A 288,358-nucleotide genomic window follows, 5' to 3' on the forward strand; every position below is an offset into this window, starting at 1 on the left:
TCTTCCAGTTTGAACGGTGGGAAGGCTGGGTTGGAGTTCATGATGAGGACTCCTGCGTGATATGCTGTTGAGAAATCTCTCTGGGACACAAATGGCACTTGTGCTCTCGTTAGTCTAGTGACTTCAGCTCTGGAGAGGCTTCATAGACCTCTCTGCTCTCTCTCTGGGCTACAATTGTGCTGAGCTGCAACGACTGTTGGAAGCGTTTTGAAATTCGTGCTCCTGGAGAGCGTAGGCGGTGCTGGCTTGCCGCCTCTGATAGCGCTTTGAAAATCGCGCCTGCGTGAGTGTCAGTAGCTCGGAATAACAGCACCGCGCTGTATTCCGGCTAGAAATCCAAACGACAGCCGTTTGAATTTCGCGCTCTTTTTGTGCTGAGCGGCTGCGGCTTGCAGCGCTTCACTTTCCTCTGTAGCTTGCTAACAAGTGGCTACAGACGCTATTACTTTCGCTCTTGCTGACCGAGCTCTTCGGCGGCGCGGCTGCGGCTCAGCGGTTATTTTAGTGATTTCAGCTGTTGCGAATTGCCTCTGGTAGCCATCCCATCCTCGTCGCCAGTGTTGTAGTTGAGCAATGAGAGGCTAGACCAGGGCCTGAGTGCAACAAGACTTTATTGGAACAATAAAGGACTGAACGTGTTAGCCCTGCCTGGAGCAGGCTTCCAGCGATCAGCGGCTGGCCGGACCCTGCAGCTGGCTTTTATAGCCGGCTGTCGAGGGAGGCCAGCCAATGAGGGGCAGCAAACGCCCCCGCAGCATGAACGGACCTGGGTGGGGACTTTGGCAAGTTCCAGGGACATAACACCCACCATGGTCACACCCACCCAGCAACTGGGCAAATAACCCCTTGCTAAAATTTTTGAAGCCCATCCCTGGTCCCCAACCTGTGATCTGCAAATTGGCATGGTCCACGGCATGCTAGAAACTGGGCCACGCACACAAGTAAAGGATTCAGGCAGCATGTGAAACCATCGCTTCATCCGGTCCGCAGAAAAACCTTTCCCCATGGAACTGGTCCCTGGTGCCCAAAGGGTTGAGGGCCACTGCAATAACATATGTACCCCAATTTCAGTGCATTAAGTTGCAGAATTAATATTACAGAGACTGAAACTTTACTGAAAGGTACAAAGTGAACCAGGAACTGTATTGCTGTTACTACAAAGAGTTACCACAGCCTTGAAGCCTATAATGTATCAACCTTCTTGCTGGTATGATATGTCAAGTTCACAGAGCCATAGATTGCAAGAAAATGTACTTTGATCAGGATTGTGGAAATATTTTTTAAATTGCAATACTGAAAGCATACAATGACGGAGAGGAGTTATCACAATAATCTATCTGTAAGGCATACTTTGAATTATGGGTCCATGACAAAATGTGGCTCACCTTCCAGCCAGTGGTGGCTATAGACCTATTTCTCTACTAAATGCAGATTATAAAATCTTTGCTTCAATATTGGCAGAAAGACTTAAAAAATATCTAAATAATTTTATTCATCCTGATCAAAATGGATTTCTGCCAAAGAGACAAATTAAAGATAATATGAGAGTAATCTTGGAACCTTGGAATACTACGAGGCACATCCTGAAAAACAAATGGCTCTGATATTTCTAGATACACAGAAGGCATTTGATAATGTGTATTGGTGATTCATGTTATTACTACTGGAACAGTTGGGCTTTGCTAGAAAATTTATTCAAGTAATAGAAGCTATATACTATAAGCAAACAGCAAAGGTAATGATAGAGGGAGAACTGACAGACTCTATCAATATAAGAAAAGGAACAAGACAAGGGTGCCCACTATCACCTTTGTTGTTTGTGTTAATTTTGGAAGTGCTAAACAGAAATATTAGAGATGAAAAGAATATAAAAGGAATGAAAATCAAAAAGGAAGAATTTAAGCTGCAAGCATTTGCAGATGATCTGGTTTTCATCTTAGAAGACCCTCTAGAAACAGCACCAAAATTGATAGAAAAGATAGAGACATATGGAAAGGTGGCTGGTTTGAAAATAAATAAAGATAAGACAAAGATCTTAACAAAGAATATGCTATTAAGACAAAAGGAAGAATTGGCAGACCTATTGAAAATTCAGGTCATGAATAAGATCAAGTATTTGGGGATATATTTGACAGCAAGATGTAGTACACTAAAAGAGAATAATTATATCAAACTTAAACAGCAGATAGCACTAGATCTGGCGAAATGGGAAAATTTACAACTGTCACTAATAGGGAGAATTTCAACAATCAAGATGAATATATTACCCAAAATTTTATATTTGTTTCAAACAATTCCACTTAGGCTTGGAAAAGATTACTCTGAAGATTTAAATAAAATTCTGTTGAAATATATATGGCAAGGTAAGAAAGCAAGAATAAAGTTAAAACTTTTGCAAGATGCTAGAATTAGAGGAGGATTTGGTTTGCCTAATTGGGAGTTGTATTATCAAGCTACAAATCTGATGTGGTTTAAGGAATGGATAACACTAAGAAATACTAGATTGTTGACATTAGAAGGACATGATTTATTGTTGGGGTAGCATGCTTTTTTATGGTATAAGGGAACTAAAACACAGGGGTATTTTAGAAGACATCATATATGGGAGTCTCTGTGGTTAAACTGGAAGAAGATTAAAAGACAATGTTATTTGAAAATTCCAGTCTGGCTATCGACTATTGAAGCATTTTCTTATCCTATAATATACAAAAAGGAACAGTTAGATATGGTGAAATATTGAATGAAAAGGGTGAACTCAAATCTATACAAAAACTAGAGGAAAAAGGTATAAAGATGAATTGGTTTTCATATGCGCAAATACATTCAAGGTATGATAAAGATTCTAAAATGGAAGGTTTCTATGATAAATTGACTGATTTAGATAAGATTTTGACAGGTACTAATGAAAAGGTAATTAAAAAATTGTATGGATATTTATTAGAAATTAAATTAGAAGAAGAACAAGTTAAAGAAACTATGATTGCCTGGGGGAAGAATTTTGGATATGGGATTGATTTAGAGAAATGGCAAAAATTGTGGTCTCAAAATTATAAAATGACAATGTCAACAGCATATAAAGAAAATTTGTATAAGATGTTTTACAGGTGGCATTTCCCCCGACAAGAATAGCAAGAATGTTCAAGAATAAATCCAAAAAATGTTGGAAATGTCATCAGACACCTGGCTTATATTACCATATGTGGTGGAGTTGTGCGGATGCTAAAAAATACTGGACTAAAATCCACATGTGGTTGGAAAAAATGACAAAAAAACATATAGACTTGAAACCAGAGATATTTTTATTGGGAATTTTACCTGAAATATATAGTAAAGACTTGAAATATCTGATTGTAAGTGTATTAACAGCGGCTAGGGTTATATTTGCCAAAAACTGGAAAAATGAGAAAACCCCATCACAGGAGGAAATCATTAAGAAAATATTGGAATGTACTGAAATGAGTAGATTGACATTTGGAATTAGCGAACAAGAGGACAAACAATTTTATAAAATTTGGGATCTATTCTATCAATGGTTAGACAATAAAGTACAGTAATGAAATATGTAGACTCTTAGAAAATAATAAATATATAAAGATGTACTTCTTTCTTATTATATCTACAAAATAATTTTAGGATAGATTTGGGATGATAATATGAACTGTTATAAAATAAACTAAGTAAATTATGGTTATCTTGTAAAACATGAATGAATAAAAGTATAGTCAAATGATTGATTAATAATGATACTAAGGTATTTAATTTTTGATTGAAAATACGAGATCAAAGTATCAAAGAATTCAGCTGTCAATAATATCGCTTCCTTTTTTCCCAAAAGTAGAGGTGTCAACATATTTATCACCAGCAATATGGCATCCAAACACTTCTAAAAGTATCCAGATCAGTTGCAGAAGGGTAACACCATATTCTAAATAATGTATTTATTTGTTTATTTATTTATTCACTCATTCATTAAATTCATATGGTTGCCCATCTCAACAAAAAGTGTCTCTGGAAGACATATGAAAGACCATAAAATCAGTTAACATGTTATTATTTAAAGAAACCACAAAGGCTAAGACAATACAGAAGATGTTAATATGAATGGATATGTTATCAATATATTGTAATTATAATACATTATCATTATCAACATTATACGGGTTTTTTTTTAATCTGCCTCTAGTGGTCTCCAGCATGGATTTTGTCTTTTACACAAATTTCTAAGGTCACCAAATTGTGGAAACCTAAGTTGCTTTTCTTTTTTTCTTTTTTCAAAATTGTGTGGTCCTGGAAATGTTTTGCAACAATTAAATAAGGATTGTATATTTCATACTACAAAGTCTAAAGAACCCAACAGTGATTTTCTTTTGTTAGAAATAAAATGGATGTGGAGAAATAAATAATGATAAAGAAAATGGTGTAAGAATATAAAAGCAATACCTATTACTGATTCCAAAAGATGAGAGAGAGGAGGAACGAAAAAAAAGGGATTGGGAGGTTTTATTTTTTTATAAAGAAGGGACAAGAATTGAAAAGAAGAATACTGAAAGACCTCAGCTGCAAATATGTCCAAAGTGAATTTATGTCTTTAAAAAAGAGGTGAAAACATTGAAGTGATGTGACAAGTGACAGCTCAATGTACTGAGAAGAAAACCTATTTTTTAAACAACTTCTCTGTATTTTCATTCAAAAATCTCATAAGATTTAACAGGGTCTACTTTGTGTTTGCACAGCACCATTTTATTTTGTTTTTGTTTTGTCTCATTGCAACAGGAGTTTCAGCAAAAGATTCCCCTCATATGGCTTTTATTCCATAAGCTTTCAAAGTCTTTTAACAACATTTCTTAACTAATTTAGAATTTACAACTGCTTTCCATTCTCTTCTTTACTTTCCAGATTCTTGTTGAATCATTTCAGTCTGTTCTCTACCAGGAACAAACAACCTCGTCAAAACATTTGAGGAAAGAGGTTTCTTTTTTTAACAAAAGATGTTTAAGTACAAATATCAACCCCAAGTGTCTTTTAACCGTGTTTAAACAATGGTTTGTCTCTTGTTTTGCTTATCTTCCAGTACCATTCCATTGAAATGAAATAGCAGTAATTGAAAATGTATAAGCAAAAGACCTGATTTTGCAGTTTCTCACTTTTAGCTGTTTTGTTATATCTTCCTGGAGAGTATGAAAACTCTCTGAGAATGTTTGCTTTCAAGAGAAATGAACATTTATCAAGTGAAAAAAAGGTTGCACAAGCAAAGAACACATTCAGACTAACAAAAAGTAACTACCATCATCTTTAATCGTCCTTCATCTACAAAGAATACTTTTCTGCATTTGAAGAAATGGCCATATCATTAGATGAAGGTACATATCCTTAACATACTTTCCAATGAATTTGTTTTCCAAAGAAGGTTAGTCCCTACTCTTTACTATATTTAAATAATATATGGTTGAATTCCATTTCCATGGAATGCTATTGTTTGTTGTTTTAAAAAAACCCGCTCCCATTGTGATTGTTTTGATATGTAAGCAGAATTTATTTTAGCAATTGGTATGCTTTCTTGAGTTTACATTGGACAGAGGACTGATCTACAACTAAGAAATGGATGAATGGCAACATCATGAAAATCTGATAAATATGTTTCTGGGAGGTCAAGCTTTAACTACTTGTTTAAGATCTGATACTGTTGTATATATTCTAATACATATTAACTTTATACCTTCCTTTCCTCCCCTAGTTTATTTCTTGTTTTGTTTTCTGTAACACCTATTACTGTGCTTGGCTATTATTTTTGTTTTATTATTTTGTTATACTTTAAAAAAAATCTTTTCTTAAAAAAGTAAGTGAGTGAATAGATATTTGTTGACAAGAGGATCTTGGGTTGGAAAGTTTGCAGATTAGAATCAAATTCTTTGCATTCTATTTTAGCAGACCCGGGTAGAATGAAAAGCAAGCCCTTCAACTTTTAATGTTTCCATAACAATCCAAAATCCTTCTGGGCAAAAGAATCAGATGACATCAGAGGTCAATCCATAGTCTCTGATCCAAATTACATCAGCTGGTACTGTAGAAGGCCTTGAGCTTATCTACTGAAACAATTAGCTCATATTGTTCCCATGTTATAATTGTGGCCAATTTCCAATACTACCCAGCATCCAAACCTACAGTTTGAAAATAAGTGACCTATATTCAAGGATCTATTAACTCTCTGTACTCTTGCCTATATAAATATAGGCCTGAAATACTATAATGAAGGAAAAGTTTAGAGGGAAGCTGATATGAATTTTAGTAGAAGAAAGAACAGCCTAAGGTCCTTTCAATTGGCGTCAGTGGTTGTCTCAAAATAACAATTTCCCATAGTTGCTCTTTAGTGTAAGAACAAAAAGAAAAGCTAGTGTCTTCATTCACATTTAATTATGTGTATTTTATTTCTCAGACCAAGTCAAATTAGTTCATGGACACTAGAAACTTTGCAGAAGAAGCTTGCATATCAATCCAAATAGTAAAAATGGAGGGGGGGGGGGGAAGAGAGAGACTCTTTTTGCTATTTATGTAAGAGGTGTAAATGCTGAAGATTATAAACATTTTGTCAGGTTTAATAATCCAGCATCCAATATTAATCTGTGAGAAATAATTTGTTATTAAAATGCTCATTCTTATTTAGGGGGATTAAATTTTTCTTGGGAGACTCGTACAGTAGGATTTGTTTATTCAATTACTGAGAAGTTAGTAATTGATGAGGGAATACTTACTTTGCTCAAACTGTTGTCCATACCTTTTGAAAGAAGATTAAGTTCACGTGTTTCCTTTTCTAGTCACTGTTTTTCAGCTATTTGGAATCTTTGGATCAACAAGTTCGATAGCATCAGGTGAGTTTCCTTCGATCCACAGGGAAAGAAAGTTTTAACTGCAAGTTTAAGAAAAGAAGCTTAAAAATGTTTTTGAAATAAACAGTGAAAGAGTGATTAAAACTTTAATTTTAGAAACTTACAAATGAAGTAAGGTTCCAGATAAATTCAAAATAAGAATTTGGATTTGATTATTTTTTAGGGAAAATGCTTTTGTTTTTACTTTTTTTTTAAATAAGATTTTAAATATTGGACACCAGAGGGAATTAAAGATTGCAATTAAATAATACATACACTTGCAATTATAGAATGAAGCAAAATATTCTAACATTGGACACATTGAGGTATATTTTTGAAAAATGGATTTAGGAATTAATATTAGTAATGTCAGCAGAGACAACTTCCCCTATGAAAAGAGACAGTCTTAAAGGGGTTGTGGAAGAGGAACAAGTTTTACCTGACAAAATCAAAACTGAATGTAAAGTGGATTTACAAATGATAAGAATGACATGAAAAAAGACATTTAACTGACTTTTTGTGTTACTTATACAAAAAAAAAAACTAATGGTGTTTTAATAATTAAAATGGATATATAAACAATGAACCAACAGGGTGACAATTTTGACAATTTTCCTATAATAGATTTATAAAAAGGGGTTGTTAAAAATTTGTTGTTATTTCTGGTGCTATCTGAATGGTTTTTTGCTGATATTAGGGCTAAGATGACAATGCTTCATGGATTTCTTTATAGACAAGAAATGGGAAATGGGATGAAGAGATCTGTTGTAGTATTTTAAGGGTGGGGGGGTGTAAATTACAAAAATTATTTACACACGTTGTCATGAACGTGAGAAATCACTTTATATATTTCTTTTATTTTTCTTTACAATATTCTTACTTTCCTTTCTCTTTCTCTTTCTTTTTCCCCGTTTTTCTTTTCTGTACTTCTGATCTTTCTTTGATTTTTTCTTCTTTAGTTTGTATTAGTTTTTCTCTCGCAATTATAATCTTTAATAAAATTTATATTAGATATATGCATACCTTCACACATATACACTTATGTGTACACACAAGCACACACTGAGATGTTACTCCATTGAGTAGAAATAAGCATACGCCAGACTGAAATCAATTCCTTTTGACATTAAAAGGAAATCTGAAAATTAATCTAAGACTACTTGCTGAGGACATACCAGCAGAAGTAATTAAAATGAGATGAACCGACCAATGATGTGTCTCCTAATCATGACACTGCAGACAGATGCACTGCTGCAAACATTACTGTTTAGGAAAGGAATGAAAAGAGTTCACATTGCTATTTAAATACCATAACAGTAAGAGCCCGAGTAGGAAAAGACAGTGTGATTAATTCATACAACATGTTTTGCAATATAATATTTACAAGTTTGCTTAATCGAATCTTAAACTGGGCTGAATTCAAATTTGGGAAGGGGAAGTTTTTCAAACAACGAACACTTCATTTATTTATTTTTTATTTACTTGGTGGAGGAAAACTGTGAACGGTAACAAACTTTTTTCTTCCTATAAAATGTGAGGGCTACCCTCACTGAGAATCAGTACTATGACCTCACAATGCATGCTTTTTATTTCATTTAGGGACCCGGGTAATCATCCAGAAGGAGGCCATTCTGGTTCAACTTTGTGATGTCCTTGGGCCAATCTGATTGGTGGTCTGATCATTGTAATCAGGACATTTTTCAGGTCAATAAAGGGGTGGATGTGACTGGATCATCAAAGCCATGGTCCTTTTTATGTGTATGCAGACCCTTGGCTATAATATAATGGTATTCTCCTTTATTGGGCTTCTTGCCTGAGATTATGTAGTCAGTAATAATACATATTGGTAATGTCTATGGAAATTCTCAGTCATCTAGATCATGGATGTCCCCAAGGTGCTTTTTCAAGAGGCAACTGGACTTTCTGGTTTTCCTTTGAAGACGTTTAGCTTCTCATCCAAGAAGCTTCTTCAGCTCTGACTGGATGGTGAGACAGGATTCTTCTGCAAGGAGTGTCTTCCATTCCCCACCATCCAGTCAGAGCTGAAGAAGCTTCTTGGATGAGAAGCTAAACGTCTTCAAAGGAAAACCAGAAAGTCCAGTTGCCTCTTGAAAAAGCATCTTGGGGACATATTTGTAATAATGTTGAAAAGGGAGAAAAGGAAGAATCTCAAATAATGCAAAAGGATAGGGAAAGCGATCATTTGGGACCGTTGATAGCCTAATTTTTTCTTTGCATTTTTCTTCTTTGACGGTTGGATGAAGCTTCCTGTTAAATGATGTTTAGAGCAAGTTATATGTTCTTGGATTTTGAATGCAAGGTACAAAAAGTACATTCTCCCCATGTTTTACACTCTTGTTAAAAATCCAAACTATTAGTTGATGGATGAACCAAGAGATTTGCAATTCTGTCCACAAAAGAGGGAGGAATTTTAGCAAATTCTGTTTATCAAGTACAAATGGGCTTAGCTGAAACCAAAACATATCAGACTGCAGATGTTGCCCAGTGCTACAAACTATATATACAACGGCGTACTAAGAACAAACAGATAATAAATATTAAAAAGTGAAGCATTTTCCAGTCTGTGTTAATCTCGCACTTACAATTCAGGAATGTTTTGAGGCATGCAATTATTTCAGCCGTTCATTCTGATTATATATTAAGTTGATGATGAGCATATTTGTATTTTGGGAGGAGCTGCCATGAGCAATAGGTGGACTTAAAAATGAAATCTTTATTTTGCCTTATTATACAAAACCAGCAGCCTTATGTTTGCACAGGTTGTCTTGACTAATAAAGAGTGAAACCTCCTACTTGCCAAAGGTTTTTATTACTGTTCCAGTAATTACTATTCTCATATCTGAAGAAACTTGTTTGGATACAAAATGAGGAGGAAGGCACTGTCACTGATTATTCAGATGACTGGGAACACAAAGTTCGGAAGAAGAATAGTAGATGGTGTTAGCAAAACTTAATGGAGGAAAAGGACTAACAAACCTCAGGACTTAGTGTTACTTTCCAGTTAGGGAGAGCAGTCGTTCCCATATGTGTTAGAAAGGGGGAAGGTGGTCATTCCAATCCCTGATCTTTGGGCATCTCAGGTTAGCTTTTGAAAAGGCAAATGCCAGATTGTTAGGTCTAGGATGAGTACAGCTATATTCTTATCTTCCCAAGCAATTTGATAATATATGTGTTGGTCTTCCTGAATTACTGAAGTGTTGGGGTTAACTATACAGATAGTTCTTGACTTTTGACTCCCTGAAATTACAATAGACCTCTCAAGAGCTACTTAGGACCTATTTTTGGAGTTACAATGGCTGCACACACACACATACACACACACACACACACACAAACACAATCACATGATTGTATTTTGGGTGCTTAGCAACTGGCTCGCTGTTAGGACCATTTGCAGCCATGTGAACATGATTTGTTATTTTTGTGTGTGCCTATTTCTGGTATTTAGTTACAGTTTCTAGGGGAAGGAAAATCACCTATTGGGGGAAATGGATTTCCATTGGTTATAATTTCAAATCCAGTCACATATGCCCAACTTATGACCTCAATGACATACTACTACAATTCCAGACTCAATTATGGTCATAAATTGAGGATTGTTTGTATTACTGTTAGACTTCTAATTCTTTTAGCCCAATATGGTTCACCTGCATACCCTGGGATGCTAAGCAAGAGGAGATAATAGTGACAGAGATGTTGGACTCATGAACAATGTGTTGATTGTTTATTAGAAACTGGTATTATAAAAAGTTGCCTATTGAAAATCCAGCAAGGAAAATTGTCAACCTTTAGTCAAAACACCTTGAACCTTGGGGAATAATGGTCCATAGCAGCCAAACTAAAAAGGCAGAAGGTAATATGAGCTTAGTTATTTTAGGTAAACTTTCAGTCGCAATACTGAAGAGCTGGTAATTTTACTTTTTTCCCCCCATTTCCATAGTTAAAAAAAAGTTTGTCTCGTGGCCATGAAATATAACACCTATATTTTGCCTTATAGGTAAATTTATTTCTCTATTTCTTCATGTAAATCTAGGAACGGTAAGAACATAGCATTCCAATTTGTATGAGGTGGGCTTTGCCAATGTCAGAATCTATGAACAGAATTGAACATAGCCCTTCAAAAAGGAAGTGAATGTAATCTAAAGCCACAAATCCATATGCACGGCTGCTTCATAATTTATTTTAGTAATTGCAGCTGCCATGGTTACCAACTGTGCACTTGGCTACTTTCAGTTGAAGAGATTTGGTGTCATGATGCTTTGCATTGTCTAGATAAATCATGTGGGAGGCTTGTAGATGTGACTAACCACCCACTTGCCGAAGGAGCAAGTTTGCAGATGCTTAGTAGGTCAGGTGTTACATTTCTAGATCCTTTTTGCATCTGATAAATCTGTAAAGATGCTCCAAACAAACTAAACTGAGGACAATTGACAGAAATAGGGCATACTTTGGCTCAGACCCTCAATGTATACATCTTATATACATTTTAGTTGGATTTTACATGTTTGATTGCATTTGAATTAATTTATCATGTTTATATCACATAACAGATAATCAGAGTTGGAAGGGAACTCGTAGGTCATCTAGTCCAACCCCCCGCCCAAGCGGGAGACCCTACACCATTTCTGACAAATGGCAGTCCAATCTCTTTTGAAAGTCTCAAGTGATGGCGCTCCCACAACGTCCGTGGGCAAGCTGTTCCATTGGTTGATCGTTCTCACTGTCAGAAAGTTTCTCTTTATTTCCAGGTTAAATCTCTCCTTGTTCAGTTTCCTTGGCCTACAGAAAAGGAATCAATTTATTTCTATCCATTATATTCAATGATATAAATACATCATTGAATACCTTTCATATATTCAATTCATACATTGAATTAAATGTATTAATTGAATAAAATTGAATTCATTTGCAGAATTAAAGGTATACATCCAGTGACTACCTGTAAAAAAATAATGCAAGTTACATTCTTGGGATGTATCTGGCACACATTTTCCCAGTTAAATTGCATGTTTTTTTCTTGGAGTAAGCTACACGTTCACATGGACTGTAATAGAATGTTCTGAGAAATGAATCAATAGAAATACATTTCCTATTACTGTATGTATTTCAGTAGATGTACATTTCCTATTAAAAGCTTAACTTCACAATCCAGTATTTATAGTGCAGAAATATAGATCTCACTGAGTTCCAAGATGATCGAGAAAGGATAAAGGATTGCCACCTAAATCAATGGAATTCTACTGGCATGATATTAATATTGCATAATAAGAACCTACACTAATGGTATCTTTGACCTTTAAAGCCCTACATGGCTTCTTCTTAAGGTGCTTTTCAAAAGGCAACTGGACTTACTTTGTTTTTTCTTGAAATAATTTCGCTTCTCATCCAAGAAGTTTCTTCAGTTCTTCAGCTTCTTCTTGGATAAGGAACAAAACATTGTCAAGAAAAAATGAAGAAAGTCCAGTTGCCTTTTAAAAAGCAGCTTTGGGACAACCATATGACCAGGATGATTGAGAATCTCCATAGAGACTTGGCTTCTTTTTCTTCCAGTATGAACTGACCAACTTGAAAATCCCAGGAGAATCTTTAAAATTTCATGAAGCAAAGGAATGGGTTGTTAATATGTCTGCGGCTGCCCTTTGGGATATTTTGCCCCTATTTTTCAGTGCATTAGCTTTTCAGAAACACTGAAAACAAGACTATTTAGGTGAGCTTTTGAACTATGGATTCACATTCTGTTGTACTGGCTATACTTTTGTCTGTTTTTGTGATGTGTAAACTACTATGTGATATGGTAGCTTAATCATCAGTTTTTTTTAAATTTTGAATTATTGTTTTATACCAGAAGCATCTTAATGTAATTGCTGCGATTATACCTTGCCAGGTGTACAGATAGTCAGGGTTGGGATTCTACCAGTTTGCACCTATTCGCTAGAACCGGTTGTTAACATTCTAAGCAGTTTGGAGAACTGGTTGTTAGAAGAAATTACTGGCCTAATCCTGTAAGGAAGGTAGGAAGGAAACATTCTGGTGTTGCTTACAGAAACTGCCTCTCCGTTAACCCTTATTATATTCTTGGCAGGACTAGACTTCCTGTCTCAGGAACTTCTCTGGAGTTTTTTTTCCCCCTCCTTTGCTGGTACTTTGGGTGGAGTGACCATTCAAAGTTACAATGGCACTGAAAAAAGTGACTTATGACCATTTTTCACACTTACAACTGTTGTAGCATCCCTACAGTCATGAGAGGCCAGGCGAGGAGATGCATGCCTCAATGTGAGTGATATTGAGTTGGCCACACCCAGCCAATAACATGACCATCAAGCCATGTCCACCCAGTCACATGATTACCAAGCCAAGTCTACCACCTAAGCCACGCTCACAGAACCGGTTGTTAAAAATGTTGAATCTCACTCCTGCAGATAGTCCTTGATTTATGACCATAACTAAACTCAACATTTTTATTGCTAAGTGAGACATTTGTTAAGTTAGGTTTGCCCCTCTTTATGGCCTATCTTGTCACAATTGTTAAGTGAATCACTACAGTTGTTAAGTTAGTTGCATGGTTGTTAAGTGAATTTGGCTTCCCCATTGACTTCGCTTGTCAGAAGGTTTCCAAAAGGGGATCCCATGATCCTGACATATGGCAACCGTCATAGATATGAGTCAGTTGCTAAGCATCTGAATTGTGATCACTTTACCATGGGGATGCTGCAACAGTCAAAAGCAGGGGTGGGATTCTACCTGTCAGACCGGTTCTATAGAACTGGTTGTTATGATTCTACGCAGTTCGGAGAACTGGCAAATCATGCCACTGTCTGGTCCTGCCCCTCCCCGCCATGCCCACTCACTGCTTACCTGGCATGTGCACCATTAAACTTGCCTGTAAGTTGCTATTTTTCCTTTTTTTCCCCCTGACATCAGCTGTTCTGTGCGATTTAGATAAGATAGAAAGCAGGAAATCATTGGATTTCTTGCTTTCTAGCTAATCTAAAAGCAGAGCTGAACCTTCCTTAGGACTGAAGCTTCTATTTTTCAGTGCAGACTCAGGTAGTAGATTGCAGAAAGATAGATCTCTGAATGAATCTGTGATTCTGTGAGAAACTCAATCTGCTTGCCTGCTTCTGCCTGATTTTGTGTAAAAGTTGCTCTTTTTTAAATAGAAAAATCAATATTTACATACATGGTGTGTTGTGAGTTAATTTTGTGAGTTTGCAAGCAAATTTTATGTGACAGACTCAGGTAGAAGATAGATCTCTGAGTGAATTTGTGATTCTGCAAGCAATTAAATCTGCCTGCTTTGCCTGATTTTGGGTAAAAGTTGCTCTTTTTTAATAAAAAAATCAATATTTATATCAATATTTATAATATTTACATATAAGCCATGCCCAGCCGGTCACATGACCACCAAGCCACACACACAAATTAGGCTATGCCCACAGAACCAATTGTTAAGAAATTTGAGTCCCACCCCTGGTCAAAAGTGTGAAAAATGGTCATAAGTCACTGTTTTTAATACTGTTGTTACTTTAGTTGCTAAACAAACTGTTGTAAGTCGAGGACTACCTGTATTTTGATAGTGATCACAAGAAATAAAATCAATAAATAATAATTATGGTTTGGTTTGCAATTTTGGAATCTCTAATATCTGAGAACCAGGATTCAATTCCATAAATTGTAATGCTACAGAATATAAATTCAGGATGAAACATTAAAAATGAAGTTAATTATGCAAGTAACCGCAATCAGTTTCTAATCTGCTAAAAAATGAAGTGATATCTTGGCATATCGTTAATTATTAATGCATTCCTAATTCAATTATTTTACTACCATTTAATGAGAACAAGTCAAACCAATGTTTTCTTTTTTCTTCTTTTGTGAATAATTTTTATTTCAAAAAAGATTTCACAAAGATTTTAAAAACTATATAAACATAGAAATAAAAAAAGAAAAAGAGATTATAAAAAGGCAAAAGAAAAATGAACAACAACAAAAAAAGAAAGAAACAAGAAAAAGGAAGATATTTGAAGAAGCAATTTCCAATCTTCTTTGCAACAGTTACAAACATAGCAATTTCCATTCCACCCTTCCATGTTGTATATCACAGTTCTCTTCTTTCTATAAACAAAAATTTTCAGGCAATAAATTCCAAGCCGAGCAATTCATTTATCCATTTTCAGCCAAAAGTCTATGAAGACTTTCCAGGTTTTTTTTTTTTTAAATACAAGTAGTTAGTTTCTTTCTTAATCAAACAAGTTGATTTAGCCATTTCTGAAAACACAGCTTTCTCTCTCTGGTGTCCTGTACCAATGGTACATCACTTTAAAAACATTCTTTTAAATTGTAAGACAATATGAATTTTTCTCATATTAATTTAATTCCATACTTTTAATTTGGTTGTTTTGAAATAAAATAAAAAGATATTCCAAAATTAAAACCAAATCATTAAAACCAAATCACTGGCCAATGCCCTTAGTTTATTTTTTAAAAAAATTAACTTTCACTATAGCAATTTTTTCAGCTTACTTATGTCACAATTAAGAGCCAGAAGGAATAACAATGGAGAAACAAACTGATGACCTTATCCTGCTTGCACGTAACTGCAGCCCAAACATGTTGTTGTAACTACTTTTCTGTGATTTTTCTCATGTTGTTTTTATTGTACCTCCACCCCTTGCCCGGGGCAACATTACTTCACCTTTAGCTATTCTAGTGTTAAAAAGTACCCTTTTCATGAGACTTTTTTTGTGGCAATCTGGATTGGAAACTTAAATCAAAGAGCAGTGCTCTCAGTGGTCAATGCTCAGATTGGTAATATTTATTACACAGAAAACAGCACGACACAAGAATTTCAGCAAGTATGCTGTTTTCAGTAAGAACTTTCCAACTTGGCTTTTCCCCATACCAACTAGATTTCCAAGCCAATCCTCCATTTTGAAACCTTGAACAGCCCGTGTAATGATTGATAATGGCTGGGGAGGTTTCAAGGTAAAGCAGAAAAACTGTCTGCTACTTCACACTATGTACCCCACATTGTATAAGTGATCTGTTTGTTTGTTTTTAAGCACTGTTTTACCCTTAGTTTTGGAGGAATGCTAAAACTACATTTAAAAATAACCTGACTTAAAAGCTACTGGGTGCATGATTGCCAGCTGAAATGGCTAAGTTTTCTCACTGCATTCTCACTGAGGATGCTCTCCACTGGGTGTTAACTGGGTTACTTTGAAATACAAGCTGGGTGCTCAGATGGTAAGCGTGATCATAGATGGTAATCTTTCAGATTCAAAGAAGGCATGCTCTTGTGCAGTTCATCTGTGCATGTGAAGATGGCTCTTCAGTCCTAGTTTGGACACAGAGTCTGCCACAATGGGATCACCAGAAGTCCCATTTTTGTAGTAACTGTGGATGTTATTCTGTGATGCTGCTTGTGATTTGCTATCAATTTTTGGCACTGCCTGTCTTTAATGCTAGTGGAGGCTTCATAGCACAGGGCTTGCCAGCTGTAGCTTCTAGTTCTCTTAGCTGAATGTCCTAGTGGTGTAGAGTTTCTTTTACAGCATTTTTTGTAGTGCTTTTGTGGTGTCTTTCCAGACTCCAGTGCACTGTCGAGTGATTGGCAAAGTATATGATGGTCATCCATTCTAATGATGTGGCTGACTCATCTCATCTAGGTTCTGATAATCAGGAGCTCAATGCTGGTGGACTCTGCACAATCCAAGACCTCCAGGTTGGAGATACAGGCTTGCCAACAAATGCTGGGGATGAAGTGGGGAGCATACATGTGAAATTTATCCAGTTTTTGTATGCACCTTTGACACAGAGCCCAGGGCTCACAACCATATAGAGGCAAGGTGTTGTGGCCCCAATTCCCGAGCCTATGCTGTCAGAGGAAGAAGACCTGGAAGATGAGGAGGAGGAACTGGGAATGCCTTCCTCCCCAGGACCTTCCTCTCTGGCAATGCCTTCCTCCCTGATAATGCCTCAGGTTTCATCAGACAACCGAGAGGAACAGCCTGAGATTAATCAGGAGGAAGGCATATTGGAGCAGCCCCTGACAGGGAGTAAAGAGGAAGAGTTTTGGCTTGATCCTAAGCAGCGTCGTAGGGAGAAATGTGAGCAGCAACGTAGGAGGCGTGGGAGGGTCAGAGAGTGAACTGAGTCATTGAGCCACACCCCACAGGGGATAAACGTGGGTGTGTTTTCGGCTGGAACTTTGTACGGGACAAAGTTTAATCTTACTTCAGATTTTCTTCGTGAATGATTTTTGTGGACTGCCTTGTAATTTTCTGTGAGTAGATTTTTATTTGTTATCAGTTCGGACTTGGCAGGCAGAGGGTGTTGGAATGCCAAGGATATTATCAGTTCCAAAGAATTAATTCTGTGAAGTCTGAGCCAGCTTGCCTGCCTGTGTTTGTGTGAGTTTGTATTCCTTCATCTTTTGGGAAAGAAGAAAAGTGAGACAGAACAGGAAGGGATAACTGCCACCGTGTAAACATTTAACTTGGTGGCGTTACAGATGCTGTGTGGCATAAACTGACATTATGGTGTTGAAGAACTCTCTGGTGCAGCAGTGGGATCCTACCTGTAACATGCAGGCACCTAACATGCGCACACAGCTTTCCTCACACCAGCTGAGGCCTGCAGTGCCAATCAGCTGATAAGATAAAGAAGAGAAAAGCACAGGGGTGGATGAGAGGGCTGATCCTGCACTTTTCTTTATTCTCTCAGCTGATTGTCTTTTTTCCCCTCCTCTCAGCTGATCGTGGAAAGCTTTTTTTAAACTACCGGTTCAGCTGAACCGGTCCAAACCTGTGGTATACCACCACTGCCCTGTTGGTATGCATGTCTGCATAAGTTCCACCTGCTCAGCCTTCAGCCGCCACTACTGATCCTGCATGACTCGCAATTCTGTCTATACTTTGGACTGCAAATGCTTAAACTTTCTTTGAGACAGATAATGGACCATTCTGCCAGCCCATGCCTTGTTCTTGTCCTGAAGGCCTGCTGAAGTGCTTTTGTGGTTTTCATCAACCCAGTCTTGATATGCTCAAGTTTTCAATCCAAGTATAGTTGTTACAGTCTGTACGATGACATCTTTAAACTTCATTTACTACTCATAACAGGTTTCTACAAGCAGTATGTTGCCAGAGAATTTTTCATTAAGTACAGCTTGGAAGTGTTGGTCTGGATCTTGTAGTCGGCTGATGTTGAACAACTTTCTGACACTTCTGATTACACTATAAAAGGGCTATGTGTATGTTGAGGACTGACTGGACCAGCCTGTGATTTGTCCAGCACTCAGCACCTCACATGGCGTGAGTGATGATGACATCTTTAAGATCACACTAACATACTATGATATAGTCAAGTATGTGCCAGTGTTTGGACCTGGGATGCATCCAAGTAGTTTTGTACTTGTTTGCATGATTGAATGTAGTGTTAATAATACACATGTTATGGTTGGCATATTTGCTCAGAAACATCAAGATATTATTTAGTTTTCTCATGACTTACTTCCAAAGAACTCAATCCCAGTTGTCACTGTCTATTTCTAGTGTTGAAATCAATCAGAATGATACGTTTGTGACTGACATGGGTTGTTTGAATAATCTGGTCCAGGTCTTCATAGAAAGCTTCCTTGTCTTTGTCTAGACTTGCAAAAGTTGTTGTGTAGGTGCTGACAATGGTGATCTACCAAGACTGGTGGAGAGGAAAGTAGAATTTCATAATGCTTTCTTTTATTCCAGTAGATAGAGATGTTCTTCAGCAGAACAGTTTTCATTGCAAAATCTACTCTGTGAGTCTTGTGGTCAGTCTGTGGTTTCCTCCCCCCCCACCCCCAAAAATGTGTCTCTACTCATTACTTCCTGTAATGAACCTCCAACTGTCCGTCTGGTGTCACTGAATGCATTGTCAATGCTATAACAGCAAAGTTTGGCTGCTTTGGGTGCTGTTTGTCTTTCAGCCCTTGACATCTTGTCTCTATCCAGTAAGATATGGCTGATTGCAAAAAAATGAGTTTTCTTTTATTCTCTCTCTCTTTTTTTTAATTCTTGACCACTTGGAAGATGATCTACTAGCTGCTTTTAACTAGACATGTGTTGTTTGGATAGACAAATGTTTAGGTAGTTTTTCTAACCCCCTGTCTCATGTAAGGATGGGCAGTGCTGACGGTCACCCTGAACACTGCTGGACATCTTTGCTGCCTTGGGTACAGAAGTACTGGTTAACAGCCAACCTGTGTTAAAAATGAAGTTAGAGGATAGATTTAGCATTATTTTGATATAGTACTAAACTGGGGTTCAAATGTAGCCCCATAAACAGCTGACATGTTCTGAAAGGGCATGTGGAAATTCTTTCTCCTCTTCTTATGCAGTCTTCCCAGCTGAAGGAACAGTTGCTAACACTTCGGTCATCTATTCACAAAGCTGATCTCTTTTTTTTTTCTCCTCTCCTCCACTTCTTTTAACCAGATCAACTAACAAATTTTGGAGAAGTAGCCAAAGAAGTAGGGCAGCCTTTCCTGCTTTACCAGGCACCTACTTCACAGATCAATTTTAATTACATTTGCACACAGGTCTGGAAAACCTCCAGTATCACTACTTCCAGCAATGTCTATGGAGATTCTCAGTTATCCAGTCATGACTGTCCCAAAGGGTTATTTTTTTCAAGAGGCAACTGGCCTTCCTGGTTTTACTCTGAAGATGTTTTGCTTCTCATCCAAGGAGTTTCTTCAACTCTGACTGAATGGCAGGGAATGGAAGGATTTATACTCCTTGCAGACAGCTAGCCATTTGCATTCTTTTAGAGAAACATTAGGGCCACATGGAGGTTTATCTGTGTCATTAGGGTCACCTGAGTAGTGCAAATGGGTGTGGAGCCCTCTTGGAACTGCTGAAAGGACTGTGTTGTAGACTGGAGATAGATGATGTCATATCCTTCTCCCTCTGTTGAGAGAGGGCTGTTCCATTTTGACATAGATGGCCTCTTTGACCACTTTTCAGACCAGCTCACTGTCCAAAATGTGGACTTCGTTGTCTTCAAAAAGAGTGGCCTTTGTCTTTTAAATTCAAATGGACTGCTGAATCTTGTCCTGATGGGTTTCTTCTCCTATGTTGTGCCATGTGCTTTTGAAGTGGTTGTTTTGTTTCCACAATGTAAAAATTGACTTTGCTGTTGACTTTGCTTGCCAAAAGTCACAAAAGTTGATCCCATGAGACTGGGACAATGCAACTATCATAAATATGAATTGGTTGCTAAGCATCTAAATTTTGATCACGTGACCATGTGGGGATACTGCAACAGTCATAAGTGTGAAAACAATCATAAGTCACTTTTTCAGTGTCGTAACTTTGAACAGTCATTCAATGAATTGTTGTAATTCAAAGACTACTTGTATGTTATATTCACAGAGGCTGCTAGGGTAACCTTCCACACTGTCATGGTGGACAAAGCATTTCTTATATTAGTCATAGTTGCTGCCTTGCACTTTCACCCTTCTTGCAGTGAATAGCCCTTGCCTTAGTTGCTTTTTCTAGGCATGCAATTTCACCAGCTATTGCCCTTTCTTGAGTATCACAAATGTCAATTTGGCTTCAGGTAAAAGCCTTTGTTGAGGTAGTTCACCTGTATACTCGGTGTCATGCCCCTGGTGGAGTCTGACTCTGAGGAAGAGGAGGAACAGCCAACAGGGAGTGAAAGTGTGACTCCAGAGGTGGTGGAGAAGGTTGGGGAACGGCAGAGGCTGGCTGAGCAGTCAGAGGAGGACCCAGGCCCATCCCCTATCCGTCCTAGGACAAGGAGGGAGGAGAGGATCAGGGAAAAACATGATCTACTCAGGAGGACAGGGCCATGATCCTCTTCATGGATTACAGGTGTGAGATCTGCATAAGAGTTTGGACCTATGTGCTAACAGGCACTGGAGACAAATTAGTGTTTTATTCCTAGAGGAGGTTTATCTTGGTTGGCATTCTTCCAATGGACTGTACCTGGTTATCTTCCTGAAGTTGGTAATTATTTATCCTGGTCTGTTGTGGAGCTTTATTCAGCGTGGTTTGTTTTTAGTTTTTGCTTTGTTATCTGCTCTGTGAATTTGAACTGTGTTTCTTTCGTTTGGAATGTTATTTTGAAAATAGCTTAATCTTCAACTGTGAACAATTAAACCGTGAAGCCAAGTTGAAGGCATTAAAGGACCTTTATTTATGTTTTGATTTTTGTTATATTTCTGATACACTCCTGGTCATCACACTCGGTGAATTTTCAACGTATTTTCTTTTTTTAAAAAATCCCTAAAATTGCAACACCCATAAGCAACCATTCCTTCTTGAGGTTGTTGAATGTGAAATGTTCTATGACCAGGTAACAAATGATCTTTCAGCAATTTTACAAACTCATCAAACATTTTAGACGTTGGTGAAGGAGGAATGCTGAATGCTCTTATTATAGTAAATGTCTGGGCTGCTGCAACGAGAAACCAGAGAATAGCGTGTTTTTGTTTAGGCTTTTTAAAAACATCAAGATAAAGAGAAAACTTCCCTGAATGTGAGGCCAAGAGAGCAAGCTGACTAATATCAAAACTCTTTAAAGTGTCTGAGTTTAGCTACTAAAAAAACAGTCAGAATCTGCTTAGGTTACAGTTAGATGTTATTTTTGACTATGTGCCAAAGTCTTGATGAATCCCTAACCAGTTTCTTGCCGATTTTTGGCAATTAATAAATCCCATCCTTATCACCAATGATGCTAGAGTGGGATTTATGAACAGCTGTTAAGATTGCTGCTGACAAAATTAACAGAAGTGCATCCATGGGATGGCTGGTGTGGCAAAATTCAAGAAAGCATCTGCACCTGTGATCAAAACCTTTTTATATGCATTGTGGACATATTCTACACATTTATGAATCCCCCGCTCTCCATTCCCCTGTGAAGAAGGGCAACACGCCTGATCTAGCAGCTGCAGCTCTTTCAAAACTACATGGTACTAACACATAATTATTATCCCTTAGCATGACTAACTACCACTGTGAATAACAGGGTTCAATCTGAACATTTCAAATATTGGAATATACTTTGCCACTCCCTGCAAAAATCCTGAGCTGATTAGATTGGCAGTTGAGTGACATGGATTAATAATCACTACACTTGCAGACAACATTTAGATGTGCCAATAGAAGGAGAATATACTGTATGTGGCTCCGGGATGAAGTGAGGTGGAGTCTTTGTAATCTAAAACTGTGTCCACATGTATCAAGTTGTCTGGTTCTGTTTTTAGATTATAGGACCCCAGGAAAAGTTTTAAATTTGTTTCTAGTATCTGAAAAGATGCTTGCAGGGAGCTGTAGTGACATAGTGGTTAGAAGGTAATATTGCAGGCTAACTCTGCTCACTACTAGAAGTTTGATCATGACCAGCTCAGCCTTCCGTTCTTCCAAAGTTGGTAAAATGAGGACCTAGGTTGTTGGGGGCAGTAACTGTGTAAATCACTCAGAGGGTGCTCTAAAGCACTGTGAAGCAGTATGTAACTCTAAGTGCTATTGCTATTGTATGACTTCAGAGCAGACCTGCTGAAACTTATTTCCCTTAAATCCGCTTGTAAAGCATGGCACTAATAAGCAGCCTACCTCATGCTTTGCTTGTTTTGTGGTTTGTAAAGAGTACAGCTGTCGGTCTGCTGACTTGCTTATAAAGGGTCAAACATGTGAATGGATTAGTGAACCCTGTTAAAATGTGAAAGCAGTGACATAATCTAGACTGGGGAGAGATTATTTTCTGCTTTTTACAAATGAAAGTGCCACTGAGTGCTCACTTAGGCCATCTCCATAAAGTTTTGTAAGCTTGACCTAATCTAGCTCACAGGGAAGGTATGTATATACTGTACGTATGTATTTATATCCTGCCATTATTATTTTTATAAATAAGTCAGGATAGTGAACAATTCTTGTACTCTTTCCTCCTATTTTCCCCAACATCAACCTTGTGAGGTGGACTGGGCTGAGAGATGTGACTGTCCCGAAGTCACCCAGCTGACTTTCGTGGCTAAGGCAGGACTAGAATTCAGTGCCTCCTGATTTCAAGCCACTAGACCAAACCTGCAGATAATGAAAAGATGAAACAGTATGTATACCACCTACAGCACCTTAAGAAAAAGTGGCATATAAATCAATTAAATGCATAATCATGATTTACAGGTGGACTATTGAAGCTAAAAACTAGAGGTCATTCTACATACACCATCAACCAGTGTATTATGGGCAACCTGAACTTGTAAGGGTTTCATATAATTTATCAGTGTTATATGCTATGGGTGAATCTCTTCTTTCTTTCTTTCTTTCTTTCTTTCTTTCTTTCTTTCTTTCTTTCTTTCTTTCTTTCTTTCTTTCTTTCTTTCTTTCTTTCTTTCTTCCTTCCTTCCTTCCTTCCTTCCTTCCTTCCTTCCTTTTGTATCCTTTTATTTTCACCTTATTCATGGGATAGGAACAATAGACACAGGTCTAATCTTTGGGTTCTCCCAAGTGTATTTGGATTTGCTGAATATGACATAGCTAAACATTAACATTGTGCAATTCCGTGAAGTCTGTCTGGTGGTGCTCTTGTGAATGTTTCCAGAAATAGTGCACTGAGGGGTATATGTACTTCCCTAAATGGCACATGTAAAATAATGCATTTGCGTGCCTGTGAAAATGCTTCCTAACCTAACAAGACACCCCAAGATATCTGACAAGTACAAATTAATGAAGATAACATATTGCTGTTAGAAAGTTAAAGACCAAAGCTCTCTGTGAAGTCAGTTAATGATTTAAACAAAACATATAAAAGCAATCATCATTTAATAAATGTAAAATATGTTTTACACAAAATATATTTCATAGTGCTTTGTGAGATGATATTTTGTGTTTGGAAATGCCCAGTGAATGACTCATTGCATTGTTCTATATTAATATTCTCCAAATCCTGAGTTCTGATTGGTCCACGCGGACCGCAACCTGATTGGTTAACAAAACAACTGTGATTAGTGCGCTAAGAATCTACTGCGATTGGCCGAGCCAATCGCGGGAAATTCAAAGCGCTGCCATTGGCCGCCGAGCTGCCGGCCGGCTGAATAAAGCCAAGTGGTTCACAGGTCCTGGACCGAACTGTATATTCAATAAAGAGCTGAATGTGCACTTTGAGTCTCGCGTCTCTATGCGACCCGATCTACCCGGGGCCAATCTCCCGGACATAACACTGGTGACGAAGGTGGGATAGTGAGACGAGAGACCACCCAGCACGTGGCAAACGGTGCGAAACGACCAACAAGATGGCCAGCAGCACCCCGCCACCCGCTCCTTTCAACCCAGCCACCGAGGACTGGGAATCCTACACCGACCACTTCCAGATGTTCCTGGAATGCAGCAATCTCAACGGGCAGAGGAAACGAGCCATGTTCTTGACACACTGTGGGCCCACAGTGTTCAAGATGGCCAAAGCGCTGGCAAAGCCCGCCGACGTGAAAGAGATGAACTGGGTTGAACTCGAGCCCATCCTACGCCACCATTATGCCCCTACTGTGCCTATCCTCATCCAAAGGCACAACTTCTACCGGTGAGACCAGTGCGAGGGCGAAGCCATCAGCGACTTCATGGCCCAACTGAGGGACCTTGGGGGCCTGTGCGGGTTTACCGACTTGGATGAGGCCTTACGCGACCAAATCATCCTCGGGCTCAGTGACCCCGTGCTGCAAAGCCGGCTGATGGCCAAGGGCAACATCTCCCTCGCCAAGGTGACCGCAGCTGAAGCCACCTGCAAATCCGCGGCCCGGATGAGGCAGGCAAATGCAACAAACAAACGATGACCAGTGAGGTGACCCCAGCACCGGCAAGGCCCGCAGAAACTAGCCACCGAGAAACGACCACCCACCATGGCAACGTCAACTCCCACTCCGACACCAACGACGAGGAGGAGATCCACCGGCTCCAGGCGGAACGCGATCGATGGGACCGGAGGGGACATAAGTCGGGGTTCCACTGTGCTGGCTGCGGTGGCGATCACCCCCGCTCCGAATGCCCCTTTCTTGACACCATCAGCCGGCATTGCGAGAAGTGGGGGCACATCGCCAAGGTGTGCTGGAACAAGTGAAACTACAGACCCCAGCGACGAGGCAGCAGCCCCCGACGAGACGGCACCCCCCCAGAAACCGATGGACCGCCAAGCCGAGAGCCGATGGAGCCGCGACGGCTGGAACAGACAACTCAGTGAGGCACAGCGACGAGAGGAAACCCACCAGACGATCATCATCAGCCATTCCTCAACCATCGACGCCCGGAAGGTACACGTAGAGGTAGGCATCGAAGACCAACCCTGCGAAATGGAAGTGCACTAAGGGTCCTACCTCTCCATGGTCTCCTGGCGCACAATCAAGTGCCTAGTGCCTACCAACCGCCGCCGTGAACTGGACGACCAAAAACTGACCCTGAAGGACTACCAGGGAAACCGCATCCCAGTAGCCGGCATCGGCCATTTTAAGATCACCTTCAAAGGCCACACCGAGGTACTACCACTCACGATCGTAGACAAGGACCGCCCCAGCCTACTCGGACTGCAATGGTTTTCCCCGCTGGGAATCGAAGTGACAGGCATCCACCACACAGACGAGGAAGCGGCACTCGTGAGGGACTTCCAGGAGGTCTTCGACGACACCCTAGGCAAGTACCAAGGGGCCCCTATTTCTTTCAACCTTAACCCAAACGTCGCCCCAATCCGCCTCAAACCGCGGCGAGTGCCATTTGCGCTCAAACCTAAAATCGATGAGCAGCTAGACAAGCTCATTGCACAAGGGGTCTTAGAGCCAATTGACCATGCCCACTGGGAAACACCCATAGTCACCCCCATCAAACCGGATGGCTCCATAAGAATCTGCGGTGACTATAAGGCCACCCTCAACCATGCCCTGCAGCAAAGCGCTTACCCCATCCCAGTAGTACAGCACCTTCTGCACTCACTGGGGGAAGGCCGGGTCTTCGCAAAGCTCGACCTGGTGCAATACTATTAGCAACTGCCAGTCGACGCTGAAACAGCCGAGGCGCAAACGATTGTTATACACCGGGGGGCATTCCGATGCAACTGACTCAAGTTTGGAGTCAGCATCGCACCAGGAGTCTTCCAAAGCCTCATGGAAAGACTTCTCCAGGGAATAAAAGGAGTGGTGCCCTACTTTGATGACGTGCTGGTCGCAGCCACCAACAAAAAACAATTGGAAACCCGCTTAAGGGCAGTACTGCAAAAATTCAAAGACGCAGGCCTTAAAGTCAAAAAAGGGAAATGCCAACTCTGCACCGAAAGAGTCGAATTCCTGGGTTATCTCCTAGACTGACACGGAATCCACCCCACCGGAAAGAAACTTAGAGCCATTCAGGAAGCCCCCACACCAACGAATAAGGCGGAACTGCAGGCATTTTTGGGACTGATTACCTTTTACAATGTTTTCCTACCCCAAAAGGCGACTGCGGCGGAACCCTTGCATAGGCTGCTGGATAAAACAGCCACCTGGACTTTGGGGAAGCGAGAGGAAAATGCATTCCAACAGACGAAAAACCTGCTAATGTCAGACGCAGTCCTGTTCCAGTATAGCGAGACCCTGCCGCTGACGGTAACATGCGACGCGTCACCCTTTGGCATCGGGGCAGTCCTCAGTCATACCCTACCGGACGGGAAGGAAGCACCCATCGCCTTCTTCTCGAGAACACTGTCCAAGCCGGAGAGGAATTACAGCCAGCTGGACAAAGAAGCCCTCTCAATCATCTCCGGAGTGAAAAGGTTCCACGAATACCTTTACGGTAGGACCTTTTCAATCATCACGGACCACAAACCTCTACTTGGGATACTGGCAGGGAACAAGGCCACCCCGAATATCCTGTCACCCAGGATGACAAGGTGGTCCAAGTTCCTTGCCGCCTACACCTATGAACTGACACACCGGCCCGGCAAGGACATTCCGCACACAGATGCGCTAAGCCGATCCCCCCTACCAGACCTGGATGACAACCCAGCACCAACAACAACAACCCTGCAAATAGAGACTCTACCCAGCCCACTCCTAACCACACCAGACATTGCCCGAGAAACAAATAAAGACAAACGGCTGGTGCAGGTATTGAGCTGGGTAGAGAGGGGGTGGCCAGAAAGCGATGGCAGCGAACAGTTCAAAGCCTTCAGGAACTGGCAAACAGAACTGTTCACACAGAAGGGGTGCATACTTTGGGGAGATCGGGTGATTATACCAGAGACACTACAAAAAAGAGTACTAGCACTGCTGCACGAAGGGCACCCGGGTATAGTCAAGATGAAAGCCCTGGCCAGGGATGGACAAACAAATCGAGACATGGGTAGCCGGGTGCAACAGGTGCCAGGAGACGAGGTCTACCACCCCCCGCTGCTCCAGTCCTGGAATGGGAAACCCCCAGAGGCCCATGGTCGCGAATACATATAGACTTCGCTGGGCCGACCAAGGCACTACGCGTCTCTGTGCGACCCATCTCCGGGGCCAATCTCCCGGACATAACACTGGTGACGAAGGTGGGATGGTGAGACGAGAGAGACCACCCAGCACATGGCAAAAGCGGTGCGAAATCGACCAACAAGATGGCTAGCAGCACCCGCCACCCGCTCCTTTCAACCCAGCCACTGAGGACTGGGAATCCTACACCGACCACTTCCAGATGTTCCTGGAATGCAGCAATCTCAAGGATGCCAACGGGCAGAGGAATTTGAGCCATGTTCTTGACACACTGTGGGCCCACAGTGTTCAAGATGGCCAAAGCGCTGGCAAAGCCCGCCAACGTGAAAGAGATGAACTGGGCTGAACTCGAGCCCATCCTACGCCACCATTACGCCCCTACTGTGCCTATCCTCATCCAAAGGCACAACTTCTACCGTGAGACCAGTGCGGGCGAAGCCATCAGCTTACTTCATGGCCCAACTGAGGGACCTTGGGGCCTGTCTGGGTTTACCGACTTGGACGAGGCCTTACGCGACCGAATCATCCTCGGGCTCAGTGACCCCATGCTGCAAAGCCGGCTGATGGCCAAGGGCGACATCTCCTCGCCAAGGCGACCGCAGATGAAGCCACCCGCAAATCCGCGGCCCGGATGAGGCAGGCAAACGCAACAAACAAACGACGACCAGTGAGGGGACCCCAGCACCAGCAAGGCCCGCAGAAACCAGCCACCGAGAAATGACCACCTACCATGGCGACGTCAACTCCCACTCCAACACCAACGATGAGGAGGAGGAGATCCACCGGCTCCAGGCGGAACGCAATCAATGGGACCGGAGGGGACGTAAGTCGGGGTTCCACTGCGCTGGCTGCTGTGGCGATCACCCCCACTCCGAATGCCGCTTTCTTGACACCATCAGCCGGCATTGCGAGAAGTGGGGGCACATCACCAAGGTGTGCTGGAACAAGTGAAACTACAGACCCCAGCGACAAGGCAGCAGCCCCCGACGAGACGGCACCCCCCCAGAAACCGATGGACCGCCAAGCCGAGAGCCGATGGAGCCGCGACGGCTGGAACAGACAACTCAGTGAGGCACAGCGACGAGAGGAAACCCACCAGACGGTCATCATCGGCCATTCCTCAACCATCGACGCCCGGAAGGTACGCGTAGAGGTAGACATCGAAGACCAACCCTGCAAAATGGAAGTGCACTAAGGGTCCTACCTCTCCATGGTCTCCTGGCGCACAATCAAGTGCCTAGTGCCTACCATCCGCCGCCGTGAACTGGACGACCAAAAACTGACCCTGAAGGACTACCAGGGAAACTGCATCCCAGTAGCTGGCATCGGACATTTTAAGATCACCTTCAAAGGCCACACCAAGGTACTACCACTCACGATCGTAGACAAGGACTGCCCCAGCCTACTCGGACTGCAATGGTTTTCCCCGCTGGGAATCGAAGTGACAGGCATCCACCACACAGACGAGGCAGACTGGGAAGCGGCACTCGTGAGGGACTTCCAGGAGGTCTTCAACGACACCCTAGGCAAGTACCAAGGGGCCCCTATTTCTTTCAACCTTAACCCAAACGTCGCCCCAATCCGCCTCAAACCGTGGCGAGTGCCATTTGCGCTCAAACCTAAAATCGATGAGCAGCTAGACAAGCTCATTGCACAAGGGTCTTAGAGCCAATTGACCATGCCCACTGGGAAATACCCATAGTCACCCCATCAAACCGGATGGCTCCATAAGAATCTGCGGTGACTATAAGGCCACCTCAACCATGCCCCTGCAGCAAAGCGCCACCCGTCCCAGTAGTACAGCACCTTCTGCACTCACTGGGGAGGCCGGGTCGCGCAAAGCTCGACCTGGCGCAAGCCTATTAGCAACTGCCAGTCGACGCTGAAACAGCCGAGGCGCAAACGATTGTTATACACCGGGGGGCATTCCGATGCAACCGACTCCAGTTTGGAGTCAGCATCGCACCAGGAGTCTTCCAAAGCCTCATGGAAAGACTTCTCCAGGGAATAAAAGGAGTGGTGCCCTACTTTGATGACATGCTGGTCGCAGCCACCAACAAAAACAATTGGAAACCCGCTTAAGGGCAGTACTGCAAAAATTCAAAGACGCAGGCCTTAAAGTCAAAAAGGGAAATGCCAACTCTGCACCGAAAGAGTCGAATTCCTGGGGTATCTCCTAGACCGACATGGAATCCACCCCACCGGAAAGAAACTTAGAGCCATTCAGGAAGCCCCCACACCAACGAATAAGGCGGAACTGCAGGCATTTTTGGGACTGATTACCTTTACAATGTTTTCTCTACCCAAAAGGTGACTGCGGCGGAACCCTTGCATAGGCTGCTGGATAAAACAGCCACCTGGACTTGGGGAAGCGAGAGGAAAATGCATTCCAACAGACGAAAAACCTGCTAATGTCAGACGCAGTCCTGATCCAGTATAGCGAGACCCTGCCGTTGACAGTAACATGCGATGCTTCACCCTTTGGCATCAGGGCAGTCCTCAGTCACACCCTACCAGATGGGAAGGAAGTACCCATCACCATCTTCTTGAGAACCTTGTCCAAGCTGGAGAGGAATTACAGCCAGCTGGACAAAGAAGCCCTCACAATCGTCTCCGGAGTGAAAAGGTTCCACGAGTACCTTTATGGTAGGACCTTTTCAATCATTACGGACCACAAACCTCTACTTGGGATACTGGCGGGGAACAAGGCCACCCCGAACATCCTGTCACCAGGATGACAAGGTGGTCCGAGTTCCTTGCCGCCTACACCTATGAACTGACACACCGGCCCGGCAAGGACATTTCGCACGTAGACGCACTAAGCCGACCCCCCCCTACCAGACCTGGATGATGACCCAGCACCCACAACAACAACCCTGAAAATAGAGACTCTACCCAGCCCGCTCCTAACCAGGCCAGACATTGCCCGAGAAACAAATAAAGACAAACGGCTGGCGCGGATACTGAGCTGGGTAGAGAGGGGGTGGCCGGAAAGCAATGGCAGCGAACAGTTCAAAGCCTTCAGGAACCAGCAAACTGCACTGTTCACACAGAAGGGGTGCATACTTTGGGGAGACCGGGTGGTTATACCAGAGACACTACAAAAAAGAGTACTAGCAATGCTGCACGAGGGGCACCCGGGCATAGTAAAGATGAAAGCCCTGGCCAGAAGTTACACTTGGTGGCCAGGGATGGACAAACAAATTGAGACATGGGTAGCTGGGTGCAACAGATGCCAGGAGATGAGGTCCACCCCCCCGCCGCTCCAGTCCTAGAATGGGAAACCCCCAGAGGCCCATGGTCACGAATACATATAGACTTCGCTGGGCTGACCAAGGGACATACATTTCTCATCACCGTGGATGCTTACTCCAACTGGCTGGAAGTAAGCACCATGAGAACAACAACAACAGAAGCCATCATAGATAAACTTAAAAACTTTTTGCGACACACGGCTTGCCAGATGTACTAGTGTCGGACAACAGCCCACAGTTCATGGCACTAGCATTTGAAAAATACCTGGCCGAACGGGGAATCAGGCATGCGTTAACCTCACCAGCTCACCCGGCAGCGAACGGAAGGGTGGAACGGATGGTTCAATACACAAAAAAAACCATCCAAAAAATTGAAACCGGCGAAATACAGGAGAAAATAAATAAAATGCTATTCATACAGCACATTACACCCAACACGAACTACTGATGGGCAGGAAATTAAGATCCCCGCTGGACTGACTGCACCCCACATACAACCCAGAAAAAACCCCAGACTCATCCAGCAGACACCGAGCATTTAACATCGGGGACATGGTTTACACGAAGAACTTCATGGGAGACGCACTCTGGGTACCAGCACAAATAACCCAGGTAATGGCCCCCCGATTGTACAGACTGCAAACCACCGATGGAAGGAGCTGGAAGCGGCACATCAACCAGCTATGGTCAAGACTAACCGCTAACAGCCCTGACACCCCGACAACAATGACTACAGAAACCAGAGGGGGGGAAAAAACTACAACAACCAAGCAGGGGGAAGATAAAAGGTCTAAAACGCAGACAGAACACCCCCAAACGCAAGCAGAACACCCCCCAACTAGAGCAAGCCAACCCCGAATAATAAACCAGCCATACTCACCAGTAGACCTCGAACCGTTGCAGACGGGAGCCTTACCTGGAAGGAGCAGCCAAGCCAGTTCAACCAGCCCAGAAAGACCAGGCGGGAACAGCAGAGACCGCAGCTCGACCGACCCAGGTAGACCCGGTGGGAGCTGCAGCAATAGGCCCGGCTCACCCTTCCAGGCGGTTCCATTGAAGGGGTTGAGAGAGACGAGGAGCCCATCCGAACTGGCCGACGATCACACACAGACTGAGCCGCGCAAGTCAACCAGGCAAGTACGGAGCCCCGCCTACCTGCACGACTATGTCACCATGCTTCGTCGGGTGAAACCAAGAGGGGAGGGGTGTTCTATATTAACATTCTCCAAATCCTGAATTCTGATTGGTCCACGCGGACCGCAACCCAATTGGTTAACTAAACAACTGTGATTGGTGCACTAAGAATCTACCGCGATTGGCCGAGCCGATCACGGGAAATTCAAAGTGCTGCCATTGGCCGCCAAGCCGCCGGCCGACTAAATAAAGCCAAGCGGTTCACAGGTCCTGGACTGAACTGTATATTCAATAAAGAGCTGAATGTGCACTTTGAGTCTCACATCTCTATGCGACCCGATCTACCCGGGGCCGATCTCCCGGACATAACATGCATTACATCTATATTTTGAAAGTATTTTACTACTATAAGGAAGAACAGAGAACCGTCTTAGTTAAATCTCAAGTTCTTAGAGTGACAGTTATAGCCACACAGATTTTAGGCTGCAGGTGAGCCATTGCACATTACCTATTATCTTGTAAGCGATTGACAAATAAAAAATAAGGTAAAATAAATAAATAAATAAAATAAATCAGCCCAGATGAACATAAAACAGCCTTCTTGGGCCAGACCAAAAGCCAATATAATTATTAGGTTGTTTCCAGTGTGGTCAACCAGACACTGAAGAACATGACAGAGAGAAATATATTATGATCAGGACAGGAGGTAATAGTTAATCATCAGTTACAGAGCTGCTCCACACATCAAGATGAATTATAGTGATATTTGCTGAGGCTTGTCTTAATGAATTTGTCTTATCTCTTGGAAAGTTTCTAAGATGGTGGCCATTGCTATAGTTCATGGTAACAAGTTAACCTAACTAATTGCTATTGAGGATTGTGTTTGCATTCCCCACTGATGACTGCGCAAGCCTGTTTTGGCTTTTATTTGAGGTTTTATCTTTGTTTTGGGAGTTTTTTGGATACTGGATTTAGATGAAAGCACGTAATTGGCCTAATTGATTATTATATGGGATTTTTTTTCTTTGTTTTGTTTTGTTTTGAATTTTTTATGATATGGTGCACCACCAGTCTCCCTTGAGATTGAGGCAAGTTAAAAGCAATGTTAAACCAACAAGAACAAATACATGGCTCTCTTTGATCTACTCTGAATGTTAATTGGATGATCCTAGTTTTAATTAATCAGAAACAGGGAGGAGGGAGTTCTTATTCACTTTAACCACTCTGTGTATACTTTTCTACACCTTTACATGTTCTCCTCCTATAAATGTTGCAATTCCTTATATGAGAGCTATTTCAGCCCTTTGATCATTCTAAATGTGGATTACTATGTCATTTCTTGTTTATGGTTTAAACATTATCGTGATGAAATTCTCTTTAGCCTCCCTAAAATTTTCCAATAGGCTTTTGGATCCTTTTGTTGCTCAAACCTGCAATGTTGTTTGTGGGTTTACCACAGTTTCCCTTTCACATTCTGACCAAGTTCTGACTAATGGCTTCAGTGAGCCTTACAGCTGCCTGGAGGGCAGCCATCTTAAGTGTTGTGGTTTTTAAAGCCTTTACAGTTTTTCTTGTGGGCTTCCATTCATTCCCCCTAATCTATGTACTGAATGCTAAGAGATATAAGTGTAGTGTCCTTGAAATTATTCTATCTAGGGTTTTACAGCTCATCAGAAAGTTCTTTTCCCCAAATATAGGCAAGCGGTAGGATTGATATGAGAAGAGATAGTTCAGGAAATGCTGGTTCTTTCATTCACTTTAGAGTTGACATGGTCCCCCTATTCAGATGGTTTAAAAATATTAGATAAGTCAAGAAAGAGAGTATTAGGGCATCAATAACCTGATGGCTATTCATTCTGTTAGATTATAGATAATGAGTAAATATCACTTGTTTGGCAGCAACAAGAAATGTCTTTTACTTTCAAAGCTACATCCAGAATGTTCTGATGGATCAAGTCAACCCGTTCCTGTGTATATAGGCCTCCAGGCTTCGGTTCTCCATTTGAGCCTACTATCCCCATACTAGGTCTTGTCCTAAATTTGATCATTTAAGATACTTAAAAATAATTCTTATTGAATGAAAAGGATGAACTTAAATTTATGCAAAAACTAGAGGAACAAGGTATAAAGATGAATTGGTTTTCATATGCGCAAATACATTCAAGGTATGATAAAGATTCTAAAACAGAAGGTTTCTATGATAAACTGACTGACTTAGATAAGATTTTGACAGGTACTGATGAAAAGGTGATTAAAAAATTGTATGGATATTTTTTAGAAATTAAACTAGAAGAACAAGTTAAAGAAACTATGATTGCTTGGGGTAGAATTTTGGATATGGGATTGATTTAGAGAAATGGCAAAAATTTGGTCTCAAAATTATAAAATGACAATGTCAACAGCATATAAAGAAAATTTGTATAAGATGTTTTACAGGTGGCATTTCCCCCCACAAGAATAGCAAGAATGTTCAAGAATAAATCCAAAAAATGTTGGAAATGTCATCAGACACCTGGCTCATATTACCATATGTGGTGGACTTGTACTGATGCTAAAAAATACTGGACTAAAATCCACATGTGGTTGGAAAAAATGACAAAAAAACATATAGACTTGAAACCAGAGATATTTTTATTGGGAATTCTACCTGAAATATATAGTAAAGACTTGAAATATCTGATTGTAAATGTATTAACAGCGGCTAGGATTGTATTTGCTAAAAACTGGAAAAATGAGAAGATACCATCACAGGAGGAAATCATTAAGAAAATACTGGAATGTGCTGAAATGAGTAGATTGACATTTGGAATTAGAGAACAAGAGAATAAACAATTTTATAAAATTTGGGATCTTTTCTATCAATGGTTAGACAATAAAGTACAGTAAAATAATAAATATATAAAGATGTACTTCTTTCTTATATCTACAAAATGATTTTAGGATAGATTTGGGATGATAATATGAACTGTTATAAAATAAACTAAGTAAATTATGGTTATCTTGTAAAACATGAATGAATAAAAGTATAGTCAAATGATTGATTAATAATGATACTAAGGTATTTAATTTTTGATTGACAATATGAGACTATATGTAATGTAATTGTAATTGAGAACTACGAAATGGAAGCACAAAACAATTTGTAAACCAACCGGCACACTGTATGTACACCTATGGAAGATAGCTTGATATTTTTATGTTTTGTTTGTTTAAGTTTGTTTTTAAAAACCAATAAAAAATTTTTTTTAAAAAAAGATACTTAAAAGTAATTCTTAAACTCTTTGGGGGCATAATAAGTTCATTAATATGATACTTCTCAATCAAATCTATTTTTCATAATCATGTTAGTTGTCTGCTTAAATCAGACATATAGCAACACTGCAAATATCTCAAATGGGGCAAAATTTGGGGCTTCTTTTTCTTTGCTATCAGCACCTTGTGACAAAACAGAAGCATCATCAGAAAGGGGACAAAGGTGAGGAATAATGCTGCTCCAATTTGGTGCACAAGACAAGGGAACAGCAAGTAAAAGCTTGGGAAATGGTCTCACTGAGTCATCTTGTCAATTTTCCTTTCTACAAGGAAGACAAAACTCTTATTTTTTTAAACAATTCCACAAGTTTATTTTCCGAAGAGCTTTTGGTGGGCTGTCACAAAAAGGAAAAGACTATGATTAACTGACATGTCATTAGCATGCTATTCTTTTCAAAAGTGCCATGAATGGGGATTAAGCAATGAATTCTTTTGTCAAGAGGAAGACAAAACTAACCTAACTAACTAACCTCAGCAGATTTCTCTGTTTAATCCGCAGGGAATGCTTGTGGTTGGGAGAAGTCAGATGCCTATCCTTGGCAGTGTTTCTTCAAGCTTCTGCACCAAAGTGTGTCAGCAGTTGCTAAAGGGAAAGAGCTTTCTCAGTTTTCTGTAGAATTTTTAGGAAATGCTCATTTGGGCAGTCAGATTGGATGCTGTGACAGTGTATTGTTTGGTTGTCTTTCCTGAAACTTTCAATTGTTATATTTTGTAAGGGCGTCCCTGTAATGACTGAAATCAAAAGACTAAAGTGAACTCTGTACTGTGGGAAGTTAATGATGATTTCAAACACTTTTAATTATTTTTCAACAAAGGAGGAAAAAGCAAATTGCAGTTCAGTCCATTACTCAATTATGACTAGGAATAAGTTCAAGCCACACTGCTTTACAGCAGGATATCAGTTGTTCATTGTGATAAAAGCATTTTGCCACATGCTGTCTGTATCTAATTTCATTCCATGTTTTGTGAGTGATTGTCCTGCTAAATGCACAGATCCAAAGAGAAATGAAAAGAGAAAAGCCTCAAATTCAGCAGACTAATTTACCACATCTTGAAGAAAGTGTTTGGCCACTGGCCATATAACCTCCATCCAAAATGTATATCAACACTATTAAACACACGACCTACCTAATTCAACTTTCTTCCCAATTGGTGCCCTCCAGATATGCCAGGACTGTTATTCTCTTTACATCTACCAGGTGCTTGGCTGAAATTGGAGGAGTTATAGTCCGATCACATCTGGAGAGCAAGGGATTGGACCAGACTGAAAAAGAAAAATTCTAAGGTGTGACAAAATCAGCATGGATCCTGCCTTGTTAAACTTTGGAGGTTTGGGGGAAAATGTCAATGAACACATGGATTGAGATGACTCTGATTCTGGGGCAACTGAACATATAGGGAAAACAGACAATCACCTGAGGCCCAAGATAAGGAGGACATGAGATTTCAAGAAAATAAACTCTCAACTCTTGACAAAGGTATCTTTTCTTTTATGTACACTGAAAGCATTTGCATCAAGACAAATTCCTTGTGGGTCCAATTACAGTTGGCCAATAAAGAATTCTATTCTATTCTATTCTATTCTATTCTATTCTATTCTATTCTATTCTATTCTAATATCTTGACCTTGCATTGGGAACGGGTAGCATTTGCATGAATCTGATTTAGAAAAGACCGAAGGAAGTAATTCTACATATAGCAGTGAATAATTAAGCTATAAAATGCATTACCAGCTAATGTGGATGATGGCCACTAACTTCAGAGGACTAGATACTGTACCTTTCCGAAGGACAGCTTTATTCAACATTATTGGATTTGAGAAAGCATATCATTAAATATCAGTTGAAATGGAACAACAGGAGGCAAGAGTAGGTCTCCATATCCTAGTATAATAAGTTGCCAGAAGTATCTGTTGGCTGTTTTGGAAAAACAAAATGCTAGATTAAGATAAATCTTGGCCTAATCTAATGAGGGCTCTATTCTGATGTCATATACCTGTCTTCAGACTGCCAGCATTGATTGCTCAATATAAAAATTTAATCCTAGAGGACAGTATCATCAGTTTAATATATTATTTTGATCTGATTCTTGCAAGGATCAACATTTTAAGCCTTCCTCTGCACTGTATCCACTTTTGCTCTCAATCCTTATGGTGACTCTTAGTTTACCTTCGCATTGTCTACCCTACCAATTGTCAACAGCTTGATACATAAGATTCTTCCTGATTTTTATCCACCATGGAATAATTTCTTTCTTTAATCTTGAAACTTACCCTAGGCTGAACCTTGCATCAAGCCCGTTTCGTTGCCTATGAATTGGATTGGATCAAGTTATAGCTGGAAAAAAAGTTTCCTTGTGAATATAAAGATCATGTGTCAGATTTTGGTGCTTTTTGAATCAAAACGCAGATTTGGACCCCAATGTTGATAGAGCACAGCTACAAGACTAGGCATATGCTTTTGGTGATTTTTCTAATCAGCAATTTCTCCCTAATGATAGGTGTGATCACTGTGGTGGGAATAGTTGGTTTTGTTCTAGTTGGTTTTGCATTGAGGCTATATTTCTTTCTTCTGTTTTTTTCTGGGAAAAACACATCAGCAAAGAAAGTGTTTTCCTCCTCCTCTTTCTTTCTTTCATTTAGTTAGGTTTTAAGGGGCAATATTGGTTTCTTTAACTTTGCAGCTTAAGACAATTTGAGGGGGAAATCAATTTGGCATTTTAATTGATATCATTTTGATCGAGAGGATTAGAAATAGGCTGCTTGGGCCACATCTGGCTTGGAGGAGATCCTTGTGCTCCCTGGGTGCAGAAGGAAGCCTCTAACATGCGGTTTTATGCTTAAACAAAGTTTTGAAACTGAGTCAGACCATTTGGTCCAGAACTACTTCTCGTAAAAGCTCCCCAAGGAATTAGATAGGGATCCCAGATCTAATAAAAAAATTCTGAAGATTGATTGTGCAAAAATTGAAGCAGATGTGTTGCCACTTAATGACTCTGGTCCTTATGTTTGGATAAGTGACCCGTTGGAGCCCAGTTTTCAACAGAGGCAGTGTGCCACAATACATGGGATTATTTCATGCCCTAGGCTAGGTTCTCATTTTACTGTTTAAGGAAAGTATACACTCTTTTCTGTTTTGTTCCATTAAATTTGTTCAGGTGATAGAAAATTGTTTGGGTGATAGAAAGGAAGCAATCCTTGTGAGGATTTATTTCATATGATTAAACCTAGCTGTGCCCTACAAAATGTTTACATATTGCTTGTCTTGTAAGGAAGCAGGAAGAATGACTAAAATATGCATGCTGCTGAAAAGCCCCCTCAGTTTTAAAGGACCTTAGGGAATAGATTCCATTAGAACATCATGAAAAACAGAGAAGCAAGCTGCTGGAGTTTACAACAGGTTTTCATTACCTTTTGTTTTAGGCTATGATATGGGTTGAAGAAAGAACGACATGTTTCCATATGCCCCTGGAAACGTTACACTGTTGGCTAAATTTTCTTAACAATACTCTGTGCTTTTAATAGCTCCACAACAGACCAAAATTCAATAAAACTTTCTCTTCAGTAGACTTGCAAAAAGACAAAGCTATATTGGGTACTACAGGTAGTCCTCAACATATAACAGTTCTTTTAGTGACCATTCAAAGCTACAACGGCACTGAAAACAATGGCTTATGACTGTTTTTCACACTTACGACTGTTGATGCATCTCCATAGTCACGTGATCAAAATTCAGATGCTTGGCAACTGACTCATACTAATGACTGTTGCTATGTCCCAAGGTCATGTGATCCCCTTTTGAGATCTTCTGACAAGCAAAGTCAATGGGGAAGCCAGATTACTTAAAACTGTGTTACTACCTGCAGTGATTCACTTAACAACTGTGGCTAGAAAAGTCATAAAATGGGACAAAACTCACGTAACAATGTCCAGGTTAGGAACAAAAAATTTGGGCGTAATTGTGGTAAGTCAAGGACTACCTGTATAAGTAATGGTAGAAACCATTCAAAATGGCACTTTTGATTTCTGGTAGCTCCTGATGTCTGGACTTGTATGAATATCTGGTCTATCTTTCTAATAATACATCTAATCCACGCAGAAGCATTTCTCATGTTAGGAAGCCTATTTGCATTTTAGCTGTTCTCAATCCTTTTCAGGCTTGATGCTTCCAGCTTATGCACCAACATCTGGAACAAAGTGCTTCCAGTCTTGGGTTTCCAAATATTTCTAATAAAGAGTTTGTGGTGGGAACACCAAATTGCAGAACCAAACATCAAGGGCAACATTTCATGTTGGCTGAGATTTTTAACTTAAGAAAGGCTTTGAGGAGTGAAACTTTACAACACTTTTATTTATTTGTTTGTTTATTTACTAAGACTTCTGTCTCATAAAGCTATAATAGGCTGTAAGTCAGGCTGCGAGTCACTTACAAAATCCTGCTCCCATGGCTAGAATGAAAAGGAAACAATCCAACACATAAACAGCCGGAAACTTTAAGAGCACCATCCTGTGGGGATAAGATACATCTTTAAATTCATAAATCCCTGGCTGAAGAGCTGGGTATTTATGGTCCTTCAAAGCCCAATAAGGTGGAGAACTTGTATCTGGGGATAAGCTGTTCCAAAGAAGAGGGGCCATCACCAAGAAGGCTTGTTCCTGTGTCCCTATAGATAGCAGCCCGATAGAAGAAATCCTTGGCAAGCCCCCTTTTTTGCTAACTTTACTGGGTGCAGGTGCCATCTGGAAAAGGTAGTTTATAGGTATCCTGCCTCAAAGCATGAATTTCACAAGGCTCTTGAAATCTACTCCAAAACTAAATTAGTGCAGCTTCTGAAATACCAATATTGGAAAGTCAAATTTCGATATGCCCTTAACTAATATGTGACATGGTCAGCCAGATCAGGTCATTGGCTAAGACTGTTCAATATGAAAAATTCTTTGGCAAACTCTTTCCTTATTATTTCATTCTTGTAAGAAGGATGAAAATGTAAACGCATATGAAAGGCATTCTCACAGAGGGAGTAACTTGCCGGTTCACAAAACAGCAGCCATCAATGGACGTGGCCCATCACAAAGCACTCTATCAAACAGGAAATGTGTGAAATAGCTCCCTGACACTTCCTCTAGCCTCTCAGTATAGTTTCTATTACCATAACTGACTTTGAGAACAAATGAGAACAATTATTTGGATTCCTTTCAATCAGGATTCAGGCCCAAGCATGAAATGATAATACTAACTCTGTTGGAGAACCTTTATTAGGGCCTGGATAGGGAGACTGTCCTCTCTTTGGTCTTATGAGATCTCTCTATTGCTTTTGATACTATCAACCATATATTCTTTTGGACCACCTGTGAAAGTTGAGGTGTGAAGGTACCATGTTAGAGTGCTTCTGTTCTTAGGAACTTGGGAGGTTCCAGTTGATCATCATGGGTGAAGAATGGTCAAGCCCATGATTATTCCAAAATGGGATACCACAAGACTTGATCTTCTTACCCATGTTATTTAACATCTGTATGAAGCTTCTGGATAAGGTTTAGGATAAGGTATAATCACTGATGCTGCTTAGTTATTCACTGCCACCCAAAAGCAGGCTGTAGATAATGTGAAACTATTTCCCTGGTTTCTGGAAATGCTAGACACTGGATGGGACAAAACAAGCTCAAGCCAAATCATACCAAAATGGAGTTGTTGCCTGTCTGGAGGCTTTGAAGTTTTATCTTTTCATCTGGTTATCACATACCTTTGATGGCATTGTGCTGCCCTTGAAGCAGCTAGTCTAAACTAAGAGTCTCCTGGATGTGCAGTTCTTGTTTAACAGCAAGTGGAGGCTGTGGCAAGGACACTCTTTTCCATACTAGGCTAGTGCACCAGTTGCAGCCCTTACTTGTTTCAGAAGGCCCTGGGAATCATGACTCATGCCCTTATCATTGCACATTTAGACTACTTAACCCACTTTGCCAGAGGCTGTCCTTGAAGATGACCCAGATGGTACAGTACACTTTTATAAAGCAAAATGCAGCAGCTAGGCTGTTAGCAAGTAATAGTTGCTACTGTAATATATTACCTGCTTTATGGTTCTTGCCTAGGTTTATAAATCCAACTTAAAATTTTATGTTTTATTTTTAAAGTTCTTTATGCTTTGGCTTCAAGGTAACTTAGGGACCATCTCCTCTAGTTCATCCCGTCTCTCATGGACATGCTTCCAGGGAGGGGTGACAGAAAATCCACCATCAAGAGAGATCAGGGGAAAGCAATTTTCCTCTGTGATGGCTCAACCTTATAGAACATCTCATCCCTTGAGGTTCTCCCAGCTACTTTCTTTCCTGGCCTTTCATTAAGTTGTCAACACAATTCTGTTGGAGCAGGCTGTGGGGAGATGATTTGGATTGATCGACTGATTGATGGGATTGTTGATATTTGTTTTTGGTTTTTATGGTGAAGCTGGCTACTCCTTTACTTAGTTGTAGTTTTGTACTTTGATATATTTATTGATGCAGTGTGCCATTTTCTTGATTTGGTGCTGGGGGTTTATATGAGATTCTCTTTCATGATAACTATAATGATTCAGAGACTTGGGAAATGTTACTTTAATGTAAAAGGAGTATTTATCTGAGTAAGACAGAATATTTTATAGATAAAGATTGAAGGCTGCTGCTTTGCTTTGCAGGATGCTAACCAATTTCCTATTTATTTATTTAAAGTAAAAAACTCTTTAAAGAGTAAAATGTTAGGAAGTTTGAAAGACTCTGAGAGATTTCTTCAAGGAAATTGGTACCTAAAGAATGTTTCCTATTCCAAGGATATACTCATAACTCACTTCTGCTTTGATATCACGCTTTCCTTTGAAACTACAGTACTACAGGCAGTCTCCATTCCGGGACCACAATTAGTTCTGGTAACTTGGTCACTAAAGCAAAGCAATTACTAAATGAAACTGTGACTATGTTTATGATCTTGTTTCAGCTTTCCTTTGCTTTACAGACCTACAAAGGTCATATACGTGAGGATTGTCGCAAAGTTGCTCTTTTGTCACTGTGATAACTGTGAAAGCTTGCTAAACAAGGCAATCACTCAGTGAGGATTATTGTATTGGCATGTACAGCATGAGAAATAACATGATTATTATTTTTGAATAACTATTCAAAATTAGAGTTGGAATTAGAAAGCTAGAAAGGTGATCCTTATCTGACTAACACCCCTCCCCTCTTTTGAAGCTCAGGAAAAGAAGGGAATATGTTGGGTCAGAGCATACATTGGCATAATGACATGTCTTTGGTCTGAACACTGTCCTCTATAACCCTATGCACATCCACTTCAAAGTTAATTCTTCATTAAATGTGCTTCTGGCATACTTACGTAAGAAAAAAAAATGCTCTGAGTCTCCAGAAAGATAATGCAGGATATAATTTCCAGACAGGAAATTGAAGAGTCTATGGGATAGCCCCAGCAAGTGATTAGATAAAGATCTCGCTGTTTCAATGCTACTGATGTGTAAAAGCCTTTTAGGCATGTCTGAGTATGAATAGAATCTCAGGGTTTTTTTTTAAATTTCCTTGCCAAGCTATCAATTTGTCTTTCTTCTTCTATGCCAAAATTAGAGCACAATTGTATATTCATTAGCAGTTCCTGTTTCTGAATTATGTGTTGTTCTCCCTTGGACTTGTGTAGTGGATAGGCTATAACGGAATAACTGAAAGGCCAGGTGTAGCTTTTTTGGGCAAGCACACATATATGAACAGTATCATAATAATGAATCTTTTAGCCAAGCAAGTTGTGAGTGAAAAAGTCTGTCCCAAAAGCCAAACAGGATTTTGCTACAGGGTATTTGCAGCAGCCCCTGCAGAAATGAGATGATTTCTACTCATTTCTGAGAGCTGGCTCCAAATGTCTAATGTTGCAATGGTCTGTGCCAAAATCCTCCTTGGTTTGGGGACAGATTTGTTTTTTGTCCACAGTGCTGGGCTGAAGAAAAGGAACTCAAAATTTTCACGATCAGAACATCTTTCCTCCAGCCCAGCACTGCAGTTCCTAGAGGGGAGCTGCCTGTCCACCTTCAGCAGGTAGTTCATTTGCTCTATCCATTTAACAATTCTTGCAGTCTCTTAATGACTGTAATAGGGCGAATTGGGATTGTAGTTATTGAGCAAGGCACATGAACTTCCAAGTAACAGCTGCAATGACTTATGGCCTAAATTGCAGGTCCAGTTGTGGTGATAAGTTGAGGATTACCTGTATTTGAGTTGGCTGTCTATAAACAGAACAAAAAAAATGCCAATATTATTTCATATGCTTAAGATTTAAAAACTAGGCTGAATGTTCAAACAGTAGTTTAAATTATGAGATCTTTTTGTTGTTTCTTCTGGATTTTCATGTTTCTTCATGTTTCTCTTTTTGCATACTAGAGCAACATAATTTATTTGAAAAGGAAATAAAAAACTTAGAACTTTCCCCTGGTTAAAAGAAGACTAAAAGGACCACATTGGTTTATAAAATCAAACAGTCCATGTATAAATTAACACATCCTATATATTTAGACACAGCAAGCCTGCATAGCCAGTCAAAATCAAAGAATGAATCCTTGGTATGGTTGGTCTTTCTAGGCTGAGGAAAACAAAAGGATTAATAATTAAACTTTAAAACAGTTAAATGTTAATTGTAAAAGTTGTAAAATTATTACTACTCCTCTTGTATTATGCAGGAACTAAGTTGTGTATGGAAACATTCACAAATCCTGTTCCACTACAGCATTAAAGACATATGTCTATATACAATGAGCAGGCTGGTTGAATTATATATTCATAATGGGAACTTTTTGCTCAGTCAGAATTTTCAGTTAAGAAAATGTTTACAGGTTGGTTGAAAATTTGCAACCAAATAAGAAGCATTCAAACTCATTCCTGTATTTGTTTAAATTTGTATGCTGCCTAGCTCCCAATGACTCTGCATCCCTATAATGCATGTTCCTATTGGCCAGTTCTCATAATATTTTTTCACAAGCCACAAGACTCACACTAGTGCAAAAAGATTTTCTCAGGCCTACAAGTGATTAGGGTTCCTAACTTTCCAACCAATGCTGCTGTCAAAATCGTCAAAAGGCATAGCTTGCTAGTATGACTTTGCTTATCCTTTCATGAGTTGATGAGATGAGTTCAGTAGTGTTATGCAGAATGCAGAGTAATATAAAATGCAGAAAGATGCTCCTTGGCTCCATACAGTGAAGAAGACATGAGTTTTAAACAACCTTCAAAGAGAATAAAAGTTTCCACTGCTTACATTTGCTCAGACTACATGCATATCATTTCAAACGAACAGCAGGGATCCATTTAAAACAAAGAGAATATATTATACCATATGAAACACTTGGTTAATTGTCATCAAATCTGTTATCCATTCCAAGAAATCAGATTTAAATAGTGTATATCTGTGGTTATTCAACTGACTATGGCTCTATGTAACAATAATGGGTTTTATGGAACCATTCACTCCCATATTTCTTGGAAGGCAACAAGGGGAGAAGAACAGAAGGCAAGGGTAGGGTGGGGCATAACAGAACTTTGTTTAAAGGTTGCCACATTATAGCTTATAATCAACTTTTGATTTGATTCCATTACTCTCCCTAGTTACTAAATATGCTATTTTTGAAAAACTGGAGGAAGAGGAATGTGAAATAGCGTCATTCTGTGGGAAGATTATTTTTTAATGAAATCTGTACATCATCTCTTATGAATTCAGAAATAATATTTTAATTGTCCCAAATGCCCAAAATATCTTATTATAGAAATAAGCCATAAACATAGTAGATGCATCATACACTGAAACAAATATTGAAGCAATCTATTATTCCTTTTTCTGGGTTTTTTTTGGGGGGGTGGGCCTCTGATTTCAGTGTTCTAAACTCACACTGAGTAGTAAAATCTGATGAACAAGAATTTTATTAAGAATTTGAAGGAGAGAATTTTGGAGAAATTCTCAGGGGTGTGTCAGGTTTGAACTAATTTTGTTACAAAGGTAGGAGTATATGAATGATCTCTCTTTCAGCTGTACATACAGCCTCTCAAAGTTCCATATTTAGTTCAATTCCAAAAGAAGGCACTATAAGTTTCCCTTACAGTGTTTTCAGTACAGGTAGTCCCTGACTTATGTTCATTTAGTGACTGTTTGATGTTACAGCACTGAAAAAAGTGACTGATGACCATTTTTCACATTACAACCATTTCAGCATCCCCATAGTCATGTGATCAAAATTCAGAACAGTGGCAACTAATTCATATTTATAACGGTTATAGCGTCCTTGGGTCATGTAATCCCCTTTTGCCACCTTCTGACAAACAAAGTCAATGGGGAAGCCAGATTCACTTAACAATAGTGTTACTAACTTAACAGTTGCAGTGATTCAGTTAACAGCTGTGGCAAGAAAAGTCATAAAATGAAGCAAAACTCACAAAAATGTCTCACTTAGCAACATAAATTTTGGGCTCAATTGTGGTTGTAAGCTGAGGGCTACCTGTTGCAGTGTAATTGGAATTTCTCCTTTCCATACAGAAATCATCCTGAGTGTTGTACTGCAGGCCACTTCTGACTATCGGCTGTTCAAATCCCACCAGGCTCAAGGTTGACTCAGCCTTCCATCCTTCTGAGGTGGGTAAAATAAGGACACAGATTACAATATGCTGACTCTGTAAACTGCTTAGAGTGGGCTATAAAGCACTATAAAGCAGTATATAAGTCTAAGTGCCATTGCTATCCACTCAGTTCTTCTGCTTTGTGGATAATACTGAAGGATCATTTGGATCCACCTCTGGCATTAATCATGCCTTACAACATATATAAAATACACAAATTTTATTATTATTGTTTGTGATTATGGTTAATAGAACCCTAGAAAAGCCTAACTAATTTCACAGTAATCCAGTAGTTTTCTATGGGAAGTCCTTAGGTGTGATCCTAGTATTTATGGATCATTAAGAGCTGCAGTGGCACAGTGGTTAGAATGCACTATTGCAGGCTAATTTAGCTGACTGCCAGGAGTTCAATCTTCACTGGCTCAAGATTGACTCAGCCTTCCATCCTTCCGAAGTTGGTAAAATGGGTTTGGGGGTAAACCGCTTAGAGACGACTCTATAGCACCGCGAAGCTGTATATAAGTCTAAGTGCTATTGCTATCACCCTAGCAATTGTTAGCCAAGGACATACTTCTTTTAATGTTTGCTATAATATATAATAAAATCAGGCAAAGTGTTTCTTGACTAATGCCCCTTTAAAACAACCAAATTGGTTGCTATCACTTCCTTTGTGTTAACAGACTTTACTGAAGAATAGGCATGGGACTGTTCATCAAGATTACACCATGTCTGACAAAAGATTTAATCTTTCATTAGCAGCAGTCCCATTGAAACAGTAATAGAAGCATTCTAAGCATTCTCAGTCTAATAGCAATATTAAAGAGAGTTACACTGATTAATCAATAGGGAAGCTTTAGATGAGGAAACGGAAGTAGCAGGCACATTGGGAAAAAGTGGTTTTACGATGCTGAAGCTTCTGAAGATAAAGTAAGCCAAGATGAGCATAGTTGAACTTGATTCTTGTACTCAAAAACTGAATTAATAATAAGTAGGCAGGAGAAATTAATGGGAAATCATGTCACAAGCTAAAATGAACATTGAAAAATGATTCCAAAGAGAATTGCTCTGCTTAAAAGAAAGATCAGTTCTATCACTATTGCTTCCTTCCTTAAATGATCTGCAGATCAGATTGCTGAGGTTTCTTTGAGATTAGAATGCCTCAGGCCAAAGTCATGGCAAAAGGAGATTTCTTAGCTAGAAACCCCAAATAAAAATTGAGAGACATGTGAAAAAGAAGAAATCCTGCATAGATATTTTGTGTGGCTTGTGCTTTATATATTTTTGTCTTATTTAGCAATAAGGGAATGCAGCAGGCAGAAATAGTTTTGTTTCTGTTTTCTGAGCTGGACAGGAATTTTGCAAATAAACTGGGAAGTGCAGAAACTTTTTTTCCTTAACAAGGATATCCTGTGAACTTGCTTTTCTCCCTAGCCTTCTCAGTTGCTGGCTAAATTCTAAAGGCTGCATAGCAGTCAGACTGATGTCTCAAAATGTTTACCAGAATATTTGATGGCCTGTTTCTGAATGGGGATTTTGGCTTTATAAGGATCCTTCAAGCAAAAGTAAATAATTAAATTTAATTTAATAAAAAATATATAAATAATTAAATGGAACAAAAATACCAAGATTGTAATTACAAAGTAGAGATGCATTATTATATTAATGATCTTTGCCGTTGACTAATTGTTTATATGTTTTGTACAAATGAACAATTCCCTCTACAGAAGTGAGCTAAAGAAATGTCATTTCTGCCATTTGGAATACAAACACCACAAATCCAAGCAAAAGCTGATACCATCAATTTACCTCTGTGTTAACTTTTAAAATAATTATTGGAATAATTCATTGGGCAGAATTCTCCCCATTTTTTCCTCTAGCTTTGAAAGATTTAATGATGGCATACCTTATAGGAATTAAACAGAACCATCAATGATGAAGATGATATATTTTCAACTCTTGCAATTCACAAATTTAATTTTTTTAAATGCCATCTTAGAATAATAGAATTGAAAAGGGCAAATCAGGCAACTGAGTCCAAACCCTGGCTCAGTTCATGAATCCATAATTAAAGGTTCCCAGACAGATTACTGTCTAGCCTCTGCTTAAAGGCTTGCTCTGATGAACTGCCCTTATTATTGGATTTTTAACATAGGAATTTAATTGTTCTGTGCTCTATAGTTTTGAATGATGGAAAACAGATCTTCTGCTACGTGATGTATTTTAAGGCATTATATCTCCTGCCAGCCTTCTCTTCATAAAGCTCGATAGGCCCAGCACCTTCCATTTCTCTTCATGAAACTTAGCTTCTAGTTCCTTATCTTTATTATCCTTCTTTACGCATGTTCCAGGAGCTATGAATCATTCCAATAACTGTGACTCTGATATCCAGAACTATATCTTATACTTTAAAGTGAGTCTGACGACAAAGCAGTAGTTATTCCATTCAATTTGTTAACTATATTTCACTTAATGTATAAAGTGTGTTCACCTTTTTTGCAAACACTCTTGACTCAGTCAGTTTATTGCTATTATTCCAAGATCTTTCTCACAAGTACTATTGCCAAGCTAGATGTCTACTTCTATACTTGTGCATTCATTATGTGGTTCTTAAGTTTATAATTTCCCATTTTGCTTCTTAAATTTTACTGTATTTTCAGCTCACATTTTCAAATTTTCATTAAACTTTTGGTGCATTTGATTTCTATATCCTAATTGAACAACTTTCCATATGTCCCTGTTAAAATTTCATTCCATTACTGTCAGTCCATTTCTCCAGCTCAACAAAGTAATTTTATTTCTGACTTCTAGGTAAGGGTCCGCAACCCTGGTTTGTGGACCGGCATTGGTCCCTGGCATGCAGAAACTGGGCTGTGCAAAAAAAAGCGAAGCCCCATCTGTAGGATGCAGTAGCATACAAAACAATGCTCCCTCTGGTCCATGGAAAAACCTCTCTCCGTGGAACTGGTCCCTGATGCCCAAAAGGTTTGGGGCTGCTGTTCTAGGGTACCAGATGCCCAATTTTGTATCATCTGCAGGTCTAATAGGTATTTTTTTTACTGCTTCATTGCAATAATTAATCATGCAGAGAATTTGAGAATGAACCTATAATACCCCATTCAGTATCTCTCTGTCTGAAAAATTATTGAAGTTCATTCGGATTGAGTACACTTTTTGAGTAAGGTAAGCATCCTTTCCATTGTCATGACATCCAGACCACAAGTTTGTTATTCAGAATGCAAGGTGTAAAATAGACTTGTAAATAGACAGACAGACATTACATCTAATGATCTTATAAGTTGTCTGAGCAGAAAATAAGATTAGACTAGCTTCTTGACAAATCTAACTTTGACAATCTTGACGAAAATGTCTAAAAAAATACATGCTGGCTTCTGGTAACATTATGTCACTGGCCCATGTTATCTGAGGGACTGCCTCTCCACAATTATATTTGCCCACCCCTTCAGGTACTAAAGAGAAAGCTGCGGGTCTCACCTGCTCAGAAAATATATCTGCTGGGGCCCAGGAAGAGCTACTCTGCCATGATGCCCACTTTGTATAATCTTTCTCCTCCACCCCCAAAAGTGTCATTTCCCTCTCCACATTCTCAAAGTCCCTGAACACTTGGCTATGTCATCAGGCCTGGCAGTCTCAGGATTTCTTATTGTGATTAATATCATATCGTGCTTTATGTACCTTTCTAATAGTTACATTTAAATAGTGACTGTTTTAAAAGTATATATGGTTTTTAAAAATTAAATGTTGTATGCTTTGTGACATAGGCAGCTGTACAAAGATAAGATAGAGTAAGATATCAAAAGGTCCATCTCTTTATGATATTATATGCAACCTTTCCATTTGCCTACCTCCAGTCATCTTATACTTCATCCATTCTCCAGGATTTTTCAAAGTTAATGCAGAAAGTCTCATCCTTAGTTTCTTCAGCTTTTTACAATACAATTCATCTTATCCTGGATAGCTAAAACGTATTGTTAATAAACAAGTATTTTCCAACCATAGCCCTAGCATTTTTAAGCTTTGATCCTGCTCTTCACAAATTTATAGTAGAATTTTCTTGTTGGGGAAAATTAAATCATAGCAAAGGAAAATAGGAGCTGAGTCATTCTGCTTTGGGTATATTAGTTCTCTTGCTCTTCTTCCTTTTCTTTCAAATATTTCTAAATAAGTCCTTTTTGTTGTTCTTAGCATCCTTTGCCAACTTCATCTCAGTCCGAATTTTCCATTTTCTCACTCCATTTTTACAGCACACCTTTTTGTATGTAGGAATTTTGTATGTAGGAATGCTTTCTATTCCTTGTATGCATCCTTTTATTGTTTTCAGATCTTTACTAAGTTTCTTGTGTAGTACTTGTTTTCTTCTTCAATCCTTCATTTTTTTCATCCTCAATGGAACTGTTTTTCCAATAGGGTAATATGTTTTTCTTATATTCTTTTTTCAATGTTTTCAGTATTTTGTACATACCTAAGCATTCTTACTTCTTTGTCTATGCTGTTCACATCTCTTTCTGTTGTTTAGCCTCCCAGCCTTTCTAAAAATTAATACTGTACTATGCCTGATTCAAATAGAATGAAACATATAAATGTTATGTCCGAGAACTGTCTTCTGTGAATGTTTACTTATTTTAGTATTTAATTTAGATTTTAAAAGCAGTTTTCAGTTAACAAAGCACTTTACAATGCTTCCTCAAAGTAACATAGTAGAAATATATCATTTTCCATTTCATCTCAAATATGTAAGTCAGTGGTGGGATTCAAATGTTTTTACTACTGGTTCTATGGGCGTGGCTTGGTGGGTGTGGCTTGGTGGGTGTGGCAGGGGAAGGATACTGTAAAATCTCCATTCTTACCCCACTCTAGGGGAAGAATACTGCAAAATCTCTGTTCCCTCCACACCTCTCTAACCTGCTTTCCAGCTCTGTTCTCCTGTGCAGAGCAACAAAAGACCCAGCCGATCAGCTAGGACTCGGGAGGCAGAAAATAGATGGGGGCGGGGCCAGTCAGAGGTGGTATTCCGAACTATTCAAAATTTCCGCTACCAGTTCTCTGAATTACTCAAAATTTCCACTACTGGTCCTCCAGAACTGGTCAGAATCTGCTGAATACCACCTCTGATGTAAGTATTGTTATTTAAAGTATTTGGAGTTTACCAAAACAAGAAAGCAAGATAAAAATTATTTGGGAAACTAATCTAATGAAATGGAACATTATACAACTTTGGCTCACTTTTGCCTGCAATGCAGTAAACCTATATGCCATCTTATATCAGATTTCTCATAGTACATTTAATCACTTAGTTGACTTCCTAATATATATATATTAGTATTAATATTTTCACATATATTTATTTTTTTGTAACCCTAATGTGAATAAGAGTATATTAAAGGAAGCCAAAGGTCATTATACTACCACAGATCTTCTGATCTTTCTTTAAAATATATGTGACACACAGTGTCATGTAAGCATAAATTCCCCTCACTTGTCTTTATTCTGACCCTTTAAATCTGCCTCAAAATTCCTTCCTCTCTCCAATTTTAGAAGTGCAGTGAGTTTTAGAGGGGAGGAGAACCTATTTCACACATGGTAATCCATTGGTAGAAAGATATATTTGGGATAAAAGTCCTACTATGGAATGATACCTAAAGATAGAAGAGTCTTTCTAATAAAATATTTTTTACTATTTTTAATAATATGGTTGAAAGCAGAGGAAAGTCTGCTTTCAGATTTGGAAAAATGCCTTTATCTTAAAAGTGATGAGCATGGTTGTCTAGCACTATCTTAGTCCCATCCAAATAAAAGTACTGAGTATCTGCATATACCTATATGAGTGAGTACTCTGGAAAATCAGGATCTGATCCTTAGTTGCCTGGAATCTCCCCATGAGTAGAATGGTTCTTCACTGGAGACATCCAGAGAGGAAGCAAAGGAGAATGAGACTGTCTGAATAAGACTACTTCCATAAATACTTACCTGAGTACATTAAAAGGAACTAAACTCAACTAGATTTACTGCACTATAAGTACACATAGTTTTCTATTTCCTTACAGGCTGGCACAGATACCTTAATGGGCCAGAAGGATAAATAGGTCTTCCTCTAATACTTTAGGGAACTCTTCCCCATTTTCTAACATGATCACACAGAATGAGCTGAGGTAAACACTTAGGGAGAGAAGTTTTAGTCATGGAATTTCACCATGCCCTATCATGTGAGGACGTCTTCACATTTACTGTTGATCCAGTCATTGTCAATTACCCAGTCTTATTCTATATTAACTTATGCAGTCAACAATAAGTTCTGCTGATACCAACCCAGCCCAACATTTACTTCAAAAGGACCACCCACCTTTGTTTCATATAGACAAATAAATATTGTTAAGAGTTGAATCAATAAAAATGGGAACTTCTTTTCTACGTAATGTAACACAGTATGTCAAATTGTGTCTTCCTAATTGGGGATATGATGATTTCCCAAGCATTCACACTATGCTATTTTCAGCTTTTAAAATATAATGGTTCTTTCATATAGTGCATTCACTGTTATAATTACTACATAAAATATGAATGCATGAATGTCACTGTTTGAAAGGTGATTCTTCTCCCTCTGCTTTTGTTTTAGGTTTTAGGTTTGTCTTTCACAAATATTTAATGAATCCAATAAAGCATAGGAAAGACAGTACTGTGCTCATGGATACCAATATGACATGCCCTGGATACCTCCTTTGGTTCCCAATGCCTCATCCATTCTTAAATTTAAAAAAATACAAATCTGTTACTGTATGCTATAAAGCATCACTCTATTACCATATTAAATGCTTTTTGATATCAAAATTTTCCACTGGATATCTGGTGGTCAGTCTGCCTTCTGGTGGGTCTTTTGCGATGGGCCATGTGCAAACAGGTATACATTTTCTGCATAGGCAAGTATCTTACAGCAGGCATTTTGTGAATGTATGAGCATATCCTTTCAGTTTCAAGCATGGACTAATCTCCCCAAAGCTATTGACCATGTTGTTCTACAGCAAACATAACTACCCACATTCTTTCTAAAAGAGCAAACAAGAGCCCACATATTTCCCATATTTTTAAATGTAGAATGAGAGTCGCCTGTAAGTGGTTGTCATAAATACCTAACCAGGAGGGTTGTATGACCCCCATATTTGCATTTGATTCAATTTCAGGGGCTTCAAAGTAGTGAAAGAGTATAATGGAAATTTTTGAAAATGCGCAAAGTGACATTGTTAATTTTAAAGTTTAGTAAAAAAAAAAATGCACATATTTAAAGTCACGCAGCCCTTTCCTATAGGTTGGAGCGAGCCCCATTTCTTTCTGTAGATCTTAAGCCTGGCCCGACTTGAGCATCGAAGCTTTAAAAGCTCCTTGAATTCGACCGAGGAGAGCAAATCCAAAAATGCAAATCTGCAGATATCGACGAGCAAACGTTAATTTTAACGACGCTGTTTTTTTTCTTCCCTCTCCCTTCCGTACTTACTGCAGAAATCGCTGCATCCCGGAAGGCTTCAAAGCACCTTCGGGTTTGGGCGGTAAAAGCTGTTAAAAGATCTCAGACCCCAAACTCCAGCTCTCAAGTCCATCAAATGGCACTGATAAAGGGGGTGGGGTGGGGAAAGGGGACAAGAATGTAATCTCCTTAGAAGCAGGAGGGCTTAGGTCTTTTTTTAAAGAGGCGACTTGGACGCCCGCAGCGACAACGCCGAAGAACCTGGGGAGTTGGGAGGGGGGGCACGCGCCACCCTCCCTTTCTTCCCTCTGTCCTCGTCGTCGCAAGAGAGAGAGCGCTTCGAGCCGAGAGAGACAGAGAGGAGCCCGCAGACACAGAAACTACCCCACGACCCCCTTTTTTTTGCCTCGCTGCAGGCTTCGTCGTCCATCACTACACTAGGCCGGCGTTTGGCAGTTACCATAGAAACGCCCGAGGCTCCGCCGCCTCCCAGGTCTCGGCCTCTCCGGCGCGTCGAGTGGCGGGAGCTGAAACGGCACCCGCTCGGCTTTCTCGCGAGATTTGGACGGCGAGAAGCAGCCGGAGCAAGCAGGCTTGCTCGGTGAGCTCATCCCGGGGCGCAGAGGAAGGAGCGAGCTGCTGCAGCAGCTCCTGCACGCAGAAGAGAAGCGGCCGGAGCAACTTTGTTAGGTGAGTTTTGACGGGAGGGAAGGAGGCGGCGGGAGAGCGGCCCGCGGGGGAGGTCTGAAAGCACGAGGGCGTCCCGGTCTCCTTACCCCTCTTTTTTTTTCTCTTCCCTTTCCCCAACCTGCCCGGGGACCTTGGATGAGTCCGAACCTGGCGGAAAGATATCGATACGCCTCCCAACACCCCTCCCCACAACTCCCACCCGGGTTTCCTCCCCCTCCTCAGCTTACGGCGGAGACGGGGGTTGTTCACAGAGGAAGGGACCTGATGGAAACGGTGTAAAAAAAAAAAACCCAACACGCCCCCTCTTCGCCCCCCACCCCATCCCACTTCTCGGTCCAGCCCTTAAGCCTTTTCGCCTTCCCTTTCCGCGCTTGCAGCTAATTGACTCCGGAGACCTTGGAGTTCTGCGTGCCGGCGCTCCCCCCTTCTCTCCCCAGCCCACGTCCCCTTCTGCTGCTGCTGCAGGATGCGTCGTCCCCTGCCGTTCCCAAATTCATTAAAGTGGGAGGTCCTGCTCTTTTTATTTATTGGCCTGAGAAGAGAGGAAGAGAGCTCCTCCTCCTCTTCTTTTTCTTTTCAGCGCTCTCTTTCTCTCTCTCTCTCTCTCTCCCAAAATATTTCCTCTAATGTGACCAAGAAATGAGCTGCATGGAAAGTCGGCGAGGTTTGCGTGCATACTGATCGGCAAAGAAGAGCTTACTTGCTTCCTCCCCCCCCCCCCCCAATATTTAAACAAGGGAGAGGAGGAAAAAAAAAAAAATCTTCCGTACTGTATTCAGAACAAGAACATTTTCCTTTTTTGTTAGCTTTCTTTCGGTGGCTTTTGGGGTTCATCTCTTTTCGGCGAAAACCGAGGACTCATATTTTCCCCAGACATATTGAGCAAGTTGATTATTTTTTTTTCCCTGCGGGCAAAACTGAGACGGCTGCACTAGGGAGGAAAAAAAAAAGAGAGACCAGCACTAATAGTAGATTTGTATACACAGAACGTCTTTTTCTGTGTTAAAAGAAATGCATATGTATGGAATGGGAGGAGATGCATCGATATACTTGTGTGTGTATGTGTCGTGTATTGTTGAAAAGAATTGCCACTGAACTCAGGCTAAATTCGCTTAACTCGGGATTCAAATACACAATGCTCTCCATAAGAATGCTGCATCTGTATCCAGAGCCTCGACACTTTTTCATTTATATTTAAAAGCATTTCTTCATCCAACACCGAAGGTGCAAGCAGTTTTGGTTCCCAGCTGTGCTGTACTTTATTCCAAGCCAGTTTGGACACCATGATAATAATTAGCTGATTCAAAGGTAGTGCCGCTGGGGATATTATACATGTGCATAATGTGGGAAAAGGGAGTGAAGACTAAAACATAGTCTTGAAGTTCAGAGAAGTGAATATGGAAAACTGGATCTTGTAGATCAGGTAGGAAGCTGTTATTTATGTTTCAGTTTAAAAAGCAGTGATTATAAATGTAGATTTGCATTTTATTTTCTGTTTTAAATGTTCTTTTTTTTAGAAACAGTATAATTATGGGTGAATAGGCGGCAATATAAATCAAATAAATAAATAAATGTACTTTTAATTGCGTCTATAGCTATTGAAGAATTGGGAGTTGCAATTATTAATATATTCGTCCACTTTTTCAAAAGTCAGAAAAGATTTACAGTAGAAAAAGTCTCTAATGTTGACTGATGTCACTCATTTTTGTTAAGCATTTCAGCAGTTTTATTCATTTTGCAAAGAGTTTTGTTTTAAAATCTGCAGTGATTCTAAATCAGCAGTGTCTAATCTATTTTAACTGCATTTTTTGTTTTGGTGATAATTGGATTTTAATCTTTGTAATACATGATTTGCTTTTGGGTAAATAGATTGAGTTTTATTAGATTATGATTGCCTAGATCTATCTATACGTTCTCAGAATGGTTCTTCCATGACAAAACAGTAACTTGGACCTTACCCTCATTCAGTATTTGAGTTGTACATGAGGCATGTGTTCATCTCTGTATGTGTAAATTTTAAATAAGTTTCATTTTTTCTTTTTAGCTTTTTAAATTATGCAGTACATGTGTATAATTTTACTTGGAAATAGAAATCTTATGGTTAATAGAAGTCTTAATAGAAGTCTTATGGTTTGGGTTTATAAAGTTCTCTATAAGAGAAATGTGTATGTAATAGTTTTTATTGCTAAAATACTTTAACTTTTTCATAAGCTAGGGTATCAGTATTATAAGAATGAATTTCAGAACTCAACCTTGAACAGTTAAGTAAAAATACCTTTGACCCAATTGAATGATGGTCAAACAGAAAATTCATGTGTCTATTTCTATTTGAAAAGTTCACTTTTCACTTTGCATATAGATTTTCAGAGATTATCATCTTGGGGAAGGTTAGAGTATAGTCATTAATTAATACTCACTGGATTAATTGGTAGGTAAAAAAAAATTCCAAAGTTGCAATTTCTGGAATTTGTAGTGTTTTTATACTAAATTTCATGTATTTGAATTACTTTACTCATCCATTGAATGATATTATTGAAATATTTTTCAAAACTTGCAGGCAGGTATTTATTACTTCTTACCAAGTTTCATTTTATCTGCTAGTAGAAAAATGGCCTAAGTAGGATTTTGCACATAATATTTCCTCTGACAGAATTGGCGATACCTAATTTTTGCCAATTCCCTGAAGTGTCACCTCACACACTAATCCGGAGAGTTCTCCAAAGGCTCTGTATTAAATCTGGTTGAGGAAAGTTAAAGGGCTGTGAGGGAACAAGGGACTTGATGAAATTGCCACCAGCAGGAAGGCTACTGACTCAGAAGTATTGCCTGGACTGAAGAGTTGCTCTGTTCTCAGGAATCAAATGAGAGATCCAATCCAAGGTTTTTTATCTTAATCATCTAAATATCTGGATAAGCAGTATTTTTTTATTTATTTAAGCAAATTTGATAGAGAATAGTAATTTTGTTTTCATGTAAATTAGTATAGTGGATCTAGAAACGTGCTTGATAGAAAACATTCAGCTTTATTCATAGAAATTTAAGATAGATTGTTTACTAGCCAATGTAGGTATAACTTTGGATTTAAAAGCTAGAATAAAACAAAACAGCTTGTGGCTTATTTCATTTTCTTACCTGAACACATAGCTCTGCATATATAGATGAACTGCTAAAATAACTTTTACATTGGTGCCCTCCAAATATGTTGGACTGCAGTTCCTGTGATCCACAACAAGCAACTAAACACTTTTCCTGGGGCTGGTTTGTTTATTTGGTTCATACGGCTGCTGATTCACCAATGACTTCCGTCTCAGTCAGTGTAGTCATTGATCATGTATGATGGGAACAGTAGTAGCAAACTGGGGGTCCATAAGTTGTCTTTACACTGAGGGAATGTGGCTTGTTCAGGAGTCTAAAGAACAAAATAAAGAACACAGAGTTAAAATCTGGGAACTGGGAAAATGAAACATTTTATAGACCTGTTTCTAATATTATCATATATCTCTGTTGATCATACCACACACACCTTTTAAATAAATAATTTTCAGATAATTTGTCATTCTAAATTATGAATCATAGATTTTATCCAATGAGATTTCCCCTTTTTTGTGTTTAATGTTTGTGTAAGTTCAGCTAGAGGGCTTTCCTTTTGTGTTATACAGGAAGGCCAAATTAGAAAACTAGAATTAATTATTTACATTGGAAGTTGAGAAAGTGTGGTTTGGTGACCTTTGAGGTTCTCTGAGATCCCTTCAAGGGCCCACAAAGTTAAATACATACTTTAAAATTTCTCAGTTTTAATAACCCACGTAACCCATATAACTTTGGGGTCCTCAATCATTTTTCAGAATGTAAAGGAATCCTGAGACCAAAATGTTTGAGAATAGCTATCTAGATAATCTGAAGAGCTGGAAGAGGCAGAGGTAGTTGATCCTGCCTCAGATTACTTTTCTGTTCATCCTTATTTATAGTTCTGCAGTATTTCTTCTCTTTGAAAGAAAGAGGCACAACTTTCTCCATATCTGTAGTTTAGTCCTTGCATAAGGGTTTGCTGGTTAATATTCACGGTTTACAAGATATTCAGGATTTCCCACTGAGATGTAGACATAAAAACGTCTGTGTTATTTAAAATGTAAATCATAAAAGGTGGTTTCCTAATAACTGTTTGTTTACTGTATTGTGAAATTCCAAGTAGGTTACTGCAATAGCATACATAACTTTAAAGCAGTCATCAAGTTATCAAAATTAACAAATGTATCTAATAATAAATATGTTCCACATAATACTGTACCATCGTAACAATCATCATGATTTGTAACAACAAAGCAACTACATTCGTCCTAAGCCCAGAGGGCTTAGGACGAATTAATTCTCATTCCCTGAGTTCCAAATACATGGGAAACCCATGTTTCCCAGAAGTTCCCTAAATATTAAAAGTGAGGATTCAGTCCTTACATCTGGTAGGAAGGTGTTGTAGAAGAGCTAAGCTGTTGCATAGACTACACCCCTCCAATCCCTGCTTCTTTCACTTCATGATGGATGAAGTGCAACAAAACTTGTAAATGTAACAAGCATTCTTAGCAAGCACTCTCTGCAGGCTTGCTTGGAGGTAATCAGGCCCCAAGTCTTACAGGACTTCAAAAGTGAACACTGACACTTTATTGGGTCATAACATCTCTGAAACAGTCTCTAATTAAACTTGAGGTCTTTGTGAGAACAATGGGGAGGTATGTGGATTAAAAATTTGCCATGTTTTTATAGTAAGCATAGGAAAGTCATACTGTAAGTATGATTGCATATAATGTTTAATGTTTTATCCATAACGAATTATGTATAAGCTGCTGTGAATAAAATGAAACCCCTATTTTAATTAGCTTTTCTCTGGTTTTGTTCATTAACTTGCTTATGCAACCCAATTGGTTGTCTTTTTCTATATAAGTTCATTCTTTAATTTAAAATAAACTTGAATAGGGTGATCTATTGTTCTATTCTAGTTTTGAATTATTTTAAGACTAATTTTATATGAAATAACATAACGGGTGGGGAGGGGGGATATGTGCCAGATTGTTCTGAGTTCTGTGTTTCCAGGGTGACATGACTCAGTAGTTTTGCTTCTAAATGTGCTCTGTTAATTGAGGTAGCATTCTCCAGTTTATATTCATATGAATTTCTAAGTAAATATCACAATAGTTATTAATTATTTAAATATCTTAATGTTGAGCCATTTACTGCTTTAATAATCAAGTAATGGTACAGTAGTGGGTATGAGAGTTATTAGATTGCTGTGTAGTAATTTTACTGTTGCATTTGGTTTAAGATTTCTTCAGCTGCATTGTGAAATAACTTCCTATGTTGGTGCTACTCAAGGGTTCACAATAACTCATTCAGCAGCATGAATTATATTAATAATGATGAAACCTGCAAACAGTTTATGTAACATTGATGCTTTTCATAGATTTTACCTAGGCAGAATGCTCTCCCTTATTTATTTAGTGAAAGGATGAATGGAATGCTTGTGTCTGGTAAAATATTTATTTCTGTTTATTTTATGTTATTTGTATGCAGAGTTCATAGGTCAGTTTAAAGTACTTGAAAAGTACATTTAAAAAGAAACTTAAATTTCAAAATAATAATAGCTGACCGATATACTAGTTTAAAAGTTGTGTTGCAGCATAACAACTAAGATTTGAATGCAATACAAATTAAATTAGAAGTATAAGTAGTCCTCAAATTTTGAACATAACGGAGTCTGGAATTTCCATCATATATCATGAAGGTTATAAGTTGAGGCATCCATGTGACTGGATCCATTTTTCTATGACAGTCATTAAGCAAATGTTGTGATCATTAATTGGACAAGGTTTTTGTTAAGTGAATGTTGCAGTTAACTGAAATCCATGTATTCCTATGGGCACTGTTTGTGGGAAACTGACCAAAAAGGCTGGAAATTAGTAAAAAGCTTTGTAAATAATGAATATGTGACTGCAGAATGCTGCAACTGTTCATAAAGGTGAGACAATTATCTAGTGTTCAAAATACGATGGTTGTGACACTCTCTCTGTGTATGTGACTGTGTGTGCGTGCGTGCATGCAAGCAGCCCATGGAACTTTGGAATCGGATTATAAGTAGTTTTGGGGAGGTCTTGAGTAATCACTAAGTGACCGGTTGTTAAGCAAGGACTAACCATACAAATATCCTTTGCCTGATGTAAAAGAATATCAGTTTTGGCATCTTCCAACAACTGACAATGATGACATTAAATAAAAATTAAAGATGTTTTTAAAATACTAATGGAATGCAAGTTCTTGCTTTCTACAGATTGACCTTCATTCCATGTTTTATAAAATTCATTCAAACTAAATATGTGCAAGCATATGAAAAATATATATCTCAAAAGACATGTAGCTTCTTTCTATATGTTATATTTCTCCCTGTTTTTTAATTGAAAGCTGCTAATATGACTCTAATCAACTATTTCTATCTCTGCCTTATTCCTTTCTAGATTTATGTCATAGAGTACGTATAGCTGAGTAATGCATTTATCCTTGGAAATGAGGTGTGTGTTACATCCATTTGTCATGTGTAAACTGATGTGCAGACTTCCTTGCCGAAGGGCATAGTGTTATGCTGTAGCAAGAGTTATAGGATATTACCAAAACTAAAATGATTCTCTTCTCTAGAAAATGTTGCAACAAAATCCATTGCATTGCTTCAAGAACTATAAAACAGAATAGTTGCAGAATAGCACAAAACTGCTCATATATATAATCTATTCTAGAAATTCAAGCTTTAGTAAGTTTTTGAATGATTATGTGAAAAGCTTTTGCTCTTCATGTCATTCCATATAATCTTCCTGATATACTATGTTGGTTGAAAAAAAAACCACTGCATAGAATTATATGTATGATAGCATATCTTGCATTTTAATTCAAAAATCTGCATTGTATCAGAGAGGTTCCTTTCTTTTGCTTAATTCTTTATTTATTTAATTTGCTTAATTCTCTAACTTCGGATGCTTATTTTTAAATGTTTCATTTTTTTATTTCTTGGAAGCTCATAAAGTTTATCCTGTTTAAATGATTAAATAGAAACACTTAAAATTGACTCAGTTTTGATGGTATATCTATATGTTTTGAAATACTGTTGTTCTATTGGCTAATTAATGCTTAATGAGACTCATTTTAAATACCTAGATTAATTCATTCACTTGAGTTTGCCTATAAATCTCTTCTTGATTACTTATTTATGATAAATGACAAGCAGATTTATCGGGTACCACTTCTTCAATGTATTGTAAATCAAATTAAAAAGAAAGCTTAGAAACCATCCTATACTCCTATCTGGTTTTCCCCCTTCTTTTCCAAAATATATTTTTGCTATACTGTGATGAAAATATCTTTAATCCTTTGGATTCACACATGTACAGTAAAAATTTGGTAACAGTCTACTCTATCTTTAAGTTATAAACTTCAGCCAATTCAGAATATTTTGATGCACACGATTTTGAGTGTACATAGTATGCCAATGTACTCTCACTGTTACATGAGCTGCTCTGGACCTTAGAATTTGGGTTCAATTCAAAGTATTATCACCTTTGAAGATATGTCACAGGGCCAGGTTTCTTGTGGGACTGCTTTTCTCTTGTGGTTTCTGACTGTCTTGTCATATCTTGATGTTGGGCATGTTCTGGGGTCCCTTCTGTGAAACCTTGTTAACTATTGGAATCCAAGAGGCATGTTGTCCCTGTCAATCTGTTAGTTTAATGCACGCATGTTTTAAAATATATATTGGACAGTATGTTGTATTCATGGTGTCCTCTGAATTGTATAGTCTGTTAGAGTGCTTTGTGTTATATTAATTGTTCTCACCCTAATTGTAGCAAAATGTTATCAATTGTTAATCCCATAAATTAGTACCAGCATTCTAAATCAAAACAGCTACTGTCAATTCATGGTGTCACAGAGTTTCCATAGAGAGCATGGAGACTTGATGGATATTCAAAGAAATAATTCTTCAAATGTATATTACTGTCACAAGAGGAACAGCAATTTCACATTTGATAGAGATGATGAATCTCAACCATCTCTCATACAATCATGAGAACCATGTATCTGGCCTTCTAGGAAAATTCTGAAAGACCATGTTATTCATTGATTCCAAAGAAAAAAAATTAATTGCATAACCAGCAAAGACTGGGAGGCTTCTAGATTTTGTTTTTAAATGCTTTTTGTCAAGAAGAAACAGAAACTTCCATTTCTTCTTTTGCAATTGATAGGTTTTATTGCAGGTTATGGAGGAAAGGACTGGTTTTGTTTCGCTGATAACACGAAAGTTAAATAGATTAGGGAAGAAGTTCTTTTCTCATGAGTCTTTTCACTTGCCTGCATGAAATTTCATATGTTTACCTACGTGTTGGGGTTTTGTTTTGTTTTTCGTAAGCCCATAGTAATTACGTAAGTTGTAATAGAAAAATTAGAATGACCCAGGATATAAATGTTTTCTCCAGATTTTCAGCATTTATTATGGTCTTTTAAGAGGCTAATGACTTATAACAGTCATTAGCTTTGATTGAATTACTTAATTAAGCTTTGTCTTTTTAGGAATTCTAGATTTGTTTTGAATTAATGAATTGAAAATAAACAACAAAAAATGGAACCCTAACTTTCATTTTTTTTGATATATTGATTTATGTATAATGGTACAGAAAATCCACAATGAATAAACCTGAATTTCAGTATACAGAAGTTGACTGCTTCTTGGCTTTTTGAAGAGCTATGGGTCATGAAGTAGAAACAGTCTATGATACAAATATGTAAGTTTTATTATGCCCACATATTATATTGGCAACCAGAAAACACATTAAAACATATTATTTGCACCCTATTTAATGGCAATGAGGGCTTGAAAATATGCTTTGCTAATCATTAACATTTCCCCATCTAATTAATGGTTTATTACCATCTATTGTATTAAATTTTCTGCTAACTCAAGAGTTAATGAGAAAGAGTAAAGTTAAACTGACCAACAGTATTGGACCAGAATTGTTTTGAACCAATTTTCCAGATTTGAGAGCAAGAATAGAACACTTGAAGCTATTTTGTGTAGTATTTGTTTATTATTTATTAATTCATTTGTTCAGATTGGAATATCTGCGTGTCTCAAAAAAGTGACTTGGTAGTGTACCTCAGTGTGATAAAAGAACACCTATATAAAACAAAGTAAAAATATATAAAAATCCACATTAAAAGACCAATATAGTGAAAATAAAAGTCCCGGGGTTAGGTGCTTTGTGGAAGAAAGGACCAGTAGTATTTTCCTGATAAAATAACTCTCTAAAAGGTTTGTCATAAAGTGGTTGCCTCATATAGCTCACAAAATGAGGCATTTCTCCTATGCCCTCCTCCTCCACCTGTAATATCTCATATTGTCCTTGAAGGATTCCAGATCACACTTAGCCATGCAAGTGCTCTTGTACAGACTGAGATGGTCCCCTTTCCTTCCCCGTAAGCCATGCAACCCACGTTGCTCTCTTCTCCGTTCCTCCCTGCGTGCCCTAGGAAGAAGAGGGGGTGTACCTGGGTCTTCCTTTGAACTCCTTCTCCCTTGTTCTACCTCTTCCCTGCTCTGCCCAGCCAGACTTTGCCCTTCCCTAGTTTCCAATACAACCAACGGGAGCCACAATCCCACTCCCTGTCAACTGCTCGGCCTTCCACTTGGAATCAAATTCCGACGGGGGCCTGACACCCCCCCCCCCATGGGTAACTACAGCATTTTAATGCTATTGAATGCTTTACTAGTTTATGCTAAGTTTCTGCCCTGGAGCCCCCTCAGAACAGGTGCTTTGTGGAAATTATGAGGTGATAATTGGGGTTTCTTGTCAACCATGCAGGACTGCAGAGGTAGCAATGTCTCACAGGATTTAAAATGTGTGGAGGACTGGGTTCAGCGCTGAGGTGGACTTTCAGAAAAGACCCCCCCCCCCCAACGCTTCATCTGGGGATGCCCATACCTGCAAGATAAATGCTTGCCTCTTGCACAGAACCTGCTTTCCAGTTAATAGTCTAATGGGAGATTATTATAAGGCTGGCAAGGGCTCTGGCCAAAGATGAAAAGGTTGGGATCTTGGTGCTCTTAAAAGGAAGTGGGGCAGAGAGCAGAAGGAGTCCTGTGAAGGCCTTTGTTGCTTCGATGGGTCTGAGCAGCAAAGACAGAAGCCATGTGAGTATTGGTGTCCTGACTAGGGGGAACATGCCTCCTGCCTGATTGGTGGGAATGGAGAGATGGGCCTCTGGCCTTAATTGGTGATTCCCACTGAAAGCTAATGTTTGGTAATAAAGTAGTATTTTCTCTTTTGCCTTTTCTCTATCGTGGTTTATTCGTGTTAGCCAAGAGTGAGTAGAGGCGAGTCAAAATAGTGTTGAAAATATTGCTGCATGTATACCTTAAGAAAGGTGTTTTATTTGATCAATGATCAACATTTGACAAAATATAATACCAACAAAAATCAAATAAAAATACTAGCATAATAGAGATAAAACAAAAACTAAAGCCCCTTCAGGGTTGAAAAAGCCCATAGCAGTGACTAGGTACTGTAGACAAAATCACCTCCTTCCTAATTTGAAAAATCTAAAATTCTTGTCTTTGGTAAGAGAACTATTCAATAATCCTAAAGAGTGAAAAGGAGCAAATTACAGCAGGTTACTGCATTTAAATACCTTGGGGTGTTTTTCAATTCTAAAGGCTCCTGGAAGGCACACCAGAAATATATAGTGCAGCCAGTTCTTAGGACCATAAGTGTTCTTAAGCACTTCTTTTACACATGAGGAAGCTAATTAATCCCTGCAGCATTAAAACTTTTTGAGGCCAAACCACTGGCCCAAATCATTTATGGTGCACAAGTAGGAATTTATGCAAAGAAGGATGTACTGGAAAGAGGGCAAACTTCTTCTTTTTTTTTGAGATCAATCCTTGCTCCACTCAGTGCAAAGCAAACAGTTAAGTCTGGAGTTCGGAATACATGCAATCCTGGTAAGGGACTGAAAGAGGAGAATTAATTATTGGCTGAAAATCCAGTTCTTCCCAGACTGACCCCTGTGGTTTTAATAGACAATTTTCCTTCTCCCTCTAAATAGGCCATACAACAGAAACTGGCATTAGATATGGCTTTCTGTGCTATTCCTAATTTCTTTAGGGTATGACCAAAAAACTACTCACCTAAAGAATAAAGGAATATGGAGTTTCAGGTTGAAGTTAATAGGCTGCTGTAACGGGGCAGAAATTGGATTAATAAGGGCCCTTGGGAAACAGCAAGATAGCTACAAAATGTAATTTTCCCAAGTTGAAAACAGCATTTTTCAAAGCCAAGCATAACATCTTAACCATCCATACTGCTGCAAGGCAGATACTCCAAAATCCCGTTAACCAAGCATACCTGCCCATGTGGTGACACAGAGATTTAAATGATTTTGCATGTATTATTACACTTACACATTCTACGGGGATATCAGGACTGCTTATATTCTGTTCCTAATATGTAAATTTTCAGGAAGGCTGGACAATTTCCATGCAAACCATCTTCTAGGTTTGCATCTTCCATGCAAGTTAACTTGAAACCCTTTGTACAGTGGCCAAATTGTGTGTTGCTTCAAGGAAATTAAGGCACAACTGGTCACACAAATAACCACTTCTGTTTTATTTATCACTTTAGCATTAATACATACAAATTACAGGTAAACCTTGACTTGCAACTGTTTACTGACCATTCGAAGTTACAACAGCACTGAAACATGACTGGTTTTCACACATAGCATCCCCATAGTCACATGATTAAAATTCGGACACTTTGGCAATTGGCATGTATTTATGATGGTTGCAGTGTCCCAGGGTCATGTGATCTCCTTTTATGACCTCCTGACATGCAAAGTCAATGGGGAAGCCAGATTTACTTAACAGCCGTGTTACTAATTGAACAACTGCAAGGATTCATTTAATGACTGTGTCAAGAAAGGTGGGCAAGGGTCACATAACAACTCTGTTGCTTATCAGTGGAAATTTTGAGCTCAAAAGCTGTATCTCACTTTAGGTTACGCATATTTTTTCTTCATAGATTATAATATTTTAAATCTATATGTGGAGCCTTAGTGGCACAGTGGTTAGAGTGCAGTACTACAAGTTATTCCCATTGCAATTTGGCAGATTAAATCCTACCAGGCTCAAGGTTGACTCAGCCTTCCATCCTTCTGAGGTGGGTAAAATGAGGACCCAGATTGTTGGGGACAATATGCTGACTCTGTAAACTACTTAGAGAGGGCTGTAAAGCACTATAAAGTGGTATATAAGTCTAAGTGCTATTGCTATATGTTCATGGTTAATTAAACACAATTGTAATGGTTTACATTATATTTTAATTTATTGTAATCTTAACTTTGGTTGTAGGAAGCTGGGAAGAGGTGTCCTCACAAATGACCATGAGATTCAGTTAAGAACAGCAGCTTTGACTGCAGGGATTCGTATTTACTAAGAGGTGCAATAATGCTTTAAGACCACGTCATTTAATGAGTGAATTTTCAATCTCAATTGCCACTGTAAGATTAAGACTACTTTTCCTGGGGCAAAGTGCCTGAGAGGGCGATGCTTCTGCAGCTGACAATATCCTTGGAAAAGTTGAAATCTATCTTAATAGATTTCATCTTGGATTCAGTACTACTTTTTTTGACTTCTCACCGTAATGGTATTTTGACACTTGCAGGATTCTGGAGTCATGACATCACTTTTTGCAACCTTCTGAAAAACAAAGTGAGTGGGAAAACCAGATTGTAGTGGTTCATTTAATTGTGGCAAGAATGGTTGTGTGATGGGGCAAAATACACTTAATAACTGTCTTGCTTATCATTGAAAACTTTGGGCTCAATGGTGATCATAAATCAAGGACTATCTGTAATTGAGAAAGAGACAGACTCTTAATTGCAAATATCTCTAGGATTGAAGTTGGAATTCCTAAGAGAGAAAGGAGAGCTAATATTCATTTTCTATTCATAAGCCTTCACCAGTATTCAATTCCATTTTAACCCGTCTGAGAAAAGCAAGAATTCAAGCTTGAATAGCCAAATGAAAAGGAAAGGATATTGTTTCTTTCTTCCTCTCACTTACTGTATATCATTGCTTCCCATATAGAGAATGAGCAGGAAGATGTAAGGACATTTTTTATTTGACTCCTCCCCCCACTCCCAAATCCTGTTCATACTTATGCTGTTTTACTGGTTTTGTGGCAGATTAATGGCAAAGGAGAAACAAAGCGGGGTGGGGGGAACTGTAGACAAACCCGACCAGTAACATTTGGGGATTATAGATAATCTGCAGTACAGATTGCCTTAGGAGACAAAGAACCATGACCATTAAAAAGGGAGCAAGGAACTTGTAATACAACTATACACCTTGAATTTATTTTTTGATAACACTCTCGGTTGGGAGGATATATTGAACCCAGAACTTTCCAAATCTGTTGCGTTTGATACATGTTTGTGTCTGCGTGTGCGTGTGCGCATCTATCTATACCTATCAATCACCCATCGGCTTGCTGAAAAACAAACACCTCTGCACCAGATGAAACTCCTGTTGGCAATTCATGAATTGGTAATGTAAGATGCCTTGATAGGTCTGAAGAGATTGATACATTGTACATAGCTGCAGGATAGGAGTGGAATTGGAAAAGAGCAACTTAGTTTCTTATTCAAGGAGAATTTTTCTTAATAGAACGTAATTTGCAGCCCTTGTTGTCTTTGAGGTCTAATATAGTGCAAGATGATTTGTGAAGGGCAAATAACATTTTTGATAATTAGAAATCATTTAGTTTGATGTCAATACTGGCTAAAACACCGGAACTGAATATCAAGCAGTTGTTTTGGACAAGAATACATTGCTTTGCAAAGTCAACATGGGTTTATCAAGAACAGTATTGAGTGACGTATTGCAGAACTCTGCTCTTGGCCCATTGCTGTTTAGCATATTTATGAAAGATTTGAGTGAGAGGGCAGACAATATTATTAAATTTGTGGTTGATATAGAGCATTTTAGGAAGTTAAGAATCTGAAAAAGAAGCAGAAACCAGCAACCTGGAGAAATCCATGAACTAGGGAAGACTCCAAGTATAAATATAGAATGCAAGGATGGAAGGCACTTCACTAGCAGCAACATTATATATGCATGTATTTATTATCCCATTTTTATTTTTGGCTACCTCAAGGAAATGTGCATATCTAACACACTCATCTCCTGTTTTCTCCACAAAGCTCTGTGAGATAGTTTTTCCTGAAAGATGGTGATTAGTCCAAAGTCACCTAGCCAGCTTTCATATCTAAGGGAACATTAGAACTCAAGATTTTCTGGTTTCTAGACCAGTACCTTACTACTGTACCAGATTGAGTCTCAGAAACAATATATGCAGAGGTAGTAGTGTCAAGATGGAACGACACCTAGAATATTGTGTTCCCTTCATTTTAAGAAAAACAGTGATTAAGTGGAACATATCCAGAGGAGAATAGGTAAGTTTATAAGGCACCTGTAGGAAAAACTTAGGAGGAGTGATTGGAGGCACTAGGTACAGTTTGTTTAGCCTAGAGAAGAGAAGATTGTGGACATGATTCTGTTAAAATTGTTTAAAGGATTGTCATGTAGCAGATGGAACAGAATTTTGCAGTAGTCAGAAATAGTGGGTTCAAACTTCAAGGCTTCTGTTGTTAAATGTATGAGTTTGTTTATTCTTTTTCATCTTCGTGAATGAAGATGTTTGACTTTCACAGAGCAGAACAAATTTAACAGGCGATGTAGGATACTGCTTTTTACAGTTAACTTTGAATGTGAAATTTCCCTAATTCCATAGAATCAGCATGTAAGATTTAAAAGGAATTCCTTGACAATTTTGTTGTGTAAATTAGAAATACATGTTGGAAGTTCAACCAAGTTAAAAATCTGTCTGATCACAAACTTGTTAAGATGATCAAATTATTTGCTTTATCTTAATAAAACATTAATACAACATAAGCTTACATAATATATGCAAATATTCATGGAAGAATATACAGATTATTTGCATAATTTTTACAGCAATGGTTTAAAAGGGGAGTGAAATTAAAACAATTTAAACAAACCTCTAAGCGAGAAGAGATTTAAACGGGGCATTTTATGGTTCTTACCTTACTGTGCTTCCTAGTAAATATTATTATTTTTTAAAATTGTAAATGGTAAACTGTTCAGCCCTCCCTGTATGTAGCAAAGTTCGGTTTAGAGATTGTGGATCTTAATAAATTTGATGTGTGCCTATTCTGTCCAGCCTTTTGTGGATGAAAGATCCTGGGATGGCATTCATTCAGAGGGCTCTAAGCCAGGGAAGATCTTGCAAATTTGGAATGTATGGATTTGTTATTAACAAATAGCAGTCTGTTATACCCTCATCAACTGTCTCATGGGAATAAAGGTTCATTCATATAAGAGCTGTGGTGGCGCAGTGGTTAGAGTGCAGTACTGCAGGCTACTTCTGCTGATTGCCAGCTGCCTGGAGTTAGGCAATTTGAATCTCACCAGGCTCAAGGTTGACTCAGCCTTCTATCCTTCCGAGGCTGGTAAAATGAGGGCCCAGATTATTGGGGGCAATATGATGACTCTGTAAACCACTTACATTGTGAAGCAGTATATAAGTCTTAAGTGCTATTGCTATATAACACCCATTAAAGCAAGGAAATTATTTTTCAAATTTATATGACTGCCCATTCACACGAAGTAACTAATGGACAGTGTACCATAATGCTAACAATGAAAACATTCTACCGTAGCCACTTAAAAAAATTAAATAAAAACATTGTGAGAGCAAATGCATCAGAATGATGCAGTATTTTTCTTCATCTGCTAATTTGCAGGAATTAAGGCGTGCCAAATTGGTAACATTGCTTGACCAAAGCAAATTATGGTCATAACCACAGGGGCTGCCACCCAGTCGCTAAGGCAAGACAGTTGTCAAATGCCCAGAATATGCTCACATGGATGTGTGTGTGTTTTGACACAGCATCTTAGGATAGCCTACTCTGGACCTGTTTTAATTTTAAACAGTTGTTAGGTGACCTGTTGTAAATGGTGTACTTGGACTACTTGTACTAGTTGTGGCACTGTGACCTTCAAACATTAAAATAAATATCTGGAGTCCCCATTCAAAGTTTTTTGAGTATCCAACTTCAGTACTTAAAGGATATTTTTCATTATGGAGTGAGCTTAAGATTTCTTGTCTTGTGTAATGCATTCAATTGTAATTGTGTAAGAGTTGTCTCCTGTAAGTCTAGTTTGTAAGTAATAGATAATTAGAAAAACTCATGACATTCTCATTACAGTACTCTCAAGTTTCATTCCATTTCATTCCAATTAAGGTTTTTCAATGCTTTATATCTCCAGTTTGTCTTTAAATGTGCTCAGTCAATGGACATTAAATCAATACAAATTCAAGAAGACAAAGAAAAATGGCATAATTTAAAATAGAAAAAAGTAACAAATCTAAACCTTCCAGGGCTAAGAATTCATGTTTTCCGGCTGATTTTGATAGGAAAAAGGGCATTGGTATTTACCTGACGTACCCATTCTCTTTGAGCTGTGAAGAGCATCCAGTAGTGGGAGTGCTTCAGTCTCTGCATGTCTAGGCTGGGCTTAATTTGTGGAACGCTCCTCCTCCTCCACGGGACTCCTCCCCAGCGTTCCCCAGTTTTGGCGAAGATGAGAGAAATAAACACCCTCATCCTCAATGCCCTAACAATTCATTGGCCGAAACAGGACCCCACCAGACAGAAAAGGGGTGGGGCTGGATGCTCTTCATAGTTCAAAGAGAATGGGCATGTCAAGTAAGTACCAACACTCTTTCTCCCATGAGCTGTTCAGAGCATCCAGTAGTGGGACATACCAAAGCTTGGCCTGTCCTACAGGAGGGACTCCGTCTGGTCTGGAATCCCCTCCTGGTCCCTGTGGACCCGTTGCAGAACTCTTCTGCTAAAGGAGGCCTCAGCGGATGCAAACACATCTATTTTATAATGCCTAATGAATGGTGATAGAGAGGTACAGGTTGCAGCTTGACAATTTCAGTTATTGCTTGTGTGGCCCATGCTGCCGATGTTGTGGCGCTCCTTGTTGAATGAGCTGTTATGCCCCTGGGCACCTGTAGTGATTGAGTCTGATACGTTTTCGCTATCATGGCCCGTAGCCAACGGCCTATTGTAGAAGATGAGATCTTATATCCCTGAGTGTTGGGCTGAAATGACACAAATAAGGCTTCTGTTTTTCTGAAAGTCGCTGTGCGTTTAATATATATTCGCAATGCTCGCCTCACATCAAGCCTATGCCATTGTAGTTCCAACCCTTGGGGTGGTCTGGGACAAAAATTAGGAAGTATCAGCTCTTGTGCCCTGTGAAAATCCGAGTTAATTTTGGGTATAAACGTAGGATCAGGATGAAGGACCACCCGGTCAGAATGGAAGACATAAAGATCTTGTCTGATAGACAAAGCTGCAAGTTCCGAAATACGATGAGTGGAAGTGATCGCTACAAGGAAAACTATACGGCAGAATTTGGAGACTTGACAATTTCAAGGGTTCGGAAGGGCCCTTAGTGAGTGCAATGAGGACCTTGTTAAAGTCCCAGGTGGGATAACTGTGTACTGCTGGTGGGAGTAAATTTGTGGCTCCTCGAAGGAAACTCCATATGTGTGGGTGATGGGAAAGAGATAGTAAACCTTCACAAGTGAGAACTGACGCCAAGGCTGCCACCTGTCTTTTCAACGTATTAGGTGATAATCCCTTGTCAAGTCCCTCTTGCAAAACTCTAGGATTTGAGCCACAGATGGAGAGATGGGATCAATTCGAGACTTGGTACACCATTTGCAGAAACTGGACCATGTGGCATTGTAAATGCGAGTGGCTGAGGGGCGTCTGGCGACTTGGATGGTGGCGATAACTCTGTTGGAAAACTTTTTGCTCTTCAGACGACTCCGCTCAACCTCCAGATGGTCAGGTGCAACCATTGAGGGTCCGGATGTTGAAGGGGTCCCTGGGTTAGCAAGACCCTGTCTGGCAGAATTCTCCATGATGTCGATACGGAGAGACTGCAGAGGTCTGCATACCACGGCCGTCTGGGCCAGTAAGGAACTACTAGAAGCTCTGCCGTCTCGTCTAGCAGCTTCTGGATGACCTTGGGAAGCAGTGGAAGTGGCGGGAATGCGTACAGAAGTCCCGGGGGCCAACGACAGCGGAGCGCATTGAAGTTCTCCATTCCTTGTGAGGGGTATCTAGAAAAAAATCTCAGGAGCTGAGCATTGAGGGGGGAAGCAAACAGGCTCACCACTGGCTGTCCAAATGTCCTGAATGCCTCTTGAAACAGGGTCAGATGGAGGCACCACTCCGATTGATTGATCGTGACCCTGCTTAGCCAGTTTGCCTGTGTATTCGACAGTCCCGAAATGTGCTCTGCTTTGATGGAAAGTAGATTGCTCTCCACCCAACAACACAAGCGCTCCGCTTCCCGCATGAGGTGTTTTGACTGTGTGCCCCCCTGTTTGTTTATGTGAGCTTTTCTTGTTACGTTGTCAGTCAATATTAGTATGTGTTGATTGCATACCTGTGGAAGGAAGCTGTGGAGAGCCAGGTGTACTGCTCGAAGCTCCAGTCAGTTTATGCTGCATGACTGTTCTGTGGAGGACCAGCGGCCTTGGGCTGTGAGGGATTGAAAGTGAGCTTCCCATCCAAACAGGCTGGCATCGGTGGTGATGGTAAGTCTGTGGGGCTCTTTAAAGAGACAACCTCTGTTTATGACTGGTCTGTCCACCAGTGGAGAGATATGAGGACCTTTGATTGAATTTTGACCTTGTATTTGGAGTTGCTTCGGCCAGATTGCTGGTACGGGAGCAGAAAGCACTGGAGGGATCTAATATGGAGGCGGGCCCAAGAAATAATAGATATACATGAGATCATCTTGCCTAACAATTTTGATAGGTCAGCTAGGGGTACCCTTTTTTGAACTCTGATCTCAACTAATTGATGGGTGCTGTTTTGTCTTTCCTGGTGACAGGAAAACTTTGTCTTCCACTGTATTATGATTGCTCCCAGATGGATTAATTGAGTCGATGGTGTTAGATGACTCTTTTTCCAATTTATTGAGAACATGTATAGTTGTAGGGATTGTAATGTGGTCTGAGTATCTCTGAGTGCTTGATGAACGGATGATGACAAAATTAATATATCATCAAGGTAACACTGGAGTCATACAGGTACACCTTGGAGATGAGCAGCAAGAGCTGCAAGAACCTTTGTGAAGGTCCTGGGGGCAGATGCTAGTCCGAAAGGGAGAGCCACATATTCGAAATGGTGGTTATCATAACAGAATCTCAAAAATGTATAGTGGGAAGGCCGAATAGAGATATGTAGGTACGCCTCCGTCAGATCTATAGACGTAAGGACGTCACCTTTTCTGATGCTGAGTAAGATAGATTGCAGGGTGTGCATTTTAAATTTGTGATATACTAAGAAACTGTTAAGATGCTTCAGATCTAATATTGCTCTCCACCCCTGGAACTTTTGGGAACAACAAAAAGATGCGAATAGAAACCTCGCCCTCGTTGATTGGTAGCTACTGGTTAGATGGCTCGTATGTCCAGTAGATGATGGATAGCTGTTTCCATAAGATTACATTTAACCGGATCTCTGGAAACAGGGCATGACATGAAAAAGTCTGGAGGAGTGGATTGAAACTCCAGCGCAAGGCCAAATCTGACTGTGTCTCTGACCCAGGAATCAGATGTTGAGGAGTTCCATTGCTCTGCAAATAATTTAAGGCGTCCGCCAATGGGAGCTGGGTCCGGGGGGTTATCTTGGACGCCAGAAAGACCTATTTCCTGCTCCTCGAAAGGATCTCTTGGATTGGCCACCCCTCTTATTCCTATCCCCAAAGTTGGACCTCTCTGGCTGCTGCCCTGGTCTGAATGATGGGGGTCTCTGGTATCTGGGTGAGAAGGATCCCTGATAAAAGGGTCGAAAGGATCCCCTCCGAAAGGACTGAGGGTTTCTAGAATCTGACTTCTGAAAAAGGGAAGGTAGAATCTTCTTTTTGTTTCGGGTTTCGATTAGCAGCGGGTCGAGGGCAGGGCCAAACAGTCTTGTCTCCCGCAATAGGAGATGAAGCCAGCTTGCATTTGTGCTTAAAGTCCGCTTGCCAGTGTTTTAACCATAGTAAGCATCGCACTGTGACATGTGAAGTAATGTCCCTGGCTGAAAACTTGACTGCATGGTAAGTTGCGTCAGCTGAGAATTCAGCGGCTGCTATTAGTTTTGCAATATCTTGGTGCGCTCTAATGTTGGAATTAGGGACATGCTCCCGTAAGAGATGGAGCCACCTGAGAGAAGCACGGGTAAAGAATGAGGTGGCCATGGCCGCTCTGATGGCCCACGCATCAGACTGATGGGCCCTGCATAGGGCAACCTAGGCCCATTTTTCCTTTGGCTTTAATGCCTCCAGCACTTCACTGGGAATGGAGGACGAGGACGCTAATCCCAGTATAGGTTCGTCTACCTCGGGAGTATTCAATAATTTTGAGAAATCAGGGGCTAAATTAAAATATTTCCTGTCATATCCCGTGGGGGCAGGGTAGACCGCTGCAGATGCCCACTGTTTCTGTACCAGGTCTGAAAACATGTGAGGAACTGGAATCACATCTGCCTTGACTAACGGTTGGTTGAAAATTAGATCTTCTGGTCCCTCTTCTGAAGGAGTTGGAGTGGTAGAAGGGGCCAACTTGTTCAGGCGTGCAATGTTTTTTGCCTTAAACAAAAGTGATCTGAATAGTTGTGGGCAGAATAAGCCTGTAAATGCAGGTTGATCAGGAACAAGGCCCTCATCCTCAGACATCCCCCTTTCTAGGGGGTCCGCTTCTGACAGGGCCGGGTCACTGTCATGTATTGATCTTGATTCAATCTGTTCCCTTTGATCAATTTGATCCACTTCTTCCGCCTTCTCCTCCTCCTCCTCTTGCGGCCCCTGGAAGGGCATGTCCCCCTGAAACCATACCTGGGTATAGTGTTGCTCCGATCTGGTCAATGATCTTAGCAATTGAGAATCATAGTCAGTGGTTGCAGGGTGTTCCCTGGTCAGATCTGCGTGTTGAAGACCTGCTGCAATTCCCTGCGGATTGCCAACTCCATCCACGCCTTCATTCTCTCTGGAACTTTCTCTGGAAGAATGTCCTGTCGAAGATCGGCAGCCGTTGGAGTGAATGTAGCTTCAGGAGCCCTTCGCGTGGTCTGTGTTCCAGGTAACCGGGCCTGTTGACTCTGGGAAACTAAGCTGCGTCTGGATGAGAGGGAGAGATCTTGGGGAGGAGGAGGGTGGGAAGAGGTAGACAGTACTGGATTGTGGGGCAGAAGGTCCTGTGAGGCCCTGTGTGTCTCCCTTGCATGCCTGTCTATTTGCTTTTCTAATGCTTTATGGCACCTGTTGGCATCCTTTTCTGAAAATTTAGAATGACCTTTTGTCTGCTTAGATTTGTGCTGAGTTTTAGCTTTGGCCCTTGATGTTGAGGTCTGAGAGCTACTACCGCTTGCCATTTTGATTGAAAGAGATGCAGCATGCTTGTTATTCAAAGTGATACTGTGGAGGTGGTTGGCATACCCAGGGGCCTGATCCAAGAAGGACCGGTTTCCCTGATAATATCTTATCCCCCCCCCCTTTTAAGATATATGTATATATAATATGAGTCGTATCACAGTAATAATATCTTTCATTATTAAGATATTAATACTGAATATTTTATTACTATTATTGTTATTATTATTATTGTTATTATTATTATTGGAGTGAATGATAATCACCAATATATATAGATATAAATATATATATCTAAATTAATAGAAAAGCAGCTTGATATAGTGAATATCCGAACAGCCAAATTAAGAACGCCTGAAAAGACCAAGATAATAAAGAGAGGCTTTCAACAGCTTCCCTCACAGGTGGACAGGGGCCTGGGTGCTCGCTGTTGTGCCACTGGGTAGGTAAGGCTGTGAGGGTTAAGCCAACAATAATGCATGGATGGCCTCGAATCTAATAAGAAAACGAGGTGTAATAATTCCTTAGGTTATCAGAAGCAAAACCTCTGATCGGGAAAGAAAATTACCTCACACAGCTCAAGTTTCGAATAGCGCGGCCATGCGGTTTTTAAAACAAAGGCAAAACAATGGCCATTACTTTTGGCGCGCATGTGCTTCCCAGCAACAAACTCCCGTTGCGTGGGAAAATGCCTCCGACGGCTTCTCCTTGTGGGTAAAAAAAATGGCTGGGAAAGGGGTGGAAAGAATTAAGCTTTCTGCTTTCCACACCAAGACGGTGTTCTGAGGGGAAAGTCAAATGGTAAGACTCAGATAAGAGTGAAAATGCCCACGCCGCTATTGCTGATGTAGAGAAAGGCAATGCGGAATCACAATGGCAGGGGGTAGAACAAACAGATGGGGGGGCTCGGGGCAATGCCGAAGCCTCCCGCCGCTTCGGGGTACGAAACAGCGCTGCCGGAAAATGCAAATGATCTCCAAAGACCAGATGGAGAGAGCTAACGTCAGGAGATCGTAATGTGATTTGGAGGCTAAAAGCCTGAAAAAACAAACTGAACTATATCCAAACCTGCTGAGTAATACTCCTGTTTTGGCCAAGGAAGAACAAAAAGCACTGCCTATCCACAACGAGGCTGAGCCAAAACTGGGGAACACTGGGGAGGAATCCCGGGAGGAGGAGGAGCATTCCACAAATTAAGCCCAGCCTAGACATGCAGAGACTCAAGCACTTCCCACTACTGGATGCTCTGAATAGCTCATGGGAGAATTAGCGCCTTCACTGCAGAAAAACTTGCAGTGATCGATTGAATATATAAAAGTAATTCCTCAGTGAATATTTGTACTTTCATTTGGAGATTAAAGCAATATTTCCTTTATGAAAATAGGAAAAAAACGTGTAGGTGAATATATTTTTGTAATATGTGTATAGCAGAAGTGAACTTGAAATTTTTTAAAAGGCATTCTAATCTACATCTAGCTGCCTCCACTGCCATAGAATACATATACAAACACAGAGTTTTATGCTCTGTAACTGTGATGGCAAAACTATGGCACGTGTGCCAGAGGTGGCATGCAAAGCCCTCTTTGTAGGCATGTGCACCATCGCCAGCTGCTCTTCTGGTCTCTGGCGCACCAGCTGGTCTTCGGTTTCTGGTGCACCTGAAGACCAGCTGGCCGGCACATGCATGCGCATCGGCCAGCTAGTCTTTGGTTTCTGGTGCTCCAGTGCATGTGCACATGTGCATGTGCATGCACACGTGCTCCGATTTGGGCACTCAGTGCCGCAAAGATTCGCCATCACTGCTCTGTAATGAATAAGAGGTTTCAATGTAACTAGAGATGTTAATTTTCTAAATTACAATTTAGGGTATAGAATTATATTCATGGGATAAGGAGGTTGGAGGTTGTTAAATGCAAAAAAAAAGTTTGCAGTCAGAAATCAAATAACATCATATGCTAATTGATTTATTCTGTAGGTGAAACGTCTAGATATACCATGCTTAGGTGCTGAAAAAAAGGAATATCAACTGTAAAATGATGTGATTAAAGCAATATATTTGAAGGTAAGAATATATTTTCTGTTGTGAGACTTATGCTATCAAACTTGGATATACCTATAAAATTATATTTTTGTCAAACCCCCCCGCTCAATGCTTAATGTCTCAACAGACATTTAAAGGGTGCTTACAAAAACTTCGGTTGGTCTAGTTGCTTCTTGGTAATTAGCAATATGAAAGAAACCATAGTTATAGTTCTTGAGTTTACCTTTATAATATCAAGATTTTTTGTGAGGGCAATACCAAGACAAATTTTGAAAACACAACAACAACCAGGCTCAGATCTAATGGTGTCACTTTAGCAGTTATCTTTATTGCACTGTTGAATCAGTCTGTTTTCTTAGAATAAGGTTATCCAGCAGAATCCTTAGGATTACAGTCTAATACCAAAGATTTTTATTTCATAAAAATTCAATTTCAGCAGAGGGATTTATTCCTCTGTATCAGGATAACCGTCCATGATCCTGATATTGAAATCTGTTCTTTATGTGTACCATATGATCTGTTTAATGTAGATGGCATAACCCTTCTCTAAAACAAAAAGCAATAGTATATAGTTTGGTACTTGTCACTGATAATTTTAACTTTCCAGATGGAGATTTACAAAACTAAAATTTATTAAACTTAGATAAGTTTTACATTTTTAGATAGAATATATTATACTGTATACAAATGGAACATGATTATTCATTTCTATGGACACTGCAAATAATATTCCAGGTAGAAGTAATATTACATACTGTTCATAAAACTAGCCCGGAACTGCAGGTTGTCCTCATTTAATGATGATTCAATTGTCCAGTGACATGGTTGCAAATGGAAAAACCTCATGGATGCACTACTTAGCAACAGTAGTTCCTGCTGTCCCAGTTGTCATTGTTAAGTGAGGACTGTGTGAGCCATTAAGCAATGACCTCATGTGACTTACAACTTTCTGCCGGTTTCCCCATTTGCATGTTGGAAACCCACAGGGAAGTTCATATAATTTTGACCATGTGACTTTAGGACACTGCTGTGTTATAATTGTGAGCTGGGCACTGAGCACTTGAATCATGATCACATAAATGTGGAAATGCTGCAATTGCTATAAGTACAAAGACTGGCTGTAACTACCATTCATTCAGCACTGTCATAAGTTTGAATGAACAAATATTCATTAAACAAGGACCACCTGTAGTGATGTTGATGTGAGTTCACCATTACTTGATGCTAAATTTTCTTTTAAGCCCGTAGTAGTTGATACCCGAAGGATTGTTTTAATCACACAAGCAGTTTCCTATATTTCTTAGGTCTAACATATAAATCTTAAATTTCCATTTTTGCTTAGCAGTGCACTAGTACACTGTATTAGACAGAAAATCTGAGAACTCTTCACATAGAAGACTTAGAAGTCAGTTATATTTTGGAGAATGAATAGTAATATTTTTCATATTATTTAACCTTACCCTTTCATGATCATAACAAATACATTCAGGTATTACACTGAATATAAACAGTCTGTACACCCTTGTTAAAATTCCAGGTTTTTGAGATGTAAAAAAAAATCAGACCAAGATAAATAATTTCAGATTTATTTATTTATTTGTTTTGCAAACACCTATATCAAGTCTGACAAAGCATTGAGAAAATGTGTTATGGTCTCATGAGACCAGAGTGGAATTGTTTGACCATAATCCGAAAAAGTATGCTTGTTGCAAAAACAACACTGCACATTATTAAAAGTACACCATACTGACAGTGAAACATGGTGCTGGCAGCATTGTGCTTTGGGGCTACCCTTCTTCAGCTGGTATGTAGACTGTTTATATCCATTGTGGCTGCACTGAAATTAAGAAGTACTTTGACTTAGGGTATAGCTCTGCAAATATTTGGGAGATTTAAGCACATAACATTGGCAGATTCCTACAGGAGTTTAGTTTACGCAATATCTTAAATTTTGTGCTTGTTTACATGAATGAGCCCATACAGTGCTCAATTCTAAGAGCTTCAGTAGTACTATACTCATATAAAATAAATATTCAAATCAGCATATTATTTTGAAAAATATAACAAATACATTATAAATATAGTTTATAATATATAATTGATTATAAATTGCATTTATAAACAATTAGACCACATTTACATTAATATGTCAAATAGCATTGTAAACTGTTTAATTTTGCAACATCGAGTATACTCTTTCCCATCTTCCAGTCCTTGCATGTTGCTTCTACCATCTTGATCCTGAAACAATTTTATATCCCATTATAAAAGTAGGAAAAAAATTCTGGATCTAGTTAGCTGCATTCCTTTGTGTGTTTTTCTTTTACATACATGTCTACACCCTGAGAATTCACAAACATGAGCTCATGGTAGAACTGGGTGTGGAAAGTTTGCCCTGGTGTTGTTTTGCCCTTTGGGAAAAAGAGAAATGAGCACTAGAAGAATTTGAATGGTGTTTGTTTTGCAATGAACAAAGTAGTCATGCCTCTTACATGTACAATTGTGAGTCAGATTTTGTCTTTTATTCCTTCCAGATTTTTATATCACATTGCAGTATGTTTGGGTTTAGATTTTTATAAATTATTATATGCCATCATTACATGCAGCAAATCCTTGTGACACCTGCACCGTCAGATTCCAGTTGCAATAATAAAGAGTGCTGTGTTGGGGTGAAAATAGTAAAGAAGCAGTGGAAATATTGCAGACATGTTATGAAATACGTCATTGACTGCTTAACAAATAACAAATCGTTATTTTTGTATAAAATAATTGTTTATGATTATTTATAACTTGCTTCTTTTTTTATAAATAACCAAAGCAGTGAACATACCTAATATTTATTCCTCCTATTTTCTCTATAACAATACTGTGAGACAGGTTGGACTGAGTGAGAGTGACTGGCCCAAAGTCATAGTTAAGGCAGAACCAGAATTCATAGTGTCCTGATTTCTATCAGTGCCTTAACTTCTAGACCAGGGGTGTCCAACCTTGGCAATTTTAAGACTTGTGGAGCTTTGCTGGCCGAGGAATTCTGGGAGTTGAAGTCCACAAGTCTTAAAGTTGCCAAGGTTGGACACCCTTGGTCTAGACCAAACCGGCTCTCTTTAGTCTCATTTAAAGCTCTTAATTAAACAGACTTGCTTCAAAAAGTGCTACACTTTGAACACAGAATGGAGGGATTGTATTGTACGGGTCAGATCTGGAAATCCCTTTTGTTAATGAATAGAATTCTCACTAATGAAACAACCCTTCATTTTCCTTCCCCCCCTCCAAGATCTCTTCCTGAAGCTAGGTAATCATTGCAAAAATTGCTTGATGTTGCATAAGGGAATGCAGACAAATGGATGAATTTATGGAAATTATGCTAACTACGCAAATTAAGGAACAATTATTATTATGGCTATGCTTTCAGCAGGCCATTGCTTTATATAATTTTTTCAGGATTGGAAAATTGCTTCATGGGATTTGGTTTAAATCCTAAGTTAATTGATAATAATAATAATTCTTTTGTTATAAGACAGTTTTAATTGTAAGTTAGTGTGTATTACAATTATGGTTTGCTGTATAAAGTGAAAGAAAGCTAAAACTGAAAGAAAGCATTTATGTTCAGATCCTTCATGAATCTGTTATAGATACTAGAACCTCTTGCCTCACTTCAATATAGTTCTTAATTGTATATTAAATGTGAGGTCCTCTCCTAGCATGGTCGTTTTCTTGCAGACATTTCTTTACCAACTAGGCAACATCATCAATGCTAGGAAAGAGTGGGGTTTGCTCTCTGTTTATATAAAGTGGCTTGCTCTCTCAGAGCTGGTGGGAATGTTCCTTGACTAGACTATTGTTTACTGTTTTGTCTAGCAATAATCTTGGCGTTAATCTCTGCTTATCTGGGTGTTTGATTGCTAGTCAAGAGGTGTTTTGGTCTTTTTCCTTTATGTGGTTACGAGAGTCCAGAGCATAGGGTATACTTTGTCTTCTCGCTGATTGGACTGAGTCTGCCAAAGTTGTTTAAGCTCCGCCTCTGTTGCTGGCTCCTACCCAGCTTTCTACTCAGTCCCTCAGTCTGGACGGACGTGTGATAGTGAGATCTGAAGTTTTGTTTTCATGGGTGGTAAAGTGCATTTGGGAAGGAGGAAGTCAGTGCTGGAGGCTATTTCTCCATTTTTGGAACAGCCTCAGAAGCGGTGAGCAGGGCTAGGATACCCAGCCGTTCCCAGCACAACAACTGGGCTTTGGCCCCAGGCATGAAGGCTGAGTCTGCGTGGGAGCAGCGATTGCCATTCGGTGGGCAGATCGGCCTGCTTCTCAGCTGTTTTTCGGTGATCAGACTGTAGTGCAAGCACTGGAGTCACAATCCAGCACTGAGGAGAGAAGAACGGTGCAGCCTCATTGACCTCAGAGGGCCTGACCCAGGGAAGGGCCTGAAGAGTTCCAGAGGCCCTTGGCTGGTATGAAGTGCAAAAAATAGCACGAGAAAGCCCAGACGATCAGCAGGACATGGTCTCAGCCCTAGATCAGGCCTGGGCAAGGCTGGAACCAAGCCTGAAGACCTGGTAAGGAGATTTTACTGGCAAAGGGTGGCTGGGAGCCTGCAGGAGAGAGTTGTATCTGCATTATCCTTCCCCCACTTCCCCCAATCTCCTTTTTCGGGCACATGGAACCTGTTTTTTTGCCTAGATGGCAAAGGCCCAGGCTTCCATCAAGGCACCAAGAGAGGGCAGTCACAGCCCCACAAGCTCAAAAGGGGCAAGCAGAGGCAGAACAACTAAGAAGGCCCCAGTTCCAAGAAGGACTCCAAGACAGAGGAAAAGGAGGCCTCACGACGCCAGAAAGCCTTAGAAAAGCAGTTTGAGAAATCTCAAAAAGCTGCAGGTGGGCGGAGTCACAGATCACCTCCCCAGGTGATTCAGTTTTACTCCACCAAGCCAGTGGTTTACAGGACAAGGCAGGGTCTGCTCCTGAGAGTAGGCAGCGTGTGCAGGCCTGGTCACCTGATGATATGGAGAATCCTGTAGATCTGCAATTGGCTATTGCAGGCAGAGACTATGAAAAGTCTCCAGAAGTTGCATTTCAGGAGGAGCCTTGGGAACAACCACTCACCAGGCCTTGGCCTGGAATAGAGGCTACCTTCATGCCTACTGCTGCAGATCTTCGCCACAAAGCCTCACCTGAACCTGAGGTTTCAGCTCGTATGGAAGCAGTCATCTCCAAGGCCATTAGGCAGGGCATAGTGGAAGGGATTCTCCATCTTAAAGGGCCAGTATCAGTGACTTCTGAAAGGTCTCTGATTTCAGTTCAGGAGCCTACAATTCTGCCTCGGGGGAGGCCGTTCTTAAGACTCACCTGATCCCTCTGTGCACAGCCAATCTTCCTCAGCAGTGGTGGAGGAATAGAGGGAATCTGATCTTTCTGATGACTAGGGCTTAGTGCCTGTCCAGCCTGCCTTTTTAAGTCTGCTTCAGTCCACACTTTTTAAGTCCTTCTTATTCAAAGCAAAGGACATGGCCCAGTTAGGTCCGGAGGCGGGTGTGGGTGAGCATGTGGGAGATGCTCCTGTGCCTCCAGATCAGCTTTTTTCTGAACCTACCTTACGCAAGGAGATAGTTCCTTCTCCCAGACTGTTCCTTAATGTTTTTAATGACCGCCATTTCTACAATATAGGTCCAGAGTTAAACAGGACTCTTCAGGTGCCAGTGGTGGATGGTCCGGTGGCTGCCTTGTCCTCATTGTCCTCGGCTCCAACAGATCCAGAGGAAGTCCTGAAGGCAGAGGACAAGAGAATTGAGCAATCGCTCCACAGGGTTCATCAGGCAGCGGGAAATGCCAACTTCCTCCTTAAATCATTTGTAACTACCCCTAAATTAAATGTTTATTAGCCACCAAATACTTGCAGTCTTTTGGAAGCCTTGACTAACCTAACTTTAAAATTTTCTTTAAGAAAGTGTTGATGTCTAGGCCATAAACAGAGCTTGGTAGAAACTCGAATGAAGGTAGATCTCATCTATACAGGAAACTGGCTCATATTAGTGCACCTGTTCTGCCTTTCTCTCGTGCTTGCTTAGACACACAACAACATGAATCATACTTGATTTCAAGATGTGATTATTGCATTGAAATTATTATATGCCCAGAGATGGAAAGATTCGACATTACCCATATAAGACTATGATTGATGAAATTGACAGATCTTGCTGAGATGTATTCTTTGATTAGAGAAAGGATACTATCTACATTTATTGATGGCTATTGGCTATGCTTTATGGAAGTTTTGCATAAAAATGAACAAAAAAACCTCGAACATGTGATGCTTTGATGATGAGACAGGATAGATTATAGAAAGAAAAGTGTAAGGTCTTTTTGATGTTCTCCTAGTTTGGTTGGTTTTTTAAAGAAGTTGTTAGTGACATTGGTGCTAGAAGGGAGTGGGGTTTTCTTTCGTTTTATACCGTATATTAATGGCTTGCTGTGTCAGTCTTGGTAGGTGTGATCTTGGTAGCTCCTGATTAGGCTGTTGTTTATTACTGTATTAGCTTTTTTGTCTGATTAGTAGTTGGTAGTTCCTTGATTGGGGTGTGGTTTATTTCTTGACTATCAGTCTAATATTAATTTTAGTTTACTCTCTGCTCATCTGGTGTTGATCGCTGGTGATGAGGTGTTTTTATTTCCTTCTTGGCTTTTTGATCCCCTCTTTTGAATGGTATGCAGATGTTGTTTATCTCTATGTTCCTGTGGATGGTAGATTTGTCTGAATGCCAGGCTTCCAGGAATTCTCTGGTGTTTATGCACTTGGCTTGGTGCTCACAGTTTCCCTTAACTATGGTTAAATCTGTCCATGTTTTGTGAAATTAAGGAGTTTTCATGGTAAAATTCTGACTACTAATTGGCGTTCATGCATGCTCTCTGCTAGTTTTCACTTTGTTCTACATAGTGGCTGTTACAGTTCTTACCCTGAATGTTGTAGATAACCCCTGTTTTGTGGGGTGGGGGCTGCTGTGTCTTTTGCTTTGCTTAGAATGTTTCGGAGAGCTTTAGATGGGTTGTGTGCTGTGGTGATGCCATGGAGTTGTCATATTTATTGATAGCTCCTGAGATGTTTTTGATGTTTAACAGTGTTATCCTTTTCACAGCTTATGCTGGTTGTGCTATATTGGGTTGAGAGGTCAGGCACTTTCTGATACAATTGCATAGGTATCCATTTTGTTGGAAGATATTATATAGATCATATAAGTACCGGTCTGTGGATCATTTGGTACCGGGCCGCAAAGAAAATAAAAATAAAATAAAAATGGCGGCTTTCTTCGCCTTTGGTGAATGCTGCTGGGATCAGGGATCAAGGACACAAATGAAAGAAGGGGAGGGAGGAAGCAATCAAAGCCTGTCCTGCTCTCCGGCTCAGCGGCTTTGGTTTCCTCCCGCCTCGTTCCTCTCTCAGTCACTCTTTCACTCCTCCACCAGCCCAGGAAGAAACTGCTTCAAAGAAGCCGGCAGGGTGGCTTTTCCTGTTGGCGCAGCTCCTCCGAAGCGCCCGTTCACCCCCACCCCGCCGCCCGTGGTTCAATCCAGTGCTCCGTTCTGCCTGCCTGCCTGCCTTTGTTTCTGGTTGTTTTGGAGCAGCTTTGGCTGAGTAAAAGAGGCGAATAGTTATTATTCTCAGCCAAAGCTACTCCGAAACAACCAGAAACGAAGGCAGGCAGGCAGGCAGGCAGAACGGAGCACTGGATTGAACCACGGGCGGCGGGGTGGGGGGTGAACAGGCGCTTTGGAGGAGCTGCGCTGACAGGAAAAGCCACCCTGCCGGCTTCTTTGAAGCAGTTTCTTCCTGGGCTGGTGGAGGAGCGAGAGAGCGACTGAGAGAGGAACGAGGCAGACACCTGAGGGATAAGGCTGAGGGAGGGAGGGAGACACCTGAGGGATGAGGCTGAGGGAGGCAGGGCTGAGAGGCGGGGCTTCTCAGCCATCCTGCAGGGACTTGTCCTGAGCCGCGGAGACAGCCGCAGGCCGCCGCCGCCCTTCAGTTTTGAAGGCACTCCTCAGCCCGGCGCAGTTCCTGAATCTGCAGCTGAAACCCTCCATTTTAAATGTCCCAATAGAAGAGAATATCTGTCGCTCAGGGTTGCAATGAGGAGGCGTTGGCGCTCCCTGAACTTGGTAGTTTGCTGGCAGACGTTTTATTACCCAACTAGGTAACAACATCAGATGTTATCTAGTCAGGTAATGAAACGTCTGCAAGCAAACCACCAAACTCAGACTCCTCCCCCTCCCCTCCTCCTTGAAAAAGTGTGTCTCTCCCCCCCAGGTCCTTGAAAAAGTGTTTCTGCATGAAACTGGTCCCTGGTACAAAAAAGGTTGGGGACCACTGATATAGATGATCCCTTTTCTGATGTTCAAGATTGCTGCAGCTCATCTAAATAATATTTCTACATTTCTTCTCTTGTGAGAGGTTGAGTGTTGCTTTGGTAGTGGAGCACTTGATTGGGTAGTTTTTCGATAGACTTTTGTTTTTAATTCACGCTTGCTGCTTCTGCTCTGATGAGGATATCCAGGAAGGGTAGCATGTTGTTGTTTTCCTCTTCCCTTGTGAATTTTCTTTCTTTGAAGATATTGTTGATAGTTTCATTTGTGTTCTCTAGTAGGTCCTTTTTTATTATGACAAAAGTATACAAGATCTATACTTTGGATTGGATGTGTGGGAGTGGTATAGATTCTAGGCATTGCATTTCAGTCTCTGCTATGAGTCCTGAAAGCAATGATCAAAATTATTGGAAGCTTTTATTTCTTTCCTATTCTTCAACTTTTTCCCTTGCGCTTTTTCTTTTCTTTTTCTTTTTTCTTCCTTTATATTAGTTTGTATAATTTTTTTTATCTTTTTAAAATGTTTCAGTAAAATGATACTAAAATTATATTTGGTCAATAGATGTTATAAATACATAAATTCATTCATAAGACCTAATTACATGGTATCTTTGAAACCATGAAATTATCTCACAATTTGAAAGTTTGGCTGAATAACATTGTTTTTAATAAGATGATTTAAATTTAATTCTCAACAGTTTGTGCCTTAAAGACAGATAATGAGGCACTATAAAGCTAATATTTAACTGAGTAAGCTATAATATATCTCATTTGACTTCAAACTTACTTATAATATAATTTTCTTAAACATTGAAATTCAAACAAATTAAGACAAATATTCTTACCCTAACCCTAACCCTGTACTTCAAGACTGACTATCAGTTGAGCACTTGAACTGAGGCATAGCAAGATACTAATCTTTAAGTATCTGAAGAGTTGTCACAGAGAAAGGGGATTTTGCATTGAGCAGGGGTTTGACTTAAGTTTCTATGATTTATTTACTTAGTTGCACACTAACTGGGGGTTTATATGCTGCTCCAATTCAACAGAACTCTTGGAAGTCTCTCTTCCAAAACTCTGTTTTTGTGAATTTATGTGCACTCTTCTAAACTACTGGAAATCCATGTGGAATCAGCAGTATAAAAATCCATGGAGTTTCATGTCACTCCATTTTATTAATGATAAAAATACAATTTTAAAGTATCCTGAAAGTTCTTGGCTTCTGTAGTGGTTTCATAGAACAGGTGAGGTATTTGGCATTAATTCTTTTTCTCTCTGTTAGGCATAATTTTCTTCAAAAAAGTAAAATCTATTCAGAATGTATTATATAACTCAGAACAGTGAGGTTTAATAAGTTAATTGTTATATTTTGACCAGCATATCTAAATAAATTAGGGGGTTTCAAATTGTACTAGCCTGCTATCTGTTAAATGTGAGAATCCATAGGTTAATTGCTATGTAAGTAATAGTTATGGGAATTACATAAGTGTATATTTTTGTAAAGCTTGAAGCACTTGGTAGAAGCCTGGAGTTTTAGAATCTTCCACACTAGCTATTACCTATGTCTGTCTCTTGGTATCCTCTGAAGGAAGAGTAAAGGTGCTGAATTCCTGGTGGCTAATCACCTGAATCTGAATCTTGGTAAGTTAGAGGTACTTACAGAAACATTAAGATTAATTTTAGAGAGGCTAGTTTTAGATGCATTCTTAATTCCTCCCTCAAATTTTATAAGCATTTATACTGATTTCCATTATGCAAATATTGCCAAGGTGCCAGAAAAGATAGCAAACTACTTAATATTTTATGTTAAAGCAAACAATCCTAGATAAATGAAGATGTACAATAACATTTTTAACATACAGACTTCGTATATATGGTTTCTGTACTTCGGTAATATTTTTCTTTGTTTCCTTTTGCTTTATAATCTGTGGGCATACAGGAGACATTTGAAATTCTTCATAGTAGATTCTGCAACATTTGTTTGTCTGCTTATATTTATGTGCGCAGAATTTTTGGGATTGTGTGGGGCCACTATGTTGTCCGTGGCTTAATTTGTATGCACTAAGTGCAAAAAACATGTCCCAGGTTTTGGCGTCATGCTCCCTTTTATATTTTAAAAAAATTCCCCTTGTAATGAAAATTTCAGTTTATTTATTAGTTTAAAACCTATTGTACTTCTCTTTCACTGTACCTTTTAAAATTATATATAATATTAATAAGAACATATTAAAATATTTGTTAATTTCTCAAACTAATCTAACAAGTGCACTTTAATTTAATGTCTTTTATATTGACATATTTTACAATTTAAGGGTCATTGCAAGCAAAGAATATTTGTTAAAGCTGAGTGCCTAATAAATCCGAAGATAGAAAAAGATGATAAAATATAATGGGAGCAGAAAGATAAGATTGAGGGTTATTTTCTGTTTGAGTTGTGGTGAGGCAAAGGAAATAAATAGAAAAAGTTGCCTCTCACCAATGATAAAAAAAGGAGAACACACACAATGTATTTTCATTTATTCTTAAGGCTAGATTATGAAATAATAGTAAATGAAAATGTAAGTGGTGCATTTGTCCTTCCAGTGAAAATATTATCTTTTCATAAGAATACCTTTTCTTTTTAGAAGTTATACAAATGTTAAAAGATTCAAAATTTGATAAATCTCTTAGTTGTTATAACCATATTTCTTCAGGAGTTATTTAAGTTGAAAGAATTTTTTCCTCAGAACATATTTAAGGGAGTATTTTAAGCAAGTAGTGAAATGCTGAAAAAGGCAGTTTAATCTTAGGTTATATTAATAGAAATATTACATCCAAATCACAGGACTTAATACTTTATCATACTCTAGAGAGATTGTCGTACCAAGAGTATTGTGTCTAGTTCTGAGCGCTATTCTTTAAAGGGGTCATAAAGAGTTGAAGCAGGTAATTCACAGCACAATAGTAAGAGATTTAGAAATCAAAGCCTGTTAGGAATATTTAATGGTACTAAGGTTATTTTTAGCACACAGAAGAAGAAATTAAGGGAGGATATCATCCAATCTGTGTAAATTTAAAAGGTGGTCAAATGCAAGAGGAAGCAAAAGCTCCTTTCCTGAACTCAACATCATTACATCAACATATTGAAATTTTAAGAAAGGAAAATTAGGAGGGTTGTCTTGGCAGAGGAACTGTGGAGTAGTAGAAGAGTTTGCTTATAATAGTGGCAAACTCCTTGCTCTAGAATTTATTTCTATCAAAGATTATATAGAATTATACAGCTGATACTGACTATAAATAAATAATAGTAAAAAGGAAGAAAAAGAACCTCATGTGGATAAGCAATATCATAGGCCAGTCTTGTTTTAATATGTGCAATACAGCAGTGATAATAATTTTACAATTCTCTTAGTGACCTCAAGCAGTAGGAGTTACTGATCTAATCTTCCTGTATTCTGTCAGGTTTGTAAATACAAGGAAAAATGCAAGACCGGGACATGGAATCATGTAGAAAAATCTGGTTGAAATGCATGGGTTTTCCTGAAATTTAGATAGGATATTTCATCCAAAATGATAAAATTATATTTTTCTTTTAGTACTGCTGAAAGTAGATACTGAAGTAAGCTAGAGAGCCAAGGTCTATATTGGCCTAAGTGCTTAAAATTGTATAGGAAATTTGCCTGCACAAAAAGCCACACTTACAAATATTTTTCTAAAGCTGAATATTCCAGATTGAATAATATTTGTTAAGTATTTAATGATTTGAATATCTACGTCACTGCTTTTTACATTAGATGCCAAAAAAAATTATTTCTCTATGCTATAAAGTTTATGTTTGAAATCTAAGAATGAGTTTAGATAAGTACCATGAATTATGATTTCGCTTTCATAGTGCTTACTGGCTCAGGTGGCTACAGTTGGGTATTGGAAAAAGAAAGAATGGACATTGATTAAGTTCTCACTTTTCACAGTTTGAATCCAGGTGAAGGGGAAATGCCACCTGGGTTTCGGTTTTATCACTCTGAAGTGGCCAATTTCTTTTCTTTTGACAGCTTTCCCCTCCCTCCTTTGAAATGACATTTAAAGCATTCTGGAAGAAGTGTGGGAGTACTGTTTAAGATTTATTTTATGTAAGAAAGATTTTGATCTTATTTTTAAAGCTGAAATATTCTGCACATTAACTGTATGTTTTGTCTCATACTGAATCGGAGCAGAAATATTGAATGCTACTATAATGGTAATGGTATGAGCTGGCATAGTAATCTAGGCTGAATTGTTGCAAAAATAAATTGTGTGTGTGTGTGTGTGTGTGTGTGTGTGTGTGTGTGTATGAAAGCTATTGTACATTTCATGATCCACTAAATTAAAAATAAAAAGTTAAATAGAATTAAGATAAATGGATTAAAATTTGTCTAAATAATATTTTGCTATAAACTTTTAAACCTTTTTAAAAATAATATTCAATTTTGTGATTTCCAAAATATTTGTTCTTACTACGCCATTCAGAAAAAAAAATCAAACTATAGAAACAAATCTGAGTTACGATTTGTGTGAAAGCAAATAATCAATTTATTTTCTACAGGTGCTATAAGCAAAATGTGCAGTTCCTACTTCTTGCTACATCTTCCCCCCTCCCATCAGATATGGCAGAAGGGGCATGTTATTGCAGGTTCTATTCAGGAGACAATGTCATTTAATGGAACCCAGGAGGAGAGTCTTTTCTGCCGCTAAGCTCACATTGTGGAATATCATGTTCTTAAAGTTCAGGCTGGCCCCAATCTTGATGGCTTTCCATAAAGGCCTGAAGTCATGGCTTTCCTAGTGAACAAATAGTGATGGTGCGAAATTTATAACATGGTTGTACAGATTCTGCATTGACTGTGCTCCCATTGTCTATATTGTATAGTTTTTGAATTATTTTTATTGCTTTAATATTTTTAAGGCTTGTGTGGTTATTATTTAGGGACGCGGTGGCTCAGTGGTTAAGACGCTGAGCTTGTCGATCAGAAAGGTAGGCAGTTCGGTGGTTTGAATCCCTAGTGCTTCTGCCAACCTAGCAGTTCGAAAGCATGTAAATATGCAAGTAGAAAAATAGAGACCACTTTGATGGGAAGGTAACAGCGTTCTGTGCACCTTTGACATTTAGTCATGCCAGCCGCATGACCACAGAGATTTCTTTAACAGCACTGGCTCTTTGGCTTTGTAACGGAGATGAGCACTGCCCCCTAGAGCCGGAAATGACTAGCACATATGTGCGAGGGGAACTTTTATCTTTACCTATGGTTATTTTAACTTTTGTGTTTTTTTATATTGTTTATGTTTTAATTTTGTTAGCCACCCAGAGATATGTATGTGAGATGGGTGACCATATAAATTGAATAACTAAATAAATGGTTTTACCACATTGTACTATATTGTACTACTGGTAATTCTTTTAACAACAAAGATTTGAAGAAAAAATAATGTTCCTGAAAAATTAAGAACTGTAAGTATAAAGATTCTATAGCAGTGCAAAAAATCTTGAGTAGAATTCCAAAGAGAAAAAACGCTCAGATAATCTAGGTTTGTGGAACAAAGCTATAATGGCAATGTGAAAGAATTCCAGTGACCTTTGTGTATCAAACCTCTACACTATTTATTGTAAAATCAAGATTCAAAATTCTTGTTCTTTTTTCTCCATTCAAGTGATGTAGTTAAATTAGATGGTCTTCTCTTTTGGATCTGAACCCATTTCCACTTGCCTCTTTTGCTAAGGGAGAGATCTGGGGTCAAACTGTTTACTTTTGCATATTGAGAACTAGTCTCTCTCCCCCTCCCTCCCTCTCTCTCACACACCCACATTTCTGTACTTTCCATCTCTCTCAGAGAGGGACTTGTGTCTAATAATCTGCAATGAATAAAAAGTTATTCTATCTCTCCATTCCTTTGAAATTTCTGATACACCAGTGCATTCCAAAGGGTTTGGGCCCTCCAAAGCAGAACTGGAAAAAAAGGGTGGGGAACAGGCTTTTCCACAGATGGAAGTGAGATCATGTATCATTGGAGGTAGCTCAATCTGCTAAGTAATTAAAAAAATGCTAGGCTTTTTAAAGCATTTATTTGAAATCTGTTGAATTTAATTGTTTTATCTCAGTGGTTGTACTGCTTTTTTTAAAAAAGTGCCTTTGAGTCAGTTAAAGTGCCTGAATTCCTGCAGTTTACTTGTCAGCATTTTCAGAAGTGCTTCTTTCCTAGGGCTGAGAGAAAGTGATTGGCCCAAAGTCATCCCTCTGGCTTTGTACGCAAGGCAGGACTAGGTTGTATTAACCATTATTTGTAAAGTACAGGATATTCTGATGAGAAGAAAACCCCAGACTATTGGGGTTTTTTTGCTTCTGATTCAGATAATTCCCATACATCCCTTGCATATGCAAATAATTCTAAGATGCTCCTGCCCTGGGGAACAACCTCCCTCATGAGAGATCTGATAAGCACTGTCCCTGCCTCCCCCATCTTTGGGCTTCTACATGGCTGTGAAAAATTGGTTCTTTATACCCAAGTTGTGACACTGGAGGCCAGTGTTTGTAGGGGGAATAGCATGGGTTTTGGTGCACAATGAAAAGGAAGGAAGGATAAAAAGGAACGAAAAGGAAATTAAAGGAAGTTATTTTTTAAAAATATTCCTACATGGCTTCTCATTTTAAACAATCAAAGTTAACATTAAAATTTATTGTAATGGATGCAGGAAAACTAGACATTTCAGTTTGTTGTTTTATCTTTCCCCAACCTGAAAATACTGTCCCTGTGGCTAACAAAAATAAATCTGACAAAAGTATTTGAATCCATCCTTAAAACAGCTCATAAAAATATTAATCAATAATAAATTCGATCAGGTCTTTCACAGTTGAATTTCTCTTCACCACATATATAACATCTTGAACAACAGAAAATGTTTTTTTTAAATGAATGTGTGATAAATTTCAGTACCTGGCTGTTTCTGCTTCTCCTAATTCCAGTATAAGACAAAGTCGTTTTAGGACTTGTCCATAGATTTCTTTTTAATCATATTTTAAATTTGTCTTTGTATAAAACCATGGGAACTCATAACCTCCTTGTCAACCTAATGTCCAATTTTTGTTTTTCTTTGGTTAATCTAGCCCTTAGTAAACAATTTTCCAGACGGTCTGATAAATTTTAAACTTAATATCTATTAGCAGACAAGACTCCAAGTTATATAGTTGCAGCTCTTCCCCCCAGCTACAATGCTTTTTCATACTCATGTAACTGAGTCCTGAAACAGCACTTGAGTTGAATTCCAGGACAGTTTTTTAAACATTTTAGTATACCAACTTCGTATTTTTTTACACTAGCTTTTTTTAATTAATCTGTGTTTTATGCTGACAGCATTTTATTTGCACTGTGATCTAAGACCATAATGAAGTTTCCATTCATTGTTTGTTAGCTTCTATACAACTTAAATTTATGAGCAGAGTATGAGCCTTTCTTTGACATCATTCATTCATGCGTTGGCAGAATGTTCTTGCAAATTGTAGATTGTTGCTGAGTTGTGGTAGCCATGGGTAATAATCCCTATAACACCATTCCAGTGTTCTTTGTCCTAAGCAGATGCTACAAGTTCTGCAAGATTTGGAGATAATTGCCATCCTTCAGCTTCTATCTGGTTTGTCTTTTGGGTTCATTTGGTGTTGCTTTCCAATCAAGTGCATGTTGCCTTTCCCACTGTCACTTATGTAGGCATGCTGCATCCATTCAAACCAATGAAAATATTATTGCCAGGTCTTATTCTCAATTATGGAATGTTGATCACATAGCTATTGAATCCTCATCCACCATAAATCACACAAGGAGATGCCCAGGATTGTCTTTAAACAATTTTCAACTTCCGCGCAAACATTGTCCTTTTTTTCTGCTGCATATAACAAGCCTGGCATGGCGGCTATATGAAATATGTGAACTTTCATTTTGAAAGTTTTTCTTCTTTCAGAGCCAACATTGTAAGCTGGCAAAATTCATTTGCATACAGCCCATACATGCAATGCAATCTGTTTAAATTCATTTACTTGTATAGTAAGTAAAGGCACATATTTAAGGGCAATGTTAATTTGTGTGGCATTGGTTCTCATGGCCTTGGTCCTTTTTCCACTTTACCCATAGTCCAAGCTTCTCTGCTCTTTTGTTTATAACATCTCCTAATCCCTGTGTCTTCAATTCTAATTCCTCATGGGAAACAATATCACTGGTATATTATCATTTGAAATTTGCAACAGTATCACACTGAATTCCTGTATGTCCAGATAAGCTTTTGCCCATTATTCAAACTATCACTGTATTGAACAACTATGTTGATAGTACACATACACTTTTGATTATGAAGGGACTGGATTTATATTCACATACTTCAAACCTGTAAGGGATGCTGCCATAAAGGATAGTCATGGGTTGAACAATTTTTCTGGATGTGCTGGTCACTAAAAGAGAATTTCATTTAGAGCCCTGGTGGATGCTATCAAAGGCATTCTTGAAATTAATAAAGTAATAGTTTGCTTTCCACCCTTATATATATAATACAATTTGCATGAGAGTGAAACTCTTGTCTACACAGAGACGACATGGTCTAAAGCTGCATTGTTCTTCCTGTATGGAAGATTTTTATATTACTTATAGGTGTGCTCTGCTGATCTATACAAGAACCCTCCTTGCTATGAACTTGAGGCTGATTCCATGTTATCTTTCATGTATCTTATCTTTCTTTTTGAAAATGATCACAGCAACAAGAAGTTTCCAATTGAACTACTTTTTCTATGCCATAGAGAATCTCTCTCTCTGTCTCTCTCTCTGTCTGATCTATCTGAAAGACCACTCACGCATCATCACAAAATCTCCAGAACCTACAAACTTGAAATTTGGTACGTATCTTCCTCTTGGCTTCTAGGTGCTCACTAAAAAAGGATTTTTCAAAATGACTATCAGAGCATTAGTATTTTGCATATTATTATTATTAACACGCTCTGATGCTAAGGAGTTCTACTCCCCCTCCCCATCTGAAAAGAAATCTGTTCCAAATGCAAAACACAAGCAGAGGAGAGGAGTTTCAGTTTCACAGCAGCAATCAGCTTTAGTACAGAACAGTTGAGCTAAGCTACGCCCAGGCTCCTTAGTGTCTCCTTGTTCACATAGCAAATACTGTTTCACTTTCCAAACAGCCTTCAGCTCTCTCACACAGTGACAGGGTGCTAGCCAGATGAATACCGATGGATGCTGGTAGGCAGAGGCAGAATTTTTTCCCCTTATTATCCTCCCCAAAAACTAAGCCCGACCATATAGCATCGTAGCGAAGCACGGGTATTGAGCTAGTAGTGAATATAATCAACTATTACAGGCCCCTCTGCTTTCAATATGTGCAGAGTGACTTGATCATGTTTTGCTGTGTTACTCTGTTTAAGTTATTGGTAACTGCAGCAATCTCTGTTTTGCTCAGCTGAGCTTTACATACAACTATCTAATTCTTTATCTAATGTTGCTGGTGGCTCATAATGTAAGAGTAAATCAAAATGATATTTACAGCGGTGCAGCACTTTGGTTGTCGTTTTAATAACTTGCCCTATTGCCTTATGAATGTTCATGCTGGGTCAGCTGTGCTCGTTTGACACGGCTTTCAAGGTTGAAAAGAGCATCCATTGGCTACCACACAGTTGCTATTTCTGTCTCTGCAGCTATGCCATCTCAAAGGGCTGTATGTCATCCAGTAACTCAAGCTTGTGCCATGCCTTGGTAGCCGCAACATGGCAACAAAGGTGCCCAGGCCAGTGCTTTTCACTAGTGCCTGGTAACTGTCAACACTGGCATTTTGGGCTGCTTCAGGCATGATAGGGTATTATTCAAAAAAAAATTTGGGACAGCTTGCCATGGTTACCCACCAATAAATGTTTTACCATTGAGTGCATTGTAGCTAAGTGGTGACTATTAAACAATCAGACATTGTCATTCTTCAGGTCTATGATTCGGTTATGGTTGGGAGGAGATCTTCATATTGAACTACAGGTATTCAGTACTTTTCACTAATAGCTTTTTGCAATTTTGTATGTCACCAAGGAATAAACTATGCCAGGGGTCGCCAACCTTTTGGACCTTAGGGACCACCAAACTCATAATTTTAAATCCCGTGGACCACTAATAAGAATTTTGAGTGATGGTGGCTTGCTGACATTGGTGGGAGAGAGCAAGAGAGATCTGATCTAACCTTGGAGGGATAGTGTTGATGTTCTCTCTCTCTCTCTCTCTCTCTCTCTCTCTCTCTCACACACACACACACACACACACACACACACACACAGAGGGGAGGGAGGGAGAGGGAGGCCACACACACACACACACACACATACTCCAAGGCAGCCACATTCCTAACTTGCTTTTCAGCTCCATTCTTGGGGAGAGAGAGAGAGAGAGACGGTATTTTGTGATCGATAGGAAAACGGGGTGGGGGATTTTGCTGCAGACTTTTTGGGGGACCCTGGGAAAATTCCCCCAAAAGTCGGCAGGAAAATTCCCTACCCCGTTTTCCTACCGATCAATCATTCTTTATTTGGGATCACAGGATACTATTTCCAGCTCTGTTTTCAGGGGGAGAGAGGGAGTCTTGACTTCATGCAAGGAAAGCAGTAGAAGCAGCAGAAGTCTTTCTCCCCCCCCCCCAAACTCCGCCAGAAATGAGCCTTTGCTGGCATAGCCTCTTGCAGCAGATGCCTTGCAGAGCCCCAAAGACTCATTTCTGTGGCAGAGTTTGGGGGAGAGAAAGACTTTTGCTGCTTTCTTTGCATGCAGCCAAAAGCAGAAGAAGAAAGAAGCAGAAAGAAGCAGCCCAGTGGCCAGGCAAGTTCCCCTCCCCCGCCCTTTGCCCCCTACCCTCACTACTTCATGTTCTGACGCAAGCCTTGTGTTCCTGTGGGCCCTGTGGGCAGTGCAGCCTTGTGTTCCTTCATAGCCCAGATTAATTGCTTTGAGGGGTTGCTCTGGGGGGTGACATTTCTTTGCAGATCACCAAAATTTTCTTACGGACCACCAGTGGGCCACCAGTGGGCCACGGATCACCAGTTGGTGACCACTGGACTATGCAGTCTTTATACTACAATGAATGCGGAAAAATAGAAACAACATTTACAGCATTTGTCCAATTCTTTTCTAATGGGATTTTCACCAACTCCCATTGTTATGTTTTATTTTATTTATTTGGTATATGACAAATAAATATGTGTTGGGGAACTTGGAGAAAAGGAAAAGTCAAATATTCCAGGTGCTGACATAACTTTTCTAATAGAATAAATGAAAGTGCTGAGGGTTTAGGGAAAAGAAACATAATTGATTCATATACAATGGAAGTGATCAAGTGTATGGAAAAAAGCATCTGGGTTGTGTTTTTAACTATTTTTTAAAAACTTTTTTTTTAGACAAACATACACAAACACAACATAAAACCATCAAGTCATCTTCCACTTAAATACATACAGTGTGTCAGTTGGTTACAAATTGTTTTGTGCATCCACTCCATAGTCCTCACTTAAAATTGCTTGCATATATTCTCATATTATCAATCAAATATTCCTAATTACTTTATTATCATTGTTACTCAATCATTTGACTATACTATTATTCATTCATATTATGCGAGATATTCCATATTTTTAAATTGATTTATCTCATAGTAATTCATATTATCATCCTAAATCCATCCCATAATTATAATATGATAATACATCTTTATATATTCTATATAGTTTTAAAGTTCTACATATTTCATTACCATATTTTATTTTCTAACCATTGATAAAATAAATCCCAAATCTTATAAAATTGTTTATCTTCTTGTTCTCTAATTTCAAATGTCAATTTACTCATTTCAGCACATTCTATTATTTTCTTGATAACTTCTTCCTGCACTGGTGTTTTCTCATTTTTCCAATTTTTGGCAAATACAATCCTAGCGGCTGTTAATACATTTACAATCAAATATTTCAATTCCCTACTGTATATTTCAGGTAAAATTCCCAATAAAAATATCTCTGGTTTCAAGTCTATGTGGGGTTTTTTTGGTCATTTTTTCCAACCATGTGTGGATTTTAGTCCAATATCTTTTAGCATCCGCGCACGTCCACCACATATGGTAATATGAACCAGGTGTCTGATGACATTTCCAACATTTTTCAGATTTGTTCTTGAACATTCTTGCTATTCTTGCTGGGGGTAAGTGCCACCTGTAAAACATCTTATACAAGTTTTCTTTATATGCTGTTGACATTGTCATTTTATAATTTTGAGACCACAATTTTTGCCATTTCTCTAAGTCAATCCCATATCAAAAAATTTTCCCCCAAGCAATCATTGTTTGTTTAACTTCTTGTTCTTCTAGCTTAATTTCTAATAAATATCCATACAGTTTTTTAATCACCTTATAATCAGTACCTGTCAAAATGTTATCTAAGTCAGTCAGTTTATCATAAAAACCTTTTGTTTTGGAATCTTTATCATATCTAGAGCGTATTTGCGTATATGAAAACGAATTCATCTTTATACCTTGTTCTTCTAGTTTTTGCATAGATTTAATTTCCCCCTTTTCATTCAATATTTCACCATATCTAACTGTTTGTTCTTTTTTATATGTTATAGGATAAGAAAATGCTTCAATAGTCGATAGCCAAATTGGAATTTTCAAATAACATTGCCTTTTAGTTTTCTCCCAGTTTAACAACAAAGCCTCACGTGTATAATGTCTTCTAAAATACCCCTGTGCTTTAGTTCCCTTATAGCATAAAAAAGCATGCTACCCCAACAACAAATCATGTCATTCTAATGTTAACAATCTAGTATTTCTTAGTGTTATCCATTCCTTAACCCACATCAGATTTGTAGTTTGATAGTATAACTCCCAATTAGGCAGGCCAAATCCTCCTCTTATTCTAGCTTCTTGCAACAGTTTTAATTTTATTCTCGCTTTCTTTCCCTGCCATATATACTTCAGGACTATTTTATTTAAATCTTCAAAGTAGTCTTTCCCTAACCTAACTGGAATTGTCTGAAACAGATATAAAATTCTAGATAATATATTCATCTTAATTGTTGATATTCTCCCTATTAATGACAACTGTAAATTTTCCCATTTCGCCAAGTCTGTTGCAATCTGTTGTTTGAGTTTAATATAGTTATTCTCTTTAAGTGTGCTACACCTTGCTGTCAAATGTATCCCCAAGTAACCTTATTTATGACCTGGATTTTCAAAACATCCACCAATTCTTCCTTTTGTCTTAATAACATATTCTTTGTCAAAATCTTCATTTTATCTTTATTTATTTTCAAACCAGCTACTTTCCCATATGCCTCTATCTTTTCTATCAGTTTAAATGCTGTTTCTAATGGATCTTCTAAAATGAAAACCAGGTCATCTGCAAATGCTTGCAATTTAAATTCTTCCTTTTTAATTTTCATCCCTTTTATGTCTTTTTCTTCTCTAATGTTTCTATTTCAAACTTCCAAAGTTAACACAAACAACAGAGGTGACAATGGGCAGCCTTGTCTTGTCCCTTTTCTTATATCAATGGAATCCGTCAATTCTCCCTCTATCATTATCTTTGCTGTTTGTTTATGATATATAACTTCTATGGCATTGATAAATTTCTTACCAAAGTCCATCTGCTCCAACTGTAATAACATGAATCGCCAGTTCACATTATCAAAGGCCTTCTGTGCATCTAAGAATATCAAAGCCATTCATTTTTCGGGATGTGCCTCATAATATTCCAAAGTATCTAAAATTATTCTCATATAGTCTTTGTCTCTTTGGCAGAAACCCATTTTGACCAGGATGAATAAAGTTGTTCAAATATCTTTTAAGTCTTTCTGCCAATATTGAAGCAAAAATTTTATAGTCTGAGTTTAACAGGGAAATAGGTCTATAGTTCTTAATTTGTTGTGGGTCAGCATCCTCCTTTGGGACAAGTGTAATATATGCTTCTGACCATGATTTGGGTATCCTCTTCTTTGACATAACTTCATAACTTCTAGCAATGGAAGATTCAACAATTCTTGTAGTGTCTTATAGAATTCTGCTGGAAGTCCATCTGGACCTGGTGCCTTTCCATTGTTTTGCTTCTTCAGTGCTTCCTCATAACTCCATCATCGTTATGTTACTTTCTAACATTATTTCAGTCTCTTTAGGTATCTGGGGTAGATTAGCATTCTGCAGGTATTGTTTGACTCTTTCGTCGTCTATATTCTCTTGTTCATACAGTTCATACAGTTTTCCATAGTAGTGTCGTATAATTTTTTTCTTCTCTTTACTTCCATAACAAGCTTGGCCTTGATCATCTATTAATTGCAATATTTTTCTTGATTCTCTTTCCTTTCTTAATTTATATGCTAACCATCTACCTGGTTTATTTGGGTCTTCGAAATAGTTCTGCTTTGCACCTCTGATTTTCTGTGCTAATTCTTCTTTTTCTATTAATCCCATTTTATGTTTAATTGTATCCATTTTTAACTTAATGTCCTTTTTCTGTGGCAATTCCTGTAACTCTTTTTCAAGTCTTTTATACTCATCTTCTAATGTTTAAGAGGCTTGTCTTTACATAATATTACTTTTCCTTGTATAGTCTATTATCAAGCCTCTAGCATAAGCCTTCATTGTATCCCATAAATTCTGCATTAATGTATCTTTTTTTTTATTTTCTTTGAAGAAAAAAGCCAATTCTTTCTACATTTTCTGTATAAAGTCTTTTTCTTTTAGTATAGTATTATTTAAAGTCCTTCTTTGTCCTTTCCATTTAATAGTCATTGGATTGTGATCTTCCCAAGTACTTGTTTCTATGTCAATTTCTTGTAGATTAGCGATCAATTCTGTTGACATCCATATCGTGTCTGTTCTAGACCATGATGAGCGTCTGTTTGAATAAAAAGTGTATTGTTTGGTCTTAGCATTTCTTTCTCTCCATGCATCTTTTAGGTTTATTTCATCTATCATTTTAAAAAAGGATTTAGGGAGAGTCTTTCTACTTTGCTTTGTTGTTTTTTGTGTTGTATAGTCCAGTTTATTATCTGCTATTCCATTAAAATCTCCCATCATACAAATGTTAAGATAGTCCAGTTCAATTATTTCCGTATGTAATTTTCTGTAAAATTCTTCTTGATTATCAATTGGAGCATAGATTGCTATCAGGAGTGTTTTCATATTATTGTCCATTATTTCCACCATGAAGAGTCTTCCACCATCATCTGTATAAATCAATTTCGCTGGGATAGTATCTTTAATATATAAAACCACTCCTCTTTTCTTGCATTGTGTCAAAGCCGTAAATATTTTCCCTAGCTTTGGCTGTATCAATATTTGTTCATGTTGCTTTTTAATATACTTCTTGTAGGCAGATTATATCAAATTTTAATTTCTCTAATTTATGGAAAGTTTTCCTTCTTTTAACAGCTGAGTTAAGTCCATTTATATTAATTGTAATCAGTTTTTTCTCTTCCATGGTTATACTTTATAAGTAGGCTTTGCAGCTCTTGTAGATCTTGGTTCTCATTGTTCTCTGACTTCCACCTTTCCACCAACAGCTTCTTTTTCAATTGCTGCTTGACAGTCCTCTTGGAATTTGATTAGTGACATTTCTTTTTCCATCTTCTCCTCTTTCCCTCCGAAGTATTCTGTATAAAATAATTCTCAATTGAATCAATTCTGTGTCTTTGTTTCTGCCATGTAAACATTAAGCTTTCTGGTATCATCCATCTATAATTCCCCTTTTTTTTGAGTAGTATTTTAGTCAAGAATCGATACTCTCTTCTCATCTCTCTCACTCTTCTGGGTACTTGTTTCAGGACTACAGTCTCCTTATCTTTGTATTTCAATGTTTTCTCTTGCCACCTGTAGTATTTGCGTTTTAATAGCTTTCTTTGTGAATCTAATGTGAACTTCTCCATGCTGCATCGAGAGCCCAGGATGGATGGTTGACTCCTTCCTATGATGTCATTTAGCTGAGTCTGTACTAAGATATAAAAGCCAGCCCCCGGGAGAGACCCCAGCTTTTGACTCAGCTCCTTTCAGTCAGTAACTGTGTCTCTGAAAGCGTTCTGTTAGATAGCAATCACCAGAAATCTTCTGTACCATTTTTCCTCGCTTTAAGCAGCTCCCAGGGATCTGGGCAGCTGCTCTTCCAGGAGAGCAGGGCTCTCTCTCCTGCAACGTTGGGAGCAGCGTTTCCAGAGCACAGTGCAGGCAAGCTGGGCAGCGTCTGGAGACCTCCCCCATGCCTGCAGTTTGAGCGATCGTAAAAATGATCGGCAAACCGATAACAGCGCCAGCCAGTTGATCATGTGGTCGGCGGCTGTATTTTCCTTTACTGACTTTGCTCGGGGCTCTTTATAGCCTAAGGAGTGATTCTTCGATCTCGGAGCCTGTTTCCCCTAGTCAGCGGCCATCTTGGATTGAACCCTTCCACCACAAGGTGAGCGGCCATTTTGTAAGTCCGGGGGCCATTTTATACCCTAAAGGACTTAATATAAATTTCTAAACAGTTTCTTTCCAATGCAAGAGCCTTTCTTCTACAAATAGATCAAGATAAGGCTTAGGCAGAGCTTCCCCCCCCCCAGTGGATCAGTCTTTTAAGCCCAATGAGAGAAAAAGACATAGGTAGCGCGCACAATCAGCCCAGAGGGAGGTGGCTGCTAAAAGCAGAGCTAAGGATCTAGCCCCTAAGAAGGCAACTCAGGCTGAATTGCGGGCAGAGAAGCACAGAGATGCGGCCCTAGAGAGGCAGTTCAACAGAACAATTCAACAGAAGAGAGTGCAACTACAGCATGTTTCAGGTGATACCTGTAGGCCCCAGCCAAGCCCTCCCAGGGGAGGAGAAGTTATATATGAGCCTTTCCATCCTCCATCCTGGTCTCCTGAGGCTTTTGCAGAACAATCAGATCCTCAGGATCTTAGCAGATCTGGGCCCTATTTCCAACAGGCTTCTGGGCCCTATGCTCCTCCCCCTTCCTCCAGGCCTCGAACCTCTACTCAATCTAGGCCTGAAGCCACCTTCACTCTCACAGCAGCGGTCCTTCAGCCTTCTGCCTCTACCTTTGAGCATAGACCGGGGGATATCCAAGATGTTGTCTCACTGGCCATTAGGCAGGGATTGGCTGAAGGCTTCAAGCAAATTCTTCGACCTCTGGAAAGGGTTCAGGTCCTTCTCCCTTCTCAATCTATAAGTTCCTTGCCTCCTCACCCTGAATCACACAGGCCCCAGGATTCTCTAATCATAAAGTCAAAAAAAAAAAAAACCCTCTCACAAAACCTCTTTCCGTTCCCTTCCATTTCAGAGCTGTCCCAGCTTCAGCAGCTTTGATGGCTGCCTCTTTGCTGCCAGCAAAAAGAGCTTCTCCTGGATCTACCAGGGACTTTGTAGGATGTGCTCTTCACTTTCACCGTCTCTTCGGGACGGTTTAGGTCCAGGAGGACCATCCAGCAACTCTTGGATCTTCAAGATTGCACATCGTGTTGCCATGATGCCAGCCCCGCCCTCTTTTCCTGTTTTCCAGAGAGATTAAGAAAAGTACTTCATAAAACAGAGAATTGAAACTGGAAGTGGTTATTAGAAGGTTTCATGATACAGCCAACTATGGTGACCTTAAAAGGGATTACATAAATTTTGAGAAAGGTATCAGTGATTGTAAGTCATTCTAAGAAAAACAAATGACAGTGTTTTTGAGTTTTCAGTAGAATGTCATTCCTGAGCCACTCGGTCATATTTAATTAAATATTTAATTAAGTAATCAGTTACTTAATAAGCTTCCCAACTCTTTGAAGTGTGAAGCCTGTTATTTACTAATCTGCAAATGATGCTGAAAAGATAAGAAAAAATACATTGTTGTGATTTGGGATATTTAAAATATTTTTCTTCAATAAATTAATTCTTTTTGTCTTTGTAATATATCTTGTACATCAGTCTTCACTTTTATTTTAAGCATTCCAAGTTTCCTTTCACATTATCTGGCCTTAATTATCTTGTTAGATTTCCATTTATCTTATTTTTAAATGTATAATGATGAACTAAGCACATGCAGTAAAGCAAATAATTTATTTTACCTATCTCTTCAAACAAAAATGTTGTATAACGGGTTATGCAAGGCTATTATAGTTAATAGAGCATATTTATATGTATATACTATGGAGTTGACTACTGAAACAGACATGTTTCTTGAGCTTCATTTGCACATCAAGGTATGATGATTACCTGAAGATAGGTTAAGCTTTGTTCTTTCTCTCTTTGAAAATAAGTTGTATGCAGTTTCAGTTTCTGAAATGCTGAGAACACAAAATAAAGTATTGTATGATTACAACATATGTAATCAATTTAAAACAATCCTCTGTATAGTATAAAATACATTTTTGTGTCTTTAATAAACAATTAACCACCTTTATAAATAATAGTCTTCCTGTGGGACTAAAGTCTGTGAATCTCCTATATTGTGGTACACCGGAATTTATGTAATAATAATTATATAAATGAATTATTGGAGTCAGTCTGCACCTTAAAATCTAATGGACAAATCTCTTCTCTCTGTCCCTCTTGTATGATGTTGCAGTTGATACGAGCTAGAGATTTTCAAATTTGTTACTGTCCTGTCAGATATCTTCCAGGCACAAAAAGATACTTAACCAAGCCTAGAGTAATGTCTAGTCACATTGGCTCAAAAAGGATGAAATGCTAAATAGCAGCACTGCTCATCACTGTTGTGTTTTGTTTTGAGTGTAGATCACTCACAATGGTTTATCTTCAAACAGTTTTGTAATCTTCCAGTTGTCAACCTGGCTGGTCATCTTATTGCTTGAGAGCTTTTAAATTAGACATTTGCTCTACAAGGACATTACATTTACAGCTGTATCTGCCTGTGTTTATTATATAATCTATCTTCAATCAGAATCAGAATAGAGCTGGAAGGGACCTTGGAGGTCCTCTAGTCCAGCCTGTTACTCAAGCAAGAGACTCTAGACAATTGACTGTCCAGTCTCTTCTTATAAACATCCAGTGGTGAAGCACACACAACTTCTGAAGGCAAGCTTTTCCGCTGGTTAATTGTCCCTGTTAGGTTAGGTTTTAGTCTCCAGGCCTTTAATGATCTTAGTTGTTGTTCTTTGCACTTTTTCCAAAGTCTCTACATCTTTTTTGGTAATGTAGTGACCAAAACTGTATGAAGTATTCCAGGTGTGGCCTAGCTAAGGCTTTATAAAGTGGTACTAATACTTCACATAATTTTGATTCTGTGCCTCTGTTTATACAATCAAGGGTTGTATTAGCTTTTTTGGCTGCTGCCACACACTGCTGACTCATGTTTAAGTGATTGTCCACTAGGACTCCAAGGTCCTTCTCACAGTTACTGTTTTGAGTCAGGTTTCACCTAATTTGTACTTGTACCTTTGGTTTTTCCTGCCAAGATGTAAAACCTTGCTTTTCTCTACATTAACTTTCATTTTGTTGGATAGAGTCCGTTGTTCAAGTCTGACAAGATCTTCTTGGATCCTGAGTTTGTCTTCTGGGGTGGGTGTTGGATATTCATTCCTGCCAGCTTAGTGTCATTTGAAAATTTGATGAGTTCCCCTTTATTCCCTCATCTAAGTCATTTATGAAGATATTGAAGAGTACTGGGCCTAAGATGTGGTACCCCACTGCTTACTTCCCTCCATGTAGATGTAGTACCATTAATGACTACTTGTTGAGTACGGTTTGTCAGCCAGTTACAAATCCATCTGCTGGTTCTGTCTATCCCACACTTTTCTAGCTTACCACAAAGTAGATTGTGGTCTATTTTGTCAAATGTCTTGCTGAAGTCTAAATATATTGTGTCCACGGCATTTCACTGGTCTACTAATTTAGTCACTTTGTCAACGAATGAAATAAGATTGATTTGGCATGATCTGTTTTTAACAAATCCGTGCTGGCTGCTAGTTATAACTTTGTTTCTAGATGTTCACAGAACTGTTTTTTGATTATTTTTTCAAGTATTTTCCCAGGTATTGATGTTAGATAGATTGGTCTGTAGTTTCCTGGATCTGTTTTTTTTTATTTTTTGAAAATGGGACCACATCAGTTCTTTTCCAATCCCCGGTATTCCCAAGATTTTTTAAAGATATGATACAATGGTTCTGAAATAACACCTGCGAGCTCCTTCAGAACTGTGACTTATATTCATCAAGGTCAGATAGGTGTTCTCTTACCATTTTCTTGCTTATTTTAATTTTTATTTCTAATCTGTCTTTGTTACAGTTATGTTTTGGTAGGTTGGGCTATAGTCTCTTTGTGTGTGAAGACTGATGCAGAGAATGAGTTAAGCAGCTCTGCTTTCTTTCTACTGCCTGTTATTTCCTTGCCATCTTCTCTCTTTAGTAGACTGACTGTTTCCTTGACTTTTTTCTTGTTATTTATATGTTGAAAGAAACTTTTTTATTATCTTTGATTTTGTTGCAAATATTTGTTTATTTAAAATACTTCAAAACCTTGATAGGTTTTTTTACAAAATTAGGTACTGTATACTGCAATATTAATGCAATGTTGGGTTTTCAATTCAATTGTATAGAATGTGAAGGATGTATGCTTGTGTTTTATTTTTATAGTTATAATGTACACTGAAGATGGCATTTAATTTCATTGTACGAGGTGCAATGACAATAAAGTAAACTAAACTAAATATTATGTAGACCCAAAGTGGGTGAAGCCCTGAGTTTAATGGAGCCCCTGTATCAAATGACTATTAGGCAGAATAAGTTATAAGCAAGCATAAAAAACCACTACATTGTTCAGTTTTCCTACCTTGTACATTAGGATTGCAATTGTCTTGAAACAATCTACATAGATACTTCTCCCAAGCAATTTGAACATGTGAAACACTTCTATAATTTTCTGTATATACTGGTCATAAACCACATTGCTCCCAACAATGTACAGGAACAAGACAAAAAAATCAGCATTTTTACTAACCTCATTCTCCCTTTGTTTGGTAAGTTTTATTTGAATTTTCACAAAGAGGAAAAAAAACAAATAAAACATCTTTTTTGAAAGCAGCATAATCGCGGGTTACATTTCTTCGTACAGACACAAATTCAGGTTCATGCTCATTCTTATATTCTATTCCATATCTTATTACTATTTTACATTTTCTGCATAGCTTCTCCCCTCTTTTAATTTTCTCAATTTTATTTTAATTATCTCAATTCAAATCACTGTATTTATATTTTTTGTCTGTCCTGTTTCAATTATCTATTATCTTTTCTCATTAAACAAAATTTCTCCTGTAGTTACTGATTGGAGTATGACGCCTTTATATCTTTTCCCTAAAGTTGTAACATTCAATATAATACATAACTTCCATTCGGATTCTGCTTGGTACATTCTTAAAATACACACTGTATTCTTAAAAAAAGAAAAAAATTATAAATGTATATAATTAAAACAACATTCCATTCCAGTGCAATTCTATCATTAATATTAATATTCATTAAAGTCTTAACTTTTTTAACATTACTTTTCAATTAAATATCATACTTCTATGGGAACAATTATAAGCTTTCCATAGTTAATTCCCCCCCTCTTCACTTATATTTTATAAAACATTAACTAATTAAAATGTTCCCGTTCCTTCCTAATTCAATTTTCTCATTTATTTTATTTCACTTATTTTATTCACAAACATTTCACTAAATTGCACTATTTTATCCCTCATTTCAATCATACGTTGTTTACAATTTTCTAAAGTTATTTCTATTACTAATATAACAATACAATCTTATGTACCTTTACAGAATCCCTTTTTCAGTTAGATTTTCACCCATTATCTCTAAATAGGTCCTGTTTCTCTATATCTTGCTCTGGTCCTTTGTAACTTCTTTTCCTTTCCTTCTTCCCTCTCTTCTTCTCTCTCCCCCTTTTACCCCCTTGTCTCTCTACCTCTATCTCTCTTCTGTATTCCCCTTTTCTGTTGCTTTCCAGTATTATACTTATTTTTTGAATTATTTTTCTTTTCTTTGGTTGTTTTTTTAAGTCTTAAATTCTCCATTCTCTTGCCCCCCTTTCCTTTTTCTTCCCTACATAGAATTACTTGTTAATTAAAGATGGCTTCTTCTTTGTCCAAGTCTTCTTGTTTTGTAGACGTTTCTTGTTGTTTCTCATAGTTCTAAATCTCCATTTCTAAGAATTGAAAACGAAGCCAAAAGAAGCCTTCCCTTCTTGTGCATCTTCTTTGTACTTTTTAAGTTCCATTTTCAATTCATCCAGAAATGGTGCCATTGTATAAATTTTTAAACAACCACCCGATTGATTTTAGTCATTCAAATATAATAACCAAAAAGCCAAAGATCACCAAATAATCCAAATACACGCAAGCTGTTTCTTTTTTGCTCTTTTTTTTTCACTTTCTCTTCCTGGGCTTACTATTTAGTTGCCAAGTTTCAGTTAAAATGTATCTTTTAGAAGTCTTGTTGAAGTTTTACTTTAGATTCTTTTTAATTCCAGGCAGTCTCCTCCCTCTTCCAGATCCTGCTCTTATTCTTTTTCTCTCCCTTCCTGCTTATGAAAAAGAAAGTTTTTAATGTCCAGAAATCTTTATTATCCCTTTGGCATTTTGTTTTATTTTCAGCTTAATTGACTATTGATGCCAAAGCAAATTTTTCCGATTTCTTATTTAAGTCTCTTAGTTGTCAGTATAGGGAAGGAGAGAGAAGGGGAAAAAAAAGCCAAACCGTTCCCTTTTCCCTTTCCTTCGCTGCTTCCGACTCTTCTTTGAGAGCGATGTTATTTTTTGTAAGTTTAAATTCCAGGGTACCTTGGTTGTTGCTTTTACAATTTAACCTGGTCAGCCAAAATTTTCACTTCTTATCTTCCTCCTGCACGTTCTTTTCCGGTCGAGTTCTTCTTTGTGGTGGCCATTTCTGATCACCGCTGCAACCGCCTTCGGGAAAGGGAGTAATGGCCAGCTGAGGAGGAGAGATGTGGCTCTCCTCGACCCTGCTGGTGGTCTCCCCCCTCTTTACCACCTCTACAGGTGGCTTAGCCCCGAAACCAGCCGGCTCGGGGCGCTCCAGCGTCGAGCCCAGACAGAAACTGCACACGATCGCGGATTTCTGTTTGTCGCTGAAGCCCTTCAAACCGGAAGCCCATTCTCCTTTTGTTCCCATTCAGATATAAATGGTCACTGTGTGCAGAGGATATTGTTTCTGTTCATGGAGTTTGTTTGCTAATTAAGGGTCTTATTTTTCAAGTCCTTCTATGAATGATGAGCCTTTATAAGTAAGGGAAGGCCTTTAGTGCAAACAGACAACATCATGAGTGGGGCAAGGGCAATATGTGGAGTCCTATTTCTTATACGGATGTTCTTAAACATCTCCAAGCAGGTTGCTAAGCTGAGAAAGCATTCATATACATACTGGGCCTAACAGAAGAGAATCTGTGTAGCTCAGGGTTGATCTGTGGAGACTCCACAGATCAACCCTAAGCTACATAGATTCTCTTCTGTTAGGCCCAATATGTATATGAATCAATACGAAATCTTTTCTTCTCCAGCCCCCAATTTAATAACTTACTAATTAAGGGATTACATGAACATAGAAAGGAAAGGATTATATGTGCCTCTTAGTTTATTTTGTTACTCACTTTCAGCACCACTTTTTATTACCGTTTTCTAAATAAAATGTGACTTCTGCAATAGTGGCAGATATCTGTAGCTTGGTTGTAGGATGAGGGTGAAGGTTTGTTCTCTGAGCTTGTGGGTTGCGTTCTGAATGTTTCATTATCAGGTTAGGTAACATCTTCAATGGAGTTTAGGGGATGTCAGTGTCAGTTTTCTTCAGTTTATAGGGGCTTTAGGTGTGGGCATATCAAGTGTTGTGATGGGTCAGTTGTGAGTCATTGGCGAGTCTTATGATGGGTCTTGTGATAGGGAGGTTATATCAGGTCAGGGTCATTGGGAGATGAACTGGTGGAAGGAATGCATGGATTGATTGGTGCTATTTGGCTGCGCGGTTGATTTGGATTCTGAAGGGTTCGTAGCCAGTGGTGGGCTGCTGCCAGTTTGGACCAGCTCACCTGTACCGGTAGTTCCAACCACCAGCTAGGCTCGCTTACCCACTCCGGTGCTATCCTGTCCTATATATCTGGCTCTGCCTAGGTGAACCAGTTGTTACATTCTGAGCAGCCCACCTCTGTTTGTAGCTGGTTGTAGATAATGTATCTGTTGTTGCTTGTGGAGTGCCAGACTTCAATGAACTCACAAGCATGGCGGGTGGTAGCATGGTGTAATAATGTGACTTCTCCCCATTAAGAGATAAAAATGTAAGAGAAAGCACTAGAACACTGGGATTGAAATATGTAAATAAATTTACCAATTTAGTTTACTGGTAAATTATTTTCACTGGTAAAATTATTTTTTTCATTTCCATACTTTGTTGCTTTTAAGGACAAAAAATACAGAGATAGTTTTTGTATCTCTAACTCTGTAACTCAGTATATAATTTTTAAAATAAAAGTAATAAAATTTGAAGAAACCAATCCTTGGTTATTTGCTTGCATGCATGCTACATAATAGACATCTTCATAATAATAATGTTCTTCAAAACAATGTAGAACAAGAAAATCTCTTTATTCTTTTAGCAACTTCCCTGGATGTTGGATATTTTTACCAGTTTATCCAGCAGTACATATACAGTAGTAAGGGAGAAAGATAAACTCCTAATAGAATAGAATTCGTAGTTAACGTTAGGTTTGTTATAATTTTCACTAAAGTAATCTCTTTTAAATTGTTGTATTACATTACTGACAGAAGTAGGACAGCAATCTTTGGATTTATGAATTACTTTAGCTTAGTCTAAATGGAAATGTCTGAACTTCCCTGACTTACATTAATAACAGATTGAGAATGATTTCTGCAAAAAGCCAGAATGTAAGAGGTTTTGGAATGGACTATCTTAAAACTGTGATACTAATAGTGCAAATATTAATTTAGGGGAAAATGAAATTCTTGGAATTCTAGTAGTAGTGTTATCAGTCTAGGCATTTGTTGTTGCATATATCAGAATTGTGTAACACTGCTAAATCTTGTAACATGTTGAAGTCTAATACATTCAACCATTGAGAGATGTATAAACAGTCAAGTTTAAATTAATAGCATACTGTATGTTATTTTCTTAACCCCTGATGGGTTAAACTCTTTCTTTCTTCCCTGAAGGGAAGATTAGGGCTTAAATTGTGGAGGGGGAGGGTTTGCTTTTTGAAAATATTTTATGTAAAATTATTTGTGGAAATTGCAGCTTTTGAGCAATGGATTGATTTATATAATATGAATTGTAATATTTGGGGTTGTGATAATTTAATTCCTATATATTTAAATATAGGTTAATACTTTTATACTTAGTGTAATGATATGATGTCTGTCACTGAAGTAAATCTGCTCCTTGCAGTCTTGGAAATTAGGTTAATTTGGTAAATAAAAAATATCAAGAATATTTGATTGGTGCCAGTAAGTGGTGTCAGAAACCTGTTAGTGGAGAAACAAGCTTAGTCTGAATCCTAAACTTTACAGACGTTGCTTCTGAATATATGATAGTAAAATAACTGTTATACATTAAAATGATCCCAATAAATTCTTCAGAAAGCCAAATATAATGTGTCCCTATCACCTTCTAATTCTGCCTATACTGTTGCAGGGGAATCCATAATATGTCATGTCTTTCCCTGCTCCCTCCCAAAAATCCCATCCTTCATGTGGCTAAATTTTAGTGTTATCATTTTCATCCATGTTAAATGTTTTGGGTGGCGTTGGAGTTAAGTATGAAAATGGGAATGATTTGTTTCTCAGATGTCTCTTGCCGTTGTCTCCATTTTTATTCTTCAAAAAAACCTTCAATATTGATTGCTGCAAACCTGTCATTTCTCATCCACGCTGCGATGAGAGACGAGGATGGGTATGACTCCTTCCTCTGATGTCATAGAGCTGAGTCTGTCACTAAATAAAAAGCCAGCCACTAGCTGGCTCCCCAGCTTTTGACTCAGCTTTGTGCCTAGGGGTTATTGCCCCTGGAAGAAGTATAAAGGAGTTTAAAGAGTTTAGAGCATTTTACAGCAAGTAAATCTTCAGAAGCACAAAAACAGCTTCTACACTGCTCCCGGGGTTCCGGTTGAGCTGTGCTACGAGAAGAGCAGGGATCCGCTCTCCCGCAGTGTCGAGGCATCAACTCTGCCTGTCGGAAAAGCTGTGGTCACAGGGAATGTTCGGCTGTGCCTCCCATGCAGTTTCTTGGCTGCGATGAGTGGCAGCTTCACAGCCGATTTCGGGCCACTCCACAGCTGATTTTCGGAGATCCGCTTCACAGCTGTTTCTCCGTTTGGCTGTTTGATCACTCGGGGCCTGGTAAGAGTCTAGGGAGCAAGGAGGTGACCAGGCCATCCCAGGGCCAGTGCACGTGGCAGGAGGCCATTTGGGGAGCCAGGCAGCCATTTTATTTTGTGGAACGGCCATTACCAGGGCCTCACAGCTTTCACTACTCACTTGGCCACGCAACAGGCAGCACTCTCACAGGAGAAGCGCCAAGCACCTCTTGTGTCTGTCTTGATCACGAAATGGAGAACGGAATGGCCCAGTTAGACCTCACTGGCCTGGAAGAAGCTCAAGGTTCTCAAGCCCCAATGAGGAAGAGAAGAAGACAAAGAGGCCATTCAGCAAAAAGAAAGGCTGGCCCTGGCCCTCAAAAAGACATCCAAATCCGAGCTCAGGAACGAGAAGAGAAGGCATACTGCTTTGGAAAAACAGTTTGCTAAGACAGTGGAACAGATGAGAAACTAGATCTAACAGACTTCTCAGTCAAGGGAAGTACAGGTTTGCCCAGGGGTTACGACTAGGGTGGGGGAGGCTGAATCTAGCTCTGCCAGCCATCTGTTAGCTTGGTCTCCAGAGAGGGTAGAGGAAGAAGTTTTACCCCAGGATTTAAGCAGGTCTGGGCCCAACTTCAGACAGGCTGCCTGGGGCCCAGGTCCCTCTTACCCCCTAGGCCAGGTTATTCAAGGAGGCCTTAGGCCTATACCTGAGGCACCTTACACCCTCACTGCTGCAGGCTTGCATCCAGTGGATCCCACAGGGAGCAGGCCTGAGGATATCAGAGACATGGTCTCAGTGGCCATCAGACTGGGTCTCGCTGAGGGGTTTCAGCAATTTCTCTGCCCATCAGGGGGAGGTCAGTCTTTGGTTCCTGGTTACTCCCAAGAGGTCCCTCCAGCTTAGAGGGGTTTTCCCAGACAACAGTTCAATTACCCATCTACCCAATCAGATTGGGATGAGGATGAGGCGAGGCATTACTCCAACCCCTCTGATCACAGTAGTTCCTCCATGTCAGAGAAGGAGGGAGATCAGCATTCCCAATTTATCTGAAGAAGAGGGGCTTAGATCTGATCAACCCCCCTCAGCAGCAGTCTTTAAACCTTATCAATTCAAACTGCTCCTGCAGAAGGCCCTAGTCACCGTCCAATTACGTCCTGAGGAGGTGGCTCCTGGACCCATAGTGGCTTCCTCTAACCACAGTAACACTCTTTTCTCAAAACCAGTGGCCCATACAGAGGTACTTCCATCTCCTCTGCTGTTTCTGGATTGGTCAAGGAGCAGTGTGCCTCCCCGGGGGTAGGGTCTTGGCCTTCATCACACGACAGGCATTTTTACAGCATCTTTGGGCAACGCTCTCCTGGTTCCAGCTGGTTCCGGGTGGTTGCCTCATTTTCAACTTCAGGCACCCCCACTGAGCCAGAGGATATGCTCAAGGCAGAGGACAAGAGGTCAGAGCAAACTCTCAAGTGCACCCACCTCGTTTTTTATGAGGGCATTTCTGCAAGACCGTCTTCCTACCACCGATTTTAGGTCTCATCAAGACCTTAATAAAATCATTGTAGCAGCGGAATTCACAGCGGATGCTACACTGAATTTGGCCAAATTTTCATCAAGGGCCATGGCATCATCAGTGGTGGCTAGGAGGCTCCTCTGGAAATGGAAGCTGGCCTGTGCTCCATGCGCCGGAGAAAAGCTATTTGGCGATGTCGTGGAGCCATACTTGGTGGAAACCAGGGACAAGAGAAAGGTTCTCTCCTCAGCGGGGAAGAAGTCAGAGTATTGTCCTACACCGTACTACCGATCTTCATTCCATCCCGAGTCTTCCACTCATTTCTCTAGGGGCCAGAGAACATTCCTTCCTCATCAGGAACAACAACTTGAGGCTGCAGGCAGGCAACAGCAGACCACCGGTAAATGGCCCTTTCGAAGAGACTCCTCAAAACACTCAGATAAGCAGATTCTTCACCAGGTTTCTGACCCAGGGAGCAGAAGGGACCAACGCTCTTTGGAGCAAATGGCCTCTAGGTCTCTACGCCTTTCCCTCTCTTCCGATCATTCTGGCAGTCATTCGGAAGATATTGGAGGAAAAGGTGGAGCTACTACTTCTGGTGCCCCATTGGCTCAGGAGACCCTTGTTCGCCGACCTGGTGAATCTGTCTGTAGCCCAGCCATGGAGGATCCGGTCAACAGGATCTCCCTCCATCAAGGAGCTTTACTCCACCCAGACTCTCAGTGGTTTCGCTTAGCCTTTTGACGCTTGAGCGGCAATCTCTGAGGGACTCTAACCTCCCTGACAGGGTGATAGAGACTATCCAGGCTTCCTGTAAACCTTCCACTATCCGCATATATGATGCTACCTGAAAGGTCTTCTGTACTTGGTGTTCTAGGTCAGCCCAAGACCCCTCTTCGGCATCTGTTGCAGATGTGTTAATGTTTCTTCAAATGGGCTAGATCACCTAACACATTTTGCCATCAGGTAGCAGCTCTGTCATCAGTGTTGTCCCTGAAAATTAGCTTATCCCACCATCCTTCAGTTCACAGATTTTTGAAGGAGGCTTCTAATCTCTGCCCACTGGTGGTTCATAGGTATCCCACATGGGACCACCCTAAAGTGTTGCAGGCCCTTACAGGAAGCTCGCTTGAACCTCTTAGATTTGTGTCTCTTCAATTTATGACCATCAAGGTGGTTTTTCTAGCGGCTATTACTTGGCCTGGAGAGTGTCAGAGCTAGCAGCACTCTCAGTTAGACAGGACCTGTGCATTTTCCATGAGAACAGGGTGTTTCTAAGGCTAGACCCTACGTTCATCCCTAAAGTGAATTCTTGGTTTCATCAGGCACAAGACATTGTGTTGCCAGATTTCTGCCTCAAGCCACTCCATGACTTGGAGCACAAGTGGCGTATGTTGAATGTAAGGTGACCTCTCTGTATCTACATCAAATGTACTGCAATCTTTCGGAAATCCAAAGCCATGTTTGTCTCTTTCCAACCTTCTTCCTTGGGAGCAAGGCTTCCTCACTTACCTTTGGTAGATGGATTAGAACATGTATCTCCAAGGCCCACCAGACTTTGTCCCTGCTGGTACCAAAGAACGTTATAGCCCACTCCACTAGAAGTATGGCTTCTTCCGCTGCCTGGAATACCCAGGTGTCACTTGAAGAAATCTGCAGGGTGGCTAGCTGTGTGTCTCCTTTGCCGTTTATAGCATTTGGACGAAGGGTACCACAGAAGGTTGTCCCACAGTTGGAGTGAATGGACCAGATGATGACCCTCCCATGGACATGCATGCTTTGATATGTCCCATCCTGGATTCTCGTTGCAGCATGGATGAGAATGGGCATTGGCATAATTACCTGAGAATGCCCTTTCTATCTACGCTGCAAGAAGTCCAGCCCCACCCTTAGGCGTCTGGTCCTGGTGGGGGAGGGGTAAATTAATTGTGATTTATCTTCCAGAGGCACCTTACGTCTGTCACGCATCTTCGCCTAAAAGCGGGGGAGCCAGCTAGGGGCTGGCTTTTTATATAGTGACAGACTCATCTCTATGACATCAGAGGGAAGAGTCATATCCATCCTAGACTCTCTTGAAGCATAGATAGAAAGGGTGTTCTCAGGTAATTATACCAATGTCCATTTGTCATCAGGTTTCAAAGGCATTTTTTGGAGTATCCTGCATAGGATTTTTATTTAGATTTAAATGTAGTACTTTTGTTTCTAGGCAAAATCCATTATCCAAGCTTGCCAAATCTGTTTCATCAGGGAATGAGAGAAGCTATAATAGAGATCAGTTTTCTTTCTTTTTGCCTCCCTCTCCTCCTACAGTACTATGTTTTTTATCCAGTTCTGCTAGTAGTATTTATTGCTTCCTCTGCAGTGTAGGCGGTCTTCCATGTCATACTTGAACTTTGCCAGAAATTTAAACCTTTTTTGCACAGCAGATCTGTAATTTAAAATTAATGAAAAAGGAAACAGAGAAGCTGTGTGCAGAATTATGATGCATTTCAGTTTTACCTGAAGAATTATAATGTGAAGCTGAGTAAAGAAAAGAAACCAATTTTAAAGTATCTGATGCAGACATATATATTATCATAAGATAAGCAGACTTATTATTCCTCCCATAAGACTTTTGCCAAAAATGTCATCCAAGATAATATTTCAGAATTTTTGCTTCAGATTTTCTAAATTCTGTCTAGAAGCCAAATGTTTATCAAGTCAAATTAAGCTACTGTCCATTTACAAAATCCAGAATTTGTTATAATGTCATAGTGTACTAATTCCATAAATACAATAATATTTGTAATTTGCACTTTTGGTTTCTCTGCATAGTAGCTATCTGTCACGATCATAGATTAGGGACTTTGATAGAGTTTTACCAATCATGGGATACAAAACAGTTGGGTTCTTGCCATATCTTAAAGTTCTAATCACTGCAGAGATAGCAGTAAGAACTCTTATTGATCTACAGACTATTTGTTGGGGCTAACTAGGCTTAAGTGTCCTTGGTGATGGCTTTTGAAAGTGCCAGGATTGTGACCGTAAAATTGCATTGTCTAAAGAGGAATATAGTTAAGTTATGCTCATATTGTGTCTTTGTCCAGGAAAGAGCTATTGATAATATGAATTCTTTGTTACTATTATTGAAAGTGCATCCATCGAGAAAAAAAACATTTCATAAGGAAACAGCAGCTGATGTTTAGTTTATTGACTAAACTAAATATATCTGAAGGGAAGACTTGGAATATTTTACTCCCTGTGCTTAAATTGATACATACTTTAATCTCTGGTTAGCCATAGTAGACCTTGCAAAATTTCACTCTTGCAATGAATGATATTCTCTTAAGATGCAGCTCATTAAAAGTACTATCTGTATTCATAACTTCTATATTCTTTGTCACAGCAGTGTCACAACAGTAGCACAATTCATCTAAATCTTCATCTTGGCCCAACTGTTCAGAGCATTCCTAGCTTTGCCAGTTTTTCCTGTTGGGAAGCATTACAACCATCTTGCTTCTGATACAGCATCTCACATTGTAATTGGGATAACTTGGTATTATCGATATATACTGTGGCCAGTATTCCCTAGAAAACTGTTTTGTGTATGGCGGAGAATCTTTTTCCAGTGCCTTTGATGTTGATCAAGACCTGAACATCATAGCTAGAATAATTGTTTGTGGTAATGATGTCAAGACTATCTTAGTTGCAATGTTCTCTGATGTCTGAAATGTTTTAATGGCCTCAACCAACAGCTCACTGAGTGAGCTCATCTCGCCCACTTTGTTTTCCAGTTCACCTGCAGTCTCCTCTTTGAAGATCATGTTGCAGTCAGGGTCCAAATCTCCCTTTGCTTATATATAGGAATATATATCATATACATGGAGCAGATTATGTCATGGCCTTGGTCTGGAGATCACACAGGCTATCTAAGATTCAGTTGGTGCACCATCTGTTTTATTGACTATACAAATTCCAATGTTGTCATTTTTCCTTAAGATTATTATTATGGACAAAATGTATATGCGGCTTCATTTAGAGATTCAAAATAGTTTACAGTTACTACAACCAAAGTAAAATAATAACAACAGAAAATAAAGCCCACATGCAATACTCAGTATCCATCTTCCATTCCTGAAAATTAACACAACCCCCCTCATAAAAACCCACTGACTCAGATCTTTGAAATAATATGTTTAGTTTCCCAAAGGTTCTGCAGAACAACAATTTTAAAATTACTCTCATGAAACAAAAAGGGAGCTTCTGAATGTTACTGAAAATATTAACTTCAGAGGTATAATATTCCATAGAGTGGAGGCCATCACAAAGAAAGCACATTTTCACATCCCTACCCCATCCATATCTCAGTATGCCTTGCAGCGTGCCTTCTCTGATGTTTGATAGGCAAATAATACATGGAGTAGAAGTTCTTGAAATATCCTGGACCCAATCGACATAGAGCTTTATAAATAATCGGCATTTCGAACTATGCCCTGTAACAAATTGATAGCCAGTAAAACGCCTGCAACAAACATATACCTTGTCTGTACTGGCCATCATCTGTGAGATAGGGTGCTACATTTTGCAGCAATTACAGATAGTCCTCAACTTACAGCAACAGTTCATTTAGTGACTTAAAAAGTACAGCGGCACTGAAAAAAGTGGGCTATGCCCATTTTTCAAGCTTACTATCATAGGGATGAGATCAAAATTCAGATGCTTAGCAATTGACTCATGTTTATGATGGTTGCAGTGTCCCAGGACCGTATAATCACCTTTTGTGACTTTCTGACAAACAAAATGAAGAATGGGGGATGGGGGAAACCAGATTCATTTAACAACTATGTCACTAAGTTAACAGCTGCTGTGATTCATTTAACAACTGTAGTGGCAAAGGTTGTAAAATGGGACAAAATTCATTTGACAAATGTTTTGCTCAGCAACAAAAAATGGAGGGGCATATTGTGGTGGTAAGTTACCTGTATAGTTTTCAAGGACAATTTCATACAGAGCAAATTGGATTAATTGAAGTTTAAGGTAATAGATGTATGACAGTTGCAAGTGTCTCTCATTCCAAGAGCTGAAAATGACATACAGTTGAGACTGGCAAAAGGTCTCCTGTCCATGGCCTTCACCTCCACTACAAGTCCAAAAGAATCCCACCATTGTGGTCAAGCTCCTTCTAGAGGGCATTTACCACCATCCAGACTAAATATGGAGTTGTCCTATAAATTTAGAAGACTTCAGAATAAACAGCCATTCTATCCTACTAAGGAAATCTTAGCATGTTTCACCATCCAGTCCCTCACAGCTTCCAGGCACTGAGTCAAGATTGTTACTGCATTCCTGCCCAGCTGAAGTCAAAATATATATTGGGGTATTATCAATATTATTGCTATAAAGTGTTCTGGCAAAAAAATTTTTTACAGAGTAGTTCGCCATTGCTTTCCCTAACCTCCCTATTTATTCAGACTTGGGACTGGAAGATGATGAATCAACCATATTCCAGTCCCATATGGATGGATTAAGGAAGACCTGGAAAAAAATGATCAGGAAAATCAAAGATGAAAGTGAAAAAGGATTGAGTCTTAATATTGGGAAAACGATAATGACAACTGCATATGGACCTGAAAAGTTTAAAGTCAACAAAGAAGAAATTGAATTCACTTCAGAATTTATCTTCCTTGGATCAAAAATTAGTCATGCTGGCAGTTCTACTCTTGAAATCAAATACAGGACAACCTTAGGCTGCACTGCAATGGTTATCTGGAAAAGCAGAGATATTGATATAAATACAAAAAGCAAATTAGTTACAGCAATAGTCTCCCCTCCCTATGGGCCATAGTGGCACAGTGGTTAGAGTGCAGTATTGCAGGCTACTTCTCCTGACAGCCGGCTGCCTGCAATTTGGCAATTCATATCTCACCAGGCTCAAGGTTGACTCATCCTTCTATCCTTCTCAGGAGGTTAAAATGAAGACCCAAATTGTTGGGGCAACAATATGCTGACTCTGTAAACCACTTAGAGGGGGCTGTAAAGCACTGTGAAGTGGTATATAAGTCTAAGTGCTATTGCTATAATGATTTATGGATGTGAGAGTTGGACACTGAATAATGGCTGATCGAAGAAGAATTGATGTTGTTGAAATGTCCTGGTGTAAATTATTGTGTATGCCATGGACAGTCAGAATAACCAACAGAGAGGTGCTGAAACATTTAAAACCAGATCACAAGATATGTCTGATTTACTTTGGTCATGCCTTGTATGCAAATTCATTTGAGAAGTCAGTGACTCTAGGAATGGTTAATGGATCAAGAAGATGGCAGCGCACATGGTCACAGCAGCTCAATGCTCCCGACGACTGTTCTTCTTTTTGTGTTTCTACTTCTTTTTGTTCCTGCATTTTACTCCATCCTGCAACGAACTAACATACTGTTGAGAAGACCTGATAAGTTTAGGACAGCAACTCAAAACTGAAGTCACCTGTGCTTATACAGAATCCCACAATATCCCATTGGAACTAGCAAGATCTCCGGAGCTCCCTGGATTGTTCTCAGATTAAACAAATGTAGAAGACGGCGTAGGGAGAGAAAACAGAAGCAGGGATGCAGAGCGGATCTGCTAACTCAATTGAGGAAGAGACCGCAGAAACCCCCATTACCATCTATGTTCCTCACAAACGCCAGATCCCTCGTAAGCTGCAGATCTCCCACAATCACACAATTCGTGAGTGCTGTCTACTAATTGTCATAGAATCCTGGCTGCACCCACAAACCCCTGATGCTACAATGGAGCTAGTGGACCGGACCTTGCACCGTCAAGATCACAATATAGCCTCCGGTAAGAGAAGGGGAGACTGCCTCCTGCCTTCCTTTGATCAACATCAGTTTGCTTATAGAGCAAACCGATCTACAGAGGATGTTGTGGCTATCACACTTCATAGAGCGCTGAGTCATCTGGAGAACAAACAGAGCTATGTGAGGATGCTCTTTGTGGACTACAGCTCTGCATTTAACACTATCATCCCAGATATACTAGTAACCAAACTGTATAATCTGCAGGTCCCCACCCCCAGGTGCTCCTGGATTAAGAACTTTTTGACAGACCATAGACTTGGCCCTCACCTTTCTTCCACTATTACACTCAGTATTGGTTCCCCCCAGGGTTGTGTCTTGAGCCCCTGCTCTATGCCTTGTACACCTTTGACTGTTCACCAAGCCACGCAACAAACACCATCATAAAGTTTGCAGACGACATGACTGTGATTGGTCTCATCCCCGGAGAGGATGAGACGGCATATAGGGCAGAAGTAGAGAACTTGTCTGTCTGGTGTTCACAGAACCATCTGTCACTGAATGTCCATAAAGAACTGATTATGGACTTCAGGAAACATGGACAGGACCACGCCCCACTCATCATCAATGGAGAATGAGTGGAAACTGTCCCTACGGTCAGATTCCTTGGCATCCATATTTCAGCTGATATCTCCTGGTCCCCTAACACCAAGGCCATAGTGAAGAAGGCTCAGCAGCGGCTGCACTTCCTGCGGGTTCTCAGGAAAAACAAAAAACACAAGAAGCTGTTGCTGGCTTTCTATAAAGCCTCTGTGGAGAGCACTCTGGCATACCGTCTGGGTGTGTGGTATGTAGCTGAAGACAGGAAAACTGTACAGAGGGTGATAAACACAGCTCAAAACATCATTGGTTGCCCTCTGCCCTCCCTGGAAGACTTAGCCAGGTCCCGCTGCCAAAGCAGAATCAAGACCATCATAGAAGACCCCTCACACCCTGGCAATTATCTTTTTGACCTGCTGCTGCCTGGACGGCGCTTTAGGTCAATAAAATCCCACACCACTAGACTAACAAATAGTTTCTTTTCCTGGACCATCCAAACTGCAAATAAATACAAAGTCACTACCTTATTAAGATGTGAAAAGATGTGAAATCGCACTACCTCATTCAGATGTATAATAACATATTACAGTACAATCCATCTCTTGTGTATTACACTCGGCAAAGCGTCACAGTCAGTGTTGGATGTATGTTTTGTGTATATTTGTGATATTGTACTCTAATTGCAAATGGAGACACGGGTACTCTATTTTTCTTATCTTCACCTTTAAGTGTTCTGGTTTTATTGTATTGCGAATAGTTGCTGGGGTGCATTCACAGTTTCATTGTACTTGTACAATGACAATAAAAGTTCTTCTTAATAAAGAAGGGGCAAGCAAAGAAGTTGCTGGCTTGATAACATCAAAATTGATACAAAGATGAACATCCAACATCTCAAAGAAGCTGTGCTTGACAGGATAGCATGGAGAGCACTTGCCTATAAAGTCACCAAGAGTCAGACACGATTCAAGTCAGACACCAAGAGTCAGACACGATTTAAAATAACAAGTTATCAACATATTAATGTTAGTGAACTAGGCACCTCATTGACCCTGCATTCAAATATCTTTAAAATCTTTATCAGATGCATAAGAACGATTCTTTTTATATTTCAGTGTTAATAGTTGAATTCGGTCATTAAAGAGTTGTTGTACTTCTGATCTTACTATTGTCAGCATTCTGCATCTGTAGATTTAAAAAAAATTCTGCATCTGCAAACCAGAAGGCATTGGCCTAAAATTCTGCTGTTGTACTTTCTCTTTCAGAATCAAATTGCTAAGCCTGCCTGCCTGAGCATATCAGCATTTTCTTGGACAGTGTTCAGAACTGAAGAGAAAGGGTGAATCTTCTTGAAGGTCCTCTGCTGTTGGATAGGGTAAGTTGCTTGCCAAGTTAATTGTTAATTGTTCTAGTTCTAGGTTGCTTCTCTCCTTGATTAGTTTCCATCCATTGCTTCTTATCCTGCCCTCAGGTGTTTTGGAGAATAGCTTGACTCCCTCTTCTTTGTGGCAGCCCCTGAGATATTGGAAGACTGCTATCATGTCTCCCTTCTTTTCATTAGACTATGAACAACATGAATTGTCCCAGTTTCAAAATGATTTATAAATACGATTGTTCATGCAACATTTGACTATATGTAGCACATAAGGGCAGGGTAAGAAATTATGATGTACTAGTTTTACATTTCTTCAGAGACTTTGTTCTGGATTGTTTTCAATTTTGCCTTAATTTTTAGGGAATTAGCAAAGCCCTTGGATATTTTTCCTGTGTCCATTTATACCAGCTGAGGCCCTGTCAGACTTTGGGTGGTATTTGGGGCAGGCCTTATTTGTTTTATATTTATATTTATTTATATATATATATTTTGTGTGTGTATGTGGTCTCTGATTCTTTTTGTGCAACTGTAAAGCCTCCCCAACAATACAATTGCTGACAACCATTAGTAGTCGTCCCCTCCCCCTCCCTCCAAAAAAGTGAATTGCTAACTTTACTTCGGAAACTGTTTATAGGTCTTCATATAGCATTCTGCCACACCTGAAATTCTGATTTCTCTCATCATAGGTTTTAAAGGACTTTGCATGATTGACCATAAAGTTAGACTGCTTCCGATTAGTTAAAAATTATTAAGTCATGTTATTTTAGCTTTTAATTCTTGTTATTTTGATTGTTCTCCTTGTCCAGGGTGACTATATATTCATAAAGAACTAATCTGTCATTTGATTGTTCCAATCTAATGTGACTTGTATGAGCAATAGTGGAATGTTCTTTTTTTTCTTTTAGTATTTTGTAAATTAAGTAATCTTTATATTTTGTAAATCTTTAATGTATTGTTTGCACCTGACATAGTAGGTCATAGTATAAAAGAGTGACAAAAACAAACAAATAATGGTTAATTTAATTATTTACTCAAATGTCAGATTACTTTTTTAAATACCCAGCAAATAAGGAACAAATTGAAAATCTTCTGATTCTTTAACAAAGGCAGCTTCAAAGGAACCCCTTCTGTGATATATTAAGCCCCACTTATTCTCCAAAAGAAAGTTTTAGATTCAACTTCCTACCCCAATGACAATTTTGAAATTTGTGGCCTGAAAAGTCCCTCCCCTGTTTACTACACTGTGTCCTCCTTCTCTGGTCTTCCCTGGTCTTGTATGCATGCACCCTCTGCCCTCCTTCCTTAGACCTCCCTGTACTTGCATATACCCATGCCTACAGCATCTTACTCCCCAACTTATATACAGCCTGTGTCAGCCCTCCCAGGGCCTCCCCAACCCCCAACAGTAATTCCACAGTCTTCACTTGGGATTTAACAACTCATGTGTCTTGGGATGATAACATCAGCCAGGACTCCTTGGATTGCCAATGCTAAGCGATGCGATCACAGGACTTTGTACTTTTTGATGTCATCACTTAGCAATAGCAATCCTCTTCCTTTCTGCTGTTGTAACTCAAGAACCACCTGTACAGGTTTTGTTTCCTTTTGTCATGCTTTCATTCAGTTTGTATTTCTGTTATCAGTGTAAGATCTCACTGCAAGGGAAATACGTTCTTATCCTGAGTATATCCACGGGTTTAGTGAAAAATATTGTTAATGTGCCTCTCATTTATATAGAAGCCCACTTTAGTGTGTGTAACAATATGTATGAGCATATATTTTAATTAGGTCTTTCTAAATCTATACTAATAAATTCTTTTTTCCACTGGCACTCAAATATATTTCAAATAGCAGTTATGAATGGTGTGAAGAGACAAGAAAATAAAGTCTTTTTGTCAGGGGTTGGTGAGGAAGTGACTTCCTACATTCGTCACCACTTCATCCTCCTCTAGCCTCATCTCTCTGTAAGGTGTGTTGAGCAACATTGTCAGTCATCCTTAGCCATATAGATTTAATGGTTAATTCTCCCCCCTTTTTTGTGATAGTTTGTTCTAAGTCATTCTTCAGACCATGAAAGCCCGTACAGAAAGAACTTCCTTTCTGCTTGTATCTGGTATCCAAGCTTGTAACACATCCCGTGCATTTCTGATAGGTTATTTGCTTCCTGTCTTGCTTCCTGTTCACTAAGTTTTCATGTTTCTCTGTCTCCTTTTGTTCTTTTGTTTGCCTAGAAAATATGTCTTCCTGTTTAAGTTGAAGTATAAATTTGCCTAGCAATTAAGGGAGTAGTTGTTCTAGGTGTGTGTGTGTGTGTGTGTATGTGTGTGTATGTATGTATGTGTGTGTATATATATACACACACACACACACACATCTAGATTTACAGCTTAAGATATCCAAATTGTGCATTATTATTGACACTGTTAGAGAGAAATTTGGGGCTCAGTTGTTTCATTTCCTCTATACAAATGCCATCCTTCTTTCAGTACTCTACATAATTTTCATTGTCCAATACAGACCAATTCCTATGGTGCGTTTAAATATTTTACTAGATGCAGTATCTGTATTAAATACATTATGCTTTCATTTCATTTCAGCTAAGGTATTAAAATGGAGATTTGCTTCAACCAGTGCATTAAAATGAGATAGAGATATTAATTACAAATTATATGTGTATTTAACTTAGTCCCTTCATTTTTTTCCTTTCCTGGCACTTTCCAAATGACAACAAAAAAGAGAATGACAGGAAAAAAGCATATACATTTTAAAATACACAATGAAAATGTTGTTAGTCTTCTGATATAATCCAGCTAATATGGGAAAAAGTGGATAGCATTGGCAATGTCAAATGTTTTATGTGCACATAGCCTGAAATGTATAATGACTGAATATTATATCGGGGCTAGTTGAAATCTAGAAAAGGCTTAGTTTATTTGTAAATAGTTTTTGCTTCTGGATAAGAGAGTAACTATTTAGGATATTGTGTAATGAGTAGATGAATATTAGTAGTTCAGGAGTAGAGACATTAATCCTTGGGTATTTGTATTGGAAATAAAATATAAAAACTTTTGATTTTTTTAAAAAAGGGAAATGAATTGAAATATCATTTTTTTATAGAAAAAGTAAAAAAGAATTCTAAGATAAAGTAGGAATATCCTACATCTTTATTAAACTAATGTCTGTGTAAAGTAGTAACATTTTTCTTTTAATTTTTAGTCTCAATCCATAAAGTTTGAGTCTAGACTCTAACTCAAAGGATAAAAGAAACTAGGCAAACTAGGCAAAATTAAATATTTTAAAAACATAATTAAATTGTTCTGAGCATAATTTTTGTCAGAGATATAGATTTAAAATTGAAACCCATTAAATATCAGATTAGAATTACCATTGTTTCTCATTCCTGGATATATTGATAGTGGTTGTTCAGAATTTGGCACCCACTGGTTAGTTCTTTATTTATGGCTGCCATACTGAAACCGTATAACTCTAAGTTGCATACAAAAATGAACAATAAACAGAAAACATATAGGAAAACAATGGATAATATTAAAGCCAAACTAATATAATAAATTGGCGAGTACTGAAATACATTATAACATATGTGCGTGAGGCTCTACTCATGATAACACAATTTCTAGGGAAAAAGCCAGGTCTTGATTGCCTTTCTAAAGGCCTGTGGGGTCTTCCATATTCATCATTCTCACCTAGATTAAATAGTTATAATGATTAAATACTAAACTGGAACAAAGCACTAGAATAACTGAAACTGATAATATGGTAATATGGAAGACAAGTAATATATTTTTAAAAAGATTCAAAGAGGTATTTCAGAAATAGTTTCATTATTTAAAAATAATTTCATTATTTTGTATTCAAAATACAAAGTAATCCTATATTAAGACAGAAGCTTGTAGAACAAATCTATAGAAGGATCGCATTTTCAAGTTTTACAGTAAAGTAATAGATCATGAAGTACTCAAGAAAAGAGAATTAAAAACCATCAAAAATATGAGGAAAGAGGTGAGGAATACTGGAAAAGATTAGTGAAGAATTTAGAATACTGTTTCATAGACAAGTTTCTTTTTAAAATCATTATAAAGGAAAACAAGATAGCTCTTAATTTGAAAGATAAGAATGTTTACCTTGTATAATAAATGATTCATAGAACAAGGCAAAATATAGAAAATGAAATAAAGTCAATTGAATATTAAGCAATCACAGTTTATTAAGCTTCCGTTCCTATGTCTCCCAGGATCCTAGAGCATATTTGGGAATCTTCTAGAATTGCTGCCAGGAAGAGAGGTCACTTAATCCTGTGGTCCAGTGGTTCCCAATCTTTTCTTTACCATAGACCCCCCCCCCTTTAAAAACCTTTTGTGGCAGCCCACCAAGATTTAAATTAAGATTTATCATAACATTTCTTCAAGCCTTTGTGGATCCCCTGTGGTGGCAACACGGCCCCCCAGTGGTGCATGGACCACAGGTTGTTAGCCTAGGCAGTACAGTGGATTGGATTGCAACTAATTCAGTTAATAACTCAGTTAACGTAATGACAGCAAAACAGTGTACAAGGTTCATTAACAATATTCCCTACTCATCTTTATTAGAATGTTACTATTACTATGTCCTGTCTTCTTGCTAATGAAATTTGTCAGAAGTTGGATTTTATTTTATTAAGGCAGTTTTATATTTTTCTGTTGCTTTCATATCAATGCCTAATTATCTCAGATAGCATTGCTAAGTTTGTTCAGTGACTTGAAACATAAAAAGGGTTCATAAATGTGTAAAATGTTTAAATATACAAAATAAGCAGAGTTTGAGTAACTAGAAAAGAAGGTTAAAAAGGTAAGGGAAATGTTAACATTGGAGTATATATTTATAATATTTAACTATTTAATTTGCATGCTATCCATCTCAACGTAGAAGGGATTCATTTAGTATGTTTATTTAAATTTTATATTGCTTTTTAATAGAACTAGTCATAGATTGTAATATTGATTGTATAAAACAACTGCAGATTTAGTTATCCCTCCTGTACACCTTGCAATTTGTTCTGGAGACTCCATACCATATTTGAAAGACCTATCTATAGAGCAAGATACATTTATATTGTGTAAACATGTTATTTATTTACGTATATTATAATAATATTTACTCTTACAGCAAACATCTACAGTACAATGCAACTTAAAATGCAAAAAATTAAGAAATTAAATTATGCTTAGAATAGCTACAAAATTTGCCAATTTTTAAACGGTAAACTTTTGTTAAAAAATAGCTTGGATGCAGGCTTTAACTTCAATAGAAGTTCCTTCCATTTGTGGAAAGCTGTTCATCCAAGAGAGGAATTGTAGTGGCAGAAAACATCTTTTTTTATTGATTCTTTCCTCCCTGTGCAGCTTCCTGAACAAATTGCACATAGAATGGTTAGTAGTTAAGACATTGGACTAAGACCGGGGAGATCCTTAGCCATAGCTGGATGCCCACCGGATAACTTTGTACATGCCGCTCTCAATCGCACCTATCCCACAGGGCTGTTAGCGTAGGGAAAATAATTTGTGGGCTATTTTTGTCAGCTTGAGCTCCTGAATGAAAGGGGAAATATAAATTTAATACCCATTTAAATAGGGGAGATGGGATTGGAAAAAAAGGCGCAAAAGAGAAATGGCTGAACATTAAAGTTTATATTAATTCTGTTTAGGGAATGCCATTGCAAGTAGAATATATCTTTTTTTTTTTTCATTTTTCAAAACATGAAAAATATGATAGAAAATTACTGTGGCTAAATTTCAGATGAAAATCAGCAGCGTTTTAAAAACTGTACTCTTAAAAATTCCAAAGCTTTTTAAAGACACATAACAGAATAACAAAGTTGGAAGAGACCTTGGGGGTCCCCTAGTCCAATCTTCTGCTCAAGCAGGAGACCCTATGCTATTCCAGAAAAATGGCTATCCAATCTGCTCTTAAAAACTTCCACTGATGTAGCACCCACAGCTTCTGGAGGGTAAGCCATTCCACGGATCAGTAGTTCTTGTCAAAAAATTTCTCCTTAGTTCTAGGTTGGAATTGTCCTTGATAAGTTAGCCATCTTAGTTTGAATTAATGAAATGCCTAAAACTTTTAATGTCAGTACTGATTACAGAAGTGAAACCAGAATGTAATAAATAATTGATGAGTTTGTCCACCCCCCCAAAGATATAGTTTAAATAAGAAATGAGGTAACGTGTCATTTAGTTTCAAATAGATATCAGTATCTGCTTAATATGACTGAGATTGGGAAATTGGGAAATAAAATTAAACATTCTGGAATTGTTTTCAGAGTTTTGTTTTGCAGTATAAAGTTTAGATGAAATTCAAATTTAGATATCTCAAAATGTAGTTTCACTGTCCCTGAGAAGAATGAAGACCTGTTATGCCTTCTGAAAATATCATTTCTCCCAGTGCTTTAGACTCATAATTGCAAAAATTATGTAATCTGTTAGGACACTATAAAACTACAACAAAATTCAATATATATGAGGGAAAAATCTGTCTGGAAAAGTATCAGTTTATCATACTGATAAGAGAAATTCAGATATTTATAAATGGAGAAATATTGGAAAAAAGTTTAGATGTGAAAGTATATTACCTTGTGTAGTTTAATTATTGTTAATAAAAACTAAGAATGACTCAAAAGTTTAAAACAAAAGTCAAAATAACTTTCCCATGAGTATAGGAAGATTTATCATCTGGAAAGAATTGTTCTGGGCAGATTACGTGTTATTGGATACTAGTAACGCTTTAGTTTTCATCTAACATGTTGCTTCAAAGAATGTGTATGAGATGTTATTTATAAAAAACATAAATGCATTTTATCTTTCATAATGGTTTCGCAAAAATTGTATTTTGATAAACATCTAGTTAATGACTCATGCAAGCTTGGAGTTGAAGGAATAGATGTTGATGAAAGTGAAAAATGGTGCCAAAGAACTTTTCTGTGAGGTATCAATATAACTACTTCCTGGTACTGTACAATTTATATGATCCAGATGATTATGTAGATATTTTCTTTACTTCCTCTTCTGAGAGAGTTATAGCTCTTCAAAATGTTTTCTGCTAAGAGGTTGTTAAAGAATGTTAGGTTGTGTGTCAGGAAACTGAGGCGAAAAGAAAATATTTGGAAAAATTAAATTTCTACCTACAGAAATTGAATGGCTTGCTTACAGATGTGGCCTACTTTGTTCAAAGTACTGCTTGTTTTAATGTTAACTTCCTGGCTCTAATAGTTATTTTATAGGTCTGCACCTTATAAATTAAGATATAGGAAAAACATTTTCCAAAAATGCTGTAAAACATACTCTACAAAATTTAACTGCATTTTACCCTTCATATGGATGTGGCAACCTAATATTGTTGTTTTTTTCCCAAGATTTCTGGATTTCTCCAAAGAAATGTGCCCTTAGTTATACTTGCATCAGTTCACATGAAATATAACATGGTCCAGCGCACATGTACATTATTCCAAATCAAAAGAATAATTTGACTCTAGGAAACAGTCTACAAACTGCTAGGAAGTGAGGAATTGATTTAAACCAGTTCTGGATAAAAAGCTCCAACTACCGTTGGTAGGAATGGAAGCAACATTCTCCGTTACTTGGCTGCCAGTTAACTGGCTTGGGAGTTGTCAGTTGGGGAATACATGTGTGTACATCACTTTCTGTATATATGCTAAACATCAGTCCTGTATTCTTTTTAACAAATAAGAAAAACAGATGCTATATACCCAAAGCCTACATAGTTTTAAAGCTTCAACATGGTTTATGCATTCATTTGAATTGTCTGAAAAAATTATTTGACTCTCCCCTCCACTCCCCTTTGAATTCTTGGAAGCAGTACAATGAAATGATTAAAAAGCTTGCATTCTTTTCATACACAGTGAAGTTTTTCCTTGTGCAAATGATTGCATTCCTGTTGCATGTCAGGTTTTCCTAATATATACCCATTTGTATTTGTATTCCTATAAATTGCACACACCAGTTCTTAGGAATTTTCATATAGTATTGCTCAGAGATGTCTAGACCTATATTTCTCTATATTTCTCTATATTTCTCTTTTATTTCTTCCTTGTTCTTATTTCTTCTTGCTATATTTTAATTTGCATTACATTTTACTCTTCTTTTTTAAAAAAATCAATAAAATTGTAGTTTTAAAAAAAGGAAAGAGCATTTAAACAAACACATAACCTGAAAAAAAATATTACCAAAGGAGACTTCACAGACCCTGGCCCAAAGCCTGGCAGTTTTTAGGACTTGTTTAAATCAGATCACTATGTCATTAATAGTTGGGATGCTTATTCCAGAGAGACAGCACTGCAACAAAGAAGACTTCTTTCCTGGGCCTATTTAGATGACACTGTTTAATTAATGGAACTCAAGCATGTCAACTCTAGCTAATTGTTACTGAATGGCAGAAACTACAAAAGACAGATAGCCCCTCAGGTAGCCAGACTCTATCTATGCCATGAAATGGTTTATAGGGAAACTTCTTATTGTGTGGTTAGAAGAAACCCAAAGCCAGTCTAATATGCTTGTCATTTTGAAAGATATATTTCTGAAATTATTTTTGTGTATAGTGTGTACCATTTCCTGTAATCAAAACAATTCATTTGTATCCCTTAGATTAGAGCAATATTAATTTATTTAGTTTTTGAGACAAATGTCATCTGTATTACAAATGGAAGTGAGCATTAAATTAAAAGGAAACCAGAGGAATGCAGCCCATCATATTTAAAATATATTTGTCAATTTAGGGTTCTCAGTTGCTCCTAGATTTGAGGCTTGTGACATTTTTATTTTCTCTTCTACTTTTTAAAATAGCACTAAGTTGACTAATGGATATTTCTAGTAGATTAAAAGCCATCTGGGTTTTTAGTACATTCCAATTGATTCATTAATCTGCAAAATATCATTTACATGAGCCTGTTAGTACTTATCCCATCTGCTATTTTGTTGTTCACTTCTGGGCCTTTGAACAAAACAGAAAATTAAATGTTTTAGGTTATAGTGCTGAGTACTTCCATTTGGAAGGAAGTCTTGTATTTGATCAAGAGTATATGTTTTAACTATAGCACTGTTTCTATTTCTATTTCCATTTTTGTGGTAAGTACCAAATTAAAGGCTCACAAAAAGCTTAATAATGCATAAAAGTCCAATATCTATTCACACGACCATGTTTTAAATGTGAACAAGAACATTTTCATAATTGCCTCTCCAAACCTACATTGAAATCTTCTGGGCAAAAAACCCAATAATATACTTTTAATTGTGCGGCATTCATAAGTCCTAAGAGAGATATTTCATACAGATTTTTCTATCTACAGGCATAAAACGCTGACTCAAAGATGATGCCTTTGAAACTATATTAATGAGAAACAACTAACATTAACAGCAAATTTAACAAATACATTAAGGGCAAATTTCTGTAAAATGAAAACCCTTTTTTTTTCCTTCCAGGATGAGGAAGAACATTCTCTGCCCATTTCTAATGAGCAGTTTATTATTTTTCCTGGGGGAACAGAAGATTGATAGGATATTCTAACTGGTGTCACATTTACTAAATAAGTTCTGCATCTGCATGGTCTGTGCCAAAGAAATCTGCATTTCTTTTCACATTGAATTTATGCATTCTGTATACCTCTTCTAATAAATTTTCTCTGAAACGAGACTTTTGTACGCAATTTTTTAAAGAAAATGATTGAGCCAAGAAATATTTTGAACTATAAGTTAGTAAATTATGTATCTACAGATAATCCTCGATTTACAACAGTTCATTTAATGATCATTCAGATTTATAAGGGCACTGAAAAAAGTGATTTTATGACCATTTTTCACAGTTACGACCTTTGCAGAATCCCTATGATCATATGATCTAAACTCAGATGTTTAGCAACTAGCTCGTATTTATGACAGTCACAGTGTCCTGGGGTCATGTGATCATCCCCTTTTGCGACTTTCTGAAAAGCAAAGTCGAAGTGGAAGCTAGATTCACTTAACAGCCATGTTACTGACTTATCAACGGCAGTGATTCACTTAACAACTAACATATGAAAGGTTGTAAAATGGCACAAAATTCACTTAACAACAGAAATTTTGGGCTCAATTGTGGTCATAAATCAAGAACTACCTGTATTTGAGTGGATTTCTTTCTTATGTATCCCTTTTAAAATGTATAGATGTCATTTTATGTTTTTTAAAAGTTTGAATTTTATAAAAGTAATAAAAGTTGCTAGAACAATAACATAGTCTCCATTATTCTGCTGCGAAAGTCCAGGACAGGGAAAACTCCACCTCCTTCATCTTGGGACTGAGTCTGCCAAGCTGTTTAGACCCGCCTCTGTTGCCATGGTTATCCAGCTTTCGACTCAGTCCCTTGTCGGAGCTGGATGTGTCTGAGCTCTCGCAGAGCATAACTACAAATCCAAGCCTTAATTCAAATTTCTGGTCCCTTTCATCTCTGTTGGACTTTGAATCCTGCTCCTAGGGACCCGGTAGAGCAAACATTGTTAAGAAGAGGGTTGGGAATCTGCTCTCTCCCCCACCTCCACCCCATGAGTGATAGTGAGGTGGTACATTTAGTAATAAATTCTGTAGCAACCTATCCTTGTGTATCAAAAAATTAATACTTTTAGAAAACTGTAGCATTATTGTCAGCTATTAGAAAAGAACAAAACAAAACAGCTGCACATAAATATTTATTTTATTATTTACTGTACAGATACTTAATGGGTTATGTGAAATTGCTGCATGTAAGCTTGCTGTATTTTGAAATGTAATTGTAGGACAAATATTTGACCCAAGAGCCAATAGGAAAAGAAGAAATGCTTTCTAAACCAATCAAAATAAAATCTTTACCATATCTTGGGTTAAAATAACTGGCTGAAGTAATGATGTAATTCTGTAGTTTCGTATTGCATTTTTAACATATATTGAAGGCCATTATTAAGAATATATCCAGATTAATGATATCTGATAGATGTACATATGACACATCTTTCATTCAATTGATGTATGATCCCTAAGTCATGAGCCCTTAAAACAAGAAAAGTAAAATAAAAATGACAGCTTTTTAAAATCCATGTCACATATAAAACCAACATCTCTTTAAGTATTTAATGGGATATAGTTTCATATCAGAATGATTTAGAAAGCCAAATGTATATTTCATTATAATCTCAGCTGTACAAATGCAAGAGCACTTCTTTTAATATTATAAAGGTGCCTGAAACAACGCACAAACCCCACTAGTTTAAAATAAATAAAATAATAATGACAGGGTTCAGCTTACGAGCTTCTCCTTTGTTGCTTTTCCATTAAATGATTGCAGGAGAGATAAATAATACTACTTGTTTATTCCAGACAACAAGATTGGGAAAGCTGCAGGCTTAAATCATGTGTAAAGTTTTGTTGATTCTTTTAATTTTGATCTGTATCATTTATTGTAAAACAATGCCATAATTCTGTTTTAAGACTGTACATAATTTTATCATACATATTTTGAGAAAGGTCAAAAAATCTATTGAAAACAGTGGTTCATTTTAACATTTGCATCATAGCATAACAAACTTCATACTATGTCTTAAAATTATTTTTTCTCAATGTATATCAGATCAATCTGAAATTTTCCAGTCTCTACTAAATTGTAGTTTGACAAATTTAATTAGACTGAAGCATATATAATCACAAGGCAAGATCTGTTTCCATGCTGTGATTAAAAATCATTGTTTGTTCCAGAGCTATTAACTATTTTTTTTTTTGAGATTTAATTGAATTTCCTCAGCTGGGTAACTGAGATGCTACACCAAATGAAAATACTGACTTATTAACACAGAGGATATTGTAATAGCAATATGACTGAGGGATCTCTAATATCTAATTTTGCTATGCTGACATAGCTGTATTTTTCTCTTTGTCATAGAGACTTTTCACATTGCTTCAGAGTCAACTCAAGTTTATTTTTGTACAGTGTTTTATACTGTTGCATATAATTTTATAAATGCATTTTATATAAAAGGAATGCTTAAATATAAATAAACATGTACCTCATTCCAAATATTTAGTGTGATTCATATATAGTTATCATGGTAATCCTTAACCTATAAAGTCAATACTATCATCATATGCATATAGATTGTTGCTCTAAGAGGTAATGGTCAGTCATAACTTCATGGTTTCTGCAAGGTTTTATTTATCAGAACATCCTGTAGCAAATTGTATTGGAATGTTCTACATATATTGTAAGCTTAAACCTTACATGGCTATTCTGTGATAAAGCACTTTGAAGGAGGAAGAGCTAGAAGGAAAATCCAGTCGTCTGAAATCAACCATTGTTTTCGGGTATAATTGATTGATTATATTCCATCAAGTCTTATCAATTCTTAGCAACCACATAGATACTTTCGTTAATGTCCCTAACCTGGTCTTTCAGGGCTTCCAATGATTACTAATAGAGTTTAGGTGATATCAGATAGCCACATGCAAGTATTGAAGTTCAGATCATCTGCCCCATCAGGTATGAGCAAGCGTCTTCTTTATTGAAGTAATTGTATCTGCCATGTGATAAAAAGTATAAACCCATAAAGTGTGGTATAGTGGTTAGGATTTTGAACTAGAAGCAGGGAGTAGTGTAGTGTAACTCCACGCTACCTTACAGGATTTTAAATTTTAGCATAGTTAATTAAAATTGAAACATTATAAACTTCATGCGGCTTTTGAAATCTGGATATAGATCTTACAAATAAACAAAATAATTGTATGTATGTATGTATGTTAAATTTTAAATTCGCTCCAATCTTGTTGTGAACAGGTTGTCTCTATTCTCAGCGAGTCTCAGTATCATTTACAAATCAGTTTAATATTAATGCAGACTGTTTTCTCTTAAAGTTCTTTTATTCTTGTGACCTTCAAGTTACTTCATGCTTATGAAGACACTATATATTGTACTAACATTGCACTAAATATAGTATGCAATACATTAGCTTCAATAGAACAAGGAAGAACAATTTGTTTTCCCTTACTGCCCTCTGTCCCCATGTTCCTTCAGAATCTGTTCTAGAGGATTGGAAGACCTTCTAATGGAAATGTAGAATACTGTGTAACAGTATATTGGATTTTACCTGAATTGTATTAATGTATTCAATGAAAACAAAACTTGGTTTTCAGTTTTTCTTGATTTTCTATTGCAGATACATATGATTACTCAAGAACACTGCAAACATTTGAGTTAGGCAACCTTCTTTGTTAAAAATCTTCATTAGGCAAAGACTTGTAAAACTGCCAAGTGGTTGTCTATAGATATGTACAGTTAATTAAGTATTACATTATTGATCTACCTGTTAGATAGGCTTACTTTTAAATGCTGTTCTTTAGTCATTGTTTGGCTCCAGTATGGTGCCTTGTAAGAGTTTTTATTCTCTTCCCTAGAATGAATAGCATACCATTAACTGTTTTAGCAACACAATAGATGTGTTGCAGTTTGTCTGTTTTAATTCAGTTTGTTCTATTTACACTTCCTTTTGCATTATTTTGGATCCCTGGGTATATTTGTATATCTTGTTCAATCATTAAATAATTCAAAATATCCTCCCCTTTCTTCTGATCTACGCTGCTAATTCATTAGATCACAGTTTCACACTTTCAGGTTCAGGATATTCCACTAAGATTTGTGCAATTTATGTAGTTTGTTCTCTGATCTGCCACATTTGGTCATAATTCTAAACCAGAATTAATATTCTGGCCACCTAGAATATATCAATGTTTTGTTTCTTAGGTTCTAATCACTTACTCTATCAATAAGTTTGCATCCCACCAAGATAGAAATGAAAACCTCATCTTTTCTATTTGTATGGAATCAGTTGCTATATTTATTGGTTACAATAAGTTTTAAACATACTAAAATTGCAACAGGATTGTTGACATTTTATTGCTATAACAGTAATATGGAATAAAAAACAATTTAATCACCAGATAACCAGTACTGCATCTTGTAGTAGCAAATGCCAACGTTGAATAATTCATTGTGTAAAAAAAGTCCTTTTATCAGGCCTCATTCTTTTAAAATCCAGTTTCATTGGGTGGTACTTTGGGAAGGGAAAAATGGCTTCATTTTGTCCACTTCATCCCTGCAATGCCTGCATTATTATATTGATATATCTGTTTTCAGTATTGTTTCATATTATCCCCAAAGCACTCATTTTGTGCAGTAAATACACCCTGTTTTGGCACCTTAATTGAATTGTTCATCATTACTATTTTTCCTCATTACACACAGCTAGTTCTGACCCCATTGTTTTGTGTTGTGATTGGAAGGACCAATCCTGTTAGGAACTTTGAATCTGATGACTGTTAGATCGTGGATTGACGTCAGAACCAGGAAGCGTTAATCTGATGGGCAAGCCAGTTAATTAGCACGTTACTGCAAAGAGCTCTGTCTATTTGAATTTCAAAGGGGAGTCCTAACAGTTTTGCTTGCAGTTTTGAATGAGGACGTTACTGCAAAGAGCTCTGTCTGTTTGAATTTCAAAGGGAGTCCTAACAGTTTTGCCTGCAGTTTTGAATGAGGACGTTACTGCAAAGAGCTCTGTCTGTTTGAATTTGAAGAGGAGTCCTAACAGTTCCTGTCAGCAGTGATAATAAATATTTTGAATGAGGACACATTTGATTTGCAGGACGGCCTGAACCTTCAACCTCCTCTGCTTCTCAATCAGGTTATCAGCCGGGCGGCTGACAATGAGAACTTATGGAGACTTCAGGTGAAGATAATAATTTAGATGATTGCTGGGTGGATGTCAGAAGCAGGCGTCTCCTTATGAGAAGAAACCAACGGGAGCACAGGAGGAGGGCAGATCAGTAATTAGACTAATTAGCTGCTGCTCTATAAAGGGAGAGAGATGACTTTGCACTTTGTCCGGAACAAAGTGTTTGTTTGCAAGGAGAACCGAAGATTTTGGCTTTGAGGATTTAAACCTGAAATATCTTGTTGGGACTTGGATTTATTTCGTTGGAACTATTAACTTGGACTATCTTGTGGAGGCTATCTACAGCTGTTATCAGTGAAGATTCCTGTTTGCTGCCTTTATTTGCGAGGGCTGCTGCTTTCAGCCTTATCTGTTTATTTTGGAAGGTGGGACATAACAGTTTTGTATCAGTACTTAGGAATATTTTTGCCAGTTTGCATCACTTTAATTTACTCACATTGAATGACACATTCCATTTTGTTGCCCATTCCCTTAATACAGGAACCTTTTTGGAACTCATTGCAGTCCTTTATTATTTTTACAACTGTGAAAAATGTAGGGTGATTTGTAGAGTGATCAGCAAATTTAGCTATTTTGCGAGTCATCCACAATTCCAGATCATATTCAAATATGTTAAAAAGCACCAGTTCCAGGATAGAAACTGGGGAACACCACTAATTATATTCTTCATTGCAGACAAAAAAGTGGCATTAAAAGGCCTGGCAAAAAGCATTTTAAGTTCCCTTCTAAGTTGTGGGAAGGAGAGAGAGCTTGCTTAAACTTGTGTAATTCTCAAAGATTCATTTAAGAATTAAAAAATATTCATCTCATTTTGGAGAAAGCTGAATAGTTCTTAATATCAAATGCATCTTTGTTGGAACAAAGATTCCAACAAGTGTTGCTGATAAAGTGTGGGACAAACTGTTGAAATGTAATCAGAAGGCAACCAGAAAGAAAGGTATTTTAATACAACAGTAATGCAAGACACAAAAGAAACCCCATTGACTGCTGGTGTTTTTATAACAGTTGTATTAGAGTATACACATGTATAAAGTAAAGGAAAATATAAAAAGAGAAAATAAAAAAGTGTAAAGAGGTAGAAGTAAATAAGAAAATAAAAAAAGATATATAAAAGATTACATCTCCTTCTTGTAAAAACAATTTCAGTAACTTAATATCTTCTCTATAGTATTTCAGTAAGTTTTTCCCCCATATCTCATCCCTTATGAATAATCAAATTATAAAAAACTCATTCAGCCATTATCAGCAAAAGTCTATTAAGAGCTACCAAAAAGAGTAATGTATATATTTTAACCTTAAATAAACTTAATTTGTAATCCCAATTTATTATTTTCTCTAAGAAATAAAGCAAAAGTAATCTCTTCCCCACTTATAAACAGATCTTTAAAGCCTCATCATTGAATCTTGCTCCAAAGAAAATGTCTTAATAGCTATCAGAAACTACAATAAATACTGAGTCCACTTTAAATTCCTTCTGTTTGCTGTTCTTGATCATTAATCTTGTCAAGTAATATCCCACAAGTTGCTTTCTTATTTTCTTTTTGTCTCTCCTAGAACAGTTTCATTAGTATAACATATTACCTTTGCAGATCCAAAATAAGATTTTCCAGTGCACTCTTGATTTATTATAGCTCCTTTAATTATTAAGACATCGGTTTCATTTATAAATCTCTTTCCATGTCACTCTTACATTCTAGCATTTTAAAATGTATTTGCAGATCCACAGGACATTTTTCTGTATCACTTTTACAATTTGGTATTTTTTAAAAACCCAAATCCACATTCAAATCAGGCTCTGTTTTGGTCAATAAAACCTATAGTCTTTCTGTCTGCCGCAATTTCTTCTGTAGTCAACTAGAATTGTTCTGTTGTAGTAATGGGTCTCTTTGCCTTTAATTGTAATTCTTAGCTCTCTCTTATTCTGTTAGCCAACCTTCAAAATCTTTTCTTGTCATCTGTTTATTTTCCAATCATGGGAGAATGATTTCATGGGAGGATTTCTTACAATTTATTTCAAAGTCTTCATATTTTCTTTACAAAATTTTAAAACAACCCACAGAAAATATTCTTTTAAGTCCAGCCTCTTAACTTTACAAAATCAGTGTTCTAGTACCCCTCCAAAGAATATATTGCAATAATTCAGCCTTGATCACAATTGTCTCCCTTAGATAGAAATGTACTTGCTTTACCAGCCACTGATAACAATTCTTTGTTGCCAATGTTTTAGAGCGTGTCAGCATTAGTACAAGATCTGGGAAGACCGGTGCAAAGCTATTTCTTAATTACAAGATCAAATTTATCCAGAACAGCCCTGAATCCTGAAGTCTAGTTTCTGTAACTGGTAACTGCAATATTCTATCTGAATCAGTAACTTCTCTGTGTTGTTTATTTCTCCAAATTCAGTGCTTTATAGCTTGGAGGACAAATGAGAGACTAATAGTGGCTAACCCTGTATCGCCAGAAAAGAGGAAGGCTGATGGAGTATTGGTACCTTGGTGGCATAGTGGTTAGAATGTAGCACTGCAGGCTAATTCTGCAGACTAGGCTCAGGATTGACTCACTCTTCCATCCTTCTGAGGTTGGTAAAATGAGGAGCCAGACTGTTGTGGGTAATATGCTGACTCTGTAAGCCAGCTTTCTCTGCTAAACTCTCTATTCATCCAGTAGTGTGCAATGCCGTTGTTTCTGCTTCGTTGGTATAAATGTATGTGTTCCCCGAGGTGGCTGCTCAGTTTGGCAATAGTAAAGATATAAGGACAAAAAAGTGACTTAACAAGAAATCCCGAGAACTAGTATTTAAATCCACATATTCAACAAATCATGGTTAAGGCAGCGAACCACTTCTTTCTCCCCTTCATTCATCTGTAGCTGACCAGTTAATTTTGATAATGTTAGAGACCCCGTTGAGACAGGTAGTCCCTTGGGGAGTGGGAGGGTTTACTAACCATGTTCCATTGAGCGATTGTGTGATGTTTCTCTTCATGTTGACCAGGACGTTATATTGACACCCCCACAAGCAGCAATGATAATGGTCATTATTTCTCTATGCTTTGTGCCATAGAGCTTTGTGTGGCCAACACACATGATGATTTCTTGGACAAGGTCTAAGAGATGTACTGGAAAGCAGACAGGGTAACATTTGTCCAGCATTCATGATAGCTCTCTTGGGAGTATAGCCATTGACTGTTTCCTCAGTGTTGTCATAAAAATATAGCAGTTGCTTTTCTTTGAAAATTCTCTTGACATTTATTTCATTCATTTTGGATGCCTTATTTTTATAGATAGGTATTTAGTTACCATAACAACATTTTTTCCTAAATGCATCAATTTTGCGGTTGTTTCTCTGGTAAAGAAAAATACACTTTGACAGATGGTATATCTTAAGTTAGAATTCTGATCAATGAAATAGTATTGTGATACTTCAAGAAAAGAAGTTTTAAGTTTCTCTAATGAAGAACTTGAATATCAATATGCTGACCATTGATGATTGGTCAATTAACAAAGTATATGGTGATTAAGAGAATACTGTAGGTATGCAAAATACATTACCTTTTACAGCTAAACGGAGTGGCATAATATTCTGTAGCTACCATTTGCTCGTCTCTGAAGTCAAAGAAATTTCTCATGGTCAGGGCTATATTTTCCCTAATTTCACTACAACTATTAGAAAGTATATATAGTATCAAAATTAGTAAATGTTTTTCATATGCATAATCACACAATTTAGCTCTTCTTAACATGAATTGTAGATTGACTTGTTATAAATATGAGTATAAACATATATATTTCCTTAATATCTATTTTGTTGTATTTGAAAATTAAGAATATGCAGTTGTTTTATTAGGACTGAAAATTATCTTTGATTACGAATACTGACTGAGATAATGTTATCCTTAATTTTGGCTAAATAAAGCTGGCCAGGACAAAAAGTAAATTTGAAATTTATTTAAATGTTAATTGAAATTAATTGTTTTGAGGGACGGGCAGTGCCTCCTGCCTTAAAGAAGCAGTAGCGCATCTCATCTTGGAGATGCCTTCTCTGGACCCAGCCATTTTAGACAATTTTCATCCAATCTCCAGCCTTTAGAAAAAATTGTAGAAAAATGTATTCAATTAGAAAGGTTCCTAGATGAAACTGATCATCTGGATTCCAAAAATCTGATCATTAGACAGAAATGGCATTGGTTGATTGCCTTCACAGGATATTAATAGGGGACCCACCTTTTTCATCCTTTAGATCCCTCAGTGACATTTGAAACCATCAACCATAGTATCCTGCTAGACTGTTTGTAAACATTGTGAGTAGGAGTTCCATCTTATGGTGATTCTCCTGAGAGCTGTTCCGAGCATCGAGGCACATGAAGTACTCCGCCTGTCATTCGATAGGCTGAGCTGATTTCTGAGGACACTCCTCCTCCTCCTTGGAGCTCCTCCCAAGTGTCCCTAGTTTTAGCTCAGCCTATTGTTTAGGCTAGACATGCATTCCTCACCAGGATCATCGGAAAGCTAAAAACTGGTTTCAATAGCCTTCTTTTATGATGATTCCATTTCATCTGAGTAAATAGTTGCAGTAAATAATCATAAGAAAAACATTCAAGTCTGCAATCAAGGGATGCCACAGGGTCTGGGAGTTCTCTACATTACAAGTATGAAGCCTCTCAAACTATGAGTTAACAATAATAGAATCTTGCAAGTCTGAAAACATTTCTCTCCTCATTTTTTTAAAACTCTCCAGATAACTAGGTATGGCATTATTTCAGAGTAAAATAATTTTGAGATTACGGCTCTGGGTTCCTTGTGATTACTTGCGGTGCAGCCTCTCTTTGTGGATAAGTCAGGTACTTCTTTTCAAAATAATCGCAGCCTGTCCAATCCAGTTGTTTTTGAGAAGACTTGCTGAGAGTTTCCTGTTTTGGAGGTTATGGTATGAATGAGGAGACAAGAATGCCCTTCTCCTGAAATTAAATAGCATCTTTTCCTCTCTTGGAAAATTGTTAAAATGTGATTAATTAGACTTACATCAGTAAATACTTGTGAAAATATTGCACTCTTACTGCTTGAATCAGTTTCTCCTACTGGCTTTTTGTATGGTTTTTTACAAAGTTGTGGTTTTTCTACTTGCCTTGGCGATCTAGATATTGGTAGAGCCTGTAATGTAATTTTGTTGATTGCTGTTGGTTATTTTTTTATACTTTGGCTGCTGATTGTGCTGTATGTTTTTTATATTTTTTAATATTTATATGATTTTATATTGTTCCTTGTTTGTATATAGTTTGTATATATAATTCCAGAGCTATGTATTTGAGATGTGCAGCAATATAAATTGAATGAATGAATAAATATGTATTAATTCAAGTTTTAATGTGGACAGGGGAACTGTGTATAGCCTTTTAAATATTGAGTTTTCAGCATTCCTCAGCTTTGGGACTACGCTGCTTCATTGTGTCACTGTTTGTATATATTTACTGTATTAAAGCTGCCCTCAATATTTCTTTGAAGCACAAATAGGGCATATAAATTACCTGAATTGGGGTACAAATTTTTTTTGGCCCAAGACCACACTTGTCCTTTAGGTAGTATCCCAGGGAATACATTCTAGAAAGTGAGACAAGACAGAATAGCATTTGATTATGTTTTGTATTTAAACTGAATTAATTAAGTGTCAGTTATAAGGACCATCTATATAATTAATGTAATTAATATACTTCATATATTTAATAGCTTTTTTTCCTTCTTCCTATTAATAATAGAATTATAATTACTTTATCAGGTGTCTTCCTGGTAATTTCTATGGATCCTGTTATCCTAAGTTTAAAATCTAAGGAAATACGCCTGGAATATGGATTCTTACAGGATTTGACCTAGGCCTGTCCTTCATCTGCAGGAATGATGTAATAAATCAGAAGGGCATTATAGGAAGAGAACTGTGCTAGTCTGTGATAGCCAGAAGGAGTCTGGTAGCATTTTTTTTTCAAGTCAACACATTTTATTAAAAACATAAGTTTTCATGAGCTAAAGCTAACTTCATCACATGAAGGTCTAAACTAGGCATGTCCAATCAGCATCCAGTGGACTGGATGCAGCCCTGTACAGCTAGTAATGCAGCCCACAAGATCCCACAAAATAAAGTAAGTTTGTTAGCTATATACATTAACTATATTATATATTTTATATGAGGACTAAGACAATCCCTCTTCACTCAGTGCAACCCAAGCAAGCCAAAAAACTGATGCAGGATTTAAATTGTGACTGGGGAAGGAAAGAAAGACAGGTGATTATGCTGTTGGAGGTTACATGAGAGACAGATTGCAAGTATATTATCAATTAACAATTGCAATATACTAATTCCCATTGTGTTTAAGATCTTATGGGACAGCCTGAAACCTTTTGATGTAGGTAATCTCCGGAACTTATCACAAAAAGACATAATTGTTTAGACTGAAATATTTATAACTTCTTTATCTTAATTTGAATAATTTTCCTGGATTTGTGGGAAATGAGTTTCTTGTTCATAGGATTTTTCTTTCAGGATCTCAGGGGCTGGCACATATCCAGGTCTTCAAGGCTTTGTGAAAGGCCAGTAGCCTAATTGGAGTCATCCTAATTGCAGAAGTGAGACTGTTCCAAAGGGCAAGTGCTATGGCAGAAAAGGCACACTATCTAGTCCCCGCTAGTTGACATTCCTTGTCTGACAGGACTCAGAGCATGCCCATCCTGCCAGACTGGATTGGACAGGTCCTGGGAGATTAAAGTCTCTCAAGTAACCCAGCCCCAAGCCATGAAAGCTTTAAATGTGATAATCAGCATATTGAATTGCACCCAGAAATATACTAGCAACCACAAAACTGGCGTTACATATGCCCTTCAAGGTAAGTCCCATGTACTGCACATTGCACTAATCCATATGAGATGTCACAAGAGCATGAGTGACTGTGAAAAGAACTGCCCAGTCTGGGAATGGGTGCAATTAGCACACAACCTAAAGGTGTACAAGGCCTTGACTGCCACTTGCTCTTCCAGCAGAGCTGTGAGTCCAAGAGGACCCCCAGATTGCACATTAGGTTCATCTGAGGCCATTCCACCCCATCCAGGAGCAAAGGTGGAAAAATCTTGACCCTGAAAGGCCCAAGTACCCACCCAGCCATTCAGTCTTGCCTGGGTTGAGCCAAAGCCCACTGTACCCTATCCAGGCCCCTACAGTTTCTAGGCACTGAGATAGGTCATCCATGACATCAACCTAAACCATTGGATCACCTCTCCCAGCAGTCTCATGTAGATTTGAAGAAGAAAAAGAGAAAGAGAAAGCCCTGTAGCACTCCATAAAGTAGGAGCTGCAGGCCTGACTTCTCCCCTATTAATACTGACCAGAACAGCCCACAGAGGAAGGAGACCACATCACAATGCCACACAACTCTCAAAGATAGTCCAGAATGATACTGTGGTTGGTGGTATTGACAACTGCTGAGAGGTCAAGCAGACCAAGGATAGGATCCTTCTTCCACCCAGAGGTCATCACAGAATATGACCAATGTGATCACTGTCCCATAGCCCAGCCCGAGTCCTGTCTGAAAAGGGAAGGTTGGAGGAAAACTTTCCAAATTAGTTGGGTTAAGTTCCTCTTCCCTAAGGAGGCGTAAACATTTCCCTTTGATGTGCCCTAAACATTTTGTAAGAGAAAGTTATTCTTTCTATAGATTACAGGTATTCCTTGACTTACGACTGGTCGCTTGACATAATCAGAGCTATTTCTGACCTCTTTTCAAAGTTACAGGACCACACACACCACATGATTACATTTTGGACACTTAATAACTAGCTCAGATTTACATATATTTGTGGCATCCCACAGTCACATGACCATAATTCGTGACTTTTTTTGCCTGTTTCTAGAGTTTATTTCCAATTTTCGGCAAAAAGCACCTACTAAGAAAAATGTATGTATTCACTTAATGACCATGGTGTTCACCTAATGACCATGCTAAAAAGGGTCCCAACTTTAAATCCATCCACATGACGTCTGACTATGACTGCAATGACTTGTGACTGTAATTCTAAACTCAATTACGGTCATAAGTTAAAGACCCATATACATGCTATTCTAAATGCTAAAGCTATATTTGCTGAGAGGCCACAAAACTATCATAAATACCTCCCTACCGTTTACCATTTAAGTTTTGTTAGTTTATAATTATATATGAGAAAAAATTTAGGTTTCTTCTTCATAAACTATTATTATTTCTACAGTTGAAGCCTGCAAGGCAATATAGCACTCCTCTTTTACTCTGCTGATGTATTCATTTGAATTTTAGTTGAAATTGGGACATCTGAAATAAAATCTAGGTTCATCAACCAGAAGGTTGATTAATTTCACCTTCTGTCAAACACCACATTCTTAGGCAGCTCAGTTGAAATGCAAATCTTGATTTATTTTTAGCAAACAATTAATCCCTCACAGGAGAACGTGGGTGTAATTGTCGAATCTAGCAAAGAACTGCTATTAAGCCAACTGCCATAGCAGGTGTTGGGTGGAATCTCCTTCAGTTTTTACCAATGAGTGCAAGTTTTTCATTGTGAAAAAAAGCAGAATAAAGTTACACTTAGGAAATGTGTTTCCTATGTTCTCTTCCTCCTCCCTTATTTTTTGTTGTTGTCATTTTGTAGTTTCTCTTTTTACCTCCTGATCTTAAAACTTTCTGTTTCTTCAAATGCTACCCAAAATGCTGTCTTGATTCTATTTCAGACTCCTTGTTTAAGCTAAATAATTAAGTAAAAAACTAGTAATTGAGTTTGATTAAAGAACTTGGGTGACCTATACTAATTTTAAAGACTTTTTTAGTGCGTCACTGGCAGAACAACCCAGTTACATTGTCTTTTTTATGCTTTTTTGTGCTGAAATTGAATTCATTCTTGGCTTCTTACATACTTTTGAAAGAGTTTTGCATATCTCATACATATCTCAAATATGTATTATGTTTATGTGTGCATTAATTATATATAGATTGTTCAGAATTTCATTGGGTTCTCCTCCATGCTGCAACGAGAGCCCAGGATGGGTAGACTCCTTCTTATGATGTCATTAAGCTGAGTCTGTACTTGTATTTAAAAAGCCAGCCCCCAGGAGAATCCCCAGCTTTGACTCGGCTTCTTTAAGTCACAAACTGTGTCTCTGAAAGCGTTAGTGTTTTATTCAGCGATTTTCTACAGAAGCTACCCTTGCTTCAATCGGCTCCCTGGGATCTGAGCAGCTGCAACTTTAGGAGAGCAGGGCTTCGTTCTCCTGCAACGTTGGGATAAACATTTTCCCAAGCACTGCTAGGCAAGCAGGGAAGCATCTGAGACCTTCCCCATAGCTGCAGTTTGTCCGATCATAAAACTGATCGGCAACCTGATAACAGAGCCAGCCAGCTGATCGCGTGGGAGGCACCTCTTCCTTCTCTGGCTGAACTGATCGCTCAGGGCTTGCAGTAGCCTAAGGAACGAAATTCACTTCTTGGAGCCATCAACGAGCAGTGGCCATCTTTGAGTGCAGTCTCTTCAGACACAAGGTGAGCGGCCATTTTAAATGGCCTGGTGGCCATTTTCAGGGCTCCAAAGACCCAATTCCACCCTCTGCCATCCTTAAGCACTTTTGAGAGCCTTTCTCTCAATGCTTGAGCCTTGCTTATTTTAAAATGGATCAGGACAGTGCTCATGCAGAGCTTTCCCCCCCCAGTGGAACAGGCCCTTCAACCCACTAAAAGGAAAAGATGCAGGAAGTGTACTGCTCAGAGGGAAGTGTCAATTTATCATAAAAACCTTCTGTTTTGAGATCTTTATCATATCTAGAATGTATTTGCGCATATGAAAACCAATTCATCCTTATACCTCGTTGCTCCAGTTCTTGCATAGATTTAAGTTCACCCTTTTCATTCATAATTTCACCATATCTAACTGTTTGTTCCATTTTATATATCACTGGATATGAAAACGCTTCTATAGTTGAAAGCCAGACTGGAATTTTCAAGTAGTGTTGTCTTTTAATCTTCTCCCAATTTAATAATAAAGCCTTTCATATATAGTGTCTTCTAAAATATCCATGTGTTTTAGTTCCCTTGTACCATAGGAAAGCATGCCAACCCAACAACAAATCATGTCCTTCAAGTGTCAATAGCAATAGTCTAGTATTTCTCAATGTAATCCATTCCTTGACCCACATCAGAGTTGTCGCTTGATAATATAACTCCCAGTTTGGCAGACCGAACCCACCTCTTATTCTAGCATCTTGTAGTAACTTTAATTTTATTCTTGCTTTTTTCCCCTGCCAGATATATTTCAGCACTATTTTATTCAATTCATCAAAACACTCTTTCCCTAATCTAATTGGAATTGTCTGGAACAAATATAAAATTCTTGGTAAAATATTCATTTTAATTGTTGATATTCTCCCTATTAATGATAATTGTAAGTTTTCCCATTTTGCCAAGTCTGTCACAATCTGTTACTTGAGTTTATTATAATTATTCTCTTTAATTGTGCCACATCTTGCTGTCAAATGTATTCCCAGGTATTTAACCTTATTTGTGACCTGGATTTCCAGGACTTCCACCAATTCTTTCCTCTGTTTTACTAGCATATTCTTCGTCAGAATCTTTATTTTATCTTTATTTATTTTTAAACCAGCTATCACTCCATATTCCTCTATCTTTTCTATCAACCTAGTTGCTGTTGCCAGTGGGTCTTCTAATATAAAAACCATATCATCTGCAAATGAGATCCAAGGTACTTATGAGGGAGGCAGAACGTTTGGGGTTAGGGGCAGAGAAACACCTGCTGTCGATCTCAGTGGGTCACATTTCCGGAGTTGACAATTCCCAAGCCAACTGGCTGAGCAGGGGTTTAATCGACCAGGCAGAATGGTCCATTCCTCCGTCCCTATTCAGGGACCTTTCCCTCAGATTCGGAACTCCGGAGGTGGATCTCTTCTCCACTCCTCAAAATGCCCAAGTCAGCAGATTCTTCACCAGGTTTCCTTGCCAGGGAGCGGAGGGGACCAATGCTCTTCGTTGCAAATGGCTCGTGGGTCTCCTCTATGCCTTCCCCCTCTTCCCATCATTCCGGAGGTCATACGGAAGCTGTTGGTGGAACGAGCGGAGTTAATTCTCCTGGCACCCTATTGGCCAAGGAGGCCGTGGTTTGCAGACCTGGTCAACCTATCTGTGGCTTCCACTTGGAGGATCCTGGCCTGTTGTTATGACGAGGCAGTCGAGTTGTTTGATCATGAACAACTGAATTATGATGATCTTTATTGGAGTATAGTCTTGCATTTATATACATTTTTAGTTATCCTCCATCATTGGTTAACTTTGGTTACTGTTTAACTTTCGTTACTGTTTAGTACAGTAATCCATACAATTAATTATCTCTAGTTAAAGTCTAATATATGTTTACTTCCCCTCTCTAATCCTCCTTTATCCATAGATTAGTGACTTTGTTTGCCTGAGTTGTATTTGCTTGGAAACATTCTTTATCTGAGGTTTGCCATCCGAGATTGGAACATTCCTGCAATTACAACTCTACACTGGCCCATCTCATCTCCCTGCACCAAGGGGCCCTGATCCATCTGGAGCCCCAGTGACTCAAGCTGACCATGTGGTGCTTGAGTGGCAGCAGCTAAGGGAGGCTAATCTCCCAGAAGGGGTTATCCTCACCATCCAGGTGTCTCGCAAACCTTCTATGAGGCGCCTTTATGATGCCACCTGGAGGGTTTTCTCCCAATGGTGCCTCAAGGAGGGTCTCTCTCCTTCCTCAGCCAAGTTGGCAGAGGTTCTTAGATTCCTTCAGGATGGCTTGGAGAAACATTTAGCCCCCAATACCTTACATCACCAGGTAGCGGCTCTCTCCTCAGTTCTTTCATTGGGTTCGCTTCCTTCCTTGTCCCATCACCCCTCGGTCAGGAGATTTTTGAAAGGGGCTTCCAACCTACACCCTCCTGTGGTGCACAGGTATCCTTCATGGGAGCTTCACTTGGTTCTTAATGCCCTTATGAAGCCCCCCTTTGAACCCCTTAGAACAGTGTCTCTCCAATTCCTAACTCTAAAGGTAGTTTTCCTCGTTCCTATTACCTCGGCCAGAAGGGTGTCAGAACTGCCTTTCTATCAGGCAGGATCTTTGCATCTTTCACAATAATAGGGTTGTTCTCCATCTAGACCCCTCCTTTATCCCAGAGGAGGTTAACATTTGGTTCCACCGGTCCAAAGACATTGTGTTACCTGACTTCTGTCCCCTTCTACACCATGACTTAGAGCACAAGTGGCATACTCTAGATGTAAGAAGGGCTCTTAGAATTTACATCAAGCGCACTTTCCCTTTTAGAAAGACAGAAGCCATGTTTGTCTCCTTCTTACTTGGGGAGCAAGGCTTCTTCCCCTACTATTAGCAGGTGGGTCAGGACGTGCATCACACAAACCGACACAGCGGTGGCTCTTCCGGTACCCTGTGGTCTAACAGTGCACTCTACCAGAAGTGCAGCCACTTCAGCCGCCTGAGCCATCCAGGCATCCTTGGAAGAGATTTGCAGAGCGGCCAAGTGGACATCCCAGTCTCCCTTCATCAGACACTTCCGTCTGGATTCCTTTGCCTCGGCGATGGTGGCCTTCAGCAGTCAGGTTCTTCAGCGAGTGGTTCCACCATTGGAGTGATTGGCCGGACAAGGACCCGCCCCTGGACATGCAAGCTTTGGTATGTCCCATCCTGGGCTCTCGCTGCAGCATGGAGGAGAGTGGGAGTTGGTAAATTTACCTGTGAACGCCCTTTCTATCTATGCTGCGAAAGAGCCCAGCCCCTTCCTTGGTTCATCCGGAGATGGTAAGGCATGTTAATATATTGGATTGTTTGCTTTCAGAGACACTTCTTCAGTCTGTCAAGTATCTTCGCCAAAGCTGGGGATTCTCCCGGGGGCTGGCTTTTTATATACAAGTACAGACTCAGCTTAATGATATCATAAGAAGGAGTCTACCCATCCTGGGCTCTCTTGCAGCATAGATAAAAAGGGCGTTCACAGGTAAATTTACCAACACCCATTTGTATTCTGAGTCAAAATACACTGTTTCAGCAGAAAAAATAAACATCCAATTTACTGAAATTCCAAATATTCAAATTAACCAGATAAGGATGTTGATGCTTTGTTTTAATGACACATTAAGTGCTACCATTGCTTCCCTATAACTGTTGCTTCACTATAGATGTGCTTATCCAGAAAACCACATTTTCTGTTGATGTGATTTTACCAACCAGCATATTTATTGGGTTTAGCATGTTTTGAACCCTAATAAGCCTTCTCCTCAAAATCTCCACAACTAAAATTGTTGGAATAAATATTGTCATCACTATAACATTTTGGTCCTGCTATAGAAATTATACTTAAACTAAATGTGAATGAACTTTGTATTTGTACAACACTATGACACTCTGCTCAGAATTTCATCTAGCCCCTATTGCTGGATAAGGAGATTTGGATAAAACATAAAATAGTTCATTGTGTCATGTGCTGCTGAACATATTGAGACAGTATTCACTGTCTTTGTTGAAAAAAGTATGCAAAGCCCTAGATAAGCAACCTTCTTAAAGGAGTATGTTGAGTCACATGTTCTAATCAGTAAGATAACTCAGAGTGATGATCCTTCTCTATAAAACTGTATGTCGGTTGCCACCATCAAAGTCTGTTTTCAAGACTTAGATTTGACTTGACTTGATTAAGAGATGTCTATTGACTACAGAAAAATGGCTGTCAAATATTATATAGAAAGAGCTGTAAAATCATTCTAAACACTTGGTCTTCCATCACTTAGTAGTTAGACAATAACATTGAGACTCTTTCCAAGTTTGTCATCCATTAAATATCACTCCAAGGTCAAGAAATACAAGACTCCAGAACAGGGGTGTCAAACTCTATTTTATTGAGGGCCGCATCAGGGTTGTGTTTGATCTTGGGGGTGTGGGGAGATGTGGCTAGGAGGCGTGGCCAGCTCCACATCACTCATCAGGGTGCCTGTGGCAGCCCGAGCACTCTGCTAGTGAAAACAGGCCCCCAAACTCTGTTTTCAGCTGTGATAGACTCCTGCAACTTTCTGCCAATGAAAATGGAGCTCAAACTCTGTTTTCGCTGGCAGAGGCTCCACAGGGTGGTCCTTTGCTGTTTCCAGGCTGGCCCTGCAGGCCAGATCTAAGCACTGCGGGCCAGATGCGGCCCGCGGGCCTTGAGTTGAACACCTCTGCTCCAGAAGATCACAAACAGATAATGGCAAAGGATCTACAGACCACGCTTCCATTATATGTTGATGTTCATGAGGGTACCAGAAGGAAAATTCTGTGTAAATTCTGGATCTCCTCAGACTGAGGAGAATCTGAAATGGAGGAATCTTCCTGTTGGGAACAGTCTGTCCACTTATCTGAACTCTCTGTGTTAAACATTATATTTGTAGGAAACAAAGCACTAAATTCCAGCAAAAAAACCCTTAATTGCACTGTACATTATAAGGGAAAGCAGTATAGGTACTCTTTGACTTAATGACCATAATTGAACTCAAAATTTCTGTTGTTAAGTGAAACATTTGTTAATTGAGTTTTGTCCCATTTTATGATCTTTCTTGCCTCAATTGTTAAGTAAATCACTGCAGATGATAAATTGGTACCATGGTTAAGTGAATCTGGATTTCCCATTGATTTTGCTTCTGAGAAGGTGATCACATGACCTTGGGACAGAGCAACAGTCATAAATATGAACCAGTTGCCAAGCATCTGAATTTTGATCACATGATCATGGGGATGCTGCCAAGATCATAACTAAAAAACGTTCATAAGTCACTTCTATCAATGATGATGTAACTTTGAATGGTCACTAAACAAACTGTTGTAACTTGAGGACTACCTGTAGCATGCTTTAAGGTCCCAGATAGTTAACAGTAATTGAGAGAACAACAATTTGAATTGTATCAGTAGATTCTGCAAGACTATCTCATAGTAAATTAAGGCTAAATAAATGTGGTTCATGCAGCACAACAACAATCCCAAAGACACAAGGAAAAATGGCTACAAAAGAATGGCTGAAGTATTCTTTTTAAATTTTGGAATTACTGACTCAAAATTCTGCCCATAACAAAACCGAATGGTTGTGACATGACCTGAAGTGATCAGTGTATTCAAGATATCCCCAAAGTACCAGTGAGAACTGAAACAGTTCTGTAAAGAGGAATTGGCCAAAATATCTCTAAGCCAATATGTATTGACCATCAGGTCTAGGAAATGTCTGGTTGAATCTTAGCTGCTAGAGGACACTGGTTAAATTTAAAGTTTAATGTAACGTTTTCCAACAATATCAATTCAATATGTTTCGTAAAGGCGTGACTCGGGACAGTAGTTTGCTTTCTTTTTAACAAAAGTTTATCTATTAATAGGAATTAGAGATTAAGCTTTGACCACATTTTGGTTCATACTATTTATGGGAGTCCAGATTACTTAAACAGTCTTACAAATTATTTAATTCATTTAATCAATACACATCACTACTAGTAGTAAAAAAATTACTTTTGAATGTGAACTACTGCTGCTTCCAGTTAATGAATGCAGTTAATAATAATTCATTGCTAATATGTAATGAATCTCTCCCTAGTCAGTAGGTTCATAAATGCTGTGGCAAAAGTTCATTGTTTCTGTACATTTAAATCTTTTTACAAAGGGCGTATTGTGATTTTGGTAGTGATCTTTAAAAATGGGTATATAGGATAATTTATATCCTATATAATTTAAGGCTAAGGATGTTTACACTTAAAGCCATTTGTGGGTTGTAATACCTGCAGAGGTTTTTAACTAGGAACAATATTTAACACTTTTGTAATAATATATCAAATAGAAGTATAATTAAAGGGCTAGATTGTACATGCAAGCACATTCTTAGCATTATGAAATATTTCATTTTAGTGAGATACTTTCTTTGGTGAAAACCATTTGATCAGTCAGATGACCAGCAGCCCTATATTGTATTTGCTGAATTTATTAAGCTGAGTGACTTTTTTCTATATGTAATGCCCTATGAATTGTGATGTTTTCATTTCCATATAATTAGAAAAGAATTATAAAACCAGTTTTGAGGAAAATCAATCCGATTTTCTTTGTGTTAATAATTTCTGTACATGTTGAATATGATTTAATTTTGTATTAGTGTGAATATGTCTTTATACATTAGATTAGGAATGGAATGGAATAGAATAGAATTTTATAATTTTTCAGTTTTTAGACTGTGGAATTAAAAGCAGACTATCACTTTATGGTGTTATTTGGAGTCTGCAAAATTATCAGAGGGTTTTACATAAGCTCTTACAGTTTTATATTTATTTTGTATTCCACTAAAAGTATCGCATCAGTACTATATCAACAGGAATTGATATGTGGAATTGCATAATTCATCTATTCTCAATGTCACTAATATCATAGCATCCATGACAACCACTGGAGTTCATTTCTTTAGAATATCCTCTATGAATCATCCATGTGTACACACCCACATGTATACGTACAATATGTACATGAATATGTATACAAATGCAGCACACATTATTCTATATCCTTACTATTGGCGATTTCACTGAATATTCATTGAATATTTATTTATTTGATGTACTTTTATACTGCCCCAATCACATGAATCACTATATCGAACAGCATGGACATGAAAACTGATGCCAATTTGTCTACACCCCATACGATAATGTAATATAAATAAAGTGATGCTTAATGAAAAATAATAATAATTAAAAAACAGGTCCATTTAGACAGAAAAGCTCCTCAAAGTTGAAGTATGGGAATTAAATATATTTCTGGGGCCAGTATATTCCATTGTATCAAAGTAGCCATAGAGAAGGCCTTTCTTATCCATATACATCTTAGTTTTCCATTTTGGCACCTCAAATGATCTAACAGGATGGGCAGATTCATTTTGAACAAAGTATTCCTTCATTAAATCCTAACATAAGTTGGGAATTGGAAATAGCCTTGTGTAGTGTAACTTCTATATTCACATTGAAAATGAAGCTGAGTAACAGCTGAGAAACCATACAAACATGAATGGGCATGTTATATGAAACTATTTTGTATCTACCTAGTTATAAGAAGGGATTTTTAAAAAGAATGGGTGTGCCATTCAGGGAGGCAGAATTGATGCTTTCGCAGTTGAAAAGAAACACTTTTAATAGCATAGAAATAAATGAACTGGGAAACAGAAAGCATTTTTGTCATCAACTATGGAAAACCAAAATATTTTGTATGAAATTTCATTTACTGTTTTCATCCTTCTGACTTTTATGTATTTTTAGTTCCTAAAATCTGTAATATCCCATGTCAGACAAATGATGAAAATTTGTCTGTCTGTCTGTCTGTCTGTCTATCTATCTATCTATCTATCTATCTATCTATCTATCTATCTATCTATCTATCTATTGATATATGTATTGTGTTTCTAATAAATGAATATGGTCTTGAATGGTCATTGACTAGCTTGGAGCTGGCTATTCTGAGCTTTCCAGAAGAGAAATAAAGTCCAGTATTAAATGATAATTCTCAGTGGTGCGATTCAACCGGTTTGGTGAGCACATGCTGTGTGTGCGCACACAGAGTTTAAAAAAGCCCATTTTGAGTTACCTTCTACTGCAACCCGAATCAGCTTTGCTCTAAAACAACAAAATAAAGCACAGGAAAGAGCAGGGGGGGATGGGTGGGGCCAAATGCTCACCGGAACCACCAGTTTACCCAAACTGGTCTGAACCGGTAGAATCCCACCCCTGGTAATATTGTAATAAATGAAAAATGGAGATCTTTCTGTAACTGGGCTTCAGTATTTTCTATGTATGAAAACAAAATGTGAGAGATTAGTAGTGAGTATCCCATCATAATGAAGTGTTTCCATTTGATGGAAAGTTCTATTTAATTTATCAGCACAAAAGTTCATCATACATGTAAGATTTGAGGCCAAATTGCTTACTATATCTTAAATTTTTAAATGTTCTTAGGACTATGGTAACACCATAATATGATGATGTTATAATTTAGTACAATATATTGTGAGATTAACTAATCTAGTTGGTCACAAATGAGAGATCTCCTGGCATAGCTCATTACTATCAGCTTTTTTTCACTTGTAATTTTAAATCTGTTGGTCAATTGCTCATTTAAGTATGTCTCCAAGAAAATGAGAGGAGCTTAACTATGCTGATATCTTGGGCCATTCTTGAGAAATAAAGAAGAAATAAAGCAGACACTTATATAAGAGCACTGCAAAGTCTTTTTTCCTTTCACAGCGAAATATGTTCTATTATCACACTAATATGAAAGTTACTTTAACTTAGATTTCCAGATTACCCTGCAATTGGAATTGTATATATTAATGATATGCTGAATTGAATCTTCCTCAACTAAGTACATTCAAGGTGTAGTGGAACAAGAAACATACACAAAAATAATGTATCAGAACAGGGGTGGGATCTTATCAGCATAACAACTGGTTTGGTGAGCATGTGCTTTCTGTGCTTCACGTACACACTATTTACAAATAGTGCATTCACTTTCTCCAGCTGACAAGTGGCACTCAGCTGTGCTGTGCAAAGCAGCTGAGAAGGAAAAAGCAGGAATAAAGCACTGCCTAAAGCAGTGGTCACGAACTGGTTGGCCGCAGCCCACTGGTGGGCCCTGAGAAAATTTTGGTGGGCCACAGAGAAATCTCACCCCCAGAGTAACCCCCCCCCCCCAAAGCAATGAATCCAGGCTACACAGAAACACAAGGCTGAGCCGCCCACATGGCCCACAGGAACCATCCCCACCTACTCACTCCTTACATGGCAAACTTGCTTCCTTTTTCTGACCATCATCTGTTCTTCTCTGCTGGGAGATTTAGATTAGCTAGAAAGCAGGAAATAGTTGGATTTCTTGCTTTTTAGGTAGTCTTTAGATCTTTGGCTATGCTTTTAACCACAGACGAACCTCCCTAAGAACTGAAGTTTCCATTATTCAGTGCAGACTCACAGCAAGCAAATTTTATGTGACAGACTGAGCTAGCCAATGGCAGATAGATAGATCACTGAATGATTCTGTGAGCAACTCAATCTGCCTGCCTGCTTTGCCTGATTTTGGGTAAAAGTTGCTCTTTTTTTATAAAAAATTCAATATTTACATACATGGTGCGTTGTGAGTTAATTTTGTGAGTTTGCTTGCAAGCAAATTTTATGTGACAGACTGAGCTAGCTGATGGCAGATAGATAGATCTCTGAATGAATCTGTGATTCTGTGAGCAACCCAATCTGCCTGCCTGCTTTGCCTGATTTTGGGTAAAAGTTGCTCTTTTTTATAAAAAAAAAATCAATATTTATATAAATATTTATAATTTACAAATAGGCCATGCCCAGCCAGTCACATGACCACCAAGCCACACCCACACATTAGGCCATGCCCACAGAACCGGTTAGTGGTCCCTGGGATTTAAAATTATGAGTTTGGGGATCCCTGAGGTCCAAAAGGTTGGCGACCCCTGGCCTAGAGCACAAGTTACCCTGTTTGGGTAGGCCAAAAAGAAGACCAGAAGATCGTTGCAGCGAACCAGTTCAGTGTCAGCTGCTTTTTGAAGCTACCAGTTCTATAGAACCGGGCCAAACTGGTAGAATCCCACCCCGTATCAGAATATTTAAACTTAACTGATGAAAATAATTGGTGATTATAAACCGATATATTCCTGTACATATTATCCTGAACTCAATAGAAGAAAAATAAGAAATAAATGTTATTGAAATAACTGTGATTAATGACAATAAAGTCCAAAGGTGAAAGTAATATGTGAATGTAATTCCTCAAACACTTTTATATATTAAATAATTGTAAAATACTGTTTAATAATTATATTTAGGGAGTAAGTTTGAGAAATAGAGTAAAAAAGCTAAGGTAACCAATGAAAAATCCATCCAACTCTCTTTGAGCTATTTATTCTGGCCCTCTTAGAACAGTTTAACAACACATTAAAAAAAAGAAAAAAGTATGTTAAAAATACAGCTGTTTCCTTCCTGATTCTTTCCAAATAGGAAACAACCCCAAATTTACACATCTCAATCCTCACTCTGTAATAGCATGTGGATTACTTTTGTTTATTTCTCTCTCTTCAGCCCTTTCCAGTTTATTCTATATTAATTTTTTGGCTTGGACTCTTGAGTAATTATTTTTAGATGAAGATTATCATTGTACTTTCTTGAGAACATTTAAAATCTATTTTAATTCTCAATTCATTTCTTGCTTTGTTGATTGCTGGTAAGTTATAATCAACTTGGAAGAACACAGCGAAAACTAAATCAGGAATTACTTGTTTTCTTTTTTATAGTTTTTACAGTTTATTTTACATGTTAAACATCATAGAATTCCTTTTGATGGATAAAGATCCAGTGATTGATTTATTCTGGTTAACATAAAACAAATCCTTGGCTTCAAAAAAATCAGCTTTAAGTAATGGACAGCATCAGCTGCTCTCTAATGCTCTCTGATAATTTGCTAATGCCAAAACATTTGATCTTTGAAATTATACGCATCAAGATTGTAAGTTACTATTTAGCTATATTGAATATAAAATACTGCATTTTTACTCTCAAGAGTTTTTTCTTTCATTTTGTGGATGAATGTGTATTGATGGTAAGAAGGAAGGAGGAACAGATATAGGATCACCAATTTTGAAGTTTTTTTCTTTCCTTCATAGTTCAGCTGGCAACCTAAAGAGTCAATTTGCACTATTAAGGTTTTTGAGAACTTCATGATTTTCTTAAGACTTTACTGAATACCTTGCTTAACAACTGCTCTGTTTATTATTAAAATTACAATGGTGCTAAAAAAGTAACTTTACAACCAGTGCTTGCATTTACAACCATATGGTATCCCGTGGTCAACCATATGGTATCCCGTGGTCCTGTGATTGCCATTTGCTTTCTTCAAAACTGGCTTTTAAGGAGCAATGAGAAGCTGGGAATAAAATCACAAGGCACGGTCGTACAGTATCTCATTTAATGATATGTGGTTACTCACTAAATGATTGAATGGAAAATAATATTGTAAGTTTTCAACAGTCATTTGATGTTTCACTTAGCAACCATATCGCTTAGCGATGGAGTTCCTTAATAGGCATACCAGCCCCCACTATATGAGGGGCTGGTATCCCCACTAAATGAGTGTGACTTCTAGTGTCACTTATAGTTACTACTGATTTTTTAAAAAACTTTCACTAGCTTAAGTTTAAAAAATCTGAATTATGTAGCAGAAGTTAATGGCTGTTCTGAAAGTAAAAATTAAAATTTTGGAGCTTTCCTATTTGCTATTTCAAGCTGAGGGTAAACTGGCTTCTTAATTAAAGATGGATTGTTCGATTAACTTGATAACAATCTAGCTGTTGCATTGCCCGAGTAAATATGATATAATGAAAATTTGAAAGTATGTGAATATTGCATCATACTTTAAGAGTTTTGGGCCTGCAAGAAAAATATTGCATCAATTATCAGCCTCGTTCGGCCTCTGCCACTTTTTTATGCAATATGTTAGAATTCTCCATTAAGATGGGGTAAATGTTAGAAGCAGAAAATGTTGTTCCTAGAGGTTTAATTCCTGTGGAAGAAGGCACATGTTCCTTATGAGAAAAGACTTGCACAAATGTTAGTTTCCCTACATCTGCCAGAATCTTTGAATTGTACACAATGCTGCTCTGTCAACATGGTGCTGGTTCAGCAGCATATTTGCATGCATAGACTTGGTAAGTATTTGAAGGCCAATTCTTCTATAATTGGTTGACTCTCTGAATAAGAGCCTCTCTCTGTCTTTGTATTAAAGGGTGTATACAGAAGTACAGGATTGTATGCTGACATCCTCTTGCCTTTGTCTACTCCCTGCCAGGGTGCATTTGTGGAGGTGGCGTTTTGTTGTTAAAGCTCTTTCAAAGAACAATATATGTTCAATTTAAGGGCAATGTGATGTAGGAAGAGGTTGTCTATTTTTATTTTTAATTTCAGCACCTGTGAAAATTAGAATTAAACAAATGCTTTGTTTATTACAGCCATATTTTAATGTGCAAGAAATCTTGAGTACAAAAACCTTGTTTCTGTAAGAAAAGACTTAACAAAATTTAAACAGTTTTTTCCATATTTGACATTTTTAGATCAGTGTAACTATGGATAAAAAACAGAAACTCTTTAAATATGTTCGTATGTTGTTTGATTTCAACCATGTGCCATGCCCCATTCTGTTCTAGAATATATCCAGGCTTCAGGAACCAGTCCATAGAACGTTCATGAGGCCCTGCTGGGAGAGAGATGAGAAGAGCTCAGTTACACATACAAAATGCATTTCTATGGATGCAAGCCTAGAGAAGAATTCTGAACATTTTTATTCTTAATAGTGTTTTTTAGAATGCATGTTTGTATCTGGAACATCAGTGGATGTTAATTGGTAATTCATATTACTGCCCCACATCATTGGAGAATCATCAGATATGTATGTTGCTGTATTAATAAAGGCGAATCTATCTATCTATCTATCTATCTATCTATCTATCTATCTATCTATCTATCATCCAGAATTGCAGTAATTGAGGAACAGAGGTGGTTGGTGGGTTTCAAAGTGTTAAAATGAAAGGCAAAGTTGTTCCACATCTAGTTCTAGATTTCCCTTTTCCAGGAAACCATTACCTAACAGCAAAAGGAAGAACAGGAAGTCTGGTTTCTTTCTGAACTGTCTCCATGTCAGATGGGGCAAAGGTTACAATTTTAAGGCAGGTGATTGAGTGTCCTTTCCCTTCCCTCCAATATCCCATTTGCTGATTCTTGGTAAATAAGTATAGCACAGAGAGATTAGAGGGATGAGATAAGAACTCATTAAAGTCATCTTCCTGAGAATGATTCTATACCTAGAGCTAACCCACAAAATGCCATTTAGAAATAGCATTGGTAAAAAATTTTCTTATTTTGAGTACAATCCCAGCTAATCAAGGAAAGCTGACTTACAATCTGAATATCATTTTATACACTATTTAAATGTCAAAAAGTCGATCAATTTCTCAAAAGCAATAATTGTCTTTTTTTTTTAAGGAATTTGTCATGAGTATGAGAAGGTGGCTTTTAGGTAACAGAGATTTTTGCTGAGTTCATACAAGAGAGAGAAAGATTCTATCTCTGTCTGCCAGCAGCTTCTATTTACATTTTTAAATTTTTTTGCAAGTTTTACATAACATGTAATTTGACTCTAAGGGAGCTTTTTTGCTGTCATTAGCTAACTGCTCACACATTATTACTGCTACTGATCTTGTATATATATTTTTTGTATTTGATTCATACATAATAATTACTAAAACCATATATTAGAGGACTTTTTAAAATATACAAAATAGAACAAACAAAATAAAGAATAAAATGATAACGAATTATAAAAGCAGCAACAAAAAGTTAACAATCTCAGAGTAACATTAAATATTATTAATAATGAAAAGATCTGAAAGAATAAAAATGGCCATGTCTAGCGCTGGTGACAGTTGCTCAACAATGGCTGTTATTGGATTCCAAAATGAGAGGAGCTGGCCCTGAAACAGGCCTTTATATTCCCATGTTCCCTCAACAGCCTCCTCTCTCCACACCTTTACAATCTATTTGAAAATAACATCTGACTTGGGGATGGTACAAAAGGGTGAAATAACAAAAAATAGGGAAGTGCATCCTGAAAAAATTGACTTGCACAGCATTACTTTAGGATGTAGTTCATTCATACTGATTTGTTATTTAGAAGTGTTCAGCTGTTTGAAATGTTGAGCATGCTTTCTCTAATCATCTGTTTTAAATATTTAAAAAAATACATTTTCTTTATAAAGACTGTAAGATATCAGCTATGTCCTACATTGTTACTGATACATAGGGCAAAATATACTGAGAAAGAAGCTGGTACAAAAAGCTTTTCTGTTTTTATTACTTATTTTATGCAATGACTAATGTCCTGTGTACTTCTTTATTTCCTCTAGGTTTAAAGCGAATATTGAAGCTTTGGCCCCCACTATTTTTGTATGTGTGGAAGATGACTGCTTGATAAAATGGGTGACTTTCAATTCCAAAGAAGTGAAAATGACTGAAGAACAGCATCTTTAGACTATTTGCCACTAAATTAAATGATCACAACTGGGATCTCATGCACCCCTTATATTTTCTGGAGGATCTTCTCCAGAAGAGAGTTTTACATTTAAAAGGCGGACATGAGTGTATTTTCCTTTGGAGCTTACTAAGACTAAACACACTTTCCAATAATGACCAGCTTGAAACGGTCCCAGACTGAAAGGGCTGTTGCCACCGGAATATCAGATGTTGCCCCCAAAGTACATTCAGATGACTTTTATATGAGGCGCTTTAGATCACAGAATGGTAGCTTGGGATCTTCAGGAATGGCTCCAGTAGGCCCTCCACGCAATGAAGGATCACATCATCTTACTTCTACTCCTGGAGTTCCTAAAATGGGAGTTAGAGCAAGGATTGCAGACTGGCCCCCAAGGAAGGAGAATGTCAAAGAAAACAGTAGATCAAGTCAAGAAATGGATACATCGAACTGTCTGGATAGTATGTCCTCAAAAAGTAGTCCAGGGAGTCAGGGAAGTTCTATTAACTTAAACAGTAGTGATTCTGTCATGTTGAAGAGTATTCAAAACACACTTAAAAACAAAGCAAGACAATCTGACAACTTAGATTCTAGATTTCTTACACCTGATGGTTACCACAGCTCCCCAAGAAAAGCTCTTCGTAGAATAAGACAGCGTAGTAATAGTGACATCACTCTAAGTGAGCTTGATGTAGATAGTTATGATGAATGTATCTCACCCAGTTACAAATCGGGACCATCACTGCACAGAGAATATGGCAGCACCTCCTCAATAGATAAGCAAGGTACCTCAGGGGAAAGTTTTTTTGACTTGTTAAAAGGTTATAAAGATGATAAGTCTGATCAAAGACGTCCAGCCTCCAGCAAATTTAGTGAACTCCTTATAGCTAGTGGAAGTAAAGGTTCGGGATTTTCTTTGGATGTGATAGATGGACCCATTTCTCAAAGGGAGAACCTTCGATTATTTAAAGAAAGGGAGAAACCACTGAAGAGGCGTTCAAAATCAGAGACCGGAGATTCTTCTATTTTTCGCAAGCTGCGTAATGCCAAAGGTGAAGGAGATCTCGGAAAGACTTCAGATCTAGAAGACAGCAGATCAGAGGATAGTGTCAAGCCTTGGACTTGCCCCAAATGTTTTGCTCATTATGATGTCCAGAGTATATTATTTGATTTAAACGAAGTGGCAGTTAACCGGCATAATGTTATAAAAAGAAGGAACACAACTACTGGAGCTTCTGCTGCTGCGGTTGCATCGTTAGCTTCTGGACCGTTGTCCCATTCTGCAAGTTTTAATTCCCCTATGGGTAGTACAGAAGAACTGAATTCTAAAGGAAATTTAAATGTGGACCAGGGAGATGATAAAAGCAATGATCTTGTATTGAGTTGTCCATATTTTCGTAATGAGATCGGTGGAGAAGGAGAAAGAAATATCAGCCTCACCAAATCTAACTCTGGATCCTTTAGTGGCTGTGAAAGTGCCTCTTTTGAGTCTACTCTTAGCTCTCATTGCACAAATGCGGGAGTGGCTGTACTTGAAGTACCCAAAGAAAATCTGGTGTTACACCTGGACAGAGCCAAGAGGTACATTGTTGAACATGTGGATCTTGGTGCATATTACTATCGGAAATTCTTCTATCAGAAAGGTGAGTTATTAACTACTTTGGAAATGTTGCTGTATACTCAACATTTACCTAAGGAACTGCTTTGATGCACAGGGTTCATTTATCTACTAGGACCTGTACAAATCTTCTGTGGCATGTTGTGCTTTGGCAAAGACTTGACAGAAACATACTAGGCTGCTGGTTTCTTTCAAAAAGAAAGAAACAAAGAAAGAAAAGCAGCTGAACTACTTTACCTCACAAGCCTCACTAGCATTTTCAAGTCTCCCCAGACTTTTTGAAAATGCTCATTGAGGCACATGGTAGCTTATTAAGTCAAATCATGACATCTCTTTCCAGTATGGAGTTCTTTATCAAAATAAATCTTCACATGGATCTGTTATATGCTGTTTGTAATTTATGACACATATGACAAATTAGGCATTTCATAGTTTAATACTGAGGAGGAACTGTACTACAATATTATTTAAGGCGGAACTAGAAGGACATGTTTCCCTTAGAGGCTTGCATTCTTTCTCAGATTTCTCTTTTCTAGAAGCTCTCACTATGAAAGCTTTCTGCTGTGAAGTTACTATGTGGCTTGAACTTTAACTATGGTTAATTCAATTTGAGGCTAGCCTCAAAAACAACTGTTTAAAAATGATGTCTTTTAAAGTGGATTGTTAATAATGACCACAACTCTTGATCTTGATTTAAATGGAAGCAGAAACCTTTTAGTTCCTGAACCACTTGGAAAGGGAAAGAAAGATTTTATTTATTTACTTATTCATCAGATTCACATGGCTGCCCATCTCAAAAACAAATGACTCTGGGTAGTGTACAAGCTAAAAAATATTCAAAACAACCGTTAATATTATAATAGTTAAACATTACAAACATTACAAAGTTTGAATCACAATAGCACTCGAGATGGAAATTTCTGTCAGTAAACAATTCATTATGTGATGCAACTTCCTGTTAGCTTCCCACAACCAAAGTCAATAAGGAAGCTAGTTGGAAGTTGCAAGCCCCAGGCACAAACAGGCAGGTCAGTGGCTTCTGCCAGGTGGGGGGTGGGGAAGGAGAGGGAGGGTGTGAGTGTGGGGGAGGGTTGGCAAGGATACATGAGAAATGCCATGCAGATTGCCAAGGGTGTGTGAGATGTACCACATAGGTGGAGAGAATGTGTGATGGTATGTAAGGGGATCTTCACAGATCAGGGAGGATGCATGGGGTTCCACAAGTGGCTGACCCAGTGTGAACACAGAGGGGTGGTGAGAGATTGTGCAGGTAGGGAAGATTTACCCCACTGACTTGCTCTTTGCCTTTCTGGGAACAGAAGCATGGAAAGTTGCAAAAGGCAATTGTGTGATCACAACACTCTTGGCAACTCATCATAGTTGTGAAAAGCCAATCATCCAGATCATGATCATACAACTACAGAAGTGCTCGGGCAGCCAGAACTCTGAGAAGTTGTATAATCTCCATTGATTCAGTGCTGTTGTAAATTCGGACAGTCGCTGAATAAATGGTCTTAAGTCAATGATGTATAAAAAGCATGTACAACTTTAAGAAGAGCTTATGTCATTCAGAGTGATAATCAAATGTAGATTTTTAAGAAGGACTGCAAATACCTATAGATTTCAACCTATGAAGGACATTTCTATTTTTTTTATTTTAAAAAAGCAGTTGTACATAAATTATTCTTGTTCTAGAAACAGAGTATCATCAACATAATTATCTTAATGTAAAATATTACATTAAGACACATCCACTGCTTTCTTAACAAAAATATTGCTGCTATCTACTTGTGAGGTTATGTTTTCAGTGTTCCATTCTGATCAATAGCCTGGTATTTCTTATATAGTATCCATAAAACTATTAGACCAGTTTAGAATAGAATAGAATAGAATAGAATAGAATAGAATAGAATAGAATAGAATAGAATAGAATAGAATAGAATAGAATTCTTTATTGGCCAACTGTGATTGGACCCACAAGGAATTTGTCTTGGTGCATATGCTCTCAGTGTACATAAAAAAAGGATACATTCGTCAAGAATCATAAAGTATGACACTTAATAATAGTCATAGGGTATAATAAGCTATCAAATCATACTAGGAAACAGTAAAAATTGTAAGGATTCAAGCAACAAAGGACAACATACAGTCATAAGTGGTAGGAGATGGATGAAAGGAAGGATGGGAAAATTATTAGTAATAGTAATGCAGACTTAGTAAATAGTATGACAGTGTTGAGGGAATTATTTGTTTAGCAGAGTAATGGCATTTGAGAAAATCTGTTCTTGTGTCTAGTTGTTTTAGTGTGCAGTGCTCTATAGCATCCTTTTGAGGGTAGGAGTTGAAACAATTTATGTCCAAGATGTGAGAGGTTTTTCAAATCAGTGTAGAGTTGGACCTGAATGGAATTCCATCTGAAAACATTTTCATTTTGACAGTTGTCAAATAATGATAGTTCATTCCCTTTAGTTTTTATGTTTTACTATATGTTTTATTTTAAGTGTTTTATATTTTGTTATACTTTATGTATATCTAAGAATGTTTGGCATGGTAGATAAAAATGAAGAATAACGGAAATATGATTTTAGATTAGAGTGTTTTTGAATGACCGTATTTGAAAAATCAATATATGATTGCATACCATGGAATTTTACAATGGAACATGCTGCCAGTTGATTATAATTATAGATATTTTTGGGTTTATAGATAGTTTTGGGTTACACTTGGAATAAAAAAAACTCTAGATGGTGCTCAGGTTCAATTCTGATTGCCTGGTCCATATGCTACATGTTATGTTTTTATGCCTACACTTGGTTAGAACTCGTGTTTGAAGCAAAATTGTTCCGTCTGAACTAGTCTTAAAACCTGGAAATATTATGATAACATTAATATGTATCCTTTTTATGAAATATAATTATTCTTTCATTTTTCCACCTCTATCCCCCAAATATGTGTTTGATTTTAATTGCACAAGAACACTGGAACTACTTTGGGGCAGATGAAAACCTTGGTCCCGTAGCTGTCAGCATCAGAAGAGAAAAACCTGAGGAAATAAAAGAAAATGGTTCCCAGTACAATTACCGCATTATTTTCAGAACTAGTGAGGTAAGTGGGCAGTAAAGAAATAAGAAATTTGACTTCCATGTTGAACTTGTTACAAAAATCATATGCCTAACATTGGAAGGATAATAGCTGTCAGTAATTTAATATTATGCAACAAACAGTTGTGTATTTTATAAACCTCAGGTTTTAAAGAGTGGTGTTCCTGTACAAAGAATTTTCTAAATTTATACAGCATTGAAATTAAAAATCCCCAAACTTGCCATTCAACATGCTCTTATGCATGTTTATTTTATGTTTTGAGAAGAAAGATTCAGAAATAACCTAATTAAAAACCCAGTGAATTGTTTTTCTAACAATACTTAGCAGAAATCTCACACAGGTGATGTACAACTTAAGATTCAGTAGCAGCCTTTGATATGCTTCTTAGAATTAGGGGGAATAATAATAAGTTATATTAACCTATGATGATAGCTGTGGATATTTACACTGGAAAAATAAGGCAAGTTTTTATATAGCAATAGCACTTCGACTTATATACAATTTCATAGTGCTTTACAGCCCTCTAAGTGGTTCATCATTTTATCAACCTCAGAAGGATGGAAGGCTGACTGAATCCTGAGCCACACAGATTCGAACTCCTGGAGTGAGCAGTGAGTTAGCCTACAGTACTGCATTCAAACCACTGGGCCAACACGGCTCTTATGCAAGGTTTTATTTATGCTTGTATGGAAAGTTTAATTATTTTTAATTTTTAATTTTATTTTATCCCCTCTAAACATACATTTCCTTAAACTATGTCAGGAATTGCCATTACATGGTACAAAATGAGCAAATATTTGCTCAGGACTAGGAAATTTTTCTTAACACTTTAGGACACATAACTATGATAATGTTATTTTGTTATTAATTTCTGTCTTTCCTTTATACAAATATAAAATGATACACCATTATTACAGTTTTATATGTGTTCTGTGTTAAAGGCAATGCTGTTTGATGACAAGAATGCGAAGTCCTGATTATGAAGAACAGTATTAGCTTTTGTTAGATGAAAGTAGAAAAGTTTGTTAGATGGAACTAGCAGAGATTGTAAGGACACAGACCTTCACTTCAAAACATCACTTAACTGATTATAAAAGGGTACTTTTAAAAAGGCAACAAAATTGTTAGTCTAAGTGATAGTGAGTTAAAAAAGGTAATAATTTATGCAAATATTAGATAAAATCTGTTTTGCTTTAATAATTCTGCTAGCTTCTACAATTTTTAACGAAGTCATTTCAATAAATGAAATAATATTGAATGATTTTGCACTATCACTTATTTCATAAACCTTATCTGTTTAATACAGGTTTCATATTATTTTGCACTTAAGCAACCCTAAATATTGATAAGAAAATGCTTTGTTTGCTCTTTTATTATTAATGTAATTATAGCCTTAACTAAAAATTATTTTATACATTACTGAGAAAATATTGAACGTATCCTGTTTTTTTGGGTAGCATTGGAAGGAAAATATAGCAGAAAAAAGACACACAAAATTTAGGCTCTTGGCAATCCACTCACTCTTATGACTGACTGCAGGGATGCTGCAGTTTTCTCCACCTGCCAGTTTTCCCTTCCCATCTCACCCCATTGGATCCTTTAGGCCTATCTTTCACCTATCTGGGTCCCCACAGCCTCCCTCTAGGTCTCAAACTCTAGGGCAGAGCTGTCAAACTCCCAACCCATGGACCGGGTACGCCACGCGCAGGCCATGCCCATGCCCGGTTTGGTGAAGGGGGAAAAAGTCCCAATACGTCATGTGACAGCACTGTGACGAAGCGAGTTTGACATCCTGCTCTAGGGCCTCCTCTCTTCGCTTATTGGACCTTTTCTGAAATTCAGCTTTGGAAGGAAAATTGGCAATTTGCCATGCAGCCTTACAAAGAGTCTGTGTGGTGCTGTCCCAGTAAAGGTGAGTGAACTGAGGCATGATGGAGTGAGGAGGCCCAAGAATGTGGAAGCGACCAAGATGGGAAACACAGCCCAGTGTGCATCAATGGTAGACAAGTGCCGGCTCTGTATGAACTGAGGAGATGCTGTAGTACATTTTCAATTGTCCTATTTAAAGTGTTATTTTGTGTGGGAATTAGAAAATATTATTATTGCATATATTCTATATATTCCTAACACATTTTCTTCACAACTTAATTTTGTTTATTTTATTTCTAGCTTACAACACTAAGGGGTACTGTCTTGGAAGATGCAATACCTTCAACTGCAAAGCATTGCACAGCCAGGGGGTTGCCCTTGAAAGAAGTCCTAGAACATGTGGTTCCTGAATTAAATATACATTGCCTCAGGTTGGCTTTCAATACCCCTAAAGTCACAGAGCAGCTTATGAAACTCGATGAACAAGGGGTAAGATTTACATTGCACATTTTTGGTTTTTAGATGGTTAGTCTTAACTGTTGGGAGTTTTTTTTGTTTATCTTAAAAATGTTATATAAAGCTATATATTGATGTTAAAGAGTAAGACATTTCAAGAGTTAGCTTGCTCTCAAATAATTTAATCAGACACATGGAGGAGCTAAATATTGCCAGTTAGAAATAAAGATCCATGACATTTTAAGCATATAACTATTTTAATTATATTATCAATTACAAATTATTTTCTTTATACACTGCTGCAAAACATTGCATAAGAAGCTGATTTCAAAATTATGCCTTTCTACCTATGACATTTGAGCTAACTTGACAATACATTTTAACAATGAACTTCATTAGGTTCTTAGTACTGCTTGTAAAATATTAATTTAAAGTTGTAATTCTATCATATTAAAGCTTTGCAGTTAATGGCATTCAATTCAGGTATTTTGGGATAAAGGTAGATGTATTCTACACTTGTTCTCTGCCTTTGTGCTATATTGAACTACCCTTTTCAGGAGATGAGTGAGAAAAATGTTATCATTTTGATTAGCTTGTTGTTCTCAACAGGTTTGTTTTAATCAATTTTAGAATCTTTCTAAGCTGCCAGAAATATAAGAGCTGCATATTTATTCCAGTATCTCTTTCCAAAAAGTTTTCCTCCGAAAACTATTTTGGCTTATGGAATATTACAGGATACCATTTTGATTATTATGCTAACTTTAGAAATACAGGTGAAACTCGAAAAATTAGAATATCGTGCAAAAGTTCATTTATTTCAGTAATGCAACTTAAAAGGTGAAACTAATATATGAGATAGATTTGTCATAATTGAGATGATTATGGCTTACAGTTCATGAAAACCCCAAATCCGCAATCTCAGAAAATTAGAATCTTGTGAAAAGGTTCAATATTCTAGGCTCAAAGTGCCCCACTCAAATCAGCTAATTAAGCCGTAACACCTGCAAAGGGTTCCTGAGCCTTTAAATCTCAGTCTGGTTCAGTAGGAATTACAATCATGGGAAAGACTGCTGACCTGACAGTTGTGCAGAAAACAATCATTGACAACCCTCCATAAGGAGGGAAAGTCTCAAAAGGTAATTGCAAAAGAAGTTGGATGTTCCCAAAGTGCTGTATCAAAAGCATATTAATAGGAGGTATGTGGAAGGGAAAAGTGTGGAAGAAAAAGGTGCACAAGCAGTAGGGATGACTGCAGCCTGGAGAGGAGTGTCAGGTAAAGGCCATTCAAAAGTGTTGGGGACTTTCACAAGGAGTGGACTGAGGCTGGAGTCAGTGCATCAAGAGCCACCATACACAGACGGATCCTGGACATGGGCTTCAAATGTCGTATTCCTCTTGAACAGCAAACGTCAGAAGCATCTTACCTGGGCTAAAGAAAAACAGACCTGGTCTGTTGCTCAATGGTCCAAAGTCCTCTTTTCTGATAAGAGCAACTTTTGCATCTCATTTGGAAATCAAGGACCCAGAGTATGGAGGAAGAATGGAGAGGTACACACTGCAAGATGCTTGAAGTCCAGTGTGAAATTTTCACAGTCTGTGTTGATTTGGGGAGCCATGTCATCTGCTGGTGTTGGTCCACTGTGCTTCATTAAGTCCAGGGTCAATGCAGCCATCTACCAGGAGATTTTGGAGCACTTCATGCTTCCTTCCACAGATGAGCTTTATGGGGATGCTGACTTCATTTTCCAGCAGGACTTGGCACCTGCCCACACTGCCCAAAGCACCAAAACCTGGTTCAATGACTGTGGGATTACTTGCCAGCAAACTTGCCTGACCTGAACCCCATAGAGAATCTGTGGGGCATTGCCAAGAGAAAGATGAGAGACATGAGACCGAACAATGCAGAAGAGCTGAAGGCCGCTATTGAAGCATCCTGGTCTTCCATAACACCTCAGCAATGCCACAGGCTGATAGCTTCCATGCCACGCCGCATTGAGACAGTAATTGCTGCAAAAGGGGCCCAAACGAAGTACTGAGTACATATGCGTGGTTATACTTTTCAGAGGTCCAATATTGTTCTGTGTACAATCCTTGTTTTATTGATTGCATGTAATATTCTAATTTTCTGAGATTGTGGATTTGAGGTTTTCATGAGCTGTAAGCCATAATCATCTCAATTATGACACATCACGGCTTGAACTATCTTACTTTGCATGTAATGAGTCTATCTCACACATTAGTTTCACCTTTTAAGTTTCATTACTGAAATAAATGAACTTTTGCATGATATTCTAATTTTTCGAGTTTCACCTGTGAGAGGGACCATCAAGATTTTTGGACTTAAGAATCACTAACAGGGTAAATACTCAAATCATTCTCAATATGGGATTATCCGTTCAAGAGCAGATGAAAATGAGCAAGTTGAAGCTTATCCAAGATACGATGCAGGTGCTATTATTGAGAACCTAAGGCAATTTGGGAGATGTTAATATAGTCTTAGAAGTGTTCCTTGAGAAAATGAGTTGTACTGAGAACGTTTCTTTCTCTAGCATAGGTATATATGTAAAAAAATGGAGAATTTTTCCTGGGAAAACAAATTTTAAAATTGCTTAATTACTTTCCTTTTTTATAAACAATATTTGACATCTTTAACTCTTTGGCTCTTTGAGCATTTTGCATATGGCCAAAAGGCCAAAAAAAAACCTTCAAGCCTTGCAAAGTCAGTAGAAGCATCCTGTTATAGTCAATAGATTTTAGGCCTCTTACATAACATTATGAAATGGAAGACGGAGCAGATTTTATTACAATATACTGTATCTGGGTCCCTGGCAAGTTGTCGACTAGGCTCTGAGGAATACACAGAATGATAAACAATATTTGGCTCTGTCAGAACATTAGAAACCTATTTTAAGAGGAATTCACTGTGTTTCTCTGGATACACTCTTAGACCACAACCACACATACTATCTACTGTGATTTTTCTAAATGTTTTTGAATATCTAAATACCTGTTTTGAATATATATCTATGAATGTATGTATGTATGTATTTATGCATGCATGTATGCATCTTCGGAAGAAGCCTCTTGGATGAGAAGCGAAATGTCTTCCAAGAAAAACCAGAAAGTCCAGTTGCTTCTTCAAAAAGCACCTTTGGGATCTGGATCATCTCTACGACCTGGATGACTGAGAATCTCCATAGACTTTTTCTTTCTTGTTCAGTCCATATAGTCAGTGTTAAGTGCTAATGGCATAAAAATAATTTAAGTAGATATAATGAAGTTATCATAAAAACCCAGGTGCTTTTGTGATAATTCAATGTTTAGTGAGAAGTAAGTAGCTTGACTAATTTATTTTCCATATTACAGTTTTTGGTAATTTTCTAATGATGAAAAACATTACCTGATGAAAACATTTCTTTTACACCATCATTGGTTACTCACTTCAATTGTAAGCATTATTTTTGTAAATTTTATGTAGTAATATAGTTGGATGAGGAAAACTTGATTATTTAATTACCTTAAATTGCATATTTTAACATATAAGCTGTTCACAAATTGACATTTCAAGAATTCTTGCCATTGATTTGACTGGATCAGGCTAATGTTCATCTTGTTTTATTTATTTAACTTCCAATTATCTTAAAACACCAAAATTATTGTAAATTCAGAAAAAAATAAGGCAGTATTTTCAAACCTAGGATTTAAAATACTGAGGCTTTTTTCTTTTGTATTTTTCAATTTTGGGGTATGTGAAATTTGGAATTAAGCCAATAGTTCTGAATTATTTTGTGGAGCAATTTGAAGTACAGAATAGTAAATATATAGAACCTTGTCATTTTCATTTTTTTCACTCAGCTTTCTTATTACAGAAAACAGAGTTGAATTTGAAAGGAATAGCCTTGTGCCTCTTGATGCAACACAGATAACACAAGAATGCAAACTTGAGTTTTTATTTATATTTACAGTTAAGCTATCAGCTGAAAGTGGGAATCATGTACTGCAAGTCTGGGCAAAGCACAGAAGAGGAAATGTACAATAATGAATCAGCAGGCCCAGCCTTTGAAGAATTTCTTCAGTTGCTGGGAGAACGGGTTCGACTTAAAGGATTTGAAAAGTATCGTGCCCAGCTAGACACAAAGAGTAAGGCTGCCTTTTTTATTCAGAATAATGAAAATATTGAGTACAAAAATAATGAAACCAAAGCTGTAGTCCTTGTGAAGCATCAGCCACCCCAACAGCATAGCACAAAGCTGGAGCCAACTCAGGAAACATCGTACACCCCAGCCTAGTCCCAGCCACCATCACTACCCAGTACTCCAGAGCTGTCTTGCACTCTGCCCCCCAGCTGACCCTCATGATGTTCTTATCCCTGGTGCTAACATGGATGCCCACCTAAGCCCTTCACAAGACAGCTGCTGGCCAAGAGAGCCATCTTTCCCAAGCCTTGCAAGGAAACCGTCATGTGGAACCTTAGGAAGAAAGCCTTGCGTGTTCTGCAGCTGATTCACTGAGGGCTAAGCCAAGACTGGTCAGCAGTGTGAGCAAGATGATGAAGGTCAACTCTGGCAGCAGGCGCCATAGAGTGCAGGGTGCCAAAAGGGCAAAAGCAGGGGAGATAGGTGGGTGGGAGAAGTGAAGTGCCCTGTGGTTGTAAGTGTGGACCAATTGCCAAGTCCCTGAATTTTGATCATGTGATCATGGGGGTGCTGCAATGGTTATAACTTTGGGAACTGGTTGTATATATCCCCTCATTCAGCATCTCCATAACTTTAAACAATAATTGAATAAATGAATGTAAGTTAAGGACTGACCTGTATCTCAGTTTCCAAGCAAGGTCTTTTTTTTACGTTTTCATGTATTAGCTAATTCTCAAGAGATAATTTCTTAAAATGACTTCATAAATCTTACCAACTATATCACTCAAGATATACTTTGTTACTAAATTTAAACATTAACCCATGCTTAAAAATGAAAAAAACCCATATCTAATAAAATGTGAATATATAGCTATAAATGATAACATATTAATCACCCCAAATAAAACTACATCTGTAGTTTGCATTTATTTCCAGTTATCAATATTTTGTTTCATAATAAATACAATAAATTTTAGCTTCCTTTCTCTCTGACATGGAAAGTATGGTTCGCTTCTGGGGGTAATCAAAGTTTTTAAAGTCTGCATACCAGACAATATTAACATAGATGCATTGAAAAAAAGTATCAAATTCTCATTACTAGCTTTTATTGCAAAGAGCACACTAACTTATAAACCTGCTAATGGGTTGGATATGTGAATTTATGATGTTTATGGCATACAGATATGACAATTTATCTGTAACACTAATGATAGGATGAAATAAATCTAAATAAATTGTCTCAATTTAAAAAGTAGTTTATTGTACTGAACAAGAGGTTAATGTTGAAATGACACATGCAAGGGCATAACACTAATTTAGTTTCTATTTTATAATTATAATTGGTAAGCATACAATATTCTAGGAAAAGTATTGCAAAATTTGCACATTGAAAATTATGTTATATGGTTTCTAGCATATTCACTTTTAAGTATCTTTGGTTTTTCTGGCAACCCTTAGAATGTATAATGTGTTTAAAATACAACATATTAAAATATATATATAAAATTAAAAATAAGTAATATTTCTATTTTTTATTTTGCTCTAGAATAAATATTACATTGATTTGGTGCTTGTTTAAATGTATATTTTGCAATCTTGTGGATTGTGTTATTTATAATAATAATAATAAATTAGACCTTATATTATTTATTTACAGCTGATTCAACTGGTACGCACTCTCTTTATACAACGTATAAAGAGTATGAAATCATGTTTCATGTTTCTACAATGTTACCATATACACCCAACAACAAACAACAGGTAGGAACTACTTGAATAATCAGAATATTTAATGTTTATTTCAAATATTATATTAAATTACATTTTTGGCTATCTTGACTAGCTGAAACAAGTATTGGGCTCTCTTGTATCTTATAATTTATATTGTGATGAAAAGGAGGTGGGGAATATTTTTTCGTTTTCAATACATTGAGTTTTTATCACTGATTAGACTGGTTTCATTTGTACTACTGTATCTCTTTTAAGATATCTAAATTAAGAAGCAAATTTGAACAGACAACAAAAATGGCACCATATGACAAAACTAATTTGGGGATTAAAAAAAACAGTGTGTGTAGAACTTTTTATTCCAGTGCAGATGTTTTGGAGATTTTTGTTTCCTTTACAGAAATTGCTTTACTTTAATCACCTAAGGAGAAGTTGCTTTATGTCATTCTTGAAAACCATATTTACAGAAATGTTGGGATGTTCATGCTATTTAGAATTTGATTTTGATTTGTAAGTTCATGACAATCCAGTGTATTTACTACTAACATTGAGCTGGAAGAATAAAATCTGGCCAACATTCCCTTCGGAGTAACAGTGGAATAGCACTGACAGAATAGCAACCTTCTCCATGCAGATATCTGCACTAGTAATTGAATATTTTTGTGGGACCTATTGTTCTTTGCAAGGCAACGTATTACCAAGCTAGACCTTGGGATAATCAGCATATGGTAGACCTAATTTGTTTGCAGACTGTTAATCTGATGGAGCCAGGGTGTGGTTCATATTGCTGTTCCACCATGCTGTGTTACCATAAAAATAAACTATGAATGAATATGCTGATTCTCCATGACAGTATTTATGAAATCTCTGACAGGATATGCTCCAAATTCCATATGTTTCTACTTTCTGCAATGTCCTGTCATATATTCTGTGGCTTCAATCCAAAGTATTTTTAGCAGAGAGAACAAGATGGAGACAGAGACAAAGAGGCTGTTTTGTGAAATGTAATACAATTGAAAGCAAAAGCCAGAAAATTTATAATTCTTGAAACACAATTTATAAAGCATAGTTTTACAGTAATGCAAATATATTTGACAAAATGTGGATTATGATTGGTAGTAAGCCATAAAAATGCTTTAAGGAGCTTGCACCAAGATTAATGGAAGATTTTATGTAAAAGATAACTTTTCTATGTGTGAAGTATTATTTTGTCAACAGTTCTGAATCTGATGGGTGGAAAGACTTGCTAACTGCAGAAAAGTAGTTAGTCAGAGAAGTCATCCTTGTCCACTCACGCTTGCCATCTTGACAAAATTAACCCTCCTCCACTGTCCCTTTAGACGTTTTTGAAATGCTTAAAATTTTTCTAATTATTTGGACTGAATTGGGAAAAATGCATATTTTGCAGATACATATCTGAATGTTGAAAAAGTTTTGTGGTGGATTAAACTTTGTTCACATCTAATAGCTTGGATTTCATGTTAATTCTACTAAACGTACATCATTTGTTGCAAATATAACAAACTTGAGAGTTTTTTTCCCCTAAGAAATATTTTTTAAAAATATAGCCTGAATTGAAAAGCAAGAAAAAAATAATTAATTTGATAAGTCAGCCAAAATTAAATAATAATTTTAATATATTGAAAAATATTGCCTAAATTAAAAACTTTGGCATTTTGTAAAGGTTTAGACTATTAGATAGACACACAATATAATAACAAAAATTTTATGACTGGAAATTTAATTTTAGAAATAAAATCTCATGGAAAGATGTTTCTTTGCATTAAGGTAGATCTCTAATTGTTGTTATGGAAACTACAAGTTTTAATTTATTTTAACATATTTTTTATATTGATAAATTCTTCAATAACTTATTTGTTTTAGAAACAATTTTTAAAAACCATCAGGCATTTTTACATTTTAAAACATGAACTAATGGGAACAATAATCATATTCTATAACAATATTAATGCTTTTAATTCTCATGGGTTTCTTGTCTTCATGATCAAAGCTGTTAAGAAAACGACACATTGGGAATGATATCGTGACAATAGTTTTCCAAGAACCTGGAGCCGAATCATTTAGCCCAAAGAATATTCGTTCTCACTTTCAACACGTCTTTGTCATTGTCCGAGTGCACAATCCTTGTACTGACAACGTTTGTTACAGGTAACTATTACACTGTTTATGATGGTTTTGCATGACAGAAAATAACTTTTTCTCTCTAAACCACCCAGAGTCATGTAGGCAGTGAGATGGGTGATGCCTAAATTTGATGTAAATTTGATAACTACAGGTAGTCCTTGATGACATTTGAGCCCAAAATTTCCACTCCTAAAAAAGGCAGTTGCTAAGTGAGTTGTGTATCATTTTGTGACCTTTTTTGCAACAGTTGCTAAATGTATCGCTACAGTTGTTGGGTAAATCATGCAGTCATTAAGCAAATCTGGCTTCCCCCTTTGACTTTGCTAGGCAGCTGGCTGGGAAGTTTACAAATGTTGATCACATGTCTCCAGAACAGTGCAACTGTAATAAATATCTGCCTGTTGCCAAGCACCCAAATTTTGATCATGTGACTGTGGGTATGCTGCAACAGTCATACATGTGAAAAACGATCATGTCACTTGTTTCAGCACTGTTGTAACTTCAAATAACTGTTTAGTTACACTGTTGTAACTAAATGAATGGCTGTAAGTTGAGAACTACTTGCACGAAGTTGCAATATTCAGTCGGAGCATTTTCTAATTCTATTATTATTTAGCAGTAAAATATTTTAGATGCAATTAGAAGTAAATGAAAATCTGAGAACTATTTATTATTTCTATTTTTCCTATCAAAAATGATTATATATGAGTTAAATAGTTTGAAACTAGAGATACTGGCTTTGCACAGCAGAATGAAAACCAAATGTATCTTATACACTAGATTTGTAGTAGTTGTCCCACAATGTTTATATGCAGGGAAATTTCTTTCGAATGCACATTTAGTAAGCAGAACGTGTATTTTTGAAAGATGACTATATATTTCTTTTTCTGGAAAATATCCAAGATATATAAATGGAACGTTTCAACATTCGAGATTGAGAAAGAAAATACTGGCGATATATTTCTTTTTAATGTATTAGAAATACAAATATAGGTTATTTGTTTTATGTGTCCTTCTTAAATGACATGTGTTTCTATATAAAGTAATAGTAACACAAAAAAAGGATATTTCAGAAATATTTATTATTCACTGTTGCTTAAATGGGTAAGACTCTTGAAATAGAAAGAAGGCATTACAATTCTATTTTCTGTTTAGGTGACAGGATTTAAATAATAAAAGTTATGTCATCCTGATCTCATTGTACATAATCTCCATAAATATAATTAGCATTCTTTCTTGATAGACGCATTTCATAGTCTTACTTTACTGCCTTCCCATTCTTCCCTTCCCCTTTTGGTCCTGTCTTAATAAAATCAGAACCCACATCATTTTCAACACTCTTTAAAGTGTCTCCCTTGTATAATAATAAAAAATGGAGATAATGTCATTTTTTTTTTTAGTAGCATTGTTTGGAATAAGTAGAACCCCAGTGGCATCCATCAATATGCATTTTGGACTGGGGGGGGGGCAGGGAGTCGAGAGAAAAGCAACAGATCTACGGTGGGAGGGGTGATGTAATTACCAGCTGAAAGTTGTTGTCAGATTCTCAGAATACAAGGGAGAAGTGAGCATGGCATGGAGTCTTCTATTGACTGTGAGCTAAAACAAAAGTTGAGCTATAGAAATCTGTTGTCACTCAAGCCAGTAGGATTTTCATAAATTCCAATGTAAAAAGGCTGGCAAGAAAAATGGATTGGATCCTGCTGAATCACTAGTACAATGATTCACATGCATTAATGTTCTGTTGAGGTTCTGTAGCTTTACATTTTTTTTAAAAGATGGTTGGCATGATTGCACTTTCCATGTAATTCTTGCTTTTACCAGTGTATTCATCTATTACTCCTCTGCTTCTTTTCTCTTTGGTTAAGGAGCAATAGAAGTAACATTCCCAGTCGGCATTTAAAATAATCTCTTTGCTAAGTAGCAAGTCCTTGTTTCTTTGTAAGTCTGGGAGGGAATAGTTATAAATTTGAGCAATTCAAGGTATTTCTTTTATGTTTTCAGGACATGTGGAGGTGGTTGTTAACATATATTGTAGAGAGCAGAATAAAAGAAATGAATAATGTTTGAATACTTTATTGCCAAGTAACTTCACTTGAAAAATGTAGTTCATAGTTTGTAGGTTTGGAGAAGAATAAAGATACTAAAATACTATTGACTTAATGTAAATGTACTGCATGAAAGCAAAAAACAATAATAGTAATTGATAAAGTGTACTCAAATAGATATATAATATATTGAAGAAATTTTAAGAAATGGTCTAAACTGTAAATAATCAGCATATCAAAGAATTTTTTTTATGTCATGAGGCATCTAGCAGTTGTAACAGAGTATCCTTTCTGTAGAACTGGACTGTCTATAAAAACAACAAAATATATAGCGCACTGAAATTTATAATGTTTTTGCATATTGCTTTAAATCACATTTATATGTATTTTTGCAGTGTTGCTGTGACAAGATCAAGAGATGTGCCCTCATTTGGACCTCCAATTCCTAAAGGCATCACCTTTCCTAAATCAAATGTATTCAGGGACTTCTTACTGGCCAAAGTGATCAATGCTGAGAATGCAGCTCATAAATCAGAAAAATTCCGTGCTATGGCTACTAGAACTCGTCAGGAATACTTGAAAGATTTGGCAGAAAAGAATGTGACAAATACACCCATTGATCCTTCTGGCAAATTCCCTTTCATCTCACTTGCTTCTAAGAAGAAGGAGAAATCCAAACCCCATCCAGGAATAGAATTGCATAGTTCTGGCGCTGTTGTGTGGATTCTCCATGCTAAAGATTATAGCAAGGGTTTAGATATAGATTGTCTTTTGGGCATTTCTAATGAATTTGTTGTTGTAATTGAACAAGATACGAAAAGTGTTGTATTCAATTGTTCCTGCCGCGATGTAATAGGGTGGACTTCAACAGATACAAGCGTCAAAATTTTCTATGAAAGAGGAGAATGCATTTCTGTGGAAAGTTTCAAAAACCCTGAAGATATCAAAGAGATTGTCAAAAGACTAGAGGTTAGAATTCCTTATTTTCCCCTTACCTTCCTTCCTCAAGCATAAATATATAGAGAAATGCTTTAATTTCCTTCTTGGATCTGAACAACAAACTGGCAAAATAAAATGGATGTAGGAGATGACCAGGGGTCAAACATATTCATTTGGAATCTCTTATGTGCCTATATGAAACTTAAATCCACCCCACCCCCCACTTGAAATCTCTTGACTCTTATCTGGCATCACTTCATCTTGACTATTAGCAGATCAGACTCTTGTGCAGGTAGCATGAAATAAACTTGTAGTGCTTTTGGACTCTACTCTGGTTCCTGATTTCTTGTATCTGACAATGTTCTACCCACTTACTAGGTTACTTTTCAAATCCTTGTCCTACTCAGAGCAATAAAACATCTTGTAGCTTATTCACCTACTTTTTAACGTCTGGATAGTGTATTTATTATATGAATATTTACACTTTAGCTGCATAAATGTTATTTGTGAAATCAAAACAGTATTTTCCATGCTGTGAGAAAAGACTTAACGGTAATATTTCCAGCATTCAAAAATATTATCTTTTAGGAACAGGACTTAACATAGTAAAGCAAAGAGTTCCATAACCAAGAGTTTACTGAATTATAAAAAGTGTCAAGTCAATAAAAGATTTAATAATTAAATGACTTTTGTCAATTTGTAAATGAATACTAGTCTACACATCCTCTATTACTGTAGGTATTGTTTCATACATTTAACGTTTTTGTAGCATTCATAATTTTCAGCGAGGACTGGAATATAGCTAGTCATTTTTACAAGATGAAGCTAAGCTGACGATTATTCCTCAGTAGTAATCCAGCTATCTTCTTCAGAGGTATATACTATAATTGCTGTATGAATAAGGAATGTCAATATCTACCTTGCTTCATGCTCTGTTTTAAAGATCAAGCCTATTTATTTGTGTCTCCTACTGAATTACGTGTTCATTGTACTAAACTGTTCTCATTACACCTCCACTTCTCTGTCTTCCAATTCTCAGCTCGTGACCAAGGGATGTGAGTCAGTGGAGATGACTTTACGACGGAATGGATTGGGTCAGCTTGGCTTCCATGTGAATTATGAAGGAATCGTGGCAGATGTTGAACCATATGGCTATGCTTGGCAAGCAGGATTACGGCAAGGCAGCAGATTAGTGGAAATTTGCACTGTGGCTGTCGCTACTCTAAGCCACGAGCAAATGATTGATCTCCTGAGAACTTCAGTTACTGTGAAGGTTGTCATTATCCCACCTCATGAAGATTGTACTCCACGAAGGTATTTGGCAACCAATGAATTAATTAATATCTATCACTGATTAAAAGAGAAGCAGCTTGAAGTAGTAATTAAAGAATCAGGCTAGAAACCAGATGACTGTAAATCCTAGTCCCAGGTGACCTTCAGCTAATCACTCTCAGCTCTAGGAAACAGGCATGTGTCTGTTATCTATTATTATGTGTCTATTATCTATATGTCTGTTTTCTTGGTCTGTGTATCCTATCTAGAGGTATGACCTTTTGGAAGTTATGACAGGTGCTATAAAGCCCATATGAAGCACTTCCAGTCATCATAAAAGTCTCTCCCCCCCCCATCAGTTACATGATCAAAGTTGGGCAGTTGGCAACCTGTTCATACTTACAATTGGTTGCCACGCACCCCATGACCATGGGATCACGATTTGTAATTTCTTTTGATTTCCCCAGAAAATCAATGGGTAAACTGGCTGGGAATATTACAAGCTGCTACCACCTGCCCATAGTACTCCCTCATGTTGCTGGCTTAAAGAGCTGCCTGCCAAGGAAGACCAAACTCCTTTGACAGGGTAGAGACCCAAGGTTGGAGGCACATTACTGTATCCCATTGAAGGCAGTCCCTTCTGCACATGAAAGGGGGCTGAACCTCTTGGCCAGAGTGGATCTGAGGAGCTGTGCTTTGTTCCTGCCACTCTGCCAAAGGCATTCCCTTCCGTGAATGAATGGGAGCTGATATCCTTCGTCAGGCAGCTCTTTCAATCCCTAGAGCTGAGAAGGAGCCGAAATCCAAGCACATGCGAGGGGAAGGCCCAGATCAGGCTGGAGCAAGTGTCTTTTTGCCCAGGGGATGAAAATCCTGCTTGGATTTTTGGCAGAAAGGATTTTCAGTTCTTGAATGGAGAGGCAGTACAGTAAGTTAAGAGGCATGGTGTCCGTGTGTGTGTGTGTGTGTGTGTCCGTGTGTGTGTGTGTGGTGAGAAGGCCCTGGGAGACCTGGCACAGACCATGCACAAGTGTCTCTCCCTCGGAGGTTGAAAATCCTACTTGGATTTTGGCAGCTTTGCAGCTCCTAAGCCTCCAAAAGTCTCCTCACCCCTATAGAGGTGCCCCATCCTTCTTATCTGGACTCTGTCCATTTAACAATATCGCCCAGTCCGTGATTGCTCAAATAAGTGCAACCAGAAATGCCAGGATTGCGATCACTGAATAAAGTAGTCACATGGGCAGTCATGTGACAATTTGCTTAACAACCATTTCACCCAGCGACTGAGATTCTGGTCCAGTTGTGACTGCATTATCTCCATGTGTCTATGTATCAGCTCTTGATCTCTATGTCTATATATAAGCAGGCAGATAGACATACACATTTACACACCCTTTCAAAAGAGACGATAAAAAGCACAAAAGAAAATTTAAAAAGACCAGAACACATCTCCTCCCAGCAGCCAATGCCCAGATAAACGGGTTAACATGAGACAATCAAGCAGAAAACAATACCTTTATCAAGGAACTACCCAAACGAAAATCAAACCCCCACCAAGACTGGTAGGTCAAGTACTGTGTATAAAAGGGAACTAAGCTGCACAATCACCAGCACTGATGATATTATTTAGACAGGTAATGAAACAACTGCAAATAAGCTAAGAGAACCCCAAGGACTTCACAAATCAAATCTGAGCTACATATATTCTCTTCTGTTGGAGACATTAATATATTTTATTATAGAATTCAGTGTTACAAGGTTAAAGTGTCAGTTTTTTCAATGAATTTTGAATGCTTGGTGTTAATTCTTAATCCAGTTTCTTGAGACTTACTTTTGAATAAAGATTAAAAATTTGTCCCTTCTTCAATAAGCAGAGAAGACATTTCACTTCCTAGAAAACCACTTGATTAAACTGAGAAATTGGAAGTGATAGTAGTTTTTAATGACACCATCTTCCTATGTGCATGTTCACAGGAATGGGGCAAGAGGAGGAATGGTAAAATATACATTGTAACTCAAACTGTGTCCCTTTTGCACATGCACTATGATATTGTGTGCAAGGGATAAGGCTTGCATTGTGATGACCAACATATATTTTGTCATGTTGAAAAAAACATGGTTTGCTGCAGACATACCAAAAATACAAGCTACAAGTATTATACTCGAAGCTAACTTGCAGCAGTCGATGAGTTTCATACAGTAAATGTTCTTATATTCAAGGTATTCTTGTTGCTGTTTTATAGTGAAACAATGCATTGCACATGTATCTCCCGTATTTCACACTTTGGTTAACTTACTTTTCAATCTTCCAGAAGTTTTTCAGAAATTCATCGCATGCCAGTAATGGAATACAAAATGAATGATGGCGGAGTTCCATACGAGTTCAAATTCCCATTCAGAAATAATAACAAGTGGCAGAGAAATGCTAACAAGGGGCAAGCATCTCATGTTCAGCAAATGCCATCACAGACGCAAAGTCCAATTCCCACTAGAGTTGCCTCAGGGAAAGGTGAAGGAAAAATGCCTCCTCCAGATCGGGCCGCCAACATTCCACGTAGTATTTCTAGTGATGGCCGTCCACTGGAGAGTAGAAGGTATGATTCTAACTTGGGAGTGTTCTTTTGCAGTGCAAGTAACAGAATTTTTAAATCCAAAATACAGGTAGTCCTCAACTTACAACCACAATTGGGACCAGAATTTCCATTGCTATGGTTGTTAAGTGAGTTGCACCCAATTTTATAACTTTTTTTTGACATGTTTACTAAACGGATCACTGGAATTCTCAACTTAATTATGCTGTCATTAAGCAATGGCTTTCCCCCGTTGACTGCGTGTTGGAAGCTGGCTGGGAAGGGGCTCACATAAGACAATGAAGCCTTCATAAATGTATGCTGTTTGCCAAGTGCCTGAATTTTGATAATTGATCATGATAATTCTGCAATGGTACAAAGTACAAGGATTGATTTTGGCTTTTTTTTTAACTTCAGTCACTGAATAAATGGTTTTAAATCAAGGACTAGTTGTATAAAGGGAGTGTTAAATACTGTAGATAATTCTTAAAAGAAAACAGTCACAAAAGCTATATCTTCATTTTTAATCAGACCATTTTTAAAATATATATATATATATTTGGAATCTTTTAAAAAGGCATTAAATTACCTGTGAATAATTATATTTGTATTATTCAAATAATTCTTGTTCTGATTCTGACTTATTCTCAATTACTTTTTGTAGAAAATGTAATTATTAACTTACTGTTTGCCTCTGATATTCCTAAGGCTCCCTCCCACAATCTTCCCTACCCAGGCCCACTATATCTTTAACTTCACATATGGCATGTTCATTTGCCCAATCTCTGACAATAAAACTGGGTTGTCTACTTGAGCACCCATTTTGGATCTTACTAGAGTTCACTTTTTCAATAGAAGAAAGTTTGTAAAATCTGGACTGTGTGTTCTTTCATTTCTTCTGTTCACTATTAGTTTCAACATGTAAAAAAAAGTGAACATGTTTATTCATTCCATATATTTCTAAAATTGCCATAACAACGTAAGTATAATTTGAAACTTGTTAGTATTTCTTAAGTCCTCCAGATGTAAAAAATAAATAAGGGGGAAAGGTCAAGCCAATACAGTGAGTTAGCTTTTATATTTGTTTATGATCATTTAGTATTTGGTGTTCATTTTTCATATGTATTATGAACTGAACCTTTAGAAAGGTTGTCTAAACTTATGAGTATTAAGTCCAATTCTTTAGATACTGAGGAACAGAGTCTATATGATTGGCTGTCATAAGTTCTGTCAAAATTCCGCAAAATTGGGCTCATCATTCTGATGTGACAGATTGCCTCTCTAACTACTATTCTTACTTTTTAAAAGAATAGACCTTAGAGTTGAAAATAATCACTTTTTTTAAAAAAATGGTGTCAAATGATATCACAGCAAATACATTTCATGGTAATTTCTAGTAGATTATAGTTCACTTATTCCTCCATTCTCTGTTTACTTGTTTTTCATGTGTACTAGAAATGTTGGCAGTTTATGGTTAGTTGTAATTTGTTGGTTTTCTGATGTAACTTATGATAACTAAGTGATTAAGTGGGAATGATGTCTGTAACAGTTTTAGCTTTGTACTAGTGGAAAATACTTAAGTTTGCCAAGGTAGGCATTTGTTTTTGTCAGTGCAGTACACTACAGATCTTGGGGAAATAGAGGCTAGTGAGGCATAGAATATGTAATTACAGAATATGTAAGGAGCTGAAAATAAAAACACTGCATATATAGGAAAATTGAAGAATGTACAATCACCAAGAAAGTACCAACAGATGACCAGACTGTAGAGGTACAGATGTTATGTAAATAACAAAGCTCAGAGAGCATCAAGGGCTCCAAAGTAAAAGCTTAAATAAGCTTAGGTTAGGTTATTAAAGGAAAACCCAAATAAAATAAAATTATATCTGCTTTTCCTTGAAGATAGTAAAATATTAGCAGGGGAAAAGAGACATGCCAACACAACTCAGAATTTCAGAATAGAATAGAGCTGGAAGAGACCTTGGAGTTTTTCTAGTCCAACCCTAGACCATTTCAGGGAGGTTAAAAGCCTCCAGTGATGAAGCACCTACAACTTCTGAAGGCAAGCTGTTCTACTAGTTAATTGTCCTCACTGTTTCTCCTTAATTCCTAACCCCCACCCCCACCCCGGCCCCATGATTAGTTTCCATTCATTTTTGCTTGTTTTGGCTCAATAAAAAGCAAATATTCTACCAAAAATCTAAAAAAAGACAAAGGGGAAATCAGAACCTTAAATAAATTGCAGCCAGTGGTGGCTAAAAATCGGCAAATTAAGAGTACATGGGCTCATTGGCTCAGGATCCTTAGCTTCAGTTGTAGACTGCATACCCATCTTCCTATCCTGTGAACCCATATTCCTCCCTTTCTCTACCTTTACTTAATATCTGACAACATCCTTTGCTCCAATTGAAGCATAAGGAATCGTAGAAAAAGAAAGGCTCCAAGAAGATTAGGTAGCAGACCAACACACAGGTTACATGAAGTACAGTGAGTCAGAAGACGAAGGATTCAAGTTTTACCCTATTCACCCAATAAGATTTCTAGATTTATTCTTGACTGAAATCAGGAACAACCAAAATGCTCAGTTCTTGCCAAATTATAGTTCATCCTGAACTGTTTGGCAGAACTTCTGAGCTGTAATTTGGTAGTACTTAAAAGTTTAAGAACTGTTTTGAAGTTTCAATATTTCTTTATAAATGTAATCTAAAACATTTGTTTTCCAGATATGAATCATTTTTCTCAATAATTAAATAAACAAGAATGGTGTTTTGGATTCATTAGTTCATCTTTATCTAGTTTCAGGATCTGTGTAGAGCAGTGGTCCCCAACCTTTTTTGTACCAGGGACCAGTTTCACGCAGAAACACTTTTTCAAGGACCGGCGGGGGGGGGGGACACTTTTTCAAGGAGGGGGAGGAGTCCGAGTTTGGTGGTTTGCTTGCAGACGCTTCATTACCTGACTAGATAACATCTGATGTTGTTACCTAGTCGGGTAATAAAACGTCTGCCAGCAAACCACCAAGTTCAGGGAGGCTCAGGACAAGTCCCTGCAGGATGGCTGAGAAGCCCTGCCTCCCTCAGCCTCAGGTGTCTCCCTCCCTCCCTCAGCCTTATCCCTCAGGTGTCTCCCTCCCTCCCTCAGCCTTATCCCTCAGGTGTCTCCCTCCCTCCCTCAGCCTTATCCCTCAGGTGTCTGCCTCGTTCCTCTCTCAGTCGCTCTCTCGTTCCTCCACCAGCCCAGGAAGAAACTGCTTCAAAGAAGCTGGCAGGGTGGCTTTTCCTGTTGGCGCAGCTCCTCCGAAGCGCCTGTTCACCCCCACCCCACCGCCTGTGGTTCAATTCAGTGCTCCGTTCTATCTGCGTGCCTGCCTTCGTTTCTGGTTGTTTCGGAGCAGCTTTGGCTGAGTAAAAGAGGCGAATAGTTATTATTCTCAGCCAAAGCTACTCCGAAACAACCAGAAACGAAGGCAGGCAGGCAGAACGGAGCACTGGATTGAACCGCGGGTGGCGGGGTGGGGGTGAACGGGCGCTTTGGAGGAGCTGCGCCGACAGGAAAAGCTACCCTGCCGGCTTCTTTGAAGCAGTTTCTTTCTGGGCTGGTGGAGGAGCGAGAGAGCGACTGAGAGAGAAACGAGGCAGGAGGAAACCGAAGCCGCTGAGCCGGAGAGCAGGACAGGCTTTGGTTGCTTCCTCCCTCCCTTTCTTTCATTTGTGTCCTTGATCCCTGATCCCAGCAGCATTCACCGAAGGCGAAGAAAGCCGCCATTTTTATTTTATTTTTATTTTCTTTGCGGCCCGGTACCAAATGATCCACGGACCGGTACCGGTCTGCAGCCTGGTGGTTGGGGACCCCTGGGGTAGAGAACAGATCATTCTTTAAATCATATTTATGCAGAAATAATAATTCAAAAGGGTTCACAAAGTGGGAAAGCACTTTTAAGCATCACTATGTGTTTAGCTTTGAAACAAAACAACATTTTTGCAATAGGGACATCCCATTGCACAGTATTCCATCTGACATCAATACCAGGGAACATTCTACAGGATCAAGAAACTGATCTATAGAATCTTGAAAGTAATGAAGCAAATACCAATAGGCAGTATATATTTGTCAAGAATGAATGTTGCTGAGATTAATCTTATTTCATTTTCTGATCAGGTAACTTCATTAAGAAATCACAGTTTACTGAATGAATGAATGAACAGGAAAAGCAAACAGAAGTTTGGCAGGGGAATAAGCTGAACAGAGGAAAGAGGCAGAAAAGAGAACAAGAATCAAGAAGATGGGAAAACTAATAAATAATTGCCATTGCTAATAACTGCTGCTATTGTGTTGTGTAAAAACATAACACTGCGGATTTGGAAGGATTGTTTAATTCAATTTTCTACCATATTCAGGAAAGGCAGTTACATAAAGCTTGAGAAATGGTGGTCTGGCCTCTTAAAAATTTCAAAGATGGAGAATTTACAACTTCTATAGGTTGACTATTCTGCTGGTATATAGATCTTACTATTTAAAATTGAAGTGTGTGATTGGAGCATTGATTGTTGTTGATGTAGTTGAGGTAGCTTTGGGGACACATAAGACATAGAGACAGGGGTGGGCTGCTGGGGTTTGCAGGGGTTCGGGAGTACCCCTAGCTAAGATTCTGTGCAGTTTGGAGAACCCCCAAATCCCACTCCTGGCTGGCCCCTCCCACCCCTCCCAGAGTTCCCACACAGCCCGTTTTGGATGGAGGTAAGTGCAGGGTACATGCGGAGGCTTGGGGAGGCTTGGGGAGGGTGAAAAATGGGCCTCGCGGAAGTTCAGGAAGGCCTGAAATGGACTCGTTTCCGGCTTCCATAGAGCCTCCAGAGCTCAGAGAGGCTGTTTTCGCCACCCCGGAAGCTCGAGGAAAGACTCTGCAGCCTGGGTAGAGCAAAATGCCCCCCCCTCGCTGTGGTGCAGGGGGGCAACTAGGCCATGCCCACCATGGCCACGCCCACCCAGCAACCAGGCAGAGAACCTGTTGCTAACATTTTTGAAGCCACCCCGCATAGAGAGTTCACTGAATAAACAAACAGGAGTTTGGTAGCAAAGTCCAAGGATCAGTGAGTTCTTTTTCTTTTTTGTTTATCAGAGCAACATAATAGAAGAAAGCTGTTCTTGAAAATTATAAGAGACATGCCATGTTTTTCCTTCTTTCCGATGATGACATAAGCTATTTGTGTAACAGTCAAACTGCCATCCTGGAAAGGAAGGTAATGGATATAAAGGCAAAAATGCCCATCAAACTTATCAAGAAAGATGAGAGTTACTTGAATTAGAAACAGGAAGTGTTTTTGGACATAAAGTGGGATCAAAGAACCTTCAAAAGATAAGAAAAGTTCATGTGGAGGAATGTGTGAGAAAGGAATGTGTGAAGAAGAGCTTTTATAATGGTTGTGATCTTTGCTAAATCATGAAACTGGATCGAGTGTCAGAGGATCGGAGAAAAGGCAAAGTTATTCTTATATTCAGAAAGGGTGATAAAGATGATCCAGAGAACTGCAGACCAATTAGCTTAACGTCAATAACAAGCCAAATTTTAGAATGCTTTATTAAGCAGTTTGTGAGCTTTTCCAAAACAATGCATTGCTTTGCAGGAGCAGCATGGGTCTAATCAAGAATAATTCCTGCCAAATCAACATGATATTTCTTTAATAGAATGATAGTTTAGTTGACCAGAGAAATGTGGTAGATAAAGGGCACCTTGATTTTAAAATATTAGTTAGCATTCCCCCCTACATCACTGCAAGATTTTAGCAAAGAAGATGGCAAAATGTGAACTAAATTATGCTACCATTAGATGGATAGAGGCGGTTAAACAATAATATGTAATCCATGCACATCTGTGGCTCCATGTCAAAATAGGAGAAAGTATTAGTGTCAACATTTTTTTTTAATATTTGTAGATTACACAAAAATGGAGGATATTATCAAATTTCAGGAGGATGTTAAGCTGTAACAGTAAGTGTAAATCAGCAAGATGAATTTCAACAAGGACAGATGCAGAGCCCTACACTCAAATAGATATAAAAATTCAAAACTATGAATATAGACTATAGGGATGGTGAGGAACTGTAATGGCAGCAATATGCAGAAAAGGGATCAGGATGTTTTGGTAGATCACAAACTGCAAATCTGCAAGAAAAAGGTCAAAAGGGCCCTATCTGAGACTTCTCAGAAAACAACAACGGAATGAGAAACTGCTAGTGACCTTCTGCCACTGCACCATAGAGAGCATTTTACATATTGTACCTCTGTATGGTTTGCCAATTGCAGTGGTAGATAGGAAAGCATTCCAGAGGGTTAATGTCATTGCCCAGAAGATCATAGATTGCCCTCTCCACTCTTTGGAAGAGCTTTATAGCTTCCCGCTGCCATAAGAAAGTTCAAAACATTCTCAAAGATCCATCTCATCCTGGGAACCCTTTTTTTGAACTATTACCATCTGGCAGATGGTACAGAATAATAAAAACAAGGACAAATAGGCTGAAAAACAGCTTCTATTCCAAGGCAGTAGCTCTTTTGAATTCTGCTGTATAGTGCAGTGTTGGTGTGGTGTCGGGGGTTTCCGGTTCAATGTGTGAAGGGTAAAGAATATGTGTTTGTGTTTATTTTCATGGTCATGGTCACGATGTGCACTGAAGATGGTGTTTGATTTCGTTGTACGAGGTGCAATGACAATAAAGTAAACTAACTAACTAAAAAACAAATCATCTGCATTAGGAGATGGTGAATTCTCTTGTTGTAAATGTTGAGTGGGATGGCCAACTTTTGAGGATGCTATGATAGCCATTTCCTGCAGCTACATGGATTCCAACCCCTTACATTCTGTAATTATTTATGTCTTGTTATCCTATACAAGTAAAACATGACCCTTTAACTTCCAGCTAAACTTGCCATAAAAGCACTACATTCATAGTCTACCCCTTTGGAAATATTGCTTGATACGTCGTTAACTCACTTCTGTTCATAATGTTATCCAGCTAATTTTGTAATTTAATTCAAGAACCATGGAGATTGTGGGGAAATCAGCAATATTATACTGTGGAGGCAAAGGCAGAGAACAAAAGCATTCTGCCAGCCCAGAAGCAACAACAGATGTAAACATTTTAAGAAATCCAAGCAGAGGATTTGCAATAAATATATAAAACCTCAACATGAATTTCAGAATATTTTTTATATAAGTATATTTGTCCTACTTTTAAAAACTTTTTTAAAAATGCAAAAGCCCAGAGCCTGGTTTCACTTAATATATAGACCCCAAGCTAGAAAAAATTATCTAAACTGGCTCGTTTCCAATTATTGAATCTCACAACTGGTGAAATTGTAACCTTGCCTCAACACACAGTCAAAAATTATTCTTTCACAGATAATATTGCAAGGAAAATACTTGGGACTAAATCTCCAGTGACTTATCCATGGTTTAAGTACCAATTTGAACAAAATTACCTGGTACCTAACTTCGGGAGATGCCAGTTGTATGCACTCTAAATTTACTTGTTGTGCTTAAGGTAGCATTTAAACATTTTTTTAAATTGTTATCCTATCTGTATTAGCTAATTTAATAGGGGCTATTTGCTTACTGGAATCACCCAGTGTTATTGTGTCAGGGTTAACTTCTATATTAGTATTGCCACAAAAATTTTTAAGAGAATTTGCCAAAAGAAAATAAAATGAACCATTTTAAATAACTTTAATTTTAACAGGGTTTTGTTGCTTTGATTATTTTTACAATTTTTTGAATTCTGATACGTTATACCATTTTGGTCATAAGGATTACATACCAAAGGCAATTCTAACCCTATTTTAGTCAAACAGTATCTGCCATAAAACCTTTATATACACTTATATCACTAATGCTATTTTTGATTTAAACAAATAGCATTAGTGATATAATTTATCATGGAGCTGATTAAGAAAGGGACAAGTTTGTATGAAGGTGAACTTGAATACAACTTTTAGAAGGCACCTATAGGTTGGCCCCAACTTTTTGGATAGCAAGGACCAGTTTCGCTGAATACAATTTTTCCATGAGGTGAGGGTGGTTTTGGTTTCAATAGCTCGCCTGCTTACCTCCAGCTGTGCGGTCCAGTTTCTAACAGGCCACAGACCGCTATCAGTCCATGGCCCAGGGTTGGAGACCCTGGTAAGTATATGGGTTGGTTGTAAGTTTTTACAGTAACACTATAAAGCTATAAAATACTTTCTTATACTATAAAGCATTATATTTTCTAATTCCTTTAAACACTGTTGCAATCATGTATCCACCATAGTTTGGTTGTTATAGGTGCAGGAGACAATTTTTGTTGATATATACAGTATCCACAGTAATTGGCTGGGGTAGGTATCACTGTTGCTATTATTGGTGCCAGATGGTTAGGCAAATTCTGCTATTGATCTGGTTTTATAATTGGGATGCGTTGCTTATCCTGGCTATCATGGATTATTTTTCATAGGTGTTGGTTTTAATCTTTGTCCCTGCAGATGAGCCACTATTGAGCAGGGTGGGAATAGAAAATATGTTAAATAAATAATTTATAATTTACTGAATTTCTATTTGCATTTTCTATCTGTGATCATCCTTGATGTGTACTCTCCAGTGTTGCTCCTTCCTACTACAAATCTCTCTCTCTCTCTCTCACATACACACACACACACACCCTCTCTACCTCCATCTACCTATCTGGTATTTTTATGCTGGTATGGAAAATGATATTTCTTATATTTATATTTTAATGTGCATGAAAATTTCTTAGGGATTAAGGATCCTGAAGGATTTCTTAGATAAGGAGATACTTAATATTAAAAGCATGATACTATATAGACCGAGGATATGGAGTAAATTTTCAGTTAACAGGAGAAAGTAGGGGAGGGAATCACAAAATGCCAGTAATGAATATGAGAAATACCACGATTTATTTCAGCACCTACTGAAATATTATCACTCATGTTGCGCATTCCTTGAATGATTTGTAATCTGTTGTTTTCCTACCACGAGCTTTTTAAATAAATGTGACAACCCTAAAACAGGCTCGAGGCTCATGATTTAATCAGGGCAACTGCCGGAATCCTGACAAAATGTTTTATATAGTGTAATTTCTTTTTATCATTATATAGTAATCTTTGTATTACCTGTAGTAGATGGTACAGAAATATATTTAATAATATGAGAATGATTGTATGATCATGTGCCATCATGTCTGTGTCAACACCTAGAACCATATAGATACATTTTTCCCATGAGGATTCTATCCCCAACCAAAATTATACAAAATTATTATTACTCTGTTAGTCTGCATGTACACCAAGAGCTTCTGCACCAGAGACATATTCCTTGTGTGTCTAATCATACTTGGCCAAATAAAATGTTCTGTTCTGTTCTACTTTCTCCTTCAAGTCTGTCAAAGATGTACCTTTCATCACTGTAGCTGAATCCATCCACCTTGCAACTAGTTGGCTGCCTGTTTCTCTTTCATTCTACTTTTCCCAGAACTATGAACTTCTCCAGAAAGCTAGGTGTTTGCATATCACGTTTCCAGGATGTAATTTCGCATGGTCATTTGAGTCTTGAGTACGAATTCTGGATTGATTTGTTTGAGATACATTTGTTTATATTCCTGCTACCCATAGTATTCTCAGGAGTCTTCCCCAATACCAAAGTTCAAAAGGATCCAAACTCTTCCTATCCTGCTTCTTCAAAGTTCAACTTTCATTTCCATAGATTATCATGGGGAAAACCATGGCTTGTAGCACTTTGATCTTTTGTGATAATGACATATCACAGAATCCAGGGGTGGGATTCAACCGGTGTTACTACTGGTTTGGTGACTATGTTTTGCGCGCGTGTAAAAAAGCCTTAGGCTGTGCTGCCTGGACAACTGAAAAGCGCTCTGCGCAGGTGTGCACTGTTTGAAAAGCCTCTTTTTTCCTGCTTTTTCAACCTAGCTGTGCCATGCAAGCAGCTGAGATTGAAAAAGCAGAAAATAAAGGACAGGTAAGAGCCTGGGTGGGCAGGTGGGCCAAAGAGCGGCAAACACAGAACTAGTTCAGTGTCCGCTGCTCTTCAGAGCTACCGGTTCTTTAGAACTAGGTAGAACCGGTAGCATCCCATCCCTGACAGAATCTGAATATCTTTTCCAATACACATTTGTTGTTCTAACAAGTGCTACTCTAGTATATTACCTGACTGCTGGCTCTTTGATTGTCGAGAGTCAATTCTAAAAGGCAGAGGTACCTATCACTTCACTATCATCATAGCCAGTTAATGTTGTCATTAGTTTGATCTTCATATTTAATCTAGTTACATTTTTTTCACTGCTCCTTTATTTTCATTAGAACTTACAGCTCATTTGCATTTTCAGCTATCAGAACAGTATCATCAGAAAAGCACAGGTTATTGCTGTTTCTTCCTCCAGTATTAAAACCACATTCATTATCTTCTAATCTAGCTTCCCTCAGCACTTTTTCAATATATAGTTTGAATAAACAATGGGAAGAATGTGCAGCCTTGCCTCACTTTTTTTTACTGATCAGAAGATTGTTTCACCGTGTTCTATCCAAATTTTGACTTTCTGACTTGTATATAAGTTTTGCATGAGGACAGTGAGATGTTTTGGGATTCTCATTTTTCTAAGCACGTACTGAAACTTGATATGATCAACACAATCAAAGGCCTTCCTATAATCCATGAACCACATATCTGATATTCTTTGGCTTTTTCAGTTACTTAGGGGAACATCAGAAATAAGATCTCATATTCCAGGGCCTTTTCTAAAATCAGCTTCAACATCTGGCATGTTGCTTTCTGTGTTGGACAATTGTAGGCATTATTTTCCTAGCTTATGAAATAATATACTGTACCCAAAGACCAGAAACTCTGCCCTTGTGGTGAAGGGAAATTGACATTTGGGTAATGTATTACTCTGCTGCCTCTTTCATGGAGCTCTCCAAAATGTACATCCACTTTCCTGGTTTGAGTTAAAATATTCACAGATTTTCAACCATATAAAATTAGGAATGTGTGCTGCATTTTTTTCTGGATATTTACTGAATGAGGAGAAAGATGGTTTGTATTATAGATGTAGCCATAGATTTTGCTTGCTTGTCAGACTTTTTCAGTGTTGGCAAAATTTTCAAGGTGTTTTTTTGTTGTTGTTTATTTCTTTGCTTGCTTTATTTTGCTTTGCTTTTATAAAAAAAAATGTGCAAATCAAAAATAGAAGTGGGGTTCTTTTTAGGGGGTGATAGTTCAGGAATGCTCAGAGTATGAAGTCTATTGATCATGCTGTATTGCATGCATTTTTAACAAATGTTTTAACATATTAGTTTGCCAAATATGAATGGATACAATGGCTAAGGCACAAGGATAGAAACCAAGAGACTATAAATTTTAGTCGTGCCTTAAGCATAAATCTGGCTGGGTGTCTTTGGGATAGTTATCATCAGCCCAATTCTTCTCACAGGGTGGTTGTTTTGGGGATAAGAGGAGGAAGGAATAATAGGTATGTTCACTGCCTTGAGTTGTTTATAAAAATGTAAAGATCAGATATAAAATGAATAAATAATCTAGTAACTAGTAAGACATTTTTAGCTTTATAATAAAGTACACTTTAAAATGCCAATATTGTATGTCCTTTTATGAAATAGCTCAATTAAAACACATTTTAAAAAACTGTTATAAATCCTTTGTTTATTCGAAACCTGGTTAAAACGGGCTCTGTTTTCATATTCTTGCATTTCAGCAAGTTTATTTCTACAACCCTTGGAAGCATTTTTCCTCTGTGTCCCTGTAGCCTGTCATAGGCAGTAGATTTATAAAAGAAAGTGGATACTATTCTACAGCTGGTTTTACTTTTTGTTGTTGTGATGAATTGATGCTGCTGATGTGGCAGTTCGCATAAAATGTTATCTTTTTGATGATCTTTTAATAATGCAGAATTTGGAATTGTTTGTATTGAACAGATTATCTCCTGGTTCTGATGTCTATGTCACAGTGTCCTCCATTGCCTTAGCAAGATCACAGCAGTGTCGTAATTCTCCAAGCAATTTATCATCCTCAAGTGAAACTGGCTCTGGTGGAGGGACATACAGGCAAAAATCTATGCCTGAAGGGTAGGCCTCATATGTGTTTATTGCTTTATGCTTAGGTCTTATTCTTTTAATTTGCGCTTTGGTTGTTTTTGCTAGAGAATCTGAAAAGGAAAAAAATAAGGATACTTGGTCCTATAGCAAGGGCTCCTAAGGTCATGGCTTCCTCAAACATAAAAAATAGGTAAAATTAAAGCCTAGTATTCTGGTGTCTTGATTTAATAGTTTCTTATATTGTTGCATCTGAGGTAGCATCTTGAAAAACTATGATATCAGTTCTTGGCTGAAAAGTTAAATAAAACATCCCACATTAAAACTTTACTTAAGAATGTTTGTCTGCTTGTGCTGAATGTGTTCCCACTGACACAGAAAAAGATACGTTCAGGACAATCATATCTGCGTTTAATTGCCCAAATCCCAACTTGTCTATTTATTTTGCTATAACTTAATCATTCATCTTCTTGTCATCTCCCTCTTCAGATATTGCAGATGTAACTGGCAGTGTTACATATCTTCATTCTTGGCATCTGTCATACTCTTGATTAATCTCAAAGACTGTAACTGAATATAAGAAGCCAGTTTAAATCAAAAGCAGTTGTTCCCGTATTGTGTTACTGGGCAGATTAGAAGTATAGTGGGTAACAAAATTGTTTTATTAATTATGAATGGTAACCTCTTAACAAAAATAGGAAAGCGAGCATATAGTACAACTTTTGTGACTGGTAAAAAAAAGTCATAATGTTCTTCAGTTATGCAGTTAAATAAAGAAGCAATAGGTTTCTCACAACCTGCCAGCATCAAAATTTTATTGTACAAGTATATGGTATCCTTGTACTTGAATATTGTATTCAGTGTCTTTAAAAATTTGTTATCCTTTAAAAGGCCAACAAAAATAATTAAGAATCTGAAATAATTTCTTCATAAAAAAGGTTATAATCCTGGAGCTTTCTGATTACGAGAAATGGTTAGTGCAACAAGGACAAGATAGCATTGTGTGGAAGAAGTGTTTTCCCTCTCACAATATTAGAGTCTAAAGCTAAGTAATAATAAAATAAGAAATAAGATAACAGAGACACTACCTCCCCTCCCCCAAACCCTCTTCATTGCATAACAATTCAATTTAGGAATTTACAGTATGTTTTTATGGAGGGACAAATTGAGGATAAGATTGAATAGCTACTAGTCATAATAGTTGCATGTTGCCTCCAGATCCAAGATACTTTTATCTGGAATAATGGTTGTTGTTACTGAATGGTGTGAAGGGCCTATGACTCTCATGATCATTGCTGAGTCTAGTCACATTTTTATTTTCCTAAGTCTGTTCAGGTAACCAAGATACGCCATTGATGACATCTTGTTTAATCCCTATCATCTTGACCAACAAATTCTTTACTGTCAGCTTTGTCTTTAGTCTACTTCTCTGTTAACTAACTTTTGTCCTCTGTCTAATAGCTAGTAACTGTTGCTGAGCTATGAACCTTAGGGTGGTATATAATTTTGTCAAATCAATGATATAATTGACTGTAACCATTTTGGAATGGTTGAACTAATCGTAATCTAATACTTACAAAACATCTTTGAATGATATTTCTCATGTGCAGAATGGAATAATTGATATTCCTTTTACACAGATTTGGAATGAGTAGAAGATCTCCTGCCTCCATTGATAGGCAGAACACAGATACCAGCGGCAGTGGCAAATCTACCCCAAGTTGGCAGAGAAGTGAGGATAGTATTGTTGATCAGATGGGTGAGTATTTGTTTCTTGCATATATTCTATTTCTTGTGCCCCAAGGTGACATTGGCAACCCATTCCTATGCAATAAACATTTATCTTTTTTGTTTTTATTAATCAGAATAAATTATCGTAACATGTATGCAACATTGGATGGCACTTATTTATTCGAAATAAAATGTCTGTGGGGAATAGATACATTATAATAGCCCAGTCCCTGGAGTGCTTTCACAGAAAGTTGTACTACAGACATACTTGGGTTTACTTGTTTTAGCTGTGCACCTTGTCCCAAATATAGCATCTGGTTCATCAGCTTATTTTAATTTGCATTGTGCTCCTTCCTGACAGAAAGGGTTATTCAGATAAATGTTTTTGATATGCTGATGATAATGTAGAAACATAAAAATGCAGTGAAATCTATATTTAGTCAAGATATTTTCTCCCACTAATGAGTATGTCATTAGTTAAGATTTTAACTGAAAAATGTTCTCAGCCATGCAAATCCACAGCATTCAACTGATATTTATTGTTGAGTCTTTGTGTGGAGTTTTCAGCATCCAGGCCTGGTTCTATAGATGCTGTGCTTGAATTTATTACATTAGATACCACTAAGATTTTTGAAATGATAGCAATTTAATATCCTTCTATTACATCGGTAGTGCATTGTGACAGATTTTAGCAAAAAAGCCAACTAAGCCAAGCTAAGAGCATGGCTCTTTGGTAGGCTGTATAATGGAAGTAGAACAATACTTCTAGAAGAGTTGTATCATCACTTAGTCTTCATTGTTGGGGGCAACATGCTGATTCTGTAAACTGTTTTGAATAAAAAAACACCAAAGAAGTTTGGAAACAGATTTGCAGAGTAGAAATTGGCACAGGTCAAGCTCAGTTTCTCCAAGTACTTGGAAGACCAAATGATGGGAAAAGAAACATTCTGATACTATTTTACCTTGAAAAGCAAACAATTTATATAATGTTACATTGAAAAGCAAAAAGAGATTACAGTATAGTTTTCTCAGGTAAAGGGAAACATTTGTCCTGTCCTGTCCTGTCCTGTTTGACAACAATCTTGAAAGTAATCCATTGTCCTGGACAAGCTGAGTGATAGAAAATGACATAATGAAAGAAACTGAAACTGCTCTAATTATGTTTATGCTTATAGATAGCTACTATGTTCATGAGGAGGATTAAGTGCATAGTGAAATATTTAGTTATCACTTAGGGGCTGGGAAGAATTTTAAAAATAAAATTAAATATTAAGTTTCAAAATGTATACTTTCCTGTATTCATATTAAATCCATCTAGTGATTCCTCATCTTTCTCCCAGATCTGTTTAGTAAAAAAAAAAAAAAAAAACCAGTGATTATATATATAGTTTCCATTTGGAGAAACTATTTCAGTCACATCTGCTTTTTCATTTTTTATTGTGGTGATGGTAAAATGTGTGATTTTTTTCAGAATAATTTTGCAGTTCATATATGTTGTAGTTTTCAACATTAACTACCATAAAGTTCTGTGATAAAAAGTACAGCAACATTCAAATAGTTTTAATTAAAAAGTAAAGAAGGTAAGCAATTTGGTGAAAAAAGAACTAGTACAATATTACCTAGCAGCCTCTCTTAGAAGAGGGTTTTGTTGTTGTTTTGTTTTGCTGTTGTTTTAAGACAAGTACCATTTTACACAAACCTAAATAACTGTATTCTTATAATTGTGAGTTATATTCATCTGACAATCTTGTTAACAGAAGCTTATTTTATGGAATAGTAGATTCAGACAAGAATCCATTTGGAGCAACTTTCCTCGCCCCTTTTCATTTCTTATTCTGCCCCCTTCTATTAAAATGCATAGAGTGGAAAGTAAAAAGCTTGCAAAAAATAATTGTTGAAAATCCCTTCCCTTGCTGTTCCATTAAAACAAGTTTCTGCTAGGGACAAATGATCCACGAGTTGGAAAACACCAAACAGATACAGCCTGGTAATAGCAAAGATTTTATTGTTCAGCTTTAAGTCAGCAATGATCGAAAACAGATGTTGTGTTCTGCTTCTGGTTCTTATAGACTGGCAACAGTTTCCCATTTTTTAAAAAATGCCAGGCAATAGATTTTGTAAGTCTCCTGAATGAAAACACTATTACTGTATGCTATATTACAGAAGCAACATGCCATCTGCCTGCAATGTCCAAAATGCTGCCATCCTTCAGAGAAAGTCCAACAGGAAGGTTGATGAGGCAGGATCCAGTAGTTCACCTATCTCCAAATAAGCAGGGTCATGTAAGCTCCGTTTTTATTCACGTTGTCTTAATTAAAGTTATTGAAAGATAAAAGTGTCTCTTAAAAATTTGTACTTTCCTCAAATTATGGTTGCTTGTCAGAATACAAATATGCAACCAATTTGTAATAATCTCATTATTACACATTTGAGTCTAAGATGCATTAATGAAAATATTTCCCTGCCAACTCAGACAGAGTTTTGCTTCAAACAGTAACATGATATGCACTATGATCTACAAATCATCTTTTCAGAAAAAAATATTTTTTTAGGATCTATCAACATTTTTACAGGGAAATGACTCTTATGTCAATCTTTAGTTCTTTATTAATATAACTAATCCTTGCTGAAGGACCCTAATTGGGACTGGTAATGCCTTTGCTATGCAAAACAATTGTTAAGTGAAACATCATGTAACTACTCCGCTTAGCGATCATAATTCAGCAAACACTATGGCAAGAAGGCTGCTTAGAGTTATAATATTACAACTCCTTAAGCTGTGGGGAGGCAGTTTGAAATCTGTGCAGATTTTTAAGAATTCAGAGAAGCTTCTCGATTTATAGGTTTCCTATAAGAAATGATACCATCACTTAATTTGAGATTACAGGTAGTCCTCAATTTACGGCCAAATTTGAGCCCAAAATTTCTGTTGCTAAGTAAGACAATTATTAAGTGATTTTTTTCCGCCCATTTTAGGATCTTTCTCATTATAGTTATTAGATGAATCACTGTTGTTGTTAAATTAGTAATCCCATTGTTAAGTAAATCTGGCTTCCCGTTGATTTTGCTTGTAAGAAAGTTGTGGAAGGTGATCATATGACCCCAGGACACTGCAATTGTCACAAGTATGGCTAGTTGCCAAGTGCCTGAATTTTGATCACATGGCCATGGGGATGCCACAATGGTCGTATGTGTCAAAAACAATCATACGTCACTTTTTCCAGTGTCGTTATAACTTCAACTGGTCACTGAATGAACTGTTGTAAGTTGAGGACTTTGCATGGTGATAAATTTAAATTAAGCACCTTAGAGATCTTTCGTACTAGTCTTTTAAGGGATGTTATAGGTTGATACTTCTCTAGTGGTATGCAGAAAGGAACTTTTCTCATTTTATGTTTGTAGACCATTGTGTATATTTTTTCCCTTACTATATCATTTCAATAATGAGCTGTTCATCCCATTTTATATTATTTCATTCCAAAATGTCGAATTTAATTCAGAATCTTGTGTGTGTCTATGTATAGTCTGACAGCCACTACTCCAGCCACTCAAGCAGTAATACGCTATCTAGCAACGCTTCCAGTGTTCATAGTGATGAGAAATGGTATGACAGTGGAGATAGGACTGAATCAGAGCTGAATAGTTACAACTACCTTCAAGGCACTTCTGCTGATAGTGGCATCGATACCACTTCATACGGTCCCAGCCATAGTAGTTCAACCTCTCTGGGCAACTCGGCAACATCTCCCCGATCAGGACTTATAAAAGAAAAAGTGGCATCACTTTGGCACAGTTCCAGTGAAATGGTCTCCATTGCAGATCGGACTTTAGAGAAAGACAGCCACATGATGGACAGAAAAACAGAATCTTCATTGAGCTTGGACATCCATACCAAAAGTCAACCAGCCTCCAATCCTTTAACAAGAGAAAACAGTGCTTTTAGCCTGAGTGATGCTGGTTCCCATTCAAGGTAATCTTTTTTAAAACTATGTATCTGAAGGCTCTTTCTAGATATTTCTAGCAGCTTTTAGAAAATAACAGTACACATTTCTTAGCAGCTTGAGCAGTCTGAAGAAGAGATACTGTGCAGAGAGTTTGAAAATGCTGGTATGTTTGCCCTTTCTTTTAGTGGATGGAAAATCACTCCATCTATCATAGTTCTTAAAAGAGAAGTGTCTACATCATTAGATGAAATTTATATATTCTGTTTTTGGAATGGCTGGCTATAATAAATCTGTATAATAATATTAATACATGCACATACTAAATATATTTATGTGGTAACATTGTATAGTAATATATCTTCCATTGGAGTGTAAATTTTATGGATGGATTTTGGTATTAATATGGAAGTATTTTTAATCTTCCAATCTAGGCTACATTTCTGGCAGTTTTGGTGGCCTTCGACCTAAGGGGAAGTGCTTAGTTTTCTGAGACCAATTAGATGCTACATTATTACTATTTAATAATAATGTTAATAATTGGTATATTAAACAACAGGCAATCACAATTTATTTTTCAGATTACTTGTGAAATATTGATAGGCTATCTAGGAACTCCTATAGAAAATGATTGAACAGAATGGCTGAACATGCAGGAATTCACATACAGAACTTGAGATTGTAGAAGACATTAGGAACAGTTAGTGTGCACACTAACTGACAGCACATAATGTCATGAATAAAGACTCTCCCGAGTCTAAACTATTCTCAATCAATTGTGTTGCTGATTTAAAAATAAAATTAATTAATATCAGATTAAAGCTTTTCCAGAACACTTTAGAATAAAAGGCATCCTGATCCCGTTGGTCTTGGTAAAAGAAATGAGCCCTTTGGGGTTTGGGGGATCACTTTTACAAAGTGGAAAGAACTGGTAATGTTCATTGTATACCAAACTGCAAGTAGTCTCAATGTCAAATTTGGTTTATGGCTAGCTCCTTTAAAACTTCGTAGCTGTGAAACTGTGATGACGTTGCAAATACTTTGTTTGCTACATTTAGCTGGACTTTGCTTCTCAAATTCTTGTGACAAAGTTACAATTTCTGACTTTGCAACTTTTCCTAATATTTGGAGAACTTTGCTAATGCAGTTTGTCATTCATTTTATGTTAAAATCAGTATTTTAAAAGAGTGCATATGCTGATCACTGCAATGAATGATGATTTTACATTATAAAATGTACTAGCTGCACAACATTTCCAAACCTTATTCTATCCCACCATTACATTTAAATAAGATATTCAGTAAGTAATAGGCATGTCAGCTGTCAAAATTGTCTCAACTGGGTCAGCCTGAAAGTTCTAATTTCCTGCTGGACTATAACATTGCCAATTTATCTAGAGTTGTACTGTGTTGGAGCTGGAAGCCAAAATGAATTTATTTATTTGTTTATCAAATAATTGGTTTTAATTGCCTAATTGAAAAGACCCCCATAAGAGTTACATTAAAAATTCAATAATATAATCAAGATATAGAATGTAAAAGTATGCAACTTCATAACAGGGTTCTAATGCATTATGTTCTGCTTGTGCGGTCTCCATGGACCACAGTGTATCCATTGTGGAAACAAAATACTAGATTTGATAATTTCAAAATTCATGACATGAAAATAAGTAATTTATTATGAGTAATGCAGCAATGCTAAGTCATCCACTGATATTTATCTTTAGAAGATATCTGAAACTTGTATGTTAGGTGATATTATGTCTTTTATTGACTCAAACAATGCTGTAGGGACGTAGAAGATGAATTCTTAAACATCATGGCATATTTATACAATTAGTTGAGTCCTGGAATTTATGAATGATTAATACAATTTACTAAACATTAATAGTTTTTTTAAAAATCTTATTATAATTTTTTGACATGTTAGGAGTTTCTTGTCTGTTAAATTCAGTATGTAGAGCTAAACAATATGATAAAATGGGCATAGAAAATCTCTTAGCATTGATCCTTGCTTTGTTTGAACCCTATTGTATTATAAAAAGAAATGAAGAATTTTTATAGATTTTGGAAGAAGCTTCAGTAATTCAACAATTGGACCCAACTGCTTTCTAGAAGTTATCTATTCCAAAGAAAAATGTCTCATCTATTATATCACTGCCAATAAAATAATTAGTGTTTCTCTTAAAATATTGTCTTTTAGCCAAAGAAAGGATGAAATATGTCTTTTTTTATAAAGCATCTACCATAAGTGAAAGTGAGCGACTCTTTTCCCTTCTTGTAATTTTTTCATCTTCCTTCAAAACGTACTTTGGAAAATGGTTTAATTTTGCAAGTTGCACAACAACAACAAACTAGAAAAGCAAGTAGAAAGTTCTATGGCAACGTTAGGACTTCTTCTCGTGAAATTAACATCCTTCTTAAATTATATCCTCATACAGTGATCACAATTGAGACCAGTAACTTAGTTGTTAAATGAAGCAGTTGCTAAGTGAAACTGCAACTGTACTTGTGATTTTTCAACTTTCCTTTGCTTTACAAACCCGTGAAGGTCATAAATCAAAGGACTGGTTGTACAGTTATTTTTTCTTTCTCAATTGTAAATGTGATGAAGAACTATCTGTATCATTCTTTTGCCAACCAACGACACTGTTGTCTGTTTACATATAATTAGAATTGCCATTCGGGTGGGGAAACCCTTTCCTATATTTGTGTGTGCGTGTAAAAATTATTTCATATTTTGTCAATCTTGCACATAATTTTTTTCTACCTAGTGCTTGCTAAATGATCATAATTTGCTTCTCCCATTAAGATTGGCTCTAGATTAGGAGTTGGTGTATTTGTGGTAGTGAAGGCCACATTTTATTCTTCTGTTTAAATAGGTTGGATCCTTTATTCTAAGATCGTGAAAGGAAATCATATAACAATTGTATTCTGTGTTACAGAGGGCAATTTTGAAATGAATTGCGTGCAATGTAAAGTTATACAGTTAAGTCAGTTTTGTCTTTCTTATGCTTCTTTCCCAGTACCATGGGCTCCCGACATTCTGCCAGCTCCATTGTTTTCACCAGTGCCAGAAGTTCACCTAAAGAAGAGCTTCATTCTGCCACTTCCCCACAGTTAGCACCTTCTTTCTCCTCTTCTTCCTCCTCTTCTGGTCCTAGAACTTTCTACCCACGTCAGGGTGCTACTAGCAAGTACCTGATTGGATGGAAAAAACCTGAAGGGACAATAAACTCTGTGGGGTTTATGGATTCAAGAAAGTAAGAGCATTTTGGTTCTATTTTAATGGGTGTTTAATGGGTGAAAAGGCCTCTTTGTATTTTGCTCATGGAAAACTTTTAAGAGGGTTAAAAGGAGTGGCAATTTAAGCCAATTGAAGGGCTTTTAGAAGAAAACCTCCCAAGAGATTTATTGTCTGCTTTTTCTTGAAGTACAACTCAAATCACTGAATTAAAACCATTTAATTAATTCAGTGTACTTAGAAAATGTTCCTTCTTTTTAGTCACTCATTTCCTTATGGTTTTTTTTTTAATTCTCTCAAAATACTAAAACGCCCCAGTCAATGTATATTATTCTTCTCCCCCACCTACTCCCTCCAATTTTAAAATCATGTTGCAAAAGCTTTAAAAGGTAAGATCTCCAGATTATCTTGAGACAAATACTTTTCCACAGGATTTCTTTTTTCTAAACAAAATGAAATTAGGAGCATTTTAAAACATTATTAATTGGGCTCTACAAATCCTGATTTGGATTGCCAGGAAGGAAAGGTATGTTGCCACCATTCATTCTTTCTATTCAGAGACCTTGAAACAGATGTAGAAATCACCTAATTTGTTCTAGGTTGTGTATAAATTAATAAAAGGTGGCGGGGGGGGGAGTGCGGAGATGCAATTGCTTTTTCCTCCAAACCACAACACAATTGGAACTACAGGGAAAGAATCTGGCCCATGTCGGAAATAGCAAATTGATATGTAAAGCCCTTTTGTTAACATGAAGTAGAACTACCCTACTTAATGCTAATAACCCTTGATTAAATACAAAGAGTAAGACATGCAAAGAAGATCAAAGCGTTGATGTCTGACAAGTAACTTTAAAGTATTCAAATGAGTTATATCTGTTACAGTAAGATTTTCCCACTTACCCTTTTAGTTTTTATACAGATATCTTATGTCACAATAATACAATTGTGTTTAGAGCCAATTTGTTACTGAAGAACTTACATACATTTAATCACACAGATAAAAAGTTAATCATAGATCATTATTAAAAATATAGTCAGATGAAAGAAATAAATTTGATCTAGGTAGACGTGTGCATGAAAATCCTTTGTCTTTGAAACAAGGGGAAAAATCACTGTGTTCTGGTGGTTCTGCCAGAATGTTTCAGATCACTGTTTGGCAAAACTGAGGTTCATCTAGTTTAACAGCTTCTGATTTTTGGACGAAACAAAATCCGCAGATAAATAGAGTAAGGCTGGTGCTCTTCACAATATAAATTTCTCAACAATTTTCCTGGCATTTTCCCTCCTCCACTCAAGCACCCACCCCTGTTACTACCTGTATTGCAGCCAAGCATATCCCACTGACCTACTTTTCAACCCTCCCAGGTAACTCAAACAGGAAACACAACTAGATGGACTAATTCGACTTTATTATAAGCCTATATTAACAGAATCTTGCAAGCCTGAAACTACAAACTTCCTGCTGTCAATTTTCATTGCTTGATACATTAGGGCGAGTCCTTCTTAAATATCTTTCTCTGGCCACTAAGCCACTGGAAGCTCCAGCCTCTCTTGTCTGATTGTTTCCTAGGTAGTATTTCTTTCCTTCATTCCCCAAGGTCATCCACACATTCCATTACACTACCTGTCTCCTGCATTTTCTTTCCGGCATCTTCCTTTCTCTGCTTCCTCTCAGCTGCTGATGCTTTTGGCTCCCCCACCCTTCAAAAATCACTTCTGTTTGGATCAAACGGTCTTGTTTTATCTGCACATTTCATGCACAGTGCACAAACCAGAACTTCCAAAACGTGTGCAATTAAGTGTGAGCATGAGCCACTGCAGATCGGTTCTTCCATACATGGAAGAATATGCACAGAGAGCAATTTTGTACAATCCTTAGTTCTAGGTGGCCACAATAATACAGATGGTATCTTAAGTCGTGATTTCCAGGAAGCATGTGGTTGGAATAATTGCTTAAACTAGGGCCAGACATGAACATGGTGAGCGATATAAAATAGGTAGCAAGAAAATTTTCTGACAAAGTGGTCTTTTGTATGTGTGCTTATCATACATTTTCACTCTAGCATTGGGAAGACAAAGACTGCAGTGGGAAAGGGACCATATACAGATAAGGACATGTTTGGGGGAAATTTGAGGAGAGCGCTTCCCCTCTCTTTTCTGTTATATGCCTTTTAAGGACCATTTAAATGCTTCCCACCTTAGAATGGCAAGAAACTATCCATTTTTCTTCACAGTTCTGTGTACAGGGATTCCCCACAGCCACAGAAAGGGGACTTAGAGAACCACAGGAGGTCTTGGAGCCATGATACATTTCAGTGTCCTTAAGTGTTGAATGTATTGTGAAAGCCTTCTGGCAGCGATGTGGCTAGGGTTGCTGTTATTATCATAAACATATTTGTTGCAATGTTTATCCTTGTTTATTAATGCTAAATTATTAACAGTTATTAATACTAAACTTCCATTTAAACTTTCTCTAAAAAACAGACATGAAAGAAGCCATTTTTGTTTGTTTTGTAAAGATGCATTTCTTTTCTTTTAAGACGACATCAGAGTGATGGTAATGAAATGGCACATCCTAGGTTGCGTGCATCAGCCAGAGATCTTCGAGCCTCACCAAAGAGAGCATCTAAATCAAATATTGAAGAAGAGTTGAAGAAGCTAATAGATCTGGACAGCCCAACACCCGACTCTCAGAAAAACTTTAAGGTAAGACTTTCAGAATTATAAAATTGAATTGTGCTGAAAGATACATTCAGAGATAAGCTAGTAGTTCTGCAGTTCATTTGTAATTAGAATCATAAATGAATTCACTCAAAAATACTCAATACTCAAAAATATGAAGTTGAATCCTTTTATCAGTTATTGGGTCTGTTTTACTATTAAAAATATGATACAGATTATTTAATAAACTTAGTTAATGATTTTGGTAATTAATTGCTTAGTTCAGAAAATGCTGCCTGAGACATTGGCTATATCTTGCAATAGAACAAACATTTAACCTTATGGAGGTATTACACTGACTTCCAATTCTTTTTCAGGATTTAATTCAAACTATTGAATTTTATATTGCACTCTGCAGAAAAGTTAGCTTCTCTTATTTAAGGCCGATTATGCTTATTTACTCGTTAAGTTAGTTTCAAATGATAAGGGCAACTCAGTATCTGCTAGAAACCTAATCTGTAGAAGCAAGAACAAGGCATTAATACCTCTAACAATGTTTGTACTCGCATCATGAGTACCACTAGTGGTCCCATTTTTAACCTTTGACCTTTTTGGTTTTTCCACAATTTTAGGAAAAACGTAACTTTAAGTATGTCTGAGAGCTATTAATACTAATAGATGTGAATTTTCACATTTCATTTAATTGATCGGCTCCTTATTTTTTCTGATCGTAGCACTTAGGAATTCTAGTTAGTGGAATTTTTCCACTGTATCTGTGCCTAATTTTATAAATGGTTTTCCAGATTTTGGGGTGGTTACATCTATTAAGTCTGCTCAAAACACTTCTTGGATTCTATAGAAGTACTTATAAAGGTTGTAATGAATAGCACTGAAGAAAATGCCCAGATTTCTGAGATCTCCACACTGAAAAGCACTGGGTTAACCCTTCATGCTTGTCAGACTAAATGGTTTCCACAGTAACCGTGCAAAAGAGGGCACAAGAAACTTCTTTCTTTGCCTGTCAAAATCCCAAACAGCTTATTAAAACTTCTAAAGACGAGCCACTGTGAACAGATTATTTTTCATTGTGTTGCCTTTAAGGCTGATGTGGAAAAAAAAATACTGTAAGCAAGGATTTCACCATCCCTCCCGTGGTTTTTTACTGGCTTTATGAAGGGAATGATGAATATTTCTTTCATGATTTATCAAACACTTGGTTATGTCTTCCATAGCATCCCTATTAAGTTAAATGATTGATTCTTGCAGTCAGTGGCTGGTAAAATGTCTGTTGTGAAAATGTTTATAATCAATATAATCTTCTCTATTTAGATGATAGATGGTTGCCATTCCATTAAGCAAACTCTCTGCCAAATGTATGACACAATTGCTATTGCAAGCCTTTCTTTAAATATGCTTCCTCTTAATAAATAAGGATATGTCCTTGGAAAAGGTTAGCTGTCCTCTGCAGAGTGTATTGTTCCTCTTCCCCCTTTGATTTCCTTTTCTCCCTTTACTGTAATTTAGCTTTTCCTCTTTCCCAAAAGAAAAATAGGGCGATAGTGGTCAGGTTTAAAAAAAAAAAAAACCTAGGGAAGTTTAAATGAGGCACTGGACAGTGTCTCCTCATCTTCCATTGACAGATTCTCTAGAAAGGGAGGAGGAAGAAAAATGACCAAGGAAGAAATAGTTTGCAGCTGACAAAAAAAATTTTTACGACATTACTTTACTGCACCTATTTTTATTTTTAACTCAACCATATTTTAGTAGGTAAGAACTCTTATGACCTGTTGTTCTACAGTGTGTACAAAATGAGGAACTGATTATCTACCACATTTAGATATTTGCTCATTTTATTCTTGCTGAACATATATAGTTGAAACAGGAGTCTCAGTCCTTATTTTTAGACAAGATAAAGTACACACACACACAGCTTAGTTTTCCTTTCTTTAAAAAAAATCTCTCCTTTCTTAGAAAAACCTGTTAGTTTATGTTCCATCATATTTCAGTGCTTTCAAAACATTATTTGAAGACTATAAATAAATAATAATTAAAACGAAGCATATACTTTTGAACACATTTCTAGCAGCAAATGATTTAGTAAGTATCTGATTTTGAGGTTAATTCTTATTATAAACTCAGTCAGTGGATGTCTAGGTGAACATACTTCCTAGTTATGTAACAATATTTGGTACTGATTATTGAGAAACTTCAGTAATGTGCTCAGAGATATAAATATTCACATCATTATGTAACATGCAGGGGCTGATGTTATGCTATTGCAAAAAGCTTCTGCTACAGCAGAATAAATAGCAACTTTTTAGAATATTTCAGGAGCTTTGCAAATCATGATATTTTGTACCAATAATGATCACTGTATTCTGTGAGATTTTAGTATCCGATCCTTACTGAAAGCATTTGAGTCATAGTAATAAAAAACAAATACTTTGAGGCCTATTTATATATATTTTCTTATTGTAAAGAAATAGCTGATAAAGTGTAGACTAATGCTATTCTAGCCATTATTATCAAAGCAATGTAGTAAATGTTATTTCTATTTTCTACTTCTTAATTGCCCATTTCCCTCATCGAGGGGCTCTGGACAGCACACAATATAATCAATAAAAGGAATATTAAATCAGAACTAATTTTAAAATTATAAAAATAACATAAAATTTCAAAAGGTGAAAAACTCCAAGATGGAGAGTTAGCAATTGTTAATAGAAGCAAGGTAGGTCCTCATGTGGCTTGCCAGTGTCATAATTGTTTTGGGCCTCTGTGCAAGGCCTCACAGCCAAGTTCATAAAAATATTTTTAAAGCTTTCAGTATCTGATGTCTCACCCGTATGAACTTTTTCAAGAATAGAGCACAAGTGAATTAAATAAATTAATAAGATTTAGGACCTGCTGAAATTATTGTATGCCACAGTGCATAATTACAGCAATGAATGGTGTATTGCTCTACTTTTAAATCATAAAAGTAAACCTCACTGAACTTAATATGACATTTTTAATGCAGATTTCTTTGAAGTCAGTGAAATGTGGGTACATGATAATACTAACCTTTCTTAGCTTGTTAAAGCAGCCGCATTGTCACCCCAGGATTGAATAGCTACCATGTGATCCCTGTAAAAGAAAGATATGCTTTAAGGTGTTATAGATATACTATCTTTGCACCCTCATGTAATTTTAGTAAGAATTCTGATTACAGTGACAAAATCTAATACAAACTAAACTTAGAAGAGAAGAGAAAGAAAGGATAAAAGTGCAAGCAAAAAGAAAAGGAAAAGGAAAAAAAGTAAAACCATGATAAAGAATGAGAAAAGAAATATGTACAGAAGGGACTTACAACCTTCATCACAAAGGGTATAAAGAAATTTAGTGACTCTTTACTCCTTCTAAGTTACAAACAGTTATCTCTTCATCCTCTAGCCCATCCTTTATCTATAGACAAATCTATATAGAATCATCTTTTCAGGCCTGGTGTCAGCAGAAAGTCCATAACTCATTGTCAGGAGTAAGAACATAGATTATTTTAACTTTGTTCAAATAAACCAACTTTCTATCCCTTCTTTTTACTTCTAACAGTTTTAATTGTTCAAATATTGTCGTAGGATTTGATTTCTCTTTGAAGTTTTAATAAGCCTCTTTTGTAAATCCAATATAAAAACAAATGTCTAGGTCCCTCTCTTGGTTTTATCATTTGTATGTTCCTTTTGAATTTTAGGACATCAGCCAACTTCTTTTGTAGATTAGTAAAATATCCTTTTCCAAGTCATTCTCTTGGTCTGTCAGTTGTAAATTAATAACTTTGACACCATATCCACATAATTTATTCAGTAATATCTCTCTGACCTAAACTATCCATAAAAGCAAATATCATTACTGACATTGTTGGTATCATGGCTATTACTTTCTAACACCTTTCTTCATTACTGACATTGTTGGTATCATGGCTATTACTTTCTAACACCTTTCTTCAAAACTCGCTTTCAGTATTTTCATTTTTTCCTCTAGCTAAATCTTTAGTCCCATCTAGGGTGCAGTTTTTAAATCATGAAATTGCTTATCTCTGTATGCATTTCTTTAAAAAAAAAGCCTGTTTCCTACAGAATCCTGTTCTTTATAATTAATTCCAAAGTCTTATTGTAAGTTTCAGTATTCCAAATTTATCTGGACTCAAACTTGTATGTAACTTTCTAAGATCAAAATCTTGTTTATTTTCCTCTGTTTATTTCAAGTTCTTTAAGTTCTTAAGCTAATAATTAATTTTTCTTTTGTTCAGAGTTGAGCATAAACTAATGCAATAAAGCTTTTGAAACCTGTCATTCTGAAGGTCCTTAACAGTTTTTAAATGCTTAAGACAACTTCTAAAACTGATTAGAAAGTGAGATTTGGGGACCTAGTGTCCATTCAAAGTTTCTGCTACAGTTACAAAGCAAGATGTCGAATTCCTTCATCTCCTGGTGTTCAGACTGCAGGAAAACCGCTGTCCTGCAGTCTCCTCTCAAGGAGCAGCCTTCTGGCACATATGTGGGTGATTCCCTGTGCTCTCCTTATCTGGAGAGGTTCCAAGGAATCAATCTATTCACTGGTTCCGTGATCTTTGTTGTGGTTCTTGGCTCCATTTTGACTGAGTGATGTTCAGTTCATCATATCTCCCCTAGAAGAAATTTTTATCATTAATTTCTGATAAAAAGTTAATAATAAAAATCAAGTCAAATAAATAACACTATAATCCTAAGGAAGCCAAATAAGGAAATATCTCAAAACTTATATGTAACTAAACATATCTACAGCTTAGGCTGAAAGACTCACTGTATCATAGCATAGCCAAATCATTGGAGTTCAGTGAAAAAGACAGTTGAACTCATTAGTTGACAATTCAATTCATTGTGTTCACAATTTAAGTGAACTTAATTTTGAAACTGAAGGGCCAGCTTTTGCTACACTATCGTATAATGCTACATTTTTTATTTTAAAAAATGAGATAATTACCAGAATAAATTATTGTCTCACAGTATACTCTCATGGACAGAACATTGGCATGTAAAGGAAGTGGAAGCTGCATCAGCATTTAGGTGCAGAAGTAACCAATTAATTGGTTTGTTTTTGAATGTCGGACTTATCCAACAAGTACAGGTGCACAAGCATAAACCTGTTTCCACTAAGGGAGTGTCCCACCATTTGTGGATTCTGAGGCTCCTAAAATGCTGCTAGCTTGGGAAATGCCATACAATAATAAAACTATCTCTTTTATTTATGCAACCCCAGTTATCCTTCAGGAGATTAGGATACCATATTGTTGTCAGCAAGAGAGTATCCCTTTTAAAAAACCCTGCATTTTTACACTTTTCCAATATGTTGAATAAGGATTTTTCTAGTATGTTTTTCTACAGCACAGGGTAACAAGAATTCTCATGGCAAGCATTTAATTGATGCAGATTAACTGCACCTCTAGAAAACTTCCTTAACCCAACCCATGATACAAAACATATTAAGAGTGGCTCATTTTTAAAAGGAGTGTTACACATTCTTGACTTGCGTTATTCTTCTTTCAGTCTCCATTCCCTAGCACTCCTATTTCAAGGCGTGCCTTGCAGCGAACTCTGTCAGATGAGAGTATTTATAGCAGTCAAAGAGAACATTTCTTCCCCTCCCGAGCTTCCCTTCTGGACCAAGCTCTTCCAAACGATGTCCTTTTCACCAGTACATACCCATCTCTCCCCAAATCATTACCACTAAGAAGGCCATCATACACATTGGGAATGAAATCCTTACATGGTAAGTGAAATGCTACATCTAAACCTACTATATATGTTTTGTTTTACTTACATAATTATTGTTATTACCATATACTGCCCTTTATTTGTAATACTCAAGGTGGTGTAAATACTGGTTCTACATCCTATTTTCCCACAGCAACTCTATAAGGAGGGTTGAACTGAAAGCAAATAACTAGCCTAAAGTCATCCAATTGGCTTTCATGCCTAAGGTTAAATCAATATTTGTAATCTGCAACATTTATATTTATGGACAATTAATGGGCATTTATTAATTATTCATTGCTTGTATAACTTAGGAATTTAGAATACTATAATCTATTGAGTTCCCTTTAATTGTTAACATTTTAGCTAATTTGTTAACATTGTAGCTAATTTGGAATATTAAATATACTTTTTCAAAGGAATGCTGCTTGATACATTATTGTTATTATTACTTTGGGATAGTTGTGCTCTTTATTTTTAGACTCCTTTAGAGCCCCGTCCCACAGAAACAATTTGATCCAGCAATTGAAAAAAAAAAACATGTTTTATCTAAAAATGCTAAATATATTCCGTAACTTTGAAATAGCCTTGCTTGGATGATCAAACATCATAAATCAATTTACCAATTGTTATTCATCTTTTAATAATAAATGGGATGCATTATAGTAAGATTCTGTGGTAACATTTTTAGGAAAACAGAACAAACAAGCATATAGTTTTAACCAGCCTTTGAGGAAAAAATGCTGAGGAGAAAGAGTGGCTAAAAAGTGACTCTTTTGAACTCACAGTTAAGGTAAACTGTATATATTCTGAAAAACGATTCACATATTTGGTAACTGCAGCAAGCAGAAGTCAAAGAGACCAATTGTGCATCATGGCCAGTCATTCTCTCTCAGCTCAACCCACCTCACAGGGTTGTTGTTATGGAGTAAATAGGAGGAGAAAAGATGTTCACCACCTCAATTGAACAGGCAGGATAAAAAAAAATCAAATAAATAAAACTTACTAGTGCCTTGTGATTTTTTAAAAAATGCTGATTCTTTTCTGATTGGCAGAGTTGGGGAACATATCGGTAGCAGGCTAGGGTAACTTGAAAAATCGTTTCATCTTAAAAAAAGAATGATTCCATTCAATTTTGATTCTGTCTCCTTATGAAGAACAGGGTTATTAGCTTTTAATATCTGTCTTAAGTGTTTCTTTCTTATTCTTATTCTTTTTCTATCCTTTGTGGTTTAGGAGAGTTCTCTGCCTCTGACAGCTCCCTCACAGATACCCAGGAGCAGAGAAGGCAACCGATGCCAGATCCAGGGCTCATGCCCTTGCCTGATTCAGCTTCAGATTTAGATTGGTCAAATTTGGTAGATGCTGCCAAAGCCTTTGAAGGTAAGAGTTCGTTACTTATTATGTGCTCACACCAACTTACAAGTCTTTATTTAGCTCTTGAGACCCATATTCATCTTCATAGATGATCGATTGCTGAAGTATTATTTGCTTTCTTTTGTTTATATGCTTCAATAATTATTAGTGTTACTGGATTCAACGTATGTTGTTTCACTATGAATGCTACAATCGCCTCTATAGAAATTGCAAAACATAACTTTTCACACCAGGTCAGAAGAAGTAAAAGGAACACAAAATTTTGGCTATATTTTGGTCACAGCTGAAATGTGTCACCAAAGTCATTTGGGAATACAGGTAGCCCTTGATTTACAAACAGTTGTTTAGTGAACATTCCAAGTTGTAATGGCACTGAAAATAGTGACTTATATGACTTGTTTTCACACTTACATCCGTTTCAGCCTCTCCATGATCACATTATCAAGCTTTGAACGCTTGGCAACTGGCATGCATTTATGACAGTTGCAGTATCCTGGGGTCATGTGGTCACCTTTTGGATCTTCTCACAATCAAAATCAATGGGGAAGCCAGATTCGCTGAACAACCATGTTATTAACTTGTACAAGGGAGAATGCACCCAGGCTGTTTGCACACCAAACTTAGCAAAGACTATGTTACTTTTGATGTGTATTCCCCAGTGTGTCCCCACTTAGTCTCTTGAAATCCTTTCCTCTCCAATTAATTTAGATACAAACAATAAATCCCTTCCTGCTAATTAATCCAGCCTCTCTGTGTATGTGTGTGAATGTGCATGTGCATGTGCATTCCAAAAGGCAGGGGATTGGAAAAAGGAAATGCACACTCATGATCGTGTGATTTTTCCACTTAGCAACTGGCTTCACTTAACAACAGAGCTGCCAGTCCTAATTGTGGTCACTAAAGGAGGACTACATCTATGTTCATTAGATTCTAGAAATGACCTGGTCTTAACTGAGGAGAGCAGATTATATAACTCAAAGGCAAAAGTGTCAAAAAGGAATTAAAGGTTACCATAATTACCCGAAGGGTAGATCTTCAATTCCTATTATTGATTTTAATTTTGTTATGATATATGCTTTTACTGTAATACTAATGAAAAGAAAATCAGCATATGTGTTTGTCTCCCCCCCCCCCCAGTCCAGCGAGCATCCTTTTTTGCAAGTGGTGATGAAAACCATAGGCCCATCAGTGTTGCCTCAAGTAATGATCAGGCTGAAGATCAGCTTGCTGCACAGATGAAGCCTTACGCTGAGTAAGTGATCCGCTAAATCACCATGACTCTTTTAAGAAGGGTGGGAAAACTATTGTGCAGTGGAATCTGTAAATCTTAGAAATTTAGAATCTATGCACTCTGACCTATGGAGAACTGAAAATGTGTTTTCAGCATCAGGAAGTTTCTGGATATTATGTTAGGTGATAATGTTATCTAAGAATCTGAAGTTCATTTCATTTAGTGATTGTGTAATTAGTAGAAAAGAAAAGATGTATGTTCCAGACAAATGGGATTTTAGTGTAATATTTACAACCAAGAACATATTTAAGTATTAAAAAGGTATATATAATATCATCAACTCTAAAAAGACGAGGCTAAAAATTATGAGATACCTGAAAATACTGAAGTTATTGTCATGATGTGCCAAGTATATTTTAAAAAATTCCTACCATTAATTGTGTAAAAAAAGAATATGAAATCAATCATTGCTTCTATAGAGTTAGTGCTAATTCTTCTTCTTATCTGAACATTGATTAAAGTTGAAATAAATTTACCATTGAACTAAAATCTGCATTCACACCATAAAAGGAGTGGAGAACAAGCTCACATTCTTTAACCAGAATTTGCTGAATGAAAATGTAACATAACCATCCCTAATATGACCCAGCAGGTTGAAAGCACTCATTACTATAGCATATGATGATTTTTTAAAAAGTTAAAAAATGAAATTGTTTTGTTAAATTAGTTGTGTGTGTGTGTATGTGTATTCTTACAAACAACTACTGAAGAAGCTACCCTTGCTTGGAAAACTTCAATAGACTATATTAAAATTAGAACAATGAAGAATTTGACCTTCTCTAATTCAGAAGAGGGTTTTTTTGTTCCAGCTCATCGTTTTGTCATGATGCAGCTCCAAATTGTAATTAAAAAAATAAAAGTACTGCATAAAGTAATTAAGAAATAAATATTAAGAAAACTTTGCAAGCCCGTTTTTGTTTCCTTTTTCTTGCAGTAAAGAATCACCTCCTTCTCTTGCTTCTAAAGTGAACCAGCTGGAGAGTATGCTAAGAATATTACAGGAAGATTTAAAGAAGGTAATTATATTTGTTTCAGTATCAGCTTGTATTAAATATTCAGTTTGGCTCGATTTGGTTTTCTCTCAGTTGATCACTTGAAAAGTCTGCTTTTGGAATAATAGTATATTTTAGAATGACCCATTAAGTCCTGAAGATATTACCAAAAGCTATAGGTTGTTCCAAATACAACCTAGTTATTTTGCAAAATTAACAAGGCAAAATTGTGTCCAGTCCAGTTACATTTGTAATTACATTTATAAATAATTTGGTGAATCCTTTGTGTATTGCATGAAAACCTCCAATAACAATTGGTGTGATAATCAGTTTTTTCCTCCATAATCTTTCAACTTCAATTGTAAATAACAGTATTTTGTTGTTTTCTCCAGTTTTTCATCAATTCAGTTGTATCTAGGGATTAGTGTACCATCCTTTCTTCTTTTCTCTAACAGTGATATTTGATACATTATATTATAAATAAATTTTGAAATCTCACATTTCAATTCTCAGTTTTCATTACAAAGTTCCAATAGATTCTGCAAACTATAAAGCTGAATATCTTCATAAATTCCAATGGTCAAGTTTTCCACCCTGTAATGGGAGTATTTTCAGTTTGTTTGAACGATTTTACCCCAGTTACTAAAGAGATTGTATATAATTTCATCTCTAATTTTACATAATTAGCATCATTGAAAATATACTCAGTTTTGGCTTTAATTGTATTAATTTGCAGCACTTGTTCTGGAGCTACCATGATTGTCCCATCTGTTTCTTTTTAACTGTTCCAGGTTTCCGTTTTTGTTGTTGCTCTTGTTCTTATTGTCAGAATATGTGAAATCTGGTGATATTTTTAAAACAGGGATTCTTCAGTCTTGCTTTTTTTTTTAAAGATTTGTTAGTAAATCTCCAAAGGATATGTTAGAAAAAGAGGAAGGAAAGTATTATGTATCTAGAAAAACTGACAAAATATCTTCGTCATCAACTTAAGAGGAAAAAGCCATGACCAGTTTGGAATACCTTTTAAGAAATATCTGAGCTCACGTTGCCAGTAATACTTACGGTGTAAAATCCACTTGTGATATCAGGTGCTTTTTATTCTTCTCTCAGGAAAAAGAAGACAAAGCCAATCTTCAGGCTGAAGTGCAACATTTACGAGAGGATAACTTACGATTACAAGAGGAATCGCACAATGCCTCTGAAAAACTGAAGAAATTCACTGAATGGGTTTTCAACACAATCGATATGAGTTAATAGCACATATGAAACGAAACACATTGGCAAAAAATATCTCTGGAGTGGGCCTGAGCTTTAACACCATCCTAAATTATACAAACCCAGTCAGAGCACTTTCATATGTTTCATATTAGGGGTACCTTTTTTTGGTTTTCCTTTATTTCATTTTAACATATCTGCAAGCACCCAGAATTACTGCAGATCAACTATCAGTGAATGCCTTTTATAGGAAAAGAAGAAAAAATAATAATTTTAAAGGAAATAAAAATTTAACTACTAAAATGTGAATGTCTTTAGATTTTTTGCACATTTTCTTTACCTGTTCTGTATAAAATTACTTGGACTAGAATAACTGTCCATTTGCCTCTAATTCTATTCATTACTTTGTATAAGTTTCAGATTAATCCGCTTCATTCTCGCTACTTTAGTAAATATTTCAGCAAGACTTTTCCCCCCAATGCTTCCTTTCCATCATTTTGAATATACTACAGGCAAGAGAGGTTGTTAACTGTCTTGCGTGTCTCTTAAGAATGCTATCTCCACACCTGTTGTATAGAATCATTGCCCAAAGAATATCAGAATGTGCATACACATCCATGTGTGTATAAAGTGTAGCTAGCACAAAGCTATGGATATGTCAAACTATCCACTTATTTTTTGCACATCTATATAAATTTGATGCTCCCAAACGAAACTGCTTGAGATAAACATTGCAAAGTAGATATATTAAATGCATATTTCTTCTCTGGAAAAGAGAAAAAAATGCTATTATTGTAAGAATTATTCTGTCTTTTACCAGCCATGAATATTTCTTTCAGTGGTCCCTTCTAATGATTGAATTAATTTTTCATAAATACTTAATTCCTGCTGTCTAAGAAATTATTGATAGCTTTCCGTGGCTGCTAGAATTCTCTCTTAGCACCTTTACTTATATAGAGATTTTTTTATATATGTGCACACACAGATTAAGAAGTTAAAAATGCAAATCTATATCTTTTACTCCGTTGGCATAAATATGGCATAAATTAATTTTCAGTAGTTTTCCAGCTATTGCCTCAAATAAAATCATAATTGGACAACTGTTACTAAAACATGCAAAGTTCCTTCCTTCCTTCCTTCCTTCCTTCTTTCCTTCCTTCCTTCCTTCCTTCCAAATTTATTTTGATTATCATATTATGGATTTTTCAGTAAAACTGGCTATTGTTAAGTATGTGTGGTGGGAGGCTAACTTACCATAAAATGTCACACCTGCAGGACTCTTCAATATTAGGGTGGGGAGGGAAAAGTGTGTATACTGCAGCCTGCTAAACATTGTTTCAAGTGACATATGGTGAATTTTAGTTTGTGATCTCCACTGCATGCAACTGTGATAATGCTCCTTGCACATTTCCACACTTGGTAAGAACAGCCCATACCTGTCAGCTTCCTAAATTACTTTTTCCTTTGTTCCAGCTACCATGCTTTGCTGGAAATATTCTTAACCGCTGCCATTGAGTCTTCCTATCCTTCTTTGATATGCATTTTCATAATTCTTAATAATTGTACAAATCCACATGGTTTGCTTTGACTTAAAGCTTAATGTGTGGTGATCATCCCATTGGGATGTATTTCTGATTATATCTGGGCCATCAAAGAGGATTGATTTGAAAGTATTTCTGGAGTGCTTCTGGAGAATATATTTAAGTTGGGTCCGTCCTCCCCCACCCCCCCAAGTAACTTGTATGAAGGAGATCTCTATAATGCCTGAGGAAATTTGTAAATGGGAAATATTGCTAACAACTCTTAAGATCCTGACTTTTTTTTCTGTTCTCTAGTTTGTTTGTTTTTTAATATTGGGACTTGGGGCAGACTATTTATTAGAGTTTTGCAACAGAGTTCTTGTATGAAGCCTCTAAATGGCTACTTGTAAAAAAAATTCTGACAATAAAATTCATTTTAAAAGCTCTTCTAGAAATAATGTTTTGTTTGTTTTTATTCTTCCAATTCTGAAACTTTCTGTGTCATTAACATAGGAATACACAAATGTGAAAATTAAAACCATTGAGAGGTTTTCCAATATTTGCATAGAATCATAAACTTGGATAGGACCATTTACCCTATCATGTATTACTAAAATCTGGATTAATGCATTTTAACAAATGTTTTGTTTGAACACATCCAGTGAAGGAGACCCCGCTATCTCTAGATAATTGCTCCCCCTACCAAGCTCTCTTTTAGTTAAGAATCTGTTAGAAAAAGATTCTTAACTAAAATTAGGATTTTCCATTCTTTGCTGCGCATTCTAGAACATTTGACATTATTTTAGCTATTGTCAGCTGGTGCTCCATTCAAAATCCAAGAAAGAAATACTTAGACTCCTTTGATCAGAGAAAAGATATCTTTTACTGCAAATCAAGTGGTAGCAACAAAAGAATTCTGAATCTGAGAAAATAGGCGCGTAAATCACATATACAAAGTAATGGCAACGTTCCCACCCCCAATAGTTCAATTGGTTCATCCAATTAAAAGTTGTGTATACCATCATGTGGCCATGTCCAGGTGGTGATGAGGCTTCTGTCCATTGACCTTGACATAGTTTAATAAAGAGTTGCAGCTACGCACAGCATACAATAGAAACCTAAGCAAGAATGTACCCCCCCCAGTTTATACAGTTCTAGTTTGTAACCCCTCCAGTTCACTTCCCATAACCATTCTCCCCCTCCTCCCCCCGTTACGTATGACAGCCGAACGATGCAAAGCAAAGGGAGAAAATCTTGAAGGCTGACAGCTATTTGAAAAGTAACATATATTCCCTCTTGGTCATATCAAGGCTAACAGTGCTTAGGTACTTTAACTTTTCTTCATATAATTTATCTCTGATTCTCTCCATTGCCTTTCTTTAAATCTCTTCCACTTTCTCTGAATCTTTCGGGTTGGGGGGTGTGCATTGTCCAAAAGTAGATACAATACTTGATGAGGAGTCAGCTAATAGTGAGGTGGATTTTTTCTGTGATTAGGAATCTATATTTTTATTGGTATAGCCTAAAATTTTCCTTCTTTTACAGTTACAGAATTTTTCACCACTAGAAGATGTTACTTCTGTTTTCTGGAGACCTATGGGTAATGACATTAAACTTACTCTGTCCTGAGTAAAATCTGCAAATACAGTAAATAGAATTCTCGTTGTGGAGCACAGAGCACCTTAGATAAGGTTGACATAAAGCAAAAGAAATAGTCACTTGGTTGATGAAATAATGAGCACAATCAGAGGTGGTATTCTGACCAGGCTCTGACCAATTCTAAAGTGGTAGCAGAAATTTTGAGTACTTCAGAGAACCGGCAAATACCATCTCTGACTAGCCCCGCCACCATCTATTCTCTGCCTCCCAAGTCCCTGCTGATTGGCTGGGTCTTCTTTTGTTGCCCTGCACAGGAGAACGGAGATGAAAAGCAGGTTAGTGGGGTGGGGAGGGAATAGGAATTTTGCAGTAACCTTCCCCTGCCATGCCCACCAAGCCACACCCACAGGAGCAGAAGTAAAAAATGTTCAGTCCCACCAGTGAGCACAATGTAGTTCTAATGGAAATAAATTATTCATAGGTTTTAGCAAGTATTTTAGAAGTCATTTCTGTTTATCACACAAAATTACTTTTAAAGACTTGGCTTCTTAAAAGTATTTAATAAAAAAATAATAGACCTGTTGCCCAATTTAGGCCACAATTACAATAATTTAAAATTTTAAGTAGTAGTAGTTACTTTTTCTTGCACTACCAATCCTTTAGTTTTATCTCCCTACCGTGAATGGAAAATTAAGGCTTGTCAGAAAAGAAGGACCTGATTTTCACAGATCCTATAAATGAGTTGTATGGGTGGGAAAAATTTGACATAGTCTAGAAGTATGAAGGGCAAAAATGTAAAACCTGCAAGCTGCATCTTGTAATAGAACCTTCATCATACGAATTTACGTAGGCAAGCCTTGTTTAAAGAAGAGACTAAGCATATCCTTAAATACTAGTAATTCCTCAGTGGGGAGAAGAGAGGTAGAACAGGATAGGCAACCAATAAGCTTGAAGAGTCTTCAGGACAACTACTTAAACTTAACTTGCAATATGGCTGCTAACGGGAGGTGTCTCATAAATGCCTTGCTAATCTCTTTCTGATTCACCTCTATTTTTACTCAGGGAATTACATTTTTAGAAGGCTGAGAATACCATGTTTATGTATATGTCAGATTGCAATGGCATAGCTTAGCGATGTTAAGAATGTGGGTAGAGAAAAGATTGCAGACATGTTAACCTCAAGTACATTAGCTATCAAATCTATGTAAACAAGTCTGATGAGCCTCTGGCTCTCTAAATGCTGCTAAACTATAATTCTCAGCATTGAATGCTTTTAGTAACATAATTGGAGCTACTAGGAGGTCTAGTTAAGTAATATCAATATGAGCACAGATTCTCTACACCTGACCTAAAGAATCATTTATTTATAGCATGCTATTAAAACTTTGGCTTCATTTGGGTTTTCAGTCTACTGCTTTGCTGTTGGCTTCTGAAATATTTCCAATCAGGAGGAAGTAACACGGGGTTGAAAAGCTATAGATAGATGTCCCTATATATGGTTGTATTAATTTGGCATTTTAAAAATAAAATAGTCTTATCTCTTAAGCCAAACATGCATGTCTAATATCAATTATATTCCTGTACTGTAACATACAGATAACAGATAATCAGAGTTGGAAGGGACCTTGTAGGTCATCTAGTCCAACCCTCCACCCAAGCAGGAGACCCTAGACCATTTCTGACAAATGGCAGTCCAATCTCTTCTTGAAAGTCTCAAGTGATGGCGCTCCCACAACTTCCGAGGGCAAGCTGTTCCATTGGTTGATTGTTCTCACTGTCAGAAAGTTTTTCCTTATTTCCAGGTTAAATCTCTCCTTGTTCAGTTTCCATCCATTATTCCTTGTCTGGCCTACAGGCGCTTTAGAAAATAGCTTGACCCCTTCCTCCCTGTGGCAGCTCCTCAAATATTGGAAGACCGCTATCATGTCTCCCCGGTCCTTCTCTTTCCTAGACTAGCCAAGCCCAGTTCCTGCAACCATTCATTATATGTTTTAGCCTCCAGTCCCCTAATCCTCCTGGTTGCTCTTCTCTGTACTTTAATTTCTAGAGTCTCAACATCTTTTTTATAATGTGGTGAACAAAACTTTTTGAACTGTACATTTGAAAGAAGTCAACTGTTACAGAGCTGAGTTCATATTATATCTTTGGAAAAATATGTAGTTTGTCCTCACAATATCACTACAAATTGTTGCAAATAAAATTCCTCTGGATTGTAATTGTATGATTGCCTTCTAACAAAAAGCTTATTTTCTTAGGATAAAGGATAAATCTTAGGATAAATCTACTGAATTATCAAATGCATTGACTACATAGCCTGCACACCGTCTCTTTTGGTAGTCCCACAGGCCAGGGAAGGGAAGAAAAGCAAACTATTTCTCACTTGTCTCCTATTGTAGAAGTTTAGCAACCTCAACCAAACTCTCGAAGAGCTTTACCAAACTCTTCCGAGACACATTTGGGGAATAAGAAATGTCACCATTCTGCTTATTTGGAATAATTGCAATTTTATTTTGCTCTTTGAGCCTAATCTTATATTGTCCTTGAGAAAAGTTCTGTTTCATATGTTACTGTATGAACTTGGCAGGAATCATTCCCAGCCCAGCTGTACAAAAGTACAATTAACCAATGTATTAAGAAATTAATAACTGTTAAAAGTTTTAACTTTTAAAATAAGGAGTCAAAGTTTTGGCCAATATTTAAAGTTGTAAAAAGCCATTGTCCATTGGTCTTTTGTTATTAACTTTTTTTTTAAATGGAAATGTTTTTTTGCAGTTGACATTCAACGTGAGCATGAAAAAACAGTTGCTTGAAATTTATCTGCAGCCCACATCATAGTAGTGACTCCTTGGAGGGACATGCTTTGAGCAGACACACAACGGGTGCACTCTGTAATTTATATTGTCCAAGTGCTGCTTCCAGAGATATTTTGGGGGGGGGGGGGGGGGGAAGGGTAACTCTTGTGCACATCATTACCTCTCATTGGTTCTAGGCCAAAAGCTGTAGGACACGTTGAACAGATGGTGCCCCTAATAATTTCAGCAGGTTTCTTGCTTCATTGATGCCATCCATCTTTTAGGACTGACACCTACCTAAGGTGTAGCTTTATGCAGCATTTTAATGCCTGACTACTCTGAGAGTAGAAACTGGTAAATAATTTATGAAAATTATTAGCCCCTAGGAAAGGATTTCTTGCTGCATTTGCAGATTACATCCCTTTGTTTTTCCCATTGCTCTTGCAGTTAAAAAAACTTCTTCTTATTCCTGCAAAATGTAAATTACATGACAACCAGTAAATTAGAAATATTCAAGTCCAACTTTTTCTTCAGCTATGAATTATTCATGTTTAATTCCCATCTATTCCTGGTGTAAAATGTTGGACCTGGAAACTAGGAAGTCTCTTGGCTACAGTGCCCAGTCTGTATTATGGATAAGGATGCTTACTTGGCAGCAACCTTTAAAATTTCAGTACCAGGCCAAGTCATAAGTTTTTCACTTAACATTTATCACTAGAATTTGCACAATAGTCTCCTTCAACCTGGGGTCTTCATAAAAGTGAGAGTGATGAGTCCAGCACATCTGGAGGACAGATTGGGATGGGAAAGATTTAGCCACTGGGTGAGGCTGTTCGTAACTACTACCATTATGGTATTTTCCAACATCGATAGCTTTTAAAGGAATGCATTTCATGAGGGATATTTATCAGAACAGCTTAATCGTCTCAAAAGGATACCAGCAGAGGAAAATGTAAGAAAATAGCTGTCCCACTAAGATGTAAATATATCCAACATTAGCACAGCCTATTTCATATTGGGGGCTTTATTTTTCATCCCCTTCTTAACCTGACTTTTGAATTTGTCCTTCTGTTCATATTTCTGCATTTCATCATGGTCTCTTCTCTTGGCGGTGAGTTTATCTAGATCTCCAGAATGCATACAGGTAGTCCTTGACTTACACCAGTTCATTTATTTTTATTTTATTTTATTTATTTATTTTGTCACGCAATTATAAGATAACAGGTATAAGTATAAACATAGTTATGAATACATGAAATGGATACATATAAGAAAAATAAAAAGAAACAATAGGACAGGGACTGTAGGCACGTTGGTGCGCTTATGCATGCCCCCTACAGACCTCTTAGGAAAGGGGTGAGGTCAATAGTAGACAATCTAAAGTTAAAAGTTTTTGGGGTTTGGAGAAGAAACCACAGATTCAGGTAGAGTATTCCAGACATTGACAACTCTGTTGCTGAAGTTGTATTTCCTGCAATCAAGCTTGGTGCAGTTTACCTTGAGTTTGTATCTATTGTTTGCTCTTGTGTTGTTATGGTTGAAGCTGAAGTATTCATTGACAGGTAGGACATTGCAATGTATGATTTTATATATTATACTTAGATCAGACCGAAGGTGACGTAGTTCTAGGTTTTCTAGCTCTAGAATTTCAAGTCTGGTGGCATAAGGTATTCTGCAACAAGTAGAGGAGTGGAGAACTCTTCTTGTGAAATATTTCTGGACTTTCTCAACTGTATTAATATCAGATATGTAATGCGGGTTCCAGACTAATGAGCTGTATTCAGGTATTGGTTTAGCAAATGTTTTGTATGCTCTAGTTAGTAGTGTGATATTACCAGAGAAAAAGCTACGTAGGATTAGGTTAACAACTCTTAATGCCTTTTTAGCTATGTAGTTACAGTGAACTCTAGCACTTAGATCATTAGAGATGAGTACTCCAAGGTCCTTGACAGAGTTTACATCATCAACAAGGTCTTCAGCTTGTATTTTATTTTCTGATCTTTTTTTTTTTTTGCCAATGTGTAAGACAGAGCATTTATTTGTTGAGATTTGAAGTTGCCATTTGTTTGACCATTCTAATACATGGTCGAGGTCTTTTTGAAGGATAGTCGTATTGGTGGTGGTGTTGAATAGCTTTACATCATCAGCGAAGAGAACGCAGTTGCTCTTAATGTGATCACAGAGGTCATTTATGTAGAGTATGAAGAGAGTTGGTCCTAGAACACTGCCTTGGGTGACACCACTGTTGACAGGTACAGAATTTGATAGGATGCTCCCAATTTTGACCATTTTTTGTCTGTTTGACAGGAATGCTTCTATCCAGTTATGAAGGTATCCAGAGATACCATAAGATTTTAGTTTTAGGAGTAGTTTGTCATGTATCACTGAATCAAAGGCTTTACAGAAGTCTATGTAGATTGCGTCTATTGCTTTGCCCTGATCGAGTTGTGTAGTCCCTATGTTTTTGCAGTGTTGCAGATTACAGGATAATTTTTTCCTGAAACCAAATTGTTTATTAGAGAGTAGGTTGTTTGTTTCTAAGTGGAGGATAATGGATTGGTTAATAATTGATTCCATGACTTTACAGGTGATGCAGCATAAAGAGATTGGTTTGTAATTTTCAACTAGGCTGGGGTCTCCCTTTTTGAAGATGGGGGTCCTGGCTAGTGACCATAGGTTTGGCAAGGAGCTGGTCCTGAAAGATTTTTCAAAGATTATGCTTAGAGGTTTGGCTATGGCAGTGGATAGCTTTTTTAAGAAGTAGGCACATATTCTGTCCAGTCCAATAGATAGAGATGGTTTTAGATTGCGTAGTGCTTTTTCAACAGTGTCTTCTATAAAATCGACATGTATTAGATATAGTGACCAACCTGCCTCATGGTGTAACCAGAACAATCTGGAACTGAACACACTCAAAACCGTAGAAATGGTGGGAGACTTTAGAAGAAAACTTCCCATACTACCACATCTTACAATACGAGACAACAAAGTATCAACAATTAGAGATCTTCAAATTTCTAAGTTCTACTATATCACATGACCTAAAATAGACACCTAACATCAAAAACATCATCAAAAAAGCACAACAAATAATGTTCTTTCTGCATCAACTCAGAAAGCTCAAACTGCCCAAGGAGCTGCTAATGCAGTTCTACAGAGGAATCATTGAGTCTGTCATCTGCACCTCTATAACTGTCTGGTTTGGTTCTGCAACCCAACAGGATAGACACAGACTTCAGAGGATAATTAGGACTGCAGAAAAAACAATTACTACCAACCTGCCTTTAATCAAGGACCTGTATAGTGCACTAGTCAAAAAGAGGGCTGTGAAAATATTTACAGATCCCTCACATCCCGGACATAAATTGTTTCAACTCCTACCCTGAAAATGATGCTATAGAGCACTGCACACCAGAACAACTAGACACAAGGACAGTTTTTCCCAAACGCCATCATTCTGCTCAACAAATAATTCCCTCAACACTGTTCGTTTCATGTAAATTTTATTGAATTTACAATTAAAAAAATAACATAACAACATTACATAAGAAACAGAGAGAGAAAAAGAAGAAAGAAAGAAGAGAAAGAGAGAGGAAAAAAAAAAAAAACCGCTCGGTCTTGCGACCGAAAAAGGAGAAGAAGAAGTATAAAAGAGAGAGAAAAAAAACAAAACAAAGAGACGAAAGAAAAAGAAAATACGTTAAAACCAGACAAATATTCTTTTTGACAGTCTACAAGATCCAATTCTCTACCTTACTTTAAATATACACATCTTATCGCTATTTATGGATATTTATGCTTATTTATGCTCATTAAACAGTTTATCTCTGATAAAACCAATTATACCATGCATTCCAATTATTATCAAATGCTGAAGACTCTTTATTTTTAAGAGCTATGGTTAAATTGTCCATTTCTGCGCAGTCACATATTTTCTGAATGACCAATTGATCTGTAGGTAAACAGGATGATTTCCAGCATTGGGCAAATGCTAATCTGGCCGCAGTTAGAATATGAATTATTATGTATTTCGTCTTTTTAGGAAAATGTTTATCAGAGATCCCTAGTAGGAAGAACTCTGGTTTGTATTCAATTTGATCTTTGGTTATCTCCTCCAGCCATTTTCTAATTTTTTGCCAGTATTTCTGGGCTTCTTTACAGGTCCACCACATATGAAAGTAGGTTCCCTCTATGTTTTTACATTTCCAACATTTTGGACTAGAGTTTGGGTTCATTTTCGCTAACCTCGAAGGGGTAAGTGCCATCTATATAACATTTTATACATATTTTCTTTGTACGCCGCAGATTTCGTAATCTTAATGATTCTATTCCAGATCTTTTCCCATTCTGTTAATGTAATGCTTCTTCCAATATTCCTACTCCACTTTATCATGTTCCCTTTCACTATCTCTTGCTCTAATTCTACCTCCAATAAATATTTATAAAATTTAGAAATATTCTTTTTATTTGATCCTAATAAGATTTTATCTAAGTGTTGTAATTTGCTATAAATTCCAAACTCTTTAATATCTTGTTTGTATCTACTATGGATTTGTATATATAACCACTGATCAATTTTAAATCCCTGTTCCTGTAAGTCCTGTCGAGTTCTTAGCTTCCCTAAAGGATCTAATAAATCTTTATATTTAGTCATTTTTGTTATATCCAAATTGTTGGGATGAACCATTGCCTCCATTGTTGAAAGCCAAATCGGAATTTTTAAATAATGTTTTTTATATATTTTTTTCCAATTAGTTAATAGTGAATCTCTAATAAGATGTCTATGAAAGTACGCCTGTTTAGTTTTCCCCACATCCCATAGAAATGCGTGCCATCCTCTCTGAAGGTCGTGCCCTTCCAAGGCTAGAGTTCTTTTATTCCATAAATTGACCCAGTCTTTTAACCATAGTAAATTGGCTGCCCAATAATATAATTCCCAGTTTGGAAGCGCTAGCCCACCTCTACTTTTTGCATCTTGTAAGGCCTTAATACTGATTCTAGCTTTTTCCTTGCCAAATAAATTTAAGAGTTACCTTATTTATATATCATCAAAAAAATTTTTGGTAATTTTATTGGGATTGTCTGGAATAAGTAAAGGAGTTTTGGTAAAATGTTCATTTTGATTGTGGCAATCCTGCCCAGTAAAGAAAGCTGCAACTTATTCCAGGATTCTAGATCTTTCTTAATTTGCTGTAACAGTTTATCATAATTATTCTCTTTGAGTGATTTACTATGTGGTGTTAACCATATGCCTAAATATTTGACCTTTTTGTTGCCTGTATCCCCATGGTTTTTTCTAATTCTTTCCTCTGGTTCTCTGTTAGATTTTTAGTCAGTAATTTCGTCTTATTTCTGTTGATCTTTAGTCCTGCTACTGAACCATATTGTTCTAGTTCTTTTATTAGATTATGTCCTTTCTCCATGGGATCCTCTAGGAAGAAAACCATATCGTCTGCAAACGCCTGTAATTTATATTCCTCTGCCTTGACCCTAACCCCTTGAATTTCAGGATTTTGTCTTATCCGCGTTAACAATGATTCTAAAGCAAATATAAATAAGAGGGGTGAGAGAGGGCAACCCTGTCTAACGCCCTTTTCAATGCTTAGTGGGCCTGTTTGTTCACCATTAATTAGTATATTGGCTTGTTGGGTATTGTAAATTGTTGTGATAATATTCTCGAATTTAGTGCCCAGATTCATGTTATAGATTTTTGTATTAAGAAGTGCCAATGTAAGTTATCGAATGCTTTCTCCGCATCTAGAAACAAGAGTGTAAATTGTTTCTCTGGATGAGCTTCATAATATTCTAAGACGTCAATAACGGTTCTTAAATTGTTTTTAATTTGGCGGAATGGAAGGAAACCATTTTGGTCTTCATGAATGTATAAATTTAAAACTTGTTTTACTCTATTCGCAATAATTGAGGTAAATAATTTATAATCGGCATTTAAAAGTGAGATTGGTCTATAATTGTTAATATATCTGGCATCCACATCCTCCTTCGAATTAACGCAATCAACGCCTCCCTCCATGAGTCTGGCATTTTGGCAGCCGAAAGTACTTCGTTAAACACTTCCAGCATCAGAGGCCCTACTAAATCTAATGTGGCTTTATATAATTCTACTGGAATCCCATCTGGACCAGGGGATTTATTATTACATTGATTTTCCATTGCAGATTTTAACTCAGACCATGTAATATCCTTATTTAGTAATTCTTTGTCTCCTTCCCCTATTGTTTTATCATTCGTATTCTCCAGATAAGTTCTTATTTTATCCTCATTGATTTCTTCTTTTTTATATAATCTTTGGAAATAGTTTAATATAATATCCTTTTTCTTCTCAATCTCATGTTGTGGGATGCCTTTCTCATCTATTAATTGGTGTATCAATCTCTTTTCTTTTTCTTTTTTTAAGTTTATAAGATAGCCATCTTCCTGGTTTATTGGCGTGTTCAAAATAATTTTGTTTGGACCTTCTCAAGCTAACTTCTAATTTATCTTGTTCAATTAAATTCAGCTTATGTTTGGCTAGTATTAACTGATTTTGTAGTCCTTGGGTCTTAGGGTTTTTTGTAATTGTGTTTCTAAGTCTTGGATTTGTTGTTGTAACGCGCTTTTGTTGGGCATAAATTCTCTTGTTTCTCATAGCATTATAGGAAATTGTTGTGCCTCTTATAATTGCTTTCATAGTATCCCAAATGTTCTGTTTTGAAGTTGTTTCATTATTATTATCTTTTAGAAAATAATTTAGCTCCTCTTTCAGTTTATTAATATACTCTTCTTCGCTTACAATTTGGTTATTTAGTGTCCATCTTTTTTTTTTCGTCTCCTATCCCTCCAAATTAGCTGTATTGGGTTATGATCAGCCCATTCATTCGGTAGAATTTTGATTTCTTTTATTTCATTAGCCAAGTCCAAATCCATCCAAGCCATATCTATTCTGGTCCAAGTCTTATGTGGGTTAGAATAATATGTAAATTGTTTTCCTTCAAGATTCCGTTCCCTCCATAGATCTTTTAAATTTAACTCTCTCAACATTTCCTTACATGCTGCAGAGAGTTCCCTTTCCCCTTCTTGTTTTTCCCCATATTACTATGGTCTTTCTGGTAGTCTGCAATGGAGTTAAAATCGCCAATCAAGCAAATGTTTCTTTTTTCAAAGCCTACTATTTTTGGTGAAGGTGTTTAAAAATTTCCCTGGTCATCATTTGGGGCATAGATTGCTACAAGTAAAAATGTGATGTGGTTTATCCGAACTTGTATAACCAGAGTTCTTCCTTCGGATCCGACCAGATTAGTTCTGCCTTTACATCTTGTTTTACATAAATTGCAATTCCTTTTTTTCTTGTGTTGGTCGGCCGGTGCTGTAAAAAGTTTACCTAATTTTGGACAAATTAGATATCTTTCGTCATTCTTCAAATATGTGTCTCTTGAAGACATATTATATCTGCGTTATGTTGAATAAGTTTTGAGAATATCCTTTTTCTTTTTAATAATGAATTTAATCCGCTTATATTGATGGAGAGCAACTTCTTCCCCTCCACCATTTATCTACTTCTGCTTAGATTTTTGCCTAGTAATGATTCGGTTCTCTTGTTGTTGTTGTTGTGGGATTTGCTCTTCTCTCCCATGTTGTGGATTATCACTTCTTGAAATTGGAGAAAGTCGCTCCTTTTGGGTTCTGTGATAATATCGGACCTCCTGTGGTCTTGTTTTAGGTTCTTCTTTGGTGGGTTGACTATTCTTATCTGTGAGCTGTTGATGAAAAACTTGGGCCTGTTCTATCGATTCTATTTTGATTTTCCTCTCTTTCCATGTAATTAACATCCCTTCCGGGATTAACCATTTAAAATGGATTCCTTCTTTATTTAAATCATTAGCTAAAAATTTATAATCTTGTCTTATCATCCTCACTCTCTTTGGAATTTGTTTTAAAATCCTAATTTCTCTGCCCTTATATGATATTGTTTCCTCCTAGACATTTTCAAAATTAAATCCCTCAGACATCTCCTAGAGAAGCGGATATGAATTTCTCTTGGACAGTTGTTACGCCTGGCGTAGCTTGTGCTAACCCTATATACCTCATCAAACTCTTTAATTAGATCATCTTTTTCCTTTCCTAGCCATTCAGCCAATATTTCTGCCATCAAATGTTCCAATTCTTCATTTTTGGCTTCCGCCACATTCTGGAATCTTAAATACGCCATTGCTTTGTCCATCTCGAGGTGGATCAGAGAGTCTTCCGTTTCTCTAAGTACATTTTTAAATTCCTCATCCATCCTTTCAAAGTTAGACTCCATGTGTGTTGTTCTACTCTCTATATCTTTTATTTTCACTTCGTTTCTCTCCATGGCCTGCTGTAGAGACCCTATCTTACCCTGCACCTTCGCTATATCCGCTTTCATTTCAGCCTTCATTTTCCCCATCTCATCTTTCAATTCACTTATATCTGCTCTAGTTTCCTTGTGATTATTAATCATCATTTCTTGCATTTTAGATATAGCTTCCTGCAAGGCTAATATGGAAGTTTGTATATTAATATTGGGGACATTGGGCTGCTTTTCCCTATTAAAGACTCCTCGATAGTTTTTTGAGATGTTGGTGGGGTGGCTGTCAACGTGTCGATAGGGTCGGGATAGCCTTCTTTCCTGTTTTTAAGGCCATAGTTGTTGTGGATGTCATCTCTCTAAGTATTTGTTTTTGTTGATGCACAATATTAAATATATTATCCCAAATCACCATTCAGTATTTGGGTTCTGTACTTGAAAGACTATTCACGTATTTCAATTTTATATCTCACTCCACAGTCTTTTCCCCTATATCATAAATAGAGATCTGCAACAATATTCTAGTCAATGTAATAAGAAAATTGGTCAACAATAGTACATCAATTAACACTTTAAGGAATTGATCTTAAATGTCGTAAGTAGTCTAAATAATTTATAAATAGATTATATCAACAAAGTTTATCCCTTTTTACTATTAATACTTACAACAGTAAACTCTTAACTCTTTGATAATAGTGTATCCTCCTCTTCCCCCCCAGTAAGTAAAATTATGTAAAGTGTTTAGGAGATACAATAGGGAGGCAAGGGGCAAGATAATAAGAGAAGGGGTAGAAGAGAGATTACCACAGCTTCAGAAAATCAACAAACAAACAACCACAAGGAAGTCATCTTAAAGAGAAAATAGTGCCAACTTAGTAAACTTAAGTAGTACCACGTAATAAAGAGAGCAAATTGGGTGAGCTAAAGTTCCATCTTCCAGCTAGAGGTTTCTTTTCAGCCTTCCAATCAGCAAATGGTGAAAAGTGCTGACTAATCTGCAGTCCCAAAACCGTCTATCCCAGCGTTCTGTTCGCCTCTGGCTTCTTCCTCTTGCTGCTGCTTCTTTCTTTGCTTTCCAACTTTCAAATCCACATACAAATCTTCCAAAGTCCAATATAATGCTCAATTTATCTTCTCCCAATATTAAGTAGATGTAATAGTCATGTTGTGCTCAGACCAGATCCGGATCTCCAATCTCCAGGTTTTAGCAATCTCTCTCTTTCCCAAAGCGTCCCCAATTGCTTTTCTGGCCGCTCTCCGCCGGACTTCCAAGAGGTGCTTATCACAACCAGGAGAGAAGAATTTATGCTATCATTCTTCTGTCATTCTACTCCCTTCAGACTTCAAAGAATCCAAGATATAAACCGTTTCTCTGTTCCTGTTACTGGATCTCGCAGGCTGTCACTGCTTTGCTTATTCACTCAAGTGGCAGACGGATTGGAAGCCGCCATAAAATGACAGCTTACTCTTTAGCGCCGAGCTGGAGTTTCCCTCTTCACTGTTGGGAGTTGCCTTCCCCCTCTGCAGCTCGAGGATCTCCACGTTGACACGAACCTCTCCGGGGTTCATGTATCCCTGGGGGATCGCTCCTGACACCAGAAAAGGTGTTCGAAGCCTGCACCAGACTTCTTCACCTCCGATCTCCTGTCCTCTCACTTGAGACTCCTCCCACATTTCTTCAACACTGTTCAACTATTACAAAGTCTGTAGTACTATTACTGTTAATCTTGTCATCACTCCTTTTCACTCATCCCCTCCCACTTGTGACTGTATGACTGTAACTTGACTGTTTCCTAGTATGATTTGATTGCTTATTGTACCCCATGACTATCATTAAGTGTTGTACCTTATGATTCTCGACTCTTGATGAATGTATCTTTTCTTTTATGTACACTGAGAGTATTTATACCAAGGCAAATTCCTTGTGTGTCCAATCACACTTGGCCAATAAAGAATTCTATTCCATTCTATTCAAAGTTACAATGGCACTGAAAAAAAGACTTATGACCTTTTATCACATTTACGACCATTGCACTATCCCCATGATCATGTGATGAAAATTCAAATGGTTGGCAACTGACTCATAATTATGACAGTTGCAGTGTCCCTTTTGCAATCTTTTGACAAGCAAAATCCATGGGGAAGGCCAGATTCACTTAACAACCATGTTACTAACTTAACTGCAGAGATTCACTTAACAACTGGATTCAGTTCCAAGTGGGGAAAAAGATACTGGAAACATGGAGGCTGTTTGGAAGGTTTAATGGTGGACAGGATCACAGGGCCTGGAGCTCCAGAGTGAAAAGGAAGGATGACCACATGCTTCAAGGTGGAGGAAGAGATCAAGAAGAAGGGCTGGTATGCTGAGAGTGCCTGGGTTTTATAACCTTTGTTGGGATTTGAATTGGAGCTTGTTTCTAATTGGTTGTCAGACTCCCATGAGGCCATGCAGGTGCAACTCTGTAGGCTGTCCTGAGTTCCAAGCTTGCTTGAGCCTTGCTGGATGATGCACTGAAAGGGCTTTGGGCAATTGCTATAGCTTTACCTCGAGATCTTTGTTATGTAAAGTATTCTGGCCCAGGCCTTAATGGTCCACCCATTAACAAAGGTGGGGGTGAGTTTCTGCTTCTGAGGTGAGTTTCTGCTTCTGAGTTTCTACTCTTTTTAGAGGAAATATTCTGCCTTTTTAATATTTCCCAGGATATTTCATTTTTCTAGGAGAGGTGTGGGTGACAACTTCCTACACAACGATAGCAAGAAAGATTGTAAAATGGGGCAAATTCATTTAACAATAGAAAATTTGGGCTCAGTTATGGCCATATAGTTGAGGGCTAACTGTACTGTTGAGCTAAATTACATTTGCTAAGAAGAGACTTAACACTCAGACATATACCATACTAAAAGCTTATTCCAAAGTAGATTCTTAATCCACTGATAATTTTCTAAGATCAAAGTCTTATCTTTTTGCCATTTATTTCATTTTTTCATTCTTAAGCTTATGATTAAAAAATGTTATTTTATTAAGGATTGGAGGGAAACTCATCCAGCATTTTCAAACTTGTCAATTTGAAGGTCACTGTTAGCTTAAAAGTAGTTAACAAGTTCTGAATCTGATTGAAAAGGAAGTTTGCAAACTTAAGGTCTTTTAAAAGATGCTGACTGCAGCTCTGAGCAATTTTCCCCTTTTGATATTTAATTGTTGTTATTCTATAATTTTTAATTTTTTAACCCCTTAATTTTATATTTTAATGTTAATTTTTCTACATTGTTCTATTTATCGGTTATATTATACACTGTACAGAGCCCCTGTTTGAGAGAGAAGGGGAAAGAAAAAGAAAGAAAGAAAGAAAGAAAGAAAGAAAGAAAGAAAGAAAGAAAGAAAGAAAGAAAGAAAGAGTCTTGCAATCTCCTCATGAGTAGCAACTCTTCAGAGCACATTAGACTTAGTCTTAGAATAACTTTATTGTCACTTGAATGTACACTAATCGGCATACATTAAAATGAAATTTCATTGCACACAGCTCTCAAACGTGACAAATATTAATTATGCATAGATCCACATATATTATATGACATGGAGAAACAGCACAGTCTAGTTCTGGTGTATACATGTACATGACAAGGGAAATGAATCTTGCATGTTTACCAGACAGAGGGCATAGGGAACAAAGCTACAGTCCTGTGAGAAATACTTCAAAAACATGTGAGCAATCTCCCATCCTCTTCCTGTCCATATAGGTGTTCTTGTATATTTGAAAGCATACCAGGACCATCACACCTGGGCTGTAAAACTGAAAGGCTCCTGTAATGGCAACATGGAAGACCGTTGTTATCTGGAGAAGTTTAGTGACTTAAGGAGAAGGAGAAAGGAGAAGGGGGATATTTTCATATAGTTGCAAGGCTTTTCTTACCTGGGAAAGTCTTGGACTTTTGAGTTATGTGCCACCCAGTCAAAGGCAGGTCTTGGAGTCTCGTGACCATAGAAGCAAGGCTATGAAATCATGATGCCAAGTTTTAATACAAATCTTAATACTTAATACTTTTAAGCTGGGGAGCTTCTGCCCAGAACCAAGCACCGGTTCTGTGAAAATTGACCACTTTTGAGGTATCTCTGCTGTTTTTATTGAGAAGCTCCCAGCATTTTGTAAATCTTGCTTGGCATGTATGTTTTTGTTATTATGCTTTTAAATCTGTTTGTTTGATAGGATATCTAATGTTATATCTATTAATGGTGGCAAGAATAACTTACGCACAAAATTGGAAAAAAGATAGTATGTCACTCGAGGAAAATGTGATAAAAAAGATACTAGAGGGTGCCGAGATGGAAAAGTTGACCGTGGAGATAAAAGACAGAGAGGAAACGGATTATCATTTGATGTGGAATGCATGGCTAAATAGTAGATATAGAGATGAATAGAGAAGATGACAATAGGATAATAAGGCAAAGGCTAGAGTGGACAAAGGTAGATTAAGGAATATAGACAAACGTAAAGATAGTTAAGATTTATGTATAAGTATGCATACCACCATAGAAGCGTTGCAATGAATGGAAATTATGTTGTATATAAGAAAAATTGTTTTTTTTTTAAAAAAAATGTTTGTTTGAGCTAATGATCAAATTTAAAAATCCCTTATTCACTGGAGTGTTCATTCTGGATCCAAAAGAACCAATTGCCTGGGTACCTGATCACTGTCCTGACACTTAGCAAAACAGCTTCTGCAGGACAGTAAACAGATGTTTTCTGGTTCTTTACGCTGACATTCTAATGCAGAGGTGGGCAACTATGGCCCCTTTATGACTTGTGGACTTCAACTCCCAAAATTCCTGAGCTAGCATGGCTTGCTCAGGAATTCTGGGAGTTGAAGTCCATAATTCATAAAAGGGCCATAGTTGCCCACCCCTGTTCTAATGGCTGTCTGGTTTACTGCAACCCATATAGTGTAATTCTCAGGAAACTCAAGTATTTTTTTTTTTTTAAAAAAGCTCCCCTAGGAAAATCAACCCAGGTATATATTATACGTGTTCATTTATTGCTGTATCTTTTCATTGCCTAAGAAAGCTTTGAAATGGGATATTTTGAAACAAGGGAGAAGAACGCAAATGCCACCACTGCTCGCCGCATTGGCCCTTAAAACAAATGGCAAAAATGCCTCTTAGTTCCAAACAGTTCTTCATTAATGGAATAATCACAAAAAGAGTAGCAGAACTTTGTGTAGCAGAACCTGGTTGAGGACCTCACCTACAAGGAGCTGGGTGGGAGGAATATTTTTACTGTTAAGTGCGCTTTTCCATGAAGTACAGTCTCCTTGATTTTTCAAGAGAAATATTAATGTAGCAAGATCTGCATTGGTATTCTGGGAAAATTCATTTCCTTGTGGAAAATCTGGTGGGGAGAGCAGAGGGGAAAAAAGAGCTTTGCTTCACCAGAAAAAGTCATTAGCACCCTCTTGTGTTGACTTTTTGAGCAAACCTAGCAAACAAATACAATATTTGAATTGAGGACAGGCTTCTGCAGAGATTAAAAAGGGAGTTGCCTGCAGGCGTTTTACATTTCCAAGTAATCCCACATGGCTGCTTCTCATCAATAAGCCCCAGTGACTGGGTTATGGAAATGTTATTAGCTGCAGGCAGTTGTAAATTGTCTGCTGTAAAATTGCAGCGTTACAATATTCTATTGTTAGATTTGATTTTGGAAATGGATTCCAAATGACTATGTCATAGGGAATGGTGGGCTAGCTTGAGACCTTTCAGGTGCTGAAATGCTAGGACACAAATTGAGATGGAGTGGAAAAATGCAAAGCATAAGGACTAAATCAGTCCACATTTCATTTGGCTTATTCCTCATCCTATTTTCTAGCTGTTGCTGCTGCTGCTATTGCATGAGTATTATTATTATTGTTCATAGTCAGCCAGATGTTCAGACTGGATTTGGCATTTTTACCCACCTATCAAGTCCTTCTCAAGGACTTGGGATAAGCAGATGTGGATGTTTGATGGCATTAAAGCATTGTTGCAGGATGTAAGCAATTCCGCAAAAGTTGCCTTCTGCAATTGACCGCTGGTGTTTTTATCAATGCTGATGATGTTCATGTGGTAACACTATGTTTTGGGGTTGCATCCAAGGAACTACTAACTTTGCTTTTTTTTTTCCACAGTCATTCTATTTCTACAGGTAGTTCTCGGTTTACAACAGTTTGTTTAGTGTCCGTTCAAAGTTACAGTGGCACTGAAAAAAGTGACTCGAGACCATTTGTCACAATTATAACCTTTGCAGCATCCCCACATGATCAAAATTCAGATTCTTGGCAACTGGCTCATATTTATGATGGTTGAAGTGTCCAAAGGTCACACGATCCCCTTTTGCGACCTTTTCACAAGCAAAGTCAATGGGGAAGCCAGGTTCATTTAACAACTGGGCTACTAACTTATCAACTGCACTAACAACCATGGCAAGAAAAGTAATAAAATGGGGCAAAACTCACTTAATAAATGTTTCACTTAACAACAGAAATTTTGGGCTCAGTTGTGGTCATGTTGAGGACTACCTGTATTTGCAGGTCTCTGATTTTGTGATTTTCTCCAGTTCTGTTTCTTTTATTCTGCTGTCTTCAGCTACTGCCAAGTTTACTATCAGAATTTTTTTTTCTTAGTGACAATTGTTAAATCTGGAGTATTGTATGGCTGATGCAGTTTGTATTCTACAGTGCCAAAGCCCTTTAGCTTCTTCATTTTCTATTACTTTATCTATTTTGTGGTGCCACAAATTCTTGCTTGCAGATATTCCAGGGCAGCTTTGCTGGCTGTGGAATTCTGGGAGTTGAAATCCTCCAGGCTTAAAGTTGCCAAGGTTGGAGACCCCTGTTCCAGTGCATCATTGTTGCAACTTTGTCATGCTGTTGTTTGTAATCAGTCTGTGCAATCTTCTTCTTTTTTCAAGCAAATTTTATTAATTTTACAAAACAATATACAAACAAAACATAAAATATAATAACGTAAGAAATCTTTTTCTAAAAAAAACAATACAACATCTTGTTTAAGGACAGAATTATTCCAAATTTCCATATAAACACAATTTCGTATATATATTTACCTTATCTATTCAACTTCATATCTTATCCCAACTTCTCTTTATTACTCCCTTTCCTTCTATTTATTCGAATTATAACTCTTTAACTTGAGATTGTATACATTTTTTATATCCATCTGTCTTATACAATTTCATTGTTCTCTTCCAATACACAAACAGACAAAACATAAAACATAGAAACTTAAAACATATTTTCTGAAAGTTGCTTGATCCCGGGTTAAAACTCATCGTACAGACACAACTTCAAAAATCATGTTCCTTTTATATACCATTCCATATCTTATTACCATTTTCCATTTTCTATATAGCTTCTTCCTTCTTTTAACTCTCTTAGTTTTAATCTACTTATCTCATCTCAGTTCAAATCATAATACTTGTCGTTCTTTGTCTGTTCTCAACTATCCATTCATCTTTTCTCTTTAAACAAAACTTCTCCTGTACACTAATTGGAGTATGACGCCTTTAACTCTTTCCCCTAACCTAATAATACTTAATATCACACATAACTTGTATTGGGATTCTGTTTAGCACATCCTAAAATTACACAATGTATTATATAGGAAAAAAAAGGGGAAAAAAAGAAAGAACAGCAACAACAGAAGGACAAATTTATAGATATGTAATGTGGCTAGTACCCCTGTCAATACCATTTTAATCATACATATTAATACTCATTTATATCTTAAACATTTTATTCTAAAAACGCCTATAATAACACAATCTTATGTACCTTACAGAATCCCTTTGTCAATTAAATTTACCCATTGTCTCTAAATAAATTTTGTTTCTTTAAATCTTGCTTCCCATCATTAAGACTTCTCAGCCCTTCCTTTCTCCCTTGCTTGTTCTTCTCCTTACCCTTTTTACCCCTTTGTCTCTCCACCTCCCTTTTCTTCTTCTGCTTTCCCCCTTTCTGTTGTTTTCTAACCTTATATCCACCTTTCAACTCATTTTTATCTTTTTTGGTTGTTTTTTTAGGTCTTAAAATCCCTTTTTTCTTTTCCTCTTTCTTCTCCTCCCCAGATAGGATCACATGTTCATCAAAGATGGTTTCTTCTTTGTCCCAATTATCGATTCTCCATAAGAACGTACCGCCATTTCTAGAGATTGAAGAAGAATGCCCAAAGTATCTTTCCAGTCTTGTTCTTCCTTTTTGTATTTTTGATATTCAATTTTGGATTCATCCAAGGATAATGCCATTATAAAGAGGAAAAGTTTTTCCCAAAACAACCACCCGAATGTTTTTAGGCAAAGAAAAAAAATAAGATTTCCCAAAAGATCCAAAGTCACCAAACAATCCAGATAAACTATTTCTTTTAGCACTTTTTCCTTTCTTCCGTTTCTTTTTCTGGGGTTACTATTAAATCACAAAGTTGGAACTCTGTGCAATCTTCTTGTAGCAACAAATACCATTTCTTCAGCTTCTTTGCAGAGGCAGCATTTGCTGTCTGTTACTGCCTTTTCAATTCTGTTCTTGTAATGCATTTGTCCTTAAGGGTTGCTCTTGTGCAGGCAGAATTAGCCCTTCTGTCCCTTCCTTCAACTTTCTTGCTCCTAGCCATTGCCAGGACTTGTTATCTGCTTCTCCTGGTATTTTTTTTTTAAATGCACTGGTGAGGTAATATTTTGCCTTGTCATGTCTCTTTTTTATTCTCCCTTTGTTGTTTCTTGTAGGCCAGTTTTGTTTCTCTGATACTTAGTATGCCTTCCTGGTATACTAACTTCAGTACATTTTCGCCACTGTCTTTCAGATATTCTTCCAATGTCTGCCTGTCATATGGACACATTCACCTAATATCCTTGGTAGGTAGAGTTTCAACATTACTCCATGGTTGAAGGGCATGATTCATTGTCATTATTTTTCTTGTCTTCCTATCTAAGGCTTTAGTTCTGCTTGAGTCCAGCACACTATTAATACCAATAGCAGACTGTTTAATACAAGCATTATTAAACTAATATTAAATATTCATAATGCTAATATGGGCATTTCCTTCTTTGTAATTTAAATACCAGGTTCTAATTTCATAACCGAATACTGTAATTGCACAATTTCACAATACTCTTAACAAAACTGTTTTAAATATTGTAATTCTGCAATATTAGAATCTCATAAAAACAGTGCTATGGACTTTTTATTAATCTACCATGTACCTCTGAGCATATAATTCCAATTTTATCAATGCCAAACAGAGTTTTGAATTGTTTTAAAAATATGGATTGGTGATATGTGTTTTTACTAGGACTTTATCTAACCCTAACTCTAAACACTATTCTAACCCTAGCCATAATTAGATTTCCAGTCTAATGGAATTTTTACATATATTTATCATGAAACACAAATAAGGTAGTCTTGAATCATGTGTACCAATACTCTACACAAATTTTGGCAATATGTTTTAGTGGAAAATTTTTGAGAGACCTAGTTCTAATCCTGAACCTAATTACAACTGTAACCCTAAGTGGATTTTTTCCTAAACTGGATGCAGTACTCTAGGTGTGGTCTTATTAAGGCTTTATAGAGCGGTATTAGTACCTCACTTGATCTTGATTGTATCCCTCTGTTAATGCAATTTAGGATTATATTGGCTTTTTTGGCTGCCGCTGCACACTGCTGGCTCATATTTAGCTGGTTGTCCACTAAGACTCCAAAATCCCTCTCACGGTTACTGCTATTGAGCCTGGTTTCACCCAGTTTGTATGTGTACTTTTGGTTTTTCTTGCCTAAATATAGGACTTTACTTTTCTCTACATTGAATTTCATTTTGTTAGATAGGGTCCAGTGTTCTAGTCTGTCAAGATTCATCTGGATCTTGAGCTTATCTTCTTGGGTGTTAGCTATTCCTGCCAGCTTAGTATCATCTGCAAATTTGGTAAGTTCCCCTTCTATTCCCTCATCTAAGTCTTTTATGAAGATATTAAAGAGTACCGGGCCTATGACTAAACCTTGTGGCACTCCACTGCTTACTTCCCTCCATGTAGACTTAGACTGATTAAGGACTACTCGTTAAGTACAGTTGTCAGCTAAGTTGCGAATCCATCTGGTGGTGATGCTCTCTATCCCACTTTTTTCTAGCTTATCAAGAAGTAGGTTGTGGTCTACTTTGTTGAATACCTTGCTGAAGTCTAAGTATATTACATCCAGAGTATTTTGCTGGTCTATTAATTTAGTCACTATGTTGAAGAATGAAATAAGATTGGTTTGGCATGATCTCCCTCATGTCTTGCTCTTCGTATTATTTTAAGTGGTTCAAAAGACCTTTGCAGTTCCCACAATTAAATGACAAGCTATTCACCTGAGTAGCTGAAGCTGAATCTCATCAAATTCTTCTGAGACTAGAAAGAATTGACTCTTGATTTTCTTAGCAAGGTCACTTGCTTCAGCCTATGTTATATTTTTGCCACTAGATGGAGGAACATACTGCACAATTATGTTCTGAAATGGGTTCTCCCTTTCTTCAGGCATTAATGTGCAAATAGAAAATTCAGCAGGCTCCATCACCATTAGGGACTGATGTGTTCTGAGAGATTATGACACACAATTTAAATTGTGTGGCCAAAATGAGATGAGTTCATCAAGGATGATTTGTGGCACACCAGAACAAGGGCAAAAAGCTAATTCTTATTTGGTTTTTCTATGACACTTGGTCATATAAGACGCACCACTTGCAGGGAAAGGACTAATATCCCTGTTTTCTTCAACCTTATAATTTTGGGCTGAAATCCTCATAAGTCAGTTTTACATTTGACATGGTTGGCAAAAAGGTGAGCTACGGTGAAACATTTCTGCAATGAACTTTTATGCAAATTGTGGCTGTTATGAAAGTCTCACGAAGTTCTTATTCAGATCTTAGCTCCGGCATGAAATTATTTGAGGACTTTAGATCAGGGGTGTCAAACTCACACCATCACGGCAGCATCACGTGACATATCGGGACTTTTTTTTCCCCCTTCGCTAAATTGGGCATGGGCATGGCCAGCGTGTGACGCATCCAGCCCACAGGTCAGGAGTTTGACAGCTCTGCTTTACATCCCTGCTCCAATGGACTCTCCTATGCTATAACAGTTGCAGACCAAAAATACTCATCTCAGCTCAATGGCATGGTTTCTTCCCATAGTATTTTCGATCTTGCCTATTGTTATGTCTCCCCTTTAATTACAGGTGAGCAAAATGAAATATAGCAGTTCCAGAAACATCACAAACCAAAAAACAAACCCGCACAAGAGAACTGCTGAGGTATTTTCAGTCCTCAGCAGTAAATCCAAACTCTGTCCGGCAATCCTGACGTGGCTATAAATCTCAATGCCTCAAAGAGTTCTCTTCATGTTTTCACTCCCATAAATCACTTTGCTTCTGGCGAATTTCACCAGCCAAACCGTTTCCTTTTATCCTCTATGGGGCGTGTTAATCTCCTTAATTAGTCACTGGCTCGACTCCTCCTTCCCAATTGAGATTGACATCTCAATCTCCGTCTATTTCTCACATCAAGCCAGGATCTCTCAAAGTTCTCTTCTTTGCTGGAAAACTCTCGCCTGTTTTCCTGATTAGCTATTCCCGGCTGCTGCTCAGTAAGAGGAGAAGAACCGGAGGAGGTCGAAGGTCCTGTCAGCTCTACTAAATCAGGTTCATCTCTCCTAGTTAAATCCATTTCCTCATCCTGGCTAACATCCAAGTCACTCAGCAATGCAGGTTCAAATTCCATTGCCAGATCCTCTTCATTCGAACTCACATCTGCCAATGGAGCAGATTCCAATCCCGGAGTCACAACACCTATTATCACCATCCTGCATGTGTACACCCAGACCTGCAATGGAATATTGGCCCTGGAAGACTAGTGTATCCATTTTGTTCATTCAACTTATAATTTACTAAAAATGTTCACAAACTGGGTGTGTGTGTGTGTGGAAATGGAGACAAGGAAAATTTGTCATGCTACTTTGAAATGTGGTGGCCTATCTGCTGTGAAAATACCATTCAGGAGTCTTCAAAGCTCTTTGAGCTTGGCTACTTTCCTGCAGGCATTTCATTAGCAAAACTAGGTAATATCATCAGTGCTGCCAATGATTAGCAGCACTGATGATATTACCAAGTTTTGCTAATGAAATGCCTGCAAGAAAACAGCAAGAAATCCTGTTCAAACCTTGGTCGGTGACTTCAAAAGCATATTAAGTTAGCATACTTCCCTTTTCTTATCATTTTAGAACATTGCTTGTTAAATGCTTTTCAGCTATAAACCTCAGACAAGTCTGAAAATATTAGGGGAGTTTATTCCAGTCCTTAGCAAAAGAAGTTTTAAATACAAGTTTTAGAATTTATTTTTTTCCCCTTTGGAATAAACAGCAAAATATTGATTAGAACTTTGATTTTGGAAAGTTAAAAACAGACTAAGCGTCCTGATGAAGTTGAAGTGATTTTGGAATTAATTATAAGAATCTTTCCCTTGCAAAATGTTTTTGTTTTGAATTCTTTTTTTTACAGAAGTATGAGACTTTGAAGGTTCGACACTAGAGGGAACTAGAAGAACTGCACACTTGGATTCTGTAAGCCACCCAGATCCATTGGAGGGGGTAGACGTAATAAATTTTCACTGTCATCCTCCTCCTCCAGTATAATAATTTATTCATTTGCTTTGGATCCAGTTCCTCTGAGTTTCCCCCCTCATTTTGGCCTGCCCCACACTTATTTAAGCTTATGTATTTAAACAAATATCCTTATTTAAACTTAAGTACCAACTTGTTTTTCATGCAAAGTGCTATACCATGCATTCACATCTTTCTACCTCTTTCTATCAGTCAATAAACTTGTAAGGTTTTAAAGAAGCTATAAAGCAGAGGTCTCCAAACTTGGCAACTTTAAGATTTGTGAACTTCATAGCTGGCTGAGGAATTCTGGGAGTTGAAATCCACAAGTCTTAAAGTTGCCAAGTTTGGGGACCTCTGCTATAAAGTCTACAAGCAAGTAACTAATAAAATAAGAAACAGAAACTAAAAAAAATGCTCAAAAATTGCATCCGAATAAATAAAAGAGCAGGAGTTGTTACTACAGTACTGATAACTTTGTTTACATAGATGGAATTGCTAATGGAATGAAAGAACTTAAAGTAAATAGGAAAATGAAAGGGTTTAAAGTGAAATATACAAATCAGTAAGCTGGACATCACATAGTATAAGCAGTCCTTGACTTACAACAGTTCATTTAGTGAACATTCAAAATTACAGTAGCACTGAAACAAATGACTTAAAACCATTTTTCACACAACTGTCACAGTATTCCCATAGTCATGTGATCAAAACTCGGGTGCTTGGGACCTGCCTCTTATTTACGACACGTGCAGTGTCCTGGGGTCATGTGATCACCTTTTGTGACCTTTTTACTGTCGGGCTCCGAGTGCAGTGTTGCTTACCTCGGAGCCCGCCATCTCGCAGGAGCTTTGGTTGGAGCAGCGACTCGTCAGAAGATTTGTTCTGCTTCTGCCATGGCAATGCCAAACTCACAAGCCGAAGTGACGAGCCATATGTTATGCGGCAGCCGCTGCGGATCTGAACTGTTGGAACAGCTTTTGCGCACCAATCACAGCAGCTTCAAAAGTTTGGTTGGCGGAGACCATGGCTTGGTGACCTGTCAGATCACCTGTGGACTGCCTGGGATTGGAATAGGGGTGGCCGGTGCACACAGATGGGACAGTGAGGGGAGCACATGGTGGGGTAGTTGTATGGATCCGGGGTGAGAGAGGAATCCAGGCGGCTAGGAAGACGGGAGGCAAATAGGTAGGGTAATGACAGACAAGATTAAGGAAAGAAGGAGCAATTAGAGTCAGGCGGTTGCAGGAGATTAGCAGTGTGTAGGAGGAGTGTGGCTGCGACTATGAACGGCACTGGAAAGCGAATGCTCCCAGCGCTGACCTTGCTCAGCTTCCGGCCGTTCTTGCCGGAGAAGGGTAATTGATGTTTATGTGTGAATAAAGCAACATTATAACCACATTACAGAGGTGAAGTGGTTTGTTTATTCAAGCAAATCTTCAGGACCCAGAAGACTGGCTGAGACTTACAAAGTCAATAGGGAAGCCAAATTCAAATAACAACTGTGTTACTAACTTAATGGCTGCAGTGATTCACTTAAGAACCGTGGCCTGAAAGGTTGTAAAACGGGGCAAAACTCACTTAACAAATATTTTACATTAGCCACAAAAATATTGGACTCAATTATGGTTCGTAAGTTGAGGACTACCTGCAGTGTATTCATAACTTGAATATTATGAAGAACACCCTAATTAGATTTGTACCTCCCTAGCTTCTGAAAGGAAAGACAATAAGAAAGAATCGACAATTCCTGTAGCAGCAGAATATAAAAAGCCCAAACAGCTCCCATTCTAACTAAATATACTAGCTGTCTATGGAAATTCTCAGTCATCCAGGTCATGGTTGTCTCCAAAGGTGCTTTCTCAAGAGGCAACTGGACTTTCTGGTTTTTCTTTGAAGACATTTCTCTTCTCACCCAAGAAATGCTCCAGAGCTGAAGAAGAGCACTTCTCTTGGATGAGAAGTGAAACATCTTCAAAGAAAAACCAGAAAGTCCAGTTGCCTCTTGAGAAAGCGCCTTTGGGATAGTTATACTAGCCAATACCTGGCCTATCTTGGTTAACATAAGAATACCGGTGAATGATGAATGGATGCCAAAGAAGTATCTGTGCTGTGTTTGTCTTCACATGTAATCCTGAATGTATTGTACAGATTTTCGCCTGAGAATTTGTTCAACAGTTCTTTAGTCACTTTTCTTTTGACAAACGTAAGAAAAGATATAAAGGTGATAACATGTAACAAATGCAGAGCAAATTCACCGGTTGAAGGTCAGCAAAACAGTAATTTAAGTAACAATCGTTTTTTCCAAGCACTTTAGCTTGACTAGCCTATTGCATTCCTACCGTCTGGTAAACAACCTTTATTTATGTGTCTATCTACCTTCATTAGAAAAGCTGCACATTGAGCACACATAGCTGGAAATTCTGGGAATTGCAGCCTCAACAAATCTGAAAATTGGTAAATAGAGAGGGTTGAGCTGGGTCTCTGTTGTGTGGTGGCAGGAACCATAGTTGGGAGATGGTGTTATGTTCCATGACTCACAAGTTACACCTGTCAGACTTAAATGATGCAAACACCACTTTGAAAAAGAAATCCAAAATAATTGCAGACCTAAACGGTTTGTGCCCCTATATTTCATTTATCTTGCCATCAGTGGCACTGTTTTATGAAGCTATAAATATTAAAAAAAAACCAAAGGAAATCAATGTGTTAAAAAGAATCACTATGTAATTTCTTTCAATGAACCTGTCAGTAAAGAGCTCCTAATGAGAATGACCTTTAGAAGCCAATTAGTCTTGGTAGAACAGCATAATCACATTTAAATAATGTTTTCTCCTTTAACTAAAAGTCCAAAGGAAGCCCTTTGCCGTTATGCACATTTAAAGAGCACATGCTACCTAACTGTTCTACTCCTACATCATCCCTTACCCTCCTGGGCTGAGCCAGCCACTTGGTGGCCATCCAATAATACTGAATGGGAGAATATAGTAGTTGGTGCTCGTCAGTATTCATATTTCTTCTACGACTCAAAATGCCTTTCTTTAAAGAAATAATACATATAGCTCAACAAGCTGAACTAAGATTCACCAGAACCAGCAGCGTTTGCAGAATCTCACTACTTCCATCAGAATGGCCAAAACACCATCATTGTGTTATAAGGGAGGGATGCAAGATAAAAACACCCATTGAAAAGGAGCTAGACTTGCTTGCTTCATAAAGTCACAAAGCTGTTTTTGTCAGTGTGACCTCCCTTTTTCGGTTCTCAGTGCTCCTGGCCAGAATAATTTGGGGTGAACTTTAGGATTGTGCACGCTTTGGGTTTAATTTCTGAAAAGGAGCTTCAGAGCATGTGGGAACACCACTACAGTATATTGCCATTAAAGTGCCCATGTTTTTTTTTTCTGTGATCCTAAGAAAAGTTGCTTTATGAATGGATTCTTACAAACAGCAGAAGTTTGCAAAAAAAGACAAGTGAGTCTGAATAACAGAAAGGAAGGGACCCTGGAGATCTAGTCCAACCCTTGCTGAAGAATCAGTTCAGTTAAAGCTGAGCAGCTCTAAAGATATTAACAGTTGTGTAGCAACTTTGGGAAGGCATGGCTACGATCCTGGGCCTGAGCACTGGACAGTGAGGGGTATGATGTGTTTATTGTCTAGACTGGTTTGGTTTCTTGGCTACTGTATGTATTGCTGATTTTTTGTTGTTGTTATGTTTTGTCCTGTTTTCAAAGGTATGAACTACCCAGAACTGCCTTTGTAAGATTGCCGGTCATATGAATTTAACAAATAAATAATTGCACAGATATACACACATCCTGGACAAAAGCATCCAAATCAAAAAGTTGTTTTAGAGGGCACTTGTGTAGCATCCATCTGCAACTCTTTAAAAGAACTTCATCGTTTCCCAGAGTTCCACAGCAACTTCTGGAGTTCAGAATCATTTTGGTTTAATGCGTCTAAAGTACTCCAATACTCCAAATTCCTTTTTCTGTTTTTGAATATGAACTACTTCACCTCTCTGTAAGCTACTACTATATTTAGGAATTAATTTCTAGACATTTAATGCATTAAATGTAAATGCATTAAAAAAAATACTAGGGTTCAGGATTAGCTAACTGGTAATACATTTCATACAGGATAGCGAGAATCTCCTGTGTGTTTCGATTCTGTAACCTGCCCAGAGCCTTAAAAAAAAAAATCTAAAATGAAGGAAGAACAATAAAAGGTGTAAGGAAGTATGGCAAATTAGATTTATCACACTACCAATCACTCTAGAATAACAAGCTAGAGCCTCATTAAAATTGGTTTATGGCAAAGATCATCTTCGGGCAGATTTTAAGTGCTTCTGCAGAACCTGGGAACATTGTATCTTGTAGCCGTTTAATGTCTGAAAGCAGCAGGGAGGCTTAAAATGATCTTGTGCGACCTGGATATTTTATACAATAATGGTGAGATGAGGCTGGTGCACAGACACTGGAGAAGTAGTCCATGGAGAAGTAGTACATGTTCTGTTGTTCCTGTGTGTTCAGAGTCATAGGGGCTTTGTCTCTCTGGATAGGGGATCTTCCTTTTATTGGGCTTCAAGGACAGCTGAGAGGAAGACATGGCATCATGCTAGAGTAAAGTCTCTCTGGAAGTTGGATACTTCCAAAGATTAATTAAGTATGCCTTAGGGTAGTGGCCCCCAACCTTTTGGGCACCAGGGACCAGTTCCATGGAGACAGGTGTTTCCTCTGACCGGAGGAGGTGTTGTTGTTGTTGTTGTTATTATTATTGTTGTTGTTGTTATTGCACTTTTTTCAAGATTACAAATCTCTTTTACATTCTTTACAGCAATGTGAATCGATGCTACCCATACATTTACATGCATATATACTTTTAATGCTTATGTCTACAATCTAACCATCCACACCATTTATCACAGACCATATAAAATTCCAATTCTTCTCTATCTTTCAATTCTAAAGTAAGCTTATCCATCTCTACAAAGTCCAACACTTTCTTTATTACCATTCGTTCGGAAGGGGTGCTGTCCAATTTCCAACTTTGTGCAAAGGCAATTCTAGCCGCTGTCACTATATACAGTATACTATTCTCCTTTAATTATTCCTAATAAAAAAAGTTCGGGTTTAAGCTCAATTTGATAGCCTATTATTTCCTGTAACCAATTTCTTGTCTTTATCCTAGTTTCGGGGCATAACCACCACATGTGAAAAAAGTTAACTTATTTTTGTTTACACTTCCAACATTCTGGACTCATATTTGGGTACATCTTTGACAATCTTGCCAGTGGGTAAATACCAACAATAAAACATTTTGTAGAGGTTTTCCTTATAGGCAGTGGACATTGTTAATTTATAATTTTTCATCCATAGTTTTCCCTATTCTTCTAGTTTATATTGTACCCAAAGTTCCTTGCTCACGCTATCATGGACCCTTTGACTATTTCTTCTTCCATATTAAATCTTAAGAAATAGTTGTATGTTTTATTATAAATTTCTCTTCCCATCCCAATAGAATTTTATCCAGTTGTTGTTCTTTATCAAAGCCATACTCATCTAAATCTTTTTTATATCTCACCTGCAATTGTAAATATGGCCAAAAGTCTATGCTTATTCCTTGATCTCTCAGTTCTTGATTTGTTTTGAGCCTCCCTTGATTATCTAACAGTTCACTGCATCTTACCGTTTTATCTAAGTTCAGTGTATTTGGATAAATCATCGCCTCCATGATTGATAGCCAACCGGGTATTTTAATGTAATGCTTTTTTTAGATTCTCCCCCAAATTTGTATAAGTGCATCTCTCATTTGGTGTCTATGAAAATATGAGTGTGTTTTGCTCTTCTTTTCCCAAATGAAGACATGCCATCCTATCTGCAGATCATGACTTTTTAATATTAGGATCCTTTTATTGTTCAAATTTATTCATTCTCTTATCCATGCTAATGATAAGGTGCAATTTCACATGCTGCCTGCATCCTGCAGATGGGGCCTCAGTTGTTTGCGTGGCCCAGTTTCCAGCATGCCATGGACCGATGCTGGTCCACGGAATATGAGTGGGGGACCACTGCCTTAGGAGAAACAGAATACCTGTTGGGTTCACTGGCAATAAAGGTTTGGAATATAACTAAGGCCAATTTGTTCTCTGTGTCTGCTACATGCTGTTTAATGAGTGCTTTGGCCTGATCATATCCCATGCTGAGTAGAAGACCTGGAGAGAAGGATAAGATTTAAGATTTTGACACTCTCTTTTTCCATGTAGACTGAAAATCATCACTTAGAGGGACCAGGGGAAAAATGTTTTGAGTCAGTAGTTCAATATGGTTACTCATATTCTAGCTTCCACTTTCATGAGGCCTGTCTCTGATATTAGGGTGGCATTAGAGTCTCACTTTGAGGCTTGAAGGGCTAATTTTAGAAATTGGAACAAAAGTTCTAATGGTAGAAAAAGAGCCTAGCTGGGCACCATAGAGAAGTTGTGTTATTGGTTTGGCTTGGCTTCAAATAATTTGAATGGCATGTCCACTTCCAACAGAGGTGTCCAGATAGAGTTCCTGAAACTGTGCCCCCTGGGGAGATGTGACAGCCCACCATGGTTAGATTATTTCTTTCAGAGCTTGATGTGACATGCCAGAATGAGGCTGATTCATTGGATTTGACTACCTAAATGAGTTGTGTCCTGTGATGACCGGGGCGCGACACAAAAGCAACACAGTCAAATAAGCAAGAAGAGTCCCTTTATTATCTCCAACTTTGCTCCTAATGTCCAGATTACCTTCGGCTGGAGAAAAACTCTCCCAGGAACAGCCTTTAACTGGAGAAAATTCAGTCCAAAATCAAGGTACATACAAATTGTAACTAAAAATCCAAACAAACCAAGCTGCAGTAATTAACTTGATCGGGCAAGAGAAGGCATTTCAGACTTGAAAGCATAGCAAAACTCACACAGTTGGGAAGATGCCAGGAACCCAGATAAGCCATGATGATACCAGATAAATTCATGATTTGCTCCCAACAGCTTGCTGCATGCAGCTTCCCTTTTTAAACACTCTGCAGCTGCAGCTAATGAAGGGAATCAGGGCCCTTTCCTCCCCTGTAAGCCCGCAACTCACATTGCTCCCTTCTCTGTTCCTCCTGCGTGATCTAGAATAAAGAGGGGTGAATGGGCCTGGATCTTCCTCTGAATTCCCTCTGCCTTGCTCTACCTCTCCTCTGCTCTGCCCAGCCAGACTTTCCCCTTCCCCAGTTTCTTTCAAAGCCAATGGAGCCACACTCCCGCTCCCTGTCAGCTGTTTGGCCTCCCCTCTGAATCAGATTCCAACAGGGGCATGACATGTCCAGTTGGTTTTCATGACCAGCAATTGTTTGTAACATCTCTTCTGCTGAGGAAGGACCTGTGCAGCTGATGGTGTGGTATTAAAGAAGCTTACGAGATTTATATTGTGAGTTGTACCCATCCTTTTGCAGATCTTGACATCTTCCTATAAATGCTCTTGAACTGTTCTATTCCCAGATTAGATTGTTGGAAAATAATATTGTCCATGATATGGTGTTCATCTTCATCTTTTTCTGCCCTCTCAAATTGGGGCACTGTAGATAAATTTATGCCATACATGGATGAAGGCAATACATTTGAATATGGAGTATTAATACTTAATAAATGCATCATCTATAATAAATAGCAAGTTGCCCCCCCACTAGGAACACCAACTGTTTATGAATACCAATATGAAACAAACAGTCCTAAAAGGACTGATTTAATAAAAAGTCCTTAACGGAACAACAAAAGATGGAGCTTCAAACCTTCAGTTAAATACATTGATCTTCATTATTCTTCTACTATGCCTGATATTCAGTGAATATTCAGGTTGGTCAGTAAGCAGATTTGTTTGTAAAATTCCTACAAAATGTGTCAGAAATATAGTACAATAGTTCCAGGCTTGGTTAGCTAAAATTGTACTATTTGACAGATATAGTACACCAGCAACTAATTGGAACTGCAACAAAAGAGAATGGATGTGGGAGTGCAAATAAATAAAAAATTGTTGGAGCTCAAACACACACTACATCCCAGGCCTGCCCACTGATAAATGAAAAGAATTAGAGCCACAGCAGTTTATTGCCTGCTCAGTCAGGGTGATTCTTTCGTACTACCTGTATCCTTTTCACCACCTGTCAATCACCAAGTTTGTTCTCCCTTAAGTAAAGTCACTTTTGAGTTTGGGCTTGAAATCTGTGTAAAACTTATGGATGTATTTACTGGTAGTCTTTGACTTATGACCAATGGTGGGATTCAATTTTTTTTACTACCGGTTCTGTGAACGTGGCTTGGTGGACATGCCAGGAGAAGGATACTATAAAATCTCCATTCCCACCCCACTCCTGGGGGAAGAGTTACTACAAAATGTTATTCCTTCCCCACCCCACTAACCTGCTTTCCAGCTCTGTTCTCCTGTGCAGGGCAACAGAAGAAGACCCAGCCAATCAGCTGGTAGAGAATAGATGGGGGCGTGGCCAGTCAGAGGTGATATTTGCGGGTTCTCCGAGCTACTCAAAATTTCCGCTACCAGTTCTCCTGAACTGATCAGAACCTGCTGAATACCACCTCTGCTTACAACCACATCTGAGCCCAACATTTCAGTTGCTAAGTGGGACATTTGTTACATGAGTTTTGCCCCATTTTACAATTTCTCTTGCCATAGTTGTTAAGTGAATCCGGTTGTTGTTAAGCTAGTAACCTGGTTGTTAAGTGAATCCGGCTTCCCCATTGAGTTTGCTAATCTGAAGGTTGCAAAAGTGGATCACATAACCCCGGGGCAGAGCAAAGGTTATAAATATGAATCAGTTGCCAAGCATTTGAATTTCATGAATTGAATTTCATTTTTGATCACATGATGGTCGTAAGTGTGGGAAAATGGTCATAAGTCACTTTTTTCAGTGCCATTATTAACTTCGTTATTCACAATTTGGTCACCAAACAAACTGTTGCAAGTCGAGGACTACCTATATTTAAAAGATTTTTATACCCCTTTTCATTAAAAAAAAAATCTTGTAGCAGTTTCCAAACTGCTAAAACATTCACTGAAAAACCTAAAACAAGTATTATTTTCTATTTTGCAGCAGCATGGAAGTGCTTGCCTTGGCCATCTTCCAGGGTGGTTCTCAGACTTCACTATCTATCATCATGATATATTTTTTTTGGGGTGCTTTCTCATCCAAATACTAATCAACCCTGACTTTGACTAGCTTTTAATCTTCGATTCCTTGGTTTGCAAAGTGAAAAGCTAAATTTATTTAGAAATGAGATCAGGCTACTTTAGCCTGAAAAACATACAAGGAAATTTGGCTTAATTGAAAGATACTAGTGCGACTGCAGGGAGAGAAACGATGCATCAGGAAAATTGTGTGCAAATTCTGGCAGCCAAAATGCTAATTTCTAATTGTTGGATTATGAAGGAGGATTCAGATGAAACACCTCATTTTATTTTCACTTTTCCTATTGAAGGGATGGGGAAAATATCTTCACACACACACGCACACACACACACACACACACACACACACACACACTTAATTAATTTCTATTGATGGTGGCATCTAATAAATTATTATACAGAGAATTTTATAACCAGAATATATAGAATGTGTAAAGATATGCAAACACTTTGAACAAATCACTGAACAGACTCACTGGATTTTTTTTTTGTATATGGAGGGAAAAAGTACTATTAATCTCATGACATCTCAACGCAGAAAGAATAATTTATATATTCCCCACCCACCCCCAAAAGAACCGGATAACCTACTTTATACAGCTGTGGAGAAAAGAACAGGATAACCTAGATTTATACAGCTGTGGAGACAAAATGCTCCTTGTTTGAAGTCATGTTGGGAAAGTGAGAACTTCCCAAATGTGTCTCAAGGTGGAAGCACTGATGACGATCCAACTATATCCCCTTTCCCATTTTAAAATTGGACTCAGGACTGATTAGACAAATACTATAGTCTGCTTTTCTTTTCCCCAGAGCATAGCATCTTTCTGTACTGTCAGAGTCCAAGACATACTTGTCTTCAGTAATAAGCAACCCCCCCCCATCCAAAGTTCCTATGGAGGATCTAAATCAATTGCCTAATTGAATTACAGGTTCGCCAATGCAGTTTCATAGAAAAAGATAATCTTTTAAAAATAACAATCCCCTTTATCCGTTTTAAGCTTTCTTAGATCATCTTTTATTATGCTTTTTGCCAAATGTTTCGTATTCTTTGAATCTTCTTTTAATTTTATAATCCCCCAAAAGAAACTCAGCGAGAGGTATTCTTATCTGCTATATATAAAAAAAATCTCTTTCCCTCTATAGAATAATTAATATCCTAAACGGGGTTAAGAAATGAAGTTTGGTTGGTCTTAATGTTCATAAAGGCTAAATTGCAGCTGTGAACCTAAATGGAACCCCAGGTCTTCCAGTCATTCACCTTGCAATCAAATTGCAAAATTTGTCCATTCCTGGAGCTTAGTTATGGGGTGTGACTCTCCAGAGATCAAATGCTTATTTCATAATTTTGTCTTTGTCTGGAGAGGTATGACTTCCTATATGGCATTTTGGGCACCACTCTTCCAGCATTGATTAAATTGCCATTAATCCTCACTAGAAGTCTCAGAACATGCTTTTATATAATTAATAAAAATAACAACAACAACAACAAAAACAATGAGGATGATAAGGATAACAATAATAGAATAGAACAGAATTCTTTATTGGCCAAATGTGATTGGAGACACAAGGAATTTGTCTTGGTGCAAATGCTTTCAGTGTACATAAAAGAAAAGATGCATTCGTCAAGAGTCAAGAATCATAAGGTACAACACTTGTACAACAGGCAAACAAATCATACTAGGAAACAGTCAATATAAATCGTAAGGATACAAGTGACAAAATTGCAGTCATGCAGTCACAAGTGGGAGGGGATGGGTGATAAGGAGTGATAAGAAGATTAATTGTAATAGTAATGCAGACTTTATAAATAGTTGAACAGTGTTGAGAGAATTATTTGTTTAGGAGAGTGATGGCATTCGGAAAAAAACTGTCCTTGTGTCTAGTTGTTCTGGTGTGCAGTGCTCTATAGCATCATTTTCAGGGTAGGAGTTGAAACAGTTTATGTACGGGATGTGAGGAGTGACAGCCCCCTTTTTGACTCATGCAGTATATAGGTCCTTGATTGAAGGCAGGTTGGTAGCAGGGGTGAGATTCTACCAGATCACACCTATTCACTAGAACTGGTTGTTAACATTCTAAGCAGTTCAGAGAACCGGTTGTTAGAAGAAATTACTGGCCTAATCCTGTAAGGAAGGCAGGAAGGAAACATTCTGGTGTTGCTTACAGAAACTGCCTCTCCGTTAACCCTTATTACATTCTTGGCAGGCCTAGACTTCCCATCTCTGGAACTTTTTCCCTCCTTTGCTGGTACTTTGCTTGTGTGGAGTGACCATTCAAAGTTGCAATGGCACTGAAAAAAGTGACTTATGACCATTTTTCACACTTACAACTGTTGCAGTATCCCCACAGTCATGAGATGCCAGGCAAGGAGATGTGTGTCTTGATGTGAGTGATATTGAGTTGGCCACACCCAGCCAATAACATGACCACCAAGCCATGTCCACCCAGCCGCATGACCACCAAGCCATGCCCACCACCTAAGCCACACCCACAGAACCAGTTGTTAAAAAATTTGAATCCCACCCCTGGTTGGTAGTAATTGTTTTTTCTGCAGTCTTAATTATCCTCTGAAGTCTGTGTCTGCCCTGTTGGGTAATTATTGGGACTCAATAATTCCTCTGTAGAACTGTATAAGCAGCTCCTTGGCCAGTTTGAGCTTTCTGAGTTGGCACAACATTCTTTGTTGTGCTTTTTTGATGACGTTTTTGATGTTAGGTGTCCATTTTAGGTCATGTGATATAATAGAACCTAGAAATTTGAAGGTCTCTACTGTTGATTCTGTGTTGTCTAGTATTGTAAGAGGTGGTAGTATGAGAGGGTTTCTTCTATAGTCTACCACCATTTCTATGGTTTTGAGTTTATTTATTTATTTGTTTATTTGTTTATTTGTTTGTTTGTTTGTTTGTTTGTTTATTTATTTAATTTGTTACACCATGAGGCAAGTTTTACAACCTCCTGTCTGTATGAGGATTCATTGTTGTCTCAAATGAGACCAATCACTGTTGTTCATCTGCAAACTTCAGTATTTTAACAGATAGATTGTTTGAGATGCTGACTTCAGTATATAGGGAGAAGAGAAGTGGAGAAAACACACAGCCTTCGTGGGGGGGGGGGGCTGTGCTAATTATACAGGTATCAGATGTTATTCTGCCTAGCTTCACCTGCTGCTTCCTGTCAGTTAGGAAGCTTATGATCCACTTACAAGTGTATTCAGGTACCGCTAGTATTGATGATAGTGATCATGATAGTGATCATGATGACCATGATTATGATACTTGGCTTTTTTCCGATGATGGTTTGTAGACATCAAATCTATCAAATGTACTTTCTTGCCTACTGGACCAGTACAAAACCAGGAAAACTAGATTTGCACTCAGTATCTTGGGAATCCTGGTTGCAAACAAGAAATGGCTTTTTCAGAAACAGCAATATTAAACCCAGCCAGCAATCCGAACACAGCAATACTGTCCTTGATAGTTCAGAGTGAGGGCTTCCTCATAGAGATGTATGTATAGCATTGCAACTAAAATATCTTGAAGGCAGATGTTCAAATGTGAATGATCCAGATACAATTCCTTTTACTGGGGAACTCAACCTCACCCGCCACTTCTATATTAAGAATCACTCTGAGCATCTGGATTTTAAATCATCATTTTGTCCTGAGAGATAGACTAGCACTAAATTTCAGCCCGTCAAAGCAATCCAGTCATGTTTGGAATTTGCTGATCTCAGCATATGTAGTAAATGTGGCGCCCGCCCCTCCTAATCAACTTTCTGAACAGTTAGGCAAACTGATTGTTGGAAGAAATCATTAGGGCGGACCAGAGTTGTTATTCAGCAGGTTCTGACCAGTTCTGGAGAACCAGTAGCAGAAATTTTGAGTACTTCGGAGAACCAGCAAATACCACCTCTGACTGGAGATTTTACAGTATCCTTCCCCTGCCATACCCACCCAAGCCACGCCCACAGAACCGCTAGTAAAAAAGTTGAATCCCACCACTGGGGCGGACAACTGGTTGTTAAGTTATTTGAATCCTACCACTGCTCCTAATCTTCTTTCTTTGACCCCCGCTGGGGGTTTCTGACTCTCCTCTCTGATTTTTCCTCACCTTTTCCCCCCAAGGTCCCCCACACACTACTCTGAAACCATACTGGCATTTGTTCAGTATAGATTTTAAAATAATAATTGACATTGCATATAAAACATCAGCGTATCGGTGAGAATGTAGGCTTTTTCTGCTTGGTAACTTTCTTGGGATGGACAGATAAGTGAGTTCTGCTGTCTGCACAAGAATGAATTCTCAGTGCATCCTATTCTTTCTGCCTGACCCACCAAATCTAGTAGAGAAAGCAACATGTTCTGGATCCCTTCGATTAAACCAGTGTTTTTCCGAACTTGACAATTTTGAGGTGAGTGAACTTCAACTCCCCAAATTCCCCAGCCATTACCTGCCCTGTGGAACATCATCACCCCCCACCTCAGAGATTCACATGGCCCTAGCCCTGATAACTGGTGGCAGGGCATTGAATATCTTAGAAGTTCCCCCCAGACATTTGGGTCAGACTGAAAATATGCTCTGCTACTATGGATGGTTCATAGCTGACGGTGTATCCTGGGATGCCAGGGGGATTGGTTTAATTTTAATATGGTAAACAATCCATGTGTGAGAGGGGTGGCTATATAAGTGATATAAATAATTACATAAAAATAAATACATAAGTAAATTGCCCATGCTATTTTACAAGGACTGACCATTCTCTACCATCGTAGACCTCCTCATTATCTCGGAGATTGTTTCCCCCAAGATTACAAAGGTGTAATAGCTATTTAATCTCTGATCGTTGAAACTAAATGAGAGTCACTGATCTCAGGAGCCTTAACACCTATCTCAGATGATTACAAAGTGTGGTCTTTGATTCTTCCTGAAAACCTTCATATTCCACTCCCTGAACAACTGCTCTCATTTACATGCACTCTGAACCCATCCATTGCAACTATCCTCACCTTACCCTTGCTTTCTTATTCTCTCTGTCTCACTCTGTGGCTGCGTTGTAATTCTATTTAAGGAAAAAATCACATACAGGAATAGTTAAATCAAAAAGAAGTCTTTTCATGCATATTTAATCTTATACTGCTCCACAGCTCTTTACAGCACTCTCTGGGAGCTTTACAGGGTCAGTCTATTGCCCGCCCCCCCCAAGCAATCTGAATCCTCGTTTTTACCCACCTCAGAAGGATGGAAAGCTGAGTCAGCCTTGAGCCAGTCAGGATCAAACGCCTGGCAATCGGCAGAATTAGCCTGAATTATTGCATTTTAACCACTGTGCCACCATGGCAAACACAGACAGTTGTAAATAGTTAAAATCAACAACTTTGTTGTCCATTATTATATTACAATAATTTTAACCAGACTTCTTGGCTTCCCCTGGGAACAACCAGATAAGGCTTCACAGATCCTGGGCAAGGTCAAGCTTATCCAAACTGTGGCTGTGCAACAATTCCAAACTAGGCCCTCGCTTGACCCCTCCTTCCAGCTCACCTGGCAGTTTCCCCAACATCAATGATTAGTTTTAGATGCAGAAGCTTTAAATACATTTAAGGTGGAAATGCAGAACTTTTTTTTTAAAAAAAGAACAGATAAATAGCTAAACAAAAATATCAGCTTTTCTTTAAGCATTCAAGATATCACAAAGAGTATTCCTTCTTCAGTTATATTCCCACAACAAGAACAACAAGTTGAACAAATTCAGGCTGAGAATTAATGACTGCCTCCAAATTATGCAATGTTCTTCAGGGGTTGGGGGCTTGAATCTCAGCAAGCCTTCCACAGGGTGCCAAAAATGTCAAGCTGGCAACCAAGCTTTTCGTTATCACATGTAAATTAAAAAAAGAACAGAGTGGTGCTGATAATGGTCATCTTCAGATTTTGATAACATTTCTCCACATGGATCGCCCAGAGTTCTTCCAGCTTAATCTAAACATCCCAATCACTAACCTAAATAATTGCAGATATGGAGGTAAGTCAGGTTGAGTGGGAATTTCAATCCCTTCACGTCTTGCAATGTATATGGGAATGTAATTGGGGAGTGACGGTTCTCAAAAAAAAATACAGCCCCATGCCATGAAGGATTTTAAAACCAGAACCTTGAATTGGACTTAGAAGCAAACTGACAACCAAAGCAAGTCACAGGACAGAGGTGTAACACGTGCCATTCTAGAGACATGCACATACCGCCACATTTTTGCATCCTCTGAAGCTTCTAGATACTCTTCAAGAGCAGCCCCATGTAGACCCCAGGACATGAGTGATCATGAGCAGTGAAGGGAGGCTACCAAGGATGAAGCAGTTGCATTTAGGCATAATGAGTTAGGCTAGAACTGCGTATAGGCCTGGGTGCAGTGGGGTGTGTCTCATGATAACGGTAATGGTAATTAAAGGAAAGGGAGAAAACTCAAACCCAACACTAACCTTGCCTGGCTTTCATCCTTTCTTGTCAGATAAGAGTATTTTGTTGTTTGCTGATCTAACGAATAAACCATCATTGCACTACAAGGGAGCTGGAGTTTGTATTCATTTCAGGACAAATCTTCAGTACTCAAGGACTGTGATGTGAGACCGTCGTTGGATCGATCTCTGAATTTCATTGTACAGGCCGGTGAAATGCAGGTATAAAGACTTATTATCCTCATTAAGGAAGTGCCAAGTTTGAGTCTAAGAGTCTTTCTAAGTCTTGATGTCCTGGCTTCCCTTTTTACTATTTGTTTTGGCCCTTACACAGTATTCTGCTCCTACAAAAGTGATGCTATAGCAATACCTTCTTTCCCATCAGGCTAGCAAGCTGCTTCAGTGGTAACCGTAATTCCAAATCCATTCCCAGGGAGACCATTGGGACGGAACTGCTCTATCGGCTACTTATTCTCTCCATTCTTTCAGAATGATGAGAGAACGGTTATGTTCTCTACGATCATCAAAAACAGCTTTGCTCATTCCAAATGCATCCATCTCAGGGTCGTGTCTTTTGTGCCTTGGCTTTTTCTTCTAACATCCTCCCCTGCTGTTTAGAGATGTCTCAGCGTTTCATCATCCTGCTTTCCATGATGGCACGCACACTCTGTCCACGAGCATCTCTGTGTTGTCAGCAGGGGTGGTGAAGTCCACTGTGCAGTGATTTGCTTCCGCTCATTTTTAAGAGAATCCTCCTTCTGACAGTAACCAACTTGCCTTGCAACATAATGCACATAGCAATATGGGGTAAATGCCTCTTGAGAATTTCTGGAAACCCAGGAGACGGCGCCATCGGAATCCCTGGAGGGAGGTGGCGCTTGAAATATATTAATTTTTGACAGGGTGGTCCTGCAATTAACTTACAACATGACATTTTTTAACGGTTTGAGAACGTCTAAGCTTGTCTTTCATGGGAAAACGCCAAGGCTGAGGCACTTAAAGCAAAAGTGAGTTTCTGTACCTTAAAGCCTGTGTTGCAATTTTAGGTGATGTCCAAGCAACAAAAGTTTGTGCCCGAGGTGTGTGTGTGTGTGTGTGTGTGTGTGTGTGTGTGTGTGTGCATGTCTCTCTTTCTGCTGCGGCTTTCAGACTTTAGGGACTCTGGTGGGAGCTGAGCAGAAAGTTCTCAGCTCACAGACCAGTCAATCTCTTTTTCTTTCTCTGATCTTTTTTTCTCTTGCTGCTGATTTTCCAGGGTGGAGTATGACAGAGGCCTCTCACAACTGTTAGTGGTGCAATCCTACGTGGAATTTTTTTTATAATGTGGTCTGTGTGGTGACACTGGGGGTCATTTAACTGATGCCAAAATTGGAGGTGGGCATTCGCCCCGAACTGATGCCATCAGAATTGAAACCCAATATTTTGGAAATAACACCCGAAAGCTTAATAGATTTATGATGGCACCTTTATTGCCATGAAATGTCTGTATTAGTTTGTAATGTGCACGTAGGCATTGTACAGGTGTGTATAAAGGGGAATGGTGTGCAGTAAAGCTAAAATGTGTGGCAGACCAAAGTTGCATGTACAATCCTTCAAGATTTGTTATTTGCTAAACCCCCCCTCTCCCCCCTCCATTGCCAAAATGTGCACTGGTTATATACCAAGTCAAGTGTATGATTAATGCATACTGAGGCACATTTAGCAGCAGCATAGCAAGGGTAGGGGGCAGTGGTGGGATTCAAAAAAATTTATTACCAGTTCTGTGGGTGTGGTTTGGTGGGTGTGGCATGCCTTGGTGGGTGTAGCTTGGTGGGCGTGGCAGAGAAAGGCTACTGCAAAATCCCCATTCCCTCCCCACCCCACTAACCTGCTTTCCAGCTCAGTTCTCCTGTACAGGGCAACAAAAGGAGACCCAGCTGATCAGCTGGGACTCCGGAGGCAGAAAATAGACGGGGACGGGGCCAGTCAGAGGTAGTATTTGCCAGTTCTCCGAACTTCTCAAAATTTCCGCTACCGGTTCTCCAGAACTGGCCAAAACCTACTGAATAGCACATCTGGTAGCAGGACAAGGGGGTGGTTTGGATGCAGGCAACAAGAAGGGTGCTGCCAAGGTCACAAGGAAGTTTGCAATGGATATGGATTTAGGTCAATGCAGCCCACAGCACAGCAGCAACAGGGGAAAATAAAAACCATGCTTTCAAATCAATATTGACTTCTGGTGACTGCTCCCTGCAATTTTTTTTGGCAGCTGTCAGCATTCCGAGTTAATTGTTGCACCCACTGAAAGCAGAACTCCGAGGCAGGTAGATTCCTCTAAGAATATGTTTATTGGATATATCATATCGGCCCAGCCAGTGAAAACCAACTCAGAAGGTTACTGTGGTTTTCACCTAATTAAAAGAATAATACTTTCCCCCTCCCCAGTGCCATCACTCACATTGTCCAGTGAATATGACTTGCAGGCTCCTCTTCTCCTTCACCAGCCAGCTCTTACGATGACCTTGGTTCCTACAGGAAAACTTTTTATTTTGACTTTAAGCTGGGCTCTCCTTCTTTCTCAGGCTTCATGGCAACTGGGAGGCAGGACAAAATGGCTTCAGACAGGTTCACTTCAGAGTTGACAGCAGCCATTTTTCTGAAGTGGTTTACCCTTGCCTTCTTCCAAGGGCTGAGAAGAAAGTGATAAGCTAGAAGTCTCCAAACTTGGCAACTTTAAGATTTGTGGACTTCAACTCCCAGAATTCTGGGAGTTGAAGTCCACAGGTCTTAAAGTTGCCAAGTTTGGGGACCCCTGCGATAGGCCCAAAGTCACCCAGCTGGTTTTGTACCCAAGGTAGGACTACAACTCACAGTCACCCAGTATGCTGTCGTGTTAATTGTGACACCAAACTGGTTCTCAGCAACGAAAAGAGGGTGGGGGTGGGGAAGAATGTTTTAAAAATGGTTCACTCCAGCTGTCAGATGTGTTATTGCAATTAGGGCTTCCATCATAGGATGCTTCTCCTGGTCAGACAAAGCTTGTATTTCTAGTCAGGAAAATGTTTGTGCTGAGGGAGAGTAGAGGCAGCTGAGCATCTTCTGCAGGCTGAGAGCCACGTGTCCTATTCTTCCAATGAGCTGTCCTGCTCGCTTGTAGCAAATAGGCTGAGATCACACTGCAAAGAGGGGCAAGAGCAAGTTGTGTAAATAAAGAACAGATAAATAGGTACACAATTGCTTTCCTTACTTTAATTAACTGCTAGATATGAACCCCTGCATGCGCCTACTTAGAGTAATTTGACTCTCTATACAGCTCGTCTTATTCCATGGATTTAAATAGGAGGATGACAAAAGAGGCAGTGAAGATTTGCTAGTGGCGGGGGAAGGGAGAGGTGAGGTGGAAGGGAGGTGTTGGGGAAGGGAGGAATGAACCAGAGAAGCAACAGCTCCAAGTCTAAGCAGCCAAGTAGTTTTCCTACTACTTGGAATCAGTGGTGCCAAGTTCTGAGTAAGAATCCAGGGATGATGGATGACGTACTTGGCTTTCCAGTGGGAGACATGTCACCTTTAGGATATGAATTGCAGGCCTGTGGTTGAAAAGGTTAGGATCAGAAATAATAAATAAAATCTTACCATGCGATGAAATGGATAGGCTAACCCCAGAGATGAAAAATAAGGATGAATCGGAATATTATATAATTTGGAATAGATTTTATCATTGGTGGGGACAGAAAAGAAGGACTTAAGTGGGAAAAGAGCTGTTGAGAGCATAACTGAGACTATGAGACTAAAATGATACTAAGGATGTGGGAGGATGTAAGGTAAGGATGATTAAATGTCTCTATCTGCAAATATAGGAACAAATGTGTATAAGAATGTATATACTTATGCTATACTAGAATGAGAACCAAAAGTTATGTCAAAATGACTTCACCATGTTCAATGTTTTTAAATGTTACGTTTAATAAAAATTTTAAAAAAAGAAAAAAGGAAAAGGTTTGGATCAGCCTGCTCATTCCTGAGAATAGAGATAGAACTCAACAGTTAATTCAGTGATTGCTCAAAGTTATAGTGGCACTGAAAAAAGTAATTTATGACCCTTTTTCACACTAACGACCGCTGCAGCATCTGTATCATCATGTGAACAAAATTCAGATGCTTGGCAACTGACTCATGTTTATGACGGTTGCAGTGTCCTGGGGGTCATCTGATCACCTTGTGTGACCTTCTTGCAAGCCAAGTCAACGGGGAAGCCAGATTCACTGAACAACCATGTTGCTAACTTAATGACTGCAATGGTTCACTTAAAAACAGTCATAAGAAAGATCGTAAAATGGGGCAAAATTCACTTGGCAAATGTTTCAATTAGCAACAGAACGTTTTGGCTCAGTTGCAGTCCTAAGTCAAGGACTATCTGTATTCACATGTCCGTACTGAATTCCTGCAAGCAAATTCATTTACTCTTCAACTTCAGGCAACTACACAGACGAGCCCATGAAGTTTTGCAGCAATAGCACAGAAGAGTTTTAATGTCACATTCTTCTGATATTCTTGTTCTCTTCTTAGTCTATTTTATAAGCCTGGCATTTCCTGGTAGGATCCCATCCAAGTACTAACTTGGCTGTCTGACTCTGCTTAGCCTTGGAGACCAGAAAAAGACAGTCAGATGCTCCCATCTGCTGAGTTGACTACCTTGGGTCTACAGATTTACAGATTAACAGAGTTGGAAGAGACCTTGAAGGTCATCTAGTCCAACCCCCACCCAAGCAGTTTCTGTCAAATGACAGTCCAATCTCTTCTTGAAAGCTTCCAGTGATGAAGCTCCAACAACTTTCGAAGGCAAGCTGTTCCACTGGTTGATTGTTCTCACTGTCAGAAAATTTCTCCTTATTTCTAGGTTGAATCTCTCCTTGATCAGTTTCCATCCATTATTCCTTGTCTGGCCTTCAGGTGCCTTGGGAAATAGCTTGACCCCTTCCTCTCTGTGGCAGACCCTCAGATATTGGAAGACTGCTATCATGTCTCCCCTGGTCCTCCTCTTCACTAGACTAGCCATGCCCAGTTCCTGCAACCGCTCTTTATATGTTTTAGCCTCCAGTCCCCTAATCATCTTTGTTGCTCTTCTCTGCACTTTTTCTAGAATATAATCTAATCCATTAAAATTTATATTCCAGAATTCATTTCTGGCGAGTACATGAGATATGTTCCCAAAAATCAAAATGGTGGCCATGACAGCACTGCCTGTTGTTAATGTGCATCACATGCAACATACATTAAAAAAAAAAAAAAAGCAAGCGGCGCTTCGTACCATCTTTGGCAGCATCTTGACTTTTCCATCATACTGTGTAGACACCCCTGTCTCATTTATTAGTTTTTAGACTCTCTTTTCTTATCTTATATTGCAAAAGAGTGTTGTCAGAATCTTTAACATTTTTTCTTCTCTCCGGCTTTCACATTTGTCTATGACTGTTGATTAAAGTAATAATAAACTTTGAAATGATATTTCAGAGTCAAGCAAAATATTAGATCAAGAATTTGGAGTTCAATTAACATAGCAATAAAGGAGATACCATGAAACTACAGTTAAACATCGTATGGCTAATTATCAAATAATCTGATTTCTGAAAATACCTGAATATCAATACTTTTTCACAGACAGTCCTAAGAAGTCTCAATATAAGAGGCCTTTTGGATATAATTTTAGAAATTATATTCAACCCAAAATTAGATATTTTGCTAGTTTGGATATTGTCCCATCCATGCATTTAGAATCATGTTAATTTTCCTCCTGCACTTCTGTATTTGGTTCTTCCAGGAAAGAGTTGGAGTTTAGGCTAATTGTTCCTTAATAGAAGTAACTACTCATTTTAAGCTTGGTTTTCTTGGGTGAATTGCATTCTGGAAGGTCTGGCTTGATCTTGCCCTATTTATAGATGTATATCTCAATTTTCTTCCAAGAGTTCTGACTGCTGGCATTTCCCCTTCCCTTTCTGTATGATTTATCACCTTGCTTGATGAGGAATTTCTCAGAACCTCAATACTTGCATACCATTTGGGACTGCGTCTATGAAAGCATAAGCAGCCAAACTCAACTTGAAAGAGATGGAAGGGATGGAAGAAATGTTGGAGATCACTAATCCAAAATTCAAACATCGATGTTTTATACTAAAGGTTAGTTTCACCAGCTACCTAATCAAGGCCACACCCACTCCAAAGGTTCACTGAAGACTCTTGGAGTCCTATAGTTCTTCTGCTCCACAAATGTTCCTTGTTTCCTGTCTCCACTGAACTAGCAAGCAGTGATGGAAACGAATTTATTTATTTATTTATGAAATGTATATGCTGTCCATCTCACCAATAAGGAAACTCTAAATTGGATCCCAAGTGAAAAAGACAAGCATTTAAATAAGAGTGTCAAAATCTCAGAGAAGGTAGGCCCATTCAAGGAAGAGACCAAGTGAGGACCACAACTAGTTTGGAGAGTGGTTGAGGTGCTAGACTGGAACCTGGGAGATGGGAATTCTAAGCCCCCCTCAGGTATAAAAACTGGCAGGTGAGTTTGGGTCTGTCATTCTCTATCAGCCCATCTCCCAGGTATGTTGAAGAGAAAAATAGGAGCAGGGAGATTACGTGCATCATCTTGAGGTGCACAAATTAAAGGCGGGATGAATTCTAATAAATAAAATGCTTTATTTAGTAAAACCTGTACCAGCTATCATTATTATCTGCATGGTCTTCTTCAGGGTTTTGGAGATTATGGAAAAAATATGCACCATTCTTAAATGAGATGCTAAATATGTTTATTCTTAAAGGTTTGCATGCACAATATAGAATGAGACATGAATAACAAGCCTATTCTTCATGGTTTTCATGAGAAATTTCTGTTCCTCATTCACTCTCTTCCCCCGCTTCCACTAACAGTTGAGCTTCCTAGAAAATTGTTTCTGCTTCAGAAGAATCTAGTTGTCAGCACAGATTCTGCTCTCCCTTTCCAATCTCCTCCAAGGTAATTGGGTTATTGAACTGGAAGCATATTTGGCATTGAAAGACTGAAAAGTTAATAGTCAAGCACAACACAAGAAAGTCTTCTCTTTAGGAAAAAAAAAATGTCAGAGAAAATATATTGAAATGTTACAGTAGATTTATTTTCTTTTTCTTAAAGTGACAAATTCCATAATTGATGGGAAGAAGAAACGTTCTGTAAATGCAGTGAGCCTTTTTATGTTCTGCTAAATATGTAATAGTCCTGTAATGAGAACTGAAAATTCAGACTGTTTGTATTTGAAAAGGTGCAGTGCAGGTCTATTATATACTTTTCTTTTTAGAAGAAGAAATTGATTTCAACTTTCCTATTTAAGTTGGATAACATACTTCTCTTATAATTATTGCAAACACAACAGTCTTGCCAGGTAGGTCATGAATGCTAAATTTATATAAGCCAACTGTCCCTGCTTCCTTCAGGCAGAAAATGCCAAAATGCTTGTCCTTCAGAAAGCAAACAGCATTATCTTGTATGTCACTGTCCATGATGTAAAAGACAGCCATCTGAAGCCAGTGCAAAGTTTTCTGGAAGACAAATAAAAGCTTTAAAAATGAGAGAGTTGGAAATATTCCATAAATCAGGAGTTTGATGAGATGAAGGGAAATAGAATGATTAGGCAGGTGTAGATTGCATGTGAGACAGATTACAAATACCTTATCAAATAACCAGTGTAATATATTAAAAACCAATTGTATTTGTTGGGGCCTGTGAAAGTGACCTGAAACCTTCTGAGGAATCTACAAAATCATCTTGTCTTTCCCTCCCTCCTCTCCTCCCTTATTCCAACTTAAATCCTACATCAGTTTAATTTCTCCATTGATCTGACAAGGGAGCTGCAGTTCACAAAAACATATCAATTTTAGTAGAATAATCTCTTAGTCCTTCTGATTCTGGACTACCACAGACTAACAGAGTTCTCTTCCTACAAAAGAAAACGTTGAGGGTTACCTTGATTGCTCCTTCAGTGGGTGGAGTGGCTATTCCAGTTTGCGAGGAGGTAATGCTACACAGTAGAACATCAACTGAGGAAGTGCCATACTTAGAACTTTTCTTGAGTTAACCCTTTATGCAAATTATGGAATATTAACAAGACAACCACCAAGTATCCAGTCATAAGGTTTATGTACTCACTTTCTTTTATCTAATATTTATTTCTATAGCTGCCCATCTCAGTTAAGTGAGACTGTAAAATGTTCCTTGGTTAATTCATAAAATAGTAAAATATGAGCACAATTTTGAAGTTGTTCCATTTGTACAAGCTAACTATGGCGAACGTAACCATAGCTGGCAGCTTTAACCCAATATTATGGGTTCATAGAACACACTGTTCTATAAATTAACTACAAATGCTGGATTCACAACACATGCTAGGTGAAAATATGGCTGGGTGGTGTTTGACACAGGGCTTATGTGAGCTTAGCCATGGTATAGCTCAAACAAACAAAAAATCAGGAAAGTTAGGAGAATTAAATCTAATGAGGTAGATTTTAACCAACCAGTATAGCTTGGAGTCTATTCGAAGACTTATAAAATGGCCTGCTTCTTGTCTGGATATGCTGCTTACATCTTTAATGCACCACAGAATAGGATATCATGAGGTATCTAAACTGAAAAGGACAGCTTTTCAGGGTGTTTGGTCTCGTATCAGAAGTGATTGGCTGCCCTACCTCCGAAGGCTGATTTGGCTCTGGCAATTTACTTCTGTCAGGCTTCAGCTGACAAGAAGACAGGACTGAAACCAATGAGATAAGTTCACAAGAATCTGCAAACCTCTGCTGAGCAATTTTTTTTTTTTTTACTAAAAAGAAGTTAGGAAAGTCTAAGAAAAGTGCCTAGAGCAAAACCTATTTATTGATTCAGCTTTCAAACACTTCTGCACCTTTTTTTTCCCCCTCTTGCTCACTGTCCTTCCTTCTCTGGTCCTCAGTCTCATGTTTTGGGTAAGAAATTCTCTTGCTATCGGTCCATTATTTTGTTAATGGCTAGGAGAGATATCAGGCTGAATTTATTCCCAGAATTCTAGTCTGAATAAATTAGCTCACACTAATAAAACATGTTAAACCATCTGCCAAACAAATCAACTTATGGTTTAGCAGAATGCATGACCTCAACCCCTGAGTTGCAAAGGCTGGTTGTTTTCTATATTGCTCTCTTTTCTTTTTCTCACTAGATCCAACATTTGCCTTTTGAACTTACTTGTTGTTAGAAGTCATAGAGCTGTGGAAAGGCAAGTTTAGAAGGGATCTTGCAAATCATGCAGTCCACTTCTCAAGGACTGCAAGTGCAAGAATTCTCTAGAGATGACCATCCAGATTCTGTTTAAAAAGGTCTAACAATGGAGGGTCCACTCCAATTGTCACTGAAATCTACCTCATTGCTGAATACTTTGCCCTCTTGGGATTTTTTTCTCCTGATGGTCAATCAAACTTGTAATTAGGTTCCACTGTTTCTTATCCTACCTTCTAGAATAACTCTGAACTACTCTGAACTACTCTGCCCTACGGTATCTTCCATCATGCAGTAAGTTACTCCTGTCAGCTATCTTAGCCAGTTGGAGTCAGCAAACCATCATAAAAACATTTTTGCTTGCACGGTGCCATGCTGTCATGCCCTTGTTGGAGTCTGATTCTGAGGGAGAGATTGAGCAGCTGACAGGGAGTGGGAGTGTGGCTCTGGTGGCTGTGGAAGAAATGGGGGAAGGGCAGAGTCCAGCTGGGCATTCAGAGGAAGACCCAGGGCCACCCCCTCTTCATTCTAGGGCACACAGGGAGGAACAGAGAAGGGAGCAACATGTCTTACGGGAGAGGAAAAGGCCCTGATCCCTTTCATTAGTTGCAGCTGGGAGAACAGGATATAAGAAGGGCATTTGCACACAGCACCTTGCTCTTTGTCGAGGCTTATCTGGGTTTTGGCATCCTTCCAACTGTGTGTGCTTCGTTATCTTTTGGAAGTCTGCAATTTATTATCCTGGCCCGTAGTGTTAATTACTTCAGCATGGTCTGTGTTGGTTTTTCTATTTCTAATCTATCTGTTCTTTGGGTTCAGACTGCATTCCTTCCCTTTGTAGACTGTTTTTGGAAGAGTTTGATCTCCAACTGAGGATAACTGGACATTGGGGGCCAAGTTGGAGGTATTAAAGGGACTTTACCTATTTTTGTGACTTTGTTGATTTTGTGCCACGCCCTGGGTTATCACATATGTGCTTCCATTGACCCTCCTGTACGGCAGGTATAAAAAGATACCATTGACTGAAATACTCTGTTCCTGTGGCTCAAGAGACGTTGGAGACCGTTGCTCACATACTCCTTCAATGATCCTTTTACAGAGAGATTAAAAAAAAACATATTCTCCCAATAATTGCTTAGTATCTTGGCCATTCCGACACTGCTTATCTCCAGTGGCTGTTTAAGGACGAACAGTCCATAACTACAGTGCAGGTGGCTACATTCTCTGCAGCAGCACTGGGGATTCGTCAGAAACACATGTCTACATCACCACAGCTATTTTATTGAACAAATGTGGCAAATCCGTTGCACTGCTTATTCCTTTCCCTTTTAGTATTAAACTGACTAGGGGGCACAGAGTTTATGGATTGTAATTTTAGTATAGTTAGACTATATATAATTGATAGGCTGAATTTTATCATAGATTTTAGCTGCTATTTATTATTTTATACCAGTATTTTTAATTGTATATTTACTGAGTGTTTTTATTTTTCTGATCTCTGGTCTATGACTTTAATAAATTGAATATCTTGCAGTATGTTTCAGACTAAACATACTCAGCACTTCCAATATTTTGCATTAGTTCCAGGTCCAGTATCATCTGGGTGGCCCTTCTTGGATATTTTCCAGTTTGTCAATGTCTTTATTAAAGCCATTGCCTGGAACTGGACAGCTGCAGATTACAGAGAAGTGCCTTTGTGTAAACTTTGAACAGATGCTATGCGGTCATATATCAAGTAATGAAGTCATAATGTCTACTCAGAAGTAAATTCTCTTAAGCAAGATTTAGGCCCAGATTTTTCATCTTCTTGGCAGCAATTTCATCACATGCAAGTGATTTGATCTGATATTTATTGGTTTTTATTGGTTTTTATTGATTCACATAGTGCTAAATCTTAGAGGCAAAACATGAGTTTCGTGATCTGAAAAATGAACACATTCATGATTGCATAAGCTTTAATGACTAGAGCCCATTTCATCACAGGCATGAAAGCATCAGACGACAGGTGTATTCTCTTTGTCCCTCTCTTACCTGTGGACTTGGGTATTGGCCAAAGTGTAATAAAATGCGAAATAGAATTTGTTGCATTCTTAAGCAGACCTCTTATCATTGTAACAAGGGGGGAAAGAAACAGGGGTAGATAATTAGCGTTATTGAAAGCTTTGCTCAAGTTATGTTATAGGTGAAAACAAAAATGGCATATTTCCATCCCAGCCAGTTTTGGAGATTTCCCTTCCCCTGTGGGCATACACAGAGGTTTGAAAGAGGTCCCTACTGCTAAATGCTGGAAATGCATATATAACAATTGCTGGGGTTAGGAAGGGAAAGAATATAAGAAACCTTTGGAGCCTGCAGGTCAGTGGCTTCCTAAGGTATGCATTAAGAATTGGTTTCCTTTAGGACAGTGTTTTTCACAACATTGGCAACTTGAAGACTTATGGACTTCTACTTCCAGAAGTTTCCAGCCAGAAGGACTACTGGGAGTTGAAGTTCGTATATCTTCAGATTGCCAAGGTTGAGAAACATGGCTTGAGGAAAGCAGTCACAGAGATGGCTCCAGAGCAGGGGTCACCAACCTTTTGGAGCTCAGGAGCCACCAAACTCATAATTGTAAATCCTGTGGACCAGAGACCCTGGAAAAATCCCCCCAAAGGTGCAGGAAAATTCCCCACCCTGTTTTCCTACCAATCAATTATTCTTTATTTGGGATCACAGGATACCATCTCCAGCTCCGTTCTGGGGTGGGGGGGTGGGAGAGACTTTTGGCTTCATGCAAGGAAAGCAGCAGAAGCAGCAGAAGTCTTTCTTTCTCTCCCCCAAACCCCACCAGAAATGGGTCTTTGTGAGACTTGTCATGCCGGTGCAGCCTCTTGGAGCAGGATGCCTTGCAGGATCCCAAAGACTCATTTCTGGAGGAATTTGGGGGAGAGAAAGAAAGACTGTTGCTGCTTTCCTTGCGTGTAGCCAAAAGCAGAAGAAGAAAGAAGCAGAAAGAAACAGCCCGGTGGCCAGACCAGGTGCATGGGGCACGTGGGGCAAGTTTCCTTCCTCTGCCCTTTGCTCCCTCCCCTCACTACCTCATGTTGTTCACAATGCAAGTGACACAAGCCTTGTGTTCCCATGGGCCATGTGGGTGGCGCAGCCTTGTGTTTCCGCCCAGCCTGGATTAATTGCTTTGGGGGGTGCTTTGGGGGTGATATTTCTCTGTGGACCACCAAAATTTTCTTGCAGACCACCAGTGGTTCCTGGCCCACTGGTTGACGACCACTGCTCCAGAGGACTTTTAAAGTCAAAAATGACAAAGCCTAAGCACACAGGCTGTTTTAATCAAAAGTGGTGAGCACCTTAGAAGTATGGCCTGTGGAAGATAATGTCCTACCCTTGATTTCTTTCTGCAGAATGATTCAACTTCCCTTCCTTTCTATAATAAGGGTCCACCAAGGATTTCTGAAGAGCTTTAAATAAAATCTGAAAGTTGCATAGTTCACTGCTGTCAAGATAAGTGCATATGACTTTTTTTGTGACTCCAATAATTCATCTTTGTTACCATCTCATTATGTTCACCTAAGATCAGTTTTTCTGTTCTCCTCTGATGAGCTAAAGCTGCTATTAACAAAAACACAGAAAAGGATATAGGCAGATTGTGTGCTCAGCCCATGGTTGAATCCATGGATCAAGGATGCAACTGTTGAATGATCAATGTGTTTGTTTTTTTTTCATCCTGTTTTGTAAACTTCATACAGTTATTCACAAGAGATTGGTTATAAGCTCAGCCCCAGAAGCCAGCCAGCTACATTTGAATCCAGTATAAACATAGTTCGTGATTTTAATTGTGACTGAATGTGCAATGTGGACTCAGGAAGTGAAATTAATGTAGTTAAGAAAACCCAACTGTTATCAATGACTCTGTAATGTGTGTGTGTAAATGATGGATCTTTGGTAACTAAACATAACAGCATCAGAAATTCCTTTGCTTTTTTTGAAATCTTGCTATTTTGAGATGATTGATGATGATGATGATGGTTTATTGTACAGTCAGCCAGATGTTTAGACTGGATTTGGCATTTTTATCCACCTACCAAGTTCTTCACAAGGACCTGGGATAGGCAATGTTGTTATTTAATAATATTAAAGATATTATCACAGAAGGAAAGGTGTTCTAAGCAAAACTGCTTTTTGCAGTTGACCCATGGTAAGTTTCCCGTGCTGATCATGTTTGTGTGGTCCTCCAGATGTTTTAGCATAGCATCCAAGGCACCTATTACTACTGGTACTGATTTTGCTTTCTTTTGTCACAGTCATTCCATTTCTATTAACAAGACTCAGATTTTGTGATTTTCTACAGTTTTTTCTCCTCTATTCTGTTGTTTCCAGATACTGCCATATTTCCTCTCCAGAGTGTTTTGTCCTTATTGACAATTGTTAAGTGTTTTATGACAGGTGTTTATCTGAATTCTAAAGTTCCAAAGCACTTTAGCTTGTTCTTTTTCTATTATTTTGTCTAGTTTATAGTCCCACCAGTTCTTGCTGGTAGGCAAATGATTTTTCTTGCAGATCTTCCAATGCACCATTGTAGCTAGTTCATCATACCATTGTTTGTAATCAGTATGCAGAATCTTCTTGCAGCAGCTAACTGGGTAGCCCACTGTTTCTTCACTTTCTTTGTAGAGGTAGCATGTAATGTCTGTTGGTATCTTCTCAATTTTGGCTTCATCCCACCATTATACATGTTAGTGCCAAGTGTGTGAAATTAGACATTTTATAGAATGTCCAGGAAATCTGTAGAATGGCATGTCAAAGTATGACATCCCATTTCCTAAAGCCAAAAACATATTTGCTAAAGCCAAAAAGGCAAGCCAGTAAAATACATGCTCTCAAAGTCAATATGTATCATTCTAACCTCTAGCCTCAGAAGGATCATTTGTTATGAATCTCATTTCCAAACTTTATTAAAAATGAGGGATGTTATATGTACAGTTTCATGATTTTACTGTTTCTTATCCAGCAGTAGCTTTTCTCTCTCTCTGTTTTGTAATATGCTAGGCTATACCTTTGGAGGGAAAATTTACTAAGAAGTTAGTGACTGAAAGAAGAATAAACTTCGCCGTAATCCCTTCTGGGATGAAATTTTCCTGTATTTGTTCTTTAGAGAGAGACATGTGCATAATTCTTTAGAAGGCTAACTCACTGGAATATGAGAGCACTCTCAACAATTATTCTAAGTCTGCTTTTCTACATGCTGTGCAATTTTTTTTTCCAGTTGAGCAGTTAAAAGTCTTTTTTTTTTATTAAAGAAGTTTGATGATTTTTAATTATTTACTTCAACTGGATTGATAGGGAGACCAAAGCTAAGATGACTTCAAAGCTTCTACAAGCAAGTGAAAATCCTGAGTTGGTGCAACAAAATAAGTAAATAATAGGGACATGAAGGATGCTGAGACATGAAGATTGAGTTCAGATTGTTTTTGTTGTGCTTGGTTTCCTAATAATATATATGTATAGGAAACAAATAAATGTGGATGTACGGGGAAGAGAAATTAACCTTTTCCTCCAGAAATTGTTCTTAATTTCTATGATAGTTGTTTCTTGTACCTTTAATGAAAAGTGAACATTGTAAGCCCCCCCCCCCAAAAAAAACCCAACCCTGATAAAACCTGGTAAAAGCAAGGTCTCAACCTTCTTGTTTTGTAATCAGTATGAAAAATAAGGGACTTCATACTATATGTTTGTGCATAACCTATCATTTTATTATTATGATCCTCTTGTGAGCAGTGCTCTCTAACTAGACATTATGCATCACTGCCGTGACAGATATTAATATCTCGAATCACCTAAACTTTTGGAAGTGGATCATGGTGGACGAAGAGAGTTGAACTCAAAAATTTCTGAGCATTCCAGCATTATGTCAAACTGCCAGTTGAGAAAGATATCCCTTACACTTGGGCAGACGTTTCTAATTTGGCTGAGGCTTTTATAGGCTTTGCAAGTCTCCAACTAATTGCTGGCTTGGCTAGCGTCCCAGGGTTGACATTACTATGCTGGGTTATGTGGATGTCTCTTGCAGCTCTAGAGATCACTTCTCCCACTCTCCTTTTCCCCTCTGTTATCAGTGCTAGAGAATGCCAGTTGTCTCGATTAAGTGTTTTCCTCTTCTTTAGTTTACAGACACCTACGGCCTCTAAATTCTGTACTGTAAATAACTCAAACACTTCACATCAAACCAATCAAGCTTTCTTTGCTCAGACTTTCTCAAAAAAAATTATTTTATGGTTTACAGATGATATACGTTGTTAGTGAGAATGTTTGATTAAGACAAAGGACATTGCAGATAATTTTGAAAGCCCTCACAAGTGAGGAAAACAAAGTTTATGTTAAATAGTTTGAGGCCAGAGGAAAAGACAAAAAGGACATAAAATAAATATTAATAAATGAAAAGAAATATAGGCTGAAGTAGAAGAAATTCATCAAGAACTTAGATGAAGAAATGCTGGTTGTAGTATGCTCATGATGTTTCTTTTAATGGGAAAACAGTATTTTACTTTTAATAAGGAGCGTTGATCTCAATAGTCTCACTTTGAAGCAATATATGTACCTCTGTCAATTGATTTTAATCAGATGGAGCTATTCATTGCCTAAACAAATCTTTTCAAAGCAGATTGTGCTGCAGGCTTGGAAGAACAGATTCAATGTGTCTGGTCAAGTAGAATGGTAGGAGAAGCCCTGTAATGTCTACTGCTTAGTGGTCATCATCCACAGTACAAATCTTTCACTATTTACATATTATTTTAAGAAAATCAGCACAGTATTTATGAATCACGAAATTAATACAAAAATATAAATCTCTGTACTTCTTCAAGAACATCAATCCTGAAAAGGGAGCCCTCAGCTTTTGCTTGGGACAGGTTTACAATAGAGGGAAAGTTATGAATCTTTTCATATCACTTCAACTTGCTTTCCAATTTAAGTGGCGGAATATCTGGATGGTGTGTCATGTCATCCTGGATATCTGAATGTACAACAGAGAAAACTGTCTGAGATATAGGGAAGTTGGTATGTGTGTACCTGAAAGCCATTTGGAAAAGGAAAAAAAGGTTTGTTAATGGTAGAATAAATTGTGATCACAAATATAAAGATAGGCATTATAATAGAGGTAAGTACTGGTATCAGGAATGCAAAATACTTTATTTCAATCAGTTAATAAATAGTTAATTGCTGGAGAATAAATCTTCTCAATCTGGTTACCTAAAAGGAAAACCTATCCTGTTTGATAAGAGTAGAACCTTAATATAGAATGATTGTTTTAAAAACAGTTCACAGTCTGAATATAATTGCTCATTGGTGATTGTAGTCCTTATCTGGGTGAGGAGCAATTATGACCAAAAATAGAGTTATATATCTAAAAGGAAGTGTTCTAAGCCAGTTTTCATTGGCAGATTCTATTAGACTGGTTAATGGTGAAAAAAGCTTAAGGGATTTAAGACTGGGTTCAATAATCCATCAAAACTTTGCTCACAGCTCTCAAAGCTTAAAATTCCATTTCGCTAAAATTTATAAGGCTGTTATTGATGAGTTGCGAGTTCTGTCAGGAAGCTGGACCGCTGCGTAGCCTCGACCCCAGGTGATCAATTCGGCAGGTCCTTTCCACGCAGGATCAGGTAACTGTCTATAATAGACTAGTGGTCTCGAAGTGGGAACAGGTGGTTTAGTAAAGTGTCGAGATGCAGCAGACAGGGGAGGGGTGCCAGTGAGATTGAGGAAGTTAAGCGTATACAGACAAACATTCAAAATATTTTGTAATGCTGGGAGGCTAGGGGGGCCCTTAAGGCCATTTGACCCCATGTATCGTTGCAATGCCAATTTTAAGGTTTGATGAGCCCTTTCAACAATAGCTTGCCCCTGGCTATTGTAGGCAATCCCAAACTTGTGGATAATGGACCAGTGATAGCAGAACTCAGAGAATTGAGAGCTGATATAGGCTGGTCCATTATCTGTTTTTAGAATTTTGGCAGTCCCAATACTACGAAGGTCCGAATACAATGATTGATAACGTGCTTTGACGTTTCTCCCTTTGAGGGGTGGCTATGATGAACCCTGAATAGGTGTCAATAGACACGTGAAGGTATTTCCAAGGGGCAAAAGGTGAGAATTGAGTGACATCCATTTGCCATGTCTCACAAGCCTCTATGCCCCTGGGATTAATCCCTTGAGGAAAAGTTTTTGCTTGCAAACTGCAGAGAAATGCCAAATTGTTTAACCAGAGCCTTTTTGTTTTGATGAAAATAACTATGACTTTCCCCTGCTGATAGAGGGGAGGTTGAGGCATCTTAATACTGATTGGAAGTATTTTACAAGCAGTATCAGCTACCTGGTTCCCTTCAGAAAGGAAACCTGGGAGATGTTGATGACTACGTATGTGGGCTACGAATAGGGAATGGGTCCTAGATTGAATGAGCATTTGCAGCTGAAGCAACAGTGTCATTAATGATGGTTGTATAGAAGGAGATAGATATGCCTCAAAAATATGTAAGACCAATTGGGAGACATATAGACTATCCGTTATGATGTTAATTGGTTGTTCAGGAAATGTTTTCAAAGCCAAGTTAAAGGCAGCCAATTCAGCTTGTTGTGCTGAAGATTGGGGCTTTGTCAATTGCTTGTGCCAGTTGCCTTGATCATACCAGACACAGGCACCATGAGTTTTAGAGCCATCAGTGAAGATTGTGATGGCTTGAGTTAATGGAAAAGCAACTACTGGAGAGGAAAAGGTAATAGGTATCGTTTTAATTAACTGCAAGCGAGGGTCAGAAGGGAGATGGCAAGAGATGGGACCAATCCAATTCTCCAGGGCGTCCTGTAATACATCAGATGTCTGAAAAAGGGGTCCCATTGAGACAGTTTGAAGGGAACATGTATTGCCTGGAGATCATGGCCGAGTAGGGCCTTAGCTCGGTGACGCCCCTTAGTACAGAGCAAGGTGAGCTGAAGGGCCGGGAGGTAATAGTTGCCCTAGGAGTATGGGGAAGGTGAAGCCATTCAATGATGCACAGCTTCTTTGTTTTGGGGGCTGTTTGGAAGAGAATAGCTGTGAGGAGAGCAGGTGTGGGCAAGATAGCCAAAGATAGCAAACAGTTGGGGATGATGCGATCCACCCACACTTGCTTTAAGGTATTGTTGACTTGGGCTAGTGCCTCCAAGTGCTGTCTTGTAAGATGGACCACATCTGAAGGATGTTTCAAGCCCGTAAGGGCATGGAATAGAGGGGAAAGGGTTGCAGTAGTGACAGAAAGATAAGGCCGTGCCCAATTGAGCGTGCCAAGATATTGTTGAAGTTGTACAAGGGTTGGAGAGGAAGGGAGAGTCAGAGAAGGTAAGGCAGGAGTGGCAGCAGAAGACAGGAGTTTGTGACCAAGATATTGAAAGGGATAGTGAGATTGTATTTTTCAGGGGCTATGTGGAGGCCTGCTGTGGTCAAGAGTTTAGTGAGGATGGGAAGGGTTTTTGCAACTGTGCCTTTAGGGCCTTCAGCTGCGACCAAGATGTCATCCATGTAATGGTATACAAGAAAGGAGGGATATAGGTTGCGATATGGTTGGAGAGCCATGTCAACATAGTGCTGACACATAGTGGGAGAGTTTAGCATCCCTTGAGGAAGGACTTTCCACTGATACCTTTTGGTGGGTCTGGAGTTATTCAGTTCTGGGACAGTGAAAGCAAATAGAAGCCTATCTTGGGGTTGAAGAGGGATGGAAAAGAAGCAATCCTTAAGGTCAATAACTAGAAGGTCAAAATGCTGTGGGATAAGGTTTGGATTGGGAAGTCCACATTGCAGGGCACCCATTGGTTGAATGATAAAGTTCACGGCCCTTAAATCTTGAAGTAGACGAAATTTCCCAGATTTCTTTTTATAACAAAAACTGGGGTATTGTAGGGGCTGGTAGAAGGTTCAATATGACCAGCACTTAATTGTTCAGAGACAAGAGCAGTCAGAGCAAGCAGCTTCTCTTGGGGAAGTGGCCACTGATCTACCCATACAGGAATGGATGATTTAAGGGTAAGAGGGAGAGAAACAGACATGATGAGAATCAAGGAATGTGAAAGGTAGCTCCAAGCTGTTCTAAAAGATCCCGACCCACAGATTGTAAGCAAGGGGAAGGATATAAGGTTTGATGAGAGCAGAAGCAGAAGCATTAGGGGTAATGGCCGTAAGCCAATTAGAGCTGACCTGGGCGCTTTGAACTCCACCAACACCTTGGACAGAAGGTGATTGTTCAAGGGGCCATTCTGGGGCCATTCAGTGGTTGAAATTACCGAGGCATCTGCTCCAGTGTCCACCAGTCCTGTAAAGGACGACCATTAAGAGACACTGTTAGCAGAGGTTTTGAAGCTTCTATAGAGCAGTCAATAGCCATGAGGAGGGGAAGAGGAAGTGGGGATGGAGGAGGGGAGAATGATAAGAGTGGCTACGATAGTGTTAGCAGGTAATGAGAAAGGTCTATCACCTACTGCTGTAAGAGAGAGCAGTTAAGAGCGGATGAGTCATAAAGAAAGGGGCGGCGATCACCTTCCATGATCAAAGGAGTTTGGGATGAGCAAGATGGGCGTGTGAGGTGAGAGTGGGCGGGGAAGTGTAACTGTGAGAGGGAGGGTAAAGACAGATCCAGGATCCTCATAGATGATAGCAGTTGCAAGCAGAACAGGGAAAGCTGATTGGGACGAAGTAGATGCAACCTTGGAGGCAGGGCTAGTTGCTGGCCCCGAAATTAGTTTCCGAGGGGCATTTGGAGAGGATGTGGATTAGGCGACATTGGCTAGCCCAATGGAAACCTTTACGACAGCGAGGGCAAACTGTTTTTGGCTTGACAGAGGAAGGAGGAGGTCCCCTTCCCTTGGGTGCACTGCCACCTCCTGGCGAGCAGCACTGAGACTTAAAATGACCAGGTTTGCCACAGTTGAAACAATTCCCTGCACGAGGGGTGGTCATGGCAAACGAGGAGGTAATGGCTGAGGCAAGGGCAGTGGCTTTATGCGCCTCAGTTCCCACGTTCTGACATGCTTTAATATAGTCAGCAAGGGTCTGATGTGGAATGGACTGAAGAGGTTTCAGGATTTGTTGGCAATCATCATTAGCATTAGTCACTGCAAGCTTTGAGAGAAGCTCAGCTTGCGCATGGGGGTTTTCTATCTGCGGTTAAGTGCATCTGATAGACGGTCAATGAAAGAGGTATAAGGTTCAGAAGGACCCTGAAGAATTTTATGAAAAGACAAAGAGGGTTGAGATGGGTCAGGAACCCTACGAAAGGCATTAAGAGCAGCATTACGCATGATAGGATAGCCCTCAGTAGCCATTTGAATCTCATCTTGTGGGGTGATCACAGCTCCTTGGCACAAAAGGTGATCCAAGGTGACACCCTGGGAAGCCCTGCTGTTGCAGCCATGGAGACGACCAAGCGATAATCGTTGTGCCACGCTGCAAGCTGGGAGGACGTCAAAAGCATTGAAGCCATTGTTTGCCATTCAGAAAAGAGAATATTATGGTTGTTAGAGATATTCTCCAGCATGGCACGCACATAGGGTGACTTTAGACCATAGTTGGTGGTGGCAGATTTAAGATCTTTCATAAGATTCCATTCCATGGGGGCATACTGAGCAACTGGATTGCCTCCTGCCACTGGGGCTTGGAGGATCATGGGGAAGCAAGAAAGATCTTCTGCATTAATCTTCCCATTAGCTAAAGCTTCCTGAAAGGTGTTACGAAGCAAGGGGAGGGGTATTAGAGGGAAGGAGTCAGGTTTTGTAAAGGAAGATTTTGAGGCTGAAATGCTGTAGGGAGGGGAGGGGGAAGGGGGAGAGGAATGCGAGGAATGTAAGGCTTTTGTTGAAGGGGAGGAGGAGGGGGGGCGGGGCGTTTGGAGACAAAGAGTAGGTGGGTGGAGTTTCTGCTGGAAGAGGAGAGGGGGGATTAAGGGGGAGGAAGGAGAGGAATGTAAGGCTTTTGTTGAAGGGGAGGAGGGAGGGGAGCGGGGGGTGTTTGGAGACAAAGAGTAGGTGGGTGGAGTTTCTGCTGGAAGAGGAGAGGGGGATTAAGGGGGAGGAAGGAGAGGAATGTAAGGCTTTTGTTGAAGGGGAGGAGGGAGGGGGAGCGGGGGTGTTTGAAGACAAAGAGGAGATGGGTAAAGTTTCTGCTGAAAGAGCAGGGGGAATTAGACAAAGGAGCTGCTGAAAGAGCAGGGGGATTTGAAGAAGGAGGGAGGGAATCTTGTTGATTCAAAGTTGAATCAGGAGAAGGATAAAAAATATCAATCGCAGCCATGAGCGCTCTCCAGGTACAGAGAATATGTGGCGCTGCCGAGGAGGTTGATGGATCCATTTCCCAATTTTCTCCCATGTGGAGCGTTTAAGAGTGCCATCCTCGGAATAGGCTGGGCAATGTTTTTGAAGATAGAGCAGAAAAGAGATTATAGCTTTCCTTGAAAGAGGAAAGACTGTCATGCCATTAGTTCTTTGCAGAGCATTGGCCTTCCTGACTAAAAATGAAGTTCATCCACATGCTTGGACAGAACTTTGGAAAGTGGGAGCCCATACTTCGAATGCGCTTGCTGTTGCCCAGTGGGTAGTACGGGAGTCAGGGCGGCGTCTCCTAGAAAAGGAGCACGTTGTGAAATCACGTCGGGGTCACCAGTTGATGAGTTGCGGGTCCCAGTACCAGGATGAATCAGCTGACGACCTGCACCCAGACAGACTGTCTGGGTGGGCTCCTCTTGATGGCAAAGATGACAGACACAAAGGTTTCTTTTGGTGAGAGGAAAAGAGCCCAGAGCAAACTTTGCCCCTCTCTTTTATTGTGCAGCAAGCAGGGGGGTGGGTTTAGGTTACATGAGGTTAGACAGGAACAGGAAACACTGCCATATATGGTTAATCCTTATGCTATAGCTGACTCAGGATTTTGTACAGGAACAGGAAACATTGCCATATATGGTTAATCCTAAGTGACTCAGGTTTTACACGTAGCTGTTCCTATAGTGTCACCCTATATATGTATTGTATGTGTATTGGGTTGTCTGTGTACGTGACTTCCTACTGATGTGTCATATCGCAACAGTTATTTATTACATTGGTAAATCAAAATCAGACAGAGGAGTGGTGCCAAATCAGTATAGCCAGAAACCATTCAAAATACTGTATATAAGATAGAAGCAGAAGAAGAAGGATTACCAATGACACACACAAGCTGTCCTTGTTATTGTGATGTTAGTTGCACAAGCAAAAGGATACCTTTAGGTTTTCTGTTTGTTGTACAGTGATGTACAACAAACATCTCTGAACTGCAGAAAACATTAAGACATTTTAAATGCAAAGAAGTCCACTTTGCAATTGAAGGAAATCTTATTTTTGAATATGTTCAAAGAATGATGCCTTATTTGTCATCAGGTGCATGAACAGTTTCAAAATATGGATCGAAATGCACTGCTTCATATTTTGCACTGCTTCATATTTTGCATTGATTTGGCAAATGTTATCCATATCATGGCCTTTCCCAAATCATAGATACCTCTCTATTGGCTGGAACTATCTGCAGTAAACAGAACAGTTTGCTAGCAGTATAATCAGTTTCATGAAGATGCTGCAGTGGTTTGTTTATAATAATTATATTTCAAAAGATTGTAATGAAGAACATCCTTTGATTAGTCCTTTCAAGAGAAAGTAACTGAAAGTGACTAGCAGCTTCTGCTGTACTTACAAATTGCACAGAACATGCACAGTATAGTACAGGTACTTGGGAGTTGATCCGTCCCTAACTTGACAGCCTCCAGATAAGTTGTGAGTGCAACTCTCTGCTATCAGCCATTGTGGCTGGAAATATTAAGAATTGCAGTCCTCACCTATTTGGAGGGAGCTATGTTGGAGAATGCTGAACAAAATACTGGCATATTAATATATATAAACTGAGAAGACTCCTCTTTAGTGATGAATATTAAAAACTCATGGAGCATTTAGGTGCTGAAGTACTGTTTTATTTTGCTTTTTGCTAGTCCCTAAGGATGGGATAGAGTAGGCCACTGAGACATCAGGACATTCCCATGACCTCTAAGAACCAAAATAGCCTTTTTCTCTGCAGAAGGCTAATTCAAGTCCTGAACAAACATTCCCCTACATACATGGAATTTCATTTGGAACTAATTTGAAATGTGGGTTGTTTTTCCATTGCCTATAACCTCCTATAATATTTTGTTTTCTTGCCAATTGGTAAATCTTTCTTTCAAAAGAAAGAAAGAAACTTGTGTTTATTCAGTTCTTTTGCATCTGTAAATTATCAGATAAAAGAATATATTCATTGCAGATAACAGAAAGTTAACCCTATAGATATCAACTGATGTAACTCTTAATTCCATCTCCCCAGAGGCACTTTGGAAATGGTTCCACAAGAACATGCAGTTTTATTAGCTACAGTCATGAACTTTGAACAGTTTATAATGGGCAAAATCTATTTCTGCATTTTTATTATATAAATAGGAACTGTAGTAGCCTATGCACATTTTTTCCCACCTTTCCCAGCATTAGATCCTTCTCCAGAGAGTCAGGTCTATTCATTATGTGTCCAAAGTAGAATAATTTGAGCCTGGTCAGTTATGGATCATATGAGAACTCTAAGTTGATTTGTTTGATGTTCCATTGGTTTGTTTTCTTGGCATTCTCAGCAATTTTCTCCAAGACCAAAATTCAAAAGCATCAACACTCTTCCTATATTGCGGAAAGTCTAACCTTCAGTTCCATAGAGTGTGAAAGGGAATACCATTGCTTACACAATTCTGATCGTTTTAGGCACAGGCAGGTGATGTGATGACTCAGTGGTTAAGATGCTGGGCTTGTGAACTAGAAACCTGATAGCCTGAGTTCGAAACCCAAACATCGAACAATGGGGTGAGCGCCCATTTTCACCTAGCTCTGGCCACCTAGCAGTTTGAAAGCCTGCAAATGCAAGTAGATACCACTTTGGTAGGGAAGAAACAGTTCTCCATGATGTCATGTTGGCCACATGACCAGGGAAACATCTTCAGGTAGCAATAGTTCACAGCCTTGAAAGGGAGATGAGTGGCTCCCCCTATAGTCAGCAACAACTTGACTTTTATTACTAGAACTTGCATTTTTGGCTTTCAAGGTAGTGTCATTAGCCTAGCACAGGTTATTGATATTTCTTCCTCCAATTTTAAAACCACACTCATCTTGCATCAGCAATAATGTTTCATGCCATTAAGCTTTTTCTAAAGGCAGATATAACATCTCCCATCTCTTTTTCCATGTAGGGCTCTAGTCTGTATTGCACGATCTTAAGTATATTTTGCTAGTGTGTGAAATTAAGGATACTCTGTTAAGACTTCCATTTTTTTGGTATTGGAATGTTGATTAACCTCTTCCAATCTGTTAGCCACTATGTCATTCTCTAAATTTGCTGGCATAACTTGGCTAGAACCTTTACTTATTCTTCTTCTGTTGCTTGCCATATTTCAGTGGGTATTCTATCTGTAACCTTCTGACTTGGTAATGGCTAGAGTGTTGATCTAACTTCATCTTCTAGCTCTAGAGATTCTTCTAAGTAGGGAATATTTTCTACAGTATCTTGGATGTTAACATCTCTATAGTATGCTATTTTAATATACTCCTTCCATTTGTTTTATCTCCTTTGAACCAGTTATTATCTGTCCATCTAAAACCCTTCCTTTCCAAGTTGCAAATCATCTCAGTGTTCTCTTCCCTGTGGGGAATATTCAGAATATTCAGAAATGAAGCTCTATTTGGCTGTGGTAGTGTATGTAGGACAAGGGCTAATCCGTGTGTGAGGGAGATGGAAGTTTCATTATTTGATAAATAAATAATTCTCTAGAATACTACTGGGCCTTATATAAGGCAATTTCTTGGTTATTATTTAAATTCACAGTTGGGGCAGTGGCTGACTACCAAGAAGACACAAACTGATATTTTAACAAATTCAGGCAGGTTTTGATTAGTGAGATAATCAATCCCACTCAAAATGGTCACTTTATTAGAATTTGCCCTATTCAAAGTTATATTTCTACAGAAAATATGGTTATTGGTTCCAACTCAATAGAAAATAAGCCATTAATTTTTAAACCATAAATAAAAAGAATATACTTATAGTTTATACTTATTGTTAACAAAGTCACAGTTATGGAAAACAAAATAAGAACTAAAAATGCTTAATATGATTCTGAAAGCTAAGGTTACTTTGACAAAAACATTTTTATTGTCTTTCAAAATATTTCAGTGGCACAGATGGAATGGTTTTCTCCTTCTTTAAATCTTCATACATATGCAGGTAGTGCAGAGTGTTTTATTTACATCTTGGTGAATTTGCATGCTTCAGTTGAGGCCATAATGTCTGCTTCATGATTTTTTACAGCGTGCAAGATCTCTTCAAATTCCTTAAGAGGGAACTCCTTGGCTTGCATATTGTTGTTTTCCTGTGAAGGGATTTCCCCTCCCCCCAATTTTGCACATATGAAGATTAGCAGCGTCTTCTAAAACCTCCACGGCAATTGCACATGCGTTAGACTTACATTAATTTTGGTTCATATTAACATGATCTGCTATCAATTTACATTTTGGAATAAATCAAATATTGCATCATTTGAACACGCACTAACCCTGACTTATGTGTAAATAAATGCAGGCATTATAGGTTAAATATAACCATACATTTAAGTGCCCATGTTTAATTTGGCCCAAGGTTTGGTAGGGCTATTCTGCCATGTCTATATGTTTAAATCTTTTTCTATTGCTGCTATGAACGGGGAAAAATTTATAAGTATGAGCCATATGTTTGAGTACAGCATAGGGTACCAGAGTACAGGTAGTCCTTGACATACAGCCATTTGTTTACTCACTGTTTGAAGTTACAGTGGCACTGAAAAATGACTTACAATCAGCCATTGAACTTACAATTGTTGCCACATCCCCATGATCATGTGATCAAAAAACTTGTCACTTGGCAACCAGCTGAATTTGCTTAATGATTCACTTTACAACTGCAATGATTTGCTTAACAACTGTGGTTAAAAAAAGTCCTAAAATCAAGTCATGACTCACTTAGCAACCACTTTGCTAAGAATCCTGGTCCCAATTGTCGAGGGCTACCTGTATCATGACATTTCATTTGTCTTTTTTTTAATATGCTAAAACCTAAGCAGAAAAAAAAAGAACAAAACTGCATAGAAAACATTGTCGGTATTTCTCCAAATGGCATTTGACTCACCATTGTGTAAGAACAACCTTTATTCTGCTTGTAAAGTTTTTGTCCTTACTAATCAATTCATTGCCTAAGTAGAGGTATTAAATATTTACAAAATAAGCAGACCTTCTGCAAAGAAGTTGAGGCATTTGAGGTTCTAACTTTATAGCACAATAACAAGTCCTGTGTTATCTGAACTGACATTTAAATGCAATTGACAATGTTATATAAAATGCTTTTTAAAAATTCTCTGCATAAATACAAAATATGATATGGTAGCTGGTCATTACATGCTCTAAATATACTTGACGGAATTAACAATATCCATAACCTTATTTCTATCACTTTCAACAGCATCTTTTCCTTGGCCAATGAAGTGTAACTTTAGTCACAGGAAACAAATAGTTAGAATGCTAAATGTGAGGGATTTTTTTAAAGCAAGGAAGGAAGCCCTTTTAAATAAACAAGTTTATATTCCCACAAGCTTCCTATTATTCCTAAAATTATGTTTTGGCTCAGCAACAAATTGCCATCCAACTTGTCAAACAGTCTTATTCATGCAGATTTTTTGATATGGACGCTGAATAATATAAAAATATTTAATGCAAAACAAAGGCAGTAAGTATGAAAGGCTCTGCATATCCAGATAGTCCTTGAGTTACGACAGTAATTAGGATAATCTCTTATCACTAAGTGATATGACACTAAAGCATGATGATGCAGGATTACAATACTGGCACTGTTACTTGCTGTCAATTCCCCAGTTGTTAGAAGAGGACCCACCCAAGTTCAAGTTATCCCTGGCTTGGTCCTGCTCAGCCCCTACAAACTGGGTGGCCCTTCTGGCTTTGATAGGACAAATTAATTCAGAGCCTGCCAGAAAATGGTAGGACAGATTAATTCATGGCCTTCTTTCAACAAATTTATTTTAATCTTTGCATTTTATAGCCTTTTCTCCTTTACAGCCTTTCTCTTAAATCTCCACGATATGTGCAGAAAAGCAGGAAATAAAATTGGATGCATGGCTGCAAGGCTGAGAAACATGTTATGATAAATGTGTTTTGAGCCCATACAGGCTGTTTTAGAAAAAAGATATTACCTCCTTTTGCAGGTAATTTACAGGTTTTTCTTTTTTTAAAAGAATCATGTACAGTATATAACATTAATTTTTTCAAGAAAAATAAATCAAGCTGGAATACTGCCAGAACTAATATGACACATTATCTTGGTGTATGATGGAAAAGTGAGGTCTTTTTTAAAATTTTACTATTATATCTGAGCAGTAAAACTTGAAAGAATATAAACATTCTGCTGGGTTTTAAAACAGGATGGATTTATTATGTACTATTATTTTGAGACTCTCATACAGCTCACTCCTCTTTCTGTATTAGTTTAGACTGAGGTATCTGATATTGATGTGACTTTCCCAATATTGCAAAGGGACTTAATAAATTAAGAGTCTTTTAAACATCAGATTAAAATATATCTCAGCAGACGGGTTTCTAAAGCTCTTTCCTGGGAACTTAACGGTACTATGGGGGTCAGGTGGGGAATTATAAGGAATAAGGATAGCAATTAGCCACACGAAAGAAGTAATTTTTGTCTTGGGGCAGAAGCAACATGAAGCTGGAGAACATTAAAATCTTTCCTTTATTATA

At 38.0% G+C, this 288,358-nt stretch overlaps 1 protein-coding gene across 3 annotated transcripts; it reads left to right on the forward strand.

The window, feature by feature from the left end:
* Positions 1-53,720: 53,720 nt before the first annotated feature.
* On the forward strand, positions 53,721-219,620 carry SIPA1L1 (signal induced proliferation associated 1 like 1). Of its 3 annotated transcripts, XM_026708992.2 has the most exons (23): positions 53,721-53,854; positions 77,446-77,532; positions 122,370-122,479; positions 161,317-163,084; positions 166,034-166,164; positions 168,331-168,519; positions 172,452-172,626; positions 174,280-174,383; positions 176,362-176,519; positions 178,939-179,512; positions 180,522-180,796; positions 183,067-183,348; positions 195,313-195,462; positions 197,070-197,188; positions 199,324-199,442; positions 200,685-201,130; positions 204,127-204,363; positions 206,885-207,050; positions 212,564-212,786; positions 214,007-214,153; positions 215,285-215,399; positions 216,373-216,454; positions 217,541-219,620. In XM_026708992.2, exons 4-23 carry the CDS (start codon positions 161,596-161,598, stop codon positions 217,682-217,684), a joined length of 5,325 nt encoding a protein of 1,774 aa, XP_026564777.1. In that variant the 5' UTR covers positions 53,721-53,854; positions 77,446-77,532; positions 122,370-122,479; positions 161,317-161,595; the 3' UTR covers positions 217,685-219,620. The 3 variants fall into 3 exon arrangements, with proteins under 3 accessions (XP_026564777.1, XP_087777857.1, XP_087777856.1); XM_087921731.1 differs by lacking the exon at positions 204,127-204,363; XM_087921730.1 differs by lacking the exon at positions 77,446-77,532.
* Positions 219,621-288,358: the final 68,738 nt, after the last annotated feature.

This window comes from Pseudonaja textilis, chromosome 1 (genome assembly GCF_049901715.1).
Source record: "Pseudonaja textilis isolate UNSWEBS1 chromosome 1, rPseTex1.2, whole genome shotgun sequence".
Taxonomy (NCBI): domain Eukaryota; kingdom Metazoa; phylum Chordata; class Lepidosauria; order Squamata; family Elapidae; genus Pseudonaja; species Pseudonaja textilis.

What these genes read in the sequence shown, in the direction of transcription:
- SIPA1L1 (XM_026708992.2), top strand. Translation starts at nt 161,596, where the DNA reads ATGACCAGCTTGAAACGGTCCCAGACTGAAAGGGCTGTTGCCACCGGA. An exon ending in CAAAAATCTATGCCTGAAGG is followed by an intron (nt 195,463 to 197,069) that starts GTAGGCCTCATA and finishes CCTTTTACACAG; the next exon opens with ATTTGGAATGAGTAGAAGAT. An exon ending in GGGAATGAAATCCTTACATG is followed by an intron (nt 212,787 to 214,006) that starts GTAAGTGAAATG and finishes TTTGTGGTTTAG; the next exon opens with GAGAGTTCTCTGCCTCTGAC.